Source organism: Tenrec ecaudatus, chromosome 1, assembly GCF_050624435.1.
Source record: "Tenrec ecaudatus isolate mTenEca1 chromosome 1, mTenEca1.hap1, whole genome shotgun sequence".
Classification (NCBI taxonomy): domain Eukaryota; kingdom Metazoa; phylum Chordata; class Mammalia; order Afrosoricida; family Tenrecidae; genus Tenrec; species Tenrec ecaudatus.
The window spans coordinates 142,456,712-142,724,541 of record NC_134530.1 but is presented as its reverse complement, the minus strand read 5'-3'; the positions used below and the strand labels follow the sequence as shown (position 1 = coordinate 142,724,541).

At 42.0% G+C, this 267,830-nt stretch overlaps 3 protein-coding genes and 1 pseudogene across 6 annotated transcripts; 3 read left to right on the top strand and 1 right to left on the bottom strand.

Annotated features, from left to right (window-relative positions):
• Positions 1–36,155: 36,155 nt before the first annotated feature.
• Positions 36,156–37,771, bottom strand: LOC142429190 (XK-related protein 8 pseudogene; annotated as a pseudogene).
• Positions 37,772–52,677: 14,906 nt separating this feature from the next.
• On the top strand, positions 52,678–120,401 carry LOC142436946 (mitochondrial adenyl nucleotide antiporter SLC25A24-like). The gene is made up of 10 exons (XM_075540272.1): positions 52,678–53,130; positions 66,242–66,368; positions 72,543–72,630; positions 81,929–82,040; positions 86,093–86,251; positions 93,400–93,552; positions 109,505–109,612; positions 112,349–112,516; positions 118,289–118,439; positions 120,394–120,401. The coding sequence occupies exons 1-10, from the start codon at positions 52,678–52,680 to the stop codon at positions 120,399–120,401; spliced, it is 1,527 nt and encodes a 508-aa protein (XP_075396387.1).
• Positions 120,402–124,716: 4,315 nt separating this feature from the next.
• On the top strand, positions 124,717–187,856 carry LOC142457735 (mitochondrial adenyl nucleotide antiporter SLC25A24-like). Of its 3 annotated transcripts, XM_075558852.1 has the most exons (10): positions 124,718–125,134; positions 144,628–144,754; positions 150,112–150,199; positions 162,561–162,672; positions 165,543–165,701; positions 168,372–168,524; positions 173,410–173,517; positions 178,609–178,776; positions 180,323–180,473; positions 181,893–187,849. In XM_075558852.1, exons 1-10 carry the CDS (start codon positions 124,952–124,954, stop codon positions 182,069–182,071), a joined length of 1,428 nt encoding a protein of 475 aa, XP_075414967.1. In that variant the 5' UTR covers positions 124,718–124,951; the 3' UTR covers positions 182,072–187,849. The 3 variants fall into 3 exon arrangements, with proteins under 3 accessions (XP_075414974.1, XP_075414967.1, XP_075414978.1); XM_075558859.1 differs by lacking the exon at positions 173,410–173,517 and having other exon boundaries at positions 124,717–125,134; positions 181,893–187,856; XM_075558863.1 differs by lacking the exon at positions 178,609–178,776 and having other exon boundaries at positions 181,893–187,856.
• Positions 187,857–205,643: 17,787 nt separating this feature from the next.
• Positions 205,644–247,868, top strand: SLC25A24 (solute carrier family 25 member 24). 2 transcript variants are annotated; one of them, XM_075558835.1, is made up of 10 exons: positions 205,644–206,001; positions 217,940–218,066; positions 221,390–221,477; positions 231,739–231,850; positions 234,164–234,322; positions 237,128–237,280; positions 239,626–239,733; positions 241,064–241,231; positions 242,952–243,102; positions 245,796–247,867. In XM_075558835.1, exons 1-10 carry the CDS (start codon positions 205,819–205,821, stop codon positions 245,978–245,980), a joined length of 1,434 nt encoding a protein of 477 aa, XP_075414950.1. In that variant the 5' UTR covers positions 205,644–205,818; the 3' UTR covers positions 245,981–247,867. The 2 variants fall into 2 exon arrangements, with proteins under 2 accessions (XP_075414950.1, XP_075414957.1); XM_075558842.1 differs by lacking the exon at positions 205,644–206,001 and adding an exon at positions 213,314–213,499 and having other exon boundaries at positions 245,796–247,868.
• Positions 247,869–267,830: the final 19,962 nt, after the last annotated feature.

Genomic DNA, 267,830 nt, shown 5'->3' with positions numbered 1-267,830 from the left:
TCCCAGGGCTGTTCGACCCTGCCCTAGAGCAACACTACAAGTGGGTATCGACTCGATGGCAGTGAGTTTGGGGTTGGGTTTGGGTCTGTGAGTGAGGAGCCCTGGGGGTGTGTGGTTATGAGTTGGGTTCCTAAATGCAAGGTCATCAGTTTGAAACCACCAGCCTCCTGAGGCCTCCTTCTCCTATGACTCACCCCAATGACTTGACTGACTCAACAGCAGTGAGTTTGATCTTGATTGTGACTAATCATGTCTTACTAAGAACCAGAGCTGATAACGAGGTGAGCAGGGGATATGTGGTCAGTGAATATTTGTTGAATTAAAGTCATATACTTTCAGAGCTGGTGAGAATTAGAGAGGATACAACTTTGGGCAATTGCTGTGTCTTCTATGTGCACATGACCCTTGATATGATATGTATGTTTCTTTGAGCACATATATTAACCAACACCTGCCCCCCTCCCGCCTCAAGCTATTTGATTCTGACTCACAGAACTGCTCCTTCGGGTTTCTGAGACTCTAAATATTTTATGGGAGGAGTCAACTTATTCTTTTCCACAAAGAGTGGCTGTTGGGTTCAAACTGGTGACCTCTTGTTTAGCAGCTAATCACGTAACCTTTTCATCACCAGAGCTCCTTACACACATATTACTTAATTTTTCCCCATGTTAACTCCCTGGGAACAAAGACGTCATGGTGACCCACCTTCTCCACAACACTTGATGCTTAGATCATAGTTGCTTGAGTGCTCGCTGAGTGAGCCCCTCGGGAGAAGGGCAGCTCCTTGGATTTTCTGCCCTGTAAAGAGTTGGTCTGCCTGTCCTGCAGGGTTGCCATGAGCCAGGCTGGTGGGGTGGCAGTGAGTCCGAGTATTGTTTTGAGTTTCCTCTGCTCTGTTGTTTTCTCTTTGATAACTCAAAGGAGATTGACCCTACCCTAATCTGGCATGATTAACGTAACAAAGCCAACCAATTACCAAATGAAATTATAACCATAGCCATAGAGAGGAGGATTTACAACACATAGTCTTGGTGTATGTGTCATGATTTAATCCATAACACTATTTGAACATAAATAAGATTATTCCTTCTAAATTTCTAAATAAAAAGATTATTTTTTACTTTACTGGTGTCAAATTCAGTATTTTTCTTTTTTAAACCATTTTATTGGGGGCTCATACAACTCTTATCACAATCCATCCATCCATCCATCCGTTATGTCAAGCACATTTGTACATGCTGCCATCATTTTCAAAATATTTTCTATCTATTTGAGCCCTTGGTATCAGCTTCTCATTCCCCCCCTCCCTCATGAACCCTTAATAATTTATACATTATTATTATTTTTTCATGTCTTAACACTGATCAATTTCTTCCTTCACTCACTTTTCTCTTGTCCATCTCCCTGGGAGGGCGTTATATGTAGATCATTGTGATTGGTTCCCCTTTTCTCCACCCACCTTCTCCTTACCCTCATGGTATGGCTACTCTCAGTATCAGTCCTAAGGGGTTTATCTGTCCTGGGTTCCCTGTGTTTCCAACTCTTATCTGTACCCATGTACATGCTCTGGTCTAGCCACAAGTTCCAGTTTTTCTAAGTGCAATACTGTCTTCATCACACAAAACTAACAACAAAATAAATTATAACCAACAAACAAAAACCAGATATGTTGTCATTTCTTTTTTTTTCAATTTTGAAATTTTAAAAAATCATTTTATTGGGGCTCATACAACTCTTATCATAATCCATACATGCATCAATTGAGTAAAGCATCCTTATACATTCGTTGCCCTCATCATTCTCAAAATTCGCCTTCCACTTGGGTTCCTGGAATCAGCTCATTTTTCTTTTTTCCCTCCCCCTCCCTTGGTGTTCCCCCCTCCCTCATGAACCCTTAACAATTTATAAATTATTATTTTATCTTATTTTACACTGCCCGGCATCTCCCTTCACCCACTTTCCTGTTGCCCATCCCCCAGAGAGGAGGTTATATGTAGATAAAACCCTTTATGGGAGTAGAAAGTCTCATCTCTCTTCCCCGGAGTGGCTGGTGATTTCAAACAGCTGATCTGGTGGTTAGCAACCTAATGTGTAACCACTACGCCACCAGCATGCCTAGTCATTTCTGCATAAATAAATATTTGCTTTTTCACCTACTACTTATTTAGCTGGTAATTTTGGAAATGTCACTGACAGTGAGTTGATGCTGTCTCATCGTGGCTCTAAGGACACAGTAGAACTGCTCTGTAGGGTCTACAAGATGCGACTCTTTACGGGAGGAGATGGCTTCATCCTGCGCCTGAGGAGTGGCAGGCACGTTAGCCCAACTCTTAACCCACTGTTCCAGCAGGGCTTCTTGAATGCAACTACTACCGTGCTCTTAAATGGTAGGCTACAAAAGCAAACAAATTGGATCTTCTTTTAAAGGAATTGATAGGAAAAATAAGACAAGTTGAGAACAAGGCACTTACATCACTGCCAGGATGCTTTGGAGGCCGAAGTGAGACAGCTAGACCAGACATTAAAAGATCTGTGGAAGACATGACATTGAGCTAAACCTTGAGCCTTGAGGGAAGTCTACCCACTGCCGTAGAGCCGAAGTATAGAATCTATAAATGCAGAGAAGGAAGGAAAGACCACTTCCTACGTGACCAAAGGCAGAGAGGCAGGAAAGCAAGACTTTAGGGACAAGGGTCTGAGTTGAAACAGGAAAAAATGGCTGTGAAGAGAAGCAGAGGAAAACCAAGTTGGCTTGTGGCCAGATTACTTTAAATACTAGCTCGTGAGCCATTTCAGAAAGAGACCAGCCCAAATCGATGTCCCTAATCAGTTCATTAGGAAAATTAATCGAGCAAGAGTATTTAAGATACCTTAAGCAAGGAAGGGGCTAAACTCAGGGACTAGTTAGAAGGCTAGTTATTGCAGCCTTGTAGGCCAACCGGCAACATAGGCCTGCATCAGGATGCCAGCTGGGGGAGGAGAGAGGAAGGGCCTGATGACAAGTCCTTGTCCAAGGGACAGTAGCAGTGGGACCCAGCAACCACAGGAGAATAGGATGAAGAAGACGTAAAATACGATTTCAAGAATATACACCCCCACGATAGAGACGAAAGTGGTGCCCCAAGTGAATGTAGGGAGAATATAGGAGACACAGATTGTGGGGTAAAAGGGGGACAATGTCAAGGAGTCCATGTAGAAAAAGAATATCTGGACACGGATTGTGGAGGCAATTGCACAATCCTGCTTGACGTGACTGAAAGATGGAATGATATGCTATATGTATTAGATCCAATTAATACTAATAATCCAGGATAGGTAAGTCTATGGAGTAATTGGATTCATAGTTCCTTTGGGGTAAGGCAGGGGAGATTAGTGGAAAGTGGGGAGCTAATAATAATGAGTGCAAAAAGAAGAAACTATTCTAAAATTGAATGTGATGGTGACTGCACAACTCTTAAATATGTTTAAACTATCAAGTTGCATGACATGTGAATTATATGTCAATAAAACTGTTATAATTAAACAAGCAAACAAAAAGATTGATAGATAGGATACACTTCTTGTAAGGACGAAACATAGTTGCTTGTCTTTATTCTGGAAACGTCTATCTATTCTTCTCCATTGTCTCCTTTATTAATCAGGCATATGTATGCCCTCAGACTGATGAGTTTGAGAAATGCCTCTTGTAACCTTTAGCTGACCTTCTTGGTTAGCCAAGTGTCTGAGGTATATAGATTTCTTACTGCATTCAAAATCTTTAGCCAAGGGGATTCTAAAAATAGCATGAGAGATCTTTATCTTTAACAAAAAAGTGCCCACTCATGGATGGCCTTGATTCAAGCTTTTAGCTTATGAGTTCTCTGAATATTTAAGTTGAATGACTGTCTAGATTAAATCTAATGTGGTTAGCATATTTAAAATAAATAGCCTATAGACAATTACTGTCATTATCATGACTAATGTAATCAAACATAATTTCCCAGTTGGGAAGTAAACTCCTTATTTATATCATCTTTTTAAGAAGGAACATTTGGGTTTCTGTAGAACCCGTTACTATTAGGAGAATTTAAAAGTCAATTTACTGGAATGCTTTCTAAATCCCTGTTTTCCAGAGTGGATGGTATCACCTCTTTGGGTGTGCTGGAACAATTCAAAGGGGCTGCAAAAGAAGATACCTACACTTTATTCTGGATTATGGGCTATATAGGGCAACAAATTATCATTGTCAGGGGGGCACTCAGTAACGATTTTCCTGAAAAGGGGCGTAGGCCAAATACATTTGGGAAACAATGTCATCTGAATGGGTGCACAGGGAAGGTCTGTTATAAAAAGTGTGTCTATTTATAGAGCACCAAATGTCTTAAGCAGTTCCTTTCTCCTTATCCCTGTTTTTTCATCTTTGTTCCATAAAGAATGACAGCGGGAATACATGGTAGGCCTATTTAGTATGAGGCTTTAATAATGCCACATTTCACTTTATTATTTTAATTATCTTCTCAATATTAAGGGCTATAAAAAGCTTTTTTTGTTGTTTGAAGGGGAGGAGGGTCCTGATTTAAGGTATGTCAAGACACCGGTATCATTTCGTTTCTTTGGCATGCCTCAAAACACTAGCTAAGAAAAGACTGGAGGTTGCTATGTGGGAACAGGAAGACTGCTACATGCTTTGCAGGTCAGTTAGACCAAAGAGATTATACCAGACTCTCACCCTCATAATTTTAACATCAAGTTAAAACCCAAACCCAAACCAGAATAATATTGCTGATTAAAAAACAAAAGCTCCCTCCAGTGACATGCCAGGAAAGAAACAGAAGTCAGTGCACAAACTACAACTTATTCAGTTTTCATATAGGTTTTCGGCTTTATTTTTAGTATCAATGTGATTTTGTGATTGTCGTAGTCTCTGAGGGCTGCCGTAATAAAATACAACAAATTAAAGACCTTTGATTAAGAGCAGTGATATATTTATTGTCTCATAGTTCCAGAGGCTAAAAGCCAAATACAGGGCATCAGGAGGGTGAGGCGCCCTCTGCTGACGCTAAGAGAAACACCTTCTTTGTCTTCAGCTTCTGTGACCACAAGCACCTCTTGGCATTCCTTACTTAGGAGATGGATGCGTGTGAATTACTGTGCTGACTACGAATACTGAAAGCAGCATGGACTGACTGCCAAAAGAACAAACAGATCTGTCTTGGAAGAAGTACACCCAAAATGCTCCTTAGAAGCGAGAATGATGACACTTGGTCTTACATATTCAGACGTGTTATTAGGAGAGACCAGTCCCTGGAAAAGGACATTATACTTGGTCCAGTGGGAGGGCAGAAACAGGGACGAAGACCTTTGGCAAGATGGAGTGACACAGAGGCTGCAACGGTGGGTCAAGCAGATGAGTAAGTACGAGGATGGCGTAGGACCAGGTGGTATTTCATCCTGTTACACATGGAGTTGCAATAAGTCAGAATCCACTCAGTGATACCTGATACCAACATCTTTCCTATTTGTCACTCTCTGTATTTGTCCTCTTTCGTAAAAAGATGACACTCAAAAGGGACTAAGATTAGAGCTCACCTGACTGAAATATGACCTAACTGGTGACATCTTCTAAGGAACCCTATTTCTCCAAACAAGGTCACATTCAATATATCTTTTGGTGTGAAACAATTCAATCCATAGCATGTTCAACACACATCTTAGTTAATCAAGCACCTTCACTGTGCTATGCTTTTTCTAGGTCAAAAATCTAGTCCTTGCACTAATAAGTAAGTCTTGCTAAAATAAGCATGATGTAAGTCTTGCTAAAGTAAGCTTCCTGTTACTGAATGATACAAGGGGGCACCAACAAAATCCTGGAAAAAAAGCTCCGTTGTGCCGAGCGTTCGTAGTGCGTATTTTCTCCACTAGTCCAGCATTGAATAACTTGCTCTGAGTTAGTGCACCCAGTGGCATAACCTGGGAAGGTTCTCTCTGGTCACAGTGACTTTTTTCATAAAAGCAGTTTCACTCAAACCTCCTTTTTTTTTTTTTTTTGATGGCTGATTTAAGAGAACATCATGTGGCTGTGAAATTTTGTTTCCTGCTCAGGAAAACGCCACAGAAACTGTTGTGATGTTGGACACAGCTTACAAGGACGGTGCTGTGGGAAAACTCTAGTGTAGTAAATGCAAAATTTGTGCCTTGGCTTCTGACTGACTCGGAAAGAGAACATTGAATGGAAACATGCTGTGCTTTGAAAGAACAGCTCCGAAGTGACCCAGACTTTTTATCCCCCAAGGTGATGAGACATAATCTTATGACCCTGAAAGCAGAGTCCATATTGCACAACACAACACAATTAACTATGCACATTGTTGTCATTACTTGAGTTTATTCTGATGACTTGCACTGAATGGACTGAGCCAGGGACGCATAGTCCGGACAGTAGCTGCTGACAGCCAGCCACAAGCACACTTCCAAATGATCATCTGTCATGGTGGAACGGTACTTGGATTTAATAATCTTTATGTGAGAAAAGGCTGACTCACATACAGAAGTAGAGCCGAATAATGCAGTCAAGGAGGGAGCACATTTTCTCATGTTTGGATACTTTCCCTCTGCGAGTAAGTTCCAGAACTGTTCACACACTCTGGACTTTAGCTGAATGTAGGCTTGTAGGGTCAAAATCTCCCTGTCCGTATGAAAGTGATACGTTTTTGTCTTCTTACTTGGTCCAGCTCCCCCACTCATTTTAATACCCTTTCTTACGTTTGAGAGAAAAAAAACAAGGTCTAAAACTTGGCAATAACTTAGCTTGTCAGTTTTGCTGCACTCAGCGCAGTTGTATGCGCATGCGTTTGACACCTAAGATTGCATCTGATTGGCTGCGCTGTATATCAATTAAGTGGCAGTATTGATGCAAGGCTTACATCTAATTTGTTAATGCATGCGATCTACCCACACTACATTTGCGATTGACTAGTAGATTAAGGTAGCACTATTGGGAGGATATAGTGGGGAACAATATTAATTATGAGTATGTGCCCATCACCCCAGAAACCCAGTCTCCCAGTGTATTGGACAGGGTTCTCTAGAGAGACAAACCAGATTGCTAGTAATTATATATAAATATATTTATAAATATAGATATATAATTTAAGAAATAAACCGTTAAATAATATACAGATAGATAATACAATAAATTAACAGTTAAATTATAAAGCAGTGAGACACTAGCAGTCCTTCAAGTTTTGAGAGCTGTCAGGTGCCAGTCCCCTTCTGTAGAGAGAGCTGGGCTATATATCCCCAGGCAGCAAACAGCAAGGCAGGTCCCCAACTGTCATCAACTGTCAGTCCCCAGCTCCAGAGATGAACATTCCAATCGTGTGGGCTTAAAGGGACCTCAACTTACAGCGACACAGTCCACAAGCTAGGCATCCCACAGGTAGTGTACCCCTTTAAACTGAGGCACAGAACAACCAAGGTGAGGCTCACCGAGCCATTTATCCCTCTGCCCTTCAGTTAATCCTACTTGTGTTTATCGGCCAGGCTGGCACAATAAACTATAGCACCCAGGCTTCTTAATAAATGAGAATAAAGGATTCATCCATATATACTCTCTTCCCATTCTCTGTTTCCCACATCAATCAAGCCAGTGGAAGATGCCATCATCACCTCACTCCCAAAAGCTCATCAAGTGAAATCAAAGATCAAGACAATGCTCATTTGTTTTTTGATATGAGGGTGATAGTGCATTTGGAGTTTGTTCCACCTGGTCAGACTGCTAAACAAGCTTTCTATTTAGAGGTTCTGAAAAGATTGTGTAATAGTGTGTGACAAAAAAGGCCTGATTTGTGGCAGATGGGGGACTGGTTTTGCCACCACGACAATGCACCTGCTATCCCAGTGTACCAGATTTTGGCAAAAGACAGATGACTCTCCCGTCCCTTGCACCTTTCTCACCTGACCTTGCTCCAGGTGATTTCTTTTTGTTTCTGAGACTACAGAGGGACATGAAAGGGCAGTGATTTGATGACATAGAAGAGGTGAAGAAAAAAATGAGGGAGGTGCTGTCAGCCATCCAAACAGATGAGTTTGAAAAATGTTTCTAAGAATGGAATTGCAGATTTGACAAATGTATTAATTGTAATGGAGAGTACTTTGAAGGTGATAAAGTGGTTTTGTAAAAAAACAAACAAACACATAGCTTTGGGGAAAAAATCTGTTTTGTTTTTTTTGATACCCCCTTGTAAATGGTCAGAGAACATAAAATGGACCTGGGCTGTGGGAAGATGTCTCATCTTTCTCTCTTGATTAGTGTAGCGTTTGGCATCGAAGGATACAGATCTGCTTTGACTTACATTGTAGAGGTGATCCTAAAGAGAAGATCAACTAGTGTTGCTGTTAATCCAATCTGAGTGGCTACATTATATTTTCTGAATATGTTTGCACTACTGCTTGATCTTTAATTGGCAGAGGGTTCTAAGAGTTTAATTTGAAATATCTCTGCTGCTTCTTCACATAGGAAAGGTCTGGTTTGTAAATCTTAGTGCATATTTATCAGTTATGACTATAAAAATGGCTCTTTCCTTTATTTTCTCAATTCAAAATCTGAAGATCTGGATCTGTAGGAATAACAATATTAGTAGGAAATATTTTGAGCATTTATTAAGCATTGTTTAGGCACATTCATGTATTTACTTAGTTAAACCTCACCATTCAGTGAAGTAGATGGCATTATTCTCCTTGTTGTAGATATGAGACCTCTGAGGCACAGGGAAATTACTCACCAGAACCAAAATCACTACCATCTAGTGGTCTGCCAACTCTTAGGGACCCTAGAAGACAGGGCAGGACTGTCCCTGTGAGTTTCCGAAACTATAGCTCTTCCTGGGAAGACTTTTCTGAAAGGGTAAGAGCGGCTCACTGGGGCTAGACTCTGAGTGTGGCTTATACTGCCTTGTTCTGAGAGGACCTGTCTTTCTCCTGAGGAGTGTCTATCTTTCAGTTAACAGCCCTAGGCATAGCCACACCACTAGCAGTCTATAAATGGGAGAGCCCTATTGAAGTAGTTAGTTTATTGTGCCAACCTGGCCGATAAACACATGTGGGGTTAATTGAAGGGCAGAGGGATAAATGGCTCAGTGAGCCTCACCTTTCTAGTTCTCGGATCTCTTGCTTTTTGACAGTCGGGCTGGGGTGCAGCTGCCTTAGACAGTTCTCTGCTTCAGCTTGCAAGACTCACTTCCTGCAGGACATCCCCAAGGAGAAGGCACATGTACCTATCCCGATGCAGCCCTGGGTGCTGGAGCAGCCATGTGGAGACCCCTGCCAGCGCTCAGATGATTACACATTCACTGATTCAGCTTTCCTCCTGCAGTCAGCATCATTTTGTGTGTTTTATGAGATGGAGGAGGACTTTGTAGTTTGGTGTTGGACATATGGGTTAATGTTGGCTTTGTGGGGTTGGGCAGCCCTGGGTTGGGATGTTTTCTTGATGCACATTTAACTTTTAAATAAAACTCTCTCTTATACATGAGTTTCTGTGGATTTGTTTCTTTAAAGTACCCAGATTAACACACCTATATACATCAGGATTTCCCAAATTAGGTTCATAACTGTAACTGAGTCAAACTTGGGAGGCTTTATAAGCACTTGCTCAGAATTCAACTAAGGTCCACAGCGAGACCTCTGAGAGCTGGAACACCACGGGACGGCTTTCTTTCCCTGGGCCTTCCAATTTTGGTGCCTTCGACAGTGTGGAGCCGACGCCTTTCTCTCGCTCTCTGTGCAGTGGGTCCGGCATTGTGCTGCTGCACACCAGCCGCCGCTCGAGAGGAGACGTGTCCACTGCTCCCTGAAAGATTCCCAGTCTCAGAGCCTCTATGTCGGGCCACTTTGAGATGGAATCGAGTCTTGGCAGTGGGTTGGGTTGTGGGTGCTCTACAGACTGAGAAATCTTGAGCTTTCCTCCTCTTACACCAGTTCCTGCAGGTTTCACTGCCGTACGTTTCTAGCCTTGCCACACACTGTCTGCGCATTGGAGAAACCGTGAAGTATAAGGCAGACAGCACTCCTGCTCTTGTGGGTTTACATTCCGATGGCTAAGCATTACATTCCGATGGCTACATTCCGATGGTGTGGCTCAGAGAGGCTTCTCAAGGAGGCGGGCCTGAAGTGAGGGGGAAGCCGCGAGCAGTAGGGCTGGAAGCATGCTTCACTCATGAGCAAAGGCCCGAGACAAGAATGAACTTAGTGTTGTTAAGAAGACTAGAAAACAGTAAGCAAGGCGAAGCATGGAAGAACATCTGGAGGTGAGTATAAACAGAGAAGAGAGCCTAGGCTCAAAATATTCTTCATATTCTGGGCATATGCTCAAGTTCCTCTCTTCCCCTCACAAGCAATAGCCTTTAATGATCATTGCTCAGATTCATTAATTCATCAGGGTTTGAAATTGGGATAGTCTAATTCTGTCATTCTGTAGGCATCTGTTAGTGCAAACACTTCTGTAGAGAAGCAACAAAGCCCACATGGAAGAAGCACAGCAGCCTGTGTGGTCATGAGCTGTTAAAGGAAACGGATATCAGGCATCTACGACCCAGAACAAAGTCATACACAATGTGGATGGTGGGGGGGGGGGAGTGGGGGCATGGAGTGGAGACCCAATGCCCATCTGTGGATAATTGTACATCCCCTCACAAAGGGGTCACGGGGAAGAGATGAGCCAGTCAGGGTGCAGCATAGCACTGATGAAACACGCAACTTTCCTCTAGTTCTTTGGTGCTTCCTTCACCCCACTAGCATGACCGCGATTCTACCTTACAGATTGGATTAGACCAGAAATGCACACTGTTACAGATACGAGCCCACAGCACAGGGAATCCAGGATAGATAAACCCCTCAGGGCCAACAATGAGAGTAGAGATATCAAGAGGATTAGGGGAGGGTTGGGGGAGAAAAGGGGAATCGATCACAAGGAACAAACTAGAACCCCCTCCCAGGGGGATGAATAACAGAAAAGTGGGTGAAGGGTGATGGAGGAAGATGTCAGATATGAAAATAATAATCTATAACTTATCAAGGGTTTGTGAGGGATGGGGAAGAGATGGGGAGCTGACATCAGGGGCTCAAGTGGGAAGAGAATGCTTTGAAACTGATGATGGCAGCATATGTGTAAATGTGCTTGACACACTGGATGAACATATGGATTGTGATAAGATAGGAGTGTCAAACTGGTGGCCCTCAGGTCGCATGCAGCCCCTGAGGTAAATTTTTGTGGCCCACGATGCTCTGAAATAAAATGAAAATAGAAAAAAATTGTTATGAAGAAAACAGTGCTTAGGGAAGATTGAGGCAATATCATACACACAATTCCCTCCATACATTTTATTTCAGAGCATTGTGGGCCACAAAAAATTACCCTGGGGTCCGCATGCACCTTGTGGAATGCAAGTTTGACACCCCTGTGAGAAGAGATGTAAGAGCCCCCAATAAACGTATTTTTAAAAAGAGAAAAAGAAAAAACTCTCTATTCAACTCTTTGGTCATCCTGCAATACAGTCGTTTTTAACAGCATTCTTGCTTTGTGGAACAAGTTGTTTCAGGTTCCTGCACATGTCCTGCTCTCGGACTCAGTCACCTCACCAAGGACCCAGTCTCTGAAAGAGCAATGAGACGTAGTTTTCCAGGAGTGCTTATTGCTGCTGCGTGTTCATTTTTGTTTCTAGGACTTTCCAGTGGACAGATAAGGAATTAGTGGTTTTTGTTTGAAGGAAAGATAATTTATGAGTTCATAGTGATCCCTATAATTTGCATGATTTATTGCTTTAAAAATATTTCCTATGAATTAGGCAAAAGTTTACAGAGCTGTTTTACATTCAACAATTCATTTATATTTTGTTTAAAATCATCCATTGCAATGACCTCTATGTAACATCACTTTCCCCACTTCCTCTTTGTGGTTCCTGTTTCCTCTCCTCCATTTTTCCCATTTCTTCCGAACTTTGTCCTGGGGTGCCCTGTATAGTAATGAATAGTCTGGTGCCTGTGTGTGTGTTTGTAGTTTGGTCAATGACCCTTTGGGAAAAGAAAATCCTAGATATGAGACTCCCAGGTCAAAGGGTGAATGCACAGCCATAGATGCTGTGCACTTTTGCACACCATCAACAATGTTTTTGCCACTGCGTGACATGGAGTTTTTGACCATAGGTATCGGTTTTTCATTGTCTGGCACTTAGGCAATTATAGACTTTATTATTTATTTTTGCAATTTTCCTAAACTTCTTTTTTTCCTTATTTTTTCAACAATTTTATTGGCATATAATTCTCACATTATGCAATTCAACAGTTCAATCCATCAAGAAGAATTGTACAATCAGTTTTAGAACATTATCTTCCTTCTTGTACTTATCATTATTAGCTCCTCATTTCCCCAACCTCCCCTGTCGTAACCCCAAGGGACCATTGATCCAGTTACTGTTTCTATAAACGTGCTTATCCTGTATTTCGCACACAGAAAAACATAAAAAAAACTAAACTGAAAACTAAAACTAACAACAATAAAGTAAACCAGATAAAACCTCGGTTGAAAAGAAAGTAGAAAAAAACTAGAACACATTTAAATGAATCATAGAAATCAAGTGATAGGATGCTAAATTTTACCCTACCTGCATCTGCAACAATCCATTTTCCAGTGCATTCTGCATGATAGCAATGCTACTCACATTCCTACACGGGCTTTATTGATTGCCCTTCCTCACTTTGCATTATCTATCTGCTAAAACTGTAGTGTGATAGATGATGACTAAACATATTAGATCCCAGAAAACATCTGTGGCAGTTGCATATTCTCCTGTCAACTTGTGAAGGGGTGGAGTCCAGCCTGTCAATCAGGTCATAGCCAATGAGGCCTCTGTGTGGGCATGGCCTTTTCCTGAGGACTCTGGGAACTCCTGTCTTCCTTCCTAAGAAACTAAGCCCATTAATTTCAAGTAAGTTCTGACTAATAATGACTCTCTATACAGTTTTCAAGGTTATATGTCTCTTTTTAAGCATTTTATTGGTCTCTTACAGCTCTTATAATAATCCACACATCAATTGTATCAAACACATTTGAGTATATGTGGTCATCATCATTTTCTAAACATTTTTTTTCTATTTGAGCCCTTGGTATTAGCTCCTCTTTTTCCCCTCTTTTCTCTACCCTCCTACCTTCAAGAACCCTTAATAAATGATAAATTATTATTATGTTTATATCTTACACCAACTGCTATCTCTCTTCACCCATGTTTCTCTTGTTCCTCCCCTTTTGGGGGAGGGGAGGTTATATGTCAATCATTGTGATTGGTTCCCCCTTTTCTTCCTCTTCACTTCCCACCTTCCCCTTACCTTCTTTTTTTAAAAATCATTTTATTGGGGGCGCATACAACTCTTATCACAATCCATGCATACATTAATTGTGTCAAGAACATTTGTACATTTGTTGCCATCATCATTCTCAAAACATTGATTTCTACTTCAGCCCTTGATATCAGCTCCTCATTTTATCCCTCCCTCCCCGTTTTCCCCTCCATCATGAACACTTTATAATTTATAAATTATTATTATTTTGTCATATCTTACACTGTCTGATATCTCCCTTCACCCACTTTTCTGTTGTCTATCCCTTAGGGAGGAGGTTATATGTAGATACTGGTAATCGGTTCCCCTTTCCAACCCACCCTCCTTCCACCCTCCCGGTATCACCACTCTCACCACTGGTCCTGAAGTGTTCTTCTGTCCTGGATTCCTTGTGTTTCCAGTTCCTATCTGTACCAGTGTACATACTCCGGTCTAGCCAGATTTGTAAGATTTTAATTGGGATCATGATAGTGGGGTGGGGGGAGGAAGTAGCATTTAAGAATTAGAGGACAGTTGTATGTTTCATCCTTGATACCCTGCACCCTGACTGGCTCGTCTCCTCCCTATAACCCTTCTGTAAGGGGATGTCCAGTTGCCTATGGATGGGCTTTGCGTCTCCACGCCACACTCCCCCCCATTCACGATGATATGATTCTTTGTTCTGATGATGCCTGGTACCTGTTGGCACCTTGTGATCATGCAGGCTGGTGTGCTTCTTCCATGTGGGCTTTGTTGCTTCTGAGCTAGATGGCCACTTGTTTATCTTCAAGTCTTTAAAACCCCAGACACTATATCTTTTGATAGCCGGGCACCATCAGCCTTTCTTTACCACATTTGCTTATGCACACATTTATTTTCAGTGATCGTGTTGGGAAGGTGTGCATCATGGAATGCCAATTTAATAGAACAAAGTGTTCTTGCATTGAGTAAGTACTGGAGTAGAGGTCCAATGTCCATCTACTGCCTTAATACTAAACCTATAAATATATGTACATAGATCTATTTCCCCACCATCCTATATAACTATATTTACATATGTACATGCCTGTATTTACACCTCTATAAATGCCCTTTGCCTCCTAGTTCTTTCCTGTTTTTCCTTTTCCTTTCCTCTTGTCCCACAATCATGCTCAGCTTTCATTTGAGTTTCAGTAATTTCTCTTGGTTACATTGTCCTTGCTTAATCCCTACCAGGCCTCACACACCCTCCTTGACACTAATTTTGGATCATCTGTTGCTCCCTCATCCCTGTGTTGGTCAACACCACCTCCTTTCCCCTGCCTCCCCCTCTCTCATGTCCCCCAGAACCATTGGTCCTGTTGTTTTCTCCTTCAGACTGTTCATCCAGCCTATCTTATCTATCTAGATCTGCAGAGATAATAATATGCACCAAAAACAAGGCATAGCAGGACAAAAGAGAACACAACGATGACAAAAAGAAAACTAATGACCAAGGAAGAATAAATTAATTAAAATAATAATAATAATAATAGATAAAAGGAAAAAGAAAAAGAAAAACCTGTAAATAGATCAAGGAAGGTCTGCTTTTTTTTTTTTACTTCTAGGCATGTCCTCTAGTTGAGTCCAATGGGGTGCCACGTTCTGGTCCCAAAGTCTATTGTTTTCACTGCCTCGGGAGCTCCTGGCTCTGCTTCCCCCATTGCTCTGCCACATGTTCTTAGTGTCTTGCCTTGGTGTGGTGGGGTCAGACGGGGCCAATCCCCACACTGGGTCTCCTGTAGGGTTGTCCCCTGTAGGGTCATGGGTCAGGGAGGGATGTCATATCTCATAGTGAGATCAGCATGTAGTCCAGTCTGTGCATTGGCTGTTCTGAGCGGGGATATCATCCTCCAGGTTTGGTGGGCCAGGATGTGCTCCACTCTCTCTTCCTCCCCATTCATTTGCTCCCATGTGCTCTGATCAGACATGTCCCTCTCCCCTAGCTGCAGCTTCAGTCCTGTACTCTAAAGTAAATTCTTCTGGGGGAGGGGCAGTTGTCCACGTAGCTTGTATTGGGGCCGGGCCCTCAGGCCCCTCCACTGACTCTCCTCCCCACTATCTTCTTAGTATTGCTCCTTCCATTTCTGTTCCTGAGGGGTTTATCTGTCCTTGACTTCCGTGCATTCTGTGATGCTCAACCTCCTGACATGATCACTGAAGACAAAATGGGTGCATAAGCAAATGTGGTGAAGAAAGCTCGTGGTGCCTGGCTATGAAACTATATAATATCTGGGGTCTTAAAGGTTTGAAGTTAAAAAAGCGGCCATCAAGCAGAGAAGCAACAGAGCTCACATGGAAGAAGCATCCCAGCATTTGTGAGCAGAAGCTGTTGACAGGATTAGGTAACAGGCATCAGAAAATCCCAAACAAAAAAGCATATTGGTGAGAATGAGCGGGGTTGGAGTGGAGACCCCAATCCCATCTGTAGACAATTGGACATCCTCTCGCACAAGGGTCACAAGGAAGGGATGAGTCAGCCAGGGTGCAGTACAGCACTGAGGAAACACACAATATTCTGCTAGTTCTTGAATGCTTCCTCCCCACCGCTATCATGATCCCAGCTCTACCCTAAAAAGCCAGCTAGACTGGAACATGTATAGACCATGGATGGCTTTGGTGTAGACCAAAGCTCTAGACTTTTTAAATGACAGCAGATTTTTAAAGTAGACTAGCTGCTGAATAAACTACTCTGAACTTTTGATGGTTTAATCTGCTAGAAGTTCATTTTTTGGTTAGGTATAGTCCAATGTACTTCTACCTGCTCATTTGACTATTCTGGATCTTTTCTGCAAGCAGCGACTCACAGACACTTTCCTTTTCTGACTTTGTGCTTATTTGGACTTTGGACTCTATTAAGCAGATAGATGGAGACAGAGAATGAAGAAGCCTACATTCTAGGTGTGTTAGTCCAGATAAACTAGAGAAACAAATTCAGGGAAACTCTTATGCATATAAGACAGAGATTTATATATAAGAGCAATTGAATACTGAGATAACACCCCAGCCCAGGCCAGATCAAATCCATAAATCTGATATTAGCCCATATGTCTGATACCAATCTATAAAGTCCTCTTCAGCCTCATGAAACACATGCAATGACACCGAATGCAGGAAGATGACAGGACAGTGGGTGGGAACTCTTGTGGATCCAGCGGCATTGTAAGCATCTGGGGCCTGGCAGGGGTCTCCACTGGGCACCTTAAGCCCTTAAGCCTCTCTCCAGGTGTCTGCTCCACAATAGGATGCCTCACAGGGAGTGAGGAGAGAGAGAGAGAAAGAGAGAGAGAGAGAGAGAGAGAGAGAGAGAGAGAGAGAGAGAGAGAGAGAGAGAGAGAGAGAGAGAGAGAGACAGTCTCCGGTCTCCAAGAAGGAATACCAGAGCCCCCAGAATTCTCAGGAGAAGGCCAGGCCCATACAGAGGTCTCATTGACTGATTGACAGGTTAGACTCCACCCCTTCACTCTCAATCCTCTCAAATTGACAAACAATTATACAACTACCACATTAGGCTAGGCCTAGAAGTGGTATTTTTAGGCCTACGTTTATTTGTCTACAGTTCAGGGGGGCTGGGGAATACCTCTGGCGACATGCCCAGGAGGAAATGAAAATGCTTTGGTAAAGAGTTGCACAATCTCTGGCCCTGTGGATAAAAACTAGTAAATGCGTTCTGTATATAATGTTATAATTATATTAAAACAATTATTTTAAAAGAAGAAAAACGAGAAAAGTAACTGTAAGTTCACTCTAGCATGTAAATAGATACATCATTTTAAAACCAAACTCATTGCCGTGGGGTCAATTCTGCCTCATAGCAACCCTCAAACTCAAAAAGTCACTGCTGGCTCATAGCGACCCAACAGGACAGGGTAGAATAGCACATGTGGATTTCTGAGACTGTCACCCTTTGAGGGACTCGAAAGGCCTGGCGCAGCTGCTGGTTCCCAACAGCGAATCTGCTGGTTAGCAGGATAATGCATAACCACTGCACCACCAGTGCCCCAAATCCCATGTTCTATGGCTAAAATGAGATTGGCCTAGGATATGTTCAAAATACGTCATACCAGTTGACAATTATGGCTATAAAAATAAATGAGATTCAATAACATGAAGTGCTAACCACTTTAACATCTTAATCATCCCTATACGGAGTCTTAAATGTTGCTACAGGGATTATCTAAAAGAGTCTCATTTGAACGCAAAGTTTTCTGTCCTATCCACCTGTCAGATGTTAAGGAATTTAGTCCAGTGTTTTGGCAGTTGATCTTGTTTTCCACTTTCTGGATCCTGTGGGTTGGCTTTGCCTCTTTATGGGTGTGCCAAATGCAAAAGCAACATGCCAAACCAAACATCTGCCGCTAAGCACAAGGAGATTGAATAACTTTTGCCAAAAGACTGATGTAGCAGAAATAGTGTAGTCGTTAAGCCAAGGGCAAAGTAAGCAATCACCAGCTGAGCAGTGAGCAGAGTGCAATCCCATTGCCACGGAGTCAACGATGATGGAGCCAACCATGATGAGCCAGTGTGCTATGGATGAAAACTGCTCCATGGGTGTTCCTGCCTGTCACCTGTCTGGAAGAGGACTGCCAGCGCTTTCTTCCATGGAGCCCCAGCAAACTAACTGCCAACCTTTAGTTTATCTGCATGACACACAACCTACATGGAGAGCAAAGATGCATGCACCACGGGGGTCTTTTCATTTTCAGATGGTGGGACATAAGGATCTGTAGACAACACTGCTGTGTTTAGTTCTCCTGTTGGCGATCTGACTCTACCGTTCACTGGAATGAGCGGGTCATCAACTGAAAGGGAGCTAGAAAGAACCCCATTTTTAACATCCTGCTGGACACGGTAATCACCTCATGCACTTTCCTCTCTACTCCTCCCCAAATCATAAGACAGACCAAAGAAAAACAGTATTTTAATTCTTATCAGAGTGGTGCATGCACATGATAAAAACAAGAGTGTAGACTGAAAAATGAAATAGCTCTCTGCTGCCCACTTCTTTTGTGCAAGAAAGGTGAAAATTATGTTTAATGATATTAAATGTCTTATTCCTTTAGATTCCCTCCTAAGAAGTTATGATTGTAAATAGTCTGCTATTTCTCTGTTATACTAAACACTTAAACACACACATGGGCCCCGGCACTTAAAATTAGCTTTCCTTTTTAATATTAGTGTTTAGTATTACTAATTACCTCTCAAACTTTCAATTAAATGCATTTTCTGTCTTTATTTTTTGAATTTTCAATTTTCACTCCCTACGATAAAAACAAGGATTTAACTCTACTCTCTCAGTTTTTGATAGCCATGATTAAAGTTTTATTTTTGTACTTCTAAATAATATACTTAAACCTCCAAGTTTTACTCCTTTAGTTTTATATAATATTTCTTGACTCCTAAGATACTTTTATTCTTTCAACAACTATTTATTGTAAACCCCCTATGGCGACAGGTGCTGTTCTGGTGCTTGGTGAGCAAAACGAAGATCTCAGGGGCGGGAGGGATGCTCAGACAAATACAGTCCCTAGGAGGCCTTGATAAGCTCAACAGACAAAGGAAAGTGGCACCGCGTCAGAGGGAGCAGGAGTCAGGCAGGGAGGATCCGTTGTAAATCAAGTGTTTGGTGTTGGCTTATTTGAGTTTTCCAAATGCACATGGGATGAGAGTTCCAGGCAGGAGAAACAGCAAAGTTCCAAAGCAGAAGTGTGCCTGGCACATACAGGGATTGGCAGGTTGTGTAGTGAGTTATGCCATGAGCTGCTGCTCACCACGAGGTCAGCAGTTCCAGACCACCTGCTGCTCCACAGGAGAAGGATGAGACTTTTGACTCCTGTGAAGATTTACACTCAGAAGCCCACAGGGGCAGTTCTACTCTGTCTTGAAGGGTCATTATGTGTGGGCATTGTCTTGATGGCAGTGAGTTTTGTTTTTTTTTTAATTTGAAGGAGGCTCGTGGGGCTGGAATGGAGTAGGCAGAGGGCAAAGGAGTAGGTGAGGAAATCAGAGATAACAGAGGAGATGACATAAGGCTGTGTGAATCAAATAAATGACAGCCAGTGTAATATCTTGACATTTGGAAGAGTTTTTTATTCAGCTAGCTGGGCTACAGAGAAGCTAAAGTTATTTCCCCTCATAGAAGTCCTGAGTGGACTTCTCAGTCCATCTTTAAAGACTAAAAACTAATTTATCACCTGTCTAGGATTCAAGCAAGCATGAGCAGAACCAGAAAGCAAAATTAGTGGTTTAATTTTATCTTCAAGAAGAGCAAACATGCATTACAAGGTGCATTTGTTATCATAAAAGAAACAATGCCAAGATGGAGTATAACATCCTGGTTATCATAACAAGACTAACTAAACCATTCAGATTACAACATCAAAATGGACAACATTGAAAAATAATAAAAAGAAATGATATTTTGAATAGTCAAAACTAATGGTAATGTCCTGAAACCTGGGAACATGAGAGTATATTCTAAAATTAATCACTAGCAGAGATTTCCCATAATGGGAGGAGGAGTGGGTGGGTCAACTAGCAGTCAGCTGTCCAAGATGGGAGGGAGAAATGGGCAAGTCATTTAGCAGCTAACAAACGTGGAGTTTCTTTTGCCATTCTGCCTCATTTATGCTTTTACTGAGTGTAGTGGAAAGTCATCGAAAGACTTTGAGGATAAAAATAGAGGTATTGGCCTATGTACATATATTTATATGGCAATACGTTGAGGAAGGCGATGGACTTTGGGCCTCTACACAAGCCCTCCCTCAATGCAAGAATACTTTGTTCTAACAACCTGGCATTCTGTGATGCTCACCCTCCTGACAAGATCGCTGAAAACAAAGTGGGTGCATAAGCAAATGTAGTGAAGAAAGCTGATGGTGACCATCTATCAAACAGTAGAGAACCTGGGTTCTTAAAGGCTTGAGGTTAAACAAGCAGCCATCTATCAGAGAAGTAACAAGCCCACATGGAAGAAGCACACCAGCCTGTGCGATCATGGGGTGTTGACGTCATCAGCTAACGGACACCAGGAGGCCACAAACAAACAAACAAACAAACAAACAAACAAACAAACAGAAAACATATTGTTGAGAACCGGGTGGGTTGAAGCAGAGACCCAAAACTCATCTGTAGACAATAGGAGATTCCCTCCCAGAAGGGTCACAAGAAAGAGATGAGTCAACCAGGGCACAATACAGCACCGATGAAACACACAATATTCCTCTGGTTCTTTGAGGCTTCCTCACCCCCCACTATCTTGACCTCAGTCCTGCCTTTCAGTTCCGGCTAGACTGGAGCATGTACACTGGTACAGATATGAGCTCACGACCCACGGAATCCAGGTCAGATAAACCCCTCAGAAACAGAAATGGGAGTAGTGATGCTAGAAAGATATTGGGAGCTGGTGGGGGGAGGAGGGGAAGAAAGGGAAACCCATTACAGTGATCAATGCATACCCCCATTGCAATTGATGTATGGAATGTTATGAGAGCTGTAAGAGCCCCAATAAAATGATCTTTAAAGAAAAAAGAAAGAAAGGATTTGAGGAGCGGAGTCCTGTGGCCCAACTGGGGTTTAGAATTCGTCTGGCTTTCATGTTGAAAATACCTGTAGGGAGGTCTGGATGGAAGCACTGGCAGTGGTTCAGGAGCTGTTGCCGTAATTCAGACAGGGGGTAGTTCTGACTAGGGAATTATCATTCACGTTGAAATGTAGACATGTTCTGTATGAACGAAGGAGCTTCAAAAAGTTCATGGAAAAAAATGAATGAAAAGATAATGGATCTTTTCTCACAAACGTAATGAAGCCTCTTTGTACATGGGTGAGACAATTACCTGTGTTGTTTTTCCCACCTATTTTCCACATTCAGCTATACTTTTGCTTTTACATGTTCAAAGTGAATGCCAAATTAATTATTATAATCCCTCTTTCATGCTGTGTATAGGTTGATTCTGAAAATTGAAACTCAACCTCTCCCTGGCCAAATTTATACTATTGCAAATTTTTAGTCCTTGTTTATTGCATAGTCTAGCAATATGCAAAAATGACATTTCCCTTTTCCTAGGTCAAAGGTCAGAACCTCTGGGCTAGTTGGAGAAGAATTGTCTTGCGTCCAGTTTAAATGAACTCTCTTATAATTTCAGAAATTGCTTAAAATCATGCTGTTTTCAAGCTGGATTCATATTTGGATCATGGTTTTCTGGAATGAGCTTTTGTTTTTCCTTTTTCTGGAATCCCCAGGCCTTTCTCTTGTTGAGAAAAGAAACAAAGTTTTCTACACTAAACTGCTCATGTCATCCATTTCCCTGGTCATTCTACACATTACATAGGTTGATTGACTTCCTACTCTGCTGTAGGATGTTTTGCAGACCTCATGAGCATCCTGGAATTATTTTTCATTATATTACTGGTTTCAGTCTAAGCTTTCCTTTATTCCACATCTCCCTCTTTGTTAGTTTAGACAGACGCCTCATTTCTCTGGAGTGTATCCAACAGCATCTTCACCGGGAAAACAGCTGGGACGTAGAATGTGTGTCCTTGCAAATATGAAAATGTCTTTAGTGTGACTTCACATATTGTTGGGCAGAACACAGGATTCTACAGCCAAGCATTTCCTTCCCCTGCCTCCCCAGCCTCACCACCCACCCCCCTTCCTCTCTTGCTGATAGGAAGTTTTATTATGGTTCCTTAGAAAATGATCTTTTTCTCTAGAGGTTTTAAAAAAACCTTTCCTGAATATTTGGTGTTCACGATGTGGTGTCTAGCGGGGACTTTTCCCTCCTCATTTTGCGTAACACCGTCCAACTCCTTTCCTGGGGTTCTTAATGTCCTCCTTCAATTTATAAACTAGGAGGAGGCTCCAAGAAGTTTGTGAATAGTTCCACTATTTTTTCATTCCACAGTTCTACAAACTGAAAGTCTCTTGTCCATCTGTTATTTTCGAGTTATATCATTCTTCCCTGCTTAAAATTGTTTAAAATCTTTTTAGAAATTCTGTTTGTTGGGTGTTGAATCTTCTACATTGATTCTCTTTGTTGTACATTTTATATAAAAGTTTTTTCTTGATATATACTATCTTTTGCTTTATGTTCTAGGAAAGGTCTTTATTGTTGAGGCGGGGAGTCAAGTTCAAATCAGAGCAGAAAGGGCCCAGAGCAGAACTTCACAGGGTGTTCACCGCTGACCTCTGAGAAGCAGATGTCTTGCACAGTTGTTTGCTAAGGCTCCACTGAGTGAGTTTGCACAGCCGACCTTGGGCACTGAACTGCACCACTCAGAGACAAGCCAGGGTAGGCGCTAGATGCTATCTTTTCACCTTTCTACTAAGTTTTAAAATGTCAGCAGCCAAATACTTAATTTCAAAGAACTCTTGGAAAATTTATATAATTGAAAGAATGACCAGTGAAATGCAGAACATTAATGGTGCATGTGTGTGTGCGTGCGTGCGTGTGTGTGTGTGTGTGTGTGTGTGGCGGGGGTGAGGAGCCGGGGGATAGGAATAACCAGTTCTGATTTTGTAAAAGCATTATCTTTTCAAATCACTTTGAGGACACTAATGTGAATATATTCATATACAAATACATAGGCACACACATATGTTACACTTTTCTTCTATTCCATAGACAATCTCTCTTCTTTTGTCTGGATTATTATTGTTTATCATGTTGTTATGTATATATATTTGGCTGCTGCTGCTTATTTTCCCTCTAGATTCTGTAATCTTGAGTGCTTTATTATATTTGAGAATGAGGGATGTGGATTTTAGAAGTTTCTGATTGCGTATAGAGGTCTGCTTTCTGCGGGCTCTCTCCCAGGAGTGTAAGCTCTCTGTAGATGGAAGGGATGATAGATTATGGTAATACTAGTTGTCCCCCCAAGTTGCAATAGCGAGCCATTCTACATTTTTAGTTTTCTCGTGTACTTGTGAAAGTTGGACAAGAAGTAAGAAAAGTAGAAGAAAAATCTATGCATTTGAATTATAGTGTGGGGAAAGAATATGTATCGTGGGCTGCCAGAGGAACAAACAAATCTGTCTTGGAAGAAGTATAGTCAGATTGCTCCTTAGAAGCGAGGATGGCAAGACTTCATCTCACGGGCTTTGGACGTGTTGTCAGGTGAGACCAGTCCCTGGAGAAGGACATCATGCTTGGTAAAGTAGCAGGTCAGCGAAAAAGAGAAAGACTCTCCAGGACATAGAGAGACATGGTGGTGGCTGCACCGATGAGTTCAAGCAGAACGGTAATTGTGAGGATGGCGCAGGACTGGAACGTATTTCCTTCTGTTGTACATAAGGTCGTTATGAATTAGAAGCAACTTGATGGCACCTAGCAACAACTGTTGCTCCCCCAAATGAAGCTCTAAATTTCAGCACAGTCCAATGTGAATGTTTCTGGTTGCCAGGTGGCTTCTTGCGGGCAGTGATTCTGAGGCTTCTCCTCTGGTGGGGCCCGCATCTCTTGTAGGTGCCCTCTGCCTCTGGCCTGCAGCAGGGAAAAGGAGGGAGAAAAGGCACCACCTACTTTCTGAGATAGCAGGGCTCCCGAGCGACCCCTGGTCTGGAAGTGACACACACCTGCTGTTCACACTCATCTTGATGCAAGAAAGCGGAGTTCCTGGCTGGGTAGCCAGCGCCTAGTGCTACAGCATCACACGAAGGAGCAGGAGCACTGAATCTTGGTGGCCAGCCAGCCACCTCTTCCATGAATGAACATCTCCACTGGCTGCTTTCGCTTCAGTTAAAATACTGGAACCATCTTGGTTTTATTGGGGAGGGAGTTTGGGGTTCCAAAATGAGGAATGGAGAAGGCTTTACTCAGGGAACGGATATCCAGCTTTCTGATTCCCGAGTCTCCTTAGACAGTATCTTCCCTTTTTAAGAAAGGTTTTGTTTCCCCTTTGCTTTTTTTGGCCAAGATTTCCAATACGATTTGGAATTTCCTGTGTTTAGTGATGGGACAGGAGGGTAGGGAGCCTGCACAGATGTCGGGTGCAGCCATGTTCCAGATAGCTTTTTCAACAAACTCCTCTGTTCAGAGATTCTGTGCTGGCTGTTGCCCTTGGAGGCGCCTGCTGACTCAACCTGCAGCTTCTCTGACTTCATGGAGCTCTGCCGAGGAGATGGACTCTGGAGTGAGCTCCCCTTTCATACATTCTGGGTTGTCTGCTGTGTCCTCTCAGGCCACAGGTGTCCAGCCTCTTTCCATCTTCCACAAATTGGTTTTCATCTCCTGTTCCTCTAGCGGTCCTCCTGCGGCTGTTTACTGAGGTCGATTTATTTCTGTATCATTTCATTAGATCTCAGGACATCGACGAGACAAAGCTTTGTGCTGCGTCTACTGTGTCCAATTAGAAGCCTCCAGATCTATTTTGAGGAGTATCCTGATTTTGGTTTCAGGAATCATTTGGGTACTTGTTCAGAATTCTAATTAGATTCTTTAATTTTCCTAAACCAAAAAAATCAAACCAAACAACCCACCAAAATCAAACCACAACTCTACTCTCTTCTTACCTGCTTTTCAAGCACGTGGAGATCCCACTCACTGCCGTGGCGTCGAGCTGACTCATCGTGGCCCTAATACTCCAGGGCAGAACCATCCCTGGGAGTTTCAGAGACTCTTATTGTTTATGGGAATAGAAAGCTCCACCGGCCGCCTGCAGAGCAGTTGGTGGTTTGAACTACTAACCTGGCAGCAGCTGTAACCACTATGTCCAACCTGTAACCACTATGTCAACCCTGAAGGCTGTCACCGTCTGACATCTGACCTGCCTATCTGACTCGGCCTTCACCAGTCTGCCTTCTGGTTCGTTGGCCAACAGCTGCAGGAGTTGGAAAGTGCTTCCAGGTTAGCCTTTGGCCCATGGACTTGAGGGAGACAGACTGGGCTTGCCTGCTCTGTGGTCGTGTGGGCGGCTTTCTTGACATAAATTTCTTTCTTATACATATAAGAATATTGCTGGTTTTGTTTCTCTTGAAATTCTTGTCTAGGGGTCAGTTAACTGCAGCTTAAGAGCTGTGTGATGCTCTTTGGTACATACATGTGCATTTGAAGTAAAATTGAAAAAAAATGAAATACTATTAATTTAATTTTTTGATAAAAATATATTCATGGCTCTAAATATTTTCAAAAATGCTGTGAGGGACAGGATTGGCTCTTCCGTCTCAAAAGTTTGCCGACCCCTGACCTAGCATAACACATGGGTAAAGGACATTGTTTATTCCATCACTCAGCAAGATATTTTTAAGCAATGAGTGTCTAAAAACACGTGGCTTCTCCCGAGGGGCTGATGTGTTTCCTGTTCTCTGATAATGAGAATTGAACAACTGATTATCTTTTCCTTTTCATCTGTATTTTACCGTTCTTTGCTCTAGATGTCTATCCTAGCTTACAGCATCAGGGTAACATCTCTAAGCTAAGATAAATTCAGATGAAACACTACTCTCAGTTGGCTCCCATCCTCCCTGGATGCCATTCTCAATGACAGGGGGCTAAAAGTATTATCATCTTCAGGGTGAAGGGTCAGAGAGAGAAAGGACTAATGTATGATTACAGGCTTCCTTCATTGCAGTGTGCTTCACTTTATTTTGCTTCACAAGATACTTCCGGTTGTTACACATGGAAGGTGTGGAGCAATCCTGTATTAAATTAGCCCATCAGCACCATTTTCCCAGAAGCACGGGGTCACTCCGTGTCTCTGTGTCACCTTCTGGTACTTCTCACAAAGTAGCAAACTTTCTCACAACGCTATTGTACACGTTAATAAGCTAGAGCATAGTGTAATTATATTTTAAATATACTGGGTCCAAAAAAGTCATGTGACTTGCTTTCTTGCAATATTACCTTTATGGGGATGGTCTGGAACTGAATCTACAGCATCTCCAAGATACATCTGTATTGGGTTTTTTTTTCCAGTGAAGTGTATGGTGCACAAATTGTGATAATTTCTCTATTTTTATACACCTCATAAATGAAAACAAGTACATGAACATTCACAATAGCTGGGAGACTAATTGAAAAGGGTTATTTTCCCTCACTTTGTAATAATGAGGCTTTGAATCTTAAGTGTGAAATGCTTCAGATTCCACATTTAATGAAAGTTTTACTGTAACTTCCAGGTTAACGAATTTCTCTGTCTATTGAGTCTCTTTGAAAAGTGTAGTATTTCTTAGCAATGAGCAACATACATTTTATCTTGTGCATACAATATATTTAGTATTTTTACTGTAAGCCATCTCAAAATACTTGTAAACAAGCAAGGTATAAACACATGAATATGAAAATAGCGTCAAGAAAACAAAATGACTCATTTGAATGCACTTTAAAATGTATTATTATGAATATTTTTTATTCCATATGATCTTCACAAAAGAAAACCATATTTAATACCCTTTTAAGTTGTCTTGGAAGCTATACAAAATAGCATTTGCATTCTAATTTAAAGTTAAGATTTTTCTTTCTCTGTATTCTTATAATTTGAGCATCTATGATGCTCTATAAATAATTGCTAATTTAAAGCCATCAAAAGGGTGAGTTAGTTAAACTTAAAACTAGAACTCCCCTTGTTCACATCAATATGGCTGTTTGTTTTGGATCTTCTGATGCCTGATACCTGAACCCATTGACACTTTGTGATCACATAGGCTTGTGTGTTTCTTCCATGTGGGCTTTGTTGCTTCCCTGCTTGTTTAACTTCAAACCTTTAAGATCCCAGACACCATATCTTGTAATACCTGGGCGCCATCGTTTTGCTTCATCACATTTGATAATGCACCCATTTTGTCTTCAGTGATCATGTTGGGCAGATGAGCATCCCAGAGTGCCAGGTTAGTGGCACTCTGTGTTCTTGCATTGAGGGAGGACTTGAGTAGAGGCCAAATGCCCATCTGCTACCTTGATACTTAACATATAAATATATATGCATAGATCTATATCCCTATTGTTATATGTTAATATATTTACATATACACATACTTATATTTATACCTCTATAAATAACTTTTGCCCCCTAGTTCTTTCCTCTATTTCCTTTTATTTTCCTCTTGTCCCACTACCATGCTCAACCTTCATTCGACACTCAGTAACTCCTCTCGGCTACACTCCACTTGATCAAACCCCACCAGACATTGTATGCCCTCCTCTCCATCGATTTTAGATCACTTGTTCCCTTGTCCTTGTGTTTGCTGGATATCCTCTTCCTTTCTGCCACCTCCCACTCTTTCATGTCCCCCTGGAACTATTGTTTGCTCCTCAGGATTGTTTTCCTTCCTGTTTTATATAGATAGATATGGGGGTGGGTGGGAAGGGGGGAAATGCCTATAAATAGTTCCAGGTCTGTCTGCTGACCCTTATGAGTGTTTTCCAATTGAGTCTGATGAGGTGCCAAGTCCTGCCTCCAAAGTCAGAAGTCTATTTTCAGGATTCCTTGGGGACTTCGTTGCTTTGCTCCCCTTGCAGCTCTGTTGTACTCTCTTTGTGTTTCAGTCTAGTGTGTGTGTGTGTGTGTGTGTGTGTGTGTGTGTGTGTAGAGGTCAGATTGGACACAATCCCTGCACTGTGTCTCCAGTGCTATCTTCTGTAGTGTTATGGGTCAGTGAGGGGATGTCGTGTCTCCTAGTGGGGCTGGCCCTATGGTCCTCTCTGTGCATTGGCTGGTCCAAGCTGGAACTGGAATGTCGTCCTCAGGGCTTGGTGGGTCAGGATGAGGTTCTCTCTCTCTCTGTTTGCTCCCACGTGGTCTGGGCAGACCCACCCCTCTCCCTGGGCTGTATCTTCAGTGCTGTCCCCTGTAATGCATTTTTTTGGGGTTGATGTAGCTGGGATTAGGGCCGGCCCTGCAGACCTTTCTGTTAGTTCACTGCTTCATGTTGGTTTGTTGTCCCCAAGGCTTGGTACACCAGGTTGAGGTCTGATCCCTCTCTTCCTTTCCTGTGGTTACATAAACAATACCATCCCCGTGGGTGGGTTAATGCCCTTTCTCACACCGCCCACATCCTCTTAAACATTTTTTTCCCTCTTCTCATCATTTTTAGTTGGCTGCTGTATGCATCCATGGGTTGGGTCTGACCCCTGCCAGAGTGCCTATACCTCGCCCAGGGAATTGATGCATTTGGTGGCTTTTCCTCTATGCCCCTGTGCTTTTTAAGCTTGCTTCAGTGGATTCATGTTGTGCTTGTTCTTTTGTGCTTGGCTTACTTTGCTTAGCATAACTTCCTCCAACTCTTCCCATGTGATGAGGTGGCTCATGCATTCATTACTGCTCTTTAGGGATGCGTAGTACACCATTGTATGTACCAGAGATTTTTAATCCATTCATCCGTTGATGTAAATTTAGGTTATTTCCAACTCTGCGATTGTGAACTGCACCTCGATGAACATTGGAGCACAGATGTCTGGGCTTGGTCTGTTTCTTACCTCTTCTGGGTATATGCCCAGTAGGAGGATTGCTGGGTCATATGGTAGCTCAATTGTCATTTATTTTAAGTACCACCAAATTGATTTCCATAATGCCTGCACACACCTACAGGTCCACCAACAGTGGATGAGATTCCCTATCTCACCACACCCATTCCAACACTTGTTGCTTTCTGATTTTTAAAATTGGGCTACCTTTGAAGGCGTTAGATGGTATCACATAGCTATAATTTGCATTTCCCTTATGGGTAATGATGGGGAACATTTTCTCATATGCTTATTGGCCATTTGGATTTCCACCATTGTGAAACTTCTGTTCAGGTCTTTTGCTCACCTCCTCAATGGGCTTTCCCCCCCTTTCTTATTGTAGGTTAGCAGAGTGTTGCAAATTGGAGAGTATTGTAGGCTGTTGTCTGATGTGTCATTGATCAAGATGTTTTCCTAGTCGGTGGGCTCTCTTATTACTCTCTTGGAGAAGACTTTCAATGTACACAAGTGTTTTTATCTTCAGTATATTCCACTTGTCAATTTGTGCTTCCTCTATGTTTGTGTCCTTCCCGATAGCCTTTATATTCCCTGCACCAAAGTTCTTAGATTTGTCCCAATTCCCTCATTACTGGCCTTACTAGCTTGGGGGTTTACTTCGAAGTCCGTTATCCACCTTGAGTTTGTTCTTATGCATGGAGTGAGGTAAGGGCCTTGCTTCATTTTTCTGCAGGTAGATATTCATTTTTTCTCCAACACCACTTGTTAAAGAGGACATCTGCTTCCCATTTGATATTTTTTGGGGGCCCTTTTCAAAGATCAGTTGTCTATATATTAATGATTTCATTTCTGGGTTTTTGGTTCTTTTCCATTGACCTGAATATCTGTCCTTATACCATGCTGTTTTGACCACTGTGACTGTATAATAGGTGCTAAAGTCAGGTAAAACAAGCCCTCCCACTTTGTCCTTTTTCTTGAGGAATTCTCTGCTAATTCTGGGCTTCTTCCCTCTCCATAGGAAGTTGGTAATCTGTTTTTCCAATTCTTCGAAGAAAGATGTTGGGATGTGTATCAGGATAGTGTTAAATTTATATAGTGTCTTGGGCAGGACTGACATCTTAACTATAGTAAGTCTTCTAATCCATGAGCATGGGATATTTTTCCATTGGTGAAGGTCACTCTTGGTTTCTTGTAATAATGTTCTATAGTTTTTCTTGTGTAAATATTTTGTTTCCTTGGTTAGGCATATCCCTAGATATTTCAATTTATGCTTGACTATTATGAACGGTACTGCCTTTTGGATCTCCTCTTTTGTGGCCTCCTCTGATGTGTACAGCAGTTTGATAGACTTTTGTTTGTTAATCTTGTATCCTGCCACTTTGTTATATTACCCTATTAATTCCAGCACTGATTTTTTTGAGCTTTTAAAATAATATCATTGATATAAAATAATATCACCTGCGAATAGCAATAGTTTCACTTCTTCTTTCCCAGGATGAATGATGTCTTTCCTTTGCCTATGTTGTTAGCCAGGATCTCCAGTATGATGTTAAGTAAAAGGGGGATAAAGGACATCCTTGTCTGGTCCTCTTTTTCACTGGGATTGTTTTGGTCTTTTCTCCATTGACTACTATGTTGGTTTTTCATTTATAACTTGTATTTTATTGAGGAATTTTCCTTCCATATTGTTTTTAGTGTCTTCAACATGAATAGGTGTTGGATGCTTTTTCTGGGTCTATAGATATTATCATGTGGTTCTTATCCTTTTTTATGTCAACGTGATGAATAATGCTGATAGACTTTCAGATGTTGAACCACTCCTGCATCCCTGTAATGAATCCCACTTTGTCATGCTGAAGTATTTCATATACTTTTATATTCTATTGGCCCGTATTTTGTTGAGAATTTTTGCATCAATGTTCACTAGAGAGATTAGTCTGTAGTATATCAATCATAAGTCTCTCTTCCTTTTTCATTTGTGCATTCATATTGCTATCAAAATTCCTCTGATAACTGCTTTTGTTGTGTCCCAAATGTTTTGGTACTTTGTATTCTCATTCTCGTTGGTTTCTAAAAACTTCCTAACTTCATTTCTGATCTGAACCAATACCCACTCATTTTGCACTAGAGTTATTCATCCTCCAATTGTTTTCTTAATGGTCATTTTGTTAATTTCCAGCCTTATGACATAGTGGTCTGAGAGGGAAGTCTCAGTGACCTGTATGTGCTTGAATTTACACAGGTTCAATTTGTGTCCCAGCATGTTATCTATCTTCAAGTATGTAATACGTCGACTTAAGCAGAATGTGAATTTTTTTTTTTTTTACTTTAGGTGCAGAACTCTGAAGATATCTATTAGGTCAAGCTGCCTAATTGTAGAGTTCAGTTCTGTCATTTCCTTGTTAATCTTCTTTCTCTGTGATCTACCTTTCTTGGAGAGTGATGTGTTAAAGTCACATATTCTGATTGTTGAGCCTGTGATTTCTTTTTTCATCTTTAGCACTGTTTGATTGGCAAATTCCACACAACTCTCATTGGGCACATATATATTTATTATGCTCATTGATTCTTATCTACCACTTCCTTCAGCATTATATAGTGCCCCTCCTTATCTCTTGTTATGGCTTGCATCATTATATCAGTTTTGTCAGAGATTAGGATTGCAACCCCTGTTTTTTAAAATTGTTTTTTTGCTTGGTATATTTTCCCCTAGCCTTTTATTCTAAGATTTTTCTCCCTGTAAGCTTGAGATGTGTCTCTTGTAGGCCGCAGATTGATGGGTTGTGTTTTCTAAGCCAGCCCACTCATGTCTGTATTTTAATGGGAGAGTTCAGTACACTGATATTCAGAATTATTACATCCATCTGTGAACTCTGTAATGCCATCTTGTACTGTTGTGTTGGGTGTTTCCTACCTCCCTTCTTATGTGCTGTGAATGTGTATGAGGGGTTGATTCTTGCTTTCTTTTCACTGTTGAGCCAATGCTATGATGTGTTCATCTGTGGGTGGAGTTGCTCTATGTGGTGGTCTCTTATTTGTGTTCGATGAGTGTTATTCTTCTGCCTATAGTGGGTTGGCAAGAATATTTTGTAGAACTGGGTTTTTAAAAAAACGTATTCTTTGAATTTTTCTTTGTCTTGGAAGACTCTTACTTCTCCATCTATCTTGATATATCATTTGGCTGGGTAGAGTATTCTTGGGTTTGCATCATTCTCTTTCAACTTTTGAAATATGTTACTCCACTATATCTTCTTTTTCATTGTGTCCACTGATAGGTCTGAGCATTTTCTTATTTGGGTACTTTTGTAGACTACTTTCCCCCACCCACTCCACCCCCAAACTGTTCTTATGATTTTCTACATTTCCTCACACTTGGATAGTTTAACTACTATATGCCTTGCTGAATCCTTCTTGGGATTTAGTCTAGCTGGTGTCCTTTAGGGTTCCTGAATGGTTACCTGATTTTCATTCATAAAGCTTGGGAAGTTTTCTTCTAAGAATTCTCTTACTATTTTTGCTATTGACTTCTACATTGTGTCTTATTCTGGCAGTCCAGTTATTCTGATGTTATTCCTCTTCACAGCATCAAACATTGCTCTCCAGTTTTCTTCAGCTTCGCTGATGATCTTGTTTGACTGTCTTTCCTGTTTGTTGAAGTCTGCCTGGTTATCTTCGAGGTCACTGGTATGGTTCTATGCTTCTTCTAGTCTGTTGGTGAGGTCTGTGAATTTGTTATTTGCTTTTGTTACCTTGACCCTTAACTCTTGTATTTCCCTTTGGTGCATGTTCGTTATCTCCTATATCATTCCATCCTTTTCTGTATTGCTTCCCACATGTCCTGTATGACTCCAAACAGCATTCTGAACATATCTTTCTGTGGCAGATCAACATCTGGTACTTCTATGAATGTTGTTAGGTTCAGGACTTTCTCTGACATTGCATTTTGTTTCTCCTGTTTTCTCCTTGAGGTTGTTGAGGCAGCTTGCTGTCTGTTGTTTTGGTTGAGCTTGGTGCCATTTTCCTGGCAGTCAAAGATCCCTGGGCTCTCTCTTTGGGAGGTTGGTAGGAATGCTTCTTCAGGCTGCCAGTAGCCAACTGCCATGGGGGGTTTGACTATAACTTTGTCCCACTTGGGTTTCCCTCCCACACTAGCTTATCGGGATTCCATTGTTCAGAAGGCGGGATGGGTAGTGCTCTCTGTTGTCATGCCTCCTGGTCAGACTGTGTTGCATTCAAGCACAGCTCAGGCTTCTATAGGAGTCTGTTTGATACTGTGGGAACCTGCCACAGATGAACAGTATGTGGTCTGAAAATAAGTGCTGGCCTGGGTGTGGGAGTGCAAGGGTCTGTCTGTGACAAGAGGCACTGTGGGCAGGCAGGGGTGAGGCTCCCAGTCACTGCTGTCAGCTTCCTGCATTTCCACATACAGGTGTTGGGAGAGTGCTGGTCACAGTGGGGGAAGGGCAAGATAATATCAGTCTTGGAGGAGGGCCCGGGCTGTTTGGGGTGTCAAACAGACTGCAAGAGCCTCCTCCCAGCAGTTTGTGAGCTTGGGGCATAACTGCTGGGTTTCGGGCAGATGCCCATGGGTGGTAGCTGCTGTGGAATTCACAGCAGCGCAGGCGGTGTAGACTGGGCAGCCCTTGTACCTGGCTGCAGGATCCTGTGCTAGAGATGGGGTGAAAGTCAGCTCTCAGTTCAAAGAAGCACCTTGGGTCTCCTACTGAGTCTCCTGATCTCCCCACTCAGCAATCTCCATGGAGCTTCCAGTGTAGGCTGCCTACCTGGTTGCCATCTTGTCAGAAGTCCAACCAATAACATAAATAATTGATCCAATGGTGTATAATTAAAGTACTGTTATTATGAGTTTATGTGAGTATAGACCAACTGTGAGCTCTAATCTATGAATTGTTGCTTTGTACAGGTTGATTTCCTATTGATTGAGCTCTGTTAACATTTAGCATGGAGGTTGGTGCTAGGGGAAAATTTACTGTAACATTTCTTACTAGGACAGATCCTTGCTTCTTAGATTAATATCTGTCATATTAATGCAAGGGGAGAATTGGAATACTAAGTATATGGGGGTTCTGTTTCCCCTTTTATTGGATGCCAAGGTCTAACAACTGCCATTTCCACAGTCTTGTGATGGTCACCGTTTGCTTCCTCTCTCATCAGGGAATTTCATGCCTAAGTCTAAGGGTTACAGGTAGTTTTGAGGTAGGTCTCAGTTTGTTCAGTCAGGCATCTATGTTGAGTCCTTCAGGTGTGACCCATGGAGGATGCCATGTTCCCTGTAAATCCAGCATCTAAGATCATCATAGTGCTTTGTCCAGTCCAGGGTTGGGTAGAAACTTACTCAAAGTGTTTACTCAGGAACATAGAACCAGGTTTATTCTCCCCTTAGGTTCCCTAAAATCATTGTTCATCATCCCTTCCCGATGCGAAGTGGCTCCTCCCTATTTACCCACCACACACACAAAAAGAAATATCAATGTCTCTGAAATGTACATGATCCCTTCACCTGGTCATAAGTTGATTTTCCATTAAGGTTATCTTCTCATTCCTGCAGGGGACCTGTTGATTTGTTTTAGTCTGGTATTAATGATGTATAGCATCAAGTGGATGGTCTTGTTCCTTCTCCTCCTTCTTGAAGGAGTGACCACCATTGATTTGAGGTCTCCTCTTTTGAGGTAGGTCTTATAAAGTGCACCTAAGTAGGGATGGTGTATGGTTCATAGCTGGTAGGTACATTTCTACCCCTTTGTTTGGATATTGGTCTCAAAAATGTATTTAATTGGCATTTCTCCCTATATTCCTGAACTCATACAATATTTGTCTTTTTGCAATTCACTAAAGTCACTCAGCATAATGGTTACAGGTCTTTCCATGTGATATGTTTCATGCTTTTATCACTGTTTTTTTAGGAATGCATAATATTACATTGTGTGTATGTACCATAGCTTCGGTTTTTTTAAAAAATTTCATGAGTTAAAAAAAATCATTTTATTGGGGGTTCATACAACTCTTATCACAATCCATCCATCCATCCGTTGTGTCAAGCACATTTGCACATTTGTTGCCATCATCATTCTCAAAACATATGCTTTCTACTTGAGCCCTTGGTATCAGCTCCACATTTTCCCCCTCCTTCCCTCACAAACCCTAGATAATTTATAAATTATTGTTTTTTCATGTCTTATACTGGCCGATGTCTCCCTTTTCTGTTGTCTGTCCCTCAGGGAGGGGGTTATATGTAGATCATTGTGATTGGTTCCCCCTCTCTCCTCCCACCTTTCCCTTCCCTTCCTGGTATTGTTACTCTTATTATTGTTCCTGAGGGGTTTATCTGTCCTGGATTCCCTGTTTCCACCTCTATCTGTACCTGTGCACGTGTTCTGGTCTAGCTATATTTGTAAGGTAGAATAGGGATCATGACAGTAGGGGGAGGAAGCATTAAAGAAGTAGAGGAACGTTGTTTGTTTCATTGGTGGTATACTGCTCCCTGACTGGCTCATCTCCTCCCTGTGACCCTTCTGTAAAGGGATGTCCAGTTGCCTCCAGATGGGCTTTGGGTGTCCACTCCCTACTCCTTCTCATTCACAATGATATGATTTTTGTTTTTTGATCCTACTGACACCTCGTGATCACACAGGCTGGAAACAATAAAGTTAGTAATGTTGTGAAGCAGAAACAACACAGATTAGGTGTAGACATTGTCTCTGTGGCACCAGGACTCTGAAGTAGGAGCTATTCCTGGATCTGAGTCATGACCCAGACCCCAGGTTCACAAGGCACTTGGTTGAAAGGCAGTCCGTCAGGGGCAGAGGCTGAGTGAACTGCACTATGGCTCTGGAGGGGCTGACAGGGACCACTCAGAGTTGGCATCCCTGGGTCATCCTGGGATGTAGTAAGAGTAGAGTTGAAGTCAGAGTGGCACCTGACTTTGCTCCAGGTTCCAAGTCTAGAAGGGTGTTCCTGGCCCAGAGAGGCTCTCAATAAACATGGGTTGAAGGTGTTGGATGAATAGGTGAGGATGGGGAGACAGAAGCCTAGAACGCATACCCTGCAAGTCCTGGGCCTTCTAGTCTGGGAGAGGAGGCCCAAGTGGATATAACAGCATCTTTACTATTTGGGAAGTAGCTAGGGTGGGGGTGGGGATGTGGCCAGTATAGAAATACCCAAGGCCCACCTGTTACACAGGCTGGTGAGGAAGACAAAGGAATCTTTTCTTTCTTCTCCCAGTGTCTTGTATGTAATGGGGCCCACTGGCACTCCAGGACCCAGTCCATCTTTCTATCAGTAGGTGAGCACTTAACCCTCTGGGCTGCTGAGGACTCCTTAGCCCATCCTATCTCGCTCATACTGTGAACTCCTTGACGCCAGGCCTTGGTCTCATTCAAACGTTTTCAGAACCTAGAACAGAGCAGGATTGGAGCTCTGGCTGTATGGACTAAGGCCTGCAGCCCATTAGCTTATCTTCTGCTTTCTTTCAATTAGTTCACTGTCCATATGGCCCCATCAGAACCAAATCCTACCTCAAAAAAACAAACAAACACCACAACATATTCACCTCTCTGTTCACAAAGGAAGCCGAATCATTCGTAGCCTTTGGTGAAAAGTTCTGAGCCAAGTTAGCTATGTGCCTGTTCTGTGGCAGCTGGCATGTTTCAGGGGGAAGGAGGTTGAGGACCAGTCCACACTGTCAAGCTAGTAGGGCGCAGCCAGTGGTAGTAACGAGCTTCAGCACCAGGCCCAGCAAGAAGCGGACCCCACTCTCAGAAAACAGCATCTCCAAGGGGTTCCCATGGGGCAGCCAAGTGTTGTGAGCTAACCAGGTTCCCACCAGGAGGTTACTGTCACTCATGAGGATCATCAGGTGGATGGTGGCCCAGCCTGCATGCACCCTTCTAACCACGCGGAACCAGGAGAAATAGAGGGCGGTGGCCATTGCCTGGTAGAGCTACTTGGAGATGGGGTCTGCCATAAAGTCTGTGCCCTGAGTCAGACCCAGAGCAGCAGCAGCAGCCACAGGCAGAGGAAGTGCAAGGCCATGTATCGGGGGAACTGAGAAGAGGGCCATGGCCAGGACTCAGGGCCACAACAGCAGTAGATTCCACAAGAAGTAGATCACAGAAGAACCTGGCCCCATGAGGGGGTTCAGAAGGCAGGCAAGGTGCCCGGGACCCACTGATAGTACAACAACACCCACAAGATTCCCAAGAAGGACGTGCAGATGCCAATCCACTGATAGCACTTGATCTGGTCATCCTGCAGCACAATGTACAATGGCTGCAGCGGCGTTTCCAGGAAGGTCTCAAAGAGCCATAGCACGCTGATGTCCAGGGAGAAGAAGTAGGCATAGGCCAGATCAAAGTCAGTGGGGGATCTCCTGTGGCCACACCAACAGCCCCTGCTGGAGCCTCTGCACACACAGGCACCTCTAACCTGTTCTACAGGGTAACTATGAGTGGGCATTGATTTAGTGGCAGTGAGTATGTTTCCTTAGGCAAAATTCAAACACTAACGCTTCCTCACGAAGGCAAGATCTGGAGAGAATCTGTCGTCCAGCTGTAGGAAATGCAGCCATGCCAGGCAGTGGCCAAGGCTGTGCCCCATGTAGGCTGGCAGGTTGGCAAGCAGCCAGACGTAGGTGAGTAGCTCCAGTATGGCTGAGGCGAGGCCCAGCAACTCTAGCACCAGTGCTGCATACAGGTAGAGGCTGCAGAGCACGTACTGGCCAACTGCCTCAGGTAGGCACCCAGGTTCAACAGTAAGGTCGCTGTGCCCCGCATGCCCAGGATCAGGTCCCAAAGGAGGGTGGTGCGGGCGAGCAGGGGATGGCCTGCCAGCCTCTTCCCACCCCCCTGTCTCCTTGGAGGCTCCTGCCTGTCCCGCAAACACCAGGGTCGCCTTGTGTACCATAGATTTTTTATCCATTCTTCTGCTGTTGTGCATTTGACTGCTTTCAGTTTCCTGCGTTTGTGAACTGTGCAGCCATAACCATACATCTCCTCCGTGTCTCTTATTCTTTGGGATCTATACCTAATGTGGCATTGATGTATCATATGGGATTTAAATTCCTAGTTACTTTAAGTATCATTATATTGTTTCCCATTGTGGCTGTATGTATTTACAAGTCCACCAACAGTGTATATGAGCTCCATTCTCTCTATGACTTCTCCAGCATTTGTTGTTGTGTTAGTCCAGGTAGACTAGAGAAACATGTGTATAAGAGAGAGTTTTATATATAGGGTAATCATACATCAAGAAAGCTTATACCAAGGGCTCAAGCAAAAAGAAAATATATTGCGAATGATGATGGCAACGAATGTACAAATGTGCTTGACACAATGGATGGATGTATGGATTGTGACAAAAGTTGTATGAGCTCCAAAGAAAATGATTAAACAAACAAAAAAAGAAAGCATCCCAGGCTAGTACAAGCCCATAAGTCTGATATTAACCCATATGTCCGATTCTGATCTATGAAGTCCTCTTCAGACTCACGAAACACATGCAATGACCCTGAGTGCAGGATGATCACAGGTCACTGGGTAGAAAGTCTTTGGATCCAGTGGTGGTGTAAGCATCTCAGCATTGGCAGGGGTCTCCATGTGGCTTCTCTAGCACCCAGGGCTGCATCAGAGTAGGTCCATGTAGCTTCTCCTCAGCGATGTCTCTCAGGGAGTCAGCCTTGTCAGTAGAGAGTCTCCAAGGGAGTGATGAGAGAGAGAGAGAAAAAGAGAGAGAGACTCACGTCTCCAAGGAGGAAAATCTCTGAGTTCCCAGAATTCTCAGGAGAAGGCCTTGCCCATACAGAGGCCTCATTGGCTATAACCCATTTGACGGACTGGACTCCACCCCTTCTCTCTTAATCCTCTCAAGTCCCAAATTGACACCAGATTATGTAACTACCACGATTGTTTTGTTCATTTTTAAAAATTGGGGTAACATTGTGGGTATAAGGTGGTATCTCATTGTGGTTTTAATTTGCTTCTCAGATAGCTAGTTATCATAAGCATTTTTATGTGTTTGTTAGCTGTTTGCATAATTTTTGTGAGATGTCTGTTCATGTCTTTTTCCTACTTCTTAATTGAGCCTTTTTTAATTGAGTTGCTGTAGAGTTCTGTATATTTTGGAAATTAGACCCTTTTCAGATATGCTGTTGGTAAATTTTTTCTCAATATTTGGGTTCTAATATGTGAGTTCTCCTGATGAAGTCATTTGATATGTATAAGTGATATGTTTTCAGCCTGTCACAATCATCTATCTTGTCCTCCACTGTATGTGTCTCCTTCATTATACTTGGTATACTGTGTATGCCTTGCAACGGGGTCTTAGATTTGCTAGGTTTCCACTGATGATCTTGATGGCTCAGTTTGAACACCACAATTTATTGAAGAGGTTGTCTCTGTCTCATTGGATATTTCTAGTTCCTTTGGAAAGAGTAGTTCCCCATAGGCTGATACATTTATATCTGGGTTTTCTGTTTGGGTCCACTGGTCTATCTCTCTCTCATTGTACCAGCACCAGGCTTTTTGACTACTGTGGCTATGAAGTAGGTTTTTAGGTCAGGCAATATGAGAATGGGATAATTTTCTATTTATGTAGGTCTGGATGTTTTTTTGTTGGTTTCTTCAAGAAAAAAACAAAAGACCTACACAGAGAAAGCTACAGAACGTTCTGTAGTTTTCTCTGTGTAGGTCTTTTTTTTAAAATTAGGTTTATTTCCAAGTATTTAATCTTTTATGTGGCTATTTTAAATGGTATTATTTTCTTAATGTCATTTCATAGCTCTCTTTGCTAATATACAGGAATCAGATTGATTCCTGGTTGCTAATTTTGTATCCCGCTACTTTTCTGTATCCCTCAATTGTTTCCAGTAGGCTTTTAGCGGTGATTTTTCAGTTTTCTATTTATAGAATCATATCATCTGCAAATAGAGGCAGTTTCACTTTTTCTTTTCTGATTTATACTCTCTTGCTTTCTTTTTGTTGTCTGATGGCAATAGCTAAGACTTCCAGCACAATGTTCAATAAGACTGGTGATAGGGAATATCCTTGGCTGGTCCCTGTTTTCAGTGAAAATGTTTCTAATTTGTCCTCATTGAACATGATGTTGGCTGTTGGTTTCTCATAAATGCCTTTTATTATACCGAGGAACTTTCCTTATATTCCTATTTTGATCATAATAAATGGTGTTGAATTTTGTGAAATACCTTTTTTGCACCTGTTGATATGATTATGTCAATTTTTTTCTTTACCTTGCTCATGTGGTGAATTCCATTAATGTTTTATTGAATGTGAACCATCTCTGCCTCCCTGGAATGAATGAGTTGTTTTTTTAAAATATAGTACTGGTTACTATGGGCCAGACTTTTGTTGAGGACTTTTGCATCTGTGCTCATGAATAATATTGGTCTATAATTTTGTGTCCTTGTGGAGTCTTTACCATTTGGGTATCTGTTTTATGCTGGCTTCATAGAATGGGTTTGGGAATTTGTCGTCTTTTTCTATATTCTGAAATATTTTGTGTAGTGTTGGTGTCAGATCTTTTCTGAATACTTGGTAGAAATCCTCTGTGAAACCATTCTCCTAGGCTTTTCTTGGTTGGAAGTTTCTTAATGACTGCTCTATTTCTTTTTGTTATGGGTCTTTTGCATTTTTCAAGATCTGTCTGCATTAATTTGAATGGGTGATGATTTGCTAGGTATCTGTGCATTTCTTCTAGATCTTCAGATTTGTTCGAATACAGGTTTTCATAGTAGTGTGTTATTCTTTTTATTTCGTTTGGATTTGTTGTAAGATCAAACTTTTATTCTCTTATTTTGTATATTTGCATCTTTTCTTATTTCCCTTTGTCAAGTTTGCCAATGGTCTGTTTATTCTACTAATCCTTTCACAGAAAGAGCTTCTTGTTTCATTCTCCATCCCCCCATCCCCCCATAGTGTTGATTTCTTCTTCGATCCTGGTGATTTGTTTTCTTCATTTATTGGAGGGTTTATGTTGTGGACCTTGTTCCAATTCTGAAGGTGTTGTCTTAGGGTTTGGGATGGAGCTCTCTTTTTCTCTGTGTGTGTTGATTGCTGAAAATTGGCCTCTGATTGCTAGTTTTCCTATGTCTCATTGGTTTTGAGATGTTTTGATATTGTTCTTGTTTATCCCAAGAAATTATTTTCTTTCCTCCCTTATTTGTTTTATTACCCTGTCATTTTCAGTATTATGTTGTTCGATCTCCATGTGTTTGTCTTTGTATTTCTGTTTGTTTTATTGTTGATTTTTCATTTTATAGCATTGTGGTCTCACAAGGTAGTTGTAGAATCTCATTTTTAAAGAATTTGTTGAGGCATGCTTTTTGGTCTAGGATGTGGTCTATTGTGAATGTTCCATGTGTATTGGAGAAGAATGTGTACTGTATTTTTGTTGGACTGAGAATTCTTTTTATAGTACTGATGAAATTAATTTTGTTGTGTTTTTGAGCTCTTAGGTGGGGTTTTTGAGTTTCTTTCTTGATGTTGTCTTTCCTTGAGAGTGGCGTATTGAAGTCTCCTGTTATTATTTTCAAGCTGTCCATATCCTTTTTCAATTCTGCAAGGATTTAATGATGTATTTCGAGGATGTTTCATTGGGGGCTTTCATTGGGAGGTATGTTTATTTTTGCTATGTCATCTCAGGCTATTGATCATTTTGAAGTGTTTGTTCTTGTCTCATTACATTGTTTGTCTCGAAGTCATTTTCTCAGAGATTAATAATGCTATCCCTGTTTTTCCTTGCTTGGTATGCTTTTATCCAGACTCTGAGTTTTAGTCTGTTAAAATCTGTGTTTCTTGCAAGCAGCCTATTGATGGGTTTTGTTTGCTTATCCAGTTTTCTACTTTCTCTTTCTTTATTGGGGGGTGCTCTTAGTCCACTGACATTCAGTGAGATTATATATATATTACTGCCATTTTGCTTTATATTTGTGAGTGGTGTATGCTAGTGTGTGTGTGTTATGTTTAGTTTCTTTGTTCTTCTTGTATTACTTCATTGCTTTGGATGCTGCTCTGTGACTGCTGTTTTTGTGAAGAATTCTCTTGTATGTTGGTTTTAGTTTTGTGTGTTGTGGATTTTTTTTTTTTGCCCATAGAACTTCATTGAGTATTTTTTTGTAGTTATGGTCTTGTTTTGTGAATTCTTACATCTCCTTGTTTTGGAATAATTTTATTTCTCCATCATATTTGAGTGATATATTTGCTGGGTAATAGATTCTAGGTTGAGTGTTTTTCCTCTTGAGAACTCTGTATACATCACTTCATTCTCTTCTTGCCTGCAAGGTTTCTGCTGAGAAATATTCCAATTTTCTAATTACTGATCTATTGTATATAATTGTTCTATTTTCTTTGGCTACTCAGATTTTTTCCCCCCTCTCATTGATGTTAGTTAGACATATTGACTATAAAATGAGTTTTACTTTGGGGATATCTCCTGATTGGGGTTCTTTCAGGTTCCTGGATAATTATTATTTTATCCGTTAGACACTGAGGAGAGTTTTCTTACAGGAGTTCTTGTAATAGTCTCTTTGTGGGTTTATTTTGTCTCTTCCTCTTCTGGAATCCCTATAAGATGTAAGTTGTTCCTCTTTACTATGTCCCACATTGTTCTGAATATTTTCTCAGTCTCTTGCATTTGTTGTTATTTGTTCTTTTTTTTTTTTTTTTTAGATTGGAATCTATAGATTTGTCTTTAAGCACACTAATTCCGGTTTCCAGCTCCAATTTTTTCTCTCTCTCTCTGTGTGTGTTTGGTAGAATTGTGTTATTCTGCTATTGTACTATTTGGCTTTTGTGTCTCTATTCAGAGTTTTTCTTGTAAGGCATGTTGTGAGGTTGCTAGCTTTTCTATTCTCCCCCTTTCCCCTCAGGCTTTTTCTTCATCTACTATATGAGTGCTTTCATCATTCTTTTAAGTTATCTTTCTGGTATTCAATTTCAGGCATTTCATTTATGTCTGATGGGTATTTGGTTATTTGTATCTCTTTCTTTTCCTTTCATGTGTGTCAGTCAATATGTTCCCTTGTTTCCTTGACATCTTGGATTAACTGTTAGGGGTGTCAGGGATGTGGGGTCACGTGGGAGTAGTTTACTCTGTTAGATAGTGCAGTAGATGGGTGGCAGATACTTTCTGCTTAGTGTCTGGGATAGTGTTAGATAGTGTTGGGGAGATAAAAAAGTGGAATAGGAAGTGTCAGAAAAGGGAGAAAGGAAGCCAAAAAGAAACAGAGAGGGAGGGATCAAGTAGTATGATTTAGTAGATTGAAAGAAAGGAAATTTAACAGCTTTGTTTTGCAATGGTGGAACAATGGGTAATTTGCACAGGAGCTTTGTCTCTGATGTGGGTGCTAACCTGTGGATTGATGATGTGTTGAGGGACTAGAAAACAAAGTAAATTGAAAACAAAATATTAAAATAATATATTTTTTTGTTCTTTCACAGATCAACAGATGGGGAGATCTTGTTTAAGGATGAATTATAAGAATAGGGGGAGGGTATATAAATGAAAGAACACAATGCAACAATACCAACAAAAGAATATCTGGGGTTTAAACTTTTCCCCAGAGTGAAATCAGGACTGGATGGAGCTTTTCAGTCTTGTGCAAAGGTATTCGGAGCAGTTAGGGACAGTGTCTAGTTGTAAGCTGTTTTTCTACCTTGTGACATTTTAGCATGGCAGGGTAAGGTTGAGATTAAAACTAGGGAAATGATTTGATATCTGCTAGGCAGAGAGTTCTGTATTCTTAAGATTTAGGTTAATTATTTAATGGAATAGACCTCTGGTGGATCCGCTCAGAAAGGACTGGTTCGCTCTTTTTTCAGATGATGGAGGTGAACAAGTGGGAATTTGGAAGTGGGTTCTATGACTGACACTTATCTATGTGGTTTAGGAGCAAGGGATGAAGCACTCATCTACCCAGAGAACTGGTTGCTTATCTGAGTGGCTTGGAGTGCTGACCAGGGGCTTGTGTTGTGAGACACCTCGCAGATTGCTCAGTCTATCCAGTAGCTCAGCTGGAACAGCCTCTGCGTACTGGGGCTTATGGTCCTCTTCTCTTGGAAAAACTCTCTTTCAGTGCTTAGTAAAACCACTGGTGTAGTTTGTACTTATATTGTTATGCTAATACCTTATTAATGCCAGGTATGTGTTGTTTTTAAACAAAGAAAGAGAAACAAACAAAAAAAAACCAACCAAAGGGCCAAGAATGGCTGTGCTTTTCTTTCAGGTACCTTAAGATGGGGCTGTGCAGAACTTACTGTACTTGAGAAACTGGGGATTAGGTTTGCTGAGTGGTTCTGGAGTTCCCCCGGCTTGTGTGGAGTTAGTTTATTCACTACTTTGCCTTCTCCAGGCTGGCCTATAGAGTTATCCTCATAAAGCTCAGGAGGCTGTGCTGTCCCTCATATGGGGAAGTAGGGCTATGGAGTTGTCAGAATGGAGTTCCCTTTGCTTGGACTGAGAACAAGCCTTATTGTGCTTATATCCACCCCCAGGCTAGTCACACAGAGCTATATCTCTGCAGCTCTGCTGGTCAGCCATTCCTAGCTTGCTCAGGGACTAGAAAAATCTGTCAGGAGAGTTTGGGGACTGGGGCCTCTGGCTTATGTCGATGACCAATGACAAAGCAGAATATCAGCAGGCCTTGCTGCCCTTTTAGTTTAGTAAATTTGTGTCTACTTATTTTTATGCTGAGAACCACACTGTCTGGAAGTGTAGGATATTTTTCTCCATGTCCCTCTGCGCTGGTTTCTGGGGAGCCCTCCCATGGGTGTTGCTTGTCACTATCTTGCTCTTCCTCCGAAACTATTGTTACATTAAAAAATGTTCTTAGTAATATTTATATAAATTATAGTCAAAGAAACTGTCATCCATGAGGGAAATCAAATTTAATGTTTTTAAGTTGCTACCTATAGATACTAGAAAGATTTTATGTTTTAAGTCATTTTATTGGGATCTCTTATAACAACCAATACATCCATTGTGTCAAACACATTTGTATATATATTTCCATCATCCTTTTCAAAACATATTCTTTTTACATGAGCCCTTGGTATCAGTTCCTCATTTTTTCTCCCTCCCCCATTTTAAAAATCATTCTGTCAACATTCACAGCTAGCTTAATGTGCCTGTCACTGGGTGTGGGAAAGATGCACATTGGACAGAGAGATGCTTTTTGTAGCCTTCTTGAGAAAAAAATCTAAGGCAACAGATTTCCTTCATTCATGAACTTTGATGATGGAGAAAAAAATGCAAATGAATAAATAAAGAAATGAAACAAGAATGCGTTTACCCCATCATGAATATATTTCAATTAGTATGGATTTATATACTCTGTATACCAATAGTTAACTATGTCAGTGAGTCTGGGAGAAAATATTAATTGTCTGCCTAAAACATGTCCACAAGATATTTTCAAGTAGTCACTCTGGTGTCCTAACACCCTCTACTGATCAGTGCTCCAAATTACATGGAAACTGTTCCCTGACAAAGTTTATTCCTTTTTTAAAGGCTAAATTTTAAAAGTTCATTTTCAAGTGTTTGTGAATAAAATCACACTGAAATTGATTGAAGTGATCTGCATATGGCTCTAACATTAGTCTGTGAGCTTCTCAATGGAAGTTAAAACCTAAACAAAATCCACTGTCATTGAGTCAACTCTGATAACAGGGAACTTTTATAAAGTTTTGGAGACTGTAAATCTTTAGGGGGAACAGATAGCCTCCTCTTTATCTCATGATTTTGAATTACTGGCATTGGAGTTAACCCAACTCTTACAACACACTATTAAGATCTATATATATATTTACATTAAATTAGCAAAACACATATTTTCAACACATTGATGTCATAAAAATATTAAAGTTATTTTACTTCCAACATAATTAACAATTTAAAACTATGTTCATGGTCATATCAATTAGGTTTGGTATAGGCATTTTTCTGGTCACTTGAGATTCTGAATCATTTTGCATGATTTACTGGCGATTTTCTTTAGTTAGAGTTAGGTTCAGCTGTGTGTGACAAAATCTGAAACAATTTTGGATTAAGTTCTGAGTTTTATTTCTCCCTCACATAAATCATAGGTAGTTTAGGGCTGACATTAGGGCTCATACCACTGAAGTCCTCTGTCCATTTATCTGATTGCTCCCTTATGTGCAAGCTTTGGTCCTAAATAGAAAAAATAGAGAGTTCTTAAGAGAACTGACTTATGAAAGAATGGAGATTGGTATATTGCATCTTCTGACTAAAGTACTAATGAAATATGGTGGGCCTATTGCAACTAAATGAGATTAGTGAACCCAATTCTGGGCTTCATGCTTCACAGTAAGTTTCACAAACTGATGTCCTATAAACTCAGGATCATACCCTGGTATTCAACATTGCCTTCAAATCTTACCAGGTTTCTCTTGTAATATAGCTTCCCACTTCCAAAACCTATTTCATAACTTCTCCAATTTCTTTAAACGTGTAGCCCTCATACATTGTAGTGCTTCATTCATTGTTAATGGGATGAAATTATTGAGTGGGCATCCTTCATTTACTCATCATCATTGTATTTACAAATTCAACAGAGTTTATACCTGCTTTTCAGCTGTAATGTAGAGAAGATGTCTGCAGCTGTAGTCAGTTATGGGGTGAAGTTGCAGAAAAGATGGAGAGCTGAATTTACTCGAGTGGTTTTACCCAATGAAAAGATGGCACGGGAGTAGAAAGATGTCTGAGGAAGTGATTAAGATGGATTATGGGAGCTAAAGGAGAATAAAGAGAGAAATGAGGAAATAACGAGGTGAAGACAGTGCCAAAGAAATAACAATACATTACAGGTTCTTGGGTGGCGTCACTGTTTATTTCTTTGCCTTCTTATGAGGTCATTCATGTTTTCCTTTTTGATTGATAAGATTCCGTATATGTTCTGACAACTATCATTTGTTGGTTGTAAGGCTTGCATTTGCTATCTGTGATTTTTGAACCTTTTTAGTGATATATTTTGATGCATAGATGTTTTCTTTTTACCAAATCTCTACTTTATGGTTTATTCCTTTTTATTTTTTCATTAAAAAATCCCTCCTTTCTATATTGAGATCACAAAGTATTGTCCTAGTTTTATTCATAAGGTTTCAACATTTCACATTTTACTTTTAGGTCTTTACCTGGATTTTATTGGGAATCATAATACCAGGATTAATTGAACCTTTGATAATTTATGAATTATTATTATTATTTTTCATGTCTTACACCAACTGCTGTCTCCCTTCACCCACTTTTCTGTTGTTCACCCCCTGAGATGGGGTTATATGTCAATCATTGTGATTGGTTCTCCCTTATTCCCCCCACCTTCTCCTTTCCCTCCTGGTATTGCTACTCATTATTGGTCCTGAGGTTTTAATCTGTCCTGGATACCATGTGTTGCAGTGAGCTCTTATCTCTGTGCACATACTCTGGTCTAGTCGTGTTTGTAAGGTAGAATTGGGGTCACGATAGTGGGAAAGGGGGCAGCTGGGAGATGAAGCATTAAAGGAAAGTTGTGTGTTTCATCGGTGCTGTACTACATCCTGACCGGCTCGTCTCTTCCTTGTGACTCTTCTGAAAGGGGATGTCCAATTGACTACAGATGGGTTTTGGGTCTTCCCTCATTCACATAGTTATGATTTTTTGGGGTTTGTTTTGGGGTCTTGATGCCTGATACTTGATCCCATTGACACCTCATGATCACCCAGGGTGGTATGCTTCTTCCATGTGGGCTTTGTTGCTTCTCAGCTAGATGGCCGCTTGTTTATCTTCAAGCCTTTATGACCCCAGATGCTATATTTTTGGATAACCGGGCACCATCAGCTTTTTTTATCACATTTGCTTATGCACCCATTTTGTCTTCAGTGATCGTGTCATAGAAAGTGAGTATCACAGAGTGCCAGTTTAGTAGAACAAAGTGTTTTTGTGTTGAGGAAGTACTTGAGTGGAGGTCCAATGTCGGTTTGCTTAGGGCTTTCATACTCTATACTCTGTATAAGCAGTCTCTCTCTCCTAGAGCTTAAGAGTTAGCTATGTGCCAATGACTTGAAAACTTATATTTCTAGCCCAGACCTCTTTCCTGAGCTGTGCATGCAACTTTGCCACTTGCATGACTCACAGACATGTCAAAGTCATCATATCTAAAAGTTACATCTTAGAAAGATGGCAGATTAGGCAGACATGGTACTCAGACCCAATAAACCAAAGAGAACAAATGAAATGGATAGGGATACTGGAGCCCTGAGATTCAGAGGAAACGATAGAGAAATGAATTGAATACTGACTAGGAAAAAAGCTGAACAAACGTGGCAAGAGAGGATACAGGTGGAACAGATGAGTTGTCAGCTGGCTTTCACAGTGCAACCATTGTGAACTTCTGCTAGCAGTGTTCCATCAGGATAGTAACCTGATTACTGACTCTGTTTACCCAGGATAGCACAATTGCCCCAAATAGTGGTTGGTGGTTAGAAAGGTGAGTTCTTCTTTTTGCTTCCCACACTCGGTGACCAGAAATATGGACACCCCCTATCTCATTCACCCTCTGGTGACATCTATACTCTTGCATAGTCCTTGCTTCACCTCTGGACAGAAGTACACCTTCCTGGATTGGGCACCTGGGGCACATCCTTCCCAAACCTGGAGACACATTAACTCTGCTTCATCAGATCAGCAGAAACTAAATTCCCTGGGTAGACAGAAATTTCTTCCATCACCTGCCCCTGTCCTTACTTACCCCTGTAAGGAACAGGCACCCTGTCCTCAGCCACCCTATGAGCTGTCATGAAATTCCTGTGGATCAAGTTTCCTGATGCTAGATCCTGTGTAGGTGTGACATCCCTAACCCTCCTCTTCTATGACCTTCTTTGCTGACAGAGAGTGCTGACTCATACCAGTTGTCCTGCCCCGTGTCCTTCATAGCTTCTCCTCTCTGCTTCTGCCCACCTACCAATTTTCTTCCCTTTCTTTCTCTGCTTTCTTTTCTTATATTTCTTTCCCGCTTCCCTTCTTTTTCTTTCTTTATTTTCTCTGTCTTTTAAGAAAATCATTTCATTGGGGGCTCATACAACCCTTATCACAATCCATACATACATCCACCATGTCAAGCACATTTGTACATTTGTTGCCATCATTTTCAAAACATTTTTCTACGTGAGCCCTTGTTATCAGCTCATTTTCCCCCTCCCCTCCACCCTCCCTCCTTCATAAACCCTTGATAATTTAGAAATCATTATTCTTTCATGTCTTACACTATCCGATGTCTCCCTTCACCCACTTTTCTGTTGTTTGTGCCCCTGGGAGGGGGTTGTATGTTGATCATTGTGATCGGTTCTCCCTTTCTCCCCACATTCCCTATACCCTCCTCGCATCTCTACTCTCATGATTGGTCCTAAGGGGTTTATCTGTCCTGGATTCCCTGTGTTTCCAGCTTTTATCTGTACCAGTGTACATCCTCTGGTCTAGCCAGATTTGTAAGGTAGGATTGGATCATGTAAGGTGTGTGGGGGGGAGAAGTTGTATGTTTCATCAGTGCTATACTGCACCCTGACTGGTTCTTCTCCTCACCATGACCCTTCTGTAAGGGGATGTCCAGTTGTCTACAGATGGGCTTTGGGGTCTCCACTATGCACTCCCCCTAATTCACAATATGATTATTTGTACTTTAATGCTTGATACCTGATCCTATCAACACCTTGTGATAACACAGGCTGGTGTGCTTCTCCCATGTGGGCTTTGTTGCTTCTTAGTAGATGACAACCCCTTCCTGTGACGTATGTCTTTACCTGTAATTAGTTGGCTTGCATTCCCCTCAAAGGTATATAGTCCTGCATTACCAATAAAGAACTCTCTCGGGCTCCCCTTTTGGCCTCTAGTCAGTTTCTCTTCTCCTCCCATCCTCGCTTCCCTGTTCCCTGTTCCCTTTCCCCTTGTCTTCCTTCCCCTCCCCCTCCCCCTCTCTCTTGCCCCTCCACCCTACCCCGCCTGGTCTCCCATCTCCACGTGGACCACTAAGTGGGGCTGAGGTGAGCATGCTACCATGAAATGTGTCTGCATTATTTCAATCTCTCTTTTCTCTCTCATGCTCTCGATGACTTTATTATAATATTTATATATCTTAACCGTACAACTGCACCTATCAAGCCCACAATTAGTTGTGGGTTTTCCCCCACAATTAGGAATAATAGTGAGTGTGCCATTCCTATGTTTACTCCTAGATTCCTGGATCTGTGAAACCTGCCTATTGGAATAAATGCAACATATATTGGATGCTAGCTGAGAGCATATACAACCTCCTGGGGAAGATTGCCCCGAACTTGCAAGGTATTTCCACCAAGTTGGCATTGTACCTGTGTCTTTAGAAGTCCATCCCATCATTCTATCAAGCTGGATGCTTAAGAATTATGGGGAAATGGTAATACCAGTGGATTCCATAAGCACTTCATTTACTATGAAGTTTTTTCCTTGATCTAGGGAACTCTGAGGGATTCCATGTCGGTGGCATTTGAGCCACTTCTTCATGCAGCTTACTTGTACCTTCAGGTCTTGCTCAAGCCCAGTCTTGTTGACACCATGTCCACTTCATGATGGAGAGCTGCTGAGGATGCCCACTGTTATGGTCTGTGGGTCAGATAACATCCAGTTGATGAGGGATGGGAGCTCAGGTCACATAGTTGCTTGGTAGTCTGCACTGAGGCATTTGGTCTCTCTTGAGGCTCAATACATGCCCAAAGGTGTTTCCCAAAAGGAGAGTAGTTGTATGCAGCATGGCAGGGTTTAATCCAAAATCCGAAGAATCGTCACTGTGATTCACCAATAAGTGAGTGACCAAAGACTCCAAACTGCATCCCTGTCTTCCATTGACATTTCAAACACCATGTATCAGCTAGATCATATCAGCTGCGTGGCAGGACAGCTTGCACAACAAACAGCCTTATTCTGGGTCCCACTCAAAGTTAGCAGCTTTCTGAGTCACCTGAAAAGGTTGGAGTAGCATACCCAAATGAGGGCTATGTTGACCCCCAAATCTAAAGAGTTTCATTAGGCATTGTGCCCCCTTTAAAATTAATAGGTGCCAGACACAGTAACTTATCCTTCACTTTAGTAGGAATATCTTGACATGCCCACCCACTGAACCCTTGAAACTTCAGTGAGGTGGAAAGTTCTTATGATTTTGTTTCCTAGAACTATTCCTGGTACTAAATGTGTTAGGTTTGGCTCTCTAGAGAAGCAAAACCAGACACACACACACACACACACACACACACACATTTATATCAAGAAAATGGCTCATGTGCTTGTAGAAGAAGGCACATCTGTCTTGGAGGAAGTATAGTCAGGATGTTCCTTAGAAGTGAGGCTGGTGAGACTTCATCTCATGTTTCTTGGACATGTTATCAGGAAAGACTTATCTCTGGAAAAGGACATCATGTTTTATATTAGGTCATCAAAATAGAAGAAGATGACCTTTAACAAGATGGATTGACATAGAGACTGCAACAATATGGGCTCCAACAACACTTATGAGGACCAGGCAGTATTGTTCTGTTGTATATGTGTTCAACAGGGGTTGGAATCAATTGAATAGCATCTAAAAATAGCATTATAGCCTTATAACAGTGATTCTCAACCAGTGGGCCGTGATCCCTTTGTGGGGTCAAACGATTCATAACAGTAGGAAAATTACACTTATGAAGTAGCAACGAAGACAATGCTATGGTTGGGGGTCACCACAACACGAGGAACTGTATTAACGGGTTACGGCATTGGGAGAGTTGAGAATCACTGCCTTATAACATTATACTTCCATTTCCCCCTTCCATTCCTTTGACCATTTGCCATACATTTTACTTGTATGTTATAAACTTCATAATATATTATTTGCTTTTGATCATTGTCTTTTATTACAAGAGGTATTTTATACTTATAAATGTCTGACACTTCTATTTTCCATAGGCTTCATTAATAGTTTTCTGGTTTTAATATTCATTCTAGAACGCATCCAATTAAGTACAAGATTTTCTGTGAGATTAGGTTCCTGGGCCATTATATCTCTTGGAACACATTGGGAAATTGCCCAGTAAAACAAATATTTTTGTGTGAAATAAGTAACATCATAAAATATATCAGAGTTGAGTATTTTAAGATATAAGTGAAGTTACTCTGCACTCCAAGTTTTGGCATTTTACATGAAAAATTCATTTAAAAACACTGCTCAAAGTCTGTCATTAGGCCCTGCCGCAGATTTTCAAAGAATGTGACATGTTGTGGGCGATAGAAAACTTTAGTGAAATAAATTCCAAAAACTAGCTTTCTGTCTACCACAATTCTCCTTAGAAGATCGCAGGCTCACAAAGAAGCCCGAGAAAGTGCAGAGAGGCCCAGGAATGTTCCGGCAGGGCATGCCCAACAGTGTCTCCCCAGGACCTAGCACTACAGGCGGATTTCCGAGGGTCTTTCGTGAGTGGGGGGGAGGAGTTTAGAAGGCAGGCGATTGTAGCTGCGGTGAGGATCCAGGAAAAGCAGGCCCCGGGCTCAGCGAGGGTGGGGAACAGAGAGGAGAGGATCAACATTGTGGCCAGTCGGGTAAACCCCGTCTCTTCCATCATCTCCGGCAGGCTCAGTAGGGTTTGCATCCCAAGGCGCAGGCTTTCCTGAGATGGCGAGTGGGCCGGGCCCGGTCTGGGCTCTCGTGTCACCGATGCAGGTGTGGCCGCTTCCCCCAGTGGCTTCCTCATTGCAGGCACGTATTTTTGTTCTAGACACCCGAATGCCCTTTCAATGTCGCTTGGGGCGTGCACTCCCCTTCCCCAAGGTCCCCTCCACTCCCTGGGCTCCTCGACCCCTAGGATCCTGTAAACGGTTTGCCATCACGCCAATGGCCACCACAGTCCAACTTCCGGGGCGGGGCCGTTCTGGGGGGTGGGGCGAATCCGTCAGTGTCCCCACGAGGTGGCGCTCCCTCCCGCGGCTCCGCGAAGGGCCTCTCTGGGAGCCCGCCAGGCAGTTGCTGCGGACGCACCCACGGCGACTGCTCGGCGTCGTGGGCGTCGTGGGCGTCGTCAGGGCAGCCGGTGATTGGTTGCGTGCTGTGGACGTGAGGCCTGCGTTCGGAGCCGGCGGCGCCCAGCCGTCCGCCAGAAGGGCCATGCTGCGCTGGCTGCGGGGCTTCGTGCTGCCGCGGGCGACGTGCCAGGAGGACACCTCCTACAGCCTCTACGAGGCCCTCTTCCAGGAGCTGGACCACAACGGGGACGGCGTGGTGGACATCATGGAGCTGCAGCGCGGCCTGAAAGACTTGGAAGCCTGGTTTACCACGGGCTCGGAGCAGGTGAGGGGCCAACCGAGGCGGCGTGGGGCGTCTGGAGGGACGTTGGGGTGATGGGAAGCCGCACCAGCCCGCCGCAGGGCCCCCCTTCAGAGCTGAGCAGGCGGAGTGGCGGGAGGGGCCGCCTGGCCCTCAGAACCACACAGCCCGGCCCCACACGCTGGACATTTTGTCACTACGTCGTGACACTGACAAACGCCTTCTCCTGATCTTTGGGGGAACTGCTGAGTGGGTTTCTGGGCCCTTATGGAACAGATACCGAACCCGCAGTGTCTGGGGCTCAAAGGCTGGGGAGAAGCCCCCACTCTCCCCACCCCCCTTGGACATTCACCTTAAGCATGGAGCTGGGATCGCACCTTGATCCAGCGACGTTCAAATAATTTAACAACTGGCTCCTGTCCTGGTGACCGTTTCACGTATAAGAAGTCGATCTACGGACAGGTAGTTTATGATTTCATAAAGCTCATACTTAAATAAGAACAATAAAAGAGCTACACAGAATGAGATTAAGTTATGGGTTTAAAAATGCTCATGAAAAATACTAAACACTACCTGACAAAACCCAATAAAATTGTTATTTAAGATATTTTCATATTGCTGTTTGATCCTCGCGATATTCTTGGGTTTTATCTGCGCTTCATTCGCCGTGTGTTTTCTTCTGAACATCTTTTCACTGTAGGCGTAGGATGCCACTCCTTTAGAGGTAGGCCCATTAGACAATGGTCATTGTGTTTGATGTATTAGATACAGACGGCTTCTCTTCTCTGAACATCTCATGTTTATCTTTGAAAAGCCCTTTCCGTGTTTGCTGGACTTACAGCAAGTGTTCTGACAGTGCTTTTAGCTCTTTGAGAGCTTTCAGGGATTGCATGGTTCACTCATAATATCTCGTGGGAATCTGGGGCATAACACAAAGCTGAGAGGAACGACGGCGTGTCAGGCTCTGGATGCTTGACACATGTTCTCTTTACATTATATGTTTCCTGAAGTAACAAAAGCAAAGAAGTAACAAATGTAGAATTTCATCAAAAGTACATTAAAAGGATAACAAATGTGATGAAATGAATAAATAAATATTTCAAGCATAAATCCTTGAATTTTTTTATACCTATGGATGGAATGAACATTACTACGGCACGTCGAACACACTGCTGCACAGAGAAAAGCTAGAAAAGAGTAAGGAATATACATTTGTCATGTCCACAGTTGGTGGCTGTCCAGCCACACACCGTAGAACCCTGATTTGAAGGGCCATTTTAACAACTGGCTCTCTGAAGTAAAATAATAATAATAATAATAATAATAATAATAATAATAATAATGTATTGTTTTTCCCAAACCAGTGCAAAACAGCTGAATCCCATCACTGCCTTGATGCTTGGGTATCCACACGTCTGTTGTAGTTTTTTCCCTTCTGTACCTCCCCTAACTTAGGGATGTCTCGCAGGGGGTTGCCATGAAGTACAGTCCATTGGACAATTAGCAACAATAACAACAACAGACTGGTCTGACTTATTTTTAAACTAAGTAGAATATGATGAGAAAGAAAATTATTCGATTTCACTCCCATCTATGCTAAATCATTTTCAGATACTACCTACTGGTTTTTGTTTTGTTGTACAAGCCAGCTATTTGGGAAGCTATTTATTTAGTCCTAGGAATAGACAAAGGAACGAGATACAGCCAGACTTTGGACAGACTAGCACTTGTTTCAAAGGTGAGAGGAGATATTTGGACTCCTTTCTTACTTCCTCTGATATGAAAATATCTAACTTTGCTATCGGATCATAGGACTTTGGTATCCTATAAAAATATGGTGTCAGGCCTGAGTCCAAGTTAATGTCTTTGCATGTGAAGATCCAGTTGACCTAGCACCATTGACCAAGGGATTATTCTTTCCCCGCTCTATCGACTTATCACTTTTGTTGAAAATACATTGTATGGGTTTATTTCCGAACTTTCAATTCTATTCCATTGGCCTCTATTGTGGAAGTACAAAGGACACGCACTTAATCAAGTTTGGGATTTTAGAACAGAGCATTTTGCCTGGAAGGGAGCCTGGAAGGGATGCAACGGTTAAGTGCTCAGCTGCTAATTGAAAGGGTGTCTGTTTGAACCCACCATCCTGCGTCATAGGCGAAAGATGCGGTGGTCTGCTTCCGCTTGGAAACAGTTGAGTAGGGTTGCTATGTGTTAGAGCTGACTTGACCGCAACGGGTTAGCTTCTGGGTAGGAGAGAATATATTCATAGAAGCAGGGACTGAAGTTAGCAAGGGAGAGAAGGGGGTGTTCTGGGAAGAGGGAAGAAACTTAACAGGAAAACTATGATGTGATACGAGGCTCCAGGTCAAGTCGGAGCATGTGTGCTATAATTTAAAAAATATTTAAATATTTTCCTTGCCCAAATATTTGGCTATTCAAATTAATGGCCACGATCCCCTTCGGGTAGAATTGGACTAGGTTCCTGGATATTTGCTAGTTTGTTTTCCTCCGGAAAACCTGGCTTTTCATTCAGCCAGTAGATTCCAGTTCTGAGGACTGACTCAGGTTAGGAAATTGGGCAGAGAATCATTACCCCTTAGGGGATCATCAGGCTTCTGGCCATCCACTCTTGATTTATTTTGGTTTTATGGATATAGCAGTAAATTTATTGGCTCTACATTTGTCTTGCTCCTGGGAATACTGCTTTCGAGTAATAATATTCTTAGCGCCTGGTGGGTCACGCTCCCTGCCTCATTATGGTCACCTTGCTTCTGAAGTGAAGTGCTGGCCTTTGGCTGGTATAATTTTAGATCTCACCACCCACACTGGTACCAGGGATCCCACTGCTATAATAACATCTCCAGGATCTTCTACCATCGCCTCTAGTTTAGGGAGGACAGCTCCCACGGGTAGGTGTGCCTTGATGATTATTGAACTCCTTGGTGAATGACTGGGGAGAGCCAATAGGTTGCCACAGTCAGGTGAGCTTGAGTGGCCATCGGATCCTCTAGCTCGTTATCAGTCTGCTGGGCTGTCGGTTTTAGATAGAACGTCTACTCTAGTGTACCTCTTTACCGATATTTTTGATCCCTTCTTTCTCTATGACCAAGACGCTTCTGAGATTTTTACTTGCAGTAAACAGCACGAGGGCTATATTTGTCCTTCTCTGGCTTCCCCATTGCCAAGAGGTCAACTCAGACTGTTCTACACTCCATTTTTCTTTACTTATTCTGAAACCAGCTGTTTCTCTGACACCACGCTACATCTATGCTGGGTTTGAGAATTCATTACAGTGGCCACACAGAGCTCACAGACAATGCTCAAAATTTAGGGGGCTTATTAGGAAAGTCAATAGGTTACCACAGTCATGATCAGCAAACAGTAAGGATACAGTTAGGAGTCTCGGCCAGCAGCCATGTGTCTCTCCAGTTGTCTACCTCTCAGCCAGGTGGTGATCAAGTTTTTCTCAGGACCTCAGTCTCCTAGCCTTTGCCTCCATGGGCCAGGAAGGCAACCCACTTGTCACTTGATCTCAGACTTCCACAGTTCCAGGGTCTTGGGCCAGATGAAGAGACAGCTCCTCATAGTCTTGGTGCTGCTCCTCTGGGTCTCTGTGCCGTGGTCTGTGAGGCATCCGATCTTGGTGGTCTTAAATGTATTCTTCCACGGTCCCCTGGGTATCTCCCTTCTCTACTGCTGTTTCAAAGGTGGCTCATGCTTGTAGTCAGGGAGGTGGGCTGGGCGGGGGTGGTGGTGGGTGGTAGTGAAAATTGACCAGTCCCCCATTAGTGTTACACATGCCTCATTTGCATAGTCTCACCCAATCCTTTGGTGGGAATTACAGAGACTTGGGTAGAAGAGCCTTATTAAGAAATTTCACTCCACCACACTACTTTTAGTGTGGGCCATTATTGCTTTTTCTTGCTTTCCAAGAGCCAATCTAACTGTAATAGCACAATCAATTTTTCCAGGGCATTTAATTTCATTATCATTAGAGAGTCCTCCCATATTGACAAACACATCTAGATCCAGTCTTTTTAAAAACACTTGTGAATTGGGTGAAGGTTTACAGAGAAAATCAGTTCTCCAACAATTCATACACATTTAATTTCATGTCATTGATTGCAATCCCTACCGTGTAACATCACCCATCTCATTTCTGTTTTTCATAACACTTCTGAATTTTATCCCTGAGTAAATGCTGTTCTTTTGATCTTAAATGGTTGATTATTCTAAGGTGTATGTATCTCCCTAGTGTTACGGTTCCCCTTCTACCCAAAGCCAAACCCAACCCACTGTCACTGAATAGATTCCAGCTATTACAGTTCCTATAGTTTCTAGACGGTAAATCATTCTTCCTCAGAGAAATCTCATTTTTCTCCCTCAGAGTGGCTGGTGGTTTGGGCCACAGACTTTGCAGTTAGCAGTCCAGTGCCTGACTACAGAGACACCAGGCATCGTTGTTCCCCGAGTTATCATTTGGCTACAAATTGAGCCCTGGATGCCTTTAATTTCCATTTGCTGACTCCCATAAAGAGTTACCATCTTACCCCAGCGCTCATAGCATAGTTAAAATATAAAAACAAACCAAGGAATTAAAAAAGTATGGCAAGGGTAGGGAGAGACTGGAACCCTCACACTGTGGTGAGATTGTAAGACAGCACAACCACTGTGGAAAAAGAAAAAGATTAGGTGCTTCCTTCAAGCTGGAGATAGAAATACTGTATGAGCTAAAAGTCCCAGTACTTGGTATATAGCCTAGAGAAATAAGAACCACAACATGCACAGACACATGCGCACTCATGTCTATCCTAACGCTCTTCATAACACCTACATGCCCATCAGTGGAAGAAAGGATAAGCAAACTATTGAATGCTACACAATGACAAATTCTGAAATGCTCAGCATGGATTAAATCGGAGGATATTATGTTGCGTGAAATAAGCCAATCACAAAAGGACAAATATTGTATGAGGTTACTAAAATAAAAAGTCACAAAAAAGTTTTTTACACTAAAAGAAACAGTTGTTGACTACCAGGGGAAGGGAGATACAATCACAAACCAGAAAAGAGATATATATTAACTTGGGTGAGGGAGAAGGCCTAGACAATAAAAAGGAGATCAGCAAACATGATGGAGACAAGACAGACACTGAGAAAACTGCGAAATTTAAAGGGAACAAATGTCACTACTGTTATACACAATCTTACAGTAACAGCGATCTATGCGATCTATGCGTGCATGGCACAGGACCAAGCAGTGTTTTGTTCTGTTGTGCACAGGGTTGCAATGAGTCAGTATCAAATAGACAGCACCTAACAGCAGCAACATGAGAGGATGCATAGACAGACATGGGCGCTGAAAGGGTGTGGGAGGGAGAGTGGGATTATACTCATGAATATGTTCAGTTTTGACAAAGAGCATCCCTTTTTTTTTTACATTTTATTAGGGACTCATACAACTCTTATCACAATCCAAACATACATCAATTGTATAAAGCACATCCATACATTCTTTGCCCTCATCATTTTCAAAGCATTTGCTCTCCACTTAAGCCCTTTGCATCAAGTCTGCTTTTTTCCCCTCCCTCCCCGCTCCCCCCAAGGGTATCTATTTCTATGTGTATGTTGAACGATGCCACAAACAGAGCGAAGAATGTGGTAGACCATACAGGGTGCAAAGTTATGAAAATGCCTTAGACGTAACCAAACATGTTGAAGGAATGAATCACTGTGTGGGCCTGTTGTCCTAGAACCACAGCTCAGGGTGCATCAAGGTCAAAAGCATAATGTAGTTCTCGTAGACAATGTTCTACATTATACTTTAGTATATAACAACTGGAATATTAAAAGTTTGTGTGTATTCATCTAAAGTGCAACTAATGGTCTCTCTGCCTGGAGTAAGGAAAAGTGATTAAAATCTAAGACTCACAGAAACAATCCATCCAATGGACTAATGGACCACAAACATCAGTCTTCTTTGACCCTGCGACCAGAACTAGACAGTGTCTGGCTACCACTGCCAACTGCTGTGAAAGGATCAACATTAGAAGGTTGTGGGTGGAGTAGCAAAAAAAAAAAAAAAAGTGCACCCAAACTCAAAATTGTAAAAAAGACCTGGATTATAGGTCAGCTAGAGGCTGATGGAACTCTGACCCTTCGTCCCCTTCTGACCTGTACAGAACCCACCTCTATGACTCAATTTTCAGCAAAACAGTAGTTAGCGCTGTAAAGGAAACAATTACACTGGGGAAGAACACATGTTTAGAATAGTCGGTCATTTGAGATGGAAAAGGCAGTGTTTATACAAGGACAACATTCTAAAAGTTTAGGAAAGAAGAAGAATGGCAACAGGAAACACGGAGACAACAGGGAAAGTGATGTTACACGGTGGGGATTACAATCAATGAAACAAATTGGGTGTACATTGTTGAATGTAAAACAGATTTGCTCTGTAAACCTTCACCCAATATACAATGTTAGGTGCTGTCCAGTCCATTCTGACTCATAGCAACCTTACATACGACAGAAACACTGTCCAGTTCTCCACCATGTTTACAAGAGCTCTTATGTTTGGCCCATTGTAGACAGTGTCAACTCATATTTTTGAGGCTGTCCTTCTCCTTTATCAAGCATGAGGGCCTTCTCTGGGGACTGGCCTCACCTGATAACAAGTCTAAAGTACATGAGGTGAAGTGTCCCCATCCTTGCTTCCCAGGAGTATCTGGTTGCACTGCTTCCAATAGATATCTGTTATTGTGTCAGTCCACGGTACCCTCAATATTCTTTGTCAGCACAGACTCTTCTCGGTCTGGTCTTCTTTATTCAGTGTACAACTTCTACAAGCATATGAGATGATTGGAAATACGATGGTTTGGGTCAGATGAACCTTAGTTCTCCAGTTAACATTCTTGCTTTTCAAACTTAAAAAAAAAAGTCTTGGAGAACAAAGTTATCCAATGCAATGCAGCGTTTGATCTCTTGACTGCTACTTCCATGAGCATTGATTGAGCATCCAAGCAAGATGACATCCTTGACAGTTTCATCCTGGGGGTTTCCTATTGGGCTCGTTGTGAGGATCCTGGTTTTCTTCTCATTGAGCTGTAATTCATACTGAAGGCTGCAGTCCTTGATCATCAGCAAATGCTTCAAGTCCTCCTCACTTTCAGAAGCAAGGTTATGTCATTTGAATATCCCAGGCGATTAATAAGTCTTTCTCCAATCCTGATGCCATATGCTTCTTTATAAAATCCAGCTTCTGTGATGATTTGCTTAGCATACAGATTGATAAAGCATGGTGACAATGATGCACACCTTTTCTGTTTTCAAACCATGCATCATTATTCCCTTATTCTGTTTCTACAACTGCCTCTTCTTCCACGTACAGGTTCCACGATGAAGGGTTTAGGAATTCCCATTCTTCACAAGCTTATTTCTAGTTTGTATGAGCCACACAGTCCAATGCCTTGACATAACCGATGAAGCACATGTAGATATCTTCCTAGTACTCTCTGCTTCCAGCGACGGTCAATCTGACATCAGAAATGATAGCCCTTGTTCTACATCTTCTTCTGAATCTGACCTGAACCTTTGGAAGCTCCTGTCAATGTACTGTCACAATCATTGTTGGATGATCATGAGCAGAATTTTACTTGCATATGATGCCAATGATATTGTTATATAATTTGAGCCTTCTGATGGGTTACTTTTCTTTGCTGTTGTTGTTATGTACCATTGAATTGGTTCTGATCCAAATGACTTTAAACACAACAGAAAATACTACCTGGTCCTGCAACATCCTCACAATTGTTCCCGTGTCTGAGCCCACTGTTGCAGTCATGATATCAGCCCATCTCACTGAGGGCCTTCCTCTCCTTCTCTGTCCCTACATTACCCAATATGATGTCCCCTCCAGGAACAACTCTATCCCCTCACATGTCTAAAGTTTGTAAGATGAAGTCTCGCCATCCTTGCCTCTACGAATCTCTCTTCTTCCAGAACAGATTGGTTTGTCCTTTTAGCAGTCCATGGCACTTTCAATTTTCTTCTCCAGCACTGCAATTTAAATACATTCATTCTTCGATTTTTATTCAGTGTCCACCTTCCACATGTATACGAGGCAATGGGGAAATACCATGGCTTGGCTTAGGTGCTCCTCAGTTCTCAAAGTAACAGCCTTGCTGTTTAATACTCTAAAGAGGTCCTTATGCAACAGACTTACCTAATGCGACACATCTTTTTATCTCTTGCCTTATGCTTTCATGAGTATTAATTGTGAATCCAAGCAATGCAACATCCTTTACAACTTCAACTTCTTCTCCGTTTATCATGATGTTACCTATTGGTCCAGTTGTGAAGATTTTGGTCGTCTTTACATTGAGTCATAATCCATATTTCAGGCTGCAATCTTTGGTCTCCATCAGCAAATGCTTCAAGGCCTCACTTTCAACTAACAAGATTGCATCATTTTCATATTGCAAGATGTTAGTATGCCTTCCTCCAATCCTGATGCCACATTTTCTTCATTTGTTTAGCAAACAGATTGAATAAGGATGGTGAGAGGATACAATCCTGATGAACACCTTTTCTGATTTCAAATTGTGCAGTATTCCCTTGTTCTGTTCTCACAGCTGCCTCTTGACCAATGTGCACGTTCCAACTAAGCACAATGGAGTGATCTGGAATTCCTATTCTCAAGGTTTTCTACAGTTTATTATGGTTCACACAACCCAATACCTTGCCTTAGTCAATGAGGCGCAAGTAAACACCTTTCTGCTGTTCTCTGCTTTGGCCAAAATCCATCTGACATTTGCAACGATATCCCTTGTTCCACGTCCTCTTTTGAATCCTCCCTGGACCTCTGGCAACTCCCTATCAATGTACTGCTACAACTGTTGTTGGATGCTATCAAGCAAAATTTCACCGGCATGCGATATCAGTGATCGAGTTGTGCAGTCTGAGCATTCTGTTGGGTCCACCGTTCTTTGGAATGGGTAAAAATATGAATCTCTTCCAGTCTGTTGGCCAAGTAGCTGTCTTCCAAATTTCCTGGCATAGCCGAGCGAGTACTTTCAGTGCTTCATCAGCTTGATGACCCATTTCAATTGCTATTCCGTTAATTCCCGAAGACTTGGTTTTGGCCAATGCCTTCAGTGCAGCTTGAACTTCTTCCTTCAGCACCATTGGGTTTTGTTCATATGCTACCACCTGAAGTAGTGGAGTGCGCACTATTCCTTTTTTGTAGAGTGACTCTGTGTATACTTTCCATCTTTGCTTGATCCTCCCTATATCTTTCAGTATTTTCCCATAAGCTTTTTCAATATTGTAACTTGGCGTTTGAGTTTTTTCTTGAGTTCTTTTAGTTTAATATATCACCTTTCTTTGGATTGGGTACAAATATGGATCTCTTCTAATCAGTTGGCTAAGTAGCTCCCTTCCAAATTTCTTGGCATAGATGAGTGTGTGCTTCCAGCACTTCATCAGCGTTTGAAATATTTCAGTTGGCATTCCATCCATTCCTGGAGCCTTGTTTTTGGCTGATACCTGCAGTGCCACTTGGCTGTTTCCCTTCATTATTATTGTTTCTTGCTAATATGCTACCCTCTGAAACGGTTGATTGTCAACTAGGTCTTTTTGGTACATTGACTGTGTATTCTTTCCATCTTCTTTTGACGCACACTGCATCAAAATATTGTTCAATATTTTCTCCATGGAATCTTCCAATATTGTGCCTCAGGGCTTGAAATTTTTCTTTAGTTCTTTCGGTTCCAAATATGCTGAGTATGTTCTTTCTTTTTGGTTTTGTGACTCTAGCATTGTGCCCATTTCACAATAATATTTTTTTACTCTATCGTCTAAAACTGCCCTTTGAAACTTTCTCTCCTGCTCTTTAATGTCATCATGTCTTCCATTTGCCTTAGCTGCTCTGTGATTGAGAACAAGTTGCAGTCTCTTTTGTCATCCATTTGGATCCACTTTGATCTTTTCTCTCTTGTCGTTTTAATGACCTTTTGCTTTCTTCATGAATGATGCTCTTGATGTCCTCCCACAGCTCATCAGGTTTTTGTCATTTGTATTGAATGCGCTGTATCGGTTCTGGAGGAGTAGAATACACTCAAGGTTGTATTTATATTGAGCAGATACTTAGTAAGGAGCCCTCAGGGCACTGTGGTTAAGTGTTGGCTGCTAATGGGAAGATCAGCAGTCTGACCTCACAGTGGCTCCACAAGAGAAAGATGTATCCACACAGTTTGGAGCTTAATTCTTTGGGAATTGTTCTACTCTATAATGGTGCTGTAGGTTTTTGAAAGAAATTACACTATGATTTCTGGTAGGTATTAATGGCACAAAGATGAACAAGAAATGGACTGTGTCTTTGAAGTAGGAGTCTGCTTCAAACATCTATAAAGTGTGTTTTAAAAAATTATGCTTATCATTTTATGAAAAGATAAATCTAAGTGACCTCTGAACATGCACACTTACTTCACATGGTAAAGTCTTAAAGTATCATGGTATGGGAGATGCTAGAATTTCACCTCTTTTAGTTAGTAGTTCACACATTGTGGGTTCCTTGATGGGAAATGCTTTGAATCTCTGATATGGTATTCATTGTCTACTTCAGGTATGTTTAATGCAATTATAAAGTTGAATAATAAGATCCATAATTATTTGGAATGACAGTATAATTCTACATGAGGTGATTGGACATACCCTGGTTTGGGTCAGGCACAGCTTAGGTCTCAAGGCGACATCCTTGTTTTTCAACACTTCAAGGAGATCTTATGCAGATTTGTCCAATGCAATATGTTGTTTGATTTCTTTTCTTTTTAATTCCATACGTCAATTGTATTTAGCATATTTGTACATATGTTGCCATCATCCTTTCCAAAGCATTTTCTACTTGAGCCCTTGGTATAATAAGCTCCTCTTACCCCCTCCCTTCCACCCTCATGATCTATGCCTCTTTTTTCAGTTTTTATTTTATTGGGGGCTCTTACAGCTGTTATCACAACCCATACATATATCCATTGTGCCAAACACATCTGCACATATGTTGCCATCATCTTTTTCAAAACAGTTTCTTTCTACTTAGCCCTTTTTGACTGCTGCTTCCATGAGTATTGATTGTGTGATGCAATCCTTGACAATTTCAACCATTTCTTCATTTATTCTGATGTTGTCTAATGGTCAAGTTGTGAGAATTTGAGTTTTCTTTTAATGATTTGCAATTCATACCGAAGGGTGCAGTTTTTATTTCATCAGCAAGTATGTTAGATCCTCACTTTCAGCACGCAAGGTTGTATCATTTTCATATTGCAGGTAGTTAATCAGTCTTCCTCCAATCCTGATGCTTGATTCTTCTCTATGTAGCCTGGCTTCTCAGGTTTTGTGCTCAGCACACAGACAGAGGTAGGCAGAAGCCAAATCATGGGAAACTACGGAGGAAGAGAGGCTCTCTCGGGTCCGAGGATCAGGGGGAGACGGTCATCACAACGAGGAAGGAAGCTGACTTTGACCGAGGGATGGTGGTGCATGCCTTAGTTCCCAGGTGTAAGAATGACCTTTGGTCATTGCCTGTGGTAATATTGGCCTGGAGAGTCATAACTCTTCTTGGGCACCTGCCAGACACTTTCCTGGCTTATACATTTTCCTGGCTAAATACCACTGGCACGTGTGCCCAAAGTGATGCTAGTTGTTCTTTTGTTTACTTCCCATATCTAAGGACTTTTCTTCACATTGCGGGATGCCTAGAGAATGCTGTTGACGTTCATAACAACCGTCTTTTGAGCATTTGCTACATGTTAGCTTTGGTGCTCTTATCAGCTGCCATTGAGTAACTTCAGCTCATAACCAGCGTGTGCACAATAGAGTGAAATGTTGTCCAGTACCGCACCAGCCTGACCATCAGTGAGTCCATCATTGAGGCTATGACATTCCATCTTATCTTAGCTCTGCTTCGCCTCTGTCACCAAGGCTGTGTTTCCCAGCTACCATTCCTTCCGGTGTTTCCAGCTTTCTCATTGCAATTGCCAATAATTGCCAATGCCTCAGATCGCATGATTGATCAATTTCAGCTGAAGAAGTTGGTAGAATTCTTCCTTCTTTCTCACTAGTTTTAGGGGTAGATGAGTACATTTCAGTAATAGTTGCATTCAGTGGACTTCCTGGTAGGTGTATCAATAATATTGGTAGGTGTCATATATAATATTGTACTTCAAGGTAGATCTTGAAATGTTCATTTTGATGCTGAATGTGACAACATTCCTCTTGAATTTGTCAATCTGGTATAGTCGACCATACGATTGTCTAATTCAAAATGCCCAATTCCAGTCCATTTCAGTCCATGAATACCTAAGGTGCAAACATATGAACAATTGTGAGGATGGCACAAAACCTGGCAGCGCTTCGTTCTGTTGTACACAGGGTTGCCGTGAGTCGGAACTGACTCCACAGCACCCAACAGCAACAACAATGCCTAAGATGTTGGTCTTTGTGTGTTTCAATCCATTTTTGATGGCTTCCAATTTGCCTAGATCCGCATTTTGTACATTCCACATTCTGAGTACTAGTGGATGTTTGCAGCTGTTTACCTCGCTTTACATCATGCACCATCAGCAAGTGAAGGTCTCAATGCTAGGCTTCACCCACATCATTAAGGTCAACTCTATTTTGAAGAGGCAGCTCTTCTGCAGTTGTATTTTGAAAGCTCATCTCCAGGCACATTATCTGATGATGTTCAGCTACTCTTCTGAAAGGTTTCAGTGGCTAATCCCTCAGGAGCAGAAAGCCCAATTTTTCTTTGTAGTCTGTTCTTAGTGTGGAAGCGCTGCTGGAAACTGTTCACCTTGGGTGACCTGGTTGGTATTTGAAATATCAGTGGCAAGCTTCCAGCAGCACGGCAGTGGGTAAGCCTCTGCAGTAGGAAACATGGACAGAAGAGTGATGGCATTAATTCTAGTAGCGCACAGATTCCAAAATACAGCTACTTAGCTATGTAACTGTAACGTAAAACTTGGGTAATGGACTCTAAGGAAATAATAATCCGTTTGCGTGAAACATGCAAACGTTAGTGAATGTAGCAGCATGATTATTTTGCTATATGTCTTCTTAAAGGCGTCCTTTTTTCTTGTAGGCATTTTTCAAAGCTGCAGATATCAACAAAGATTTACAATTGGACTTTGAAGAATTTGTGCAATACCTTCAACAACATGAGAAAAACATGAAGCTGGCATTTAAAAGCCTGGACACAAATAATGATGGTGTGTTATCATTATTAATATTTTTATCCACAATAAGCAAGAATAGCCTGTAAGTTAGTCTTACTGTCAAAAGTCTCATCGATTTCTAATGCTTGTCTAGCAGTAATTGAAGAAATTATAACAATAACACAGATACTGTATTTATTAGTATTATAATTTCTATGCAGGTACGATATCCTTTTTCTTCAACACCATTTTCTTGGGCATTGACACAGTACCGTATCATCCCATAGTTCAGTCACATCGAGCAGTGCTGTACAGTCGCTGCACAGTCCGTTTCAAAGCATTCTTTTCCTTCCTGAGCTCCTTGGCATCAGCTCCTTTTTACCACTCCCTCACCATCCCACCACCTCTGCTCACTGTTCCCCCAGAGAGCCTGATTCTACCAGCTCTCCTTACAGGTTCATCAACCCTGGCTTTCATACACTGAAAAACAGAAGAAATACATTGCGAAATTTCAAGAGGGTGACCCCAATGCCATAACACATCCGAGACAAATCCCAAACTGAACAAACAAAAATAAATTACAGACAATGTTGAAAACCATATCAGGCTGAAAGTGCACCAGAGGGGGTGGCAACCGACAAGGTTTTAACCGCTCGAGTCAGGTTTATCATTTTGATCTTCGTAGCCATTTCTCCAGTGCACTCTGTTTGGTAAGCACTTGGTGCTGCCTTCGTACTAAAATAATTTTTGGTCAAAATCACTGTCCTGCAGAATTAGAGCTTCTTGACCTAGTGATTTGGTCTTTCTTCTGCAATGTGTGAACTGAAAGTGTCACGGGAATTTTAACAGTGGCATGTATTATTTTCTCACGGAATTTAAAAATATTTTAGTGGCAGGAAAATTAGACAACACAGAAAAGTTCCTGAAAGAAAGTAAAATTTACTCTTGAACCTGAAATCTAGAGATAAATGTCAATAATTTTAGTAGATTTCTATATTTCCTTTTAGGATTTCCCTTTCCTTCTTGGTTTTCCTGTTTGTTTCCTGCTTTCTCTTTAAATGGAATCCCAACCACAGTATATGCATAGTTTGGTTTCCTACTTTGTCCTGTTAATGTTATACTGTAATTATTTTCATTTCACTTAATATTCTTCACAAAGGTAACTTTTGCTGGCTGAAATAATTTCATTTGTAGTTCTGAATCCTCTAGTCAGTCCCGCATTGCTAGGACGTTTCCAGTCTTTTAGACCGAGTGCTTTAATGAATGTCCATGCCAATCTGCAGAGGAGAGGCCACTCTGTTTTACTGTTACAAGCTCTTAAGTCCTAGAGACTAGACTTAAACTTAGGTACCACCTCTGTATTCCTATGTGGCTAATTAGAACTTACTTGCACTATGTTTTATAAGTGTATATGCTAATTTTTAAGTTGTGTGAAGTTCAGGTTTTGTTAATTGAAACATTCTAGGTGTACCAGAAGAGCTACTTAAAGGATTCTGCTGATGGAGTTTTAGGTTAAACAAAGTATATAACCTGAATGTCATAAGCTTAACCTCTGAGTACAAAAGCGGTACATTTCCCTTAACCTAAATTATGGTGCTCCTGAGTTTTGTTCACTTTCCAGCCCAGGCCTTGAAAACACATGAAGTCAGAGGGAATAGGGCAGACACTCGGAATGGTATTTCTGCAGAGCTTGGGCTGGGCAGTTATGCTCTGCCTTGATTAGTCAAGGGAGACAGTGAAAGAACTGTACTGCTGATCACTATATGACTTTGAGACAGTCTTGTTTCAGAAAGCATATTTTCTCTTAACAAGACCTATACACATTGATTAGCAGCTTTATCAGAGATAATAGGCGTCTTACATTTTTATTAATGGTATTCTGATTTAATTGATTATCTGACACAATGGAATTACAAAGGATGCTTGTGGTAGTTACGTAATCCTTTGTCAATTTGAGTATTAAGAATGAAGGGGTGTACAGAAGGGTCACAAGGAAGAGAGAAGCCAGTCAGGGTGCAGTATAGCACTGATGAAACATACAACTTTTCTCTAGTTCTTTAATGCTTCCTCCCCTCCGCCCCCACCTCCATCATGATCCTAATTCTAACTTACAAATCTGGCTAGACCAGAGAATGAACATGGGTACAGATGAGAGCTGGAAACACAGGGAATACAGAACAGATAAACTCCTCAGGACCAATAATGAGAGTGGTGACACCAGGAGGGTAAGGGGAAGGTGAGGGGACAAAGGGGGAACTGATCATAATGATCTACATAGAACCCCCTCCCTGGGGGATGGACAACAGAAAATTGGGTGAAGGGAGACATCAGTCAGTGTAAAACATGAAATAATAATAATATATTATAAATTATCAAGGGTTTGTGAGGGAGGGGGGGGTGGGAGATGGAGGGGGAAAATGAGCTATATCAAAGGCTCAAATACAAATAAAATGCTTTGAAAATGATGATGGCAACAAATGTACAAATGTGCTTCACACAATGTATGCATGTATGTAATGTGATAAGAACTGTATGAGCTCCCAATAAAATGATTAAAAAAAAGAGAGCGTGAAGGGGTGGAGGTTAGCCTGTCAATCAGATGACAGCTTGATGACCTCATTTGGAGGCTAGGGTCCTGAGCTGGCGGAGTCATATGGAGACCCCTGCCAGAACTGAGATGCTTACAATGCCACTGGAGCCACAAGACTTCCCACCCACTGGCCTGTGATCTTCCTGTATTCAGCATCATTGAGTGTGTTTCGTGAGTCTGAAGAGGACTTTATAGATTGGTATCAGACATATGGGCTAATATTGGACTTATGGACTTGATCTGCGCTAGGTTGGGATGTTTTCTCAATATCAATTGCTTTTGTATGTAAAGTTCTTTCCTATATACACATGAGCGTCTCCCTGGATTTGTTTTTCTAGTCTACCCAGATTTACACAATGGTCACGAAGGTAGCAGTGGAGGTTGTTACAGTTGTTAGATGCTTTGAGTTGGTTCTAGGAACCCTGTGTCTAACAGAGTAAAACATTGCCCAGTCTTGCACTATCTTCACAAACACTGCCGTGTCTGAGCCATTGTTCAATCACTGTGTCAGTCTTACTCTGACTGTGCCCTGACAATGTACTGTTGCGACTGTCGTTGTCCTTCATATTTCTTGGCATAGATGAGTGAGGGCTTTGTCCGCTTGTTGAAACATTTCAGTGAGTAATCTGTCAATTTCTGGAGCCTTGCTGCTGGATATTGCCTTCCGTGAATCTTCCCCTTTGCCTTCAGTACTGTTGGTTCTTGATCATTTGCTACGTCTTGAAATGGCTGACTGTCGACCGGTTCTTTCTGGCACAGTGACTCTGTGTATTCTTTCCATCTTCTTTTGATATTAATATTTTCTCAGATAATCTTTCAATAGTGCAACCTGAGGCTTGAGTTTTTCCTTGAGTATTTTCAGTTTAAGGTGTGCTGAGCTTGTTCTCCCACTTTGGCTTTCTAACTAGGTCTTTCACATTCCATTCTAATACTTTGTCTTCTTCAGCTTCCCTTTGAAAATTTCACTTTGGCTCTTTAACTTGATTGTTTTTGCCATTTGATTGGCTGCCGTAGGACTAAGAACAAGTTTCAGAGTACTCAAGGTTGTAATTTTGGCTCTTGTTCTTCAGCTTCAACCTGAACTTAAATATAAGCCATTGATGATCTGCTCCATGGTTGGCTCCTGGCATCTGTTCTCACAGATGTAGTAAATTTGATTTCTGTGTATTCCACCTGGAGAAGTCCATATGTAGAGTTGCCTGTTGATTCATCAAACAAAGCTATTTGCGATGAAGTCACTGGTCTTGCAAAATTCTATTATATGATCTCTAGTTTCATATTTTCTAACTACTGTTGGAAGAGCACCTGGTCCACATTTCCAACTACTGTTCTTTGTCTTACTTTCCAACTTTTGCATTCCAATCACTAATAATTATCAATGTCTCATAAGTGTATGCTTGATCAACTTCAGACTGAAAGCATTAGTAAAATTCTCCAATTTCTCTGTCACTGATTTTAGTGGTTAGTGCATAAATTTGAATAATTGTTATATTGACTGAATTTCTTTGTATGTAGATAGATTTTATCCTATCACAAATAGCATTGTAGTTCATGATACATCTTGAAATGTCCTTTTTAATGATTAATGTGACACCATTCCTCTTGAATTTGTCATTCTCAGCATGGTCAACCATGTTTCACCTAGGATATATTGAAGTTGAATCTTTTGTATGTATAACATTGCTCTCATATTTCCAATGATTGTATATCTTCAACTATTTGAGAGGAATTAAAGAATTTTTGGATTTAAGGAATCTATGATTAGATCTGTGTGTGCTAGAGCTAGAGAAATATGCAGTACTTAACTAGATAGCAGTGAGTTTGGAGTTTTTAAAAAAAGAAATTTTCCCTGAATGTGTGAGTGAAATGTGTAATAGGTGCAAGTAAAATAATGTAAGGGATTTGAGCTATTTGACATGGCATATGGCTCTATGCAAAGGGTTAATGCTGTATTTTAAGTATGTTAGTTTTAAAAATGCTGTATTTAAAATACGTTAGTTTTAAAATGCTGTATTTTAAGTATGGTAGTTTTTAAAATGTCATATATTGATTGGCTGGTATTTTCATACTCCTAAATCAGATCTTCAGGAGCCCTAGTGGCTGTAGTGGTTATGCATTGGCCTGTGATCCTCAAGGTCAGCAGTTTGAAACCACCACTACTCCGCAGGAGAAAGAGGAGGCTTTCTACTTAAAAAGAATTATAGTCTTGACAATGCTCCCCCACCCCTAGTTCTACCCTGTCCTGCAGGGTAGTCATGAGCTGTAATTGGTCTGATGAAAGTGAATGTGGTTTAAATCAAATATCCAAAATCAATTTTTAAAATTGCAAGTTGGTACAGTAATCAAGGGTCTACTACAGAGTTGCAATCCCTTATTTGAAGTTTTCGGTGTCATCCATGCTTTCAGATGTAGAATTTGGACTTTAAAGATGTCATACAGTGCATACATGCTGTGTGCAGTCTGGGACATCATTGTGTAATTAGGCATACAAATATTTTTACAGTGAAACATATGAATATTAACAGGAAATTAGACAATTAATTTACTAAAATTAACCTCATATCAATTTAAGACAAGTTTGGCTTCAATTAAATTTTAATGTCAAATTTGTAAGAAGTGTCTTTAGAGCTTTTTAGTTTTTTTGTTTTGAGTATGGCATCATGGGTCTTTAAAAGATGATTCTTATCAGGTACAAGGGATCATCAGAAAAAAAAATCTTACTATAGTGAATGAAGGGGGAAGTGCAGAGTGGAGACCCAAAGCCCATTTGTCGGCCACTGGAGATCCCCTTGCAGAGGGGTCTAGGGGAGGAGATGAGTCAGTCAGGGTGTGACGTAGCACCGATGAATACAGCTTTCCTCCAGTTCCTAAATGCTTCCTCCCCTGCAACTATCATGATCCAAATTCTAGCTTGCAAGTCTGGATAGAGCAGAGGATGTACACTGGTGCATATAGGAGCTGGAGGCACAGGGAATCCAGGGCGGATGCTACCTTCAGAACCAGGGGTGTGAGGGGCAATCCTGGGAGGGTAGAGGGAGAGTGGATTGGAAAGAGGGAACCGATTACAAGGATGTACGTGTGACCTCCTCCCTGGGGAACAGACAACAGAAAAGGGGGTGAAGGGAGACGTCAGATAGGGCAAGATATGACAAAATAATAATTTACAAATTATCAAGGGCTCATGAGGGAGGAGAGAGCGGGGAGGGAGAGAAAAAAAAGAGGACCAGATGCAAAGGGCTTAAGTGGAGAGCAAATACTTTGAAAATGATGAGGGCAAAGAATGTACAGATGTGCTTTACACAATTGATGTATGTATGGATTGTGATAAGAGTTGTATGAGTCCCTAATAAAATGTTTTAAAAAAGACTTTTATAGATTCTCTTTATCATATTAAAGTTCCCTTTATTTTTAATATACCCAGTGTACTTTATTTTAATAAGAATGTGGTATTTTATCAAAGGCGTTCTCTGCATCTATTGAGATTATTTCATGATTTCATTTCCACTTTATTTTGCTAATAAAATATATTACGTGGATTGACTTTTCAACATTAAAAAAAGATGATTCTAAGTTCTTTTATCCCGCTTGTTATCCTTTCAAATACTTTAATTTGATCTTTTTTTTTTCACTTTTTAAAGGGGTGATAGAAACTTCAGAAGTACTGGCTGTTCTGAAATCACTGGGTATAGATGCTTCTGAAGACCAGGCACAAAAGATTCTACAAAGGTCAGGTGTATTTTTTTGGTGATAGTTTTAATTTTTGTTTAATATTATATGTTATAAACTAATTGCTATAAATATGGCAGGTTCTCCCTTTATTTTATGAGTTTGTGAACAAACTTGCTTGTTGTATTTGTTTAATTATGGCTCATATTGAATGTATCCTTTTGAAAGCAACTTGCAAAATCATTGCTTAGGTTCACGTTTAATCAGCTTAAATAAAATACAATCCCACATATATCCAGTGTGTAGTGCAGTGAATTGCTTCATATGGCTCTTCCACTCATAGTCTTTGTAACAGCCACCAAATGACTGGGGGTGAGGGGAACATGCAAATAAGGTATCTGGAAATCTAATGAGGGGAACATGCAAATAAGGTATGTGGAAATCTAATGAGGGAATTGGTCCATTGGTCATCCCCTGTGTTTGAAATGAACCATCTCAGAAGCAAGAATGAGGGTCTCACTACCATCAAGAAAGAAAAGCTAGAAATGTACCACATCCTTTGGATCCAAAGATCCGGTGTAATGCATTTCCTCTGTCCAGGAGACAGAGCTGTGGCACCAGAGACACGGAGAAGCAGTAGAGAGGTGGCTGCCGCACAGCAAGCAGCATCAAGAGTGTGACATCTGCCATTGGACTTCATAGCCCACTGAGCAAGAATGAGGCTCGCTCGTGGAGTTGAGTGCCTCCAGACACCTCATCCGCGGAGCTAGTTTTGCTAACCCATGCAGCTAGAGCTGAGAGCATTTGGGGTGAGGCTTATGGCCAAGTGGAATGCCCCTTGGACATTTTGGCCAGACTAAAGGAGTTTAGTAACGTCATGCAAGCTGGGTAGAGTCCAAAGGACTGTGTTGCTGAGAGGTCAGGGACCAGAAAGAAGTGTGCCTGCAGGTTTTGCTGAAAGGTTCTACTGACCAGAATAACTGTATTCTGAGTATTTATGATCCTGAATTTTAATGTGTCTCCTCTACTGAACTGCATACTTGTGAGTTTTTGTGAGTTCTTTGTGGCCACTGAAATGAATTTTCCACCCAGCAGAGAAACAGGGAGTGGATGGTTGGTATTAGAGTTGGTAAAGAAGGCATGAAGAAAGCATTTCTGATGGGAATGGACCTGGAGCTGAGAGTCCATTAGATTTTCCTTTCTCTTTGCCAAAGATTGGACAGCACCCGCATGCCCTCTTCACACAGTATAATGGCTTTCAAGCGGTACTTAATGGGCCCCTCTGTGTATGTGTGGGAGAAGCAGTGGGGAGACAGCCCAGGCTGACTATATGGCTTCCTACTACTGTTCCTTTAATTAGAATAGTTCCATATGCATTTAAATGTTAAAATTGCAGGAAGATTTCCTTTGAAGAGAGATTTTTATAGCTATACTGAAATGACTGTATTTCCATATAAAAGATCAGAGAAGATATAAATAGTAATGATCATTTTTTCTCTTATACATTAGTTTTTTAGATACATGTTTTAAAAAATCTTAAATGTATGGTAAGTTTTAGAGAATGATTTCTTTGTTATTGACTATCAACACAATTGTTCTGCTACTTCAGGAATATGGTCTGTATGCTACTGATTTTTTGGGGAACTTTCTGAGACTTATTTTAAGGCCTGATGTTGCAAGAATTTAAATAAATATTCCACATGTGCTTGTAGAGTGTGCATGCAGGATTCTACACAATTCCCATCAAAAGCAATGTGCTAATCTCATTCAAATGTGTGCCTAACTTTTAAGGAACTAAGCGGTTATCTCACTATGAAGAGTTTCAGTTTCCCTGAAGTTAGACTTAGCCTATGTGACATTTTAGCTTTTGAGGTACTTTTAAGGTGCATATGACTTCAGAATTTGCTAATGGAATGCTTTATCATGATGTAAGGTAATTTATCTGTCTTGTCTGAAGTTATTACTGCACTAATCTAGCTGTCTGCTTTGTCAGTATTTGCCGTCACTTACTTTTGTCTGTGCTCTTCTGAAAGGAGTCCTGGAGGCACAATGATTTCATGCTCAGTGACTAACCCAAACTTTGGTTGTTCAGAACCACCAGCCTCTTCATGGAGAAGGAGGTGATAGTCTGTTTCCATGAAGATTACAATATTGGCAGCTCTATGAAGTACTTCTGTTCTGGTCTATAGGGTCATCTCAAGCTAGAGTTAACTCAGAGGCAATGGAATTATTATGGCCCTTTGTTTGAATGTGCCTGTTGTAAACAACTTATATTTGGTACTTTTCATACAATGCGAGATTTCTGTTTTTAATTTGTAACCCTTTACTGCAATTATTGACTGACAGTCTGTCTTCTTGCCATCGAGTTGATGCCAACTCTTAGGCACCCTATGGGACAGGATAGAATTGTCCCTGGGAGTTTCTGAGACTGTCATTCTTTCTGGGAGTAGAAGACCCCTCTTTCTCTCAAAGAGCAGCTGGTGGTTTCGAACTTCAAAACTTGCTGTTAGCAGCCCAAAGCAACCACTACTCCACCTGAGAATTTATTTCTATTACTACATTAAACATTTTAATTTATATTTTTGTGCTTCTTATTTTTCTTTCATGCTATTACATGTGTTTTTCTCATGTTTTTAATTTATTCAGTCTTTTTCTTTATTGTCAAGATGTATACATTTTCTTTCTTGTTGTTCTTCGGTTCCATCGAGTTGGCTCTAAGCCATAGTGATCCTGTGCACAGAGACTGGAGCAGTGCATGGTCCTGTGCCATTCTGACAACTGTTCCTATGAATGAGCCCATTGATGCCACTGTGCCAATTAATCTTGTTGAAGGTTTTCTTCTTTTCTGCTGCCCTTCCACTTTACCAAACACAATGTCTTTCTCCAGGGACTGGTTTATCCTGACATGTCTAAAGTATGTAAGACACAGTCTTGCTACCATTTCCCCTGAGGAGCACTCTGGACTTACTTCTTCTAAAACAGATTGCCTGTCTTTATAGCAGTTCATGGTACTTTCAATGTTCTTCTTCACTACAATTCAAAAGCACCGATTCTTCTTCAATCTTCCTTATTCAGTGTCCAACTGTCACATGTCTAGGAGGCGATGAAAAGTGCCCTGGCTTGGGTCAGGCGCGCTGGAGTCCTCAAAGTAACAGCCTTGCTCCTCAGTGCTCTAAAGGGTTCTAGTGCAGCACATTGACCAAATTCGATATCTTTTGATCTCTGATCAGAAGCAGCAGCTTCAATGAGCATTGATGGAGGATCCAAGTAAGATAAAATCCTTGAAAATGTCAACCATTTCTCCATTTATCGTGATGTTACCTATTGGTCCGGTTGTGAGGATTTCGGTCTTCTTGACACTTAGTTGTAGTCCATACTGAAGGCTGCAATCCTTGATCTTCATCAGCAAGTGCCTGAAGTCCTCCTCACTTTCAGAAAGCAAGGTGTGTCATCTGCATATCACAAGTTGCTAATAAGCCTTCCTCCAATACCGATGCCATATTCTTCATAAGAGCCAGCTTTCTCTGATTGTTTGCTCAGCACACAGATTGAGCAAGTATGGTGAGAGGATCCAGGTCTGACGATGCACCTTTCCCGATTTTAAACTACGCAGTAATCCCTTGTTCTGTTTCCACAACCGCCTCCCGATCCATGTACAGGTTCTACACGAGCAAAATCAAGTGTTGTGGAATTCCCATTCTTCTCAAGGTCATCCACATTTTATTACGGTGCACACAGTCGGATGCCTTTGCACAGTCAATGAAACGCAAGCAGACTTCTTTCTGGTGCCCTCTGCTCTGAGCCAAGAGCCAGCTGACATCAACAGTGGTATCCCTTGTTCCGTGTCCTCTTCTGCATCTGGCCTGGACTCTGGCAGTTCCCTGTCAGTGGATTGCTGCAACCATTCAGAATGATCTTAAGCAAGATTTTACTTGTGCGTGCTGTCAGTGATATTTTTCTATAGTTTGAGCATTCTTTTAGGTCATTTTCTCTGGAATGGGTGCAAATATAGGGCCAAGTAGTTGTTTCCTAAATTTCCTGGTATAGATGAACTAGTACTTCCAGTGCTTCTTCAGCTTACTGAGGCGTTTTAATGGGTATTCCATGGATTCCTGGAGCCTTGTTTTTGGCTACTGCTTTCAGTACAGTTTGAACTTCCTTCAGCATCATTGGTTCTTGTTCATACTCTACCTCCTGAAATTGTGGGCTGTTAACTGATTCTTTTCAGTACAGTGACTCTGTGTATCTCCATCTTCTTTTGATTCTTCCTGCTTCATGCAATAGTTTGCCCTTAGAACCTTTCAGCATTGTAACTTGAGGATTGCATGTTTGCTGAGCTCTTTCAGTTTAGACCTGGAGGACATGTTCTTCTTTTGATTGCCTTGTTCTAGGTTTTTGCACTTTTCATTATAATGCTTAATGTGTGTTCTTGTGCTACTCTTTGAAATATTCTATTCAGATCTTTGATTGCATTTTTTCATGTGTTTTTGCTATTCTATGATTAAGAGCAAGTTTCAATCTCTTCTGACATCCACTTAGATCTTCGCTTTCTTTTTAATGACCTTTGCTTTCTTCATGAATGATGGTCATGATGTTCTCTCCCAGCTCATCAGGTCTTCTGTTACTAGTGTTCAATGTGTCAAAGCTGTTATTGGGAGCTTCTCCATCATATTTTCCCACATATGTAATCCATTTGAATCCTTGTGCTTTGTTTACAAAAGGTATTTGCTATGAACAAGTTATTGGTCTTGCAAAATTCTATTATGTGATTCCCAGCTTTATTCCTGTCACCAAGACCATATTTTCCAACTACTCTCCTTCCTCTGTGTTTCTAAAATTTTCATTGCAATCACCAATAATTATGAATGAATTTTTATTACATGCTTGATCAATTTCAAACAGAAGGTGTTTGTAGAAGTACTCATTTTTTAAATCACTAGCTTTTGTGGTTGGTGCATAAATCTCAATAGTTGTTGTATTGATTGGATTTCCTTGAAGGCAGATAGAGTGAATTCAATCACAGATAGCATGTTACTTCATGATGAATTTAGCAAAATGCTTTCTGACAGTGAGTGCAACATCATTCCTCTTGATTGTGTTATTCCTGGCTTAGTAAATCATATGGCTTTCTGATTCAAAGTGGCCAATCCCAGTCCATTTCAACTCACTATTGTCTAGGATATCAATCTTTATGCATTTCATTTCAGTTTTGATGGCTTCCAATTCTCCTAGAGTCATACCTCACACATTCCTAGACACTATTCCAATCTAATTTTTGATCCCTGTTAAGGGGTATATATAATTTCTCTCACATGAATTCTTATTTTTAGTGTTCTGTAGCTATGTATGTAGTACGTAAACTTGGCTTGCTTTTTATTAATTCTGTTTGGGATATGCTCTTTGTCAAGAAACTAGAGTTAAGTCTTTTATCAACGTTGGAAAAACATGTTCTCTTTTTGATTGTACAGATGTGCTTTTATTTCATATTTTATTTGCTACCCAGTCTTTCATACTTTAAATGATGAATTGCTAATGTTTTTGTGTTGCTGTTCGGTGCTGTCACGTTGATTCCAACTCTCAGAGACCACAAGTACAACAGAATGAAACACTGCTTGATCCTGCTCCATCCTCACAATTGTTCCCATGTTTGAGCCCACTGTTACAGACACGGTGTCAGTCTACCTCATTGAGGGCCTTCCTCTTTTCTGCTGCCTCTCTTTTAACCACGCTCAATGTCTTTCTCCAGGGAATTCTCTCTTTAGGTAACACACCGAAGTACATGAGACGAAGTCTCACCATCCTTGCCTCTGAGGAGGGTTGTGGCTGTACTTCTTCCAGGACACATTTATTTGTCCTTTTGCCGCCTATTGTACTTTCAATATTCTTTGGCAGCATCATAGCTCAAATACATTGATTGGTCTCTGGTCTTCCTTTTCAAATACCCAAAGGGTCATCCAAAGTGAACAGGTTTCATCAGAGCTTCCAGACTCAGAACAGACGATGAAAAAGGAATAGTCTGTCCTCTTCAGAGGAATTATTCCCTGAAAATCCAAAGGATAGTGTCCAAATATTGTCAGTAGGGAGAGGGGGAGGTTGAGGGAAAGGAAGTGGTGTTAACAAACCCAGGGACTAGGGAACAACAAGTGACCCAAATTGGTGGTGAAGAGGGTGTGGGAGGCCTGGTAGGGCATGATCAAGGATAATGTAACAAAGAAAAATTGCTGAAACCCTGGTGGGGACTGAGCATGATAGTGGGACAGGAGGAGAGTCAAGGGAAATAGAGGAAAGAGTTGGGAGGCAAAGGGCACTTATAGAGGTCTAGATAAAGACATGTACATATGCAAATATAATTATATATGAGGTTGGGGAAATAGATCTATGTGCATATATTTATAGGTTTACTATTAAGGTAACAGAAGGACATTGGGCCTTAAGTACTCCCTCAATGCAAGAATACTTTCTTCTATTAAATTGGCATTCTATGATGCTCACCTTCCCGACACAATCGCTGAAGACAAAGCAGGCACATAAGCAAATATGGTGAAGAAAGCTGATGGTGCCCAGCTATCAAAAGATATAGCATCTGGAGTCATAAAGGCTTGAAAGTAAACAAGCGGCCATCTAGCTCAGAAGCAACAAAGCCCACATGAAAGAAGCACACCAGCCTGCATGATCATGAAGTATTGAAGGGATCAGGTATCAGGCATCATCAGAACAAAAAATCTTACCATAGAGAATGAGGCGGGGAATGCAGAGTGGAGACCCAAAGCCCATTTGTAGGCCACTGGAGATCCCCTTGTAGAGGATTCTCGGGAAGAAGATGAGCTAGACAGGGTGCGAAGTAGCAACGATGAAAAATACAACTTTCCTCTAGTTCCTAAATGCTTCCCCCCTCCCCCACTGTTATGATCCCAATTCTACCTTGCAAGTCTGGCTAGACCAGAGGATGTACACTGGTACAGATAGGAACCAGAAACACTCAGGGAATCCAGGATGGATGATCCCTTCAGGACCAGTGGGGTGAGTGCGATACTGGGAGGGAATAGGGAGGGTGGGTTGGAAAGGGGGAACCGATTACAAGGATCTACATGTGACCTCCTCCCTGGGGGACGGACTACAGAAAAGTGTGTGAAGGGAGACGCTGGACAGGGCAAGACACGACAAAATAATCATTTATAAATTATCAAGAGTTCATGAGGGCGGAGGGAGTGGGGTGGGGGAGGGGAATAAGATGAGGACCTGATGCTAGAGCCTTAAGTGGAGAGCAAATGTTTTGAGAATGATGAGGGCAACGAATGTACAAATGTGCTTTACACAATTGATGTATGTATGGATTGTGATAAGAGTTGTATGAGCCCCTTATAAAATGATTGAAAAAAAAGACCCTAATGAATAGAAGCAGAATTGCTAATGACAGCCATTTATTCAAAGCAGAGGTATATGGAATGCAGTTACAAACAAGCAAAGTTCTAGCTTCAGGGTTGTAAGCTTGGAGGGGGGTGGGGGATAAAAGTACATGATTGCCGTACAGTGTCACAAGTGAAAGCAGAATAAGGTGGGTACATGTCCATTTGGAAAAATCTGTACTGATTATCACAGTTTTACTCAAATAACGTGCACCTTCTGTTTGCCAACTCTTTCCTCTCACCAGGAGATCATTTTGTAAATATGCTATCCTATTTTCCTTGTGACAGCAGCATGTGTTTTGTTTATCTGAAAATGTCTATTTCATCTTCACTAGTGAGGAGTGGTAGTCTAGATTGATATTTTCCCTTTTGAACACCTTAAGGATGTCATTCAAGGTATGTGCTAGCATTGTTTCAGAGAAGATGAGAAGTCAGTGTTGCCTTCAATCCCTTCTGTATGTGACATTTCTCTCTTTTCCCCTCTTCCTACACCCTTCTCCCAGTAGCTCTCTCTCTTTTGTGACTCCAGTATTTCTCAGCTACAGAATTTCTATTAGTCACAGCAGGTAGACTTTCCAGGCGAATAGAGTGTGTGTAGCTTAGTATTTGGTTAAAGAGCCACAGAAGTGTCTATCTTGTCTGCCACCTCAGTAGTCATGAGCACCAAACTCTGTTTTATCTCACTTGAGAATCACTGCTTTCTTTTAAGCTCTGAGCTTAAATACAGTTTGGTCAGTGCCTCTATTCGGAAGCCAGTGTGTGTTCCTATGATACTTTTGTAGTATCCTGTTTGTAGTCTGGTACCTGAAAGGAGCTGTTCCACATACCGTGGCCAGTTTCATCATGTCTGTTTTGGAAGCATAAATTGCACTATATGTTTTTAGCAGTGGGAGTATAACAGAATTTGTTTTTTTATAAGAATTTACAAGAATTCTTGTTTTTTTTATAAGAATTTCCAGTTATAAGAATGATATTGAAAAAGCTTTTCACAAAATTCTGCCTATTTCTTAAACATTACTTGTTTTGATCTGAGATAGTAGGAAAAAAAAGTCAATTTTGAATTTGGCATGGTAAAAAGTAAAAAAGTCATCTTCAAATGATAAATGATATTTGAGTTGATTTAGTACCTAAACATGGGAAGGAGAAAGTGAATTATAATGGAAAAAATACTAGGATAGCCAAATTGTATTTTTGCACAAATAGTACGTGATTTGCTAACTCCTTCCTCTTAGGCATTAGTTATGTGAATGCGCAATGCTGCTTTGCCTCACTGTGTAAAAGATAGTTTGGCGTGGTTGTACTTCTGAAAATATCTGCTATGGTGTCGGAGCTGTTGACAAACGAGTGCGTTGTTAGGGGCAGAGCCCCTCAGAAGTCACTGTTGGGATTGGACCTGTTTTAAAGGCACCAACAGGACCAAGCCCAGGGTGTTACTGACAGAGCTTGTCTGTGGCCATCCCATAGGGCACAGGCCTGTTTAAACAGGGTTGGTTTGGAACCCAGCTGTGCATCAATGAACTGAGACTCTGATAACAGTGCTTTTTGACTTACCCTCATCCAACCACTCTGCTCCTATCAATATGGTTACGTTTCAAAGACCAGGCCATCTTGGGAAAATTGGTATTCTCTGAATATGGAGGATGACCACATTAGATGATAAAATGGAAGATGACTGCCTCATTATATAACTGCAAAATTACACCACTCTAACTGCAAAACCACTGAGAATCATGACCCACCTAAGCTGTGACTTAACTTCATTAATGTACACAATAGTCAGATAGTAGCATTTGTAAATATGAAATATTGGATAATGAGGTAATCGGTAAGTGAGGGACAGGTGGACAGAGATATTTATGAGGTGCAAAGGAACAACTGCTACAATATTTAAAGAAGCAATTAATCTTTGAAATGGTGTTAATTTGTTGTAAACTCTTTTTAAAAATTTTCAGCATTGATCTTGATGGAAATTTGACAGTGGACTGGTATGAATGGAGGAACTACTTTTTATTTAACCCTGCAACAGATATTGATGACATTATTCGTTTCTGGAAGCGTTCTACTGTAAGATTACTTTGTATTTTATTCTGTTTTTATTTAGAGCTAAATGCCATGGCTGCTAAAATTATGCAATTCCTATAGCAGCTCCTGTGGCTAAAATTTCACAAATGTGGTGCACCTATGTAGTTCTTTCAGGACAAACCCCAAACTCACCCCATGTTTTCTTTTTTTTTTAAATTAATAAATCATTTTATTGGGGCTCATACAACTCTTATCACAATCCATACATACATCAATTGTGTAAAGCACCTTTATACATTTGTTGCCCTCGTCATTCTCAAAATTCACCTTCCACTTGGGTTCCTGGAATCAGCTTGTTTTCCTTTTTTTCCATCCCCCTCCCTCCCCGCCCCCTCCCATGAACTCTTAATAGTCTATAAATTATTATTTTATCTTATCTTACACTGCCAGGCGTCTCCCCTGACCCACCTTCCCATTGCCCATCCCCCAGAGAGGTCACACATAGGTCCCGGAGATCGGCTCTCTCTTTCTACACCCCCTTTCCTCCCGGTATCGCCACTCTCACCACTGGTCCTGAGGGGTTCATCCATCCAGGATTCCCTGTGTTTCCTGATCCCTAGTGCGCCGCTGTGCATGCTCTGTCACCCATGTTTTCATAGTGACCCCATACAACAGAGTAGGACTGTCCCCTTGGGTTTCTGTGATTATAATTATTTGTGGAAGTAGAAAGCCGTCTTTCTCTCATGGAGCAGCTGGTGGGTTTGAACTGCTGACATTGCAGTTAGCAGCCCAGCCTATAAGCAGTACACCACCAGGCTTTCCAAAGTAAATATTTACAGAAGCAGACAGCTACCACTGGCTCTCAGGGAATAAGGTGGTGGTGGGTGATAGGCTGCCTTTCTAATTGACAGGGTGGTGAGGGAGGGGTCGGGCACATGACATATGAGGCACTAGGTTTATAACAGGGCACAAGAGAGACAGATTCCTGCCCTCGTGAGAAGCAAGCAATAAACAGAAATGAACTGACCAGCTAAGACTGTGCTAAGGGTTAGAAAAGAAGCCAAGACATGTTTAGAAAAGGAGAAAAACAAATACAGAGGTTCTAAAGCGGAAGATGCTGGAAAGGGTACATTCAGTGAGTGAATAAATGAAGGTAGAGAAACAAAGCATCAGAGGTGATTTGTCCACCATGATGGGCTGATAATGAAAACTAGATTCTCCGAACCAGAGCTTTGCACACTTTCCACTGAACGACATCGATTGATGATTTAGCAAAGTTGGATAGTCTTGGGGTTGGGCTATTACTGAAAATTAAGTGGAATACAAAACTTGTTAGATTTCAGATAGTTCAGATTTTGAAAATGACATCACATTAGAATGGATAATGTGGAGAAAAATATGTAACCAAATTCAAAAATCACAAAGAAACCTAGGATCCAGTAGAGACTGGTAGAATCGCAAGACTATGATTCTTAGTTCCCTCCATAACTAGAACTGTGGCCCAGTTTTTTTGTGGAATAATAGACTTTTCTATAAGGAGAACAATAAGAAGGTGCGCTAGGTGGCTTGACTAGAGACACATATCCAGAGACACTCATATATATATAAGAAAGAGCTTTAGATTAAGAAGTCATTATATATCTAGAAAACATCCCATCCCAGTCCAATGTAAGTCCACATGTCTGAGACTAAGTCCATAAGTCCTCCTTGGACTCATGAAGCCACATGGAATGATGCAGGATGCAGGTGACAAGTCTTGTGGATCAAATGCAGTGGAAGCATCACAGGGCTCTGGCAGGTCTCTGTGTGGCTCCTCCACAGGAAGGTGAAGGCAGAGAGAGAGAAAGAGAGAGAGAGAGAGAGAGAGAGAGAGAGAGAGAGAGAGAGAGAGAGAGAGAGAGAGAGAGAGAGGAAGTTCCCAGGATTCTCTTTATGAGAAGGCCATGCATACAAGGGGGCACCACCAGGCTGTGGCCTGATTGACAGGGTAGACTCCACCCATATCTTCTGAACGGTGCCATGTTGGCACAAAAGAACTATCACAGAAGAGAAGCACTTCTTGGAATAACCAACCATTTGAGATCAAAAGGGCAGCATTTAGTCCAGGATAAAGTTCAGAAGGGTTAGGAAAGGAGGAAAGGAAACAGAAGACACAGGGAAAATGTGGGTGTGTTAGACAGGGTTCTCTAGAGAAACAAGACTAGGACACTCTTGATTTCATATCTATCTATCTAGATAGATAGATACAAAACAAGAAATAAGCAGCTAATTAGTCAATGGAGCAATACAAATGGCTCAATGCAACTCAGTTCTGTGAGCCAGCTAATACACTGGCAGTCTTTCAAGTCATGAGGGCTACTGAGTGCAAGTCAAGGAAGCAGACGGCAGAGTCTTCTGTAGATCAATTCAGGTAATCCAGCCACAGGCAGCAAACAGCAAGGCAGATTACCAAGAGTCAGCCAGATGACAGGGTCCGACAGCCCCCAGCTCAAGACATGTTACACCAGTAGCATGGTGTAGCAGGTCTTGAAGGAACCTCAATCTACAGTGACACAGTCCATGGGTTGGGTGTCCCACAGGTAGTGTAGCTTGCAAGTTGAGGCAGAGAACCAGCTAAGGCAGCCGCACACTGGTCCCATCATCAAAGAGCAAGAGACAAGAAAGGCGAGGCTCGCCAAGCCATTCGTCTCTCTGCCCTTCGATTAAACTGGCCTTCAATTAATCCCACATGTGTTCATTGGCCAGGTAGGCACAATAAGCCTACCTATCACATTGGGATAAATGATACTACATTGTGGGGATTGCAATCAATGATATGAAATAAAAATGTGTATGAATTATTAAATAGAAAACATTTTCTCTGTAAGCCTTCACCCAATCTCCAATAAAAGTTAATTTAAAAGAATGATTTATGAAGAGAATCAATGTAAATAATAAAAAATAAAATTAACTAAAGATGATAATCTTAAAATTTGACTACGTTTAAGTAAGAGCATACTGGAGTTTAAGAGAATTTGAAATAAGTTGGAAAATGTATTATGAACATATCCCTTACAGGTACCAATAGCTTTCATTTGTGTTAGTCTGGGCACAAAGATAACCAAATCCACAGAAACTCATGTATAAGAGAGAGTTTTATATAAAGGTTAAGTGCACATCAGGAAAGCATCTCAACCCAGTGCTGCCCAAGCCCACAAGTCCAACATTAGCTCATATGTTCGACAGCAATCCACAAGGTCCTCCTCCATATCACAAAACACATAATGATTCCAACTGCAGGAGGAAAACTGAGTCAATGAATGTGTAAGCATCTCAGCACTGGCAGGGGTCTCCACACAGCTGCTTCAGCACCTAGGGGCTGCACTGGGGTAGGTCCATGTGGCTTCTCCTCAGGGATGTCTTGCAGGAAGTGAGCCTTGCCAGCTGAAGTAGGGGACTGGCTAAGGCAGCTGCACCCTGGTTCAACCATCAGAAAGCAAGAGACCCGAGAACTAGAAAGGTGCGGCTCACTGAGCCATTTATCCCTTGACCCTTCAATTAACCCCACATGTGTTTATTGGCCAGGTTGGCATAATAAACTATTTACCTCATCATTCAGTTATTAACCTAATGGTTAATGGTTCAAACCCACCCAGCTGTGCAGCAGAAAAGCCTGGCAATTTGCTTCTGTAGAGATTGCAGCTAAAAGTACCCTGTGCAACTGTTCAACTCTGTATCACTCGTGGTTGCCGTGAGTTGGAATGACCTCATGGCCAACAGGCTTATTATGTCGCAGGTACAGTGGTGGGTGACTAGTCCATGAGCCCTATTAGTGTTTGCATTTTGGGTGCGGGGAAGAAGAGGTTAGTCTAGACAGTTTGAGGATTTTGAGAACTTTAATTGTAAAGTAACTCTATTGATTTTACATTAAATTAATATTATGTGATTGTATTACTGAAATCATTTGGTGTAGTACAAGTGCTCAGAAAACTGTCAGTCTTCATTGACAGGAGTTAAGACATGAAAAAAAGTCTTGGTCCGTGTAAAATATTGTCCTTTTGACTTGTTTTTGAGTGTTTGTCTTTATTGACCAATTCTGTCTCCTACTGTATTAGATCATTGACATAGGGGAGAGTCTAACTTTTCCAGATGATATTTCGGAAGAAGAAAAGCGGTCTGGAGATTGGTGGCGGAGGTTGGTGGCAGCAGGAATAGCTGGTGCGATCTCCCGGACGTGTACGGCCCCCTTTGACCGTTTGAAAGTCATGATGCAGGTATTTTGCATGGTTTACACACCTCTTAAAGGTGTAAAGTAAATAGAAAAATCTTTGCTGCTTTAAAAAAAGTTAACTGTTATACAATCAATGTATGTATGTATTGTGATAAGAGTTGTATGAGCCCCCAATAAAAGGATTAAAAAAAAAGAAAAAACCCCAACATATGTTAATTGACTTGGCAGTTTTCATACTACTGATTAAAATTTATTAAAGCTTAATTTTTTTAAATGTAAATTTTATTATTTTCAATGATAGATTTCTTAATTTTCTTAGAAATGTTCCTATGCTATTGAAATTTTTATTTGAAATAATAATAGAAAAGCTCCATTGAAGCTTTTCTGGAAATATTGATCAATTCATATTATTTTAAATGCTGTTTACTTACACTTTTATTTCACCGAGTTATGGCATGTCAATAGTTATAAATTTAGTATGCATGGCTTAATGTGTTTAGTAATATACATCTAATGACTGTCAACTTGTAATTAAATGTATAAACCCATGTATTTATTGGTTTTGGTTATGGAGTATTAATAATCAATTTACAGTGTGAGTTAATTGTGTGATAGCAGTAATTTTACATAGTTAAGAGCAATTCCATTTATTTATACTCCGGCCTCATTCCAAAAGAGATAAGTCACCTTAATTAAGAACAAAATTTATACAGCAATGAAAAGGAAAAGGAGGAGGGAAAATGAGAGGTGAGAATGAGCTCGCAAAGGGGAGGGAAGCGTCAAATAATGAGGGAAAAGAAGGAGAAAAGTCATCCCTTTGATGTTTTTCTGGTTTGCAGTGCATGGACTCTGACCTGGATGCATCTCGTAGGTGGTGGTGCAGTGGTTAAGTGCGCAGCTGCTGACTGAAAGGTCAGCAACGGTTTGAAGACATCAGCTGCTCCTGTGGCTAGCGATGTGGCAGCCTGCTTCTGTAGCGTTCACTGCCTTAGAAACCCTAGTGGTTAATTCTGTTGTACAAGGTCATTGTATGAATTGACTGGACTCAACAACCTGTAGTTATAAACCAATTCCCGTCAAATAAGCTATGTTTAAAACTGGAGGCATACGTGATGCACAGTCGTAACAAACAGTGCTTCTTTCCTACATGCAGGCATAAGTGTTGCTGTGATATGATTATGTTGAGTATCTGGAAATCTTCCTTTAATTTTCCTTTTTCTTTTTTTGGGATGTATCCAAAGGTACACTATATACCAAAACAAAGATTTGACTGTACCTAACTGATTTGTTTTATGTGCAAATTCAACTTAAAGACAAATTTAGGAATGGAATTTATTCATAATATATCTCTGATAGTGAAATGGGTTCATTAGAACTTGATTTATAATTTTTTTGATAGAGATGTGTGTTAGACAGGGTTCTCTAGAGAGACAAAGCCAGATTGCTAATAATTATATATATTTATACAGATAGATATATAACACAAGAAATGAACAGTTAAATTATAAAGCAGTACAAATGGCTCAGTGCAACTCACTCCCGTGAGAGAGTTGTGAGACACTAGCAGTCCTTCAAGTCTTGAGGGCCGCCAGGTAGTCCTCTGTAGAGAGATTCAGGCTATCCCGGCACAGGCAGCAAACAGCAAGGCAGGTCACCAACAGTCAGGTCACCTACAGTCAGTCCCCAGCTCAAGAGATGTAAATTCCAGTTGTGTGATGAAGCAGGTCTTGAAGGAACCTCAAATTATAGTGACACAGTCCACAGGTTAGGTGTCCCACAGGTAGTGTAGCTTGCAAATTGCGGCACAGAACAAGCAAGGCAGCCGCACACTGGTCTGATGATCAAAGAGCGAGAGACAGGACAGGCGAGACTTGCCGAGCCATTTATCTCCCGCCCTTCAATTAATCCCACATGTGTTTATCGGCCAGGCTGGCACAATAAACTAACTACCTCAAGATGTTACTTGTGTGAGCTTTCACACACTGAAAAAGAATACTTTGAGCTATAGAATATCATGTGTTGTGTAGTAAAAATTAGTAAAATGTAGTTTAAGGGCAGGGACTTTAGAGTCAGGAGATATTTAATTGAGTTCTGATTTTACATTGTGGGAAAAATTACTTTATCTCTTCCAGTTGAGGGTATAAATGGGTATAATAATACCAGGGTTAATTGAAGGATTAAATACGATTAAATTCCTAGCACATAGTCAGTGCTGAAAATATGAAGACTATTTTTTTAGATGAAGAGCAGACAACTAAAAAGGACTAAGTTACCTACTTTGAAGGAAGTAGCCACTGAAAACCTTATGCCTAACTTGGAAACATTGTCAGATACTGAAGGCCTACTGAATGGAAGGAGAAATTTGTTAGAGACAGTACCAGAGGGTGGATCCCTGGGGTCAGAGGGCACTTTAAATGTGACTGAGGAGGAGTTGATATTTTAGAGTGGAGTCTACCGTGGTGATGCTAGCTGGGTGAACTGGTGGGAGTGGAGCCTTTGGGATATTCATTTTGATGATTAGGCATGACTGAAGGTTAAGAGAAACCACTGCAAAAATCTGCTACTGATCAGAACTTGGAATGTGAGAAGTATGAATCAAGGAAAATTGGAAGTCACCAAAAGTGAACTAGAACACATAAAGCTCTAGATCATAGGCATTAGTGAGCTGAAGTGGACTGGTATTGGCCATTTTTAATCAGCAAATCATGGTTCACTGTGCTAGGAATGACACAATCAAAAGGAATGGTGTTCATTCATTCTCAAAAAGAATATTTCAAGATATATCTTAAATTAAAATGTCACAGCTTTATATCTATCTGCCCTTAAGGAAATCCAATCAGTACAATTATTATTAATTTTTTGTACAAAAGATAGAAATGAAGAAATTGAAGAATTCTACCAGCAACTTCAGTTTGAAATTGATCAATGCAATCAAGATGCACTGATAATTATTGGCTATTGGAGTGAAAAACTTGGAAATTAAGAAGAAGGAATAGTAGTTGGGAAATACAGTCTTGGTGATAGAAATGAAGTTTGAAATCACATGATAGAATTTTGCAAGGCTGATGACTTGCTCGTAGTAAATACCTTTTGTCAACAACACAAAAGAAAATGATACACATTGTTGTCTCTAGATGGAATATAAAGAAATTAAACTGACCCTATCTAAAGAGAAGAGACTATGGAGAAGCTCAACATCAGCAGCTAGAACCAGGCGAGGAGTCCACTGTGGAACAGACCATCAATTGCTCATATGTAAGTTCAGCATAGAGCTGAAGGAAATTAAAACAAATCTGTGAAAGTCATGATATGACCTTTATTCTAGTCCACCTGAATTTCAGAACATCACACAAACAGAGCTGACATATTGAACATTAATGACAGACGGTCGGATGAGCTGTGTGAGGACATTAAGACCATCATCCATGAAGAAAGCCCAAGGTTATTAAAAAGACAAAAGAAAGAAAGGATCAAAATGGCTGTCAGAAGACACTCTGAAACTTACTCTTAATCATAGCGTAGCTAAAGTAACTAGAAGAAAGGGGGAAGTCAACGCTGAATAGAAAATTTCCAAGGGTAGTTCGAGAAGACAAAAGCAGATACAATGAAATGTGTTAAGATTTAGAATTAAAAAACAACAACAAAAAAGAACATAATCAACATATCTGCAACTGAAAGAACTCAAGAAAAAGTCAAGCCTTGAGTTGCAATATTCTATGGGTTAAATATTGAATGATGCAGGAAGCATCAAGAGAAGATGGAAAGAATAAACGGAGTCACTGCACCAAAACAAAAAACAAAAACCAAGGAAACAAAAACTGGAGGTAGCATATGAGCAAGAACCAATAGGGCTGAAAGAAGAAGGTCAAGCTGTCCTGAAAACATTAGCCAAAAACAGGGCTCCAGGAATTGATGGAATATCAAGTGAAATGTTTCAACAAGCTGACGAACCATTAGAAGCACTCACTCATCTGTGCCAGGAAATTTGAAAGACAGCTAGAGATCCATATTCATGCCTATTCCAAAGAAAGGCAACCCAACAGAATGACCGAACTATAGAACAATATCATTGAAATGACATGCAAGGAAAATGTTGCTGAAGATCACCCAACAATAGCTGCAGCAGTACACGGACAGGGAATTACCAGGGGTTCAGACTGGATTCAGAAGAGGTCATGGAAGAAGGGATATCAATGCTGATGTCAGATGGATCGTGGCTGAAAGCAGGGACTACCAGAAAGATGTTTCCTTGTGTTTCATTGGCTACGCAAGGGCATTTGATTGTGGACCATATTAAACTGTGGATAAACCCGAGAGGAAAAGGAATTCCAGCACACTTGATCTTGCTCCAGGGGAACTTGTACCCGGGTCAAGAGGCAGTTGTGAGAACACGAGGGAATTCTGCATGGCTTAAATATGGGAAAGGTGTGCAACAGGATTGTGTCCTCTCATCACACTTATTTAATCTTTCTGCAGAGCAAATCATCAGAGAAACTGGGTATATGTGGAGGAAGGCTTATTAAGAACCTGTGATATGCAGAGCACACAACCTTACTTGCTGAAAGTGAGGAGGACTCGAGGCACTTGCTGATGAAGATCAGGGATCACAGCCTTCAGTATGAATTGTGACTCAATGTAAAGAATACAAAAATCCTCACACCTGGACAAATAGGTAATATCAGGATCCTTTCTTGGAAGCATAATCAATGCTCATGGAAGCATCAGTCAAGAGGTCAAAAGATGAGTTGCATTAGGTAAATTTGCCGCACAAGATCTTTTAAAAATATTAAAAAGCAGCAAGGATGTTACTTTAAGGACTAAGGTTTGCCTGACCCAAGCAATGGCATTTTCAGTGGCTTCTTATGCATGTGAAAGTTAGACATTGAATAAGAAGATTCATCAGTGCATTTAAAATTGCTCTGGAAAAGAACTTTCAAAGCACAATGGACTGCTGAAAGGACAAATAATTATTCTGTCTTATAAAGCCAGTGTGTTTCTTAGAGGCAAGGATGGCAAGACTTCATCGTACATGCTTTGGACATGGTATCAAGGAGAGACCAGTGCCAGGGGTCCTCAAACTTTTTAAACAGGGAGCCAGTTCACTGTCCCTCAGACTGGTGGAGGGCCAGACTATTGAAAAAAAAAAACAACTATGGACAGATTCCTATGCATACTGCACATATCTTATTTTGAAGTGAAAAAACAAAACGGGCAAAAAATCCGGCAGGCCGGATAAATGTCCTCCATGGGCTGCACGTGGCCTGCGGGCCGTAGTTTGAGGACCCCTGGACCAGTCACTAGAGAAGGACATCTTGCGTGGTGAAGTGGAGGGGCAACCAAAAAGCGGAATACCTTCCATAAAGTGGATCGACGCAGTGACTGCAACAGTGGGCTAGGGCGTGGGAGTGATTGTGAGGATGCGGCCAAGTGTGCCGGATTTTGTTCTGTTTGCAGAGGGTCTCGATGGTCTGAGCTGACTGTATAGTACTTAACAACTGCGGCTTTGTTTTTAGCAGAAAGGTATGAAAAAGAAGGCCCTTGATGAGATGGCTTGGCACAGTGACTGCAGCAATGGGCTCAAACATTGCAAGAATTAGGGTGATGTCGGGCTGGGAAGTGTTTCCTTCCATTGTACATAGGGTCACCGTGAGTCACGACTGACCGGACAGCACCTAACAACAACAACAACAACATTATTTTTAGGGAGAAGTAAGATTAATAAACATTACTCTTATTATTTTAACAAAGTCACATGAAAGTTTACATAATTATTTGATTCTTTAAAAAGTGTATTTTTTCAAATAACATGAACATCTATTGACTATGAACAATCAGGGAAATGGAAAAATAGAGGAAAAATTACTGCCATTTTCTCACAATCAAAATAATCCTTATTTGTATTAGTGAATTTCCTTCTTGACCTTTCATTCTCTCTGTGTCCTCTTACTCTTAGCAGTGCTTCCTCTGAGGAGCCCCTGGTGATGTAACGGTTATATGCCTGACTGCTAACGGCAAGGTCAGCAGTTGGAACCGAACTTATGACTCAGGGAGGACAGAGTTGTTAGTCTGCCCCTGTGAAGGTTACACGGCCAAGAAAATCCCCTGTGGCAGCTCTGCTCTGCCCTCTAGAGTTACTATGAGTGGGCACGGATTAGAAGGTGCAGAACAATAGCGCTTGCTTTAGTGTAATTTTATATCTTTTTTTTTAATGATTAACAAAATGACTAGAGCATCTTTTCATTTTAATTTATGTTCTTCACACGTACTCTAAAAAAAACAACTCACTGCCGTCGTGTTGATGCCAATTCACCGCAACCCTCTGGGGCAGGTAGACATGCGGCTGCGAGTTTCTGACTCCCAGTTGACAGGAGCAGAAGCCCGTCTTTCCCTGTGGCTCGTCTGTGGTTTTAAACCGTGGACCTGTGTATCTCAGCCTCGTGAGGAACCACGACACCACCAGGCTCCCTAGGAAGTAATATAAGACTTCATTGCAGGCATCGTATCCTAATTTCTATTGATCATTTTTTCTTATTCCTGGACACAGAGATATTTTTCAAACTATTATATGTGAGAATAATTTTATGGTGAACATCACTGCTTGTGAAGAGAAAATGTTGATTTAAAAAAAATTAAAACATTAATAAAATATCCTCCTGCCTATAATAGAAGAAGAAAGAGGGACATGGTTAAACCATCATTTTCATCATATTTTTCTGTTCATAAAATAAATTAGGAACATGTGCAAATGCAAGAAAATATAAAGTAAGACATTAAAAGGGCCTGCAAGTGGTCCTCACTTCCTAGAACTAAGCACTATTGAAAGTTTGATTTATTTCCATCCATTCTTTTTCAAGCATATTTCAATGCATACTTTAATAATCTACATGAATTAGTAGTATTATATCTTGCATATGCTGAAATTTTCTGGTCATTAAGTTATTCCTATTTTTATTAAGTTATTGTTTTTCCCCTTTGATGTGTTAGATAAATTAGAGTGTATAATTGTGAATAGCAAACACATTAATATATAACTCATATGTCTCTGAAGCAAAATTAGAATGGTGTTACAGACATGCAACATTTGTACACATATGTGCATAATTATTAGTAATAATATTATTTAAAAGTTAATTCAACATGAATTGTAAGTAGATAAATGAATGATTAAATGAATTTGTTGTTCACTTCTAGGTTCATGGTTCGCAGCCAGGGACAATGAGATTGATGGGGGGGTTTAAGCAGATGGTAAAAGAAGGAGGAATTACTTCTCTTTGGAGAGGAAATGGTGTGAATGTTTTAAAAATTGCACCAGAGACAGCGCTCAAGTGTGGAGCTTATGAACAGGTAACACATGGGATTTTATAGCATGGAGTGGATTTTAAATTTAATTTTTACAGCTAGATACTTGTGCAAGAGAAAACTGGAATGTGTAAAAGCAGTTTTATCAATGTGCATACTAGTAACTGTTTATCCTCGTTGATAATTTTTGCTATTTTCCTATTGCTATTGTTTTTGTAAGAGGCTTTGTGGTTTATATATTCTTATCATAATTGATATTTATTGGTAATTCTTTTAATTTCAATGACAGTGTAGAAAGCCCTCATGATACATTTTATGACTAAATTTTCATTTGAACAATTTGAATGTTTTATAAAACTTTTGGTTTATGTACTGGGTAAGTTAATAAAAAGTATTTCTATAAAATCATTTCAACTTTTGTTAAACAAAAATATCAGAATGTAACGTGAAGCTCTTATTTCTGGAAATGTCCTCCATGTGGACCTGTAGACTTCTGAACATGGTTTCCATCCCTCAGACTTTCCCAGGAGAATCTGTCCTCTTCGCTTCACACCCATCAGCTAGAGGCTTTGGCATCTTTCAGGGACCCAAGCAGTGCTCCATTGAAATGTTCTTTGAGTTTGGGTAGTAGAAAGTCTCGAAGGACAAGGTTGGGGTGGTAAGGTAGATGAAATAAGCTTTCCTTATGAAATTCTCATAGGACAGTCCTTCCTATCCTCAAAAAAATGAGTAGGTGCATTGTTGTGATGGAAAAAAATTAGTTGGCAAAATTTTCTGGACTTTTCCCCACTAATGCAGTTTTTAATTTATTTAAAATTAATTAATAATAAGCCTCCATGAACATCCTATATCCTTTGGAAAAAATCAATCAAGATTATTCCTTTAAAGTCCGCAAGAACATTTACCACAATCATGTAAGCCGACCTCTCTGCCTTGAATTTAAATGTCCCAGAAGATACTCCTGACGCCACTGCTTTGATTGGACCTTTTATTTTGAAGGCATCCTTTATGAGAGAATTTAGCTGTAGTCGTGCACAGATTGCAGATATAAACCTAAACATATTTGGTTTGGAATAAATGTATGCATATATGAGCTGGAGTCCTAGGAGCAATACTTTTTGACTTACTCTAATATGATGCTTAGAGAATCAATCTCTTAATTTAATGAAATGAAGAACAGATGGACATTATGCATTAAATCATAAAATTTATTAATTTGAGATTTTATTTTGCTTAAATTCACATTGATATTAGATACATTTATTTTCAAATAGTGTGTTATTTCTCATGCTAGTGTCCAAGAGTATTCCACATGCTTCTCAAGCTTTCCATCTTCTTGAAGCAGAATTTCTGTTTTTCTTGTAATTCTTTTTCTGTAAACATTTTTATGTTACATAAAATTAAAGTATCTTTGTATAGGACTTTAATTTAGTCATAAGACCTCAATATTTTAAGAAAATATAAAAAAATAATAAAAATAAATTGGAGAGATGAATGTGATGAATAGAACACTAGATTTACACATCTTAAAAACATTTAAAAATCTTTGAACTAAGGATGTATTTATTATTAAACAAATATTTAATTCATCAATAAATGCTTCTTGTGTTCCTATCCTAGATGCTGCAGATATAGACATAAACAAAACAAACATACAAATGAAAACAAAACAGGAAAACAAAACCAAAAACCTTTGTTGAACTGACATTAAAATATAAGTTAGGGAAACAAATAAACAATGCAAATTCAGGGTGTGTCGGCTGGTGATAATTACTATAAAGAAAATTCCCATTGCTGTCTGGTCAATTCTGACTCATAGCAACCCTATACAAAGAGTAGAATGCTGTATAGGGGTTCTGAGACTGAAAATCTTTAAGATAGTGGAAAAACATCATCTTTCTCCCAGGGAGCATTGGGTGGGTTTGAACTTCCTAATTTTCAGTTGGCAATCCAGTGCTTAATACACTGCACCTTCAGGAATACTTATGGGGAAAGTAGAGGAAAGAAATTGGAGATAGTAGGAACACACAGCTCTTTCAAATTTTTCTGTGAAAAGGAGAGAAAATGAAGTGGTAACTGGAGGGGCACATAGAGTCAAGGAAGCATCTTTCAAAAGAATTAATGGAAGAGATAATATGGTGTACGTTTAACAGAGCGGTCCACGTGAGAGGGGACAGTTGATCATGCAGGAGGGAGAGCAGGGCATTGCTAGAGGGTGTTCATGAGGGGGTAAGAGGAGATAGGAACCAGGTCTCATAGAAGGGTATGGCTTCGGTCTTACTAGAAGGAATTAGAGTGCATACTCTTGTAGTTATTCCCAAGGCTGAAAGTGTTATGTGTCATCTCCCTCTTCTACCTCCTCTTTTAGATTTCTCTCATCCTTGGCCAGTACTTCAGTTGCTATGGGTTGTTTGTCTGGTAGGGAATCCTATCTTTTTGTCCCTGAAGTTTATGGAATCATGGTTGCTTTGTCCTGTTTGGTCCTTGTTTGCTGTTATTAATGTGGTCCAAAGAATTACTTGAAAAGACTCTTCTAGTCATAGTGTCTGTAACTCTCACCAATAACTGGGTAAGATCATGAGGATTGGGTTTATTTTCTCTTTTCCTCATGGGTCTTGGTAAGAGAAGGGTGGGGGCAGAGGTGTTGGGATGTTGATAGGCTTATATGATTGAGTTGTAAATGATTATTAACAGTATTAATTTCTGTTGTAAACACTTGGAACTCTAACATCCTGCCGGGTATCCAGTGAACCATCTCAGAAGCAGGAAGTGGGGGCATCAAGGCAATCCAGAAAGAAGAGCCAGGAGTGGAGTGCAGCCTTGGGACCCTGAGATATCTTCTTGCTGAGCCTTGCTTTGGGAGACAGAGTTGTGATGCCAGAGAAGGCGAGAGACAGGAGAGAAGTGGCATGAAGCAATGGCTACAGAAACCAGGTCTTGAATCAGAGAGGAAGGTGTCTCAGCCCATGAAGTGAGAAAGTTGTGTGCTTTTGGATAGGAGGCTTGCTTGAGGAGTGGGTTGTTTCCAGGGGAGCCACGTTTGCTGACCCAATCCATACCGAGCCACCCACATACCTTCAAGCTGAAGCTTAGGGTTGAGTAGCATGCCCTTTGGGCATTTTTTGGCAGTGCTGAAAAACCTTAGTAACTCTTGCCAGAGCCTGGGAAAGAGCTAGGGGCTGCATAGCTGAGAGACAGGACCAGAGGAGAGACATGCTGAGGAGAGGTGCTCCCAACCAGAAGAAATATATCCCGAGCCTTACTGACCCTGATTGAACCTATTAACTTCCCTAAGAAACCTCTTAATAGTGAGTATTGTCTTGAGTTGTATGTGGCCATTACAATTAATTTTTGAAGCCAGTAGAGAAGCAGAGAGTGCCTTGGAAAGGACGATTGGTGTGGAATTGGTACAAAAAGGTTAGAGGGTGGGGCATCTCTGGCCTCCTCCTCCTAAGAACTGGCCTTGGCCTGATGAGTTTGATTCTCCCTTCCCTTTGTGTAGCCAGACCCTGCCCTATGCCCCTTTTACATACCTAGTCACTGTTACCACCAAGCATGAAAGCACTCAATCTATTGCTTCTGTTATGAATCAAATTGTGTCGCCCAACCTATGTTTTATGAATCCTAATCCACATGCCTGTGGTTGTAATCACATTCGGGTGAATTTTTTTATGTTAAGGTGGTGGCAGTGTTAGTGTAGGCTGTGCCTTGAGTCAGCCTCTTTTGAGATCGATAAGGAGCAGATTAAGCAAGTAGCCGAATTGGGGGAAGGTTGTTGCTCTATCACCTGAAGATCACCAAGGAGCTGAGAAACACACGCTGAGAAGGGAAAGGCCCTTTCTTCAGAGCCAACTCACAGAGGAAACTTTCCCTTAGATCCGGCCCTGTGAGACCCTGTGGACTGTGTGTTTTAGCTTCCTAACGACCGGGGAAGTCCATCTCGGCTAGTTAAAGCCATCCACTCGTGATATCTCTATTACAGCACCACTCGATAGCCAAGACAACTGTTTACCTGCACATTCTGACTTCTCTGTGCTGGCTTCTAAAGTCTGTTTGCCCGAGGCACTTCTCTGGCTTCTGAAGCTTGCTCTGCTCCTGCAAGCAGCTGACTGAAAGTGATAGGGAATTAAAGCCTCTGGGAGCAGATTTCCTGAAGGACTTAGAGATAGAAGCCCAATCCCTGGCATCAGGGGGACGACTCTGAGATATGTGCTTCTCATTACTCCCCAGAAGTCTCCGGCAAGGTCAACTTTCATTTGCCTACAATGGCAACTTGCTTGATAACACATACTGTGCTTGCTCCCTTTGAGTTCCTACCTCACATACTCCACAGGTTTGGAACTTTGGGACACTGGATGGTTGGCTACAGATTACTAAGTGTATGTAAACCTGTGCTGGGTGCTCTACCACACCCAGGGTCATAAATTTGAAAAGAGGCTTTGGTTCTGTAGGAAAGTGCTCTAAAGTTGAGAGACAAGTGCCAGCCATACCTAGAAGCTGAATCTTTGATGTGACTTAAAAACAAAGTGAAAAATTTCCCTACAGGTTAGTAATTAAACACAGCTAAGCCCATGTGTACCTTGCTCATAGAGTAATTGGACTCTCATCTACCAGTGTTTTTCTGCAGTCACTTCAAAGTTTTGTCACAGGGTCTTCTCCGAGAGAACCTAAATAAAGCTTAATTAGCTTGGTTCCAGATGTGTTCTTACCGCTTCTCTAAAGCCACCACTGTCTGTCAGTGTGTAGTACTGACACTGATATTGGAAGCGATGCCACTGGTATTTCAAATCTCAGCAGGGTCAAATTGTGGTAGACAGATCTCAGTAAAGCCTCTTGAATAAAACAGAGCAGAAAGAAGGAAGAGACTGGCCACTTCTGAAAAATTAATTACTAAAAACCTATGCAAAGCAGGGAACATTGTCTGCCAGATGAGCCCCTCAGATTAGAAAGCACTGGCATATGACGAGGCTAAGAGCTGCTGCTTTGAGTAGCGCCGATGGAGCAACTTTCCGATTTCCACTTACGATGCACCGTGAGAAGAAGTAGCTGCAGACATCCATGAATCATTGGAAAATGGAGTGTGCAACAGATGAATCTTGGGAAAGTGGAAGTTTTCCGGTTAATAACTAGGCATTTGGGAGCTAAAATGGACCTGTCTTGGCCGTGTTGAAGGAGACATTCGTATGGCCTGCTGTGCGGAATGAGAAGCTGAAGACAAATGGCGTCACATCCATTGTATAAAAAGAACATTTCAAGGTTATCCTGAAATTCAGGGCTGTCAGTGATAGGATAGCATCCATGCGCTTCAAAGAAGGCTACTTTATTATTCAAATGCATGCACTACCAACAGCAGTCTATGATGAATAATCAAAGAAGTCTGCCAACTTCTGTAGTCTGGGTCTGATTAAACATGCAATCAAAATACATTGTTGGTGATTAGAATGTGAAAGTTGGAAACAAAATGGAAGAGTTGTTCTTGGTAGAACACTGGAGATTGCATGATGAAATTTTGGAAGATCCATATTTATTTATTGAAGATACCATTTTTCAACAACATGAACTGTGAATTTACACATGGACCTTGCCAGATGGAATACACAGGAATCAAATCGACAGAACTAAGGCAAGAGATGCCAGAGAAGTTCAGTATCAGCTAAAACAAAACTAAGGGCTAAGTGGAGGACAGACATCAATTGATCATATGTAATTTCAGGTTACAGGGTAATATCTAAATGACTACAAAGAATTCCAGTCAATACCACCATTATTCAAATGTATGCACCAACCACTAAAGCCAGTGATGAGAAAATTGAGGAGTGATACCAACTTGTTCAGTCTGAAAGTGATCAAACATTCTCTGTCTTTCACCTTAGATGAAACTTTAGTTGGGTTTCAGCCTGGTCACTTTTGATGTGGTATATGGAAAGCCGGTAGATCTAATGGCCATGAATTCAGTCTCAACTAAGACCCAGTAGCATACTAGATGTTATTTTTCGGGATCCTTCCCTGCAGTTCTTGTATTGGAACTTGCCCATGACTACAAAGGATGTACTGACGCATGTCATTCTTATTTTTTCAGTGCTGTTGAATCAGTTCTGACTCATAACCTTGTATGCCACAGAAGACAGCATTGCCTAGTTCTATACCATCATCCCAATTGTTACTATATTTGAACCTATTGTGTCAAACCCTGTAGTTGAAGGTATTTCTCTTTTTCTCTAACCTTCTGTTTTACCAAGTCTGATGTCCTTCTCTAGGAATTGGTCTCTCCTGATAACATGACCGAAGTGAGTCAAAGTTTCGTCATCCTTCTTATTTCTAAGGAACATTATTCTGGCTCTACTTCTTCCAACACATATGTTTGTACTTTTGGAATTCCGTGGTATAGTCAATATTCTTGGCCAGCACCGTGATTCAAATATTAATTCTTTTTCAGCCTTCCTTATTCAATGACCAGCTTTTAACATGCATATGAGGTGATTGAAAATACTATGGCTTAGGTCAGGCACAGCTTAAATCCTTGAAGTAACATCCTTGCTTTTTAATACTTTAAAGAATTCTTGTGCATCAGATTTATGCAATGTGCCATTTGATCTCTTGGATGCTTCTTTCATAAGTAATGATTTTGGATCCAAGCAAGATTAAATGCTTGAAAACTCTAGTCTTTTCTCTGTTTATCACATTGTTATCCATGGGTGCAATTGTGAAGATTTTTGTTTCCTTTACATTGAATTGTAATCGATACTGAAGGTTGTAATCCTTGATTTTCATATGTGTCATCTGCATATCACAGATTATTAATAAGTCTTACACCAATCTTGATTCCATGCTCTTCTTCATATTCTTCTTATCTGATTATTTGCTAAGCATACAGATTGAATAAGTATGGTTAGAGGTTACAACCCTTATATATAAGATTCTTGATTTTAAGCCTACAGTAGTTCCTTGTTCTATTTGCACAACTGCCTCTTGGTTCATGTAGAAGTTCTGGTATTTCCATTCTTCTCAAGGCATCCAGAGTTTGTTTTGTCCACACAGTTAAATGCCTTTCCAGAGCGAAATAACCCCATCATTATAAAGCTTTCTGGCATTCTCTGCTTTCAGCCAAGAACCATCTGACATCAGCAGTGATAAATCTTGTTGTATGTCCTCTTCTGACTCTGGCCTGAATTTCTCGCTCTTCCCTGTCCATGTACTGCAACCACTGTTGGGTGATCTTCAGCAAAATTTCCCTTCCATGTCATATCAATGGTATTGTTCTATAGTTTGTGTTTTTTCTTGGGCACTTTCTTTTGGTTGAATAGGTACAAGTATGGACCTCTTTTGTAGCTGTCTTCCAAATTTCTGGGCTTTGATGAGTGAGTGCTTCCAGGGCTTCATCAGCTTGTTGAAGCATTTCAGTTGCTATTCCATCAGTTCCTGGAGCCTTGGTTTTTGTTAGTACCTTCAGTGCAGCTTGAATGTATTCCTTCATAACCACTGGTTCTTGGTCATATGCTCCCTCTTAAAAGTGATTGTCTGTCCATCTTTCCATTAGTTCTTTGATACAGTTGCTCTGTGCATTCATCCCATCTCCTTTTGCTACTTCTTACATCGTTACATATTTTACTCCTAGAATCTTTCAGCATTTCAGCTGAATGCTTGAATTTTTCTTTCAATTTAGGGTATCCTCAGCGTGTTCGTCCATTTTGGTTTCGAACTCTGTCTTTGTACATTTTATATTACCATACTTTGTCTTCTCAAGCGCCCTTTGAAATAATCAGCTCAGTTCTTTTACTCTATCATTTCTTTTGCCTTAGCCATTCTTTGAATAAGAGTAAGTTTAAGAATCTCATCTGACATCCACTTTGATATTTGCTATTTTCCTGTCTTTTCAATGACCTTTTGCTTTCTCCATGTCTGATGATCTTGATGCTGTGCCACAGGCCATCACTTCTTCTGTCATTCGTGTTGAATGCATCAAATCTGTTTTGAAAATTCAGGTGGGATAGACTTAAGGTCCTATTTTGGGTCTCATCTACTTGTTTCAAATTTCTTCAGCTTCAACCTGGATTTAACGATTGGTCGCTGGTGTATTTTGGCTGTTGATACCAAGCTTCTTCATTGCCTAATCCCACAGATGTAGTCGATTTTATTTCTGTGTATTCTGTTTGAAGAAGTCCATTTGCATAGTTGCCACTGGTGTTGTTGTAGAAAGGTATTTGCAATGAAGAAGTTATTGGTCTTGCAAAATCCTACCATGCGATCTCATTTCATTTATATCAACAAAGACATATTTTCCAATTACTGTTCCTTCTTCTTTGTTTCCAACTTTTGCATTTCAATAATTATCACCAGTGATTATCAATACATCTCATTCCATCTTTGATCTGTTTCAGACTGAAGATGTTAAAATTCTTCAACTTCTGCATCACTAGCTTTAGTGGTTGGTGCACGAATTTGAAAAATAGTTGTATTGACAACATTGCACCTCAGGATAGATTTTGAAATCTTCTTTTTGGTGATGAATGCAATGCCACACCTCTTGAATCGATCCTTTCTGGTACTTTGTTTTGCAAAAGGATATATCATTACCTATAGATCACACTCATGGGGGCTTCAAAAAGGTGGTGGAGAACAAAATTAAAAGACAATGGATTTTTTCCTATGAACTTTTGAAGTTCCCTTGTATATGTGGTAGGTTCTTGAATCTTTATACACTCTTTAGAATACTTTTCATGTCATATCAGATCTTATCAGCCACCATCAATAGTATAGTAGTGCGATATTCTGTGGAATATCAAGATCATAAGATTCCTGTAGATTACATTGGGCAAGACAAAATGTAAACGTGTATACAAACTACTTTTGTTCTTTTTACAGACAGGGGTTTGGGAAAATGCATTTGTCTGGTCAATAGGTCCATACTAAGTCCATTTTGTTTATCTCTTCTTGCTAAGACATCACATCTAACGCAGCCTATTTGATAAGACACCAGAGATGTGACTGTGCTTGTGATTTACAAGTTCTGTCTTGTATGGAAGGAGACTATAATGACATTTATTATACAATCCAGTGAATCAATGTAGAGTTTTTCCTAACTCCTAAATATATAGGTAGGGAACTGAGAAATGGTCACTGAGTTGACTCATGTGCTTACCAGACCCCTGATACAATGAACTTGTGGCTTGACCCCATTTACTATCGGGTTCTGCCCTTACTGGGAAGCTGTCATGTAAATTTTAACTCCCTATATCAATACCGTCGCAGACCCTGTGTCCAGTACTCTTTAGGACGTTTGAGTATTCCCATTCCAGAGTGTGTACAAAGACCTGGAGTGAGAAAGCCAAAAGAGAATACGCAGAATATCTAAATGGAAAGAATTGAAGAAAAAATATTCCAAAACTCCAAGTTGCAATATTAAAGGATTCCATTGACAAAATATTGAACAATTCAGGAAGCATCAGAAGAAGATATAAGGAATAAATTGAGTCACAAGAACAATTGGTTGGCAAACATTTCAAGAGATATGATATGATCAATAATCAATGATATAGAAGTAAGAAACTCAAGCTGCCCTGAAGGCATTAGGGAAAAATAAACATCCACAAATTTTTGGAATACCAATGAAAACGTGTCGACAAGCTGATAAAGCACTGCCAGCACTCTCTTGTGTGCCAAGAAATGGAGAAGACAATTGGCCAATTGCTAGAAAGAGATCCACATTTGTGCCCCTGACACAGAAAGGGGACACAACAGAAGATAGACATTATCAAACAATTTCATTTACATTACATGCAAGTAAAATTTTGCTGAAGATAATTCAAAAGGGTTGCAGCAATACAGTGACAGGGTGCAGAAAAGGATATGGAATGAAGGATATCATTGCTGATATCACATGGATCTTAGCTAAAAGTGGAGAATACCAGAAAGATGTGTAAATGTGTAAGGTATTTGAATGTGTGGATCATAACAAAATATGGATAACATTAAGAAAACTGATAATTCCAGAATATCTCATTGTGTTCATGTGGAACTTGTACATAGATCAAAATTCAGTCAATTGAACAGAACAAGGAAAAACTGTGTGGTGTAAAATCAGAAAAGTGTTCATCAGGGTCGCATCCTTTCATCATAGTTATTCAGTCTGCATATTGAGCAAATGAGACACCTTTATGAAGAAGGCCAAGGCATCAGGCTTAGAGGGAGGCTTATTAACCACCTGTGATCTACAGATGACACGACCTTGCTTGAAGCACTTGCTGATGAAGATCAAAGACTGCAGCTTCCATTATGGATTTCAACTCAATGCTAAAAAAAATCAATGCCCTTGTAACTGGGATAGTCAACGACAACATGATAAAGAGGCCAAAGATTGAAGTTGTCAAGGATTTCATTTTGATTGGATCCATAGTCAGTGCTTGTGTAAACAGAAGTCAGGAAATCAAACATGTTGCATTGGGCAAATATTCTGCACAAAATGTCTGTAAAGTTTTGAAAAGCAAGGATGTCACTTTGAGGACTAAGGTGTGCCTGACCCTATTTTCAATTGCCTCACATACACGTGAAAGTTGGACAATAACTAAGGAAGGCCACAGAAGAATTTATGCGTATGAATTAGGGTGTTGGCAAAGAATATTGAATGTACCACGAGCTGGCAGAAGAACAAAGGAGAAAAGCCAACATTAGGGTGACTAAGTCTTACATAAAGTCTTGGGAAAAGTACAGCCAGAAGAATGCTCTTTAGAAATGAGAATGGCAAGACTTTATCTCATGTACTTGGACATGTTACTCATCAAGAGACACAAGTCACAGAGAATAATATCAAACTTGGTAAAGTAGAAGAGGGTCAGAGAAAAGGAGGAAGATTTTCAACAAGATAGGTTGACCCAGTGGGTGCAACCTAAAAAAGTGAAGATGGTGCAGGACTGGGCAGTGTTTCCTTCTGTTGTGCATAGGATTGCTTTGGGTTAGAACTGACTCAGCCGTGCCTAAGAACAGCACGATTGTGTTCTTAGTTTTAGTTTGGATTCCCCTACAAGCAGAGTCTGGGTGTAATTTATTTGGAAAGAAGCAAGAACGAGGAAGCAGGGGTACAGGGAAGGGAGAAAAGCCAGTGTAAAGGTGAATAAGTCTTACGTACTTTGGACATGCTGTGAAGGGAGACTAATCCTTGGAGAAGGACATGATGCTTGGTGGAGGGGCAGTGAAAATGAAGAAGGCCTTCAAGGAGATGGACTGACACGTGGCTACAACAATAGGCTCAAGCATAGGAATAATTGTGAGGATGGCACAGAACTGGGCAGTATATTTTTTCTTTTTAATCTTTTTATTAGGGGCTCATATCACAATCCATACATACATCAATTGTGTAAAGCACATTTGTACATTCATTGCCCTCATCATTCTCAAAACATTTGCTCTTCACTTAAGCCCCTGGCATCAGGTCCTCACTTTTTCCCCTCCCTCCCTGCTCCCACATCCTTCATGAACCCTTGATAATTTATAAATTATTATTTTGTCATATCTTGCACTGTCTGATGTCTCCCTTCACCCACTTTTCTGTTGTCCGTCCCCCAGGGAGGAGATTATAGGTAGACCCTTGTAATTGGTTCCCCCTATCCAACCCACCATCCCTCCACCCTCCCAGTATCCACACTCTCACCACTGGTCCTGAAGGGATCATCTTCCCTGGATTCTCTGTGTTTCCAGTTCCTATCTGTACCAGTGTACATACTCTGGTCTAGCCAGATTTGTAAGGTAGAATTGGGATCATGATAGTGGTGGGGGTGGAAGCATTTAGGAACTAGAGGAAAGTTGTGTGTTTCATGGTTGCTACATCGCACCCTGACTGGCTCATCTCCTCCCCAAGACCCGTCTTTAAGGGATGTCCAGTGGCCTACAAATGGGCTTTGGGTCTTTACTTTGCATGTTCCCCTCATTCACAATGATATGATTTTTTTGTTCTGATGATGCCTGATACCTGATCAGTTTGACACCTCATGATCGCACAGGCTGGTGTGCTTCTTCCATGTGGGCTTTTTTGCTTCTGAGCTAGATAGCCACTTATTTACCTTCAAGCCTTTAAGACCTCAGATGCTATATCTTTTGTTAGTTGAGCATCATCAGCTTTCTTCACCACATTTGCTTATTCACCCGCTTTGTCTTCAGCGATTATATCAGGAAGGTGAGCATCATAGAATGCCAGTTTAATAGAACAAGTATACTTGCATTAAGGAAGTACTTGAGTGGAGGCCCAATGTCCATCTGCTACCTTAATAGTAAACCTATAAATATATGCACATAGATCTATTTCCCTGTCCTCATATATAAATATATTTACATATGTACATGCCTTTATTTAGACCTCTATAAATTCCCTTTGCCTCTTAACTCTTTCCTCTATTTCCTTTGACTTTCCTCTTGTCCCACTATAATTCTCAGTCTTCATTTGGTTTTCAGTAATTCCCCTTGGTTACATTACCCTTGATCACTTAACTCGGCAGTATTTCATTCTGTTGTATAGTGGGTTGATATGGGTCAGAACCAACTCAATGACACCTAACAACAGCAACAACAAGTGAGTTGTTTTATTTCGCTGGAAATTCTTGGAACTGTATAGAATGTCTTTCTGAAATGCCTGTCATATGAGGGGAGCCCCACATTGTACAGGGACTACTCCTAGGGTTTCTGACTTCCCTAGACGTCTATATATGAGCCCTGCTAGCATAGTGGGTTACACACTGGGCTGCTAACTGCAAGATCAGCACTTTGAAACCACCAGTGGCTGCTTGGGAGAAAGATGAAGCTTTCTACTCTTTGTAAAAATTTAAAGTCTCACAAACCTCCAGGGCTGGTTATAGCCTGCCCTATGAATCAGAAACAACTCGATGACAGTGATTGTGGTTTTTGAATTTAGAGACATCTAGGCTGTGTAGGTTCTGAGAAAGAAAAGCAGAGAGATAAGAAGCCTTTGCCAATGTGGATCTATAAGGAGCTGCCTATATGTGAGGCAGGGCCTCAGAAGCATCTTCCATGGTCAGCATCTACTCATTCACGTTTGGGGGCCTGAGAGCTGCTTTAGGGCTCAGGGAAACACAGGGCTTTATCGGCTGGTTTTATGGCATCTTTAGTAGTGTTTCAATAGTTAAACTTACTTATTTCCTTCTACTCAACACATGAAATTATACACACAAAGATGACTTCTGATGTTTATTTACTGTGCTCAGTCATCTTTTTACTCCCTCCCTTTTATAGCAGTTATCTTGATGCCAACTGAAACAATAGGCTTCAGTCAGAAGACAACACCTTAGTCTACTTTTCTGTTTGGGACAAACTTCTATCTCCTTCTTAGGATACAGAAGCAGATCACTTCTCCAACTCTGAAGTCCCATTTCAACTCTCTTCAACTCCAGCTCTCAAGCCAAGAAAACAGATTTGCTTTCATCCTTACTTGACAACTGGCTTTGGAGGTGGTCCTGAGGTAGAAGAGTAGAGAGATGCTTTCTTCTCAGCAGATCTAGCTAAAATAGCAATAACCAGGCAACACTGGCCAACGTTCTGAGATTGTTCAATTAGTTTTTCTAGAACTGCAGGTTCAGAAAGCACATAGTCTGCCTTCCAAGTAGAAGGTAGTTTTATCAGACTACCTTCCACAAAGCAGTGCATTCCTGACAGCCGGTGACATCTGATAATAAAACCTGGGTCTTATATTTTAATTTCTTGTTCTGGCAGCACCACACATTCAGTATCTAATTTCTGTACTTGTTGTACGTGTTAGGGGCCATCCTAAGGCATTGTAACAGAGATATGGAAATGAGTACAGTAGTTTAATAAGATAAAGCAAGTGACCCCAGGGTCAGCAGCACAGCTCTGTCATCTCCAAGACATCTTTAAGGCTGTGATTGTCTGTCATTTCCCAGGAGGAGGAAAAAGAATGAGTCGAGGGCAATTATCTTTAGATGATATCACAGCTACACACCCAACTTCCCCTTGTATCACATTGGCCATTGTTACCTGGCCAATCCTAGGGAGAAGGGAGAAATGTAACCTGTAGCTGAGTCAGTTCTGTTATTAGAAAGAAGATGATAAGGAATACTGGAAATTGCTAGCACTCTCAGGCATATTAGCTGAACCAATCACACTTTCTGATAGGGAGAAAATGATTTGACAACCGGCAAATTAGTTCATAGGAAGTAGCTGAATTACAGTGGTAATAGGCTACTGGAGGAGAAGACAAACAAGGAAATCCGTTTGACTAGATGGATTCTGGGTTTCCACCTAATTCTAGCTCCAATCCAAGAATAGTTTGTTCTTACAACATGGTCCTCCTGAATATTCATCTTCATGAAATGATCACTGAAGATAAGGGTACGACAGCAAAGTGTGGTGAAGAAAGCAAATGGTGCCTGGTTATCAATTGGAATAATGTCTGGGGTCTTAAAGGTTTATATCCAAACAAGCAGTCATCTAAGTGAGGAGTTAAGTAAGTCCACATGGAAGAAGCGCGCCAGCCTGTGTGATCCAAAGATGATAATAAAAAATCCAAATATGATGAAGGAGCTTAAATTGTGAATACCCAATTGATGGAGGACAGTAGGAGCCCCAAACCCATCTGCAGAGTACCTAGTAGGATTAAGCCTCAGTAAGGTCCTCTGGCCACAGTCAAGGAACACGAACAGCTTTGCCATCAGACAGAGGCCCTTGCAAACTTGATTAGGATGGATGGAATTACAGTATAATATGGTCAGTTGACCTCCCTCTTGACCCAACCTGAATTTGCTCTAGGTTTAAATATTTTCACTTGTTCCACAAAATACATGTTCTCTCTGGCTTATTTTAATATCGCTGATGGTCTTTTATTTATTTCTCTTTATTTTTTCTCTGTTTTTGATCTTTATTGTTACTGCTACTTTCCACAGTTTATGAAACACAGAAAGAGTGGATACATAGAGATAATAACAGATGCAATGGTTTATTGGGATTCTGGGGAGAGGGGAGTGAAATTGGTGAGAAAATAATAAGTGAAGAAGGGTGTGGGTACCCTAAAACTGATTTGGATAATGTTTACACAACTCTTTTAAAAAGCAACCTAACTATGAAAGTATATGACATAGGAATTTTATAGCAAAAAACCATAAAAAAGAAAGAACAGAGTGGCAAACAATACTCAATTAAAGATGGCTGGTTATTAAAGAAATTTTTTTTAAAAATGAAAAGGAAATCAGCCTTCCTAGGAGGTAACCTGGTCATGTAGTGGTTAGTGTGTTGGCCTGTGGTCCGCATGGTTGGCAGTTCAAAACCACCAGTTCTATAGGAGAAAAACTGGGCTTTCTACTCCATAAACAGTTATAGTCTCGGAAACCCGTAGGGGATTGCTACGGGTCTGCAATGACTCTTATGACAGTAAGGAGATGACAAGGTTATCTGCTTGACAAGACAGCCCAGGATCTTAAAATGTGTACAGTTTTAATATCCATGAAACATGACTTCTTTTAGTTTCTGGGAAGCCTGACTTTCAGGCTGAGGTTCCTGTGTTCCTTATTACACATGTGTTCTTGTAAGACCCTCCATGTAACTCTAGTTAATTTAAGCAAGCTTGTTCCCTTTAACAAAAAGCTTCCCTCCTACATCACTTTACTATCGCTTAAAATTCAGTAGCCAACCAATAGTGAATGTTGATCACAGCTAAGCTGCACTGTTATAAAGAGATAAAAGATTCAGTCCTAGGACTGTGTGTTCCATTTGCATACCTCTTAGGAAATACCATATTCATGAATATGCTTATGCGATTTAATGCCTCTAATGTATTCTGCAGATAATGGAAAAAACACATGCAATCAAGGCCCTTATTATATTAGAAAATTAAGTGTATAAAATTAAAATGGACTATTCTATGAGGGTCTACTAATATTGAGTATCTGGTATATAATTTTATGCTAAGAACTAATATAACCTTAGAAACAATCTATATTCCATTTCCATAATACTCTACATGTAAATGCTTTTATTTGTACAGTTCAAGAAATGGCTTAGTTTTGATGGTGCTAAAGTAGGAAATCCTGAGAGATTTATATCTGGTTCATTGGCTGGTGTGACTGCTCAGACCTGTATTTATCCACTAGAGGTATGCATTCTTACAAAATTTTTACTTAACTCATTCTTCTAATGCAAATCATAACTCATTATAAGTGAATGAATCTAAAATCAGAATTATGGACAATAAATTGATATTCATACCTACAAAATTTAACTCTCATTTCAAATGTCAGTTGGCCTTGGTAGACCTTTTTTTTTTCTTTCTTTAAGACAAGGGATATATTGTAGGTGCCCCAAGCAGATGGAAATTTTGTTGACTAATTGTTTTATAAAATCAGTAACTCATTAGTTGGTCAAATTTGTATCTTGAACCCACTAAATTTTAGTTATATGCTAGGTGCTGTAGGGATCCAGGGAAGAATCATACAGAGAATTTGGTAGTGGAGTTTATAGTCCAGAAGGAAAAATGCAACCAATACACATATTGATTGTGCAAAATATAAACTCTAGAAGAAAAGTAAATATGAAAGACTATGGAAATTCAGAGATGGAAGGAATTATTATCAGCTTAATATTAGCAGCTAAAACCAGGCCAGACGCTCACTATGGTACAGACCTTAATTACTCATATGTAAATTCAGGTTGAAGGTGAAGAAAATTAAGATAAATGTCCACAAGAGACAAAATACGATCTTAAGTCTATGTCACATGACTATAGAGAACATCTTAAGATAAGATTTTATGCATTAAACACTAATGACAGAAGACCTGATGAACTGTGGGCTGACATCAAGAACATCATTCATGAAGAAAGCAAAAGTCATTTAAAAGACAAGAAAGAAAATTAAGAGGCATGGGGAGCAAGCTCCAGGAGAAAGCAACAGGACTGATGGTTCTGGAGGGACTTGGGGGAGGAGGAGGTGAGGGAAGGGAGTGGTGAGCAAACAGTGCCATAGACAGGGAACAACTAGGGAATTAAAATCAACAATAAGGAGGATGTAGATATTCTGGGGCTGTTGGAGCAACAGCAATCTAGTTGAGAGGAATTACTAGGAGGCAGAAGAAGGGCAAGCATGATGGTGGGGCAGGTGGAAGGTTAAAAAAAAAGAGGGGAAAGATCTAGGAAGCAAAGCTATGGATAGAGGTATAAACATAGGTGTGACAAAATTCATAAAACTAGAGATATTGGCCTCTGTACATATATGTATCTGGCTATATGCTGAGGTAGTGCACGGACTTGGGGAATCTGCTTAAGCCCTGCCTCAAAGCAAAGACACTTTAACAACGTGGCATTCTGTGATGCTCACCCTCCTGGCGCAATCTGAAGACAAAATGGGTGCATAAGCAAATGTGGTGAAGAAAGCTGATGGTGACTAGCTATTCAAAGATATCACATCTGGGGTGTTAAGAGCTTGAAGATAAACATGCAGCCATCTAGCAGAGAAGCAGCAAGCCCACATGGAAGAAGCACACCAGCATGTGGGATTGTGAGGCATTCACAGGATCAGGTAACAGAAATCAGAGGAAAAACAAACAAACAAAGAAACAAAAACATACTGTTGAGAACAAGGAGCTCAGATCAGAGACCCAAAATCAATCTGTAAACAATGGGACATCCCCTCACAGAAGGGTCACAAGGAAGGGATGAATCAACCAGGGCGCAGTAAAGCACCAATGAAACGCACAATATTCCTCTGGTTCCTTGAGGCTTCCTCACCCCACTATCACTTTTACTGCAGGCGATACTGCAGCATGTGCACAGATCCAGAGAGGAGATCAGATTTCACAACACACGGACTCCAGGAACAGGAATGGGAGTAGCAATGCCAGCAGGGTAGGGGAGAGGAGGGGAGGAAGGGGGAACCAATGGCAATGACTCACACGTAACCACCCAGCCCCTCCGAGAGGATGAACAACAGAAACTGTGGGGGAAGGAAGATAGCAGTAGGTGTAAAATATGAAAATAATAATAATTTATAATTTATCAAGAGGTCACAAGAGTGAGAGGGGGAGGAAGGGAAAAAGGAGGAACTGATACCAAGGGCTCAAATAGAAAGTAAATGTTTAGAAAATAATGATGGCAACATATGTACAAATAGGCTTGATACAATTGCTATATGGGCTGTAATAAAAGCTGTAAGAGCTCCCAATAAAATGATCCTTTAATAATAATAATAAAGACAAAAGAGATACCAAAGTGGCTATGAGAAGAGAATCTAAAATTTGCTCTTAATCACCGTGACTTTAAGTCCCCTAAACTCTCTATCAGAAGTACAGTGGCATAAGAATATTGATCATACACAGATGATTGGAGCCTACAGTTGTCCCCTGCCCTGTAGGATCACTATGCGTCAAATTGACTCGATGGCAGTGAGTTTGGTTTGGATTGTCCCTATACTTCCTGTCATGTCACAATTTCATGAGCACAAAATGCCCAAATCATATTAAAGAAATTTATAGGCCTCATTGTTAGTTCTTACAGTTCTAAGAGAAAATTTATGTTTTAAACGTGCATCAAATAATTTTTCCATACATATATTTTTCTTATCTTGAATTTTGGCCATAGTCTCTTTATTGAGAAGTAGTAATGTTACTGCAGATGGCTTTGTTTTATAACTTGTCTCACAACACATGGAAGCAGTGCACTCAAAGCCACAGGGATTCATTCTGTTTTCCCGTGTGGATAACATTTTATACTGTCTGATGAGTAAGATTAAGATTTCTTTTTTATGATAATTTTAGATATTGGAGAGCAGCACACTCACAGACTGCTAGCTCCGTTAGGACAGTCTGATGCATGTTTGCTGTGTTCTCTCACGTTCAGGTTCTAAAGACCAGACTGGCTGTCGGTCAAACTGGACAGTATTCTGGGGTGATTGACTGTGGCAAGAAGCTTCTGAAACAAGAGGGCGTCAAAGCCCTTTTCAAAGGTTATCTTCCGAACGTGCTAGGCATTATTCCTTATGCAGGCATAGATTTAGCTGTTTTTGAGGTAAGTATATTCTCCTAGTGTGGCATTGTGTGTTAGATTTGATAATATGACACATGACCAGTGTGCTATTCTCAAAACATGGTGATAGATAACGTTTCATAAATTAGCTTCTGACCAAGAAACGAGATGAGTGGTTTCATTTGACTTTTTCATTTTTCATGTTAGAAGTTTGGTTTTCTAGTGTTAATTAGTTTTATATATTTTCAACAATAAGTATGGACCTATATTCTGATAAAAGAGTAGTTCTGAAAGCTGACAACCTTTCAGAGTTACCTGTGGATCTCCAAAAAGAAAGCAGAAGTATTCTTGGGCCACATGCTGAGGTGTTTTGATGTCATTAGCCTGGGGAGAGGTCTGAGATTCAGATGCTCCGCTCCCCGGGAGAGGAGGTACAGCTAAGACTTAGAGGACTGAGCTAGACTTCCTGGTTCTGAAGATGGAGCACAGAGCATGTGAAGGCAGCACAAGGGCAGTTCACTGTCTCAGGGGCCAGCCCTTCATTTTAGGACGATGCGTCTCTCTCCGACAGACCATCTTAACAACTCATGGCCTTTGACGGCAAGACCCAGGCGAGAGGAAGGGATTAGAATAGCTCAAACTCACTGCCACCCCAGGGATGGCAGCTTTCTAGGTTCGGTGCTATTTTTGGCAAATGGCCGCACCCCCATGTGGAAGATGCCAATTCAGTTATCACTTCGAAATACACATATATATATTTTAAACATTTTATTAGGTACTCATACAACTCTTATAACAATCCATACATACATCAATTGTGTAAAGCACATCTGTACATTCTTTGCCCTCATCATTTTCAAAGCATTTGCTCTCCACTTAAGCCCTTTGCATCAGGTCTTCTTTTTTCCCCTCCCTCCTCCCTCGTGAGCCCTTGATAATTTATAAATTATTATTTTGGCATATCTTTCCCTGTCCGGTATCTCCCTTACCCCCTTTTCTGTTGTCTGTCCCCCAGGGAGGAGGTCACATGTAGATCCTTGTACTCGGTTCCCTCTTTCTAGCCCACTCACCCTCTACCCTCCCCATATCGCCCCTCACACCCCTGGTCCTGAAGGTATCATCTGCCTTGGATTCCCTGTGCCTCCAGCTCCTATCTGCACCAGTGTACATCCTCTGCTCTATCCAGACTCGCAAGGTAGAATTCGGATCATGATAATTGGTGGGGGACGAAGCATTTAGGAACTGGAGGAAAGCTGTATTCATCGGTGCTACATTGCACCCTGACTGACTCATCTCCTCTTTGTGAGGGGATCTCCCATGGCAGACAAATGGGCTTTGGGTCTCCACTCTGCACTTCCCCCTTCATTCACTATGGTAAGATTTTTTTTTTTTGTTCTGATGATCCCTTCGACACCTTGTGATTGCACAGGCTGGTGTGCTTCTTCCATGTGGGCTTTGTTGCTTCTGAGCTAGATGGCCGCTTATTCACCTTCAAGTCTTTAAGACCCCAGACACTATCCCTTTTGATAGCCGGGCACCATCAGCTTTGTATGCCACATTTGCTTATGCACCGTTTGTGGTCGGCGATCATATCATGGAGGTGCGCACCCAATGATACGATTTTTTTGTTCTTTGATGCCTGATAATTGCTCCCTTCGGAACCACGTGATCACACAGGCTGGTGTGTTCGTCCATGTGGGCTTTGTTGCTTCTGAGCTATATGGCCGCTTGTTTATCTTCAAGCCTTTAAGACCCCAGGCGCTATCTCTTTTGATAGCCAGACACCATCAGCTTTCTTCACCACATTTGCTTGTTCAACCGCTTTGGCTTCAGCGGTTGTGTCAGGAGGGTGAGCATCATAGAATGCCAATTTAATAGAGGAAAGTACTCATGCATTGAGGGAGTGCTTGAGTGGAGTCTCAAGGTCCTTCCACCACCTTAATACTAAACCTATAAATATAGACACATAGATCTATTTCCCCATCCTCACATATATATTTGCCTTTGTACACGTCTTTGTCTAGACCTGTATAAATGCCCTTTGGCTCCTAGCTCTTTCCTCTATTAACCTTGACTTTCCTCCTGCCCCACTATCATGCTCCGTCCCCACCTGGGTTACAGCTAAACCTCTTAATTACCTTACCTTTGATCATTCCCTACCAGGCCTGCCACGCCCACCTCACCACCAATTTGTATCCCTTGTTGTTCCCTTGTCCCTGGGTTTGTTAACAACCACTTCCTTACCCCCCACCTCCCCCATCCCAAGTCCCCCCGGAACTGTTGGTCCCGTTGTTTTTCCTCCAGATAATTCATCCAGCCTATCTTATTTAGACAGACCTGCGGAGATAATAACATGCACAGAAACAAGACAGAGGAAAGCAAAGCAACAGTATACAACAAAACAAAAGCAAACCACTGACACAGAACAAAACAAAAGACACCAAGAAAGATAAGCTTGTAGTTAGTTCAAGGATCGCTTGTTGGCCTTTAGGAGTGTTCTCCAGTCCAGTCTGTTGGGGCACCACGCCCTGGCCCCAGAGTCCACTTTCAGCATTCCCTGGGACCTTGCCACTCCATTCCCTTGCTGTTCCACTGCACTCCCCCAGTGCTTTGCCTCGGTGTGGTGGGATCAGGTCAGGTGCAGTTCCCACACTGTGTCTCCGGTGCTGTCCCCTGTAGTACCATGGCTCAATGAGGGGCATCATGTCTCATTGTGGGTCCAGCCATGTTGTCCTCTCTGTGGACTGGCTGCTCCAATCAGGAACATCATCCTCACATCCTGGTTGGCCAGGCTGTGCTCCACTCTCTCCTCCTTCCCCTTCATCTGCTTCCGTGTGCTCAGATCAGACATGTCCCTCTCCTGGAGCTGCAGAATCAATGTCGTCCTTTGAAACAAACTCTTCTGGGGGGAGGGGCAGGCATCCACTTAATATTTGGTACTGGGGCCAGCCTCCCAGACCTCGCCACTGGTTCCCTACTTCACGCCAGGATGTTGCATTCACACCTTGAGGCACTGGGTTGAAGTCTGGTCCCTCCTTCCCAGTGGAGATACAAACAACACCCTTCCCTTGGGTGGGTTAGCGCCCCATGCCCCCACTCCCCATTTCTTCCTTATATTCATCCTTTTTTTTTCCTTTCCCCACCTCCTCCCCATTGTCTACCATGTGCATCCCTGGATTTGATCTGGTCTCTGCCATACTGCATGGTCCTCACCCCAAGAATGTTTGTATAAGTAGCTTTTTCCCTATGCCCCTTTTGCATTAAAATTTTTTTTTAATACTTACCTTAGCGGGCTCATGTTGTACTTGTCCTTTTGTGCCTGACTTACTTCGCTTAGCATGATTTCCTCCAGTTCTTCCCATGCCGCTATATGCCTCATACGTTCATCACTGCTTTTTAGTGATGCGTAGTACTCCATTGTATGTATATACCACAGTTTTTTAATCCAATAGTCAGTTGATGGAAATTTAGGTTGCTTCCAGCTCCTTGCAATTGTGAACTGTGCCACAATGAACATTGGAGCACAGATGTCTGGCCTTGGTTTGTTTCTTGCCTCTTCTGGGTATATGCCCAGTAGGAGGATTGCTGGGTCATATGGTAACTCTATTTCCATCTGTATTAGATATCCCTAGATTGATTTCCTTAGTAGTCGTACATACTTACAGGTCTACCAGCAGTGGATGAGAGTTCCTGTCTCCCCACAGCCCCTCCAACACTTGTTACTTTCTGATTTTTTGAATTGGGCTACCTTTGAGGGTGTTAGGTGGTACCTCATTGTTGTTTTCATTTGCATTTCTCTTATGGCTAAAGATCGGGAACATTTTCTCATGTGTTTGTTGGCCATTCAGATTTCTGCCCCTGTGAAACTTCTGTTCATGTCCTTTGCTCACCTCTCAAATGGGCTATTAGTTTTTTTCTTTTTGGAAGCTAGCAGAGTATTGTAGATTTTAGTAATAAGGCCTTTGTCTGATGTGTCATTGCTAAAGATGTTTTCCCAGTCCGTGGACTCTCTTATTACTCTCTTGGTGAATTCTTTAGATGTACACAAGTGTTTTATCTTGAGTATATCCCATTTGTCAATTTGTGCCTCCTCTGTGTTTGTGTCCTTTCCTATTTCTGATAGCCTGTGTATTCCTGTGCCAAAGTTCTCAAGTTGGTCCCAATTCCCTCGTTGATGGCCCTAATAGTTTGGGGTTTAACTTCAAGTCTGTGATCCACCTTGAGTTTATTGAAGTGAGATAAGGGTATTGCTTCATTTTTCTGCAGGTAAATATCCATTTTTCCAGCACCATTTATTTGTTAAAGAGGGCATCTGCTTCCCATTTGATATTTTTGGGGCCATTATCAAGGATCAGTTGTCCGTATGCTGATGCCTTTATTTCTGGGTTTTCAGTTCTTTTCTCTTGGTCTGCATATCTGTCATTGTACCAATACCATGCGGTTTTGAGAACTGCGGCTGTATAGTATGTTCCAAAGTCAGGTAAAGAAAGCCCTCCCATGGAGTCCTTCTTCTTGAGGAGTTGTCTGCTAACTCTGGGCTTTTTCCCTCTCCATATGAAGTTGGTAATCAGTGTTTCCATTTCTTTGAAGAAAGATAATGGTAGTTGTATCGGGGTGGCATTAAAATTATATGGTGCTTTTGGCAGAACTGACAACTATATTGAGTCTTCCAATCCACGAGCATGGAATATTCTTCCATTTGTTGAGGTCACTCTTGGCTTCATGTAATAGTGTTCTATAGTTCTCCCCGTATAGATCTTTTGTTTTTTTAGTCAGGTATATCTCTAGATATTTCAATTTGTATTTGGGTATTGTGAAGGGTACCACCTTTTTGATCTCTTCTTCTGTGGTCTTATCCGCTGTGTATAACAATCCGATGGATTTCTGTTTGTCGATCTTGTATCTTGCCATTCTGCCAAACTCCTCTATTGCTTGCAGTACTCCCCTTGTGGAACTTTTGGGATTTTCCATAGAAATATGATTATTTTTATAGCCATATATTATAGCATGCATTCCTTTCCCTCATTATTTTTGCTTCTATGATTTATTAAAATCAGGCAGTTGCTATTGCTAATGTTGGGCTTCTACCATTCTTTCATTTCCCCAGTTGAATATTTTGTTTTCATACTAGACTGATATTACACAGCTCTCTCTTGTTCCATGATTGAAATAAAGTGTTTAAAATCAAGTCTTCCTAAAATAATTTCTCTGGAGCATTTGTCATTCAAGGGAAGGAACAATGGGAAATGCTAGTCTTTCTTCAGCCTAGGATGGGCTGTGCAGGCGTCCCTCTCCACAGCATTCTGTTCTTCAGAATTTTACTCAGACCTTTGATGATCATTACACACAAACCAAGCCAAATCAAACAACATAAACAAAACACTCTCAAGACACACGCACAAAGACAAGCACGATATGCAGAGATAAACTTTTTGAAAATATCTGTGCATCCTTTCCCTGATAGGACAGCAGGCACCTCCCTTTGTGTGTAACCAGGAGTGGAAATGAAGCTTTGTAAAGATTTTGGCAAGAACAATTGAAATCAAGTAATCGAGATTAAGTGAAAAGTTTGTCAACCATTAGTAAACATTATGACTGGTCCTGATATTAAGTCTTTCTGATTTATTTTCTCATTTATGAAATGTGTCGAGTAGAACAAATGTACTGACTCATCACGTTTCTATAGGGATTAAACCCAAAAACATTTGTGGAAATACTGTTTCCTTCATAAAGAAATTGCTCAAGAATTTGAAAGGGAGTGAACAAAGGCTCACATAGTAGTTAAAAGGTGTCCACTACTCTCTTCTCTGACAGCTTTTGAAGAATTATTGTCTCGAACATTATGCCAAGAACTCTGTAAACCCCGGGGTAATGATTTTGCTGGGGTGTTGTACATTGTCCAGCACTTGCGGTCAGTTAGCCAGCTTTCCTCTGAACCTACTTAGAACTCGATTGCAGGCTCAAGGTAAGTTGTTTTCTGTTCAATGAAGTAATGATAAGTAAGCTATAGAAGTATATTTTCAATGAATTAAAATAAATGATGAAAAACAAAGATGGTAGAAATGATCACTAGATCAAAATCTTTGACTTATAAAATGTGAATCTGGAATTCGTGTTTTATTGACGAGTCTTTTCTGGTGTACAGAGTTTATGACTCGCCCACATAGTGGTTAGGACCTTCCTGTGCCCTCCCGTTACTGCTGAGCTCTGTAAACGGATTGCAATGCCGAAGGACCACAGGGAACAACCATGTTCCATGTTGGGCTGCTAACTGCACGGTCAGTGGTTTGAACTCACCAACTGCTCCCAGAGAGAAAGGAGAGGCTTCCTGCCCTCATCAAGGTTACAGCCTCGGAAACCCGCAGGAGCAGCTCCACTCTGTCCTGTAGGGTTACTGGGACGTGGAATCAGCTCGATGGCAGGGAGATGGAGAAGAGCAGACACAGTCCTGCTGGCTGCACCGTGATGTCACACGGACAGGGAATCCCCTGCTTCTGCTGTCCTGTGCTGCAGGAATCACTCAGTACATTTGCGAAAGTGAATCCAGTATTGATCTTCTGATCCATGTAGAAAGGAGCTATGAATCAGTACAGACAGGGTTTCTGCTTTATTGATTTCTGGGTGAAACAGTAGCTACTTGGATCCTAAGAAAATCTCTTTATCCCTTTTTGAGAGAAAAAGCCCACATAGTTTTATTATTATCTTCCTGAGTGAAATATTTAAGGAATCATGTGGTAAGTAATTTTCTTATACATTCTTCCATTCTTTTTTCATTAGTTATTAAAATTGAGTATTTATTGTAATTCAGATGATGAATTTTTCTATCCACCCAGTCACCCAACCATATTTCTATCAAATGATGTCTTTCATGGTTCCAAAAGCCCCTTTGAGATCCTTTATGGAATATGTTTTAGTATTTTCTGTAATTTATGACTAGCCACTAATTACACATGACTCTCAAAAGCTTGCTATATTGCTAAAGCATCTGAGGAGCAGAACTTGTAGTGTAACTTTGTAATTAGAGTTCCAGGAACTCTGCTGGCATGATGGTGAAGTGCTTGGCTGCTAACCCAAAGGCTGACAGTTCAAACCCACTCAGTAGCTCTTGCTGAGAAAGACCTGGTGACCCGCTTCAGTCCAGAACACCCTATGAGGGAGCTCTGCTCTGCCCCAGTGTCTCTCTGAATTGCAATTGACTTGATCCTAGCCAAAAGGCTATTAAATAGATATAGACGTCCAATGCCTGCTCTATTAGAAAACACAGTACTATCATATAGGTGTGTATGTAGAGATTCTGAAATTATTTAGACCTATAAATTCATTTTTATCATTGGACTGTCTGCCTTAATGTATATGCATTATATATTGAATTCTACCACTTTTTCTCTCATTATATAGCCCATGTGAAAGGAGGACCAATATCTTCTCTGATTCATCTCATTCAAGAAATATATCACAAAGAAGGAAAAAGGGGATTTTTCAGGGGTATTACCCCAAATATCATAAAAGTGCTTCCTGCAGTGGGCATTAGCTGTGTGGCTCATGAAAAAATGAAACCCTTTGTGGGATTAACATAGAAGTGAAATATTGCATTGTGTCCTTACCACAATCACCTAATTGTATTATAAAACCTAGATTATAAAGAAATATTTATCTTTCCATAAAAGGAAAGGTGACAGAGTTGATAAATATTTCCCTTTGTTTTATATATTACAAAATCTATATATTAAATAATTATTTTGATAAAGTTTCTTAATAACTTAAAATCCTTCTTATCCACAGAATTCCTACAATTCTCTTTTGAATCTACCTTGAAATTTTTTTGATTGAATTTAGATATACCACAAAGTAACATTATAAAATCTTTGGTCAGTTGTCACAGTTTATGCTAACCATTTTGTATATAAATCCTTTTTTAGAAAACTGAGCTTGAAATGTTTTATACACTAAAAGAAAAATCAGTGCATTTAAAATTGATGTTTTACCCAATCATTGAGTCTGGTTCTCTTCTTTAAGCCAAATGGAAAGTTTGCATAGTTTGGCAATTCCTTCTGTCAAATGAAGTGGTGGTGTCTGACCTCTTCTCACCTCAGAGGGCGAAGAAGGTTCAGACCAGCAGCCTAAGGCTGGGGTGGAGGTCAGAGGGGCCTCCAGCTGTAACCTGAGAGCTCATTCTGATACTAAGTCTACCACAGCAGCAGGGTTCCCTGCTTCAGGGCTTGAGGATTCATTGCAATGGCCACACAGAGCTCATGCCATGACTCAGGATTGTGGATTGTCAGGGAAGTACAGGTGGTAATCATGATGAGACCAGACTCGGGGTGAGTTCTTGGAGCAGGATGGTCTCTGGCCAGCAGTGCCTGCACGGGTACCCCTCTTGCTGCCTGTGCTCTGTTCGCCCAGGATCCCTTGGCCTCTCTCCTGCTTAGGGAACTTCCCAAAGCTCTTTCAGTTCTTTCCACAGATACCCAGACGCATCACTGTAGCAGTAAGCCCTCTGCCCGTAGATGCTCAGTTCTAACTTGGTGGATGGCTGAGTATCGCCCCAGCAAGTGCCAGGAGGCAGCCCACCCAGCCAGCAGCCTCCTCTGAAGGCAGGCTGCTTTTGCTCAGAGCGCTGTCTCCTGTCGGGTTTCCTGGTTCTGCTGCCACCATTTCTCTGTTGTTGCATCTCACAGCGCCATGATTCTCAGTGCGTGGGCAGGTATGGAATGGTGTAATTTGGCAGCTATGAAGTTACCTTCATGTGGTGATCTGATGTGGTCATTCTCCATTCTCACACACTGCAGCGTTCCCACGTGGACTGGTTTTTGGAACCTAATCATGTCAATAAGAGTTCATATCAAGTGTCTACGTGCTCCCTCTTACTGTCTGACTTACCTTACAGATCAGGCATCTGAAAACGGCAGCTGGCAAGTCTTATGTACATACAAAGTTTCATTGAAAGGATATTATTCAGATCATCGTGATTTCATTTGTAAAATATATATTTAAAGCTCTCAAATGATTTTTAAGTTGTTATGAGAAACAGGATTGGTTCTTCCCTCTTAAAGGTTTGTTGACCCCTGCAAAAGAGTTGGAAAACAGAGGTGTACAAAATCTGCTCTGCTCTGGGCAACAGTGATTCCGAGTCAGTATACAAATGAACTACTCTTGAGCTCTTGCCTAAGTTCAGGTTCTTTATTAGCGAGTGGGCCTGGGATTCTGCATTTCTGATAAGCTCACAGTGATGCTGACACAGCTTGTCGATGGACCACAATTTCAGGAGCAAGGCTTAGATCAGTGGTTCTCAACCTGTGGGTCTCGACCCCTTTGGGGATTGAATGATCACCTGATTCATAACAGTAGCAAAATTACAGTTTTGAAATTACAACAAAAATAATGTTATGGTTGGGGTTTCCCACAACATGAGGAACTGTATTAAAGGTTCACTGCATTAGGAAGGTTATGAACCATTGGCTTAGAGTTTGAGGGCTGTCACAAATGACTTTGACCTTCTCCGTGCTCTTTTGAGCTAGAAACAATTCAAATTCCATTTACTCATTTGTAGGCAACACCATGATCAAAAGACAGACCAGTTTCATGCCTCCAAAAGCTCTGTAGTCCCTCCCTCAGTCCCCTACCCACGATAGTCACTGCTGCGTTTGTATTTTCTAGAAGGGCATATAAATAGAGCCAAACAAGATAGCTTTTTGAAGCATGTTTTTTTTCACACGCATTGTTGCCTGTGTTAGTAGTCTATTTCTCTTTATGGATGGGTAGTGTTCACTTTATGAATATAACCGGATTTATAGGTTCACCCATTAAAGAACATCTGTTTTCTTGTGTTTGGTGATGACAAATGAAGCTATACAGATCTGCTATGAACATTCCCCTGCACATTTTGGGGCAAACATGTTCTCAGTAAAGATGTTGACACATTTTCTGGTTTCTGCAAAAAAGAAAGTAAAAGAAGCGAGTCTAGTATGATTTCCAATAGAGAGGATTCATACACATTTTAATGAAATTTGAAATCTATCCCAAAAGAAGGCAATAATTTTTAATAAAACTAGAATTTGAGTGTAATGAAAGCAGGCAAATTGGTTTCAAGATGATTCTAGTAATGAACTCTAGATTTGAAAATGTCATAAACATATAAAATGTTACAGGACAAAAAATAAAGCCCACTACCATTGAGTAGGTTGTAACTGATAACAACCCTGTAAGCCAGAGTAGAACCTCCCCAAAGGTTGTAGATCTTTACAACAGCAAACCCCTCTTTCTTACACACAACATGGTGAAGGGAGGTAGATTCAGAGTCAGAGTGCCTGCCTTCTGCGGGAGCAAGTGGTCTTTGGTGACTCAGAGCGTCCTGAGAGAAACTAGCCAACAACTGTACAGGAATGCATGGGAGTTTCTGGTAAGTAGCTGGATTATAGAGATGATCACCATCACTGACATCTCCTTTAATGGGCAAGTTAGAAGACTAAGACCTTACACACCCCAAGTGAAGCAGACATTGTGTAGGCTGACTCAGATAGTCATGTTCTTCTGGTCTCTGAGTCAAAGCCATGTCTTCAAGTGTATCCAGCTGAAACATCAAGGTTAGTCTGATGTCCCTGTCATTAGCTCTCCTTGTGCTGATCAAAGTTGGGTCCTACCTGAGTTGTAAACACCATGCCTCGGGACTAGACCCAGCTTGATACTTTTCTGAAGCCATGTCAGGCCCTTCATTTGATTTGTCTAAGACAGAGCATGCCAATTACGGTTTTTTGTTTTGTTTTTAATAAGATAATAATGAAGTTGTCCTCTGTTTACCCCTGTCCACCTAGATGGGACAGGTGCTGATCTTTTCTCAGAAGGCCCTTTCATTTCTTTAATGGATGCTCACAGACGCAGCTCCTCTGTGCCTTAAAGCCGAATTACACTCCAAAGTGTGCAGCCCCAGAATCTCTGACTCCTGGAGTGATCATTGCTAATAGAAGCCAACTCAGGATCCGTGGGGCCTCAGTGCTTGTGCACCGGGATGCTAACCTCAGACTCTCAGTTGGAAACCAGCAGCTGCTCTGCTGGCCTGAGCCTCAGACACTCACAGACCAGTTCCAGCCTGTCCGTAGAGCCACTGTGAGTCAGAATCAGCTCGATGGTAGTCAGTTTGATAAGCCAACTCCCGACTTTTGTGAATGGAAAACTGGCTCAGAGAAGTGAAGTGTCTTGCAGAGTCACAGAAAAACATCAGAAAACTGTGTGAGACAAGCCACACATGGCCCCATTTCTCAGCAAAGAAAACCATCTATGGGCAGTTTGCTAAGATTGATTCTTCAAAGCACACTCCAGGTAGGAACCCTGGGTTTCCAACTCTCCCCCACCAGCTGCAGACATTTTGGACCTGAATTCACCCAGTTTCTTTTTTCTTATTTTTAAAAAATCCTTTAACTGGGATCTCTTACAGATATTATGACAATCCATTATTCAATTAGATCAAGTATAATTGTACAATTGCCGCCATCATCATTTTCAAAACATTTCATTTTTTCTGGAACTCTTTGATATCAGCTCCCCTTTATCCCACCCCGCCCCCCACCTCCCAGGGCTCCTCATACTTATAAAGTTAGTATTATTATTTTCTGCATCTCACACCATCCACTGCATCTGTTCCCCTACAATTCTGTTACTTATTTCCCTCCTTTGTACCCCCAAGGATGTGTTGCTCCCACGACAATTTCTGAGGGGTTCATCTATCTTGGACTTCATGCACAGAATGATCTTCGTTATACAAATGAATACTCATAGGTCTAGCAAGCTTAATGAGGTCAAACTGGAACCGTAGTCCTAAGGGGAAGAAATATTAAAGAACTGAAAGATAGCTATGGGTTTCATCAGTGCCACACTGCACCTGCGATATAGCTTCCCTCCCATCCACTCCTTCCGTGAGGGACTGTCCAATACTCACAGGTGGGTTTGGGGTCTCCACTTAGTCTATGTTTCTTCACTTCAATTTGATGGGTTTGAACTTCTGATACCTATTCCAGTCCATGCCTCATGATCACACAAGTTTTTTTTTAACCACTGTTTTGAGCCTTTGCAAACACTGAGTCAGCAAGGTTAGGGCTCAGATTTAGTTTCTGATTTCAGGCTCTAGTTCTATCAAAGGGCCCTCACCGTGTGCTTCCTGGAGCGCTGGGGGGCGGGGGGAGAGGGAGAGCCCGGCCCCGCCACCAGCCCCCCCCCTCTCCCGCCCCTCTGAGGGCGCCGCCCGATCCCTGGGCCAGTTCCTCCCTGGCAGCGGCAGCGGGGCGGGTGAGGTCCCCAGTAGCAGCGCCCCGGACGACGCCCCAAACGCCATTCCGCCGCCGCGGCCCCTCCCAGGCTGGTTGGAGCCGTCGTGCGAGTCCTCCCGGTGACCAGGACCCCGCGGGCCTGCGAGCTCCTCTCCCTTTCTCTCTCTCTCTCTCTCTCTCTCTCTCTGTCTCTGTCCCTGTCTCTCGCGGCGGGACCATGCTGCGCTGGCTGCGGGCATTCGTGCTGCCCTCGGCGGCCTGCCAGGACGAGCAGCCGCCCGCGCGCTACCAGAGCCTCTTCCAGCAGCTGGACCGCAACCGCGACGGCGTGGTGGACATCGGCGAGCTGCAGCAGGGCCTCCGGAGCCTGGGCGTCCCGCTGGGCCAGGACGCCGAGGAGGTGGGCCGGCAGGGAGGGGCGGATCTGGGGACACTGCCAGGCCTTGGGCGGAGCTGTGGCTGAGGCTCGCGGGGCGCCGTCCGGAGCAGCAACTCCGCCCCAGGGCCCGTGGGTGGGAAAGCCACTGGTCATTTCCCTGGGAAAGCAGTGCGGTGCCTGCTTTCAAATGCCATCCCTGGGACCACCACCTCTGGTGTGCGCAGGCCATCCCCACTGCTCCATCTGCGTCCTGCGACATGCAGCCTTGTGCGCCCTGGACTCCGCAGGGTCCCACGCTGTGCGGTAGGGCTTCCACACTGCACCGCTGGGACAGTCCTTGTCCTGCCAGCCTGTCTTTTCTAAGGTTCAGAGATGAGCCTCCTAAAAACAAAAATCATGTTTTCCCCAACTTCCTGTTAATGAGGAGAGTCAACATTTCCATCCATTCATTCCATCATTGAGAAGATAGAGCTTTTGGTATATGCATTGTTGGAGTGCTGAGCCTTCTTTCGATGTCTGCAGCCTATGAGCCACTTTCTTTGTGTGCCTGAAGTTCAGTGTCCTCAGCGGGGAGGGAGCCTTGGAACCTGTTCAACCCAAGGGAAGCCTGGGAGCATAAGGTGGCATTCCTTTCCTAAAGAGGGAAAGTGACTGGGTCCCTAACCGTACCAGACAACAGCTGTTTCTTTCCCCGCCTTCAGTAGTGATACAAGACCTATGCATCCACAGGTTTTAGTCCCCTGGAGTCACATAAATGATACGTTTTTAAAAACGGTCTGTTTTGTCTCTGTTTCATAGTATTTGCTAATGACTTTATAAAGATTCCGGTGGTATTTCCATTGTGGATATATATGTACATATAAATATATTAAACACATCCATATTTCTTTCAATCAATCTTGTCAAATTAATTCTTTGAAAGTATCTCTTCTGGAACTTTTTGCTATCTCAGTATTTCAGTTCATGAATTTCTACTTTCTTTGGGGTTATCTCATCTGTGCTTTTCCTAATTTCTTAGGTTGAATTCTGTCATGGGTTGAACTGTGTCCCTCTCCTGTGCCCCTGCTCTGAGCCCTGGTGGAGTAATGCTTACATGATGGGCTGTAACCGCAAGCTCAGCAATTCCAAACCACTGACTGTTGTGAGAGAGAACCAGGAGCCTGGCTCCCCCCTTAAAGCGTGAACATCTTGGAAACCCACAGGGGCCGTTCGACCCTCTGCTACAGCGTCACCATGAGTTGGAAAAGATTCTATGGCAGGGAGTGTTGAGTACCTTTGATTATATCCCCACTTTAGAATATATAATATTTTTGTTCTATAACTGATGCAATATTAGCATAGCATGTGTTTTGAGTCAATCTCTTTTGAGTTCTAAAGGGATCCGATTAAGGGAGCCAATATGGAGGAAGATCTCCATGCGAAGATCTCCAAAGAGCCAGGGGGTGGAAGCTGAGCAGATTAGAAGGAACCTGGGAGAGGCAGGCCAGGCCGGATCATGAGCAGCATGAAGGCCCCGCTAGGAGGGTTAGAGGTTGATTACAGGAGAGGTAGGGCCCTTGGAGTCCTGGTGCGTGGAGAATACTCACTGGGCTGCTAACTGCAAGGTCACTTCAAAAGCAGTAGTCACTCCTCGGGGAACCACGAGACTTTCTACTCCTGTAACAATTCACAGCCCTGCTTTGTTTTATGCAGTCAGTCTCTGTCAGAATTGACCCGATGGCTTTGAGTTTGGTTTGAAAAGCCCTTGGAAGGACATAAACAGGAGCCAGACTTAAGCAGATAGTCATAGTCATTGAGAAAGACCAGCTTGGCGCTGTGTGGAAAATAGGTTGGAAGAAGACACGGAATTGAGCTAAGACTGGGAAAGAGTAGACAATGAAACACCTGGAAGTGGGATTATGAGGTCAAGCTCCATGGAGGACAATTGAAGATGCAGGATAATATCAAGCAGTGGGAAGATGATATACTCAAATCTCTAGCAATGAGAGACCTTCACGGGCACGTTTCAAGATACCAGTTTGCATCTAAGACAGAGATGCTCACTTTGAAGTGAAATCTCTACATTTCCATCTGATTTGGTTGCTCCAGATTTCAAAGCTTTTGCAATGAAGTCAACATGTAGGAGAGAGTGCATTCTATTTAAACGCTTTAGACCTTCGACGGTAACAGCATGGAGTATGAGTAAACTCTAGAAAAGTGGCATAAGGACTAGCTAACCGTTTGTAGGTTGTTCCGAAATTACCCCCAAATGGCTGATCTTGAAACCAATTTAAAAGCAGTTGGAAATGCAGTTCCTATGAAGTTTCTCCTGTGAGCTCTTTCTCTATGGATTTCCAAATATCTTTATTAAGAAACAGGTATTCCAGAAAATGTAATATTCCGATCAAGTTCACCGAGGACGCACCAATTTCAGAATAAGAAATGAGAGTGGGATGCTGTGCGTGGTACAAGGAGGTTCAATAGTTAACCTGGTGTCATCATCGGTCATGTGTGAGCCTGAGAGCTACAAGGTCAGTAATTCAACTGCACCAGCTGTCCAGCAGGAGGAAGAGCAGGCTACTCCATCTTGCAAAGATTCACAGGCTCAGAAACCCCAAGGAGCAGTTCTACTCTGTTCCGTAGGCTCACTATGAGGCAGAATTGACTCGATGGCAGCTGGTTGGCTAATTCCCCACAGCCCCTAAGAACCCGTTGGGCTTTTTAGACTGTGGTTCTTTTTCCTTCTTTTTCTTTGGCTTCATCAAAAGCCACGCCTAGCCATAATATGAGAGGTTTTCTTGGTGTGTATCACTAGTCATATTCTGATAAAAAATTTAGCTATATTTCAGAACATTAAAGGGTGGAGAAAACAATCTGAATTTTAATGAACAGGAATGGCAATCAGGGGTAACTTAGAAGGATGGCGAAGAATCAGCTGTCTCAGCTGGAAGCATGCTCACTTAAAAAATCATTTTACTGGGGCCTCCTACAACTCTTATCACAGTCCGTCCATCCATCCATTGTGCCAAGCACATTGGTACAATTGTTGCCATCATCATTCTCAAAACATTTTCTTTCCACTTGAGCCTTTGGTATCAACTTCTTATTCATGCCCCTCCTTCCTCCACCCTCCCTCCCTCATGGACCTTTGATAAGTTATAAAATATTATTATTTTTTCATGTCTTAAACACTGACTGATATCTCCCTTCACCCACCTTTCTGTTGTCCACCCCCCTGGAAAGGGGTTATATGTAGATCATTGTGATTGGGTCCCCCTTTCTCCCCCACCTTCCCCTTACCCTTCTGGTATGGCTACTTCCAATATTGGTCCTGAGGGGTTTTTCTGTCCTGGACTCCCTCCCTGTGTTTCCAGCTATTATCTGTACCAGTGTGCATGCTCTGGTCCAGCCAGATTGATAAGGTAGAATTGGAGTAATGATAGAAGTCAGGTAGGGGAGCATTAAAGAACTAGAGGAAAGTTGTATGTTTCATTGGTGCTATACTGCTCCCTGACTGGCTCTTCTCCTCCCCTCGACCCTTCTGTAAGGGGATGTCCAGCTGCCTACAGATGGGCTTTGGGTCTTCACTGTGCACTCCCCTCATTCACAATGATATGAATTTTTGTTCAGCATCATTGATGCCTGATACCTGATACTAAAGACACCTCATGATCACACAGGCTGGTGTGCTTCTTCCATGTGGGCTTTGTTGCTTTCTCAGCTAGATGGGCGCTTGCTTATCCTGAAGCCTTTAAGAACCCAGGCGCTATATGTTTTGGTAGCTGGGTACCATCAGCTTTCTTCACCACATTTGCGTTTGCACCCACTTTGTCACTTTGTCTTCAGTGATCATGTCAGGGAAGGTGAGCACCACAGAGTCCGAATTAGTAGAACAAAGTGTTCTTACATTGAGGGAGTACTTGAGAAGAGGCCCAATGTCTATCTGCTACCTTAATCAATTAAGGTACACGCTTACTTTTAATCAATTTAGACTTGGAAGATGTTGAAACACTGTAGGGACAAATAAAAAAATACATACATACATAAATATCTGTTTGGCATTAGAATCAAGGCAATACAATGAATAAAGGGGATTTCACCCAGTGGGCATTTTCCTTCCTCCTCTACTTCTGCTCTCCCATCCGTGTAGCAGAGCTCTGTGATCAGCTGTGGAAGAGAAAGGAGAAGGAGTTTTGTCTTGTGTGGAGGCATTTCTGTTGTCAGTGTTACCTGATTTCATAAACATGTTCAGTTAGGGGGGCGGAATGAAAGACATTTTCTAAATATTTTTTTGCAGTGCTTCCACAGGTGCTCTATCACATTTGCAGGAATCATAAGAGCTGGCGGCATAAGGAGTATAAAGCAAACCCACCGTCAGTGGTCTGCTCTCTTGCAGTTCAGAGCAACCCCACAGGGCAGAGTAGAAGTGCCCCACAGGGTGTTTCAGACTGTCAGTCATTTTACAGAAACAGACTGCCCCATCCTCCCTTGCAGAGAGCTGGGGAGTTGGAATCACTGACCTTCTGGCTAGCAGCTGAGCACTTTCACCACCACGGCTCCTTCTGAGGGGTATTTTTTTTATTAGGTTCCCTTGAGTCAATCTTGATACAGAGTGGTCCCCTGCACAACAGAATGAAACACTGCCTAGCTCTGCACCGTCCTCTTAACAACCATATTATATTTGAGTCATTGTAGCCATTGTAACGTTTATACCAGCTGTGTGTCTTCTTATTTTTTTGCTGATCTTTACAAAGCATAAGGAGCACTGGTGGTATAGTTAGGCTGCTAACTGCAAAGTCAGCAGTTCAAAACCACCAGGCGCTCTGCAGGAGTCATATGGGACTTTCCACTCCTGTATAAAGAGTCACAGTCTTGGAAACTCAGAGGGGCCGTTCTACCCTGTCCTATAGGGCCACCATGCATTGGCATCCACTCGGCGGCAGTGAGGCTTTTACCTGTTTTCTTTTGAGTCACAAAGCATGAAGGCCTTTTCTCGGTTCCTTTTGGTACAATGTCCAAAGCCCATGAGACATATCTCACTATCCTTTCTCCTAAGGAACATTCTCACTGTACTTCTTCCAAGACAGATTTGTTCAATCTATGGCATATTCAGTGTTCTTCACCAACACCATAGTTCAATCTTCTTTGGTCTTTCATTCAGTATGCAGCGTTCGTGGACCTTAGGCCTCAAAGTGACATCTTTGCTTTCTAACACTTTGAAGAAGACGTCTGTAGCAAATTTGTCCAATGCTATATATTATTTGATTTTTTGACTTCTTCTTTATGAGTATTGATTGTGGACGTACGTAAATGAAATCCTTGACAACATTCCCAGCAGAGCGGGAGAAGGGTCCATAGGTGTATGAGAGTAAGTATAAAAGCATTGCTATAAATAAATTCATAGAAAATTTTATTAAACAAAAATATCAAAATGTGAAGTTTTTCTTCTCAATACTTCCTTATCTAGGTCTGTATGCTTCAGAAAGCAGCGTTTCCATCACTTGCACACGTCCCTGCTATGTTATTCTGGGTGACGGGAGAAACAAATTCATAGACATTCATATGTGTATAAGAAAGAGCTTTAAATAACAGAGCAATTGTATATTATGAAAACATTCCAGCCCAAGTCAGAAATTAGAACATGTGTCTGGTACCAATCTATAAATTCCTCTTCAGAGTCACACAACACGTGCAATGATGCCAAATGCAAGACTATCATAGGCCTTGGGTGGAAAGTCTTGTGGATCCAGTGGTGATGGAAGCATCTCAGTGCTGACGTGGGTCTCCATATGGCTTCTCCAGTTCAGGACTCTGGCTCCATCAGCATAGCTCCATGTGGCTTGTCAACAAGAATTTATCATAGGGAGAGTGTATTCCCCCTCCCAGCCCCCCCCCCCCCCCCGAAAAGGGAGAAAGTCAGGATTTCCCAGAATCCTCCAGAGAAAGCCATGTCCACACAGAGGCACCATGGGTTATGACCTGGTTGACAGACTAGATGCCACCCCTTCGCTCAAGTTGACAGCAATCATGTAACTGCCACACCTGCAGAATCCGCGCTCTTCATGGGCACCATGTCAAAGTGTGCTCCTTTGCATTGTTCTTGGAGTTTGGGGAAGAACACGTAAGTGTGCAGGAGCAGGAGCAGGGCTAGAAGGCAGATGGAGTATGGTTTCCCAAGGACATGTGAGCGTGCCCTCTAAGAATGAACAATGCATTGTGGTGATGGAAAAAATTAACAGCACCAACACCCCCCCATACCGACACCAGTTCTGCCGTGTAACTTTCCTAGCCTTTTTCAATTTTCCTAAAACTTCTTCCTAATAAGCATGCCACCACCCAACCCCCCACCAACCCCGGCTCGATGGTCCTGTCTCTATGAAAAAAATGTCTGTCGGGAGGATCCTTTGGGATCCCCCAAACAGCAGCCATAATCTTCTGAGCGAACCTCACTGCCGTGAGTGTAACTGCCCCCACTCGGAAGCCCCGGTTCCGATTGGACCATCTTTTGAAGGCACCGGACAGAGACGTATCACGGAGAGAACGTGTCGCGGTCATCACTGAGGACAGAGGCGAGTCTCCGCACGTGTGCATGAGTAATACCATGCGCGTATGGATGGAAACCGAGGGGCGTACTTCGAGACTCACCTTTCTGTGTGCAGAGAAGCCAGAGACCTGGTGTGTCTGCACGGCTGGAATGGCGGAGACATCATTTGTGAGTGTCTCCCAGGGGTAAACCCTAAACTCACCGTCAACAGAGCAGTGAGGTGGCAGTCCTCACGACAGGAATCCATCCCGACAGTACTTCCCTGCCTCTCGTGGGAGAAGCATTCTGAGAAAGCCGTGACTGCGCACTCTTAACAAATCTCGGAGAGCATCCCCTGCAGCCACCCCAGTCTTTAGGGATGCGACAACTCACCCACAGTCCAGCACATACCCCCATGTCCTTTTCTCTAAGGGCGAGCTCTCCTTTCGGAGCCAGCCCTGCATGGAGGCTTCCAGACTCACCCAGGAAAGGACCTGACTCGCTCTCTCCCAGGCATCCCCCAGAGCCGCCTGGGAGCTCTCAGTGGGCACGCGCTCCTGGGGAACCGTTGCCAGAGGGCCATGCGCAGCTGCCCCTTCCTGTGTGCCAGCCTGTGCTTGGAGTCTCCCAGGAGGCTGTTTCCTTAAGTCTCTCTCGGGCAGAGACCTCCTTCGTCCCTCTCACTGTCACCCCATGCCCCCCGAGAGGCTGCCACGTGGGCTCCCCCTGCCAGTGGAGAAAGACCATGCCTACGAAGAATTGTATCAGCAACTGGATCTTGATGAGAACGGGAGCGTGGACGTCAGTGAACTCCAGGAAGGCCTGCGCTCCCTCGGCATCTCTGTGACCCAGGATAAAGGGCAGGTGGGCCTGCGATGCGGGCCAAGAGCCCTGGAGAGGACTGGGGCAGAGGGCGGTGCCTCCACCCGGACATCCCAAGCTTGGCTCAAGGCCCTAATAGAGATGCCCGGGGGTTGACGAACCTTCTGGAGTAAGAATAACCCAGCACTGCTGATAGTTGCTCAGCATTTCCCCCTCAGGTTCCTCCCTGTCTACACGGAAACTTCCTACTCTGATTGTTATTTTTTCTTTTCACGTTTTTTAAATTAAAAAATCATTTTATTGGGGGCTCTTACAGCTCTTATAACAATCCATACATCAATTGTATCAAGCATGTTTGTATATATGTTACCATCATAATTTTCTAAATATGTACTTTCTATTGAGCCCTTAATATCAGCTCCTCTCTTTTTCCTCACTCCGAACCTTGTGACCCCTTGTTAAATTATAAATTATTATTATTTTCATATCATACACTGATTGCTGTCTCTCTTCCCCCTTGGTGTCTGTAGTTTGTCCCCCTGGGTGTGGTGGTGGAAATGTGTTGATCATTGTGACTCTTTCTGAAACTGGTGGTGGTATCAATTGTACAATACTGCTGGATGTGATTGAACTGTAGAATGGTGCCGTGACTGGAGTAGTTCCTAATAAAATGATGTGGGGGAAAAAGACAGGAAAAAAGAGAAAGAAAAACTGTCTAATTTTATATAATTGTTACATTTGTACTCAAAGCAAACAAACAACAAAAACAAAACTAATGCATGCACTGTTAAGATTTAGATAACTTCCTATATTGACATAGAGAAAGACAGTAAAGTATTAACCAGCTTTGTGAGCTCTTTGGGAGTCTCCATTTGAAACATCTGTTCAACCATTTTATGATTTATATTTTCAGTACTGTCTGCGTGTTAATCTCTAGTCCTGGTTTCTTCATCTGTAGCATCAGAAGGTACTGCTGTACTGGCCGCTGTCTGACACAGTCCAGTACAAAATGGGGGGGGGACTATAAAATTCACTTGGGTCTTTTTAGATCCTGAAAATAATGCAAGTCTTTCCCCTTTTAGGTTTGAAATGCCATGCTATTTGTTTAAAGGCACATTGGATTTAGATCGACAAGTATGATTCTTACTTGTTTGACACAAACTAGTCTTTCATGAGTGATTTGGATTTATGCCTTAAACAAATTTTATCCCTTAAAGCCCATTTCTTCCTAATGAAAATGTATTTCTTGAAAATCTGCCTTTTGTTTCTGAGGAGAGATGATGCAAGCTATATATACAGGTGTTGTGTGTTTTGTGGTGACCAACAAGAGTTCATGTGTCAAAGACATCTCCAAAGGGCTTTGCACCAACCACCAAACCAAACACCACACTCTGTGCCATCGAGTCCATTCAGATTCACAGTGACCGTGTAGGACGGGGTACAACTGCCCCCGTGGGTATCGGAGGCTGTAAGCCTTTCTTTATTCTATTGAAAGATCCTTGTATTGGGAGCTCTCATAGCTCTTACAACAATCCATATATCAATTGTATCAGACGTATTTGTACATATGGTACCATCATTCTAGACATTTACTTTCTATTGAGCTTTTTTCATCAGCAACTCTTGCCCCAACCTCATGACCCCTTGTTAAATGATACATTACTATTATTTTCATAGCCTACACCGACCACTGTCTCCCTTCCCCGTGGTTTCTGTTGTTTGTCCCCCTGGAGAGTGTGTGTTTCTGTGTCGATCATTACTATCATTTCTGCCTTCCTCTCCTCCACTTCCAACCTCCCACTACCCTTCTGGTATCGATATTCCCATTCCTGTTCCTAGATTTCATGTGTCCTGACCTCTTATTTCTTTTCTGTATCTGTACACATGCTCTGGTCTAACCTGCAGTGGAAGGGAGTACTGGGGTCATGATAGTGGGGCAGAGGAAGCCTGAAGGAACCAGAGTATTGTGTGCTTCATCCATGCTTTATGGGACTAGAAAGCCACATCTTCAGAAGTGAGAGATTGTGGCATCTTCAGGACACAGTGACATCTTTAGAAACTTCTAGTTGAAGTTTTATTCCTGCATGTTTCCTGCTTTCCTTCTGGGGAATTCACTTATTGAGACCGAGAATACAATAGATTTTAAAAAAAATCTAAATGACACCTACAGTGTATTGTGTGAAGAATTAAAAAAAAAAAGAGTCCCAGAAAGCTGTAGGCCTTTCTTCTGGCGTATATACAAATACATTAGGCAAATAGGTTTTAAATGAGCAGTATATAATTTGCAGATGAAAATCATCTCCAGTCTAAGGAACTTGATAGCAATAATCAGTTTTCAGTGATATAAACCTATTTGCCTTTAAAACTCTAAAATAATTGTGATTGTAATTAAAACCTTTTTAGTTATAGATAAAGAAAATCACACTCAAACTAATTAGGCTAGAATTTTTTATTCAAAAGTGAAAAAGCAAACAAGCTCGCTGTCATCAAGTTCCCGCGGGTGACAGAGTAGAGCCGTGCTCCATCAGGTTTCTGAAGAGTCATTTTGGCCTGGACTTCTCTTTAGGGGAATGGTTTACAATTGCAGACTGAATTTCTGGAATACTTGTGGACCTACTCAGATTTTCTAGTTTATCATGCATCAATTGTAGGTAAGTCCTCTTTTCCTGCACATTTTATCTAGGGGTTCTTTCCCTTTTTATGTAAGGTGGTTTGTCATATCTTTGGCATCTGAAGGTTTTCATCTTTTAACATCTGACATGAGTTACTTGCGGGTTTCAGGGATTTGCCGATGTTTCCGTCTTTTGAAGGAATAATCATTTGACTTTGTAGACACTCTGAATTGTATGCTTCTTTTCTCTTTTTTAAAAGTCATTTTATTGGGGGATCATACAACTCTTATCACAATCCATACATCTATCTATTGTCTCAAACACATTTGTACATTTTTGCCATCATCATTCTCAAAACATTTGCTTTCTACATGAGCCCTTGGTATCAGCTCCTCATTTTCCCCTCCCTCCCCGCCCTCTCCCTCATGAGCCCGTGATAATTTATAAATTATTATTATTATGTCATATCTTACACTGTCTGGCGTCTCCCTTCACCACATTTCTGTTGTCCGTCCCCCAGGGGGGGGCCATATGGAGATCCTTGGATCGGTTCCCCCTGTCTACCCCCCTCCCTCCACCCTCCTGGTATTGCGCTTATTTTCTTTTAAACACCTTTCACTCTTTAGTTCTTTCCTTCAAGTTCGAGTCCCCCCTGCCCTAATTTCTTGCAATTGAGGCTTAGACTAATGTCTTCCAGCCTTTCTTCTTTAAATATATGCATTGAAAACCCAAGTTTCTTTCTAAGGGTAGCTTTTCTAAGTCTCCTGTGCGTTTCCGACTTCTGCCTCGGAAAATTATCTGTTGTATCATCGTATTACACTGTGACATTTTCATGGGAGAAGAACATGACCAATAGATCTGTAAATATTTGGTGTTTTAAAAAAATCATTTTATTATTGGGCTCATACAAATCTTATCACAATCCATACATACATCAGTTGTGTAAAGCACATTTGTGCCTTCATTGCCCTCATCGTTCTCAAAACATTTGCTCTCTACCTAAGCTGATGGTATCACTCCTCATTTTTTCCTCTCCTTCCCTCCTCCCCCTCCCTCGTGAACCCTTGATAATTTATAAATTATTGTTTTGACATATCTTGCCATGTCCAACATATCCCTTCACCCACTTTTTTGTTGTATGTCCCTCAGGGAGTAGGTTATATGTAGATCCTTGTAATCGGTTCCCCCTTTCCAACCCACCCTCTCTCTACCCTCCCAGAATTGCCACTCACACCCCTGGTCCTGAAGGGATCATCCACCCTGGATTCCCTGCATTTCCAGTTCCTCTCTGTACCAGTGTACATCGTCTGATCTAGCCAGATTTGTAAGGTAGAATTGGGATCATGATAGTGGGGGAGGAGGAAGCCCTTAGGAACTAGAGAAAAGTTGTATGTTTCATCGTTGCTACACTGCACCCTGACTGTCTCGTCTCCTCCCTGAGACCCTTCTGTAAAGGGATGTCCAGTGGCCTACAAATGGGCTTTGGGTCTCCATTCCGCACTCCCCCCTCATTCACAATGATGTGATTTTTTGTTCTGATGGTGCCTGATACCTGATCAGTTTGACACCTCATGATCGCACAGGCAGTGTGCTTCTTCCATATGGGCTTTGTTGCTTCTGAACTGGATGGCCACTTGTTTGCCTTCAAGCCTTTAAGACCCCAGACGCTATATCTTTTGATAGCTTTCTTTGCCACATTTGTTTATGCACCAATTAGTCTTTAGCGATCATATCAGGGAGGTGAGTACACAATGATATGATTTTTTGTTCTTTGATGCCTGATAACTGATCCCTTCAGCACCTCATGATCACACAGGCTGGTGTGCTTCTTCCATGTGGGCTTTGTTGCTTCTGAGCTAGATGGCCGCTTGTTTACCTTCAAGCCTTTAAGACCCCAGATGCTATATCTTTTGATAGCCGGCACCATCAGCGTTCTTCACCAAATTTGCCTATTCACCCGCTTTGTCTTCAGCGATTGTGTCAGGAAGGTGAGCATCATAGAATGCCAATTTAATAGAAGAAAGTATTCTTGCATTGAGGGAGTACTTGAGTGGAGGCCCAATGTCCTTCTGCTACCTTAATACTAAACTTATAAATATATGTACATAGATCTATTTCCCCATTCTCATATATAAATACATGTCTTTATTTAGGCCTCTATAAATGCCTTTTGCCTCCTAGCCCTTTCCTCTATCTCCTTTGACTTTTCCCTTGTCCCACTACCATGCTGTTTTCATTTGGGTTTCTATAATTCCTCTTGGTACATTACCTTTGATCACACCTACCAGGTCTCCTAAACCCTCCACACCACCTATTTGGATCACTTGTTGTTCCCTTCTCACTGGGTTTGTTAACACCAATACCTTTCTCCCCACCACCCCCTCTCCCATGTCCCCCAGAACTGTCAGTCCCCTTGTTTTTCCTCCAGATTGTCCACCCAGCCTATCTTCTTTAGACAGACCTGCGGAGATAATAACATGCACAAAAACAAGACAGAGCAAAACCAAGCAACAATATACAACAAAACATCATCAACAATAAACCAATGACAAACAAAACTAAACACAACAAGAAAGAAAAATCTGTAGTTCCTTCAAGGATTATTTGTTGGCCTTTATAAGTGTTTTCCAGTCTAGTCTGTTGGGGCACCAAGCCCTGGCCCCATAGTCCACCTTCGGCATTCCCTGGGGACCTTGCCTCTCTGTTCCCTTGCTGTTCTGTTACACCCCCTTAGTCTTTTGCCTCGGTGTGGCAGGATCAGATCAGGTGCAATTCCCACACTGTGTCTCCGGTATTGTCCCCTGTAGGGCTATGGGTCAGTGAGGGACGTTGTGTCTCATAGTGGGGCCGGCCATGTGGTTCTCTCTGTGGACTGGATGCTCTAAGCGGAACATTGGCTTCAAGGCCTGGTAGGCCACGATGTGTTCTACTCTCTTCTCCTTCCCTTCATCTGCTCCCGAGTGCTCTGATCAGATATGTTCCTGTACTGGGGCTACAGATTCAGTGCCATCCTTTGAAATAAATTATTCTGGGGGGCTGGGCAGGTGTCCACGTAGTTGTATTGGGGCCAACCCCTCAGACCTTTCCACTGGTTCCCTACTCCAAACCGGTATGTTTCATTCACATCTTGGAGCACTGGGTTGAAGTCTGGTCCCTCTTGCACTGTGGAGATATAAACAATACCCTCCCCTTGGGTTGGTTAGTGCACTGTGCCCCACTACCCATTTCTTTTTTTTAATCATTATTTTTTTTCCTTTCCCCACCTCCTTTGTAGTTGACTACCCTATGTATCCCTGGATTTGGTCTGGTCCCTGCCGTACTACCTGGTCCTCATCCCAGGAATGTTCGTATACAGTAGCTTTTTCCCTATGTCCTCCAGTTCTTCCCATACAGCAATGTGCTTCATACGTTCACCATTGCTTTTTAGGGATGCATAGTACTCCATTATATGTATGTACCACAACTTTTTAATCCATTTGTCAGTTGTTGGAGATTTGGATTGTTTCCAACTCCTTGCGATTGTGAACTGTGCTGCAGTGAACATTGGAGCACAGATGTCTGGCCTTGGTTTGTTTCTTGCCTTTTCTGGGTAATTGCCCAGTAGGAGGATTGCTGGGTCATATGGTAACTCTATTTCCATCTGTTTTAGGTATCGCCAGTTTGATTTCCATAGTGGCTGTGCATACTTACAGGTCCACCAGCAGTGGATGAGAGTTCTGTCTCCCCACAGCTCCTCCAACACTTGTTGCTTTCTGATTTTTTTAATTGGGCTATCTTTGAGAGTGTTAGGTGGGACCTCATTGTTGTTTTAATTTACATTTCTCTTATGGCTAAAGATTGGGAACATTTTCTCATGTGTTTGTTGGCCATTCGGATTTCTGCCCCTATGAAACTTCTGTTCACGTCCTCCTTGGGCAATTAGTATTTTTTTCTTTTTGGAAGCTAGCAGAGTATTGTAGACTTTACTAATAAGGCCTTTGTCTGATGTGTCATTGCTAAAGTTGTTTTCCTAGTCCATGGCCTCTCATTACTCTCTTGGTGAATTCTTTCGATGTACACAGGTATTTTATCTTTAGTATATCCCATTTGTCAATTTGTGCCTCCTCTGTGTTTGTGTCCATCCCTATTTCCGATAACCTCTGTATTCCCTGCGCCAAAGTTCTCAAGTTGGTCCCAATTCCTTCATTGATGACTCTAATAGTTTGGGGTTTAACTTCAAGGTCTGTGATCCACCTGAGTTTATTCTTGTGCTTAGATTGAGATAAGGGTTTTGCTTCATTTTTCTGCAGGTAAATATCCATTTTTTCCAGCACCATTTGTTAAAGAAGGCATCTGCTTCCCATTGGATATATTTGGGGCCCTTATCAAAGATCAGATGTCTGTATGTTGATGACTTTATTTCTGGGTTTTCAGTTCTTTACCACTCATCTGAGTTTCTGTCATTGTACCAATACCATGCGGTTTTGACAACTGTGGCTGTATAATATGTGCTAAGTTCAGTTAAAGCCAGCCCTCCCATGGTGTCCTTCTTCTTTAGGAGTTCTCTGCTAATTCTGGGCTTCTTCCCTCTCCATATGAAGTTGGTAATTAGTTTTTCCATTTCTTTGAAGAAAGATGAGGATAATTTTATTGGGATTTCATTAAACTTGTATAGTGCCCTGGACCGAACTGACATATTTACTATATTGAGTTTTCCAATCAACGAGCATGGGATATTCTTCCATTTGTTGAGGTTACTCTTGGTTTCTTGTAATAGTTTTCTGTAATTTTACCCATATATATCTTTTGTTCTTTTACTCAGGTATATCCCTAGATATTTCAATTTGTGTTTGGTTATTGTGATGGGTACCACCTTTTTGATCTCCTCTTCTGTGGTCTTATCCAATGTGTATAGTAGTCCGATGGACTTATGTTTGTTGATCTTGCTTCCTTCCATTCTGCCAAACTCCTCCATTGCTTCCAGTACTCCCCTTGTGGAGCTTTTGGGACTTTCCATATATAAAATCATATCATCTGCAAATAACGATAGTTTCAACTCTTCCTTCCCCAGACGAATACCTTTGATGTTGTTTCTTTGCCTTATGCTGTTAGCTAAAACCTCCAGCACGATATTAAATAGGAGTGGGAACAAGGAGCATCCTTGTCTGGTCCCCTTTTTCAGTGGGAATTTGTTAGTCTTTTCTCCATTGACTACAACGTTGGATGTTGGTTTTTCATATATAGTTATATTGTCTTGAGGAATTTTCCTTTCATTCCTATCTTCTCAAGTGTCTTAAATCAGAATTGGTGTTGGATCTTGTCAAATACTTTTTCTACATCTTTTGATAGTATCATGTGGTTTGTATAGTTTTTCATGTCAATGTGATGAATAATACTAATGGTCTTTCATGTATTGAACCATCCCTGTATCCCTGGAATGAATCCCACTTGGTTGTGGTGAATTATTTGTTTTATATACTTTTGTACTCTATAGTCAATATTTTGTTAAGGATTTATGCATTGATGTTTATTAGGGATATTTGTCTGTAGTTCTTCATTCTTGTGGAATCCTTTCCCTGTTTTGGTATCAGAGATATACTAGCTTCATAGAAGGAGTTCGGGAGTTTGCCATCTTTTTCTATGTTCTGGAAGAGTTTGTGTAGGATTGGTGTTAATTCTTCCCTAAATGTTTGGTAGAAATCTCCAGGGAAGCCATTGGGTCAAGGGGCTTTTTTGTTGGTAATCCTTGAGAACCTTTTCTGCTTCTTCTATTGCTATGGGTCTGTTGAGATTCTTGACATCCTTTGGATACAGTCTATGGAGGGATTATTTTTCCAAGAATTTCGCCATGTCTTCCAAGTTGTTGAATTCATTGGAGTACAATCCTTCGTAGTACTGTGTAATTATCCTTTTGATTTCATTAAGGTCTGTTGTAATGTCCTTTGTTTCATCCCTTATTCTTGCTATTGAAATTTGTTCCCTCCTTTCTTTGGTTAGGTCTGCCAGTGGTCTGTTGATTCTGTTTATCCTTTCAAAGAACCAACTTTTAGCAGCATTAATTTTTTCCATAGTTTTCTTGTTTTCCATGGATTTTGTTATTTCTTTTCTTTTGCTATTAGTCGGATTGTCCTGCTGCCTCTGCTCTAGTTGTTATAAATTTTGTGCCAGCATACCAATCATGAGTCTCTCTTCCTTTCTCAGGTGTGCATGTATTCCTATGAAACTTCCTCTGATAACTGCTTTTGCTGTGTCCCATAAGTTTTGGTATGTCGTGTTGTCATTCTTGTGGTTTCTAGAAATTTTCTAATTTCCTCTCTGATCTGTGCCAGTACATATTCCTTTTGCAGTAGAGAGTTATTCATCCTCCAATTGTTTTCTTCGCCTTCCTTTTGTTTATTTCCAGCCTTATGGCACAGTGGTCAGAGATAAGAGGCTGCATGATGTCAATGTTCTTACATTTATGTAGATTTACTCTATCACCAGCATGTGGGCTATCTTTGAATATGTGTCTTGCAGACTTGAAAAGAATGTGAATTTTTTTGTATTTGGATGAAAAGCTCGGTAAATATCTATCAAGTCAAATTGTCTAATTGTAGTGTTTAAATCTCTAGGCTTTTTGTTGAGCTTCTTTTCCTGTGTTCTATCTTTCTTAGAGAGTGGTGTATTGAAGTCACCCACTATAATTGTTGAGGCTGTGATTTCTTTTTTCTTCTTTTGGAGTGTTTGGTTGACGTATTCAGCGGGTCTCTCATTCGGGGAATATATGTTAACAATGCTTAGTAGCTCTGTCTACCATTCCCTTGAGCATTATATAGTGTCCCTCCTTATCTGTTTTTATGGTTTGCACTTTGAGGTCAATTTTATCTGAGATTAGGATCCCAATCCCTGCTTTTTTGGAATTCCTGTTTGCTTGGTATGCCTTTCTACAGCCTTTGAGTCTCAGCCTATTTTTGTCTGTAGCCTTGAGATGTGTCTCCTGTAGGCAGCATATTGATGGTTGTGTTTTCTAAGCCAGTTTGCTAGCATCAGTCTTTTTAATACCTGAGTTCAGGCCATTGATATTCAGGGTTGCTATCTCCATCTGTGGTCTCTGTGATGTCATCGTATACCTTTTGTGTTGGGTGTTTTTCTACCTTCCCTTCTTATTAGTGTGTTGTGCATGTGTGTGTATCATTCTTGACTTCTTTCCATCCTTAAGCCAATGCTATCTTGGGGTTTGTTTTCTCTTTGTTGCCCTCTGGTTGAGGTTGTTCTATGTGGTGGTCTCTTATTTATGCTTGATGTGTGTTGCTCTTCTACCCATAAAGGGTCTGCAAGGATCTTTAGTAGGGCTGGGCTTCTTCTAACGTATTCTTTGAGTTTTTCCTTGTCTGGGAAGACTCCTACTTCTCCATCTATCTTGATCGATAATTTGGCTGGGTAGAGTATTCTTGGGTTTGCATTGTTTTCCTTCAGTTTTTTGAATATGTTACTCCACTCTCTCTTCTTCATCGTTTCTGCTGATAGATCTGAGCATATTCTTATTTAAGAGCCTTTATATGTGACTGATTGCTTTTCCCTAGCTGCTCTCGTGATTTTCTCGTTTTACTCAATTTGGATATGTTCCTTGATGACTTCTTCTTTTGATTCAGTCTATCTGGTGTTCTTTCAGCCTCCTGAATGGTTGCCTGATTTTCATTCATTAAGCTGGGGAAGTTTTCCTCCAAGAATTCTCTCAATCTTTTTCCAGATGAATTCTTTGTTGTGTCTTCCTCCGGTAGGCCAGTAATTCTAATGTTATTCCTCTTCATAGTATCAGACATAGCTCTTAGGTTTTCTTCAGCTTCTTTGATGATCTTGTTAGATTTTTGTTTGTGTTTATTAAAGTCTGCTTGACTGTTCTCCAAGTCACTGGTCTGGTTCTCTGCTTCCACCAGTCAATTCTTAAGGTCCGTGTTTTTGCCACTGGTTTTTGTTATCTCGTCCCCAAGCTCTTGTATTTCCCTTTGGCGTATGGACTTTATCTCGTCTGCCATTTCATCCTTTTTCTGTATTGTTTCCCTCATATCCTGTATGACTCCAAGCAGCATTCTGAAAATTTCTTTCTGTAGCAGTTCAATGTCTGCTTGTTCTATTTATGTCATTATGTTTAGGACATCTTCTGCCATTGCCATTGCCTTTTGTTTCTCCTGTTTTGCGTTAAGGTCATTGGGGGCTAATGGCTGTTTGCATTGGGTTGTTTTAGAGGAGCCAGGTGCCATTTTCCAGGGAGTCGAAGAGCACTGGGTCTGTCTGGGAGAATTGTAGGAATGTTTCTTTGAACTGCCTAAAGCTAATTTCACTACCATTTTATCCTCCTGTGACTTCCCTCTCAGGGGAGTGTCCCAGAAGGCTGGTGGGTTGCCTGCTTTGGTGTTGTGGAGGTTGGGCAGAGGTTCCTGCAGCAGTTTGGAATATTGATGAGTGTTGTCTAAGCTGCCTTAGGCCTTGTGAGGCACTAAGGTAGGTGGGAGGAAGTTTCCTTAGTCACATGGGACACCAGAGGAAAAATAAGAGCTCCCCCAGGCACACAGGCAGGAATTCCCCAGTAAGAAGTTGGGTGGAGTATCCAAGGAGGTTGGCAGGGCTTTCCTCAGCCTCTGGCTAGTTTCACAGGGTAGAACTCACCTAGGTAGGTGTGGGGCATGCATAAATGTTCTAGGCTAAGGGGAGTGGTCTGGAGGTTGGTAGTGGAGTGTGAGATAACAGGAAAGAGACAAAGAGGAGGAAAAAAGGAAGTAAGCATGCTGAAACTTTGCCAATAGAGAGCAGAGAGGGAAACAAAAGTAACAATGTAGCCGATCCTCAATCCCATCCCGTGGAGCTGCAAGGGTTTAATCCCTGCCCCAATGCTGCAATAAACTGTGGCTGAGTTGAGATTAAGCCCCCAGGCTGGCTCCAAATGGTCCTGGCTCCAGCAGAGACAGTGGGGGGGCCTAAGGTCGAACTCTAGCTGGCCTCCACAGTGGTAAGCCAAAAGCTCCCATGCCCTCAATACCCTGTGGGTCTCTGCCTACTTATCTTTATGATGCTCCTTCTGCAATCTAGCAGTGTTGAATTTCCCTTTAAGCAACTCTCCTGGTCTGATTTCGCGGAGTCCCTCTGGTATGTGTTACTCAGTCACCATCTTCCTGGAGTTCCCATTTTTGTAATATACAATTTAACCCAAGATCTGGACATGTTTTGCAGTCCTTTGCTGATTTTCATGATAAATATCCACCTTGTGGGAGAATGTGACGTTTGGCCTATAATTTGTACTTTACTGTTTTAAGAATGCAGCCAATGTACTTGAAGTATGAGTGTAAATAATTTAGCACCTTAGTCCATATGGTTGCAGTTACGTGTTGGGTTCTTACTCACAAAGTCAGCAGTTCAAAAACGTTCACTGCTCCATGGGAGAAAGATGAGGCTTTCCATTCTGGGAAGAGTTACAGTCTCAGAAATCCAGAGGGGAAGTTCGGACTTTGTCCTGTAGGTCACTATTCAACTTGATGTCATTGGGTTTCGGTTTGTTTTTTTTTAGTGAGTTTAGTCTGTGTTGGAAATAACAATCTCTTTTATCTGTTTTTCTTTTTTTGCAGAAAATTTTTAACGCTGGAGATGTCAACAAAGATGGGATGCTGGATTTTGAAGAATTTATGAAATATCTTAAAGACCACGAGAAACAAATGAAACTCGCATTTACGAGTCTGGACAAAAATAATGATGGTGTGTGTTTTTCTTATCTCTATCCCCAGCTACAAAGAAGCAGTTTGAGGGCCTCCAAGAGTCTCAGATGATACTTATTTAATCAATCTTTGCTTAGATATTAAGGCTTACTTTTGATAATACCTATTCTTCTTAGTAATGTGATTTTTATATAGAAGTCATATTTTTTAGTGAAGAAAATTTATAGATGGCTTTGCCTGCCAAATTAAAAGGTTCAGGTGGGTTATAATGAGCATGATTTTCCAAATGAACTTCAAATCATTTCGATGGAAATTATCTCTAAACTAGGATGATACACTCTTCCATTTTGAATATGATTCTGTTCCACTTCATTCTTCAAAACACAATGGCAAGTTAATTGACATTAAACAATTTTTTCATGCCTACAAAGGATTTGTTTTTGAAAAGGGCCCGAACTAAAGGTGGCTTAACCTTCACCCCCCACCCCCCAATCACCAGGTCTTTCTCCCATGAAGCCCAAAAGAAAAAAAAAAGCTACAGATGGGGATTTTTAATAAAATATTAACCACTAAATATTAGATTAACTTGAAACTTTGTATTAAAAATAATTATTTTTTCCTTTCCCTGGATGAGAAGTGGTTACGGGTTAGGCCGCCCTCTGAAAGATTTGCAATTTCAAACAACCAGCTATTCGTCAGGAGAAAGATGGGGCTTTCTACTGCCATAAATAGTTACTCTCAGAAACCCAAAGAGCAGTTTTTACACTGTCCGATAGGGTAACTATGAAGTCAACATGATGGGGACGGTGATTGAGTCTGTGTTCTTTGGACAAGAGAGATTTATTTCTGCCTAAATAAAAGCATGAATACTATATATTCTAAAATTCAAAATAGCATCTTTCAGATTATTTTATACTTAATGCTAAAAAATAAAATCACTGCCACTGAGTTGCTTACAGATCATAGCAAGCTTATAGGACAGGGTAGATCGACCCTGTGGATTTCCAAGTACATAACTGCTTATAGGAGTAGAATATCTCATCTTTTTGTGTGGAGTAGTTGGTGGTTTTGAACTGCTTACCTTGTGGTTAGTAGCTCAATGTTTAGCCACTATGCCACCAGGCTTCCTCTACACTAGATAGTCTTTTAAGGAGAATTATTTTAAAGAAGATACTCTCTATCATTATGTATATATACATACATATGTACATGCCTGTATTTAGACCTCTATAAATGTCTTTTGCCTCCTCTTTCCTTTTACTTTCCTCTTGTCCCACTATCATGTTCAGCCTTCATTTGGGTTTCAGTAATTCCTTGAGGTTACATTGCCTTTGATTAAGCCCCACCAGGCATCCTATGCCCTTCTCTCCATTGATTTTTAGTTCACTAGGTAATAGATCTATGTAAATATATTTATATGTTAAGTATTAAGGTAGCAGGCAGACTTTGGGTCTCAACTCAAGTATTCCCCCAATGTAAGAACACTTTGTTCTAATAATCCGGCATTCTGTGATGATCACCTTTCTGACATGATCGCTGAAGACAAAATCGATGCATAAGCAAATGTGGTGAAGAAAGCTGATGGTGGCCAGCTATTAAAAGATATAGCATCTGAAATCTTAAAGGATTGAAGATAAACAAGTGGCTATCTAGTTGGGAAGCAAAAAAGCCCTCATGGAAGAAGCACACCAGTCTGTGTGATCATGAGGTGTCAATGGGATCAGGTATCAGGAATCAAAGACACAGAAGAAAACTCATATTAATGTGAATGGGGGGGGGGGCGCGGAGTGGAGACCCAAAGCCAATCTGTAGACAATTGGACATCCCCATTACAGAAGGGTCACAAGGAAGAGACGAGTCAGTCAGGGTGCCGTTTAGCACCAATGAAACATATAACTTTCCTCTAGTTCTTTAATGCTTCCTTCCCCTCACTATCATGACCTCTATTCTGCCTTACAAATCGGATTAGACCAAAGTTTGTACACAGCTACAGATAAGAGCTGGAAACACAGGGAATCTGGGACAGATAAACCCTTCAGGATCAATAATGAGAATAGTGATACCAGGAGGGTAAGGGGAAGGTGGGGGAGGAAGGGACCATTGATCCCAATGACCTACCTATAACCTCTTCCTAGGGGGATGGACAACTGAAAAGTGGGTGAAGGGAGACAGAGGTTGGTGTAAGATATGTGGGGGTATTACACATTTTTAAATTATCAAGGGTTCATGAGGGAGGGAGAGAGGGAGGGAGGGAGGGAAGGAGGGAGGGGAAAGGGGGAAAATGAGCTGATACCAAGGGCTCAAGTAGAAAGAAAATGCTTTGAAAATGATGATAGCAACATATGTACAAATGTGTTTGACACAATGAATGTATTTATGGATTGTGATAAGAGCTGTAAGAACCCCCAATAAAATGATTTAAAAAAAAGAATGAATAGCTTGTGATAAAATTATAAATGAAAGAAAAGGTTTATCATGATGTTGTAATATATAGGGGACAGAAGTGGGCCCGTCCTATATAAAGGAGTAAGGTACTAGCAATATTCTATTGCTTAGCTAGTGGGTGCTATAGTAGTTGAATTTATAAGTTTTTACTAGATTGTACATTTTTACCTTATGTTCTATATTTCTATTATGCACTTTAAATGTTTTAAAAATAACACCCACATCAATTTAAGTAAAACAAGAAAACTATAAAGAAGAAGATATTCTTTGGTTCTAAAAATGACATCAAAGCATCTGAATATGTACATTCTAGTTGGGATTAATATCTCCCCCTCCTGCCCCCCCCCACCCTCCTTAGATTAATAGCCAGCAGTCAGAGATCCAGTTGTATAACAAACACACAAAAGGACCTCCTCGGGAGTGTCATGAAGACCTCACCGCCAGGGGAATTCATTTAACTAAATGTAGCCTCTAATCCCACTCTACTTAAAGCGTCACAGCCATGCATTCCACTCACAGACATCGTAATTAAGACACAAGTTAAACAAAGTGAGAGGAAATTTGATTCTATCAGGAATCAGCAACCAGCAGCCTTTTCCTATAAAAGGCTAGATAGTCAATATTTTAACTTCATTGGCCATGCTTTTGCTGTTGCAATACTCATCTCCCCAGTTGTAGTTACAAATAGTGATTTCAAAATGTGCAAAGGAATGGACATGGCTGTGTTCCAATAAAACTTTATTTACAAAAGCAGGCAGTGGGTCTGTTTTGGCTCCAAGATGGTATTTCCTGGCGTCTGGTTTCTATTGACTATGAACTGTAGCTGGAATCAAAGCAAGTTTCTTTAAACAAACAACCAAATCCTTTGCCTGACTTTGGCGATCTTTCCATGATCCCTCAGGCTGGGGGAGCTGAGTTTGTGGTGGAAATTAGTGCTTTGGGACCCTTGTCTTTGGTAAGCTTTCTATTGTTGCCACAGTTAGGTGCCACTGAGTCCATTTCTGCTCATGGTGACCTCCTGCGTTGCAGAGTAGAACGGTGCCATCAGGTTTTCTCGGCTGGAGTCTCGACAAGAGCAGAGCACCAAGCTTTCTCCTGTGAAGCCACTCATAGCTCCGAAGCACCCGCTTCTTGGCTAGCAGTTGAACACTTTTAACCCGAGTGTCATCGGGGCTCCTCGTTGTTGTTGTAGTGAGTTGCCTTCGAGTAGGTTCTGACTCAGAGCAACTGCATGCCCAATGGAAGGAAACACTGCCATCCTCACAACTGTTCTGATGTTTAAGTAGCCAATGCAGCCACACTGTCTGTCCATCTGAGAGAAGGCCTTCCTCTTTTTTGTTTCTCCTCGACTTTACCAAGCATGATGTCCTTCTCCAGAGACTGGTCTCTCCTGACAATAAGCTCAAAGTATGTAAGGTGAAGTCTTGCCGTCCTGGCCTCTAAGGAACATTCTGGCTGTACTTGCATCTACAAGTCATCTTGCCCTGGGTTGCCATATGAGGCCTTTGAGAACACTGTGACTTGGGTCAGGTGCACTGCAGTCTTCCTATTACACGTCCCCAACTCTAACCTCAGCTTCAGTCTCCTTGCAAGAGCTAGTGCTTAGAAACAATTTTTTTTTTTTTGCTTCCACACAGCCTACGCCACCCCTCCCTTGGCACTGTACGATTTGTCTTTATAGAGTTAGGGTGGACAGGGACTAGGAAACAGGGCCACTTCAGGACCATCTGCCACATAGTTTGTCAGTCTTCCCCGGCAAAACTTGTGTGCACATTTGCATCTATTTCAGAAAACTCCAAATGAACAAGAAAAAATAAATAAAGGATGCATTTTAGTGAAAAAATATATTAGATATAACCAACATCCTCTTAATTTATCTTCTTTATGTATTTTAACACAATTCCCCATTATGGGCTCATGTTTTTATTGATCCACTTTCCTTAAAGCAACGCATGCGTGTCTTGAGTGCCATTGTGAAGGAGCATGTTTAGAGTTGCGTTTCCAGAATGTCCTGGTTAACAGATGGGCACCTCCCACTTGGTTCACATTCTCACGCGTCTCCTTCCCTTTCCTGAGAAAGAGTCTCTCCAAATCCTGATATTTCTTCAAGCTCCGTCTTTTAAATGAAGACTTTCCTTGCACTCAAACCTCGCAATGGATTTTCGTTTCCTGGAGAGCTTTGCCGTGAGTACAGGTTTGACACAAACCCTCTCACCTTGTCTCATGCAGGTCAGTCTTAGAATCCCCATAATCTATGAGCGACTGAAGGGAAATGCAGTGATTACTTGCAGATGCATTCTTATAGTTCCTCTCTCTCTTTGACCTCCGGTTCTTTCTGTCTGCCTGTAAGGGTGTCCGGTCTCCTTTATCCTCTTCCACAGCCCTTCTGTCGTAGGTCTCATTGCCAGGTTTCTCAGATGAATTGTCCAGACTTTTCAGCTCCATGTCCTCATTTGTTACTTCTCTTAACCCATTGCAATATGACTTTATGAAATATGTCTTAATACATGAAAATGCCTAGTTAATATTTATTAAAATGTATACATGTGTATTTTTGGAAATGAATAGACCCTAGTTTAATTGAAGTTCCCACAGAGTCAAAGGGTCTTGATTGGAATCTTAGTTCTGCTGGCCCTTGACCATGTGACTTGGCAAGGCCAACTCAAAATCTCTCACTTTTTCCCTCAAAAGGTGATGTCATTATTTACCTACATGGCTATTGTAAATTATTAAGGGAATAATGTCTGTGTCTGTCCTTGATTAATGTGTGGTTTAACTGCTGAGTACCAATGTTGAAGTATGTGCCTAAACAAATCCATAGCTCACTTAATTACATAATTTTGCCTTCATCAGTTCATCACTTTTCTCTTATACAATGTGGGAGTTAAAATCCCTGGATTTCAGGTCCTTATCAATTCTGAGTCTGAGTTCATGCTTCTCATCTTTTTAAAGGGAACATTGATGCTTTAGAAATTGTCCAGAGTCTCCAGACACTGGGTGTAACTATTTCTGAAAAACAAGCAGAGCTGATTCTTCAAAGGTAAGCTCTTCATCGTACGGACAGTTGTCTTGATTCGGGTTGTCATGTCTTGCATTTGAGATTTCTGTTGGTAACTGTGGCTTCAAAACAGCTCCCTCCCTCTCACTGTTCCTCACTGTGTCCATCCACCATCTTTCCTTTTGTGTCCTCTCCATCTCCTATGTGCACATGCATCAAGTGTGCTGTTGTTGCCGAGTGTCTTTGAGTTGATTATGGCTCACCGTGACCTTACAGAACAGAGCTTCTCTGCACAGTTTCCTCGGCTGTACTCTTTATGGAAGGAGATCTGGGGGCACAGTGGGTTGACTAGAGAAACAAATCCAGGGACACTCATATATGTATAAGAAAGAACTTTATATCAAAGAGTAATTGTATATTAAGAAAACATCCCAACCCAGTCCAGATCAAGTCCATGTCTGACAGTAGCCCATATGTCTGATAGCAGTCTATAAATTCCTCTTCAGGCTCACACAATAGATGCAGTGATGCAGGGAGATCACAGGTCAATGGTGGATCCAGTGGCAGTGGAAGGATCTCAGCCCTGGCGTGGGTCTCCACATGGCTCCTCCAGCTCCAGGGCTTTAGCTGTCATCCAGGTGGCTCCATATGACTTGTCAACAGGAATGTGAAGCAGAGAGAGAATGTCCCGCCTCTAGGAAGGAAGAGAGGAAAAAAAATTTCCCAGAATCCTCATTAGAAGGCCATGCCTACAAAGAGGCATCAATCAGTCTGTGACCTGATTGATAGGCTGGACTCCACCCCTATAACCTATTTAATGAGTTGACATGAAATTAGATAAGTACTATAGTGGGTTATATATTGAGCTGCTAACCACCAGGTCAGTAATTCCAATCCATCAGCCAAAGTAGTGTGAATCCAAGAGTGCTCCTGAGGGGGCAAAGATAAGACTTTCTGCTCCCATAAAGATTTTTAGCCTTCTACACTGTTCAGACTCAGTTCGGAGGAAGTAGCCACTGAAACCCATTAGAAAAGCTTGGAAACATTATTAGATACTGAAGGAATAATAGACAGAAGCGACAATGTGAGAGATAGTGCTGGAACATGATCTCTAAGGTCAGAAGTCCTTCAAAACATGGCCGAGGAAGATCTGTCTTCTTAAAAACAATGAAGAGGAATGGCATTGCGCTCGTTGTCAAAACGAACATTTCAAGCTATATCTTCAAGTACAGTGCTGTCTGTGATGGGATTATACCTATCCTCATTCAAGGAAATCCAATCAATAAACTATTATTAAAATTTATGCACCAACCTCTAAAGCTAATGGTGAAGAAATTAAAGAACTCTACCAGAATCTTTGGTCTGAAATTGATCAAACCTGCAATCAAGATGCACTGATAATTATTGGTGATTGAAATGTAAAAATTAGAAACAAAGAAGAAGGATCAGTATTTGCAAAATATGATCTTGGTGACAGAAACTGAGCTTGAGATCACGTGATAGAATTTTGCATGACTGACAACTTGTTCATAGCAAAAGTTTGTTCATAGCAAAGTTTTTCAACAACAGAAAAAGTAGCTATACACATGGACATTTTGAGTTAGAATTTCAAAAAAATCAAATTCGTTATCTGTGGAAACCAGGCCAGGGGTTGGCTGTGGAACAGACCACCAATTGCTCACATATAATTTCAGGTTGAAACTGAAATAAATTTAAATAAGCGCACAAGAATGAAAATATGACCTTGAATATCCCCCACCTGAATTTTGAGAGCATCTCAATAACAAATCCGATGCATTGAGCAGGAATGGCAGAAGACCTGATGAGCTGTGGGATGACATCATGAACATGTCGAAGACCGAACCCCAAATTTCAAAGAGCAGCTTGAGAAGAAAAAGTAAAATATTATAATGGAATGTCCAAAATGTAGAGTTAGAAAACCAAAAAGTAAGAAAACACTTAGAAAATCTTAAACTTAAAAAACAAAAAACAAAATCAAACCTGAAGTAAAACATTTAAGCCCTGAGTTGCAGTATTGACATTTTCTATAAGCAAAATATTGAATGCTGCAGGAAGCATCAAAAGACCATGGAAATAACATGCGGATTCACTGTACCAAAAAGAACTAATAGATATTCCACCATTTCAGGAGGTAGAATTTGAGCAAGAACCAATGGTGCCGGAGGAAGAAGTTCAAGGAGGGGCTAAATGCATTAGCCAAAAATCAAGCTGCCGGAACTGATGGAACACCAACTGAAATGTTTCAACAAGCTGATGAAGCACAGGACGCACTCACACATGCCAGGGAATTTGGAAGACAGATACTTGGCAAACTGTCCGGAAGAGATCCATATTTGTGCCAATTTCAAAGAAAGGTGACCCAACTGAACGATATCATTGAACTCACATACCAGAACATTTTTGCTGAAGATCATCCAACAAAGGCTGCAGCAGTACATTGACAGGGAGCTGCCAGAGGTTCAGAGCAGATTCAGAAGAGGACGTGGAACAAGGGATATCATTGCTGATGTCACATGGATCTTGGCTGAAAGCAGAGAGTATCAGAAGAATATTTACTTGTGGCTTAATAGACTCTGGATCACCTTGAGAAGAATGGGAATTCTGAACGCTTCATTGTGCTCATGCAGAACTTACACATGAATCAAGGGGCAGTTACGCAAACAGAACAAGGGTATGCTGGTTGGTTTAACACAAGTCATGCTGAAAAAAAAAAGGAATGCGAAGCAAATAATCAGAGAAGGTGGCTTATCTGAAGAGGACTGCAGTGGCAGGACTGGAGGAAGGCACAGATGACACAAGCTTGCTGACAGCGAGGAGAACTTGCAGCACTTGCTGATGAAGATCAAGGATCGCAGCCTTTTGTATAGATTGCAACTCAATACAAAGAACAGTAAAGTCCTCCCAACTATATCAGTCGGTAACATCGTGATAAAAGCAGAAAAGGTTGAAGTCGTCAAGAATTTTGTCTTATTTGGATGCGCAATCAATGCTCTTGGAAGCAGCAGGCAAGAGAGCAAAGAAAACATTGCACATGTAAATCTGCTGCACAAAACCTCTTTAATGTGTTGAAAAACAAGGGTATTGCCTGACCCCAGGCATGATATTTCAATTGCCTCATATGCATGTGAAAGTTGAGCAGTGAATAAGCAAGACCAGAGGACTTGATGCACTTGGATGAAGGCGCTGGAGAGGAATGTTGAAAGGACCACGGACTGCCAGAAGAGTAAACAGATCTGCCTTGGAAGAAGTACAACCAGAATGTTCCTCAGATGCAAGGATGGCGAGTCATGTGTTTCGCACATACTGTCAGGAGAGATCAGTCCCTGGAGAAGGCATCCTGCGTGGTCGAGTAGAGGGGCAGCCAAAAGGAGGCAGGCCCAGACAAGATGGATTGACACAGAGGCTCCAACGATGGGCGCCAACATAAGAACCAGTGTGAGGATGGCCCAGGACCAGGCAGGATTTTTAATTCTGTTGTGCACAGGGCACTGTGGATGGGAACTGACTGGGTGGCACCTAACTACAACAACTCTACTCTATAGGGTCTCCGAGTTGAAATGTGTTTTAATGGCAGCAGGTTTGTTTTATTGGTTTAATCTTTACAGGGGCATATTGCTAGGTCTTTTTTCCTGCAGAGCTGCTGGGTGGGTTTGAACTGTTGACCTTCATTCTCTGCTGAGTACTTAACCATTGATGCCACCAGGACTCTTTCATTAAAGTGTAGGAATGTGAAATGCATGTTGAGATAGGATGCTGTCTTGCAGGGCTATAAGGAGGGGTGGGATGGCAATAGGCATTCAATTGGTTTGTTGGTGAGGAGTTAAGAGTTTGGCATTGCCCTTTCCTCCTCACTTGCTTTTGAATGGGACAGCAGACGCATTGTTTCAGGATAAGGAGTCTGGTAGATTCATCACATTATTTCACCTGCTTGCCTGACTAGCTAGGAGGGCAATTCCAGAGCTCTCAGGCTAACAGATAAATAATTTGCAGTTCATTGTCCTGGGCAATCCATTAATGTATATTAAGTGAAGCAGACCTTTCTAAATGTATGGTTGCATTACACTTTTCTTTTACCAGATACAGCAATCGCCTCTGAAGTTCAGGTGCCTTCAAACAATTCTTTTGCTAAAAGACTACAGGGACCAATTTTTATGAAAATAAAACAAAAAATGTGGCCACTTATATTAGTATTCTTGTGAATGCTCTCTTCCAAAAGCTTTAATGGCTGATTTATCTCTTTTTGTATCTGTTACAGGAAGCCCCAGTAGGGTAGTGGTGAACGCACTCAACTGCTAACTCTAGGCTGAGGCAGTCTGCTTCTGTAAAGCTTTACAGCCCTAGAAACCTTCTCTGTGCTGGAAGGTCGCTATGAGTTGGGATTGACTCTTGGCAGTGGGTTAGGGTTTTGGATTGGTATATCTGTTCCAGTAGCATTTGTCTCTTTTCTAACTGTATAGAATTTCTTTCGTAAGCCGGCGCTCAGAAGGAGGGCCTGAAGTGTCAAGGTCAGCCTTGAGCAACTTGCATTAGCACTGGATGAGAAAGGGTTTTCTGAGGAAATGAACGGCTGAAAAGTGAAAGGAGATAAATGCATTCCGACAGTGGGATGTGGAACACGTAATATTCTGTTTGTGTAGTCATGATCTTTCTATAAAGTGTGAAGGCTTCTGTGCCATTCTAAAGCCATAAATCATATTCCAATATAACTTCAGACAAAAAGCAAATCCCAAGCTGAAATGTAGTGATATACCATGCAATAGAAGTTTGAAAGTGGCTACACACACACACACACACACACACACACACACACACACACACATTTTATGATACTTGTATTGTGATATAATTCTCAAACCCTAAAATTTAATCTCTTAAAATGTATAGTTAAGTGGTGTTTGGTATATTTACAAAGTGGTGAAACCAATACCATTATCTAATTTCAGAAAAATTTCAAAACTCAAAAAATAACACCATACTCATTAGTAGTCACTCCTTAATTCCCCCCTGTTATTTGCTAAGTGTCAATCTCTTTCAGTCCTACTATGGACATTTAATAGTAACAAAATTATATCTGGCTTTTGCGATTACCATGATGATTTTAATGTTTATCCATATTGTAGCATCTATCAGTTCTAAATACTTCTTTCTTTCTCTCTGATTAATCTTCCATTTTATATATCTGCTCCAGGGAGCCCTGGTAGTGTGGTGGTTGAGTAGATACAGACACACACAACACAAACACACACAACACACCACACACACATGCAGCTTCTAAAAGTTTGTAGGAGATAGAATGAAAAGAGAATGGACTTTCTATGAATATTTTTACTTCTACCTATACCACATTTTGTCATTTGATAGATGTTTAAGTTGTTTCTACTTTATGACCATTATGAAAAATGCTTGTGTGAACATTCGTGTCCAAGATTTTGTATGAGCAAACATTTTAATTTCTGTTAACTATATACTTAGGAGTACAATTGCTGGGTTATATGGCAACTCTACATTGAACATTTTGAAGAAATTGCCAAGATGTTTTGCAAAGTGGATTCACCATTTTAGAATCCTAACAATCACATTTATGAGAATTCCTAGAAGCAATTGCTGACGAGAACAAGTGGTACTGCCTGGCTTAAAACCAGGAAAGCTCTATGTCAGGTTGTATCTTTTCACTCTACTTACTCAATTTGTATGCTGAGAAAATCACTTGAAAAGCTGAACTATATGAAGAAGAATGTGGGCATCAAGATTGGGGATATGCAGATGACGGAACCTTGCTTGCTGAAAGCGAGGAGGACTTGAATCACTTTCTAATGAAGATCAAGGCGTGTAGCCTCCAGTATGGATTACACTTCAACTCAAGGAAAACATTAACTCTCGTACCTGAATCCATATGCAACGTTATGATGAATGGAGAAAAGATGGAAGCTGTCAAGGATTTCATTTCACTTGGATGCACAATGGAAATAACAATTAAGAACTCAAACAACAAATCACATTGGGCAAATCTGCTGCAAATACCTCTTTAACATGTCAAAAAGCAAAGGTGTCACCAAGGTGAACCTGAGTCTAATGTTCAATGGTCTAATAAAGCATGTGAAACCTGGACAATGAATAAGGAAAGCCAAAGAACAATCAATGCATTTGGGTTATGGAATTGGTGAAGAATATGAAATCTGATAAACACATGTGGGGTTAATTGAAGGGTAGAAAGATAAATGGCTCAGTGAACCTTGCCTTTCTCGGGTCTTTTGCTTTGTGATGGCCGGACCAGGGTGCAGCTGCCTTAGCCAGTTCCCTGCTTCAGCTGACAAGGCTCACTTCCTGCAAGACATCCCCAAGGGGAAGCCACATGGACCTACTCCAATGCAGCCCTGGGTGCTGGAGCAGTCGTTTGGAGACCCCTGCCAGCGCTGAGATGTTTACACATTCACTGACTCAGCTTTCCTCTTGCAGTGGGTGTCATAGTGTGTGTTTTGTGAGATGGAGGAGGACTTTGTGGATTGGTGTCTGACATATGGGTTAATGTTGGACTTGTGGGCTTGGGCAGCACTGGGTTGGGAAGTTTTCTTAATGTACACTTAACCTTTATATGAAACTCTCTCTTATACGTATGAGTTTCTGTGGATTTTTTTTCTCTAATGTACCCAGACTAAAACAATCTGATTGCTGGAAGTCCAATATGAATTAATCTGGAAGAAGTACAGGGGAATGTTCCTTAGTAACGAGTATGGTGAGACTTCTCACATGAGACATGTGATCAGGAGGGACTCTACCCTGGAGAAAGACGGATGCTTGGTAAAGTAGAACATCAGCAAACAAGAGGGAGACCCCCAGCATGACGGAGTGACACAGGGCTTGTACAATGGTCTCCCACATAATAACAGTTCTGACGACTCTGCTGGGCCTGGCAGGGGTGTTGTGACTTGGAACCGTCTCAATTGTACTACAAGACAATAATGTCTCTGTCTTCTTACCAATACTTGTGATTGTTTATTTTTCTGATGGAAACCATCTTAATGGGTATGAAGAATCCGAATGGCCTAGTGGTTGAGCACTTGGCTACTAACCAAAGAGTCTGAGGTTTGAACCCCATGGCCACTCCCTGGGAGAAGCTCTGCTAGTTTGCTTTCATGAGGATTTGTAGCCTCAGATTTTCAGGGCAGGTCTACTCTGTTTACAGAGTTGCTCTGCGTTGACTGGGAGACAGCTGTTTTGTTGTTTTTATTGACTTGCTTTTGTTTAATGGCTGTGGAGTGCTAGCTCCTTCTGGTTTTGATTTGCATTTTCTTGATGAATAATGAATTGTGTGCTTCTTATGTACTGTTGGGCTTTTATTATTAATAAGAGAGGAATCCTTTAACTGAAATGTCCAAACTCAATCCCCTGCCACTGGGCTGTTTCTGACTCACAGAGCCCTGTGTTGGGTTTCCTTCAAGGAGGAGATAGCCCCATCTTCCCCCTAGAGTGTAGGTGGGTTTGAAACACCAACTTTGTGGTTAACACCTCAATGTAGCCTTAATTCCACCTTTTCAGTAGTAGCTGTGGGTAGGGCCATCCTTCCTAGCCACGTGTACCAGGTAAATCTTTATCTTTTGCTGTCATGTCAAAAGTCATTTCCCGTTTAGGCTTTCATTGTCCTATCTATTCTTTCTCGTTTTCTTTTCTCTAATTATCTCTTCCAACATCTATTAAGGATCTCAACACCTGTTAAACCCTCATTTTCTCTTTAACTTCTAGAAAACTATAATTATTCAAGTAGGCGACTCATGTAGCTTCAGTGTTCCTTGCCTTCTTCAACTCCTAAGATTGTATCTTCCTTTGGCTTCGTCAATTCATCCCACATCCCACCTGTTATATTCATCTCATCATTTGGAGGCACTCTTCCTCTTGGAAATTGAATGGTGTCCCTCAAAAGTATGTGCTGCAAATCCTCACCCCCTGTCTGTGGTTTTGATCTCATTTGGGAATTGGTTTCTTTGTTATGGTAGTAATACAGTTATTAGTGTAGCTTATGATAATACAATGGTATTAGGGTAGAGGATGAAACCAACCTCTCTTTTCAAAATTGATTTTATTGTGCTGTAGTGAACATATTACACAATGCAGTAGTTCAAACTTATTATGGTTTAATCACCACAATCAACTTTGGAACATTTTCTTCTATTTTGCATCCATTGGACATCTAACTAAGACAGTCTTAAAGAACAAAAACTGGGGTTTGCTATCACGATATCAAGTGTTGTTAGTAAGGTGTACTTAAGCCAGTGGTCTTACTACAGAAATTAAGAACATAACCCATGAACCATAAGAGTGGGCACAGTAATAGAGTCATTCATATTTGGAAACGATCACATCTCCAAATGCTTTTAACACTCTTATTGGCATATACTTCACTTATCATATAAATAGTTCAATAATATTAAAAAGAATTTTAATATTTAATCGTCAATACAATCAATTTTAGATCATTTATTTTCTTCCTGGTACTCATTATTCCCCATTTTCTTCCTTGCCGTACTGCTTAGAAACCATGAGTCTCGTTACTGTTTCTTTAGATTTCCTTATGCTGGATTCCATATAGAGAAAAAGAGACCAAAGCCCTGTTTTTTTTTTCATGATAGACTAACTTGTCCACCTCCTTTTAAAAAAGTTAAAGAGACCAAAGCCCTGTTTTTTTTCATGATAGACTAACTTGTCCACCTCCTTTTAAAAAAGTTAAAGAGACCAAAACCCCTTTTTTCATGATAGACTAACTTGTCCTCTTCCTTTTTAAAATTTTTATTTAAGTCCTTTTATTGGGTCCGCATATAGCTCTTATCACAATATATCATCCATCCGTTGTGTCAAGCACCTTTGTACATTTGTTGCCATCATCATTCTCAAAACATTTTCTTTCTACTTGAGCCCTTGGTCTCAGCTCCTCATTTCCATTCTCCTCTCCCCCACCCTCCCTCCTACATGAACCTTTGATAATTTATAAATTATTATCTTTTTTTCATGTCTTACAATGTTCATCCACTTTTCTGTTGTCTGTCCCCAGGGAGGGGGTTATATGTAGATCATTGCGATCTCTTCCTCTTTTCTCCCTCCACCTTCTCCTTCCCTTTCTGGTATTGATACTCTCATTATTGGTTCTGAGGGGTTTATCTGTCCTGAATTCCCTGTGTTTCAAGCTCTTATCTGTACTCGTGTACATGTCTTGTCTAGCCGGATTTGTAGGGTAGAATTGGGATCATGATAGTGTGTGTGTGTGTGTGTGTGGGTAGGGAGGGAAGGGTTAAGGAACTAGAGGAATGTTGTATGTTTCAATGGTGCTATACTGCACCCTGACTGGCTCATCTCTTCCTTGTGACTCTCTGTAAGGGGATGTTGAATTGTCTACAGATGGCCTTTGGGTCTCTACTCTGCATTGTCCCTTACTCACATTGATATGATTTTTTTGTTCTGGGTCTTTGATGCCTGATATCAGATCCCATTGACACCTGTGATCACACAGGCTGGTGTGCTTCTTCCATGTGGACTTTGTTGCTTCTTAGCTAGATGATCTCTAGTTTATCTTCAAACTGGACATTATCTTTTGCTAGCCAGGCACATCAGCTTTCTTCACCACATTTGCTTATGCAACCATTTTGTCTTCAGTGATTGTGTTAGGAAGGTGAGCACCACAGAATGGCAGGTTATTAGAACAAAGTGTTCTTGCATTGAGGAAGTACTTGAGTAGAGGCCCAATGTCCGCCTGCTACCTGGATACTTAACATATAAATATATGTACGTAGATCTATTTCCCTATCAGTATATAAATATATTTACATATGTACATGCCTATATTTAGACCTCTATAAAGGCTTATTTACAAATATTTTGCACATCACATGGAAGAAGAGAGGTTTTACAATCATTATTCATTTGTTAAAAAATGAAATTGGATAATTACCTCAAACCATACAGAAAAATGTAAAAGATAAAACTATAGACACTGTAAAAACAAGCTATAGACATTGTTGAGAGAAAAAAAATGGATATATACTACTCTTAGTAGAAAATAATCTTTTAAAGACAAAAAGACTCAAAAGGTAACAATGTAAATGAAAAGATTAATAGCTTCAGTAACATTGAAATTAAGAATATTTAATTATAGCCATGAAAAACAAATTTTAAAAAAGCAGACACTAGGAGGAGCCATTGGCTAATTTGCAACTTGAAGGACTGGAGTGCCTTCTATAAAGTACTGTAACGAAAAGTAAATCAGAAAAAGTCAAACAGCTCCGTCAGAAATGGGCAGAAGACCTTGATAGACATTGCACACTGGGGGAATGGCCAGTAAGCCGGCAAGAGATGCTCCACCTTTTTAGCTCATTGATGCAGCGAGGTACTATTTTGCCCCTGGAGTCTATTGTCAATATTGGCTGTTCTGTGACTTTTGGTTATAGAGTTTAGCGTTTTACTATTTATTCAATAAATGCTTGACAAGGCCATACGCTGTACAAACTAGTGTGCTAGACACCTTGGCCATCTCAGTTAACAGAATCAACAACTAGCCTTGCCTTTTTGGAATATGGTGTGTACACAGGTGGAGGAGGTCAGGAATGGGGTCCAATGCTAAAGCATCATCCTGAGAAATGACCGACTCTGCGAGAAGGTAAGCGTGAGGGAAGGCGAGTGTGCTGGGAGGCTGCGGACAGCAGCACGGCTCACCAGTGGGGCTGAGAAGGAGTTAGGTCAGCGTGGCTGAGGAGCTGACATTCGCACCAAGGTTGGGAATGGAGGAGGAGGTCGTCAGGTCCATGGACCCCTGGGGAACGAATACTCCGACCAGCGGAGGGCCTACATGAGGACCAGCAAGGAGGCGGCCTGGTTAGAATGCTGTGGGCAGAGCAGCATCTGAGGACAGCGTTACTGGTCCCCTGTCCTGTTCATCTTGACGATCACTCAGTTAACCAGCTGAGTCTACTTGGCTAAAGCATTTTCATGTTTACTATAAGTGAATTACATTTTTCACTTAACCCGATTGTCACATTCTCAGTTAAAACAAGTGGCTCAAAGCTTATTCTTAAAATATAAAATAATGATGACAATAAAGCTGTATGTACTATAACTGAGAACACTGTGATAGACATAAAGTGTGATTAAGACTCTCATGGATATATTGAGTGTTAACACCTGTAGGTTGGGGTGTGAAATTTTTAAGTGTAATCTCACATAATCGGCTCAAAGTAAAAAGTGGCATGTAGGAAACACATTGATGCATATTTGAAAGTAAGTTTTATTGAACTACCTTCTTTCTTTAGGAGCCCTGGTGTCAAAGTGGTTATACATTAGGCTGCTAACTGCAAGGTCAGCAGTTCTAGTCCACCAGCCTCTCTGAGGGAGAAAGATGAGGCCTTTTACTCTTGTCAAGAGTCACATTATCATTTTAACACCAATGATGAGACAGAGAAACATTGGAAGGAGTCTTCAAAACTTTTTTTCCAGAGACATGCATTCGTTCAACAAGTGAGCTGACACTGTGAGGGCTGGGTGTACAGTAGTGAACAGACAGTCAGAAATCCTGGCATAGTCAATTCACAATCGTGCTTAGGAAAAAAAACACTATTTAAGTCTAAAATGTATTTGTTTTAAATGTTGAAGAAGAGATAACAGGATTTCTGAATACTCAACAGGCCCAGTCATAAAGAGTTTGATGTTTTATGACCACTTGTGAATTTTCTGAACTTGTTGAAGGAAACTGAGAACATATGTCAAAATCCCACTCCAATGTTACACTAGGATATGAAGAAACACTTCCTGAGACTGCCAGGAAAAGAGCAGTGGAATGTAGACATTACGACTTCCTCAAACTTCTCAGCTTTTGACTTTGACAGCTCACTGACTTAGTGTTTGGCAGTGTTTGAATTATTCTTTTATTCGGGGTCGGGGGATGGGTGTGTGTGCTAACTAAGAATTTTATTTATTTACTTTCACATTTTTTTCTCTTCCAATCCATATTATTAGGAGTTGTGCAAACATCATATTTTTCCATAGTTCAATGAGAGGGCTCTGTAAATTTGGCGTCCAATTAATCTGTCAAACAAAAATAAGTTCATCACCACCAGTTTGAATCCACCAGTCATTCCTTTGGAGAAGTATGAGGCTCACAGTCTTGGGAACCCATGGGGACAGTTCTGCACTTTTCTACAGGGTTGCTATGGGTTGATATCGAGGCAGTGGGAACAGGAACATCAAATGCTTGCTGCCATTTTCAACAATTGATACTTGTGATTTGGAATTTTTTCATTTAACTAGGATATTGGAAAAGAAACCATTACCCTGAAAATAGCCAGTAATGTAGTTTTGTTTATCAGTTTTGTTCCATCTTCAACCAGAGTCTTTTCCATTTCAGCATTGATGCGGATGGCACCATGACTGTGGACTGGAATGAATGGAGGGAGTACTTCTTATTCAATCCCGCTAATGACATTGAGGAAATCATTCGTTTCTGGAAACATTCCACTGTAAGTGCGCTTCACGTGCTGACTTGTCTGTAGTTGGAGTGGAGCTATCAACTGTAGTACAGCATTCACCCAAGTGTCTCCTATCCTGCAGTCAGGAGGTGCAAGTCCCCACTAGCTCTGTAACTCCATGTTCTATTACGCATGAGCAGAGCGTATCTTAAAACAAACCTCCAGGACTGAATAAGCCTTGAAGATATGGTATGTGTTTTTACCAGAGGTTCAGAATTTAAGGAGGACAAGCTGTGCGTCTTGTATTTATATTTAAGTAAGCACTCTGCTTCTGACCACAAGGTCAGTGGTTTGAATCACCATGGAAGAAATGTATGTCAATTGTTCCCATGAAGATGACAGTTCTGGAAGCCCTGTGAGTCAAGTCTGCTCTAGCCTACAGTCATGCTATGAGTTAGAATTGATGGGTAGCAATAGGTTTGTTTGTTTATTGTATCTTAGGGACCTGCAAGTAACAGGATTGTGTCTTTTCAAGATTGGAAATGGTCTGGTGAATCTCAGTGCCTCATGTCGGCCAGGCTAGCGCTCCTTGACCATTGAATGATGGCTGGGCAGTGGTGTTGTCTGTGAATTTTTGCTTGTATAGTCAAATGACACGAATACTTACTTCTAGTAAAATCATTGAAGGTTAATAAATTCATTCTTGCTAATCTTCTTAACCTTTCAATCCTGTCCTTAACCCCCCAAACTTTAAATTTTTAATGAATTATTGTCAACAATCTGGTAACCTATACTAGTGTACATGAATGTGGTACTTACATAATCACTTCAACAATCTGCTAACCTATGCTAGTGTATATGAATGGGGCGCTTGAGGCTTGAATTCAATAGACTCAAGTTGGTACTTGAGACTAGTCAGAGTGAAGGGGTGGAGTTTAGCCTGTCAATCAGTTGCAGCTTGATGACCTCATGTGGAGGCACTACAGAGATAAACAGCTCACTGGAGGTGGGCACACACACATACTCTCTTTGAGACATTGTTGCTGACGAGGCATATGGAGCTACACTAGAGTCTTGGAGCTGAAGGAGCTATGTGGAGACCCCTGCCAGCGCTGAGATGTTTCCACTGCCACTAGATCCACAAGACTTCCCCTCAACTGTCCTGTGATCTTTCTGCAATCGGCAGCATTGCATTTGTTGTGTGAGCCTGCAGAGGAATTTATAGATTGATATCAGAAAAATGGGCTAATATCTGATTTATGGACTTAATCTGGACTAGGCTGGGATGTTTTCTCAATATACAATGGCTCCTTTATATAAAGCTCTTTCTTATACACCTATGGGTATCTCTGAATTTGTTTCTCCAGTCTACCTAGACTAACACAATGCAGTTGCGCAGTCTGCTCCTGAAGCCAGCTGGGGCTCTATGGGGGGACTTCCCTCCCCTCACTGCCCATGGACTTGTCTTCTAGCCTCTTTCATGTACTTAAGTCAAATTGGTACAGGTGCAGGTATATACAAAGACATTGTAAGAATTTCGCTGCACTAAGTGAAGGCTAAGGATGTTTGGTGGTGTTGTAGGGTAAACATTGAACTGTTAATCACAAACTTCCAACCTACCTGCCACCCCGAGAGAGAGAGAGATGTGACTGTCTGCTTCTGTAAAGATCTACAGCCCTGGCCACTCTACAGAGGAGCAGGTAAAGTGAAGCCTAGCGTTCACGTTGCCAGGACTACCAGTGCCTAGACCTGTATGGAACACTGTAAAATGATTAGTGACTGAAGTATTTTCTACTGTGTAGTTGCCTCACCTCCCCTAGTGGGTTCCTTCTTGGACTTCAAGTTCAGCAGTTCAAAATGACCAACATCCATGCAGGAGAAAGATGAGATTTTTCTACTCCTATAAAGAGTTAAAGCTTGGGGACCCAGAGGGGCAGTTCGACTCTGTCCTACAGGGTTACCATGAGTCAGAATCTAATCGATGGCAGCGAGAGTGAAGTTAGAATAAAGTTTATACTATGTCAGAGTAGATTCACATGATCATACTCTTGTAGCATCTTTGGAGATAATTGATAATGTTTCAGGCTACACATCACATACTCATTTTATTGATAGTAAAGTGAAGCAAGAGAGAGTTATTACCATAGCATCGCCCTTAGCCCTACATTCTTACCTATGATATTTTACACACTGAAATTATTACTCTAATAAAGCTGTAAAACTATTATTATAAGACTTGGTTTGCTCTCAAGCTGTGTTGGTAACTTATAATAATGTTCAGAATGTATTCAAGGTGTCATTTGTAAGAATACCTCCCTATTAGCAAAATCTTATGAATCTATGGCATTTTAAAAATTATAAGTCAAATGTATAGGCCATTTCATAGACATGAGTTTACAAGTCTTCATATGCATATTATTTATTTAATTCAAATTTAAATGGTTAAATCATATTATGTAATTAAGATAATGTAGATATGATTTTTGAGGTAGGGGAAGTAATTTTTATGAATCAGCAAGCTAATATTTTTAAACAATATCGTCGCACATGAGAACAGTTTCCTGGCATTAGGAAGTGTGGCCATGGCTGATGCTAAAAGGGATTTATTGTATGTGATGCTTTCATTCCACAAAGAGAAAATTTGACTCTCAATCAATTCAGAAAAAAGTTGTAAGTCTTGGTTTTGCAATCTTGTGATTAATATTAATATTCATGTCTTGTGAGTGTGTAGTACAGTTAATTTAGAGTGAATGAGATGTTTGCAATACTCTACATGCTTAAATTGGTTGTGTGTGCTTTCAAAGAAATACAGTTGTCCTTAAGTAGAAAACAGCATATGATTCTCTCTTAAGACAAAAACACTTCGGGGCTCATCTACTGTTTAGCAGAAGGAACAAGGGATTCTGTTTTCTGTTTAACAGGGATTTGACATCGGGGATAGTTTAACGATCCCAGACGAATTCACAGAGGACGAGAAACTCTCTGGACAGTGGTGGAGGCAGCTGTTGGCGGGGGGTGTGGCTGGTGCCGTCTCTCGCACCAGCACGGCCCCTTTGGATCGCCTGAAAATCATGATGCAGGTGAGCTTTGTGACCGAGTGTTCAGTGTTCCCAAACATTGCAAGAAAAGTGGATGAAAAAATGGTGCTTTAAAAATGAAATAAAACAAAATTTCTGACGCGTAGCCTTTCACGGCTAACAGAAAGCCCAAAACTCTATTCTGTGGTTAAATTCAGTTCATGAAAAATTTTTGTGTGTTCTATCGAACTTTAAAAGGTTAGTATGTATAAGTGACGTAGGTTTAACTTTTGGCATTCTTCTGACACTTGAAATGTTTAATGAAAAAACAAAACAAAATCTCCATCCATTTGTGAAGGATTCTCCTTAGATTACTCCTTTCTATTTGATGGTCTTTGTCAAAGGTGGCATATTGTGAGTTCTACAGTCTTGAAGCCAGGATAGACTTTTTAACAGGATTTTTCCGCTGAGGTCGCAGACTAAGAGGTGGGTTTGCAGGCTGCCGTGGCTGCTTATGATGCGTGGAGCCTGGCCTGGCCGCGAGCTCACAGAGAAGAAAGTCCAGGGATGGAGGCTGCCTTAGTGCTCACTGTGGTGACCTGGGACTCTTTACTGATAAGACCATGACATGGAAGCTTGAACTTCACTTTAACCACTGGGAATCGGGGGCTCAGAGAATTGAAACCATCTGTTCTTGACAACAGATTAGAGGAGGAATGGGGTATATTCCAGGAGCCTTTGCGGCACAGCGGGTTAAGCATTGGGCAGCACTTTCAGGTCACCAGTCATTCCAGCCCACCTGCTTCTCTTCACGAGAATGGTGAGCCATCTGCGCCTGTCTCAGGAACTCTGTGGAGCTCTTGTCCTGGTCCTGCTGGGTCGCCGTGGGTGGAGTCAGTGGCAGTGGGTTGGGGTGTCTCTGGCTGGAAGACTGTGACTCTCCCGCGGCATGAAGCCGCCAGGCCTCATTTCCTTCCCTCTGGAACTGGAGTAAGAATATGCGACAAGGAAGGCTTCAGTGATACAAGGTGTATGAAAGTAGCTGCCGTACTGGAAACTAGTAGCACCTTAAAAATCTTTCAAAGTTGCGTGTGTTATGCCTATAGTTACTACTTTTAACGTTTGTCCTATATTTCTGTATGGAAAAAACACGGTGGTATTTTAAACTAGAATGCATTCACTATGTGCCAAAGTATCAAAATGTATTTAGGCACAGAGATAATGCTTTAAATTAAAAAGGGAGAGTTTTTGCATTTTTGTGTAACATTCAGATTTTCTTTTCTCACAATATTTATTGTGAACCTTGATCATTGAAAATAAAATGGACTATAGCTTCCTGACTTGAGACGTGGGAGCCTGGAAAGCACCCCGCTCCGTCTTACTGCGTGATGGCAGACAGAGCCAAAGATCTGATTCCAGCGTGGTTTTTCAAGTACTTACAATGCACTAATTTCATACATAACTACTGAGCACCTTCTACATGTTAATCGTACTAAACTCTATGAAGGAAGACTGTAGCAAATAGTGATTTGTTATTTTTCACTCAACAATCTCATATTCTAGCAACAATATAGGCTTAGTCGGGATTTAATAATGCAACTGTAACTGGTGTCATGAGTAAGAAATACACTACAATAGGAAATGATCTCTCTGAAATGAAAGAGAATTAAACTGGCTGACTAAGACTGCTGAGGCCCCTCCAGTTCTGTGGGAGGGGCATCCTTATGCATGAAGACAAGGATAAGTGTTAGAGCAAGACGGGGTTTGACTCTACACCTATGGTATGTTACTCATTTATAGAGAAATAAAATATTCATTTATTAGGAATAGAGATAACTTCAAAAGTATTTTTTAAGTATGTTGTAATAGATTTAGCCTTTGTGTATGTGTGTGGTGGTCACACAGTTTGAAGGTGCTGAAACTCCCAAGAAAAGCTTTCTGTGGTTATTCTTATTTATTTAATAAGTTTAATAATTATTTTCAACAAGTGTTTATATGTAGGCAACAATAAGATCTAGTATATTTAGTATGTTAGTCTGTAGTTAAGGCAAGTAATTCACCAAGCTGCATTGGACTAGGCAGTTGGCTCATTTTCTCTTGAGTCTATTGGCTAGAGAGTGGGAAGGGGTTATTATTTCACTGACAAAGTACTTCCTTTTCATTTACCTTAAAATTGCTTGAGTTCCAAAAGGTGTTTCATAGTCTCATATTGGTCTACTCTGGTTCACCAGGCCTTACAAATATTGCTCATGATCATTCACACTGTGGTCATGACTCCCGTGTCTTCTTTTCCAGGCTGAAGAATACACAGTGTTCTTGGTTTGAGGTTCCGATACAGAACTCGGAAAGATGATCATCCCTGTCATCACTGTGTAGTTACTGGAGCTTCGAACCAGTTCATTCTGACTCAGCTCCTTGCTGGGGAACTTGCATTTCCCCTCAAGATCTAGTAACCATACTTGATATCTTAACCGCAACTATAAGAATCACCCGGGGAGTTACAAAACTGTACATTCTGACTGAAAGCCTCTGGGGCAGCAGTGCAGATTCTCAGCAGGGCTTCCAACCAGAAGGAGGTGGCTCAAGGCCCTGCTATGTTTTCAATCTTCTGTATTTTCAAATATGTCTTCATTTATAAATACTGTCAGAAAAGAGAGGCTGATTTGCAGTTACTGTGGAAATATTTGCAATACACGTGGCCCACATTTGACATCATTTTACTTTTGTCTTTAGGTTCATGGCTCAAAGTCAGAGAAGATGAACTTAGTTGGTGGCTTTCGACAGATGGTGAAAGAAGGGGGCATCCGGTCCCTTTGGAGGGGAAATGGGACAAATGTCATTAAAATTGCCCCTGAGACAGCTGTGAAGTTCTGGGCATATGAACAGGTAATTACTATCACCTATCGAATTCACTGGCAAAGAAGCCTTAGTAAAGGGATTCAATAACGGTTCACACACAGCCCTTCAAAGGCTATTGTTGCTCTACATCATCATTGTCCACTTGAACTTCATGAGGACCTTAAGGGGCATTGTAGGCAACAATAAGATCTAGTATATTGAGTACGTGGTAGTCCCTTTATCTGCAGTTAGGGCAAGTGATTCATTAGTCGTCACTGGACTAGACAGTTGGCCCATCTGCTATTACATTTATTGGCTAGAGAGGCCTGGGACAGCTATGGAAGGCACGCATTAACCCACTAACCCACTGCCATTGAGTTAATTCTAACTTCTAGAGAGCCAATAGAACGGAGTGGAGCTGCCCCATTTGGGTTTCTGAGGCTGTAGATCTTAATGGGAGCAGAAAGCCCAATTTCTTCTCTCTCAGAGCAACTGGTGGATTTGAACTGCTGACCCTGTGGTTAGCAGCCCAAAACTCAACCCACTACATCACCGGGGCTCCCTTATGGGAGATTGGGTTAGATGAACTCAAGAGATTCTTCAAGATTAAATTCTGAGGTTCTGAATTTCATATCATTTATAAAGAAAAACTTCCATGTCCCTGTCTGAGTGGATTTTAGAGGAAATATAGAATTTCAGTCTATTCGTTTTGAGTTGAGAGTAGAAATTTCACATGAACATAAGTTATAGGAAAGTGTCCCCATCTGATATGTGGAAGGAAAGTTTTTAAGTTGAAATTCTTTGCATGATTAGACATTTCTCATAAAGTTGCGTTGAATTTTGAGTGAACATTCCACGAAGGCAGGGGCTGCTTTGTGTCGCCAGCTCCTGAATCGAGCCTGGTGGGGGAGTAGCGCTCAGTCCGTGTTTTCAGATCAACAAATGGATGGTTTCACCTCAAAATGCAGCTAGCTGTCACTATCTGGTGAGTTCACCTGTTTAAGTTACTGATTCAGCTTAACCTTATGTTAAGAGGAGATTCAGGAGTGAGTTTGGGAGTTAGATTTCTCCTCATGATCTTTAATAGGACTCTGTAGTTGAGCATTCATAGGAAATATATTTCATTATGTCTTCCATTATTGTTTATCACAGACTCTAAAAGGTCTTGAAATGTAATATATATAGTATATTACTATAATGTAATATATATAGTATAATACTATATATATATATAGTATTAAAATAATTTTGGAGAGTATCTTCTTGAGGAATCAGAATATTCTTAAGAATATTCTGGGGTTCAGGGGTTTCTTCGTCTTGATTTAGGAAATAGCAAAGCAGACAAAAATAGTCTCTAAGATTTTGATTAGAATTTACCTTTGGGAGGCATTAAAAAAATTGTCTTCCTGTGAGTGTTTGAGGATTCAAATCACAACAATTAAGGGCTAATATTTCAGATCTCCTTATCTTATTCTGATCACAGACATGGATTTCGGCAGAAATGCCAGGACCTAACACCAATATTCAATAATAAAACTATTATCTCTCTATGCAAGAGGTTTGTTATTTTGGTAAGGCCTTTGCAGTGCAAGTAAATGTGTACGTTTGCGTGTTAAGCCGCTTGTTAGATTTTCACCTTGGACATTACTAGTAAGCACCCTTTGCTTCCAGTCAACATGACTCCTTTCTGAGCCCGCTTGACTATATTCTAATTTATGCATGCTAACTCTTCTTGGAGAAGATAATGTTTCCTAAATGATATAGTGTTCTCCTGATTCTGGGCATATTGCGGTCTTCCATGTTTTCCTTTCCTGTTAAAGATCTGTTTATCCCTCAGGATCCCCATAAGGCCTTCCACCTCGTAGGAGTGTTTCCTGAGCATCCCCCAAACAAAGCGAGGTCCTCCCTTGCCCAGTCTCCTTAGCGCACTGATTTGTAGAAGATTCAATTTTCCATTGAATAATGGAAATCCTGTTGTATTCTCATAAATCCCTGTGAGCCATAAATTCCTTGAGTGTGGATATTATGCTTAGGGCTCCTGAATGATCTAGCTAGCTTAGAGTTAGACTTCTGGAATTAGATGGGCCCTGTGCTTGGAATAAATAATAGTTTAGAAAATTAAGAAAGCGATACATTAGCCTTATAAGTAGCTTCCCTCCTTCCCCACACGGTTTGGGGTTAAGCTGCGGTTTACCTGGTGTGTCTTCACCACAAGGAGCAGTGATGGGGGAGCCTCGGATGGTTGTAGCTGGTGTGGACCTTTTCACCACCCTCTGATCTTTCATCTTACTCTTGGTCTCCGTGCCCGTGACTCAGCTGAGTACTGCATGATCTCTGCCTCTCGGCTTTCCTGTTCCCGGGTAGCTCTGTCCCACCAACACATACGAGCGCACACTCCCCTATGTCATGCAGTGGTGAACATGCTTGCAAGAATTTACTCAGAAACCTCCTCTGAAAACTGCACTGCCCAATCTAGATCAGTGTTGTTCTTTTGCATAGTTCTAGTTCTCTTTAGGAGCCCTGGTGGTGTAGTGGTTACATGATGGGCGTGGAAGCATTTCTTTGTTTTGTTTTATATGGTTTTGTGTGTGTGTGTGTGGTGCTGATACAAGCATGTCAGTACAAAGAGGCAAGTTAAAAAATAAGACAAAGGAGATGGATGAATGCAGCAGGTGGTCAAGGATACATGTGCGTGGGCATGTTCAGGAGTGTGTGCATGATGAGTAGGGTGGAGAGACTGGAGGAGAAACACATATGACCCAGAGAGTCCAAGAAGAATTAGCCTCTGAGTCTACAGGACCCTCCTTACACAAGCTTTAGAAAAAGGAAGATGCATGTGGGAGGGGGTATTTTATGGGAGGTTGACAGAATAGGACACTATTCTTTCCAGATGACTGCCCGTTCTCCCTTGAATTTTTAGGAAGGCAACTTCCAGAGAATAAGGGAGGAAATGGTGATGGAGTTGGAAGAAAATGGGGAAGATTAAGGTAGATGTTACAACAAATAGGAGAGGGAAGAGAAGTCCGCTACCTAGTCCCTATGACTGTTGCCTCATCTCCAGGAGGGGAGCTCAGCTTGATCGCACAGAGTTAAGCACGTGCCACACTCCTAGAACTTACGAGGCCTCTGTCCTCAACTCTTTCCTCCAGATTTGGTGTGTTTGGGGGCCCAGCAGCCTCCAAACTCATGCCATTTAAACAGTTTTTCCTAAGGAATCATCAGCCATTCACTGAACACTTTTGGTAGGTACTTGTGGGTTACACGATATTAATAGTGTCTTCATTGTTCTTATGAATATTCAAGAAGATTTTCAAAAGAGAAAATTATATTTCATGAAGGTTACAATCTAGCCGGCAGGAAAATTAATAAGACCCATGTTAAAAGGGAGCTTTACTTAGCATTCTGGCGCAACCAGAACACGGAGGACCTGGAAGCTCCATCTCTTTGGCCAGATTATGTGCTCTGTGGAGAATTCCATGGAATAATAATATGCCGTGCAGTCCTCTCTGTGAGAAAACTGCTCTGAGAAGGAATGTTGCCTTCAAGGATTAGCACACTGGAATGAGGTTTACTCTCTCTCTTCTCTCTCTCCCTTTCCTGTGGACATGTAAACCATACCCTCCCCTTGGGTGGATAAGTACCCAGTTCCCTCTTTGCCTTCTATTTTCTTTCCCCACCTCTCTGTGGGCTATAATAGAATATATGCAACTCTTTTAAAAAGCAACTTAATTTTGGAAGTGTATGGCATGGGGATTTTATAGCAATAAAACTATAAAAAGAAAGAATAGAGTAGCAAAAAGATACTGAGTTTCAGATGGCTGGTTATTAGAGAAATGAAAACAAGAAAAACAAAGGAAATCAGCCTGCCTAGGAGGTAACTCGGTCATGTAGTGGTTACAATATTGGTCGTCAGTCTGCATGGTTGGCAGTTTAAAACCACCAGGTCAAAACTGGGCTTTCTACTCCATAAACAGTTACAGTCTCAGGGGGTCACTATGAGTCTGCATGGACTCTATGGCAGTGAGGAGGGGACAAGGTTATCAAGAAGACAGTCTAGGATCCTGAAAGATGTACAGTTTAATCTACATGAAACATGACTTCCTTAGTTTCCGTGAAGCCTGACCTTCAGGCTGAGATTCCCGTGTTCCTTATTACACATGTGTTCTTGTAAGACCCTCCCTGTAACTCTAGTTAACTTTATCAAGCTTGTTCCCCATAACAAAAAGCTTCCCTCCTATATTAAGTTACCATCACTTAAAATCCAGTAGCCAAACAATAGTGAATGTTGATCACAGCTAAGCTGTAGTGTTATAAAGAGACAAAAGATTCAGTCCTAAGGCCCTGTGCCATTTGCATACCTCTTAGGAAATACCATATTCATGAATATGCTTAAGGGATTTAATGCCTCTAATATATTCTGCAGAAAATGGAAAATATACATGCAATCAATATCTTTATTATCTTAGAAAATTCAGTGTATAGAAATTAAAACGATGCCATTTCCCATATTCTATGGATAACTTCATGCTCCCAGTGTAAAAATATCACTTCAACGGAGAAATCTTTGGAAGGCAGGGAAAAAATGTTCTCATGATAAAACGAATAATAGAATCATCCACTATCATCACGCGTATCCACATCTTAAAGGGGACAAGAGGATGCATTGTGAGCTCTCATATCACCAAGTTGTTGTATATGTAATATAAAGTTTATAAACTGAAAACTACTTTAAAAATATTGATAATATATAACAACTAAAGGAATGCTGGATGAACAGCCTATTTAAAAAAGAAATTAACACAAACTATTCTATGAGGGTCTACTAATATCAAGTATCTGGTATACCATTTTATGCTGATAATATGATAAACTTAGAAACAATATATATTCCATTTCTGTAATACTCTACATGTAAATGCTTTTATTTGTACAGTTCAAGAAATGGCTTAGTTTTGATGGTGCTAAAGTAGGAAATCCTGAGAGATTTATATCTGGTTCATTGGCTGGTGTGACTGCTCAGACCTGTATTTATCCACTAGAGGTATGTATTCTTATAACATTTTCACTTAATTCATCCTTCTAATGCAAATCATAACTCATTATAAGTGAATCTGAAATCAGAATTAGGGGCAACAAATTGATATTTATAGCTATAAAATTTAAATCTCATTTCAAATGTCAGTTGGTCTCAGTAGGCTTTTCTTTTCTTTCCTTAAGACAAGGGAAATATTATAGGTGCACCAAGGAGATAGAGCTTTTTCCCCAATCATTTTATTGGAGGCTCATACAACTCTTACCACAATCCATATATCCATTCATGTGTTAAGCACATTTGTACATTTGTTGCCATCATCATTCTAAAAAAATTTGCTTTTTGCTTGAACCCTTGATATCAGTTCCTCATTTTCCCCTCCCTTCCTTCTCCCCTTCCCTCATGAGCCCTTGATAATTTATAAATTATTATTATTTTGTCATATCTTACCCACTGCCTTCACCCACTTTTCTGTTGTCCATTTCCCAGAGAGGAGGTTATATGTAGACCCTTGTAATGGGTTTCCCCTTTCCACCCTACCCTCCCTCAACCCTCCCAGTATTGCTACTTTCAGCACTGGTCCTGAAGGGATCATCTGTCCTGATTCCCTGCGTTTCCAGTTCCTATTTGTACCAGTGTACATCCTCTGGTGTAGCCAGATTTGTAAGGTAGAATTGGGATCATGATAGTGGGGGGTGGGAGGCAGCGGAGATGAAGCATTTAGGAACTAGAGGAAAGTTGTATGTTTCATTGTTGCTACAAGCAGATAGAAAATTTGTTGACTAATTGTTTTGTAAAACCACTAATTCATTAGTCATGTACATTTGTATCTTGTACCCACTAAATTTTAGTTATATGGTAGATGCTGTTGGGATCCAGGGAAGAATCAGAGAATTTGGTAGTGGAGTTTATAGTCTAGTATGGAAAATACAACCAATACACTGATACTGATTGTGCAAAACATAAACTCTAGAAGAAAAGTAATTATGAAAGACTATGGATATTCAGAGATGGAAGGAATTGTTTGTTATCGCCTAATATTAGCAGCTAAAGCCAGACTGATTATAGTATGGACCTTAAATGTTCATATGTAAATTCAGGTGGAAGGTTAAGAAAATTAAATTTAAAGTCCATGAGACACAAAATAAGATCTTGAGTCTATACCACATGCATTTAGAGAACATCTTTTAAGATTAGATTTGATGCGTTAAAGACGAATGGCAGAAGCCCCGATGAGCTGTTGGACGCCATCAAGAACGTTACTCGTGAGGAAGGAAAAGCCATTGACAATACAAGAAAGGAAAGATCAGAGTGGCTAGCAGAAGAGACTCTGAAATTTGTTCTTAATTATAGAGTGGCGATGGCAAATGGTGGAAATGAAGTCAAAGAGCTGAGTAGAAAATTTCAAAGGGCAGCCCCAGAAGACAAAGGAAAAAATGGTGAAATGTGCAAAAGCCCAGAGTTAGAAAACTAAAAAGGAAAAATCCACTCAGCAGATCTTAAACTGAGAAAACGCAAGAAAAAATTCAAGCCTTGAGTTGTAATCTTGAACGATTCTATAGTCAAAATATTGGATGATGCAGGAAGCATCAAGAGAAGATGGAAAGAAAACGCAAAGAACTAGTTGCCATAACACATGTCATTTTGGGAGGTGGCGTATGAGCAAGGACCAAGGGTACTGAGGGAAGAAGCTCAAGCTACACTGAAAACATCAGCCAAAACATTGGAACAGGAGTTGAGAAAATAGCGTTTGAAATGTTTCCACCAGGTGAGAAAACACTGGTAGCCTTTACTCATCTATGCTAGGAAATTTGGAAGACCTGGCAAACTGACTGGAAAGCTTGATTAGTAGTCTGACCTGGTGAACAAACTCCAAATGCACCACGAGTCAAAATCTTCATCCATTCGAGAAGTTGACGGTGTCCAGAAAGAGGTTTGTCATCAATCAACAGTTCACCTTTTTTTTGAAATGAGAAAGCCACACGTGGACACGAGTTTTTCCCTTAGTGCTGTCCTTACAACATCACAACAGCTTCCGCGGCATTTTTCCCAAGCAGGAAACACAATTTCACAGCCACACACTCTTCTCTTAAATCAGCCTTTACAAAAAACAAAACAAAACTCTGACGTTCAAGTGAAACTGCTTTAAAAAAAAACAAACACTGTGACCACTGAGAACCTTCCCAGGCAACGTCACTGGGTGCACGGTTTCCGGGAAAGTCGCTTGATGCTCGCCTAGAGGAAAAAAAGTGTAGTATGAAAGCTCTGCCCAGTGAAGCTGTTTTCCTTTTTTTGGGGGGGGGGCGGGGGCGGCGGGGAGGGCGCTATCCCCTCATACATGAAAGTTGACATTGAATACAAAAGGCCAAAGGAGAATTGATGCATTTGAATTGTGGTGCTGATAGTACCACGGACTGCTGAAAGACAGGCAGGTTTGTCTTTGAAGAAGTCAGGTCCAAGTGCTCCTTAACAGCAAGGATGGCAAGATTTCAGCTGGCATACTTTGGACAAGTTGTCAGGAGAGCGGGTTCTTGGGTACAGTAAAGGAACAGTCTCAGAGAGGTAGGCCCTCAAGGAGAGGGATTGACCAGTGGCTGCAATATGGTACAGGACCGGGCAGTGTTTCTTCTTTTGTGCATTAGGTTGCTACGTGTTGGAACCAATGCAAGGGCACCTAACAACAACAACAACAACAACTATATTTTCATGAGACATGGAATGTCTGAACTTGGCTTAGAATTGGATGTGCAGAGATGATGCCAAAGGGAATTTCAGATGGAGATACCAGCCTGAGCATGATTGGATGTTAAAATAAAGTATTCAGGTTTGTACCGGAGAATGGCCTGATAGTATAAATGAAGGTTGGTGCCCGATCAGAAAGGTTTTACAGGACTTAACTTTAATTCCTTAGAAATATGAAGTCATTAAAAACTTTGTAGCACGTGTGGCATTTAAAACATGTTTTAGAGCAGAGATCAGAGAGATGGGCAGACTAGATACGATATTGTTGCCATCACTCAGAAAAGCAGTAAGGACTTGGAACGTGATAGCAATGAGAGGGAACTTCCTCACGGCTGAGCTGTAGTGAGAAAGGACCAAGCTTCACTGTGGGGAGCAGGGAAAGGAAGAGGAGGAAGGCGGAGCTTGTCTGGGATCAGGGCCTGAATGTTTGGCAAAGTTATCACTGGGTTATGCCTCTAACAGAGGTAGAAAATCAAGCAAATAAGCTGGACTCTGGGAGATGGCGAGTTCAGGTTTGCATATATTTAATTTGAGTTGCTTGCAGGACAGCAAAGTTATGATATTGGCCGGCAGTTGCAAAAAGTGACGCTCACCTGCGGAGATGTTTGAAGCCATGGGATTGCTTAAGAAAACAATAACGTGTTTGAAAATTAGACAAGAATAAAAGTTTTGAGAAGTTCTAAATTTAGGAAGGGGAGATAAACATGCTAGGGAAGCAAGCAGGGAAAATTTATTAAGACAGGATGGATGCATGCAATCCTGAAGCCAGCAGAAAATCCTAGAAATGAGGTTATCCTACACGTCTGGTTCTTCCAAGAAGTCATCCATAGAAGACCCAAGACAATCAAATATATCGATGCAAATGTGGGGTCGAAGTGGATACCCAAACCTGTCTGTAGCCAATTGGACATTCCCTCACAGCAGAGCCACAAGAAAGGAGTGGGACAGCCAGGGTGCCGCACAACATCACTCTATGCTTCCTCCCCGCGACTGTCGTGACCCCAGTTCTACCTTACAAATCTTGCTAGACAGGAGCATGTGCGCGGCTACAGATAAGAGCTCTCAACACTCGGAATCCAGGACAGATAACCCCCACAGGAACAGTAATGGGAGTAGCGATACCATGAGGGTAGGGGGAAGTTGAAGGAGAAGGGGAGAAATGGGGAACCCCAACTATAATGATCGATGTCTAGCCCCCCACCCCCAGTAGGATGAACAACAGAAATGTGGGTGAAGTGAGACAGTGGATGGTGTAAGATATGAAAATAGTAATAATTCATATTTCATCAGGGGTCCATGAGGGTGGGAGTGTGGGGGAAGAAGGGGAAAAAAGAGGAACTGATACCAAGGGTTCAAGCAGAAAGAAAATACTTTGAAAATGATGATGGCAACATGCATACAAATGTGTCTGAGATAATTCATGTATGGATTGTTGTAAGAGCTCCAAAGAAAGTGATTTAATAATAATGAAAATAATGACACAGCACTGAGACACATCAAAAAGGAATATGATAATAAAAGACTGTTATGCTACACACCTAAAAACAATGAAACAAACACACAAACAAAAGACAAGCTTCTTACTAAGTATTCTGAAACAGCCCCGTCAATAGACAGTTTGTCCAGATAAGTTGATGCTCAGATTCTTTTTCTTTTTTCATGAAAGTCCTCAAGAGCCAGTGTTCAAACAGGATGTCCCCACTTGGTTCAGATTAAAGCTGCTCTTTGGGGTTTCTACCACCGTGACCTTAAAGCCCCTAAATTCTCTATCAGGAGAATTACAGTGGCATAAGAATATTGATCATACACAGATGATTGGAGCCTACAGTTGTCCCCTGCCCTGTAGGATCACTATGCGTCAAATTGACTCGATGGCAGTGAGTTTGGTTTGGATTGTCCCTATACTTCCTGTCATGTCACAATTTCATGAGCACAAAATGCCCAAATCATATTAAAGAAATTTATAGGCCTCACTGTTAGTTTCTACAGTTCTAAGTGAAAGTATATGTTTTAAGCATACATCAAATATTTTTACATACATACTTTTTCTTATCTTGAATTTTGGCCATAGTCACTTTATTTAGAAGTAATAATGTTATGCAAATGGCTTTGTTTTATAACTTGTCTCACAACACATGGAAGCAGTGCACTCAAAGCCACAGGGATTCATTCTGTTTTCCTGTGTGGATAACATTTTATACCGTCTGATGGTCATAGTGTTCAGTTATGAAGAAGTCAAAAGTAAGATTAAGATTTCTTTTTTATGATAATTTTAGATATTGGAGAGCAGCACACTCACAGACTGCTAGCTCCGTTAGGACAGTCTGATGCATGTTTGCTGTGTTCTCTCACGTTCAGGTTCTAAAGACCAGACTGGCTGTCGGTCAAACTGGACAGTATTCTGGGGTGATTGACTGTGGCAAGAAGCTTCTGAAACAAGAGGGCGTCAAAGCCCTTTTCAAAGGTTATCTTCCGAACGTGCTAGGCATTATTCCTTATGCAGGCATAGATTTAGCTGTTTTTGAGGTAAGTATATTCTCCTAGTATGGCATTGTGTGTTAGATTTGATAATATGACACATGACCAGTGTGCTATTCTCAAAACGTGGTGATAGATAACGTTTCATAAATTAGCTTCTGACCAAGAAACGAGATGAGTGGTTTCATTTGACTTTTTCATTTTTCATGTTAGAAGTTTGGTTTTCTAGTGTTAATTAGTTTTATATATTTTCAACAATAAGTATGGACCTATATTCTGATAAAAGAGTAGTTCTGAAAGCTGACAACCTTTCAGAGTTACCTGTGGATCTCCAAAAAGAAAGCAGAAGTATTCTTGGGCCACATGCTGAGGTGTTTTGATGTCATTAGCCTGGGGAGAGGCCTGAGATTCAGATGCTGGGCTCCCCGGGAGAGGAGGTACAGCTAAGACTTAGAGGACTGAGCTAGACTTCCTGGTTCTGAAGATGGAGCACAGAGGAGGCACAGAGCATGTGAAGGCAGCACAACGGCAGTTCACTGTCTCAGGGGCCAACTCTTCATTTTAGGACGATGTGTCTATTTCCGACAGACCATCTTAACAACTCATGGCCTTTGATGGCAAGAACCAGGCGAGAACCAGAATAGCTCAAATTCACTGCCACCTCAGGGATGGCAGTTTTCTAGGTTCGGTGCTATTTTTGGCAAATGGCCTCACCCCCATGTGGAAGATGCCAATTCAGTTATCACTTTGAAATATGAGTATATTTTATAGCCATATATTATAGCATGCATTCCTTTCCCTCATTATTTTTGCTTCTATGATTTATTAAAATCAGGCAGTTGCTATTGCTAATGTTGGGCTTCTACCATTCTTTCATTTCCCCAGTTGAATATTTTGTTTTCATACTAGACTGATATTACACAGCTCTCTCTTGTTCCATGATTGAAATAAAGTGTTTAAAATCAAGTATTCCTAAAATAATTTCTCTGGAGCATTTGTCATTCAAGGGAAGGAACAATGGGAAATGCTAGTCTTTCTTAAGCCTAGGATGGGCTGTGCAGGCGTCCCTCTCCACAGCATTCTGTTCTTCAGAACTTTACTCAGACCTTTGATGATCATTACACACAAACCAAGCCAAATCAAACAACATAGACAAAACACTCTCAAGACACACGCACAAAGACAAGCACGATATGCAGAGATAAACTTTTTGAAAATATCTGTGCATCCTTTCCCTGATAGGACAGCAGGCACCTCCCTTTGTGTGTAACCAGGAGTGGAAATGAAGCTTTGTAAAGATTTTGGCAAGAACAATTGAAATCAAGTAATCGAGATTAAGTGAAAAGTTTGTCATCCATTAGTAAACATTATGACTAGTCCTGATAATTAAGTCTTTCTGATTTAGTTTTCTCATTTATGAAATGTGTCGAGTAGAACAAATGTACTGACTCATCGCGTTTCTATAGGGATTAAACCCAAAAACATTTGTGGAAATACTGTTTCCTTCATAAAGAAATTGCTCAAGAATTTGAAAGGGAGTGAACAAAGGCTTACATAGTAGTTAAAAGGTGTCCACTACTCTCTTCTCTGACAGCTTTTGAAGAATTATTGGCTCGAACATTATGCCAAGAACTCTGTAAACCCCGGGGTAATGATTTTGCTGGGATGTTGTGCATTGTCCAACACTTGCGGTCAGTTAGCCAGCTTTCCGCTGCACCTTCTTAGGACTCGATTGCAGGCTCAAGGTAAGTTGTTTTCTGTTCAATGAAGTAATGATAAGTAAGCTATAGAAGTATATTTTCAATGAATTATAATAAATGATGAAAAACAAAGATGGTAGAAATGATCACTAGATCAAAATCTTTGACTTAAAAGTGTGAATCTGGAATTCGTGTTTTATGTGTCTTTTGTGGTGTACAGAGTTTATGACTCGCCCACATAGTGGTTAGGACCTTCCTGTGCCCTCCCGTTACTGCTGAGCTCTGTAAACGGATTGCAATGCCGAAGGACCACAGGGAACAACCATGTTCCATGTTGGGCTGCTAACTGCACGGTCAGTGGTTTGAACCCACCAGCTGCTCCCATAGAGAAAGGGGAGGCTTCCTGCCCTCATCAAGGTTACAGCCTCGGAAACCCGCAGGAGCAGCGCCACTCTGTCCTGTAGGGTTACTGGGACGTGGAATCAGCTCGATGGCAGGGAGATGGAGAAGAGCAGACACAGTCCTGCTGTCTGCACCGTGACGTCACACGGACAGGGAATCCCCTGCTTCTGCTGTCCTGTGCTGCAGGAATCACTCAGTACATTTGCGAAAGTGAATCCAGTATTGATCTTCTGATCCACGTAGAAAGGAGCTATGAATCAGTACAGACAGGGTTTCTGCTTTATTGCTTTCTGGGTGAAACAGTAGCTACTTGGATCCTAAGAAAATCTCTTTATCCCCTTTTGAGAGAAAAAGCCCACATAGTTTTATTATTATCTTCCTGAGTGAAATATTTAAGGAATCATGTGGTAAGTAATTTTCTTATACATTCTTCCATTCTTTTTTCATTAGTTATTAAAATTGAATATTTATTGTAATTCAGGTGAAGAATTTTTCTATCCACCCAGTCACCCAACCATATTTCTATCAAACTATGTCTTACTTAGTTCCCAAAGCTCCTTTGAAGTCCTTTATGGAAGACATTTACGTACTCTCTCTCATGACATGACTAGCGACTCATCAAACATCGCTATCAAAAGCTTGCTATATTGCTAAAGCATCTGAGGAGCAGAACTTGTAGTGTAACTTTGTAATTAGAACTCCAGGAACTCTGCTGGCACGATGGTGAAGTACTTGGCTGCTAACCCAAAGGCTGACAGTTCAAACCCACTCAGTAGCTCTTGCTGAGAAAGACCTAGTGACCTGCTTCAGTCAAGAACACTCTGTGAGGGAGTTCTGCTCTGCTCCAGTGTCTCTCTGAACTGCAATTGACTTGATCTTAGCTATTAAATAGATATAGACGTCCAATGCCTGCTCTATTAGACAACACAGTACTATCATATCGGTGTGTGTGTGTGGGGGGGGTAGTCCTAAATTATTTAGAACTCTATAAATTCTCATTGGAGTTTCTTAATGGATGTACATTAAATATTGAATTCTACCACTTTTTCTCTCATTATATAGCTCATGTGAAAGGAGGATCAATAACTTCTATGATTCATCTCATTCAAGAAATATATCACAAAGAAGGAAAAAGGGGATTTTTCAGGGGTCTTACCCCAAATATCATAAAAGTGCTTCCTGCAGTGGGCGTTAGCTGTTTGGCTTATGAAACTGTGAAATCCTTTTTGGGATTAATATAGAACTTAAATATTGTATTGTGTCCTTGCCACTATCACCTAATTGTATTATAAAACCTAGATTGTAAAGAAATATTTATCTTTCCATAAAAGGAAAGGTGACAGAAGCATTAAAAACATTTTCTCTTGCTTTTTTATATTACAAAATCTATAAACAATTATTTTGATAAAGTTTGTTAATAACTTAAAGTCCTTTGTATCCACAGAATTTCCAAAATACTCCCTTGACTCTCACTTGAAATTTGTGTTTTGATTGAATTTAGATATACCACACAATAACATTGTAAAATCTTTGGTCGGTTGTCACAGTTTATGGTAACCTTTTTGAATATAAATCCTTTTTTAGAAAGCTGAGTTTGAAATGTTTTATACACTAAAAGAAAAATCAGTGCATTTAAAATTGATGTTTTACCCAATCATTGAGTCTGGTTCTCTTCTTTAAGCCAAATGGAAAGTTTGCATAGTTTGGCAATTCCTTCTGTCAAATGAAGTGGTGGTGTCTGACCTCTTCTCACCTCAGAGGGCGAAGAAGGTCAGACCAGCAGTCTAAGGCTGAGGTGGAGGTCAGAGGGGCCTCCAGCTGTAACCTGAGAGCTCATTCTGATACTAAGTCTACCACAGCAACAGGGTTCCCTGCTTCAGGGCTTGAGGATTCATTGCAATGGCCACACAGAGCTCATGCCATGACTCAGGATTGTGGATTGTCAGGGAAGTACAGGTGGTAATCATGATGAGACCAGACTCGGGGTGAGTTCTTGGAGCAGGATGGTCTCTGGCCAGCAGTGCCTGCACAGGTACCCCTCTTGCTGCCTGTGCTCTGTTCGCCCAGGATCCCTTGGCCTCTCTCGTGCTTAGGGAACTTCCCAAAGGTCTTTCAGTTCTTTCCACAGATACCCAGACGCATCACTGTAGCAGTAAGCCCTCTGCCCGTAGATGCTCAGTTCTAACTTGGTGGATGGCTGAGTATCGCCCCAGCAAGTGCCAGGAGGCAGTCCACCCAGCCAGCAGCCTCCTCTGAAGGCAGGCTGCTTTTTGGCTGTGTGGATACGGAAGCTCAGAGCGCTGTCTCCTGTCGGGTTTCCTGGTTCTGCTGCCACCATTTCTCTGTTGTTGCATCTCACAGAGCCACGATTCTCAGTGCGTGGGCAGGTATGGAATGGTGTAATTGGGCAGTTATGAAGTTAACAGCACCACTTGTTAAAAAGAGCATCCGCTTCCCACTTGATGGTTTTGGGACCCTTGTTGAAGATCAGTTGTCTATATGCTGATGATTTTACTCTTGGGCTTTCTATTCTTTTGCACTGGTCTGAGTGTCTGTCGTTGTGCCAGTATCATACTGTTTTGACCACTGTAGCTGTGTAATAGGCATTAAAATCAGGTAAGGTGAGTCCTCCAACTGTGCCCTTCTTCTTGAGCAGTTTTCTCCTAGTTCTAGGTTTCTTCCCTCTCCATATGAAATTTGTAGTCAGTTTTTCCAATTCTTTGAAGAAGGTTGATGGTATTTGAATTGGTATAGCATTGAACTTGTAAAGTGCTTTAGGTAGGGTTGTGATCGTTACTATGTTGAGCCTTCCAATCCACGAGCAGGGGGATGTTCTTCCATTTGTGGAGGTTGCTTTTAGTTTCTTGTAGTGGGGCTTATAATTTTCCTTATATAGGTCTTTAGTATTTTTCGTTAAATATATGCCTAGGTATTTCAGTTTGTTCTTAGCTACTGTGAAGGGTACTTCCTTCTTAATCCCCTCTTCCATGATCCTGTCCGATGTGTATAGAAAACCTGACTTCTGTTTATTGATCTTGTATCCTGCTACTCTTCCATATTCCTCTATCTCTATAACTACTCTAGCTGTGGAGCTTTTGGGGTTTTCAATGTACAGGATCATGTCGTCTGCAAATAGAGATAGTTTCACCTTCTCCTCTCCAATTTGGATCCCTTTGATGTCCTTCCGCTGTCTTATGTTGTTAGCCATAACATCTAAAATGATATTGAATAGGAGTTGGGACAGGGGGAAATCCTTGTGTTGTACCCTTTTTCATTGGGATTGTTTTTATCTTTTCTCCATTGACTATGATGTTGGCCATTGGTCTTTCATAGAGAGTTTGTATCAGTTTGAGGAACTTACCTTCCAATCCTATCTTCATGAGTGTCTTAATTAGGAATGGGTGCTGGATGTTGTCAAATGCTTTTTCTGCATGTATGGATATCATCATATGATTTTTATCTTTATTCTTCTCGATGTGGTGTATAATATTGATGGATTTTTCCGATGTTAAACCATCGCTGAATCCCTGGGGTGAATCCTACCTGGTTGTGGTGGATGATATGTTTTATATACTTTTGTATTCTATTGGCCAATATATTGTTAAGGATTTTTGCATCTATGTTCATTAGAGATATTGGTCTTTAATTTTTCTACACTTGTGGGGTCTTTTTCCTGTTTGGGTACCAAAGTAATCCTGGCTTTGTAAAATGAGTTTGGGAGTTTTCCATACTCTTCTATGTTGTGGAGGATCAGTGTCAACTCTTTCCTGAATGCTTGGTAGAATTCTGCTGTGAAATCATCTGGCCCTGGGGCTTTTTTGTTGGTAGGTTTTTGATGACCCTGGTATTTTTTTCTTTCGCTATGGGTTTGTTGAGGTTCTTGATCTCTGTCTGAGATAATCTAGGGAGAGACTGCTTTTCCAAATATTTATCCATGTCTTCTATGGTTCTGAATACATTAGAATACAGACCTTCATAAGACTTTGTGATTATCCTTTTAATCTCATTGGAGTCTGTTGTTTTTGCCCCTGATTCATTCCTCATCCTGGCTATTGATGTTTTCTCCTTTCTATCCTTGGTAAGCTTTGCCGAGGACTGTCAATTTTGTTAATCCTTTCATAGAACCAGCTTTTAGCTGCATTTATCTTTGTATTGTTCTCTTGACTTCCCACTGGTTTAACTCTGCCCTGGGTTTTATTATTTCTTTTCTCTTGCTATTGGAGGGGTTGTTCTGCTGACTCTGTTCTAGTTGGAGGTTTTGTGTTAATGTAGCTGTCATACGCCTCTCATTGTTTTCCATATATGCATTTAATGATATCAAGCTACCTCTGATAACTGACTTTGCAGTGCCCCATAAGTTTGGATATGTTGTATTCTCATTCTCATTAGTTTCTAGAAACTTCCTAATATCCTCTCTGATCTGGGCTTGTACCCATTCATGTCACAGGAGATCATTGTTCATTCTCCAATTGGTTGCCCTTGCTTTTGTGGACATCCTCTTATTAATCTCCAGCTTTATGACATGGTGATCTGAGAAAGATGTCTGGATAATATCTATGTATTTGAATTTATTTAGGCTGGGCTTGTGTCTCAGCATATGACCTATTCTTGAAAAAGATCCATGTGGATTTGAAAAGAATGTGAAATCCTTTGCGTTTGCATGGAAAGCTCGAAAGATGTCTACCAGGCCCTGTTGCCTCATTACATTGTTTAGCTCTTTCCCAGTGATCTGGCTTTCTCTGATAGAGGAGTGTTAAAGTCACCTACTATGATTGTTGTGTCTGTGATTTCTCTTTTCATCTTTTTAATAGTTCGTTTGACGAAATTCGCCGGACCATTATTAGGAGCATGAATATTCAATATGCTAAGTGCTTCTTGGTTTACTGAACCATTGAACATTATGTAGTGTCCCTCTTTGTCTCTTTTTGTGGTTTGGACCTTGAGGTCCATTTTGTCGGAATTAAGACAGCCACCCCTGGCTCTTCTGAGTTAAAATTTGATTGGTAAACTTTCTGCCAACCCTTTATTCTTAGCATATTCTTGTCTGTGTGCTTAAGCTGTGTCTCTTGCAGGCAACAGATTGATGGATTATGTTTTCTGAGCCAGTTCTCCAGCCTCTTTCTTTTAATGTACGAATTGAGTCCATTGGGTTTCAGAGTTATTATCACTATCTGTGGATTCATAGTTGTCATACCTTGTTTTGTGTTTTGGGTCTTTACCTATCTCACTTCATATTAGTGTGCTGTGTTTGAGTGGAGAGTTTCTATCTTGTCTTCTTTTCCATCTGAGACCCTGTTGTCCTGGTAATTGTTGCTGTAATGTTGGCTTCTAGATGAAGATGGGCTATATGGTGGTCTGCTGTTTGTTCTTGGTGGAGGTTGATCATCTGTCCATAGTGAATCAGCCAGTATCTTCTGCAGGGTTGGGGGTCTTGCAGCATGTTCTTTTGAATTTTTCCTTGTTCTGGAAGACCCTTATCTCACCATCTTTCTTAATGGGTAACTTGGCAGGGTACAGGATTCTGGGGAAGGCATTTTTTTCTTTCAGTTTTTTGAAGATATTGCTCCATTTTCTCCTCCTCTTCATGGTATCTGCTGAAAGATCTGAGCATATTCTTACCTGAACTCCTTTGTATGTGACTGTCTTCCTTTCTCTTGCTGCTCATAAAATTTTCTCTTTTTCATCTAAGTTGGCTGTTTTTACTATTATACATCTTGGTGTGTTCTCCTTGGGGTCTAGTCTAGCTGGCATCATTTCTGCTTCCTGTATGAGTGCCTGGTTCTCTCTTGTTAGGGTGGGAAAGTTTTTTTTCCAGAAATTCCTTTGCTATCTTGGCTGTCGACTTGTGTGTTGTGCTCCAGTAGACCAACTATTCGAATATTATTCCTCTTCAAAGCATCTGTCATTTATCTAAGGCTATCTTTTGTTTCTTTAATTTTCCTATCTGACTGTCTTTCTCGTTGCTTAGGTCTGTTTGAGTGTCCTCAAGATCACTGATATGGTTCTCTGTCTTCTCAAGCCTAATCATAAGTTCTGTGACCTTGTGTGTGGCTTCTGCTACCTCCTCTGTTAGCTCCTGCAGTTCCCTTTGGTGGGTTGACTTCATCCCATCTATTGTGGAATTCATCCCCTCTATCATTGCATCCTTATTCTGGGTTGCTTCCCTCAGCTCTTGTATTACTGTGAGCAGACTTCTGAAAATTTCGATCTGTATCTGTTTTTTCTCTGAGAGATGTTAGCTCTGCTACTATGTTTCATCTTTCTGTCTTTTTTTGTTGCTGTTGGGAGGGATGTGGTCTGTTGATTTTTCCTCTATCCTTTCATAGACCCCATGCTTCTGGGAGTCCATGGAAACCTTATCTGTGTTATGGTTAAGGATTCTTTCAGGCAACTGCCTATGACCTACTATAAAGATGGGTAAGACTGCTGTGTAGGCAGAGTTCCTCGAAGGCTTAGTGACCAGCAGTGGTGAGATGTTTCAGCAACTGGAGTGGGGCCTGGAGCCTCAGTGAGTGCCCTAGGGATGCTTTGACCTGGTTTGTCAGTGTTCCCTTAGCATCCATTTTTTTGTTTAGTATTAAAAAATAAGAATGTAAAAGGTTAAAAATTAAAAAATAATTTTAAACAAAATTTTTGGGGAAAAGGAAAAAATGGAGAGAGAGGAAGGAGAAGCTATAAAAGAGAGAAAATAAGTGATAATAGTGGAAGAGGAAGGAGAAAAAGAGATAGAAGGAAATCCTATAGAAAAGGGGCAGAAGAGAAGTACAATGATGGAAAAGGAGGAAGATAGAAGAACAGACAATGCAGAAAGTAAAAGAAAGAAGAGAAAAACCAGTGTGAGATAAAAGATGTACGTATATTTGTGTATGTATGTATATATATAAATAAATTCTTTCCCTCTAGTGCTAGTGATGCCTAATAGAAGTTGGAGGTGGGGGAGGCCTCACTGTCACAGGACGTGGTGCTGATCTGGGTTCTGGTGCCTGGCTATGTGGGGGAGGGGTGCTCTTGTGATCAGCAAGCACTCCCAGGTCCCTGCAGGCGTGTAGAGTTGAGCCTGTGGGCAGAGGCTACACAGGCAGGAGCAGCCCCCCACGCCCAGAGGTGGGCCTCCTGCACCATCCAGAAAATGCTGGGGCCGCAAGGGGTGCTGAGAGAGGCACAGGCCGCAGCGCCTGCCTAATATTCTGGCTGGGAAGGGCTGGGACAGGCTTAGACGCTGGCGCTGGGACCCCGCAGGGTCCCGTGGTGGTGAGAGTCAGCTGGGGTCCACAGACGGCTCCAGCGGGGACAGCAAAACTGTATCCTAGGCTCCCTAGCAGGTGGGGACATTTATCTCTTAAGCCGCAGGCCCTGTGAGCGGAGAAGGCACCGCAGTTACAGGGTCGAGCCGGATCGGACAGTGGCTGCTCTGGCGGGAAACAGCAGGCAATGGTGCTTGTCCTCCGACCTGGAAGGAATAGGCCTGCGCAGGCTCGGAGCTCAGAGCTGCCGGTCACTGGAATCCCCGCAGCATACCGAGAGTGAAAAGCCCTGTCGCTCATGCTCTCAGTAGGCAGGGCTCCCACTGTTGCGACCGGCACTGTCCGTTTTGGAAGGGGGCCGGCCGGTCTAGTGCCCAGGGCTGCGGGCACGGGTCTCCGCAGTAGTGCAGATCAGCCTGAAGTGGCTCTGGTGGAAACACAGTTCGCGCCGGCGGGAAGTGTTCAGCACTGGTTCCTGGGCTGAGAGTGGAGCGGGCACTAAGCTGGCAGGGGTGGGCGGCCAGGCAAAAGGGGTGCCGGTGGAGCGGTCCCAAGCAGCAAAGGGGTGGATGGTCCCCCGTGGGGGTCACCCAGGTAGACCCGCTATTTTGTACATCAGTTAGTTACCAAGGCCTTAGATAAATGGAGGGAGGGATATGGACCCACGGGCAGATCGCTGCCACGTGGAAACTGTGGGAAAGGGAACCTTCTCTCCTAGTGGTGTCCCTTGAGTGGGCAGCTGCTGTAGGCGGTACTGCGACCTCTGCGCTTTTTGGCAGGGCAGGCAACCGATTCTGGGCTCGGGGTCCCAGTCTGGGGATGGAGTTGGGCTATAGCTAGCCGCGTCCTCCATGGCGGCATCCTAGTGACCCGAGATGTCCCAGAATCAGGTCCTGTATCACTGAGGCCTCTGCTCAGGACAAATTCGTGGGGTGGCAACAGTGTGCTGTCCCGGTTGATATTTCACTCACCAGCCTCCTACCACTCGGCTACCTGGACACCAAACCCGTTTTGTTCAAAAGAGCTCTCGGAGTTTGTGGGTCCCCTGATCAGCCATCTTCCCAGAAAAATCACAAGTCTGTAACTCTTTACTGGCGTAGGAAGCCCCATCTTTCTCCTGAAGAGCTGCTGGTGGCTTGAACTGCTGACCTTATGGTGAGCAGCCGAGCACATAACCACTACACCAACAGGTCACCGTCGTCTTCAGCCAGTGCTGAGTTAAAGGAAGCTGCACTCACACAGGTCTGCACTATTTCCCCCGTGGGCACTGGCGTGAAGTTCCCTTCAAGCTTTTAAGACCTCCATCTTCTTCTGATGCTTCTTGCATCATTCAATATTTGACCCTGAGGATTTTTCAATATTGCAATCTGAAGCTTGAATTTTTTTCTTGAGTTTAAGGTATGCTGAGCATGTTTTTCCTTTCTGGTTTTTCTAACTGTAGGTCTTTGCACTTTACTTTGCTTCCTGGAGCTGATCTTTGACATTTTTCATTTAGCTCTTTACATCATCATTTTGTCCATTTGCCTTAGCTAATTGTGCTAGTCTGTGTTAACTAGAGAAACAAATTCATAGACAATCAGATGTGCTTTATAAAAAGACTTATTGTACATTAAGAAAACATCCCAGCCCAGTCCAGATCAAGTCCGATATTAGCCCATATGTTCAATACCAATCTATAAAGTCTTCTTCAGACTCACGAAACACATGCGATGATGCCGAATGTAGGAAGATCACAGATACGTGGGTGGGAAATCTTGTGTGTCCAGTGGCACTGTAAGCTTCTCAGTACTGGCAGGGGTCTCCATGTGGCTCCTGCAGCTCAGGGCACTGGTGTAGTCCCATGTGTCTTGTCAGCTTCAATGTCTCCCAGGGAGTGAGTGTGTGTCCCACCTCCAGTGAGGTATTTATCTCTTTAGAACATCCACATGAGTCAATCAATCTACTACCTGATTGATAGGCTAATCTCTGCCTCTTCACTCGTAATCCTCTCAAATTGTTAACAGATTATGTAACTGCCACAGACCACCCTTTGTCAATCTGACACTTTCACACAACTCTTTAGCTGTATATAATTTTCAAATGAACAATAACAAAATTATGCCTGTACTTAATAGGATACAGCTATAATGCATACAATTCAATATGTGCCAAAGTCTCAGTTAAACATAACATTCTATATGTAAACAAAACAAAAATATTCTATGCTTATGTGAACACCTACACCATATTCCTATAATCCTATGAATATATTCCCCTACCTATGAAAGTTTTTAAGCCAACCACTTCATGCCTTTATCCACCCCAATTTCTATACTGTCCACTTACATCAACCAGTGCTCTGAGGAGACAATCATATTCTTTGATGTGAAGAATCTTTATTCTAGTTGGAACCTTGTGAAATCTGCATTCATAAGCAAATTAAATCAGGACAGGCCATCTATGAAGTCAGCAGCAATATGCACCAGTTTACAAGCTCAAGAATCTTCTCTTCGTCTGGTCGGGTTCTGATCAGCTCAATGTGGGTTGCCTCATTTAGCCTCATCAGGGTGTCCATTGGCTGCCTGGCCTTTAGACGATGGGCTCCATCACAAATTCTCAACTACTCTAGCCCCCTTGGACTAGGTCATAAACTTCAGACAAGTCACTGAGTGGCAGTGGCCAGACTCAAACTGTCTCTTTTTTGCTGCATTTCTCTTACTTCCACTCAACAAGTATGATCCAGGTAGTCACCTAGAAGCATTTCAGCCTGCTCACAGGCTCCTTTTAACATTCAGTTCTAGAGAGGAGTTTTCTTCATGGTTCCAGATTTTTTCCATATTCTGACAAAAGCCCCTAGTTCAAGCTTCAAAATTCCAAAGAGTTCCTTTTTCCTTCAATCTGTCAGCAACCCCTTAGGCAAGTCTCTTGGAATGCAAATGTCCTGAGTAGTCCAAAGCACTGGGTGGGGCTTATCTTTTCATGCCTTCTTTGCAGGCGTGTCCTAACCCATTTAATGATTCAAATTTTAATGACTCAAGGCAAGTGGGCTTACAAGCTCTCCATTTTCATACTTCCCAATAATCATTTCTATAAATCATTATATCAATAATAATTAGCTGAAGAAATCAGTATAAACAAAGTAGAATCAGATACTAATCTCATTCTTAAAACAACCCAGTTTAATTTTTATTTAGCTGATCTGAATCCTTATCTACACTACTCTATTAATACAAAATATGGGATTAGGCCTCTGACAGCATTGCCTTAAGCCAGGACCAGACCTTCTGTCAATCATTTTGACCTCAGTCAGCCATTTTCTCTAACCAGCATGGTCTCTGAGAAATTCAAGGGGCAATTGCTATCCCTGAACTCAAAATACACATTAAAAACATTAATTTTTACCATTTTACACAGGAATAACCAAAGACTGCAACCAAACAAAATAATCAATACTTTAACCTCTCATATCCTTTCCAGAAAACAACCGAGTGAACTAGATGGACATTTCTATCTAGCCAAAGAAGAAACACTGCCATGGGGCATAAATCAAATAAACATCCACTCTCCATCTTTATTATTTGTTTCTCTAATACCCCACTGCCAAGGTACTATAAAATGTTTCTCCGGGTAGACTAGAGAAACAAATCCAGGGAGATGCATGTGTGTATATGAAAGAGCTTTATATAAAGAATAATTGTACATTAAGAAAACATCCCATCACAGTTCAGATCAAGTCCGATATTAGCCCATATGTCTAATATCATTCTATAAAGTCTTCTTCAGACTCACAAAACACATGTAATTACGCTGAATGCAGGAAGATTCCAGGCCAGTGGTGGGTAGTCTTGTGGATCCAGTGGCATCGTAAGCATCTCAGTGCTGCAGCTCAGGGTACTAGTGTAACTCCATATGTCTTGTCAGCTGCAATGTCTCCCAGGAAGTGAGTGTGTGTCCAAGCTCCAGTGAGCTATTTACCTCCTTAGCCCCTCCAAATGATGTTATCAAGCTACTACCTGATTGACAGGCTAGACTCCACCCCTTCACTCTTAATCCTCTAAAATTGACAACAGATTATGTAAATACCAGACTATTTTATGATTAAGAACACGTTTCAGAATCTCTTCTGATATGTACTTTGATCTTTTATTTCTTGATTGCTTTTCAATGACTTTGGCTTTCTTCATATATGATGGTCTAGATGTCACCTTACAGCTCACTCTTTGGTCATTAGTGTTCAATGCATCACATCTGTGTTTGCAATGCTTCCAAAATTTGAGTGTGAGCTGAAATAAAGTGGTATTGGCCATTTTGAATTGGACCATCATATGATTTACTATTCCAGTTGGATACTTAAAAATTTTGTGTCAACTTGGTTGGGTCCAGATACTTACTGGTTTGGTGGTTAAAACCCAATAATCCCTAACAATAAGCTCTAACTTAATGTAATACCTTCTCCAATGACAGCTCCTAAAAGCCAACAATAGCCAACAATATATTGAAAGAAAGTTTCCCTCGGGATCTGGCCTGCCTTCAATGTAAGTGCATACGGTGAAGCAGATTGTTTGTCTTCTTCTGGGTCTGGATCCTGCATCTGACTTATCATCTGGCTTTTTAAACCTGCTGCATTGACTGTTAATTCACTTCTGCAGTCAGAGAATCTTGGATTCACATAACAGAATGTGGGGGGTTGTGAAAAATTTGGCAACAGTAAGAGTTTTCTGAATGTTTTCTGACTGAACTTTAATTTGCCCCTGTGGCAAATTTCTCTGAAGAAAAGGAGTGTAGATAAAAGTTTAAGAATTTTAAAGTTTAGGTTTAGATGATCACCCAATATACTGGGGATGACAAATCAAAGAAGAATGCCATTGTATTTGTCATTAAAAAGAACATTTCAAGGTCTATCTTCAAGGAAAATGCGTATATCTTGCTATAATAGCTCTGTGCTAGAAGGAAGACTAGTTGCCAGAACAATTATTCAAATGTATGCACCAACCAGTAAAGTCAATGATGAACAAATTGAAGAATTATCTGCATTTTTTCAGTCTGAATTGTATCAGATATGCAATCAAGAAGCATCAATAATTACTGGTCATTGGAATGTGAAAGTTGGAAACAAAGAGGATGTAGTGGGAATATATCGCTGTGGTGACAGAAACACCTGGAGATCACATGATAGAATATGGCTAAACCAATGACTTCTTTACTGCAAATACACCTTTTTCAACAACATAAACAGGGACTACATACATGAACTTTCACAGATGGAATAAAGAGTAGTCAAGTTGATTACATCTGTGGGAAGAGATGAGGAACTATGGTGGCGTAGTGGGTATTTGTTGGGTTACTAACTGGGCTGCTAGCTGCAAAATAAACTGCAGCAGAAAGATGAGGCTTTACTCCTGTAAAGAGTTACAGTCCCTGAAGCCTACAGGGCCAGTTCTACCCTGTTCTATAGGGTTGATTCAAATCAGAATTGACTCAATGGCAGTGAGGGTTTTTGTTTGTTTGATGTTTTGGTGAAAAGAGATGATGGAGAATCTCAATATTATCATCCAACACAGGCTAGGAGCCTTGTGTGAAATAGACCATCAGTGGCTCATATGCAAGATCAGGTTGAAATTGCATAATTGTAGAACAAGGCTAAGAAAACCAAATACCACCTTGTGCATATCCCATTTGAATTTCAAAAATGTTAAGATCATTTAACATATTGAACCTTAGATGACAGAAGATCCGACAAGTTGTGAAATGATGCCAGGGACATCATATATCAAGAAAGAAAAAGGTAAGAAAAAAGAGCAACATGGTTATCAGCAGAAACTCTGAAGCTTGCTCTTGACTGTAAATGTTTCATTGACTATGTAAAGGCATTAGACTGTATGGACCATAATACGCTATTGATAACCTTGAAAAGAATGGGAATTCCAGAACAGTTGATTGTGCTCATGGGGAACCTTGTATATGGAACAGGAAACAATTATAGGAACTGAACAAGGAACTACTGCATGGTTTAAAATCAGGAAAGGTGAGTGTCAGGGTGGCGAAGCAGGCCTTGAAGGAGCCTCCAGCTCTAGGGACACATCTATGTGTAGGCTTGGTCCACAGGTAGTGTAGCACACAGGTTGAGGCAGAGAACTAGTTAAAGTGTCAAGCAGCAAGAGAGAGGGGGCAGGCCTTGCAGAGCCATTTCTCTCATTGTCCTCTAATTAAGCTGTGACCTGATTAATATCTGCCCACATATTCCTATTGACCTAGTTGGCACAATAAACCTTACTTTCACACTCTCTTTGGTTGTAAGATAGAAAACAGATAACTCTTCCCGTGAGGCTTCCTGCCATGGGAAGAAACTGACCCACATTGTGAGAAAAACCCATAGCATGAGCACAGATAGCATCAAAGACAAAGATCCTAGAGAATCTTGAGGATGTTCCAGCACCAGGTTCTTGTATTACCTGAGTCCCAGCTGCACACCTTCTCTTTGCATAAGTTAACTCAAATTGGGCTCTGACACATGTACTCTCAAAACACTTTCTTTTCTCATTGTCGATACTTTCACTCAAATTCCACTGTCATTGAGTTGATTCTGTCTCATAGCAATCCTCTAGGACAGGGTACAGCTGCCCATGGGTTTCTGAGATATTTACTCTTTCAGGGAGTAGAAGGATTTGTCTTTCTCCTGTGAAACAGCTGATGGTTTTGAACAGTTGACCTTAGGTAGCTACTGTGCCATTGAAGATCATAAACTGTAAAAGGTTAGACTTTTATAGTCTACAGTCTTTATATTTTTTCTTGAAAATATAAATACTGACAGGATTTAATATGACTATATATTTATTGGTACACACCCATATAGTACAAAGTGCCACCATCTAGAAAACACTTAGAGTTTTATTGACGTTGAAATTGAAGATTAAAATCGCTGACAATAATGCACAATCAATACTATAGCAGCTTTTAAAAAATGGCTCCATTTTGAAACAGAACCTTTCAAGGGTCTCTCAAAGCTAACTTCAACCATCTCATGCCCTTCCCCACCCCCACCCCCACCAAACTATTTTATTGGAGCTAATACTGATAGCATATCATGTCATAGCTCAATCACAACAAGAACTATTGTAAAATTGCTAGCACAATCAATTTCAAAACATTCTCTTCTTTCTTGAACGCTTTGACAGCTGCTTCCTTTGCTCCCCCTTCTCCACTGTACCCCTAAGAACTCTTATTCTACTTGTTGTATATATAGGCTCATCAACCTTGGGTTTCATATACTGAAAAGTAGAAAATCATATAACAAAAATTCAACATAACTATCCTCTAGTTCTTTAAAATTTCTTCCTCCCACTACTATGGCCTTAGTTTACCTCACGAATCTTGCTAGACCTACGTATTTTCATTGGTACAATTAAGGTCTTTTGATGCATGACATCCAAGATAGATAAGTCTGTCAGAAACAATAATGGGAGTAACGATTCCACAAATGTATGGCATGGCGGGGGAAGAGGAGGGAACAGGAATTGATAGCAATGATGACAGTATAACCCTACTCAAGGGGAACTAACATCAGAATTTCAGGTGAATGAGTACATTGGAAGGTGTAACTTATGACAAAAACTATAATAAAATAATAATAAGTTAAGGTTTCAGGGGGATGGTAGGGTCGGGAAGGGAAAGGGATAAAGGGGAGCAGATATCAAGGAGTTCAAGAAGAAAGAAAACGTATTGAAAATAATGATGACAACATTGTACAAGTATGCTTGAGCTAATGGACCTATGGTTTGTAATTATATATGTAAGAGCTCCTAAATAGTGTTAAAAAATTCAAGAGGGTTTCCACAAATGACAAAATACATCTGAGATAAGCCCCGATATGAAAAATTAAAACCAGAAAGTGTTGAAAACCAGATCAGGCCCAACGTGCAGCAGAGGGGTATCAAGGGACAGGGTTTAACCATTCAAGTCAATTTTTATCATTTTGATCTCTTCAATTCACTCTATTTGGTATCCAGTTTATTCCCATCCCTCTGTTATGGATCGAGAGAAATTACCAGAGGCGTATTTCCTATGTAGATCTCACAAATGTGTTTTGGGTTTCTACTGTCATCTGCAAACCAGGATCTCACAGTTTAGGCTCTTAAACCTTTCCATCCTTTATCTTTGGATGATACGATTTACAATCCTTCAGTCACTGATGTTGGTGTGCTTCTTCCATGTGGACTTGGTTGACATCTCACTTAGATGGCTGCTTATTTGGACACATGTTTTAAAGAGCCCAGACAGTATTTTTATTATAGCTGGACATCATCTAATTCCCCACACTATGCTATAACACCCATAGTTTCGGTGCTCCCTTCGTGAGAGCAAGTATGGATCAAGGCCCTGATGTGAGAACTAAGTGTTCTTAAATCAGAGCTAGGGTTTAGTGCAAGCCCCAAACCCATTCCTGGATCTATGCTTTTATTTTAATCTGCCTTTGGCTCCTTCGAGAGACCCCCTGGTTAATTTATGATAGAGGGTCTTATTGATCACTTCCCTAAGGCATAAAGATCTTCCATTAATATTGTCATTGATTAGCCCCTGGTGCTAATTTTAAAAAAACACTGTTGAGAGAAGGATATTAAGCCAATGTAGGCTAACTCCCTACCACAAGACCTGATTTATTCACTTGTACAGAATCAATCCTTTGGTCGCTGGACACTATTTACACAAACAATGGGAGTTGGTTGTCAGAGAACTTTTACAATAGTATTCACTGAGAATATCAGTCACAGGTTTGCTGGAATAATATATATCTTAATACAGCACATAGGGAATTGATGTGTGTATGCCTACCGACAGCTCAATAGTCTTGGTTTAGCTGTCTTCTGCTTCTTCAAACCCCATGAATTCCTCAGTCCTCAGGTTACAAGGTGTCCGAGGTAGAGTCCGGTTCACCTAGTGGAGTGTCGCACTGGATCTCTCTGGTGTGGCCGTTGGAGCGTGTTGTTCACCTTGAAGGTCCAGGATTCCCTAGTGTTCTTTGGCACTTGGCCTGAGTCCCCATGATGTGCCCAGAAAGTGGCACAATGTGGCTTATTCGATGCATATTATCAGAGATACTTACCTCTAAGGGTCTTTGAAAGTATCTTGAATCATAACCCGCCCCCCCCACACACACACTTGGAATTAGGTCCTCCCCCTTTTTCTACCAATAGCCATGCATTTGTGCTTCCCCCAGATGTGTCCACTCCCTTTCCCCTCTCCTGACTTGACTTCCCATCAGTACCCCTCATCCCTCTGATAGGGATGTCTACCTGTCCGGGTGTCCTTGTCATAACTTTGCATGGCAACCACTCTCCCTCCCTTGACAGTTTATTCCCAGCTGAAGTAGAGCCCTCTGCCAAAGTGACCTTCACGATTCCCACATACCTAGAGGCTGTGCATGGTTCGTTGGCCCCGTCAGCCTCCCTACCAGGCTGTCTAGCTGCCCTGGCCAGCAGACTGGCCAATGCCGTGCAAGCCGGAGTTGTGTCACATCCTTTTTAAAATGTTCCTTTCTTCAACCTAAATGCACTACTTTGGTGGCCCAGTGGTTATGCATCGGGCTGCTAATCACAAAGCCTGCCATTTGAACCCACCAGTGGACCTGGGGGCGAAGATGAGTCTTTCTACGCCCACAGACTTACAGCCTCTGAAATCCACAGGGACAGTTCTTCCCTGTCCTATAGGGCCACTGTGAGTCAGCAGTGAGTTTGGTTTGGCTTATTTACTGCCAGGTGTATCTAGGTGCCTGTGTCACTGAGAAACCATTTGCAGGGATTATAAAAACCCTGACTCATTATGAACCTTTGGTTTTGTTACTGGGGGAAGCTGCTGATGGGCTAGATTACTTTTACAATATGTAAGATAATCTTTAAGATAAGTATATCACACGCCTTCCATTGACTGATCATACAGGAATACACAGGGAATGAATATAAAAATTATGAATATAATATTTTCCACAACAGAAAAAACAGATGGCATTGCATCTAGTATTTTGCTTTCTCCCAAGTTTTACTTAAATCACAATATGCATTTTCTGCTTCTTTTCTACAGTGTATTTTAGGAATCTATTTTTATATTGATGAGGAAAAAAATAAAAGAGGTTCACTTTCCTTTCACCTCCTGCCTCTGGTGCTCTCTCAGCATTTACTAGTTAACCTGCCAGGCGTCACCTGTAGGTGACAGCGTCCTCTATGAAGCTGTTAGCCTCACTACACCGTGGACATGGCCCCCCTCCCTGCTTGGCCACAAGGTGATGAAGTTTATCCCAGACAGAAAAAAATAGTAAAAAGCATTTTAAGAATGCACCTGAAGAGGTGAACTCTTTGCCAATGGGAAGCTCTCAAAAGGGTTTGAAACTGATGACAAAGATACATGTTCAGCAAATTGCTACAAAGATTCAAATCACGCTGTGTTTAACGATATTCCAAAGATACAGCAAACAAACTGGAATACAATTGCAATTTTGAATTCATTGTAGCAAAACGACAGGAAAGAAATAAAAGACAGAGCAGAAGAACCATTAGAAAAGTGAGTGACAGACATTTAATGCATGTGAAGCTCCTCTCTGTGCAGCATAACTTTTTGAATGAAGTTAGGCAGCCAATGTTTGTTGAGTTTCACATTCTTTTGTTTCTTGTTATTTTATGTCCCACCCCCACTGTCTACAGAACACTGGAACTTGGATATATAGAATTCTTAATGGCTGAAGTTTGGACTGGAAATGCCACCCTTTCAGTTGGCAGTCAAGCACATGAATCATTTGCCCCACTCAGGGGCCCCGATCAGTTGCCACCCAGTCCATTCTGGCACCCATGAGTATGTCCTCATGATTCAGAATCTACCTGGAGACAACTGGCTTTTATAGAACCCAGAGGTGCGAGTGAATCCCAGTAACAGAGGAAATCAATAATACTGACTCAGAACCCCTCCCCCACCCCCTCCGGCCCCACACTGGCCAAACTCACTGCTCTCAAGTGAAATGCTGACTCACAATGACCCTTATGGCAGAGCAGAATGTGCCATTGAGTCTCCCAGGTGTCATCTTTACAGAAGCAAACTGGGGCATTTTTTCTCTACTAGAGCCGCTAGTGGGTTTGAGTTGCCAACCTTCGGGAGAGTAGCTAAGTGTGTTAGTCCTGGTAGACTAATTCATAGACATGCATATGTGTATAGGAAAGAATTTTATATACAAGAGCAATTGAATATTGAGAAAACATCCCAGCCCAGTCTAGATCAAGTCCATAAGTCCGATATTTGCCTATATGTCCAATATCAATCTATAAAGTCCTCTTCAGACTCACCAAACACATGCAATGACGTGAATGCAGGAAGATCACAGGTCCGCAAGTGCAAAGTCCTGTGGATCCAGCGGTGGTAGAAGCATCTCAGTGCTGGCAGGGGTCTCCATGTGGCTCCTCCAGTTCCCGGGACATGGGGTCTATCAGTGTAGTGCTGTGTCTTGTCAGTACAGTGTCTCTCAGGGAGTGAGCCCAGAGAGTTTCTCCCGCCTTCAAGGAGGAAAATACAGGAGTTCCCAGAATCTACAGGAGAAGGCCATGCCCACACAGAGGTCTCATTGGCTATGACCCGATTGACAGATTAGACTCCACCCCTTCACTCTCAATCCTCTAAAGTCCCAAATTGACCTCGGATTATGTAACTGCCACACTAAGCCCCCAGGCACTATGCCATCAGGACCCGTCAGCCACCCTCTAGCAGAATCTCTGGCATGGAAACTCTGGCATTACCTGTTGTTGCTGACTTTCTTTTTCTCCATAGCATGACCACATCTGATCTATGCTGTGTTTTGTCTCTCCTGAATAATTGTGTGCTCTGTGAGGGCAGGGGATTTTGATGTTTTCCTCACTGCTGGATCCCCTGTATGGAGGTCTGTGCCTGGCCCAGAGCAGACAGTAAATATCCAATGAGGGAATGGACCCAGTATGTGGGAAACAACACCAATTCACATCTGATTTGTAGTTTGTTACCGGAGCAGGAACAGTTGCTGACAGAACCTCTTGCGACTAGTACTTCTGTTTCCGTGTTTGTGGCCCCGTTCGTCGTACAGTGAGGGTCGCAGTGGGCTACTGTGGGACTATTATTAGCTGCAAGGTTAGCAGTTGAAACCAACCAGGTGCTGCTCTAGAGGAAGATGAGGCTGTCTGCTCTCATGAAGATGTATTGCCCCAGAAACCCAAAGGGCAGTTCTACTCGGTATTGAAGGTCAATGTGAGATGGACCAGACTTGATTGATGAGTTTGGTTGGGTTTTTATTAGTGTTTTAATCTCAGTGACTACAATAGGGTTCCTAACTCTTCAGTGTTTAGAGCACGTTGCTTGTGGGAATACTTCAGGTGTCTAATGTGATTTGGGGTAGCTATTTTCTACAAAAGTAAAGCAACTGCAGGTTCTTTTCTTCGTCCTCTACAGAGGGCTTCAACAAGTGTGTGGGAAAGTGGAAGGAAAAGATAGTGGACTTTTCCCACATGCTTTTTGAAGCCCCTGCTGCAAAATGTTCATGAAAGTATCACCACCCACTGCCTTCCACTGTCTTCTCAAACAGAGAAGTAGATAATAAAATTTCTAGTAGTCATGCTTTGACGTCGTGTGGTTTTGTTTCTCAGTGCATTCATTGTTTTCCTTCTCTGTAACATGATTCTAGTTTTCGGACTGTAGATTTCCTCCTCATGGGTATTTCTGATGTCACTGAGACTGACTCACACATTCCTGGCCACTCCCCAGATACCCTTTGGACTTGGGTGTTGTGAATCTGCTCTCCTGCTGGAAAGCAGGTAACCAAAGATGATAAGAACTGGGCACTAAACAAAATGGACTATGTTTCTGAAGAATGGTCCAGACAGTCTTAAGTGTAGGTAGGGCCTCTGAGCTGGGCAGAGTAGAGAACGCCATTTGCATATAAATCGAATGTTACCATGAGGTAACAAATATAATGGATTCAATTTTCATAAACTGTATGGTATGTTAAAAGGAAAGGTAGACAAATATGAAATCTGAACGAAACTTTTCAGTAGATTGCGTGGTAAAGTAGGGAAGCAATTACTTCAGTTAACAGATGTATACTCAATGCTTATTTTAAACTAGGTCCACCTCTGGTGGAATTAAGTTTAAGTTTTGAGTCATGTAACATTACTAGACTTCTCCACTGCAAAATCACATTTTCCAGTAGCCATTGATTATGTTATATGGGGGATAGGTAGTTTGAAGCAATAAACTACCACATTCCTTATTCAAATTTAATCAATTGATCTAAGACTTAGACTCTAAGTATTCATTGCTGTTTCTTATTTGCATTAATTCATTACTATTCCAACAATGATTGCCATGTGGTGATTTTTTAGTTTCATCATTCCTTCAACACTTATTTATTGATATCCAGCTATAGAAAATAATTTTCTCTTATCCCATGTTTTCATGGAAAAATTCCATTGCTTTTTAATTTCATGTATACATGAATTTTTGTAAGCCCCCTTGTATGTCAGTGTTAGTGGGTTCCTGTTTCATTCAATAGAACAGAATTCTTTAGCATCTTTTATTTTGATGCTTAAATTGACTTCAAGCAGATTCTGTGTTAGGCCGGGTTGACTAGAGAAACAAATCCAGTGACTGTCATATATGTGTAAGAAAGAGCTTTATATCAAGAAGTATATAAGGAAAGCATCCCAGCCCAGTCCAACTCGAGTCCATAAGTCTGATACTAGTCCATAAATCCCTCTTCAGAGTCATGAAGCCACATGCAATGATGCAGATTTTACTTGTTGCAAAGTCCTGTGAAGCTAATGGTGATGGGCGCAACTCCAGGGCTCTGGCAGCAACCAGGATCCGCCAACAGGAAAGTGAAGGCAAAGAGAGAGGGAGAAGTTCCCAGGACCCTCCTTATGAGAAGGCCACACCCACAAGGAGGCACCATCAGACTGCGACCTGATTGACAGGCTAGACTCCACCCCTACACTTCCATATATCTTCAAATTGTAATGAGATTATGTAACTACCAGAACTTCCTTAATATCTGCTAACATGCTGTTCTAGGTTTATCTTGTCCTACCCCTAAAAATGGAATTGGCTGAAGGAAGTTCAGGGTTACTACTTCTGTTTTCCATAGGAAGCACGGGACCTGGGAAGCTACCATGAAAATAGGTAGGAATGGGTTCTCTCAATCAGACATTTAAGTGCTTATGTTAAAAAGTTTTCCTCTCGTATGAAGTTGTTATTGTTCATTATACTTTATCTGTAAAATAACAGTGTTTCCCAACCCAATGTAGAGAGATACTTCTTTAAAATGGAGTAAAAATGAATTACAAGAAAATTGAAATGAAAAACTTGTTTTTTTTATATCTATTCCTCACTTCTAAGCCCTGGTGGATTACTCACAGGCCTACTAACTTACAGGTCAGCAGTTAGAAAACACCAGCCGGACCACGAGAGAAAAAGATGCTCTGTATCCCATAAAGAGGTGCAGTCTTGGACACACCCACTGACCCCCCCCCACCTGCCCCCAGCCCCGGGCAGTTCTACCTTGTCCTATAGGGTTGTGATGAGTTGGAATCGAATCAGTGACAGCAGATTGGGTTTGGTCTTTATCACTTATCAACCATCTCATTAGCTGACATTTCACGATAATAAAATCTGTCTACTTTGTACATTAATAATGTAGGTCCAATAGTGATGGATGTTGTAGTCTGAGGTGAGAGCAACTGGTTGCCGTTATGCATCCTTCAGCTTGACCGCGCTGTGCTTCTCAGTGCGTGGGCAGGCATGGAATGGTGTAACTTGGCAGTTATGAAGTTACCCTTCATGTGGTGATCTCATGTGGTCATTCTCCAGTCTCACACACTGCAGAGTTCCCATACGGCCTGGTCTTTGTAACCGAATCATGCCAACAGGTGAGGAGTGCTGTATTAGAATCAATAAATATAAAATGATCAAATTGTTATCAAGTTTCTACATGCTTCCCCTCACTCTCTGCCTTACCTTACAGACCAGGCATCTGACAACTGCAATTGGCAAGTCTTATGTGCATACACTTTTGCTATGTACATGCAGCTCTGAAAATAAAACTACCACCCTTTTATTGGAAGGATATTATTCAGATAATGGTGATTTCATATGTTTGTAAAAATATATTTAAGGCTCTCAAATGATTTTTAAACAGGATTGGTTCCTCCCTCTTAAAAGTTTGCCGACCCCTATATAATAGTTGGAAACAGACATAGGTATAAAAATCCGCTCCGCTCTGGGTATCAGTGATTCCCAGTCAATATACAAATGAACTGCTCTGAGCCTCTTGCCTTCATTAGTGAGTGGGCCTGGGATTCTGCATTTGTGAGGCTGACGTGGCTTGTTGATGGACCACAAATTCAGTAGCAAGGCTTGGAGTGTGAGGCCGGTCACAAATGACTTTGACCTTCTCCGTGCTCTTTTGAGATAGAGGTAAGAATTCATATTCCATTTACTCATTTGTAGGCAACACCATGATCAAAAGACAGACCAGTTTCATGCCTCCAGAAAGCTCTGTGGTCCCTCCCTCAATCCTCTACCCATGACAGTCACTGCTCCTTTGGAAGTTTCTGGAAGGCCATATAAATGGAGCTAAACAAGAATCAAGTTTGTTTTTCTTCACACGCATTGTTGCCTGTGTTAATAGTCTATTTCTCTTTATGGATGGGTAGTGTTCACTTTATGGATATAACTGGATTTATAGGTTCACCCATCAAAGAACATCTGTTTTCTTGTGTTTGGCGATGACAAATGAAGCTATACAGATCTGCTATGAACAGTCCCTTGCACATTTTTGTGCAAACATGTTCTCAGTAAAGATGTTGACACATTTTCTGGTTTCTGCAAAAAAGAAGAAAGTAAAAGAAGCGAGTCTAGTATGATTTCAAATAGAGAGGATTCATACACATTTTAATGAAATTTGAAATCTATCCCAAAAGAAGGCAATACTTTTTAATAAAACTAGAATTTGAGTGTAATGAAAGCAGGCAAATTGGTTTCAAGATGATTCTAGTAATGAACTCTAGATTTGGAAATGTCATAAACATATAAAATGTTACAGGACAAAAAATAAAGCCCACTACAAAAAAGTTGGTTGTAACTGATAACAACCCTGTAAGCCAGAGTAGAACCTCCCTGAAGGCTGTAGATCTTTACAACAGCAAACCCCTCTTTCTTACACACAACATGGTGAAGGGAGGTAGATTCAGAGCCCAGAGTGTGTGCCTTCTGCGGGAACAAGTGGTCTTTGGTGACTCAGAGCATCCTGAGAGAAAACTAGCCAACAACTGTACAGGAATGCACGGGAGTTTCTGGTAAGTAGCTGGATTACAGATATAATCACAATTACTGACATCTCCTTTGATGGGCAAGTTAGAAGACTAAGACCTTACACACCCCAAGTGAAGCAGACATTGTGTAGGCTGACTCAGATAGTCATGTTCTTCTGGTCTCTGAGTCAAAGCCATGTCTTCAAGTGTATCCAGCTGAAACATCAAGGTTAGTCTGATGTCCCTGTCATTAGCTCTCCTAGTGCGGATCGAAGTTGGGTCCTACCTGAGTTGTAAACTCCATGCCTCGGGACTAGACCCATCTTGATACTTTTCTGAAACCATGCCAGTCGCTTCGGTTGATTCATCTAAGACAGATCGTGCCAATTATGTTCTTGTTTTTATTTTTAATAACGAAGTTGTCCTCTGTTTACCCCTGTCCACCTAGATGGGACGGGTGCTGATCTTTTCTCAGAAGGCCCTTTCATTTCTTTAATGGATGCTCACAGACACAGCTCTTCTGTGTCTTAAAGCCGAATTACACTCCAAGGTGTGCAGGCCCAGAATCTCTGACCCCTGGAGTGATCGTTGCTAATAGAAGCCAACTCAGGATCCGTGGGGCCTCAGTGCTTGTGCACCGGGATGCTAACCTCAGACTCTCAGTTGGAAATCAGCCGCTGCTCTGCTGGCCTGAGCCTCAGACACTCACAGACCAGTTCCAGCCTGTCCAGTAGAGCCACTGTGAGTCAGAATCAGTTCGATGGTAGTCAGTTTGATAAGCCAACTCCCGACTTTTGTGAATGGAAAACTGGCCCAGAGAAGTGACGTGTCATGTCTTGCAGAGTCACAGGAAAACGTCAGAAAACGGTGTGAGACAAGCCACACATGGCCCCATTTCTCAGCAAAGAAAACCATTTAAGAGAAGTTCGCTAAGGGTTCCCCCACACCGACCCAGAGCCTTCAGGTCAGAAATGTGTATTTCCACAGCTCCCTCCCCAGATGCACACACTTTGGACCTGAATTCACCCAAGTTCCTTACTGCATTTTGAGCCTTTGCAAACACAGAGTCAGCAAGGTTAGGGCTCAGATTTAGTTTCTGATTTCAGGCTCTAGTTCTGTCAAAGGGCCCTCACCTTGTTCTTCCTGGAGCGCTGGGGGCGGGGGGGGGGGGGGGACGGGGAGAGCCCGGCCCCGCCATCAGCCCCCCCCTCTCCCGCCCCTCTGCGGGCGCCGCCCGATCCCTGGGCCAGCTCCTCCCTGGCAGCTGCAGCGGGGCGGGTGAGGTCTCCAGTAGCCGCGCCCCGGACGACGCCCCAAACGCCATTCCGCCGCCGCGGCCCCTCCCAGGCAGGCTGGAGCAGTCCTGCGAGTCCTCCTGGTGACCAGGACCCCGCGGGCCTGCGAGCTCCTCTCTGTCTCTGTCTCTCTGTCTCTGTCCCTGTCTCTCGCGGCGGGACCATGCTGCGCTGGCTGCGGGCGTTCGTGCTGCCCTCGGCGGCCTGCCAGGACGAGCAGCCGCCCGCGCGCTACCAGAGCCTCTTCCAGCAGCTGGACCGAAACCGCGACGGCGTGGTGGACATCGGCGAGCTGCAGCAGGGCCTCCGGAGCCTAGGCGTCCCGCTGGGCCAGGACGCTGAGGAGGTGGGCCGGCAGGGAGGGGCGGATCTGGGGACACTGCCAGGCCCTGGGCGGAGCTGTGGCTGAGTTTCGCGGGGCGCCATCGGGAGCAGCAACTCCGCCCCAGGGCCCGTGGGTGGGAAAGCCACCGGTCGTTTCCCTGGGAAAGCAGTGCGGTGCCTGCTTTCAAATGCCATCCCTGGGACAGCCATCTCTGGTGTGTGCAGGCCATCCCCACTGCTCCATCTGCGTCCTGGGACAGGCAGCCTTGTGAGCCCAGGACTCTGCAGGGTCCCAAGCTGTGAGGTAGGGCTTCCACACTGCACCGCTGGGACAGTCGTTGTCCTGCCAGCCTGTAGTATCTAAGGTTCAGAGATGAGCCAAAAAAACCCCACAAAAACCAAAAACAAAATCCTCCATATTTCCCTCAACTTCCTGTAATTGAGGAGAGTCAACATTCAATGCATTCAGGGATTATGAAGATAGAGCCTTAGTACATATATTGATTGGAGTGGTGGCCTGGTGCTGAGCCTTCTTTCCATGTCTGCAGGCTATGAGTCACTTTCTTTGTGTGCCTGAAGTTCAGTGTCCTCAGCGGGGAGGGAGCCTTGGAACCTGTCCAACCCAAGGGAAGCCTGGGAGCCTAAGGTGGCATTCCCTCCCTAAAGAAGGAAAGTCACTGGGTCCCTAACCATACCAGACAACAGCTGTTTCTTTCCCCGCCTTCCGTAGTGATACAAGACCTACACAGAGACAGGTTTTATTCCCCTGGAGTCACATGATATGCTTTAAAAAACTGTCCGTTTTGTCTCTATTTGCTAATGACTTTATAAAAATTCCAGTGGTATTTTCATTGCAGATATATATGTACATATAAATATATAAAACCACAAATCCATATTTCTTCCAATTAATCTTGTCAATTAATTCTTTGAAAGTATCTCTTCTGGAACTTTTTGCTATCAGTATTTCAGTTCATGAATTTCTACTTTCTTTGGGGTAATCTCTGTGCTTTTCCTAATTTCTCAGGTTGAATTCTGTCATGGGTTGAACTGTCCCTCTCCTGTGCCCCTGCTCTGAGCCCTGGTGGAGTAATGCTTACATGATGGGCTGTAACCGCAAGCTCAGCAGTTCCAAACCACTGACTGTTGTGAGAGAGAACCAGGAGCCTGGCTCCCCCCTTAAAGCGTGAGCATCTTGGAAACCCACAGGGGCCGTTCGACCCTCTGCTACAGCGTCACCATGAGTTGGAAAAGATTCTATGGCAGGGAGTGTTGATTACCTTTGGTTATATCCCCACTTTAGAATATATAATATTTTTGTTCTATAACTGATGCAATATTAGCATAGCATGTGTTTTGAGTCAATCTCTTTTGAGTTCTAAAGGGATCCGATTAAGGGAGCCAATACGGAGGAAGATCTCCATGCGGAGATCTCCAAAGAGCCAAGGGGTGGAAGCTGAGCAGATTAGAAGGAACCTGGGAGAGGCAGGCCAGGCCGGATCATGAGCAGCATGAAGGCCCTGCTAGGAGGGTTAGAGGTTGATTACAGGAGAGGTAGGGCCCTTGGAGTCCTGGTGTGTGGAGAATACTCACTGGGCTGCTAACTGCAAGGTCACTTGAAAAGCAGTAGCCACTCCTCGGAGAACCACGAGACTTTCTACTCCTGTAACGATTCACAGCCCTGCTTTGTTTTATGCAGTCAGTCTCTGTCAGAATTGACCTGATGGCTTTGAGTTTGGTTTGAAAAGCCCTTGAAAGGACATAAACAGGAGCCAGACTTAAGCAGATAGTCATAGTCATTGAGAAAGACCAGCTTGGCGCTGTGTGGAAAATAGGTTGGAAGAAGACATGGAATTGAGCTAAGACTGGGAAATAGTAGACAATGAAAAACCTGGAAGTGGGATTAATAGGGAACCTCCATGGGGGACAAATGAAGATGCAGGATAATATCAAGCACTGGGAAGTCTGCATGTTTCAATATACAGTTTGTATCCAAGATAGAGATGCTCACCTTTTAGTGAAATCTCCATATATTTCCATCTGATTTGGGTTCTCCAAATTTCAAAGCTTTTGTAATGAATTTAGCATTTAGAAGAGATCACATTCTATTTAAGTTGTTTTAGACCTGAGATGTAACAGCATAGAGTATGAGTAGAATGTAGAAAAGTGGCATAAGGACCAGCCAACGGTGTACAGATTGTTCCAAATTTATCCTCAAATAGGTAATCCTGAAACAAAACCAAGAACCATTTTGACTCTGTGGATAGTTCCTGCTCCCCGCAGAAGAATTCACATCAGAGGGCAGCACTTAAGTGACACCTGAGGGAGAGGGACATGTCTGATCAGAGCACACAGGAGCAAATCAAGGGAGAGGAAGAGTGAGTGGAGCACATCCTGACCCACTAAACCCCGAGGATCATATTCCTGCTTAGAGACACCAAAGCACAGAGAGGACAATAGGGCTGGCCCCACAAGGAGACCTTATGTCTCTCACTGACCCATAGCGCTACGCGGGACAACGCTGGAGACACAGCGCAGGAATTTTGCCTGATCTGACCCCACCACACAGAGGCGGAACACTAAGGGTGTGTAACAGAAAAACAAGGGAACAGAGCAAGGAAGTCACCAGGGAATACCAAAAATAGACTTTGGTGCCAGGGCATGGCACCCCATTAGACTCTACCAGAAAACAGTCCCAAAGGTCAACAAACAGACCTTGAACTATTTATAGGCTTTTCTTTTTGTTGTTGTTGTTTTGTTCTCATTTTTTTGGGTTCATATTATTATCTCTGCAGGTCTATCCAGATAACATAGGTGGGATAAACAAACTGGAGGAGAAAAACAATGGGTTCAATGGTTGGGGGTAGGGTGGGGACATAGGAGAGGGGGAGGCTGGGGAAAGGAAGTGGGTGTTAACAAACCCAGGGACAAGGGAACAACAAGTGATCCAAGGAGGGTGTAGGAGGCCTGGTAGCGCTTGATCAAGGACAATGTAATGGAGAGCAAAATGAAGGCTGAGCATGGTAATGGGACAAGAGGAAAGGAAAAGGAAATAGAAGAAGGAACTAGAGACAAAGGGCATTTAGAGAGGTCTAAATACAGGCGTGTACAAAGGTAAAGATATTTATATATGATGATGGGGAAGTACATCTATGTGCATATGTTTATAGGTTTAGTATTAAGGTAGCAGATGGACATTGGACCTCTACTCAAGTACTCCCTCAATGCAAGAACACTTTGTTCTATTAAACTGGCATTTTATGATGTTCACCTTCTCGACATAATCACTGAAGACAAAGTGGGTGCATAAGCAGATATGATGAAGAAAGCTGATGGTGTCTGACTAGCAAAAGATATAAGATCTGGGGCCTTAAAGGCTTGAAGATAAACAAGTGACCATCTAGCTGAGAAGCAACGAATCCCACATGGAAGAAGCACAGAAGCCTGTATGGCCATGAGGTGTTGATAGGATCAGGTATCAGGCATCAAAGAACAAAAATCCTATCATTGTGAATGAGGGCCATGCAGAGTGGAGACCCAAAGCCCATCTATAGGCAACTGGATGTCCCCTTACCGAAAGGTTGTGAGGAGGAGATGAGCCAGCCATTGGTGCAATATAGCACCAATGAAACACACAGCTTTCCTCTAGTTCTTTACTGCTTCCTCCCCTCCCACTATCATAATCCCAATTCTACCTTACAAACCTGGCTATACCAGAGGATGTACACTGGTACAGATCAGAGCTGGAAACACAGGGAATCAAGGACTGATAAACCCCGCAGGACCAATAATGAGAGTAGAGATACCAGGAGGGAAAGGGGAAGGTGAGGTAGAAAGAGGGAACCAATCATAATGATCTACATATAACCCCCTCCCTGGCGGACAACAGAAAAGTGGGTTGTGAGGGAGGAATGGTGTGGAAGGGAGGGGGAAAATAAGAAGCCGATACAAAGGGCTCAAGTAAAGAGAAAATGTTTTGAGAATGTGGATGGCAAAAAATATACCAATGTGCTTGACACAATGGGTGGATGTGTGGATTGTGATAAGAGATGTATGAGCCAATTAAATGATTTAAAAATAAATAAATAAATAAGACTACAAACAGAAGCTCAACTCCAGTTAAGAAGTAAAAACATGATAACATTTTGTCTTTGACCAGTCTTGTAAAGGCCATAGTGTATAAGCCATCTTAGGTCATAGTAATGCATGTAGGCTTTGTTTTGTAAAGTGGCGTTAGAAATGAAAGCAATATTTTCCCATTGTAACTGTCTTCTATAATTTATATAATACATTCATATAAAATGTTAAAAAAAGAAGCAGTTGGAATTGTAATCACTACAAGTTGCCTCTGTGAGCTCTTTCTCTATGGATTTCCAAATATATTTATTAAGAAATAGGTGTTTCGGAAAATGTAATATTCCGATTAAGTTCACGCAGGACTCACTAATTTCAGAATAAGAAATGAGAGTGGGATGCTGTGTGTGGTACAAGGAGGTTCAATAGTTAACCTGGTGTCATCATTGGTCATGTGTGAGCCTGAGAGCTACAAGGTCAGCAATTCAACCCCACGAGCTGTCCAGCAGGAGGAAGAGCAGGCTACCCCATCTTGCAAAGATTCACAGGCTCAGAAACCCCAAGGAGCAGTTCTACTCTGTTCCGTAGGCTCACTATGAGGCAGAATTGACTCGATGGCAGCTGGTTGGCTAATTTCCCCACAGCCCCTAATAATCCTTTGTGCTTTTTAGAATTTTCTATCCTTCACGTCCTTCTTTGTCTTTGGTTTCATCAAAAGCTACACCTGGATTTAATAAGAGACAGGGTGTTTTCTGGTGGTAACTTGACAAAGTGACATCTTTGCTTTCTAACACTTTGAAGAAGATGTCTGTAGCAAATTTGTCCATTGCTATATATTATTTCATTTTTTGACTTCTTTATGAGTATTGATTGTGGGCCTACGTAAATGAAATCCATGACAACCTTAATTCTTTCTCTGTCTATCATGCTGTTTACTGGTCTAGTTGTAAACTTTTGTTTTTTCATGTTGAGATGCAGTTCATAGACAACACCATAGTGTTTGATGCATCAGTAAGTGCTTCCCATTCGCTCACATCTAACAAGCAAGATTGTGTCCTCAATGTATTGCGGGCTGTTGACAAGTCTTTCTCCAACCCTGATATTGCAGGCTACATCATATTGTGAACCTTCTCCAGGGGCTGGGTACGGGTTGGCGAGTAAAAGACAAGCAAATAGTGAACAGAATAACTTTAAAATGTGGAAAGAGCTCGTTTTAAAAATCGTGCCTCAGTAGAGGAGACTATCAACTCTAAAGTCTGCTCACTCCTATCAGTTCAGGAAACTCTTCAGTCTGCTTTCTTAATCCCAATCTGTCACCTTGACCGTAGCTTCTGTCTTTGTATCCTGCCTGGATGTCTTATTTTATTTTGGCCTCCTTGACAGTACGTACACTCTGTAATGCACAGGAAGGACCTAACTTTCACGGGAGAGTGTTTCTTGATTGGGCCGTGACAAGTGGTGAAACAGCATTAGACATTGGCCACTGGTCAGCGGCCCTGGGAGGAAGTGTTTATTGGGTCTCCTACAGTAATATGCAGGAGTTACTGTAATGCGGTTGCCCCTCAAATAGAAACCCATGGGGGCTTGCAAAGTCTGCGACGACCCTCCCTCTATTCCCAGTACTTGACGTGATGTCTGAGATTTAGAGCAAGAACTAAACAGATAATGGGCAAATTAAATTCCTTTCTGGCTTATAATATTTAACTTAAAAATTCAAACGGAGGAAAACAAATTACACAAGCGGTGGCTTTTGCTATGAAACTGCACCTCAACATTTCCAGAAGAGCAGGAGAAGGGTCCATAGGTCTATGCGAACAGGCCATTGCTATAAAATCATAGAAAATTTATTAAATCAAAATATCAAAATGTGAAGCCATTCACCTTAATGTCTTCCCTACCTCAGTCTGTAGCCTTCTGAAAGCAGTGTTCCATCACTTGAACACTTGCCTGCAGAATCGCGCTCTTCAATGGGCACCATGTTAAAGGGACACGAGGGACTCAAATTGTGTTCCTGTTTGTTGTTCTTGGAGTTTGGGGAAGAACACGTAAGTGTACAGGAGCAGGAGCAGGGTTGTAAGGCGATGGAGTAAGGTTTCCCAAGGACGTTCCTCAAAGAAGGAACAGGTAACATTGTGATGATGGTACACCCCCCCCCCACACACACACCCCCAAACCCGAACCCAAACCAATTCTGCAGTGTAACTTTCCTAGCCTTTTTTCTCGATGATGATGTTTTCCTAAAATTTCTTCCTAATAAACATCCTCTACATACACACACACACACACACACACACACACACACACACACACACACACCATCCTTGTCCCCCGGCTCGATGGCCCTGTTTCTTTTGGGAAAAAAAAAAGTCTATCAGGAGGATCCTTTGGGATCCTCCCAAGCAGCAGCCATAATCTTCTGAGCGAACCTCACTGCCGTGAGTGTAACTGCCCCCACTCGGAAGCCCCGGTTCCGATTGGACCATCTTTTGAAGGCACCCGACAGAGACGTATCACGGAGAGAACGTGTCGCGGTCATCACTGAGGACAGAGGCGAGTCTCTGCACGTGTGTTTGAGTAATCCCATGCACGTATGGATGGAAACGAGGAGCGTACTTTGAGACTCACCTTTCTGTGTGCAGAGAAGCCAGAGACCTGGCGCGTCTGCACAGCTGGAATGGAGGAGACATCATTTATGAGTGTCTCCCGGGGGTAAAGCCTAAGCTCACCGTCAACAGAGCAGTGAGGTGGCAGTCCTCACGACAGGAATCCATCCCGACAGTACTCCCCTGCCTCTCGTGGGAGAAGCATTCTGAGAAAGCTGTGACTGCGCACTCTTAACAAATCTCGGAGAGCATTACCTGCAGCCACCCGAGTGGCTTGAGTCTTTAGGGATGCGACAGTTCAGCACCCACCCCGAGCACTTTTCTCTAAGGGCGAGCTCTCCTTTCAGAGCCAGCCCTGCATGGAGGCTTCCAGACTCACCCAGGAAAGGACCTGACTGGTTCCCTCTGGTCCTGGAGTAGGAATATGAACAGGGCGTCTGACTGGTTGACCTGGGAAGGGAGCTGGGCCCTGCATCCCCCAGAGCCGCCTGGGGGCTCTCAGCAGGCAGGTGCTCCTGGGAGCCATTGCCAGAGGGCCATTCGCAGCTGCCCCTTCCTGTGTGCTAGCGTGCGCTCAGAGGCGTCCAGGAGACTGTTTCCTTAAGTCTCTCTCGGGCAGAGCTCTCTCATTTTCAGGGCAGAGACCTCCTTCGTCCCTCTCACTGTCACCCCATGCCCCCCGAGAGGCTGCCACGTGGGCTCCCCCTGCCAGTGGAGAAAGGCCATGCCTACGAAGAATTGTATCAGCAACTGGATCTCCATGAGAACGGGAGCGTGGACGTCAGTGAACTCCAGGAAGGCCTGCGCTCCCTCGGCATCTCTGTGACCCAGGATAAAGGGCAGGTGGGCCCCACAGGAGCTGAGCGCACAGCCATGCAAGGGGGTGAGGGTGGGGGTAGGGGAGGTGGGGAGTGGGGTGGGTGGGTGGGGGGCAGGAACCCTGCAGAGGGCTTGGGAAGAGAGCGGTGCCCCCACCCGGACATCCCAAGCTTGGCCCAAGGCACTAATAGAGATGCCCGGGGGTTGACGAACCTTCTGGAGTAAGAATAACCCAGCACTGCTGATAGTTGCTCAGCATTTCCTCCTCAGGTTCCTCCCTGTGTACAAGGAAACTTCCAACTCCGATCGTTCCCAGGATGTTGACCTCACCCTTGTTCTCTGGGGTCACTGGGATTGTGCCTACTTGTCATTAGCTCCAAATGCTGCCTGCCCAGTTTGGGGTGCTGGCACAATGCCTGTACCGTGCCTTTGGGAGTGGTGTCACACGGACGACAGGGGGCGTTTCTCTGATGTGTTTTGGTGTCTGTTCCTGGGAGGGTGTGTGCGAGCGATCAGTGGACGTGTATGCAACTCTGTGCATCTCAGCAGTGCCACTGTGTCTTGCTAGCGTGCCTTAATGATCTGACTTTCCCTGCCTGAGTCTGGGCAGCAAGCTTCTTGCTCTCAACTGGCTGGGTAAGGGCGCTTCCTTCTGTAAGTCTCACCTCTTGCACATTTCTCTCCCAGTATTTTCAAGTTATTTTTTGCTTGATAATTATTATTGAACGCAATTGTTGTTTTCCCATGACGTTTTTTTCCCTTGAGTATTTGACTCACGAGACTGGAGCTTCCACGACAGAAATGACTGCCACTTGATCTCCCCTCTGTTACACTTGGGGCTCCATCTGGTTCGAAATATTTTGTTTCCTTTTTTCCCCTCTTTTTTTATATTGGGGCTTATCTCTAATGTATTTTGCCATTGGGGGTAGCTTTCTTGAATCTTTGTTTTATGGTTTTCTGTTTTTCCGTATATGAAACCCAGGATTGATGACTCTATAGAGACACCAACTAGAATAAGGGTTTCTGAGGTGTATGGTCGGGGAAGGTGGAGGGTAAAGGAGAGCTGATATCAAGCAGTTCAAGAAGGAAGAAAATGTTTTGAAACTTGTGCAACAATTGTACAATATTGCTTAATGTGTTTGAACTATGGTATGGTGTGATGTGTGGATTAGGTCCTAATAAAATGGTGTGTGGGGGGCGGGGAAGAAAGAAAAAGACAAGAAAAAATGACTGTCTAATTTCATATACTTTTTACTTTTGTACTCAAAGCAAACAAACAAAGACTAATGCATGCCTTGTTAGTCTGGGTACTTTAGAGAAACAAATCCACAGAAACTCATGTATAAGAGAGAGATTTATATAAAGGTTAAATTCACATCAAGAAAAATCCCAACCCAGTGCTGCCCAAGCCCACAAGTCCAACATTAACCCACATGTCAGACACCAATCCACAAAGTCCTCCTCCATCTCACAAAACACATACTATGACACCCACTGCAGGAGGAAAGCTGAGTCAGTGAATGTGTAAGCATCTCAGCACTGGCAGGGGTGTCTCCACATGGTTGCTCCAGCACCCAGGGCTGCATTGGGGTAGGTCCATATGGCTTGTCCTCAGGGATGTCTTGCAGGAAGTGAGCCTTGCCAGCTGACGCAGGGAACTGGTTAAGGCAGCTGCATCCTGGTCTAACCATCACAAAGCAAGATACCTGAGAACTAGAAAGGTGAGGCTCATGGAACCATTTATCCCTCCGCCTTTCAATTAACCCCACATGTGTTTATCTACCAGGTTGTCACAATAACTTACCTAACTCACATGTCATGTTAAGATTTAGAAAACCCTTCTGATATTGATATAGAGAAAGACACTAAAGTATTAACCAACTATGTGAGCTTGTTGGGAGTCTTTTTCTGAAGCATCAATTCAGCCATTGGATGACTTACATTTTCAATTCCTTCTGCACGTTAATCTCCGAGTCCTGGTTTCTTCATCTGTTACATCAGAAGGCACTAACTGTACTGGCCGCTGTTTGACACACTCCAGTACAAAATGGGGGGACTATGAAGTTCACTTGCAGTTTTTACTTCCTGAATATAGCTTCTATGTTCAAAGTCCCATGCTATTTGTTTAAAGGCACATTGGATTTAGATCGACAAGTATGATTCTTACTTCTTTGACACAAACTAGTCTTTCATGAGGAATTTGGATTTGTGCCATAAACAAATTTAATCCCTTAACAGCCCATTTCTTCCTTATCAAAATGTATTCCTTGCAAATCTGCCTTTTGTTTCTGGGGAGAGATGATGCAAGCTATATATACAGGTGTTGTGTGCTTAGTGGTGACTGACAAGAGTTCATGTGTCAAAGGCATCCCCAAAGGGCTTTGCACCAACCACCAAACCAAACACCACACTCTCTGCCATCGAGCCCATTCAGATTCACAGTGACCGTGCAGGATGGAGCACAACTGCCCCTGTGGGTACCAGAAGGTGTAACTCCTAAAGGGACCAAGAAACCACACCTTCCAGGTGACAGTGACATCTTTCAGAACGTCTGGTTGAAGCATCATGTCTCCTGCTTTCCTTCTGGGGAATTCACTTATTGAGACTGAGAATACAATAGTTAAAAAAAATCCAAATGGCACTAACAGTGTGTAGTGTGAAGATGGAAGTAAAAAAAGGGAGTCCCAGAATGCTGTAGGCCTTTCTTCTGGCGTATACAAATACATTAGGCAAATTGGTTTTAAATGAGCAGTAAAAATCATCTTCCATCTAAGGAACTTGATACAAATAATCAGTTTTCAGTGATATAAACATATTTGCCTTTAAAACTCTAAAATAATTGTGATTGTAATTAAAACCTTTTTAGTTACAGATAAAGAAAATCACACTCAAACTAATTAGGCTAGAATTCTTTATTCAAAAGTGAAAAAGCAAACAAGCTCGCTGTCATCAAGTTCATTCCACCTCATGGTGACCCGCGGGTGACAGAGTAGAGCCGTGCTCCATTAGGTTTCTGAAGAGTCATTTTGGCCTGGACTTCTCTTTAGGGGAATGGTTTACAATTGCAGATTGAATTTCTGTAATACTTGTGGAACGACTCAGATTTCCTAGTTATCTTGCATCAATTTTAGATAAGTCCTCTTTTCCTAAGGATTTGTCCATTTTACTTAGGTTTCCGTTTCCCCTTTTTAATGTAAGATGGTTTGTGATATCTTTCGCATCCAAAGGTTTTCTTCTTCAACTTCTGGCATGAGTTACTTGCAGGTTTCAGGGATTTGCTGATGTTTTGTTCTTTTGAGAGAACAATCTTTTGACTTTGTTGATACTCTGATTGTATCATTTCTTTTAACTACCTTTTGCTCTTTAGCTTTTGCCTTCAAGTTTACTTTTTTCCCCTCTAATTTCTTGCAACTGAGGCTTGGACTAATGTCGTCTAGCATTTCTTCTTTAAATATATGCATTAAACTCCAAAGTTTCCTTCTAAGGGTAGTTTTTTCTAAGTAGCCCATGGGTTTCTGACTTCTGATTCTGAGAATTATCCATCATATCATCCTGTTGCACTGTGGCATTTTTATGGGAGAAGAAAATTACCAATAAATCTGTAAATTTTTGGTGGGATTTTATGAATATAGCAATTGAAAGAAAGTTTATATTTGAATAGAGATGGAGAGGGCTTATATGCAATATTTCTTGTTTTCATTCCCCAAAGCAATGGTTTATGAAGAGGATAACATAATTGCTAGGAAAAAAGGGACATATGAAATAATTTTAGGTTAACCCAAGGAAGACTGCTATATCTCTAAGAAAAAAGTAACAGCTTGATATGACAGTTTTTGTAGGGATCATTTTAAAGAAGAGATTCTTTGGTTCTGGAAAGAAATGGGAACAAATGATCAAGTGTTTCTCCTATATCTTGTCATTTTATAAAGTACATGTGAAATATCCTCTGTTTAAATTAGCATTAAATAACATCACATTTTACACAAACCAGTTATCATTTTTCAATATAAAACTTAACCCAAGATCTGGAAGCATTTTGCAGTCCTTTGGTGAACTTTATTACAAATATTTACCATACGAGGAAATGAGATATTTGTGCTATCATTGGTACTTCAATGTTTTAAGAATACAACCAATGTACTTGAAGTATATATGCCAATATGCCAATAATTTAGCACTCTAGTCCATGTGGTGGTATAATGGTGGGTACTCGTAGGTTGTACCCACAAAGTCAGCAGTTCGAAAACACCAGCTGCTCTGGGGGTGGAAGGCAAGGCTTTCTATTCGTGTGAAGAGTTACAGTCTCAGAAATCCAGAGGGGAAGTTTGAACTTTGTCCTATAGGGTCACTATGAGTCATATTCAACTTGACGGCATTGAGATTTGGGGGGAGGAAGGGATTAGTGAGGTTAGTCTGTGTTGGTAATAAAAATCACTCTCACCTGTTTTTATTTTTTTTTTGCAGAAAATTTTTAACACTGGAGATGTCAACAAAGATGGGATGCTGGATTTTGAAGAATTTATGAAGTACCTTAAAGACCATGAGAAAAAAATGAAACTGGCGTTTAAGAGCCTGGACAAAAATAATGATGGTGTGCGCTTTTCTTATCTCTCTCACCAGCTACAAAGAAGCAGTTTGCCTGCCTCCAAGAGTCTCAGATGATATGTATTTAATCAATCTCTATTTAGATGAGAACTCTACTTTTGCTAGTACCTATTATTGTAATTTTTATAGAGTTTAAATTTGTATAATGTAATGTAGCTTTCATACAGAGTTTATATTTTTTTGAGAAGTAAATTTATAGATAGCTTTGTCCACTGAATTAAAAGCTACAGGTGAGTTATAATGAGCATGGTTTGCCAAATGAACTTCATATTATTTCAATGGAAAAAATCTCTCAACTAGGATGATACACGCTTCCATTTCTAATGTTGATTCTGCTTCATATCATTCTTCCAAACACAACCTCAAGTTAATTGAAATTAAAAAATATTTTACACAATTCTTTAGCCACATATAATTTTAAAACAAAACAATAAAATCATATCTGTACTTAACCAGATAAATCTAAAATGTACATAATTCAATATGTGCCAAAGCCTCATTTAAACATAATATTTTATAAGTGAACAACACAACAAAATTCTGTCTGATAATTACAGTTAAGCGAACACCTACACCATAATCTTAGTAATATATTCCCCATCTATGAAAGTTTGTAAGCCATTTTATGCCTTTATCCACCCAATTTGAGTATCCATTTTCTACACTGCCCACTTACATCAACCTAGTGCTCTCAGGAGACAATCATATTCATTGATGTGAAGAATCTTCATTCTAGTTGAAACCTTGTGAGTCTGCATCCATAAGCAAAGGCAAATCAGGACAGGTGTCCACAGAGTCAGCATCAATAGGCACCAGTTCACAGGCTCAAAAATCTTCTCTTCACCTGGTTGGGTTCTGGTCAACTCAAGGTGGGCTGCCTCACTTAGCCTTACCAGAGTGCCCATTGGTTGCCTTGCCTTTAGACCAGTGATTCTCAGTGTTCCTAATACCGTGACCCTTTATACAGTTTTTCATGTTGTGGTGACCCCCTAACTATAAAATTATTTTCATTGCTACTTCATAACTCTAATTTTGCTACTGTTATGAATCGGGTGACCCCTGTGAAAGGGTCATTCGATTCTCAAAGGGGTCTCGACCCACAGGTTGAGAACTGCTCGTTTAGACAATGGGCTCCACCAGAAATTCTCAAGAACTTTAGCCTTCTTGGGATAAGTCATGAACTTCAGACCAGTCAACCTGCTCTCGTCTTCCCCTCTGGTCCCTGTGAACCTGGTCCATGGGTGTCTGTGGCCAGATTCAACCTGTCTCTTTATTGCTGCATTTCTTCGACTTCCACTCAACAATTGGATCCAGGTGGTCACCTGGCAAGCATTTCAGCCTATCCACAGGCTCCCTTTAACATCCAGACCCACAGAAGAGTTTTCTTCATGGTTCCAATTTTTTTCCAGTTTTTGACAAAAATCACTAGTTCAAAATTAAAAAATTCAAAGAGTTCCTTTTTTTCCTTTCAATCTGTCAATAGCTCCCTAGACAAATCTCTTTACCTTTAAATGTCCTGAGCACTCAAGACATTGAGTGGAGCTTATCTTTTCAGAGTCTTATTTGCAGGGATGTCCTAAACCCACTTAAAAGATTAAAATTTTAATGGCTTACAAACTCTCTATTTTCATACTTCCAAGTAATCATTGCTATCAATCATTATATGAATAACAATAAGCAGAAGAGATCAGCATAAACAAAGTAGAATCAGATCCTAAATTCAATTCTTAAAACAGACAAGAAGAAACCTTATCTAACTTATTTTAATCCTTATCTAACCTTATCTCATATAGCCTTAGACTTCTGGCTGCATTGCTTCAAGCCAGGGCGGGACCTTCTGTCAGCCATTTTCCCCTAAGTCAGCCATTTTCACTAAGCAGCATGGTCTCAGGAATGTTCATGAGGTGATTTTGCGCCCAGAGCTCAAGATTCACATTTATCACAATCATTTTCACCATTTCTGACAGGATTAACCAAAGACAATTTCTAGGAATCAGATCTTTAAATTCCTCCATTCTTTCCAGAAAACAACCCAGTAAACACAGCTATATTTGACCTCTGACTAGCTAAAGAAGAAAAACTACCGCGAGGCAGAGGTCGAACAAGCATCCACTCTCCATCTTTATGATTTATTTCTCTAGTGCCCCACTCCCAAGGTACCATAATGTGTATAAGAAATAAATTTATATAGAAGAGTAATTGTATATTAAGAAAACATTCCAGCCAAGTCCAGATCAAGTCCACAAGTCCAATATTACCCCATATGTCGATACTATTCCTCCTTAGCCTCATGCAGCCATGCAATGAAGTCAATGCAGGTAGATCACAGGCCAGTGGGTAGAAAGTCTTGTGACCCAGTTGTAGTGGAAGCATCTCAGCCTGGCAGGGATCTCCAAGTGTCTCCTCCACCTCTAAGACTCTGGCTGCCAACAGCATAGCTCCATGTGGCTCGTCAACAGGAATGTCTCTCAGGGAGAGTGTCTGTGTCCACCTCCAGTGAGCTAGTTATGTCCTCCACCCCTTCAGAAGTTGATAGGAGATTATGTAACAGCCACACCACCTAACCCTCTTTTGCCTTTTTTCAGGTAGGTCCGTCTTAGAATCCTCATAATTTTGTGAGCAACTTAAGGGAAATACAATTATTACTTGCATCTATTTTCCTATATTTTCTCTTTCCCTTTGACCCCTGGTTCTTTTCTTCGACCTGTGAGGGTGTCCGGTCTCCTTTATCCTCTTCCACTGCCCTTCTGTCATAGCTCTCTTTGCCTGGTCTCTCAGACGAATTGTCCATACTCTTCAGCTCCAGGTCCTCATTTGCTACTTCTCCTAAACTCAGTGCAATGTGACTTTCATATACAAGCGACTTTATATTAAAATGTCAATATTTATTAAAATATATACATGTGTATTTTTGGAAATTAATAGACCCTAGTTTAATTGAAGTTCCCACAGAGTCAAAGGGTCTCAATTGGAATCTTAGTTCCACTGGTCCTTGACCATGTGACTTGGCAAGGCCAACTCAAAATCTCTCACTTTTTCCCTCAAAAGGTGATGTCATTATTTACCCACATGGCTGTTGTAAATTATTAAGAGAATAATGTCTGTGTCTGTCCTTGATGAATGTTTGGTTTAACTGCTGAGTACTGATGTTGAAGTATGTGCCTAAACAAATCCATAGCTCACTTAATTACATAATTTTGCCTTCATCAGTTCATCACTTTTCTCTTATACAATGTGGGAGTTAAAATCCCTGGATTTCAGGTCCTTATCAATTCTGAGTCTGAGTTCATGCTTCTTATCTTTTTAAAGGGAACATTGATGCTTCAGAAATCGTCCAGAGTCTTCAGACGCTGGGTGTAACTATTTCTGAAAAACAAGCAGAGCTGATTCTTCAAAGGTAAGCTCTTCATCGTATGGACAGTTGTTTTGATTTGGGTTGTCATGTCTTGCATTTGAGATTTCTGTTGGTAACTGTGACTTCAAAACAGCTCCCTCCCTCTCACTGTTCCTCACTGTGTCCATCCACCATCTTTCATTTTTGTGTCCTCTCCATCTCCTATGTGCACATGCATCATGCTGTTGTTCCCGAGTGTCTTTGAGTTGATTATGGCTCACCGTGACCTTACAGAACAGAGCTTCTCTGCACAGTTTCCTTGGCTATACTCTTTGTGGAAGGAGATCTGGGGGCACAGTGGGTTATATGTTGGGCTCCTAACCACCGGGTCAGTAATTCCAACCCACCAGGCAAGCCGTGTGAACCAGAGTCACTCTGAGGGGGAAGGGGGTAGATGGGCTTTTCTGCTCTCATAAAGTTTTGTTGCCTTCTACTCTGCTCAGACTAAGTTCAGGAGAATTAGCCACTGAAAACTTTATGGAAAGCATGGAAACATTGTCATATACTGAAGACCTAATGGATAGAAGGAGAACATTGCCAGAGGTAGCGTGAGAGCCTGATCCTTCAGGTCAGAAGGCCCTCAAGTATGACAGAGGAAGAGCTGCTTCTCAAAAGCAACGAAGAAGAGTGGCATTGCATTCATTGTCACAAAGGGCTTTTCAAGCTATATCTTCAAGTACAGTGCTGTCTGTGATGGGATCATGTCTATACTCATTCAAGGAAATCCAACTAATACAACTACTATCCAAACTTATCCACCAACCACTAAAGCTAGTGATGAAGAAATTAAAGAACTCTATCAGAATCTTCAGTCTCAAATTGATCAAACTTGGAATCAAGATGCATTGATAATTATTGGTGACTAGAATGTAAAAGTTTATGCACAAATGTGCTTGATACAATTGATGTATGGATTGTTATAAAAGCTGTAAGAGCCCCAATGAAATGGTTTATTCTTAAAAAGTAGGAAACAAAGAGGAAAGAGCCGCAGCTGTAAAATAAGTTCTTGGTGATAGAAAGCAAGTTTGAGATCACATGATAGACTTTTGCAAGACCAGCGACTTGTTCATAACAAAAGTTTGTTCATAACTAAGTTTTTCAAAAATGGAAGAGGTGACTATACTTATGGACATTTTGAATTGGAATAAAAATAAATCAAATTGAGTACATCTTTGAGAAGAGATGATGGAGAAGCTCAATATCAGCAGCTAAACCCAGGCCAGGGACTGACTGTGGAACAGACCACCAACGGCTCACATGTAAGTTCAGGTTGAAACTGAAGTAAATTTAAATAAGCTCACAAGAGTGAAAATATGATCTTGAGTATACTCGACCTAAATTCGAGAGCATCTCAAAAACAAATCCGATGCATTGAGCAGGAGTGGCAGAAGACCTGATGAGCTGTGCGATGACATCATGAACATGTCGAAGACCGAACCGAAAATTTCAAAGAGCAGCTTGAGAAGAAAAAGTGAAATATTATAATGGAATTTATAAAGACCCAGAGTTAGGAAATCACAAAGGAAGAACACACTCAGAAAATTTCAAACTTAAAAAAACAAAACAAACTCCCAAGAAAAAAATTTAAGCCCCGAGTTGCAATATTGGAATTTTCTATAAGCAAAATATTGAATGCTGCAGGAAGCATCAAGAGAAAACGGAAGGGATACACAGATTCACTGTACCAAAAAGAGCAAGTCGGCATTCCCCCATCTCGGGAGGAAGCACATGAGCAAGAATCAGTGGTGCTGAAGGAAGACGTTTAGGAAGGTGCTGAATGCATTAGCCCCTCTTAAAAACCAGGCTCCCGGAACTGATGGATTATAATGGAATTGTAATGCTATATGATTATATACATTATGCATATACATGTCATATGATCATACATTATATGATTATAATGCTTCAGCAAGCTGATGAAACACTGGAAGCACTCACTCATCTGTTCCAGGAAAGTTGGAAGGCAGGTACTTGGTAAACTGTCTGGAAGAGATCCATATTTGTACCCAATCTGAAGAAAGGTGAATCAACTGAATGCTCAAACTATTGAATGGTATCACTGATATCAAATACCAATAAAATTTTGCTAAATATCTTTCAACAATGGCTGCAGCACTACACTGACAGGAAGTTGCCAGAGGTTCAGAGCAGATTCAGAAGAGGCCATGGAGCAAAGGATATCATTGTTGATGTCACATGAACTTTGGCTGAAAGCAGAGGATACCAGAAGAATATGAACTTGTGTTTGAATAGACTCTGGATCACCTTGAGAAGAACGGGAATTCCTGAGAGCTTCATTGTGCTCACGCAGCACGTCAGCACGAATCAACGGCAGGTATGCAAACAGAACAAGGGCATGCAGCTTGTGTGAAAATAAGGAATGCTAAGAAATAATTAGAAAAACAGGATTATCTGTAGAAGAATGCCACAGTAGAATTGGAAGCTTTATTAACAACCTGCAATATACAGATAACACAAGCTTGCTTGCTGAAAGTGAGGAAGACTTGAAGCATTTGCTGATGAAGAGCAAGGATTACACCCTTTCATATAGATTACAACTCAATATAACGAAGATCAAAATCCTCCCAACTGTATCAATAGGTAACATCATGATAACTGGAGAAAAGGTTGACGTCACCAAGAATTTTATCTTACTTGGATGCATAATCAATGCTCTTAGAAGCAGCAGGCAAGAGATCAAAGCACACATTGCATGGGTAAATCTGCACAAGACCCTCTTAAATTGTTGAAAAACAAGAATGTTACATTGAGATCACAATGTGCCTGACTCCAGGCATAGTATTTCAATTGTCTCATGTGCATGTGAAAGCTGAGCAGTGAATAAGCAAGACCAGAGGACTTGATGCACTTGGATGAAGGTGCTGGAGAGGAATGTTGAAAGGACCACGGACTGACAGAAGAGTAAACAGATCTGCCTTGGAAGAGAATGTTCCTCAGATGCAAGGATGGCGAGTCATGTGTTTCGCACATACTGTCAGGAGAGATCAGTCCCTGGAGAAGGCATCCTGCGTGGTCGAGTAGAGGGGCAGCCAAAAGGAGGCAGGCCCCGACAAGATGGATCGACACAGAGGCTCCAACGATGGGCGCCAACATAAGAACCAGTGTGAGGATGGCCCAGGACCAGGCAGGGTTTCGTTCTGTTGTGCACAGGGCACTGTGGATGGGAACTGACTGGGTGGCACCTAATTACAACCACTACTCTATAGGGTTTCTATGAGTTGGAATGTTGGCAGTGGGCTTGTTTTATTGGCTTAATCTTTACGAGAGCATATTGTTAGGTCTTTTTTCCTGCAGAGCTGCTGGGTGGGTTTGAACTGTTGACCTTCATTCTCTGCTGAGTACTTAACCATTGATGCCACCAGGACTCTTTCATTAAAGTGTAGGAATGTGAAATGCATGTTGAGATAGGATGCTGTCTTGCAGGGCTATAAGGAGGGGTGGGATGGCAATAGGCATTCAATTGGTTTGTCAGTGAGGAGTTAAGAGTTTGGCATTGCCCATTCCACCTCGTTTGCTTTTGAATGGGACAGCAGATGCATTGTTTCAGGATAAGGAGTCTGGTAGATTCATCACATTATTTCACCTGCTTGCCTGACTAGCTAGGAGGGTGTGACAGGTAGGTTTATTGTGCCAACCTGGCCAATAAGAACATGTGGGATTAATACGGTTGCTGTTTGATTGGATGGCAAAGAGATAAATGACTTGGCAAGTCCCGTGTCTCATTTTCTTGCTCTCTGGTGATCAGACCAATCTGACGCTGCTAGTTCTCTGCTTCAACTTGTGAGCTACACGACCTGTGGGACTGCCAAACCATGGATCGTGTCTCTAGAGCTTGAGGTTCCTTGGAGACCTGCCTTGGCACTCTGCTGGTGTGCACATCACTTGAGCTTTGGACTGTCACATCCTGTCACCTTGCAGACTGTTGGTGACCCATCCTGCTGTTTGCTGCCTGTGGCTGGACTGTCTGCATTGTCCAACAGAAGTCAGCTGTCTGCTTCCTTGACCTTGGACCCAGAGGCTCTCGTGATTGGAAGGACTTCCAGTATATTAACTGTTCCACAGAAGTGAATTGACTGAGCCCTCTGTACTATTGTGTGGAATAATTAGCTGTTATATTCCTCCATGCTGTATTTATCCATATACATATCAATATATCATAAGTGTCCTGGTTTTGTTTCTCTAGAGAACCCTGTCTAACACAGAGGGAAATTCCAAAGCTCTCTCTGTGTTTCCCAATAGAGAAACAATTTGAACTTCATTGCCCTGAGGAATCCATTAGTGTATTTAGTGAAGCAAACCTTTATATATTTATGGTTGCATTACAGTTTATTTTATGGGATACAGCAATCATCTCTGAAGTTCAGGTGTCTTCAAAAACTCCTGTTCTAAAATATTATAGGGACCAATTTTTATGAAAATAAAACAAAAAGGGCAGTTATATTAGTATTCTTGTGAATGTTTACAGTCTTCAACATTATCTAACAGTTCTCTTCTAAAAAGTTTTAATACCTGATTCATCTCCCTTTGTATCTATTACAGGGAGCTCCAGTAGGGTAGTGGCAAAAGCACTCTACTGCTAACCATAAGCTGAGGCAGTCTGCTCCTGTAAAGCACTATAGCCTTAGACACCTAGTGGGTGGCTCCACTCTGTCCTGGAAGGTCGCTATGATTTGGGATTGACTCTTGGCAGTGGGTTTGGGTTTTTGGATCGGTGTATCTCTTCCAGTCGCATTTGTCTCTATTCCAATGGTATAGAATTTCTTTTATAAGCCAGTGCTCAGTAGGAGGGCCTGAAGTCTCAAGGCTGAGCATGGAGAGGCTCGTAATAATACTGGATGAGAAAGGGTTTCCTGAGGAAATGAACGGCTAAAAAATGAAAGGAGATAAACACATTCTGACAGTGGGATATGGGACATGTAATACTCTGTTTGTGTAGTCATGATCTTTCTATAAAGTGTGAAGGCTTTTGTCTAATTCAAAAGCCAAATATCACATTCTTGTACAGCTTTAGGCATATAGCAAATCCCAAACTGAATTGCAGTAATATACCACGGATAATACAGAAAGATGGATGTGTAAAAGTTGATACAAACACAAACGTGTACACACACACATACAAACTCTCATATTTTGTGATACTTGTATTGGGCAATGGAATGAAAAGACAATGGAATTTTCCGGGAATATTTTGACCCATGCCACATTTGTTTAGATATTTGTCATTTGATAGATATTTAAGTTGTTTCTAGTTTTTGACCATTATGAAAAATGTTTCTGTGAACATTGTGTCCAAAATTTTATATGAGCAAATGTTTTTATTTCTGTTAACTATATACTTAAGAGTATCATTTTTGTGTTATGTGGTAACTCTACGTTTAACATTTTGAACATTGCCAAACTGTGTTGTAAAGTGACTTCACCATTTTAGAATCCTAATAATCACATTTTTGAGAATTCCTAGAAGCAATTGCTGACCAGAACAAGTGGTACTCCCTGGCTTAAAACCAGGAAAGCTCTATGTTGGGTTGTATCTTTTCACTCTACTTAACTCAATTTGCGTGCTGAGAAAATCACTTGAAAAGCTGAACTATATGAAGAAGAATGTGGGCATCAAGATTGGGGATATGCAGATGACGGAACCTTGCTTGATGAAAGCGAGGAGGACTTGAATCACTTTCTAATGAAGATCAAGGAGTGTAGCCTCTAGTATGGATTACACTTCAACTTAAGGAAAACATTAGCTCTCGTACCTGAATCCATATGCAACGTTATGATGAATGGAAAAAAGATGGAAGCTGTCAAGGATTTCATTTCACTTGGATGCACAATGGAAATAACAATTAAGAACTCAAACAACAAATCACATTGGGCAAATCTGCTGCAAATACCTCTTTAACATGTCAAAAAGCAAAGGTGTCACCAAGGTGAAGCTGAGCCTAATTTTCAATGGCCTAATAAAGCATGTGGAACCTGGACAATGAATAAGGAAAGCCTAAGGAGAATCAATGCATTTGGGTTATGGACTCAATGATGAATAGTAATCTGTCATGGATTGCTGGAAGTCCAACATGAATTAATCTGCATTGGAAGAAATACAGGGGAATGTTCCTTAGTAGCGAGTATGGTGAGACTTCTCACATGAGACATGTAATCAGGAGGGACTCTACCGCGGAGAAAGATGTATGCTTGGTAAAGGAGAACATCAGCAAACAAGAGAGAGACCCCCAGCAAGATGGAGTGGCACAGGGCTTGTACAATGGTCTCCCACATAATAACAGTTCTGATGACGCTGCAGGGCCTGGCAGGGGTGTTGTGACTTGGGACCGACTCAATTGTACTACAAGACAATAATGTCTCTGTCTTCTTACCAATACTTGTGATTGTTTATTTTTCTGATGGAAACCATCTTAATGGGTATGAAGAATCCAAATGGCCTAGTGATTGAGCACTTGGCTCCTAACCAAAGAGTCTGAGGTTTGAACCCCACCGCCACTCCCTGGGAGAAGTTCTGCTAGTCTGCTTTCATGAGGATTTGTAGCCTCAGATTTGCAGGGCAAGTCTACTCTGTTTACAGAGTTGCTCTGCGTTGACTGGGAGACAGCTGTTTTATATTGACTTGCTTTTGTTTAATGGCTGTGGAGTGCTAGCCCCTTCTGGTTTTGATTTGCATTTTCTTGATGAATAATGAATTATGTGCTTCTTATGTACTGTTGGGCTTTTATTATTAATAAGAGAGGAATCCTTTAACTGAAATGTCCAAACTCAATCCCCCGCCACTGGGCTGTTTCTGACTCACAGAGGCCTGTGTTGGGTTTCCTTCAAGAAGGAGATAGCCCCATCTTCCCCCTAGAGTGTAGGTGGGTTTGAAACACCAACTTTGTGGTTAACACTTCAAGGCTTACCTGAAATGTAGCCTTAATTCCATCTTTTCAGTAGTAGCTGTGGGTAGGGCCATCCTTCCTAACCACGTGTACCAGGTAAATCTTTATCTTTTGCTGTCATGTCAAAAGCCATTTCCCTTTTAGGCTTTCATTGTCCTATCTATTCTTTCTCATTTTCTCTTCTCTACTTCTCTCTTCCAACATCTATTAAGGATCTCAACACCTGTAAAACCTTCATTTTATCTTTAACTCCTAGATACTTTAAAATTCAAGTAGGCGACTCATCTAGCTTCAATGCTCTTTGCCTTCCTCATCTTCTAAGATTTTATCTTCATTCTGCTTCATTAACCAACCCCCAAATTCCAACATTATAATCATCTTATCATTTGGAGCTGCTCTTCCTCTTAGAGATTGAATTGTGTCCCTCAAAAATATGTGCTTATGATCTCATTTGGGAATGGGTCTTCCTTGTTATGGTGATAATACGGTATTAGTGTAGCATATGGTAATAAAATGGTATTAGTGTAGAGTACGAAACCATCTCTGTTTAAAAATTAATTTTATTGGGCTATAAAGAACACATCTCACAATGCAATAGTCAATTATATTAGGTAATGTTGTTTAATCATCATCGCAATTAACTTTGGAAGTCTTCTTCTATTTTGTCTCCATTGGTGTTAATGCCCCTTCCCCCCACCCTTCCCTTTGGAAACAGACATCTAACTAAGACAGCCTTAAAGAACAAAAAGGAGAGGTTTGCTCTCTCAGATATAAAGAGTTGTTAGTAAGGTATAATTAAGTAAGTGGTGTCCCTATAGAAATAAACAACATAACCCGTGAACCATACGATAAAGTAGAGTAACAGATTCATTCAATTTGTGAATCACAGGGAAGAAGAGAGGCTGTACAAGCATTATTCATGTATAAAAAATGCAATTGGATAATTACCTCACACCATACATAAAAATCAACCTTAATGTCAAAGATAAAACTATGGGCACTGTTGAGAGAAAAATGTGGATATATAGTACTATGAATAGAAAGACTTTATTTAAGATGAAAAGACTCTAAAGGTAACACTGTAGATGAAAATATTAATAGTTTGAGTAACACTGAAATTAGGAACATTGATTTATAGCCATGAAAAACAAATTAAAAAGAAAAGGCAGACACGAAGGGAAGACAGTTGCTAATTTGTAACTTGAAGTATTGGGATCCCTTATTTAAAGGAATGTAACGATAAATAAATCAGAAAAAGACAAACAGCTCCATCAGAAATGGGCAGAAGACCTTGATAGACATTGCACACTGGGGGAATGGCCAGTAAGCCTGGCAAGAGATGCTCCACCTTTTTAGCTCATTGATGCAGCGAGGTACTATTTTGCCCCTGGAGTCGATTGTCAATATTGGCTGTTCTGTGACTTTCGGTTATAGAGTTAGGGTTTTACTATTTATTCAATAAATGCTTGACAAGGCCATACGCTGTACAAACTAGTGTGCTAGACACCTTGGCCATCTCAGTTAACAGAATCAACAACTAGCCTTGCCTTTTTGGAATATGGTGTGTATGCAGGTGGAGGAGGTCGGGAATGGGGTCCAATGCTAAAGCATCATCCTGAGAAATGACCGACTCTGCGAGAAGGTAAGCGTGAGGGAAGGCGAGTGTGCTGGGAGGCTGCGGACAGCAGCATGGCTCACCAGTGGGGCTGAGAAGGAGTTAGGTCAGCGTGGTTGAGGAGCTGACATTCGCACCAAGGTTGGAAACAGAGGAGGAGGTGGTCAGGTCCATGGACCCCTGGGGAACGAATACTCCCACCAGTGGAGGGCCTACATGAGGACCAGCAAGGAGGCGGCCTGGTTAGAATGCTGTGGGCAGAGCAGCATCTGAGGACAGAGTTACTGGTCCCCTGTCCTGTTCATCTTGACGATCACTCAGTTAACCAGCTGAGTCTTCTTGGCTAAAGCATTTTCATGTTTACTATAAGTGAATTACATTTTTCACTTAACCCGATTGTCACATTCTCAGTTAAAACAAGTGGCTCAAAGCTTATTCTTAAAATATAAAATAATGATGACAATAAAGCTGTATGTACTATAACTGAGAACACTGTGATAGACATAAAGTGTGATTAAGACTCTCATGGATATATTGAGTGTTAACACCTGTATGTTGGGATGTGAAATTTTTAAGTATAATCTCACATAATCGGCTCAAAGTACAAAGTGGCATGTAGGAAACACATTGATGCATATTTGAAAGAAAGTTTTATTGAACTACCTTTTTCTTGAGGAGCCCTGGTGTCAAAGTGGTTATACATTAGGCTGCTAACTGCAAGGTCAGCAGTTCTAGTCCACCAGCCTCTCTGAGGGAGAAAGATGAGGCCTTCTGCTCTTGTCAAGAGTCACATTATCATTTTAACACCAATGATGAGACAGAGAAACATTGGAAGGAGTCTTCAAAACTTTTTTTCCAGAGACATGCATTCGTTCAACAAGTGAACTGACACTGTGAGGGTTGGGTGTACAGTAGTGAACAGACAGTCAGAAATCCTGGCATAGTCAATTCACAATCGTGCTTAGGAAAAAAAACACTATTTAAGTCTAAAATGTATTTGTTTTAAATGTTGAAGAAGAGATAACAGGATTTCTGAATACTCAACAGGCCCAGTCATAAAGAGTTTGATGTTTTATGACCACTTGTGAATTTTCTGAACTTGTTGAAGGAAACTGAGAACATATGTCAAAATCCCACTCCAATGTTACACTAGGACATGAAGAAACACTTCCTGAGACTGCCAGGAAAAGAGCAGTGGAATGTAGACATTACGACTTCCTCAAACTTCTCAGCTTTTGACTTTGACAGCTCACTGACTTAGTATTTGGCAGTGTTTGAGTTAATCTTTTATTTGGGGTCGGGAGATGGGTGTGTGTGTTAACTAAGAATTTTATTAATTTACTTTTACAATTTTTTCTTCCAAACCATTTTATTAGGAGTTAGTGCAGACATCATATTTTTCCATAGTTCAATTAGAGGGCTCTGTAAATTTGGTGTCCATTTAATCTTTCAAACAAGAATAAGTTCATCAGTTTGAATCCTGGGAGAAGGATGAGGCTCACTGTCTTGGGAACCCATGGGGACAGTTCTACTCTTTCCTACAGGGTTGCTATGGGTTGATATCAAGGCTGTGGGAACAAGAACATCAAATACTTGCTGCCATTCCAACAATTGATACTTGTGATTTGGGATTTTTTCATTTAACTACGATATTGTTAAAGAAACCATTACCTCATAAAGTAGCCAGTAAATATAGTTTTGTTTATCAGTTTTGTTACATCTTCAACCAGAGTCTTTTCCATTTCAGCATTGATGCGGATGGTACCATGACTGTGGACTGGAATGAATGGAGGGAGTACTTCTTATTCAATCCCGCTAATGACATTGAGGAAATCATTCGTTTCTGGAAACATTCCACTGTAAGTGCGCTTCACGTGCTGACTTGTCTGTAGTTGGAGTGGAGCTATCAGCCGTAGTACAGCGTTCACCCAAGCGTCTCCTATCCTGCAGTCAGGAGGTGCAAGTCCCCACTAGCTCTGTAACTCCATGTTCTATTACGCATGGGCAGAGCGTATCTTAAAACAAACCTCCAGGACTGAATAAGCCTTGAAGATATGGTATGTGTTTTTACCAGAGGTTCAGAATTTAAGGAGGATAACCTGTGAGTCTTGTATTTATATTTAAGTAAGTGCCCTGCTTCTGACCACAGGTTGGTGGTTTGAATCACCATGGAAGAAATGTATGTCAATTGGTCCCATGAAGATGATAATTCTGGAAGCCCTGTGCGTCAGGTTTGCTCTATACTACAGTCATGCTTATGATATGAGTTAGAATTGATGGGTGGCAATAGGTTTGTTTGTTTATTGTATCTTAGGGACCTGCAAGTAACAGTTGTGTCTTTTAAAGATTCAAAACAGCCTGGTGAATCTCAGTGCCTCATATCTGCCAGGCTGGGTCTTTGCAACCATTGAATAATGGAGGGGCAGTGGTGCCTTCTGTGATTTTTGCTCGTGTAGTCAAATGACATGAGAACTGACTTATAATAAAACCATTGAAGGTTACAAAAGTTCTTTCTTGCTAATCTCCTTAGACTTTCAATCTTGTTTGTATCTCCCCAAATTTTTAATTTTTAATGAATTCCTTTCAATATTCTAGTAACCTACACCAGTGCACATGAAGTTGTGCAGATTTCTCTTGAAGCCAGTTGGGACTTTCTGGGGGACTTCCCTCCCTGAGGCACCCATGGACTTGTCTTCTTGCTTCTTTCATGTATTTCAGTAAATTGGTACAAGTGTATACAAAGACATTGTAAGAATTTCACTGCACTAAGTGAAGCCCAAGGAGGTTTCTGGTGGGGTTGTAGGGTAAACATTGGACTGTTAACAGCTAACTTCAACCCTACTTGTCACACCTCGGGGAAAGACGAGGCTGTCTGCATCTGTAAAGATAGATTTACAGCCCGACCACCCTTCTGTGGAGTAGGTTAAGCGAAGCCTGAAGTTCACATTGCTAGGATTACCAGTGCCTAGATCTGTACGGAACACTGAAAAATGATTAGTGACTGATATCTTTTCAACTGTGTAGACCTTATTACTAGTTAAGTTGCCTTGCCTCCCTTGGTGGTATAGTATCGTTCCTGTTGGGCTTCAAGTTCAGCAGTTCAAAACCACCAGTATCCCTGCAGGAGAAATATGAGGTTTTCTACTCCTGCAAAGATTTAAAGTCCTGGAGACCCAGAGGGGCAGTTCTACTCTGTCCTACAGGGTTACCATGAGCCAGAATCTAATCGATGGCAGCGAGAGTGAGTTAAGTTGCTTAGGTAAGTTTATACTATGTCAGAGTAGATTCACATGATCATATTCTTATATCGTTGGATGTAATTGATAATGTTTGAGGCTAAATACCACATACTCATTTTATTGATACTAAAGTGATGCGAGAGAGAGTTATTACCATAGCATTGTCCCTTAACCCTACATTCTTACCTATAAAATTTTACCACTGAAATCCTTTCCGTAATAAAATTGTAAATATATTGTTATAAGACTTGATTTGCAAAAAAAAAAAAAGACTTGATTTGCTGTCAAGCTGTGTTAGTAATCCATAATAATGCTTAGAATATATTGAAGGGGTCATTTACAATAATACCTCCCTATTATCAAAATCTTATGAATCTATTGCATTTTTAAATTACAAGTCATATAGGGCATTTCACAAGGATGAGTTTATGAGTCTTAATATGCATACTTTTATTTGATTCAAAGTTAAATGCTTGAATCATATTATATAATTAAGAATAATGTAGATAGGACTTTATGAGGTAGGGGAAATATTTTCGAGAATCAGCAAGTTAAAATTTTCAGCAGTATCATTGCACATGACAACAGTTTTTTGCTGGCAGTGGCTTCAGAGTGAAGGGAATGCCTTCACTCTGGCTGAGACATAGAGAAAACTCCACTCTCGGTGGATTCAGAAGAAACATTGTAATTGTTGGTCTTACAATCTTGCAATTACTGGTAATTTTTATATTTTGTGAATGTGTAGTATGGTTAACTTAGAGTGAATGAAGTGTTTACAGTAATCTATATACTTAAAACGGTTCCTATATTTCTAAGAAATACAGTTGTCCTTAAGTAGAAAACAGCATATGATTCTCTCATAAGACAAAAGCACTTCGGGGCTCATCTACTGTTTAGTAGAAGGAACATGGGATTCTGTTTTCTTTTTAACAGGGAATTGACATCGGGGATAGTTTAACGATCCCAGACGAATTCACAGAGGATGAGAAACTCTCTGGACAGTGGTGGAGGCAGCTGTTGGCGGGGGGTGTGGCTGGTGCCGTCTCTCGCACCAGCACGGCCCCTTTGGATCGCCTGAAAATCATGATGCAGGTGAGCTTTGTGACCGAGTGTTCAGTGTTCCCAAACATTGCAAGAAAAGTGGATGAAAAAATGGTGCTTTAAAAAAAGAAATTGGAAAAAAATTCTGATGCATAGCCTTTCACAGCTTAAAAAAAAAATCCTATTTTGTGGTTAAATTCAGTCCATGAAATATTTTTGTGTGTTCTATCGAACTTTAAAAGGTTAGTATGTGTAAGTAAAGTAGGTTTAGCTTTTGGAATTCTTCTGACACTTGAAATGTTTAATGAAAAAACAAAATTTCCATCCATTTGTGAAGGATTCTCCTAAGATTACCCCTTTCTATTTGATGGTCCTTGTCAAAGGTTGTGAGTTTTACAGTCTTGAAGCCAGGATAGACTTTTTAACAGGATTTTTCCGCTGAGGTCGCAGATTAAGAGGTGGGTTTGCAGGCTGCCGTGGCTGCTTATGATGCGTGGAGCCTGGCCTGGCCGCGAGCTCACAGAGAAGAAAGTCCAGGGATGGAAGTTGCCTTAGTGCTCAATGTGGTGACCTGGGACTCTTTACTGATAAGACCATGACATGGAAGCTTGAACTTCACTTTAACCACTGGGAATCGGGGGCTCAGAGAATTGAAACCATCTGTTCTTGACAACAGATTAGAGAAGGAATGGGGTATATTCCAGGAGCCTTTGCGGCACAGCGGGTTAAGCATTGGGCAGCGCTTTCAGGTCACCAGTCATTCCAGCCCACCTGCTGCTCTTCACGAGAATGGTGAGCCATTCGTGCCCGTCTCGGGAACTCTGTGGAGCTCTTGTCCTGGTCCTGCTGGGTCGCCGTGGGTGGAGTCAGTGGCAGTGGGTTGGGGTGTCTCTGGCTCGAAGACTGTGGCTCTCCCGCGGCATGAAGCCGCCAAGCCTCATTTCCTTCACTCTGGAATTGGAGTAAGAATATGCGACAAGGAAGGCTTCAGTGATACAAGGTGTATGAAAGTAGCTGCCGTACTGGAAACTAGTAGCACCTTAAAAATCTCTCCAAGTTGCGTGTGTTATGCAACTACTTTTAATGTTTGTCCTTATATTTTTATATAGAAAAAACAGTGATATTTAGAATATGCCAAAGTACCAAATGTATTTAGGCACAGAGATAATGCTTTAAATTAAAAAGGGAGAGGTTGTGCATTTATGTGTAACATTCATATTTTCTCTTTCCTCATAATATTTATTGTGAACCTTGATCAATGAAAATAAAATGGACTCTTCTGGACTGTAGCTCCCTGACTTGAGACGTGGGAACCTGGAATGTACCTCGCTCTTTCTCACTGCGTCACGGCAGACAGAGCCAAAGATCTGATTCCAGCGTGGTTTTTCTAGTACTTACAATATACTAATTTCATAAGTAACTACTGAGCACCTACTATGTGTTAATCGTCCTAAATGCTAAGAAGGAAAACTGTAGCAAATAGTGATTTGCTATTTTTCACTCAACAATCTTATATTCTAGCAACAATATAGGCTTAGTCGGGATTTAATAATGCAACTGTAACTGGTATCATGAGTAAGAAATACACTACGATAGGAAATGATCTCTCTGAAATGAAAGAGAATTAAACTGGTTGACTGAGTCTGCTGAGGCCCCCCCCAGTTCTGTGCAAGGGGCATCCTTATGCATGAAGACAAGGATAAGTGTTAGAGTAAGACCGGGTTTGACTCTACATATATGGTATGTTACTCACTTATAGACAAATAAAATATTCATTTATTAGGAATAGAGATAACTTCAAAAGTATTTTTTAAGTATGTAGTAATAGATTTAGCTTTTGGGTATGTGTGTGGTAGTCACTTATTTTGTGGAAGCTGAAATTCACAAAGATAGCTTTCTTTGATTATTGGGATTTATTTAATAAAGTTAATCATTTATTTTCAACAAGTGTTTATATGTAGGCAACAATAACATCTAGTATTTTTTAGCATGTGGTCGTTCCTACCTCTGCAGTTGGGGCAAGTCATTCATCAGTCCACACTGGACTAGGCAGTTGGCCCATCTGCTCTTGAGTTTATTGGCTAGAGAGGCCTGGGCCATGCCATGGAAGGGACGCATTACTATTTTTGACACCAAGCTGTGTTCATCCCAGCATCTGTAGCTCTGATATGTACAAATGTGCATAAATCATTTTCATGTCCATTTATAATTTCATGACGATATTAATGGTTGTGTGAAGGGGTTACTATTTTACTGACAGTGTTCTCCTTCTTCACTTTTCTTAAAATTAGTTGAGTTCCAAAACGTGCTTCATATTCTCATATTTGTCTAATCTGGTTCACTGTATCTACAAATATTGATCGTGTTCATGTTCACTTTGGTCATAACTTCTGTGTCTACTTTTCCAGGACGAAGAATACAGATTCTTTTCAGTTTGAGGTTCAGATGTAGAACTCTAAAATGATTCTATTCATGTCTCCCACCACGGTGTAATTACTAGAGCTTTGAACCAGTTCATTCTGGCTCGTCTCCTTGCTGGAACATTGCATTTCCCCTCAAGATATAGTAAACCATAGTTAAGATTTTAACAGCATCTGTAAGTATCACCTGGGGAGCTTATTAAACTGTAGATTCTAATTCCATACATCCAGGATGCAATATCAATTCTCAGCAAGGGTTCGAACCCGAAGAGCTGGTTCAAAGGCCTGCAATGTTCTCAGTTTTCTGGGTTCTTGAATAAATACTGTATTTATATTTATAAATACTATCAGAAAAGAGAGACTAATTTTCAGTTGCTTTGGAAATACTTGCAATACACGTGGCCCACATTTGACATCATTTTACTTTTGTCTTTAGGTTCATGGCTCAAAGTCAGAGAAGATGAACTTAGTTGGTGGCTTTCGACAGATGGTGAAAGAAGGGGGCATCCGGTCCCTTTGGAGAGGAAATGGGACAAATGTCATTAAAATTGCCCCTGAGACAGCTGTGAAGTTCTGGGCGTATGAACAGGTAATTACTATCACCTATCGAATTCACTGGCAAGGAAGCCTTAGTGAAGGGATTCAATAACGGTTCACATACAGTCCTTCAAAGGCTATTGTTGCTCTACATCATCATTGTCCACTTGAACTTCATGAGGACCTTCTTGTTAACCCACTGCCATTGAGTTATTTCTGACTCACAGAGAGCCAATGGGACAGTAGAACTGCCCTATTTTATTTGGGTTTCTAAGGCTGTAGATCTTATGGGAGCAGAAAGGCTAACTTCCTCACCCTCAGAGCAATGGGTGGATTTGAACTGCTGACATTGTGGTTAGCAGCCCATAGTTTAACCACCAGGCTTCCTTTATAGGAGATTGGACTAGTTGAATTCAGAGATTTTTCAAGATTAAATACTGTGATTCTAATTCATATCATTTATAAATAAAGACTTCTGTGTCCTTGTCTGAGTAGATTTTAGAGGAAAGGTAGAATTTTAGCCTCTTCATTATGAATTCAGAGTAGAAATTTCACATTAACATATATTCTAGGAGAGTATCCCAATCTAACATCTGGAATGAAAGCTTTAAATTGAAATTCTTTGCATGATTTGACATTTCTCAGAAAATTGAGTTGAATAAAAATTTAGAGTGGACACTCCATGAAGACAAGGGGTCTAGGGGCTTCTTCTTGATTTAGGAAATAGAAAAGCAGACTAAAATAGACTCTAGGATTTTGATTAGAACTTATCTTGCTTGATTTTCACCGTGGGCATTACCAGTAAGCACCCTTTGCTTCCAGTCAACATGACTCCTTTCTGAGCCCGCTTGACCATATTTTAATTTATGCATGCTAACTCTTCTTCTTCTTGGAGAAGTCTTTCTTTATAAATGATATAAAATTCATAATCACAGTCTCAGAAACCCAAATAGGGCAGTTCGGCTATGTCCTATTGGCTCTCTCTGAGTCAGAATTAACTCAATGGCAGTGGGCAGGAAAATTAATAAGATTAATGTTAAAAAGGAGCTTTACTTAGCATTCTGGTACAACCAGAACACAGAGGACCTGGAAGCTCTGATCTCTTGGGTTGGATTATCTGCTGTATGGAGAATTCCATGGAATAGTAACAGATTTCATGTTTATCACAAGCTAGAAGCATCATGTTGCTATGAGAGTACACATCTGTGAGGAACTGCATTGAGCTGTTGAAGGCACTACCAGGGACCTTGTAGACCTAAGGAACCACATCTGTGGCCAGACAATGGGGGTCGCTGGAAGCACAAGTATGGCCCTAACCACTGACTGCTCAGAGAAGTCCAGCAAGTGGAACTTCACTGCCCCCGCCCCCGCCCCTCTGCCTTATCCATGTGGCCCCCTCCCGAGTCAGAGGCCAATTACCTCTCTGGACCCTCCGGAGAGAAGGAGTCGGGCTTGCCTGGCTGCTGAGACCTCCGTCTGTTTGGGGCAAGTCCAAAGAGAGGCTTTCTACTCCTGTAAAGAGCGACAGTCTCAGAAGTCCACAGGGGCCATGCTACTCTGTCCTTCAGGCTTGTTAAGAGTCAGAATCCCCTCCATGGCAGTGAATTTGTCTTTTTCCTGTCCAAACGGTTTAAAGATGGACTCTTAGTCATAATAACCACCCCATTTCCTGACCCTTGCCCGTGTGCCCCAGCACTGTGCGACGCCGCACACCTTGCCCTGTTTACTCCTCTCGGCACCCTCCTGAGATGGCTACTGTGGTCACAGGGGAGGAAAGTGCCACTCGGACAGCTTTCTGAGTGTGCACAGGGCCATGGGGGTCCGCGTCTGCCGCCCGGAGGCCCTAACTTCCCGGCTCGCTGGTGCTGCCACAAGGTCCAGTGAGCTGGGTCCGGTTGCTTTAGTATGGGTGGGCGGCATAGGCCCTTGGCTAGCTGTATTATAGTTATTACCCGCAAAAGCTGTTCACGTAATCATATTTATTACCTACACAACCTATGCGTCCGTGTTTGGATCTTTATATTTATTACCTACTGTTTTCTAAGTTGTTTGGGTAAGATTCTTGTGGTACTTATCGACGAGTTTTACTTATGCTGATAACAGTAACCCATTTAAAGAAATCGATGGGAAAAATACCCTAAAACCATCTATTTTCTTTGCCTCCAGGAAAGAATGCGTTCACTTGGTCTTAGGAAAGGGGCACCCAGACCGTGTCTATGCAAGATCTGTGTTGTGTGGGGCCTCGTCTGAAAACACTGTCCAGTAGACTGCAGGGCCCCACATTCAGTCTTGCTTTTTCTGCTGGGTACTGTTAACGCAATGGATGCGCTGTCACATTGTCAGTTGAGTGATTTCTATTTTGGCACTAATGCGCTTTTTAAAAACTCTTTAACACAGTACAAAAAGCTGCTGACGGAGGAGGGACAAAAAGTAGGAACCCTGGAGCGATTTCTTTCAGGCTCCATGGCTGGGGCAACAGCACAGACCTTTATCTACCCCATGGAGGTAAGAACCGTTGTCGCGGTGATGGAGTCTGTTCCGGGTTGCCTTAGTTACCTGTGCTGGGGAGCACAATGCGCCTGAAGGAACATTGTGAACCCCTGCATTTGTTAACTCACAGTATCTGTGGGTCAGCCATCTTGGAGGAGCTGAGCGGGGTGCCAGGCTCAGGGTCCTCAGCCTGCAGTCAGGGGACACGAGTGTCTCCACGAGCTGCCTGGGGCTCCTCAGGAAATAGCAGGTGCCTCCCCCCTGAATCCATGATCCGAAGAGACAGACAATGAGAGAGAGCAAGCGCCCAAGGGAGCCCCAGTCTTTGGTCACTTCTGCCATATTCTATGGGTTACCCAGACCAACCCTGATAAAGTGTGTGTGGGGGCACTGTACAGGCTGTGGGCTCCCGAAGACCTGGCCCATGGAGGTCATCTTGGCTGCCACCGTATTGGTGGGAATTATGAACCCCATTCCTCTCCAAAAAGTTTCTGCATGATGCCTTTATCAAGGGCACCGCAGGATTTGAGTAGGAGACAGTAATCCTAATGAGATAGATGCTTCCCGTGGAAGGTGGACTAGCACCCTACAGACCCATGGCCTGTTGGTTACTGGAGAGCCCTGCATAAAGGTTTTCTTTTAAAACCTTTTTTTTTCTTTTAAACTTAAGAGTTTGTGTTGTCTTGTTTTTAACACACCACAGCAACCCAATGTCGCAAGACCGCCAAGCCTAAAATATTTACCTTCTGGCTTTTTCTAGAGAACATTTTCTGACTGCTGGAGAGCAGCAATAATATTATAGATGTGGATTTCTTTATTAAGGAAGGTTGTTTTTTTTTAAATAACTGATAAGCCTGAAGAAAGTTACAGCCTCAAATTTTACTTGCTTTGTGGTATGCAAATTAATATAGCCTTCTGTGTAACCACCTTAAACATCGTAGGATTATATTAATTTCGTATTACTCCACTTAGCCCTCAAAAAATAGCCTGTGGAAACTCCTGTTCTTCCTCTGATATCTTCCATCTCCATCAATAGCCCCGTCCCACCGCCACTTGTGTTCCTACGTGGAAACCCTGGAGGCCTCCTTCAGGCTACCTGTGTGCTCACCACCATGTCTAATTGTCCCCCACACTTCCCTTCTCCCCTCCCTCCCCTGCTGCTGCAGGGTCCTTTCCCTGTGCAGCCACGGAGTCTCTGTGATCCTGGCCTCAGCCCTTCAGCACAGAGAGCACATCAACAGTAAGCCCTAGGGTTTGGTCTTTGAGAAACCACTTCCGTAATTAAATTCTGTAATGGTAGAGTCCATGCGAACAATAGTATTTTGTTATATTCTCCCATATCCAGGTTTTCAAAACCAGGCTGGCTGTAGCCAAAACTGGACAATACTCTGGGATATTCGACTGCGCCAAGAAGATTTTGAAGCATGAAGGCATGGGGGCTCTTTACAAAGGCTATATCCCCAACTTATTGGGCATCATACCTTACGCAGGCATCGATCTCGCTGTGTATGAGGTGAGTTTAACAGTCTTTTGAATCTGAAAATATGCTTCCGGAATTATTCTTGTTAACATTGGACTTCATCTAAAGGACACACATGCACACACACCAGAGAACCATTGGGAACCAAAAGTAGGTTCAGGGGTGTGTTACTTGAACTCTCTAATTACATATCTTTGGAATAAAAAACCCTGTGTGGGTGCCGTCAGTTTTCTGTTCGGTTTCTTTGAGATTTATATTTGTTGTTGAAGAGCTTGTAGACTATCGACTCAAATGCAGATAGAATGGCCCAGCTCAGAAGATGGCCCTAGGGACATTTCTGTGTGGGAGAGAAATGAGCCAAAATGGCCCATCATAAACTATATTAAAGTCAAGAGGCTGGTTTCTTGTGCCAGGTGATATTTAAGAACCTTGGTGAAGTGAAGGAAGGAAGCAGACGGGAAGGTCTAGCAAGCCCTACTGTTAGAGGACCACTTTCCCGGGATGAGAGGACTGGGAGACTATGTAGCAATCACCGATGTGGAGTCAACCAAGAGGGAGACAGTGGATGCACAAATAAACACAACCGAAGGAGAAGTAAATGTGACCTCACTGAGCACCGAGAGGCAAAGCATGGCATGGAATGGGTCCTGCCAAGAAGTCGAATAAAATAGATGAAGAGCTGTGGAGGCACGCCTTAGGAGAGCATTCCTAGTTCATAGAATTTTAAATTGGTTGTTGAGTGGCTTAAAGAGTGCCTTCTCTACCCACCCCCTTTCCTAACTTCAGCTTTCCAGTGCAAATATGTAGCCTATCGGTTTCTAAGGAATTACTGCTTTTTTATTGTCATGTTATAGTACAACATGGACATAAAATAAGACGCTGAAGTTTAATTTTTAACATTGCATGTATAGGGCTGTTCTTGTGGTCTAACCCTAATAGCCAAGTCTGCAACTTGGAGCCCAGTATGCAAATATAAAGATAGTGTAAATATTTTAACTTTCATTAAGCTTGCTTTAGAGTTTTTTGCATATAGTATATACTTTTATATACAGAAACTTTATATTCAAAAAGTGGATTAGCCTACACATTTTCCATCATTTCTCCTATTGATTGCCTTGCAGTGGAAATACGGGGCATTGAAGGCAGTGGGTGTGGGAAGAGGGAAAAAGCATGTCCGGGGATCTGAGTCTGAGCACTTATTAAAAGCCCACCTGAGATATATGTTCCTCACTTATTAAATCAGAATGTCAATGTAGTAAGTCAGAAGATCCGTGAGTGTTTGTATAAGGGCCAAATGAAATAGTGTAAGTGCAAAGTATAAAATGAGATACAGTTACAGTCAATTCACAGCCCTCCTTTCTGAAAATTTACCTACATGCTAAAATGCATTTGTACTCCACAATTAATACTCCCAACATGCTCCTGTACTAAAGATGAAACTCAAGTAGTAAGATCCCATTGAGCTCAAATAATGCCATTGTTCATTTGGTAACTGCTGAGTGCTAGAGTTAACTTTATAGAACGTAGTGGCCAAGAATAATGAAAATTAGCTATAGAAGTAGTCTATCAGTGTATTACTATGTACTGCAAAGACATGCACACACACCGCGCGTGCGCACGCCTTAGGCCCTACTGTTCCTGGGAATGTGCCGCTTGGTCTTACAGAAATGAGAGCATGACACGGGACATTTTCCACATGGAGTAAAGCACTGCACTGTAAAGCCTGGTTTCTAATTTATCTTTCCTGTGGCAGCTCTTGAAGTCCTACTGGCTAGAACACTTTGCGGAGGACACCGTCAACCCCGGGGTGGTGGTGCTGCTGGGATGCGGTGCATTATCCAGCACCTGTGGCCAGCTAGCCAGCTACCCCTTGGCTTTGGTGAGGACTCGCATGCAGGCTCAGGGTGAGTTATTTTTAAACGTATGGTGATGGTGCTTTAAAAAATAATATTACTTTTTAATTTATTTAAAAATAGCTTTCGAAAACAAAATCCCTCCAAACTCACTGCCATTGAGTCCATGCTGACTCATAGTGACCCCATGGGTGTCCGAGACTGTAGCTGTTTATGGGCGTAGAAAACCCAGGGCTTCTCCCGCAGAGCTGCTGGGGGTCTCCAACTGCCGCCACTCGGAGTGCAGTACTGCGTGGAACCACCGCACCACCAGGGCTCCCTGAAGGAGTTTCATTGGCATGGAATTCACGTACCATACAATTCAATGGCCTAAAAATTTGTAAAGAATTGCGTAGTTATCAACACACTTTTAGAATATTTTCTTCAATCTTGCCCCCGTTATTATTAGCTTCCCATTACCCACCAAACTTCCCCGCCCAAACCCTAGGGAACTATTACAGATTATAGTAGTTCTTTACAGATTCACCCCGGGGTCATGTAAGGAAAACCATACAATGTAAGAGAACTAGATTACAGAAACAAATAAAAAATGGGTCAAAAAGAAAAGCAGATGCTAGCATGTGAAATTTTATCCCAAGTACACCTGGCAGTAATCTACTTCCAACGCACTCTGTCTGAGGGCAAGACTACTCACACTTCTGGTCAATGACCCAAGGGAATTCCATGAAGGCTTAATTCTCATGGGGACCCTCCAAATGGATTTTGCATTTTCCCTGCCTTCTGCAAACCAAGCGCTGAGAGTTTAAGCTTCAATACAGTTCCCTCCTCAGGTGTTGGGCTTTATCATTTACATTCTTTGGATCACATGGGATGTTGTGCTCCTTCTGTGTGGACTTAGCGGACACCTCGATAAGACATGCTTTTACATCCCCAGACGCTGTTCTTTCTGATAGCCAGACACCGTCTGATTATTTCACCACACTCTGCTATATTGTCCATATCTTCAGTGATCACTTCATAACACATGCCGAGTAGGGCCATGTCATCAGCACTAATTGTTCATAGATTAGGGTTTATGATTAAGTGAAAGCTCAAAATCCGTGTGTGTGTGTGTGTGTGTGTGTGTGTGTGTGTGTGTGTGTATCCCTGCTCCACTTTAAAGGCAGCATTATCAAAGTAACCTATATGAGACACTTGGTAATTCTAATAAGAGAGTCATTAATCTAGCCAATTGTAAAGAAGTTAAAGTGTTATTGAGAAAAGGAAAACATTCATATACAGGAAAGCTTTTGAGATTAATACATTGGCTGTTCACTTAAGTTAGACACTTAAGTACCTGAGCTCTGGTTAAGAAAGCAATGAGGGTTGGACACAGGCATACATTTCAATCACGCTCAGTGACTACGGCAAGACCATCTCTGCAGCACGAGGACATGTCGCAAAAAGCAGTGGAAACATGAGAATAGCAAGTCCATGGCAGTCGTAAGTTGATAGTTATCAGGCAACCGCAAATGCAAGAGATTTGAACCAAAGTCCACTGATTTCCCAAACCATGACCTTGATATTGGAGTCTTCTGTGTCTCAGCTCTAAGTCCAAAGCAGTATTTCAGTACATTTAATTTAACAGGCGTGATTAAGGTAAAACCCACTTCTCAGAGGGATTTGTGGATGAAGAATGAACAGACGCTGTGCATCAGGAACGCGCTTTAGATCTTCTCAATGTTAGTAGCCTGTTCTACTGAGCCAGCAAGGTGTAGTTTTAATTAAGAATATTCCTTGAGCTTTATTATTTATTTAGACCTTTTAAAAATTATTTTATTTTATTATTTTTAGACCTTTTTTTAAAAAACAATTTATTAGGGGCTCATACAACTCTTATCACAATCCATACATATACATACATCAATTGTATAAAGCACATCTGTACATTCTTTGTCCTAATCATTTTCTTTTTTTTTCTCCTCTTTTTTTTTTACATTTTATTAGGGACTCATACAACTCTTATCACCATCCATACATATACATACATCAATTGTATAAAGCACATCCATACATTCCCTGCCCCAATCATTCTCAAAGCATTTGCTCTCCACTTAAGCCCTTTGCATCAGGTCCTCTTTTTTTTCCCCCTCCCTCCCCTCTCCCCCTCCCTCATGTGCCCTTGGTAATTTATACATCGTTATTTTGTCATATCTTGCCCTATCCGGAGTCTCCCTCCCCCCCCTTTATTTAGACCTCCTTCCGGAACCTTTCAACATTATTTTCCGCATCCTTCCCTTAGGCGCACTTTATCTATGCCGTGCTTTACCCATACCAGGAGCTCCATGGTGTGGTAGAAAGCACAAGGGCTTCGGAGTCAGAAAAACCATCAGCGCATGGCTCACTGCTCTTGCTAGTTATGTAGTATAGGACGCTGCACAGGCTACTCCCGCTTGCTGTGTCCTCATTTGTAAAATGGCCACAGTAATGTTTACTTTGCAGGCTTGGTGTGTCGCACAGTATCTGATACTTAGGGTACCAATATTACCATCATTATTGTATGCAGGACCCTCACCCGTTGGGTTACTGTACTAGCAGAGATTGCATAAGAGGGCACCCACCTTGCTGGGCCCCGCGGGATGTATGATAACGTTTCTTTGTATTCTAGGACATCCTCCCTAGATCATATTTGTTCATCATAATAATCAATAACGAACTGAAACCTGCTTGAGTATTGAACTAGCTTGGTTTCTTTTTTATTCTAGCCATGGTTGATGGAGCCCCACAGCTGAACATGGTTGGCCTCTTCCGACGAATCATTTCCAAGGAAGGAGCAAGAGGACTTTACAGGGGCATCACACCGAATTTCATGAAGGTGCTCCCTGCTGTGGGCATCAGCTACGTGGTGTATGAAAATATGAAGCAAACTTTAGGCGTAGCCAAGAAATAGCATGCTGCTGCATTTTTAAATTTCAATGTTTTCCTTTCACGTGATTATGGAAGTTTTCGACCATTTCTAGACTTCCTTTTCTCGTAGTTGCGACATGCCCTCGGCACAAAGAAAGCTGCATTTTTTATGAAATAGAACACCATAAAAATGATCACTCCAGATACTTTGGCTTAATTTCATATGCACAGAATTGTTTAAGATCATCATTTTGATAAGTTCATACCATTTTTAAAAGCCACCAAATTGTATTTATATTTTCCTATTCATCCTTCCTGCAGCTAATGGCCCCACATGCTAACTCTGAAAAGTGTACTTGCTTTTTTGTGTTAGAATTATGTCATGAATGTGTCTTTTGGTTGGTCTGATATATGCCAATTCCTTTATACTTGAGTGTCTTTTTCCTTAAAGACAAAGCAATCAGAAAACTTCAAGACTTACAATATACAAAAAAATTTTTTTAGACTTAAAACTGTTTCCTTATGGAACCGTAAATAGAACATCAGTGCATTGAAGCATCCTTTGAAGCAGCCCAGTCAGTAGACAGCTTGTCTTATTCTCTTTCTTGGAGCAAAATAGGAAGGACCGTGAAGGACAGCATTTCAGAGCATGTGACCTCCAAGGCCATTCATACCGCGGTTTTGTGTAAGGAGGCATAAAGAGGCAATTTTTATGTCACTGGGCACTTTTCATTTTACTGACACCATTATTTGGTTCCTGGATCGAGCCACACAGTGATTAAATGTCAGGATATTAGTGTTAAAGTTACCAACACAATGCAACGCCTTGGAGAGATTTGGTGATTACTTGGAAAAGCGGCAGGAACCAGAATGCTTTGCTGATGTCAGCTCCCGAGCAGCGTCACTCTCTTCTCTGTCCTGTATCTTCTGCTTCTTGACCCCGAGGCAGCAAGGCTAGTGCGGCCATCCTTGGCCATGGGAATGCCCCTGTGTCACTTCCACGGAGAGGTTTGGTCAGGCAGAATGACATCTTCATCTCTTTCTCCCTGTTGGATTTCTTTGGTCCCACCATTTTCCAGCTGGGCAGCATCAGCCCAGTACATGTTTAACCATCATGTCTATTAATGTTGTACACTAGACACCGACATTTAAATGAAAAGCTCAATTTGTAAACATACACGTTCAGATTTTCTCTTGTCCGACGTCTTAGGAACATGCTCTGAGATAGAAAACTTAAGGTCTAATGTCGGTAGCTAGCCTTTTTACCGTACCGCAGCAACCTTGATAGTCATTTACCCCTGCAAACCCCCACCCCCTTTGTGTGAACTCTATGCAATGAAGTTTTCTAAAACAATTTTTCTCATCACTTTTTTATGTAGTTCCTAAACCAAAGACTGGTTTGATGTCTGCTTTATTTCCCGTTGCGCATGAGCAGCAGTTTAGGGAAACAACAGGCACTTGCTCGTGGAACCTACCTCTTAAATGTTCTGGATCACAGGGAGGCTGGACTTGGCTGTCAGGCACACTCTGAAACGCAGTGTGCATCTTGATACATGCCCCACCATTTCCATCTCCAGAGTCTCTTTCCACTTTTGAGTAATCCCCGTCTGCCAAGAAAAGATACATGATCAGAGCGTTCTTTCTTTCTTTCGTTCCCTTTCTTTTCTACTCGTGAAAATGATGGAAATAAATAATTTTGCTAATGTTTTAAAATTTTGAACTGCTGAAAAATATGAAACTGTTCATTGTTCATTATGAATTTTAAATTGTTTGCTACTTAAAATTTGGAAGGTGTGAATGTGATTTGTCTGTGTATTTTGTATTTGGAGGGGGGGGGGAGGTGGAGGGGAAGATCATATATCGGTTGAAAAAAGCCCAGCATTGAAGACAGGTTCTTTGTGACCAGACTGCATATTTGCACCCATTTATATTAAAACAACAACATTTGTTTTTAAACAACGTGTCTGTTTTTTTTAAATGTTGTAAGATGGTGTACGTGCGTGCATGTGTACACACACACACACACACACACACACACACGGCGAGTCTGTTTCCTAGGGAATGTCTTCTGCAGAGGTGTGAATCGAATGCTTTAAACCCTGGCCCCACGCAGCCTTCCCACGTGTTTGGGACTTTCCTGAATGGCCACACTCATTACTGCCAATGCCACGAGTCTGGGCATGAGGTGATGTGTATGGGACAGCCAGGTAGGTCTCCCACTTAGCAAATTGGGTCCCATCCTTGGGGTTCACAGTCTGGTGCCAAGGGGAATCCAGAGCCTCAACTTGAAAATGTGGGGAAGAATAGGTAAAGGATCGCAACAAAATTCATAACAAACGCAGACGACAGACTCAGGACAAACTTTGAAAAGAAGACAAGACAATTTCTATTCTAACAGGAATATCATCCCAACTCCAGTTATACCAGATTAGACCACTCCTCCACCCCCACCCCACCCCCGGGGCCCTGGGTGAGCCCAGCAGCCTGAGTCAGCTCGGCCCTGAGACTCTGGTCAGATGACAAGCTCCACGTGCAAAACAGCACAGCCCCACGCTCACCCCACCCAGCCCTTCCTCCCGTAGCTCCATCTGACACTGCGCGTTTCCCTGACTTCCCGCAGTCATTCCACTTGATCGTCCCCAGGAAGGCAGGTGTGGAGTCCTGGGTTCAGTGCCGGGCATCAGCCAGGTCGGGCACAGAGCTGGCACTTCCTCCTCCCTCTGCCAACTCTCCGACCTGTCACCGCAGATGGAACGACGTCAGTGCTTTGCCTTCACAGCGAATAAAGATCACAGGCTGTGCGCTATTTTCCTCCTCTAGTGTCACACCAGGCATTGGTGTGCAAGTGCACCATGCTGCCCTCATCCCCAGGCAGGAATCTGCCAGCCCCGGGAGCTGTGCTGGTGTAATGGTTACACGTTGGGCTGCTACTGCCAGCACTTGCAGTTGCTTGAAACCCCCAGCCGCTCCTTGGGAGAAAAACGAGGCTTTCTATTCTTGCCAACAGCATCGGTCTTGGAAACCCACAGGGCGGGTCTGCCCTTCCTACAGGGTCGCGGTGAGTTGGACTGCCTTGATGGCAGTGGGTTGAGTGAGTTGTGCTCACAGGTCGCTGGGTGGTTCCTATAAATGGCTTGTGACTTGGTGGTGGTATGGAGACTGCTGAGCACAAGGGTGGCAGTTCAAACCTACCAGCTGCTGCGTAGGAGAAAAATGAGGCTATTTGCTCCCGCAAAGATATCGACAGTCGTAGACACCCCATACAAGGTCGCTGTGAGTCAGAATATACTCAGTGGCAGGGGGCGGATTTGTTTGTTTGTTGTGCTTATTTTAACTAACGTAAAAATTGACTCTTGGAAACTCACCTAGTGGTGCCGCTGAAGAAAGGCCTGGTGATCTGCTTCCATAAACATCACAGCCCATTAACCCTTCTGAAGTACATTTCTACTCTGCCACGCACGGGGCTGCCGTGAGTGGGAACGATGCAATGGCCACGAGCTGTTGCTATTTTATTTCTCACGGGCTAGTGCATCTGGAGACAAAACGGAAGGAGAAGCTATATGGTGGAGGGGAGCAACTAACGACCATCTTCCCCTGCCTGCCGAGCTGGGTGGGGGTGCTGGAGAGCACACCCCGCCTTTGCGGAGGCCCAAGCCCCAGACGCATCCCATGTCCACGAGGACGTCTCTTCACGGACGCTGGTGGGCATCCTGGTGACCTGACATGCATGTCCACTGGTTTGTGGTGGGCCCTGTATTCAGCCTAAATAAGCACTGGGCTGCCACTCACAAGGTTAGCGGTTCAAACCCGCCCACTGATCCCTTCATGGGCGAATGGTGAGGCTCTCTGCTCCGTAAAGATGTCCAGCCTTGGAAACTCTAAGAACTATACTCTGCATCACTGTGAGCCGGCATCCGCTCCATGGTGGGGGCGTCCCTGGTTTGGTGCTGAACGCCTCGGGCCCCGAAGGTCAGGTCTGTGCAGTCGGTCCATCTGCGGGGCCTGGCTCGGCTTGAGAGGCAGTTCCTGGAGCAGGATGCACCGACTCCGGGCCCCGCCCTGACCGAGGCTGGAGGATGGCCCAGCATGGAATCAAACTCAGGCCCCGCCTGCCTTCTTCCTGGGGAGGATCGTGGAATGGCTCCACCTGAAGTCCGGAGTGTCTGCAGTGAAAGCAATCTGAGGGCAGATACGGAGGGAGGGACCAGGCAAGTCAGCGGGGCGTGTGTCTGTCCCTGATTCTACCTCCAAAGAACCACCACGAGGGGGCTTTTAAGGGACAGAACGTCATTTTCTCACAGGTGGGGAGGTTAGTAGGTCAAGTCAGGGCTGCAGCAGTGTGAATACCATTCTGATTAGCTCTGGGTGGTCCCTGGGGCTCCCTGGCAAACCCACTCCCCCCATTGCCACGTGGCATCTGTCCCCCTTGGCATGCTTCTGTGTCTCATCTCTTTGTTTAACTCAGAAGTAGGTAGAGACAGCACCCACTCAGGGTATGAGCTCATGAGCATAACAAGGAGGCCCCGCCTCCGCAGAGGACAGGGCTCCGGGTTCCAACATACATCTTTGGGGCGGGCACGCTGGCTTCTAAGAGTGTGTGTACACTCCTCCCTTCATACCTGCTTTCCAGAAGGCATGGACTCGGGTTTGAAGGGATTTGCTTCATTTCCAGCCCCGCAGTCAGCGTCGTTTGCAGGAATGTGTCACACTTCCATGGCAGGTCCCTGTAGGAACCTCAGTGCACCAATGGGGACACACAAAGCCAACCTGGATCCAGCCTGAGCTCTGATGTCACTCAGTGTTGCGGTTGGATCCTAGGAGCAGGGCCCTTTGGATACTGGTCAGCGTGCACACCAGCTAGTGCTGTGGGACTTTTTTTTTTCCCCCCAGCAGCAGTATGGTGCTTGGCATGGGGGAGCACTTGTGCCTGGGGTCTAGTCTTTCCACTCCAGTGGGGTGCTGCCAAGGGAAGGAAGCTGAGTGCTTGGACCCACTAACCTTGGTCTCCTTCCCAGCCTCCAGGCTCACCCTCCTTTCTCTTTGATCCTGAAGGCATCCCTGCGCCCTCCCCCTGCATCGTCCCTGCGAGTAACTTAGATGTTTGCAAAAGACAGAAGAGCTTTTGATTCCAAGTGACTTCTGCTTTCCACCTTTAAAAATCGCTGAGGGGAGAGAATACTTAATGGGCTGGATCCTGGCCGGAGATGAAAGGGGAAATGCAGGGAGAACATGTGCAGACTGTCACTTTATTACGTTATCTCAAGGCGAGCGTTCAAACGTCCTCCTGTGTGTGAGGACACTGTGTCTAGAAGTGAGCCTTGCCGTGCTGGCCAGCAGTGAGCTCTGAGAGGGTAGAAGGAGCTTTGTGTGTTTGTATGAAACAACAGGTCATTCTACCTGCCGAGTTCCCAGTTCCCAGGAGTGTGTTTCTCTATGGCTAGCTCTAGCTCCTGAGTGATATGACCAGACAGCTGCATGAGCACTGTCTATCCAGCTCAAAAAACAGCCCTGGTGGCACTGCGGGATAAGCATTAGACTGCTAACAACAAGGTCCAGTGAGCCCACCAGCCAATCTAAAGCTGCCCGGTCCCATCGAGATTGAAGTCTCAGAAATCCTTTATAGGTTTGCTATGAGTCAGAATTGCCTTGATGACACTGAGGTGCGTGTGTGTGTGTGTGTGTGTGTGTGTGTGTGTGTGTGTGCACATGCAGCTTGAAAGATGGTCTGGAAGCCTAGTAGGTTAAATATCGGGCTGCTCACCCCAAGGTCCGCAGTTCAAACCACTTGAGAGAAAGATGGCCTGGGAAATCCTACGGAGCAATTCTACTCTGACCTCTAGGGTCCCTATGAGCTAGAATTGACTCCATGACAGCAGGCGGTGGTGGCTCCAGTTTGAAGATTCAATAACAGAATCGACAGTTGACCCTCTTTTCAGGGCTTGGGGGTGAAATGGGGAAGGAGAGAAGTGGGCAACGTCAGATGCAACACTCTGGTTGGGAATCCTATCAAGGGGTGGAAATACAGAAGTGGCGTCAGGTGCTTGAGTCTTCTGCAGGGAGCATCAGGAAGGAAAAGGTGCGGAAGAGGAAGACGTGTTGAGGTCTCCTCGTGTGTGATGGTCCTTCTTCCTCCGGGGTCGCTCCCTTCCTGTTGTATTCCTGCTAAGCTGTGTCCAGAGTTGGTTGGTGCCATCGAGTCGGCTTTGATGCCTCATGTCCCTATACACCATCTTCACAAGGGTTTCTCTGCCCAAGCCCATGGAGGCAGCCACTGCGCCCATCCTCCTGGCCCAGGGCCTCCCTCTTTTCTGTCACTCCTCCACTTGACCAAACAGGATGACTACTCCAGGGACTAGTCTCTCCTGACAACATGTCCAAAGCATGTGAGATAACGAAGTCTTACCACCCTTGCCTCTAAGGAGCTCTCTGGCCTTACTTCTTCCAATGCAGATCGGTTTGCCCTTTTGGCAGTCCGTGGCACTGTCAATCTTCTCCAGCACCACCGTTCAACTGCAGTCGTTCTACTGTGGTCGTCTTTGTTCAGTGTCCGACTTCCACAGGCATAGGAGGCAATGAAAGTGCCATGGCTCGGGTCAGGCGCACCTTAGTCCTCAAAGTAACACCCTTGTTTTTCAGTCTTCTAAAGCGGTCTTGTGCATCAGATTTACATAATACAATTTGCTTTTTGAACTCTTGACTGTTGTTTACATGAGTATTGATTGTGGATCCAAGCAAGACAAATTCCTTGATAACTTCAACCTTTGCTCCATTTATCATGAGATGATGGCTATTGAGAGCGAGAGAGAAGGTTAAATATGCTTTAAAAGAATAAAGTTGTATCGAGGAAGGAACAAAGTCAGTGACTTTTCAAATTATTGTGCTGTACTTTTAAATGTTTGCTCTTCAGCATTTTTGTTTTCTTTGGAGAAACAAAACCTGTATGACGACTGTTTTAGGATTTTCTGGCACAAGATTTTGGGAGATGTCTCTTTGTGAAGCTCTAGTAATTTCTTTCTTTTTTTAAATTAAAATTTTATTTTACTGGGGCTCTTACAGCTCTTATCACAATCCATACATATATCCATCTTATCAAATACATATGTCATGCTCATCTTTTTCAAAATATTTTTCTTTGTACTTGAGCCTCTGACATCAGCTCCTCATTTTCCCCCTCTCTCCCTCCCCTATACCCCCTTGAAAATTTATAAATTCTTCTTTTTTAATGTCTTACACTGACCCACTTTTCTGCTGTCCATCCTCCTCAGAGGGGGGCCATACACCAATCATTGTGATCAGTTCCCCCTTACTCCCTCACCCCTTACCATCCTAGTATTTCTGCTCCCTTTATTGGTTCTGAGGAATTTATCTGTTCTGGATTCCCTGTGTTGTGAGCTCTTATCTGTACCAGTATACATGTTCTGGTCTAGCCAGATTTCTAAGATAGAATTGGGGTCATGGTAGGGAGTGGGAGCAGGAGGCATTAAAGAACTAGAGGAAAGTTGTATGCTTTTATACTGCACCCTCCCTGACTGGCTCTTCTCTTCCTTGTGGCTGTTCTGAAAGGGTGGGAGTGTCCAATTGACTACTGATGGGCTTTGAGTCTCCATTCTGCTCTCGCCCTCAATCCCATTGATATGCTTTTGTTTGTTTGTTTTGTTTTGGGTCTTTGATGCTTGATACCTAATCCCATCAATACCTTATGATCACGTAGGCCTGTGTGCTTCTTCCATGTGGGCTTTGTTGCTTCTCAGCTAAATGGCCACTTGTTTATTTTTAAGCCTTTAAGACTCCAGATGCTATATCTTTTGAAAGCCAGACACCATCAGCTTTCTTCACCACATTTGCTTATGTACCCATTTTGTCTTCAGCAATTGGGTCAAGGAAGGTGAACATCACAAAGTACCATGTTAGTAGAACAAATTGTTCTCGTGCTGAGGGAGTACTTGAGTACAATGTCCATCCACTACCGCAATACTTGATAAATAAATATATGTGCATAGATCTATTCCTCTCTCATTGTATATAGATGTATTTACATATGTACATGCCTGTATTTAGAGCTCTATAAGTGTCCTTTGCCCCCCAGTTCTTTCCTCTATTTCCTTTTACTTTCATCCATCCCACTATCACCTTCGGCCTTAATTCGGGTTTTGGTAATTCCTCTCAGCTACATTGCCCTTGATTGAGCCCCACCCGCACCAACCCCCCAAGCATCCTATGCCCTCCTTGCCATCAATTTTAGATCACTTATTCTTCCCTTGTCCCTGGGTTTGTTGGCTGTCCCCTACTCCCCCCCCCCCCATTTCTCCCTGTCCCATGTCCCCCTGGAACTGTGGGTCCCATTGTTCTCTCCTCTGGATTGTTCATAATTCTTTCCTTTTTTACAAGGCAGAAAGGAAAAAAATCAGAACATTAGGAACTAAGTATTAATCAAGTATTGGTTAATTCAGAAAATTCTGGTTTTCTTTATAGTACTATTAACTAGTGATGAGCTGATACTCAATGATTTTTCAGCTCTTTGCTGGGGAACTGTTTTGCCTCCCTTTCAGACCCAATCGTGAACTCTCTCTTACTTGGGTGAGTGGATGGGTAGAGGAACAGAAGAGGGTGGTTGGCTCTACAGACCTGTCTTGAATGGGAGGAGTAAGTTCACATCTACATTTGATAACTGTACATGATGTCCAATTAAAGCTCTTCTCACTCAGGACACCAGAGACCACAGCTACTCACCCTACTGCTATTGAATCAATTCTGACTCAGCAACATTACAGAGGGCTTCCCAGACTGTTAATCTTTATGAAAGCAGACAACCTCAATTTTCTCCTGCAGGGTAACTGGAGGTTTTGAACCTCTCACTTTGTGGCTAGCAGCCTAACACATAACCCAGGACTCATTACAAAAACAAAAGCAAGACTCATTGCCATCAAGTTGATGCCAACTCACAGTGACCTTATATGACGGGTAGAATGACCCCTGTGAGTTTCCAAGTGTAGAAATCCCTGTTTTTCTCCCAAGGAGCAGCTGGTAGTTTCAAACTGCTATGCTTAACCACTACACCAGCAGGGCTCATTAGGATTACAAACATGACCCTCTCTTTCTGTTCTCGGCCAATGCACCAATCGGTGGAGGCTTGTTGGTTCTATGATGTTGAGAAGGTTTCAGGGGGAGCTTTCAGCCTAAAGTGAACTAGCAAGAAAGGACTGGTGATTACAACCAGCCAATGGATTCCCAGTCAATCACAAAGGTCTGATCCATAAAGGGTTTTGGGTCTGTGTATCCTGTTACCCTGAGTGGGGACCAACTTGATGGCAGCAGAGAGCTGGCAGATAATCAAGCCAGTATTAGAAGACATGGAACCAGAGATATCATTGCTGATGGCAGATGGATCTTGGCTGAAAGGAGAAAATGCCCCAAATATGTTCTGGTTTTACTGACATGAAGGTATTGGACTGTGTGGCTCACAAGTCATGGTTAATATTGTGAACAATAGGAATTCCCTAACACTTAATTGTGCTCATGTGGGAATTGTACATGGACCACAAGGCCATTGTTAGAATAGAACAAGGGAGCATTTCAAGGTTTAAAATCAAGGAAGGCGCGCATCAGGGTGGTATGCTTTCACTGTACTTATTCCATCTGTATGCTGAGCAGATAATCAGAGACACTGGACTATCCGAAGAATAAGGCAGCATTAAGACCAAAGGAATACTTATAAACAACCTGTGATATGCAGATGTCACAACCTGCAAAACTGAGACAACTTTAAGCATTTGCTAATAAAGATTAAGAACTGCAGCCCTCATTGTGGATTACAACTTCATGTAATGAAGACCCAAATTCTCACAAATGGGCCAATAGACAACATCATGATACATGGAGAAAAGATTAAAGTTATAAAAGATCTCAAAGAGAAAGCAGAAAATATTTTAGAAACCAGAATATATTCAAAATGGTTCAAAGGTGGAGATCCAATGATAGGTTGTTACATTCCAGCCTAACTCCAGTTGCTAAAATCCACTCTGCAATGCTCTTTGTCTGAGCATAAGCTCACCACTTTCCTGGACTACAGTCATGGGATTCATCAAGAACCAATCCATGCAGGGGCCCTGCAACTGGACTCTGGACTTCAACCGTTAGCCATAACATTTTACAAACTACGTATTGGAATTTAGGCTCTGGCGTTGTTTCTTCCTCTGGGATTTGATTTGGATTTTATTTTATTTTATTATTATTATTTTTTAATTTTAACAATTTATTAGGGGCTCATACAATTCTTATCACAGTTCATACATATACATACATCAATTGTATAAAGCACATCTGTACAGTCTTTGCCCTAATCATTTTTTTCTCCTCTTTTCTTTTTTTACATTTTATTGGGGACTCATACAACTCTTATCACCATCCATACATATACATACATCAATTGTATAAAGCACATCCATACATTCCCTGCCCCAATCATTCTCAAGGCATTTGCTCTCCACTTAAGCCCCTTGCATCAGGTCCTCTTTTTTTTTTCCCTCCCTCCCCTTTCCCCCCTCCCTCATGTGCCCTTGGTAGATTTGGATTTTATTATGTATCATCTTTGGATCACACAGGCTGTATGCTTCTATCATGGAGCCTTAGTTGACTTCTCACTTACATGGCTGATTGTTTTGAGACAAGCCCTTAACACCCCAGACGCTATTTTTTCTAATGACTGGGCACTAATCTGATTTCTTCACCATGCTTTGCTAGAGCACCCATCTCTTCTGTGATCTCGTCATGAGGGCAAGTACCTGGCAGGGCCATCTCACAAGAACTAACGTATATACACGAATATAAGCTGACCCGAGCATAAGCCGAGGTACCTAATTATTACCTGGGAAACCAGAAAAACTGATTGACTCGAGTATAAGCCTAGGGTAGAAAATGCAGAAGCTATTGGTGAGTTTCAATAATCAAAACAAATGAAAATAAAATTACTAAAAATTGAGACATCAGTGGGGTAATGTATTTAAATATTTATTTGAAATAAAAGACATAAAAGGACAACAAGTCAGTTAACATTAGTAAACCAGCACAGTAAGTGGAAAATAGGTTCAACAAAACAATAAGGTATCAACAATGATACCATAAGAGTACTATTCCCTGAGCTCAACCAGCAACCAAACTAAAATGTAAAGAGTTGAAATCCTTCAAAACTGGATTCCTCATCATCATCCGTATCCCAATGCAGAGCTTCAGCTGGTGTGAGGTCATCATAGATGCTGTCCTCACTGAGATCGCCATCATCACCATCACTGCTGTCATTTTCATACAAAGTGCAGTCTTCACTGCCATCCATAGCATTACAAATACTACATTTCTGGAAGGCATGTCACACCATGTCTTCTGGAATGTCTTCCCATGCATCTCGAACCCACTTTGCTATTAACTCTATGTCAGGCTTCATGAGATTTCCTCCTTTTGTTAGTTGGAATTGGCCAGATGATACCCATTCATGCCACATCCTTCGCCCATGGTCTTTAAAAGGCTTATTCAAAGATAGCTCCAGAGTACAGATGTAAGCCCACCTGGAATAATGGCTAAAGCAACTTTACTAGATTTTGCCAATTTTTTTAATGTCATCCGATAGGTGGGCTCTGAACATATCCCAAACAAGTAATGATGGCTTTTTCTTTAAGGCTGCTCTTGGTTGTTGGTTCCAAATTTCTCCCAGCCATTTTTTTGTTCCGTCTTCATCCATCCAGCCTTTAACATGTGCATGCACAGTAATTCTTGGTGGGAAATTGATCTTTTTAGGCAAGGTCTTTCTTTTAAAAATAATGACAGGACGCAGCTTAGTTCCATTAGCCAAACATGATGAAACAACTAAAGTGTTTTTTTTCCTTTCCTGTGGTTTTGAGAAAAATGTTTTTTTTTTTCCTCCTAAACTTGCCACAGTTCTGTTGCTTGGAAGATTAAAAGTCATGGCAGTTTCATCCATATTCCCAATATCTGCCAGGTCATAATTATAAATCCCTCTTTGTTTTATAATAAATGACTGGAATAACAATTTTTTCTTCAAGGTCTTGTGGCAATTTCTGGGAAGTCTTTGTTCTTTGTCTCAAACATAGTAGGCCAAACTTATTCATGAAGCGGGTACACCATCCTGCTGACGCAGCAAATTTTTCAATGCCTTGTGCTTTATATTTGTTATCCTTAGCCATTTGTAGAGCACGTATGTGGATTCACATGTGTGTTACACAGTAACCATTTTGATGACACTCCTTAACCCATTTATGCAATTCACTCTCTAGAGACCCATAAAAAGATGTTAAACCACGATGAGCTTTTTTAGCTTTTGGAATCTGTTCCAAGTCAGCCTTCCTTTTCCGTCACTCCCTCACTTGCTTTTCGTCAACACAGAATTCCCTACTTGCATTACTGTTATTGCTCTCTCCTGCTCTTGACACAAGCTTCATTTTGAAATCAGCCTCATATGACTGGCATTTTTGTTTTGGTTCAAGAGTATCCATTTCTAATAGGATAAAAAAATACTTTGAAAAAGAACTTTCCTGGTAATCCCACGCCACCCCGCCTCCCCGCGATGTGTTAGCTGGGAAGAGGGTGGGAGTCCGTGCAGGCGGGGGATGTAGGATGTGAATTAACAGAGACCAGAGGAGAGAGACTGAGTGCAGCCACAGACACATCCTTACCAGTTCAGCTACCAGTGTAAATGAATCACTACGGGTGCTTCTGTGAATTGGAGCCGTCCACATCATAGGACGGCTCTGATTGGTTAGATGTGAGTAGACAAACATTCAAAGCCCTGCAGTGTCAGCGGGCCTTTGAATGAACAGCAGAGAAATAGGCAATCATCCGTGAGATAACGGACTCTCTTCCCGTTACCTTGGGGGGGGGGCAGTGAGACATTACACTTCACTGGGGTACCACTGACCATTGTATAAGCCGAAGCCCAGTTTTTCAGTACATTTTTTGTGCTGAAAACTCAGCTTATACACGAGTATATACGGTAATTGTCCTTATATTGGTGGTACAATCAAGTGAGAGCTCAACATCTGTTTCTCAATCTATCGAGTCTCCCTGGTTCACTTTCTCTCCTGTAATTTGGACACGTTGTCAGGAGAGACCAGTCCCTGGAGAAGGGCATCATGCTTGGTAGAGGGGCAGCGAGAGAGAAGACGGCGTGGCACCGTGGCTTGATCCTGGGTTGACACAGAGTAGCACTGTGGGGATGGCGCAGGACGAGGCCAAGTTTTGTTCCGTTGCACACAGCATTGCGGTGAGTCAGAACTGACTTGATGGCACCTGACAACAATAGTATTTTAAAATTTCACCACAATGGCCGACCTATGTGATTATTTTTCATATAATGGCAGATAATATTGCTCTATTTCATTGTTCCCGGTCAAGATATTATTGTTCTATTTCATTGCTCCAGGTCAAGATAATCTAGGGTCTAAAGTCAAGTCGAGTTCATCTCAGCGTGTGGCTTCTCATGTGTACTCGGGACTTTTTAAGTTTAAATTCAACTAATCTATGAACTTCTAAAGAGCTTCATTTTCCTTCAGGTGAAAGGATGGTGTTTCCAATCACAGATCCCTGTCCCTTGTTGTAGTGCATCTAACAGGAATTCTGAAAGCTTTATTATTGCTGTCAGAAAATTCCCATTCAAAACAACCCCGTGTGCATGTGCAGGGTAGAACCTCCTCAGAGAGTTTGTGTGTTTGTTTTTAAATGCTGTGTCCTTAAGAAGTAGGTCTGCCCTGTGAGATGCCTCCCAGTGAGTTCTTAACAACACTGCTTTGTGGTTGAGTGTTTAACCATTTGCTCCACCAGGGACTCCAGATTAATCATGAAACCTCCAAACCAAACCCTCTTGTGACAAAAAGATCACACTAATGCCAGAAGTTAACAAGAGGGGAGATTGTGTGCTAGGAGTAACTGTGAATGCTTTGTACCTGGCTGCGAATGGAGATTGCCCTCTGAAACCCACTAGGAAATAAGGACTGGAAGTCTGCTTCCATAAAGGTTAAACAAACCCACAGCCACCCACTCCATGCCGACTCATAGTGACCCTATTGAACAGAGTTTCCAAGAGCTACAGGAGTAGGAAACCCCATCTTTCCCCTGCATAGAGGCTGGTGGTTTTGAACTACAGACTTTTCAGATCCCACCTCAACACATAACCACTATGCCACCAGGGAAACCCTGTGGGGCTCACTTGTCTTAACCTATGGAGTTGCCAGGAGTTGGAACTTACTGGATGGCAGCAGATTTGGTCTAGGGCTTGGGCATGCAGAGGAGAGAGAGGGTATATTTGAACTCTCTGTAGTTCCTGCCTTATTTTTCTGTACATCTGAAATATAGCCCATGTGTCAGTCTGAGTAGACTAGAGAAACAAATCCACAGAAACCCATATGTATATAAGAGAGCATTTTATTTAAGGGGTAAGTGTACTTTAAGAAAGCATCTGATAGGGCAAGATATGACAAAATAACGAGGTATAAATTACCAAGGGCACATGAGGGAGGGGGGAAAGGGGAGGGAGGGGGAAAAAAAGAGGACCTGATGCAAGGGGCTTAAGTGGAGAGCAAATGCCTTGAGAATGATTGGGGCAGGGAATGTATGGATGTGCTTTATACAATTGATGTATGTATATGTATGGATGGTGATAAGAGTTGTATGAGTCCCTAATAAAATGTAAAAAAAGAAAAGAGGAGAAAAAAATGACTAGGGCAAAGACTGTACAGATGTGCTTTATACAATTGATGTATGTATATGTATGAACTGTGATAAGAATTGTATGAGCCCCTAATAAATTGTTAAAATTAAAAAAAAAAAGCATCCGAACCCAGTCCAGTTCAAGCCCATAAGTCCAATGTTAGCATATATCCTCCACACCAATCAACCAAGTCCCCCTCCATCTCACAAAACACACACAATGACACTGACTGCAGGAGGAAAGCCGAACCAGTGAGCGTGTAAGCATCTCAGCACTGGCAGGGGTCTCCACACAGCTGCCCTAGCACCCAGGGCTGCATCAGGTCCATGTGGCTTCTCCTCAGGGATGTCTTGCAGGAAGTGAGCCTTGCCAGCTGAAGCAGAGAACTGTCTAAGGCAGCTGCACCCTGGTCCATGACCGTCAGAAAGCAAGAGACTGGAGAATTAGAAAGGCGAGGCTCACTGAGCCATCCATCTCTCTGCCCTTCAATTAATGCCACATGTATTTATTGGCCAGGTTGGCACAATAAATCTTAATTATCTCAGTCTACTTTAAAAGATGAAACTTTAATAGTTGTGGCAGGGAGGTAAGTATCCTCCCCACCTGTGTTTCTACCACTACATAGGAAAAGGAACCCAGGGCAAATCTCTATTCACTTTATAAGCAGCATGGGATTTGTTAAGTAAAATAAATAACTATACGTGGTACTACTATAATAAGAGATGCTTTATATAGAGATCCGTGTCATTTTCCCTTAGAGATTGGAAGCATATTTAGTGTTGGGTTTAAATGCTGCTTGTGTGTGTGTGTCCACGATGATAGTCCACAAAGTCTTAAGTGGATGCTACGATCTTTGATGGTTTGTATGTACGGTGTAGCCCCTGATGTTCCCGGGAGGGACCCTGTTACCAATTCCCACGACATGTGAATGCCAGCGCCCCCCTGTCCACTAGGTGCCAGCCTTCTCCCAGCTCTGCCAGCTGCAGGCGCACAAATGCGAAGCTGCTCGCTGCCTTCTCCTGGGGCTGTGACCTGGAAAATCACTGGGCCGAATTTAGATTTCCTGCGCAAACCATCATTACATTGTTGTTTAGAGACGTGAAGCTGGGGTCAGCCTGTTACCCAGCCAGGAGAGAAGGTGACAAAGAAGCTCCTTGATGGGTAGTACTGAAGAGAAAGGCTTGTTCTTATGTTTTAGGACTTAAAAAAAGTGCATGTTTTGTAAGTGAAAGGAGAAAGATGAAGCTTTCTACCCCCATAAAGAGTTACAGTCTCAGAAACCCAAAGCGGCAGCTCCACCCTGCCCTTTACGGTCACTAATGAGTCAAAATTGACTCTATGACAGTGAAGGTTTTTGTTGTTGTTTGCTTATGAGTGAAATTAAAAATGATTGGGAAACAACAACACCAAAAAGCCCCAAGTATTGCCAGTTATGTAACACCAGTCATAAGTCAATGTTTGAATATGAAAACTGGGACCATACAAAATATTTGGGGATATTTATTTTCATAGTGTGCCTACTATTTTTACACTCACTTAACCTGTTTTGGTAGCAACCCCCATTGGCTCCACACAGTCCAGCATGTTCTGATCTCGTTCAGGCATTTCCCCGGGGTTGTCTCATTGATCTGTGTGGCACCGCAGGGAGCTTGTTTTAAACTAAGTAAAACTTGCCTTTCAGGTCCACGCAAGCTTGTTGGGCTCTATTTCTGGAGCAGTAAGCCTCCGAGACCGATTTAATAGGAAATAAAGCAACTAGATCTGGATTTTTTCCTGTAACTTGGGAACATTGCAATAGCTAAGTAAAAGGATTTAGAAATGTTGATCAGAGAAAATCAGAAAAGAAGCCTTAGGTTCTTCCAATGACATAGGGAGGATGTAGGTGGCTTTTGTTTGTTTTACCACCAAACCCTTGTTTTTGTTTCTTTAACGGATGCCCTCCAAGGGCTGGAGGGAGTACTCAGACCGCCCCCCCCCCCTCCTTTCTTCCCCTTGAGATGTTTGTCACCAACTTTCTTGACTTCCCAATGGCCTCTGTCCTCTCCTCTGTTGGTTTCTCATTAAAAAGAACTCAGGAAAGCTGGTTGCTTCCTGAGAAACCTGTCTTAATACAGCCTCAATGCCTTTGGAGGGAAAACGCTGGAGAGGTTAAAAAGAAAACCAAGCTGATTCAACCGACCTCAAGAAATTGTTAAATTGCTTTCGGTTCATTTTCTCCACCATCCACAGAAAGACTCCAGTGTCGTGTGAAGACAACCTGGCGAGGTGGAGGGGTGAGACCTGGCACCAGTCGGCCAGCTTTGAGCCAGTGGTGAGACTTCCAACCAAGTGACCCCTATGTCCACCTAATCTGAAAAAAAGATGCTTGCTAAGAACCGGAGAGAAGAAAGATGATAAGATATTTAAATTAGACAGCTTATCAAACAGAATAGCATGTGGGTATGTTAGGTAGCTAGCTTAGGGACAGGGGTTGACCCTCCCATACCTGCAAAGGGTCCTGAGGTAGTTAGTTTATTGTGCCAACCTGGTCGATAAACACAGGTGGGGTTAATTAAAGGGCAGTAGGATAAATGGCTCGGCGAGTCTTGCCTTTCTAGTTCTCGGGCCTCTTGCTTTGTGAGTGTTGGGCCAGGGTGCAACTGCCTTAGCCAGTTCCCTGCTTCAGCTGGCAAGGCTCACTTCCTACAAGACATCCCTGAGGAGAAGCCGCATGGACCTATCCCGATGCAGCCCTGGGTGCTGGAGCAGCCATGTGGAGATCCCTGCCTGCGCTGAGATGCTTACACATTTACTGACTCAGCTTTTCCTCCTGCAGTCGGCATCATCGTGTCTGTTTTGCGAGATGGAGGAGGACTTTGTGGATTGGTGTTGGACATATGGGTTAATGTTGGACTTGTGGGCTTGGGCAGCACTGGGTTGGGATGTTTTCTTGATGCACACTTACCCTTTATATAAAATTCTCTCTTATACATGAGTATCTGTGGATTTGTTTCTCTAAAGTACCCAGACTCACACAGCCCCCATGGAGGAGGGTGGAAAGAAATCAGGCAACCATTGAACACCTATGAAGACCCCAAACTGAGCATGATCATGCTCAAGCTCCCTGAGGTGGGAGGTTCACCTGAGTGTCCCAACTAGGCCCAGACTCATGACATCACCCGGGTGGGCCTAACTCAGCCAATGGGTCAACCAATGCTATCACCCACGCCTCCCCAGCCAGAGGTTTGAAATATCCTGGCTGTGGGAAGGCCTTGCTCTCTTACCCTGCTCCTGGTCAGAGGCAGGTGGAGGGGGGGAATCTCCCTCTCCTGTGTGGGCACACATGCACCCCACTCCAGGTCTACTCAGGGCCCACAGCCTCTGGACCCACATGCTCTTAGCCTCTAGAGTTCTTGGGCTTCTGGCCTCCTGGCATATCCACCCCCACAATTCCACATATGTGGGTGCTCCTGTCCACGTGGTTGTTCGTGCCCAGTTGTCAACCCCCTTGATACTGTAAAACCCGAAACTTGTCTTTTCCTTCATAGAAACCCACTTGGATCACACCACGTGCTTCAGCATGAATCCTTTCATCATTCGAAGCAAAGAACCGTGGGATAACCCACTCCAGAAACCCGTTACATAGCTTCCTAGTTGTAATTATTCTTTCAGTTTTGTATGCACTAAATTCCACTTGGCATTTAAACATGGATGCGAGTTAATAATGACTTTCATCAGCTTTATTTATTTTCGACCCTCTAATACCCACCCCATCTTCTAATACTGCCACCCTAAGTACACAGCGTTTGGCTCTGTTGTACTCAGGTTGCTGCGAGTCAGAACTGACTCGATGGGCTCAAGCAAGAGCTATAACAGAGTTGGTAGCTCAGATTCACTGGCCACTTCAACAGAGAAAGACGGGGTATATTTATTTTTATAAAGATTATTATATAACTTTAATGGGCTTTGAACTGGCTCTTCCAAGTTCAGTTTATTGTTATCCAGACCTTTCCGAAAACTAAGTGTTCATAGTTTAAGCTCTGATACCATGCCCTCCTTCAGGGTTGGATTTCATCATTCACAGCCTTTGGATCCCACAGGCTGGGGGGAGCCAAGTCAAAAATACTAAGTAGGCATTTATGCTGAGGGATCCAGGCGAGCCAAATGCATTTAGGGTTCATCAGCATCAAGCTGGCATTTGAAACCACAAAATCAGATGACATCAAGGAATGGGTACCGATGAGATGGAGGGGAGAGGCAGCATGACAGAAACCTTCTCCTTAGGGGTCAGGGAGAGAAGGAGGACGTGGAGCCTGGGAAGGCGCAGCCGATGAGGCAGGAGGAGGATCCAGAGAATGGGATGTGCTAGCAACCGGCTCAGCCAGATGAGTCCTGAGAGTGGACCAGCGGTTGTCACGCCCTGGAGGTCACCAGGGGAAGGAGAGGAAGAGAAGAAGTGGGGGACAGGAAAGAACATCCTGTCCTACCATCCATATGGTTTTCTCCAGGGAAAAGCACAGGGGGCGTGCAAAAGAGGGAAGCCCTCAGATGGATTGACGCCGTGGCTGCAACCGTGAGTTCCGGCATGGGGACGATTGTGAGGAGGGTGCAGGACCGGACTTCCTTCTGCTGTGTATCAGGTCACAGTGGGTCAGCACTGGGTCCATGGCACTGACCAACAAGAGCAGCCATTTCTGGAATCTGGTCGCAGCCTTGCTGGGTTGAAGGAGGTGTCCCTTCGGGTGAGGCCTGCTCTTAATGCAGACTGAGAGTGTGCCGAAGCTCGCTCCTGCTGTTGGATCTAGATCCTGTGTCGAGTTCATTGACCTCTTATTACATTCACGGCCGATCCCAGGAGCCATCGGCAGGCTGCTAACCTTGGATGCCTTCAGCTGACCTTGGGTCCATTCAGCTCAGCATCCACTAGCCCGTGGTCTTCCTGTTCATCTTCTTGCTTCCTATTCATCAGCCCCCTGCAGTGACAAAAGTCAGGAGAAGCCTCCAGCTGACATCTGACCCATGAACTTGAACCAGACTGGACCTACCCAGGTCTACAACAGTATGAGCTACTTCTTGATGTAAACTTCTTTCTATCTCCATACTCATACAACCATCACTGGTTTGGCTTCTTGTAAAGAACCCAGCCTAACCCAGAGTCGAGCGGACAATTTCACTCTACAACACAGAAGTGACCACTATGTCAGAATGGAACCGTCCCAAGGACTTTCCAAAACGGCCGTCTTTCCAGATGCAGACTGTCTCATCTTTCTTCCTCAGTAGTAGGTAGATTTGAATTGCCACCCTTTCCCTTGGCAGCGGAACACTTAACCATTAAGCCACTGGGATCCTCGAATGAGAGAGTGGTCAGGACCTTGGGGAACAAAGATTGAGGGCAGAGGCAGTGAGTGTCCAGATGGCCGGCCCTTCAGTGGAGCAGGAGCTTCACAGAGGATGCAAAGGGGAGCCTGGTGTGGAAGTGGAGCGAGGGACACACACACAAAGAGTGTCCCCAGAGCACACGCATGCTTTCGTTACGTCAGGGAGGTGCAGAGACCCCTCAGGAGGGTGGGGATGATGAAGGCAAAGCCCGAGGGTGCAGTGGAGGGGTGGGGTGGACAGATGAAGGTGGGAGGAGGGAGGTGCCAGGTTTGAGGGCAGCTGATATGGCAGGAAGGGATTCCAGCGAGCAACAACGACCAGTAAAAAGGAGAATGCGAGGCAGGCTGGGCAAGTCTCCCCAGTCTTCACACTGCCCTTTGAGGATGGTGCTCTCCAGGGGGTTGGGCAGAGGCTGGGGCAGAGAGTAGTTCTTCTCAACCTGTCACTTGGTTGAGAAGCAAAAGGGCAGAATGGAAAGTTCCATCGTAGCCCAATGCCATGGTCAGGAGTGGATCACTAAGTCCAAACTGCATCATGCTAAAAGCATTACTGCCATTGAGTCGATAGCGACTCATGTGGCCCCTGTGGGCCAGGGTATAACTGCTCGGGTGAGTTTCCAAGAGTGTAACTCTTGATGGGAGTAGAAAGCTGCATCTGTTCCCCGCAGATCGGTCAGTGGTTTCGAACTGGGGGCCTGGCGGTCAGCAGCACAACAAGGAACCACGACGCCACCATAACTTGTGTAAGAAGCACAGTGCAAGCTCCATCCAAATGCGAGTGTGGAGTGTGGCGGAACTAGGGAGAAATCGGGGCATGGGTTGGTGGGGTGGGGTGGGGAAACCTGGGGGGCAGAGCAAGGACCCGCGTTCCTGGGGGTGGCTATGTTAGTTCCATTCCAACGCAGCCCAGCCCGGCAGGCGCGGGTCATTGAACAGGGCAGGAACAGGAGGAGCGGAAGGCGCGGTTTTCGAAAAGGGATCTGTCATAATTGGTCCATAATGAGGAGCTTGGACAGAAGGAGCACGTATTCAAGATGGTCAGATCCGGGGGAGGCGGTGCCTTTGAGCTCAAAATAGTCCATGAAGCCGCTCCCGTATGTCATGTTTATTCATTAGTCATTGGATGGCCTCGGGCTGCACGTGCTGGTTCCCCAGGTTAATTTCTATTCCATTATGAAGGAATAAATCAAGTCCAATGAGAAGAATTCTGGTCTCCTTGTTATCTACAAGAACAGGGCTTTGAATCAGGGGGCTTTTTTGTGTGTGGTGGTTCCAACTTAATAAAGAAGAGGAGCCCAGGAGAGGAAAGGAGGGCAGGTTTTGTCTGTTCCCTGGAAGTGCATTAAATTGCCTAAAAACCAGTACCGGGGATGCAGACAACGGCAGAGGGCAGGGAACAACCCAGAAACGGAGAAGATTGATGGGAGGTGCTGGTACCCATAGGCCGTGCTGCCCTGACAGCAGAGCTGGGCTGGGCGCTTCATCTCCACAGCACACACTGCAGGTACCCGGGGAAGGTTTCTGTCCACCGCGCTCCATCGACTGGGAGCGACCAGCATGAAAAAGCAACGCCTCCGGTGGAAAATGGGAAGTGCCAGGGGAGTTGACAAGACTCCAGAGAAGAGATGGAATTGAAACTAGGCTCCGCGAGAGATGAAGGGCACGTGCCACAAAAAGAGGATGAACAAGCAACACTTCTGCTTCTGGAGTGGGAGGACACAATTGGTATAGTCACACCCAAACCCACTGCCCTCTAGCCCAGGGGTCAGCAAACTTTCTACACAAAGAGTCAACCCTGTCCCTCACAGCAATTTAAAAATTAT

Bases quoted from the DNA above. Each gene is read 5' to 3' on its own strand.
- LOC142436946 (XM_075540272.1), top strand. From the start codon at position 52,678: ATGGCCACCACAGTCCAACTTCCGGGGCGGGGCCGTTCTGGGGGGTGG. The intron at 53,131-66,241 runs GTGAGGGGCCAA...TTTTTCTTGTAG, and splicing joins TTACCACGGGCTCGGAGCAG to GCATTTTTCAAAGCTGCAGA. The intron at 86,252-93,399 runs GTATTTTGCATG...GTTCACTTCTAG, and splicing joins GTTTGAAAGTCATGATGCAG to GTTCATGGTTCGCAGCCAGG.
- LOC142457735 (XM_075558852.1), top strand. From the start codon at position 124,952: ATGCTGCGCTGGCTGCGGGCATTCGTGCTGCCCTCGGCGGCCTGCCAG. The intron at 144,755-150,111 runs GTGTGTGTTTTT...ATCTTTTTAAAG, and splicing joins TCTGGACAAAAATAATGATG to GGAACATTGATGCTTTAGAA. The intron at 150,200-162,560 runs GTAAGCTCTTCA...TTTCCATTTCAG, and splicing joins GCAGAGCTGATTCTTCAAAG to CATTGATGCGGATGGCACCA.
- SLC25A24 (XM_075558835.1), top strand. From the start codon at position 205,819: ATGCTGCGCTGGCTGCGGGCGTTCGTGCTGCCCTCGGCGGCCTGCCAG. The intron at 218,067-221,389 runs GTGTGCGCTTTT...ATCTTTTTAAAG, and splicing joins CCTGGACAAAAATAATGATG to GGAACATTGATGCTTCAGAA. The intron at 237,281-239,625 runs GTAATTACTATC...TCTTTAACACAG, and splicing joins AGTTCTGGGCGTATGAACAG to TACAAAAAGCTGCTGACGGA.